At 36.3% G+C, this 274,849-nt stretch overlaps 4 protein-coding genes across 11 annotated transcripts; 3 read left to right on the top strand and 1 right to left on the bottom strand.

Moving 5' to 3' along the window:
- The first annotated feature begins 20,086 nt into the window (after window positions 1-20,086).
- On the top strand, window positions 20,087-31,950 carry LOC135087118 (sodium channel protein Nach-like). The gene is made up of 12 exons (XM_063981956.1): window positions 20,087-20,265; window positions 22,973-23,069; window positions 23,933-24,042; window positions 24,272-24,437; window positions 24,520-24,671; window positions 25,297-25,411; window positions 26,260-26,424; window positions 27,912-28,032; window positions 28,544-28,597; window positions 30,063-30,201; window positions 30,612-30,718; window positions 31,485-31,950. Exons 1-12 carry the CDS (start codon window positions 20,087-20,089, stop codon window positions 31,715-31,717), a joined length of 1,638 nt encoding a protein of 545 aa, XP_063838026.1. The 3' UTR covers window positions 31,718-31,950.
- Window positions 31,951-46,267: 14,317 nt separating this feature from the next.
- On the top strand, window positions 46,268-61,411 carry LOC135086484 (sodium/potassium/calcium exchanger 4-like). Its single transcript, XM_063981204.1, has 10 exons — window positions 46,268-46,370; window positions 52,675-52,777; window positions 54,194-54,409; window positions 55,795-55,931; window positions 58,081-58,251; window positions 58,629-58,857; window positions 58,962-59,081; window positions 59,192-59,419; window positions 59,546-59,647; window positions 60,537-61,411. The coding sequence occupies exons 2-10, from the start codon at window positions 52,702-52,704 to the stop codon at window positions 60,869-60,871; spliced, it is 1,614 nt and encodes a 537-aa protein (XP_063837274.1). The 5' UTR covers window positions 46,268-46,370; window positions 52,675-52,701; the 3' UTR covers window positions 60,872-61,411.
- Window positions 61,412-62,835: 1,424 nt separating this feature from the next.
- Window positions 62,836-197,332, bottom strand: LOC135086485 (calcitonin gene-related peptide type 1 receptor-like). Of its 7 annotated transcripts, none has more exons than XM_063981205.1 (13): window positions 197,242-197,332; window positions 183,868-184,078; window positions 160,516-160,645; window positions 109,233-109,323; window positions 100,743-100,834; window positions 91,980-92,106; window positions 86,737-86,838; window positions 83,073-83,191; window positions 80,940-81,013; window positions 75,714-75,820; window positions 73,727-73,834; window positions 63,938-64,058; window positions 62,836-63,512 (listed from the first exon to the last, which is right to left on the bottom strand). In XM_063981205.1, the coding sequence occupies exons 2-13, from the start codon at window positions 183,995-183,997 to the stop codon at window positions 63,463-63,465; spliced, it is 1,251 nt and encodes a 416-aa protein (XP_063837275.1). In that variant the 5' UTR covers window positions 183,998-184,078; window positions 197,242-197,332; the 3' UTR covers window positions 62,836-63,462. The 7 variants fall into 7 exon arrangements, with proteins under 7 accessions (XP_063837275.1, XP_063837278.1, XP_063837280.1 ...); XM_063981208.1 differs by having other exon boundaries at window positions 63,950-64,058; XM_063981210.1 differs by lacking the exon at window positions 75,714-75,820 and adding an exon at window positions 72,446-72,511 and having other exon boundaries at window positions 63,950-64,058.
- Window positions 197,333-217,839: 20,507 nt separating this feature from the next.
- On the top strand, window positions 217,840-234,897 carry LOC135087218 (calaxin-like). Of its 2 annotated transcripts, XM_063982060.1 has the most exons (6): window positions 217,840-217,984; window positions 218,345-218,449; window positions 222,146-222,215; window positions 222,312-222,492; window positions 226,132-226,242; window positions 234,206-234,897. In XM_063982060.1, exons 2-6 carry the CDS (start codon window positions 218,362-218,364, stop codon window positions 234,389-234,391), a joined length of 636 nt encoding a protein of 211 aa, XP_063838130.1. In that variant the 5' UTR covers window positions 217,840-217,984; window positions 218,345-218,361; the 3' UTR covers window positions 234,392-234,897. The 2 variants fall into 2 exon arrangements, with proteins under 2 accessions (XP_063838130.1, XP_063838129.1); XM_063982059.1 differs by lacking the exon at window positions 217,840-217,984 and having other exon boundaries at window positions 218,261-218,449.
- Window positions 234,898-274,849: the final 39,952 nt, after the last annotated feature.

Raw genomic sequence — 274,849 nt, 5'->3', positions numbered from 1 at the left:
CTGCATAATCGACCGATGTATAAACAAAGGCTTTAGCTTCTGAAACGCGAAATGATGGCAAGTCGCCCATAAGAGGGTTTGTAGATTTAGGGTTTAAACGAAAACAGATATTGCATTGATGCACTCTTTGACGTACTAAGTTACGTGCGGAAAGTATCCAAAATTTCTGTCTAAGCAGACTGAGTAGAAGTGAAGGACCAGTATGTAAATTACATACATGAAAGTAATCAACTAAAAGTTGAGTGAAGCGATGTTTAGGCGATAGAATGATTGGATGCTTTTGTCCATAGTTGAGTTGAGAGTGAGTGAGTCGACCTCCGACACGAAGTATATTATCAGAGTCAATGAAAGGGTTAAGTTTGAGAAGCGATTTGTTAGAGGGTTTATTATTTTTAATTGCGTGCATATCTTGAGTAAAAAATAGTGCCTGTATATGGCGTACTAAATAGAGTTCAGCGAGTTCTAAATCAGAGGATGTAACCACTCCGTTTGAACGTAGTATTTTAGCGAAGCGTAACACGTACACAGTAGCGCGTAATAATTTTGGGTACGTGGAAATGCGATCAATTAATCGATCGAAAGGGTGAGAGTTCGATTGAGAGCTTGTCTCTGAAACAAGAGCGATAGTTTTCTCTTCCAGTCGAACACTGTTAGATGAAACTTGAAATGGCTCCATAGGCCATTGCGAGATTGGCTGAGCTGTCCATTGAGGAGAGTGAAACCAATTTAATTGATTTAATAATGCTTTAGGAGTTACAGGTCGCGATATTACATCTGCAGGATTTTCATTTCCATTAACATGATGCCAAATTTTTGCGTTGAGTTTCGAATTAATTTCAGTAATTCTATTCGCAACAAATGTGTGAAATTTGTACGCGGGAGAATGTATCCACGTGAGAGTGACAGTCGAGTCCGAAAATGCGTAAATTGAGTTAACAGGATAACGATTCTCTATACTATCGCGAACCGATAATAAAAGATTTGTCAAGAGCAGCGCTGCGCACAGTTCAAGCCGCGCAAGAGATATTTTCTTTAAAGGCGCGACGCGCGATTTGGATGCGATAAGAAAGACTTCACCGGGTGAATCTGCATCAGAGCTCACGCGCACATAAACTACAGCTCCGTAGCATACTTCGCTGGCGTCCGCGAAGCCCATGATAGTGACGTGACAACCCGCGGTGATTCCTATGTGACGAGGTATTTTTAATTGCGATAAATAGTTAATCTCACTATCAAACCGATTCCATTTATTTTTTATTGAGTCTGGAACTGGCTGATCCCATTCAAGTTCGCGCTGCCAGCATTCTTGAATTAAAAGTTTGAGAAACGCTGTCACAGGGCCTAGCAAACCCAAAGGGTCGAATAATCTAGCGGTTGCGGAGAGAATCGTGCGTTTTGTGCATTGGTCAGAGTTAGTAGAGTTAATTTTGTAAAGAAAAACGTCATCATTAGGAAGCCACTGCATGCCTATGATTTTTGTCGTAATTTCTGAGTCAGTGTCAAATCGACGAGCTGTGGATTTTTATGCGAATCGGGAATCTTATTTATAAGCTCAGGGTTGTTCGAGATCCACTTAACCATTTTAAACCCCCCGGCCATGAACATCTTAACCATTTGATGGTAAGATTGTTCAGCTTTTTCTAACCCGTCCATCGATGAGACATAATCGTCCATATACATACAGGATTGAGCTTCAGACGCGGCGATAGGATAATTCGCGCGCTCGTCCTCAGCGAGTTGGCGAACGACACGCATAGCGAGGTAAGGCGAGCTAGAAACGCCAAAAGAAACCCTATTGTATTGATAAGTATCAATCGGTGATTCAGGATCAAATCGAAATAATATGCGTTGAAACGGGTGGTGATTTTGATCAAGCTTTACACAGAAATACATCTTTTCAATATCAGCAGATAAAGCGACTGAGAAAATGCGTAAGTTAATTAAAAGATCAAAAATATTACTTTGTAAGTTTGGGCCAGTGTAAAGAACATCATTTAACGACTTTCCAGAGGTTGTTTTACAACTTGCATCTAAAACGACTCGAGTTTTTGAAGTGAGTTTATCTGGTCGGTATACTGCATGATGAGGTATATAATAATTTGGAGTATTTTCCTCTGAATTCGATGCGTTTTCGACTTTTGACAGAAAACCGCGATCGATACAGTCTTGAATATTTTCATTATAGTTAGTGCGTAAGCCCGGAGTTGAGTCTAACTTTTTCTCTAAGTTATAAAAGCGACGCCTAGCAGTAAAGTAAGAATCGCCGAGTTCTGATGGGTCGAGTTTAAATGGCAATGAAACGGTATACGTCCCAGAGTCGTCGCGAGAATGAGTTGATTGGAAAATGTTTTCACATATATCATCGTCAGGGCTGATGTGTCTCTTAGTAGGTACACTTTCAAGCTCCCAAAAGCGTTGCGTGAGTGATTCTAATGAGTGCGAGTCTACATTGCAAAAGAATGCTTTATTATCATTGCGTGAATGAGCTGAGTAGCACTGAGCGCGTCCCATAGCGAGATATCCGAGCGTGGTTTCGATAGCGATGACAGAGGATTGCGGTGAAGTTATTTTATTACTACCTAAAAGAAGCGGGAATATCTCATTGCCTAACAAACAATCGATTTCAGCAGGGATATCGAAGCTGTCATCAGCCATAGGAAGACCTTGTAAATGCGATAACTGGGTTATGTCAACCCTTACATTAGGTAAATAATCGGTTATTGTATCAATGACGCGTGCGTTAATAGTGTATTTACACCTGGGATCAAAGCGTGAGGCAATTGTGAAAGATACATATCCTAGCGACACACTTTCAGATTGACCTATCCCCTTAATAGTGGTAGGTAGCGGATTGACTTTTAAGTTCAGTCGCGCACAACATTTATTTGTGATAAAGTTGCTCATCGAACCTGTGTCTAGAAACACGCGTAATTTTTGACACGTCTTATTATTGTCATAAGTATACACTGACGCGGTGGGTAATAAGACCGTGGTACTAGATTCATCAGCGATCGACGGCGTGACTGCAGAGAGAGATACATTGTTGGTTGGCATCGATTGCAACGGCGGCGTGACCGGACCGAGCGCGGACATGGACGCGTCGGTCGGCGAAAGCGTCGCGCTGCAAGTCAGCTGTTGTGACGTCATAGGTCTATTCACGTTAAAATTATCTATATGAATAAGAGTGTGATGTTTACGTTGGCAAACTGAGCAACGGTTTTGAGATTTGCAATATTTAACATTATGAAAGCCTAAACAATTGAGGCAAAAGTTACATTTTTTCACTAGAGAGTAGCGAGTTGGCGCATTTTTCGAGCGAAAATAACTGCATTTGAACAGGGCATGTTCAGGTTCCGTCTTACAAAGTTGACAATTCTTGCGTACAGCGGATGGAGTGTATGAGCCTTGCGAATTCGGTTGAGATTGGAAGTAATGTTGATTGGGTTTTACTCCAGAAGCTGTATTAGAAACAAACGACTGTGTCGGTTTCGAGTTTTTAGACTGCGATGCGAAATTCGTTTTATTATTAACGTACGGCTTATTCTGCGTAAAAGATGAGCGTAAAGAATGGATCTTATTCTGTTCTTTTATAAAAGTCTTGAGATCATTAAACGTAGGCATTTTTACGTGCTTAATGGATTGTTCAAATAAATTTAGAGTGTCTTTGTCTAATTTACTGAGAGCAATATGAGTCAAAATGAAATCGGAAAGGTCATCAATCTGTAAACGTCGTAAGGCAGCTTCAGCTGAGCAATACTGTTCCAAAAATTCATCTAAAGATTGCGATTTGAAGTTTATTAATTGTTCCAAATACATAGAGGCTTGTACTCTTATGTCTTGGTATTTTTCTAATAGGTTGTTCCAAATTATGTAATAGTTCTCACCAGTCGGTGGAATACCCGAGCAAATTGTAAGTGCTTTTCCGGAAAGTTTTCCTATAAGGTATTGAGCCTTTTCACCTGGAGACAAACCAGTGTTCTCATGAATAAGCGTTTTAAAATTTTGGTAGAAAACGGGCCACTTGGAAGGGGCTCCGTCGAAAGAGACTAGTTCTAAAGGCGGTAATTTTTTTACGAAATCCTGTTTGCGACGCTCTGTGTTGGCCTTTAGTTGTGCGATGGAGCTTTGCACCGAAAGGATGTTACAGTACAAATCGTCAAACGAGTTGAGTGCGGCAAATGTAGGTTTGAGTTCCTCATCATTTTTCATATAACACAAATTAAGTTCGTCAATGGTATCAAGAAAATCCGATCTCGTTTTTTCAATCGAATGCATGCGAGACATGAAAATTTGTTCAATCTGAGGGTCGGAGACCTTTAGGCTGAGGTCGTATAGTTCCTGAACCCTCTGAAAAAGCGCTTCTTTTTTAGCTTCAAGCAAATTAATTTTGCGTTTTACTCCCTCCATTGTATTGTAGGTGAGCAAACACACGCACGAGAGCTAGCGTTAAAAAATGAGTTGAGTTGTGCGTATTTATTTATAATCCAGTAGGAAAATAAAATGCGTAGCGTATGTAAGCGAATTTGAAATTGAATTGAAATAAAATTTTAAAAGATTGAATTTAAAAAATACACGTGTTTACAAACAACGAGTTGACGTTTGAGCGAATAGTAATTTCTAGAATGTGTCAAATGTCAAACGAATCGAACTTTCCAGAAAGAATGTGTCAAACGAGCGAATTTTCTAGAATTTTCTAGAGAGTTGTCAAAATGACGGATGCGTGAAAATGTGTAGTTGTGATTTTCTGTAAGTGTAAAGGATAGGAAATGAACCATGCGGCTCGGTAGGACCAGAAAGGAGTTGTAGGAGATTGGGATAGGAACGGGATGGGATACCTTCGATTGAGCAGACTCCACAGGACGGTCCAAGCTTGGTTCTTCTTTCACTTTCACAAACACTTGACTTTTTATTGAGATGAGTTTAGCGCGCGATTTGGGTTTATTTGAATTGGTTTATTTTGGATACTTATTTAGTAATAAACGCCCAGATAGGTAGGCGAAGCGGCGCGTTGCGATGCGAGAGCGAGACTGAAGGTGGGAGGGAGAGGATAGGAAAAGGACTGTCAGAATGAGCGATAGAATAGTGTGACATGAGTTTGAAATGTATGAGGTTTTAATGCTGGCGCGTACACTAGGCAATGTATCTCTTTTTTCAAAGGTGGATCGTAATGAGTTACAGTCAGTAACCACGGTGAAGGGAATACCTAATAAGTATACCCTAAATCTTTTCAGGGAGTCTACAACAGCTAAGGTCTCTAAATCGTAAGATGTAAATTTAGCCTCTTCAGGAGATGTTTGACGACTATAGTATGCTACCGCATTAAAAGGTGAATCTTTATCACGTCTCTGCATTAAAATTCCAGCTATACCTACTTTTGAAGCATCAGTATGTAATTGCGTCTCATAATCTGGATTGTAAAACGATAATATAGGGCGTTCAACAAGCTTACTCTTTTGAGTATTAAAAGCATTTTCCTCCACTTTGTCCCATTTCCATTTTGTGTCCTTCTTTAGAAGCTGTGTTAAGGGCCTTGCAATGATGGAAAAGTCTTTTATATAACGACGGAAGAAACTAGCTAAGCCAATAAATTGACGGACCTTATGTTGGTCTGTAGGTCTAGGAAAATTATCTACCGCTTCTATCTTCTTTTTCCCGGGCTTTATCCCATTTTCATTAACCTCAAACCCCAGATAATCAATGGATTGTTTAAGGAAATTGCATTTGGATAAATTTAAAGTTAAACCAGAGGTTCGAAATAGGTCTAAGATGTTTTTAAGAATTTGGAGACCCTCTTCCACGGTTTTTGACGGTATGATGACGTCATCCATATACGCAAACGCATCCTTGAATCTTGCGTTTCCCAGTATATTATTGATGGTTTTTTGAAAAACAGACGGCGCATTAACGAGTCCAAACGGCATCCGATTGAACTCGTAATGACCGTCCGGAGTTATGAAAGCTGTTAAATGCTTAGATGCATTTTCCATGGGGATCTGATAATAACCAGACGCAAGATCCAAGGATGTGTAGTATCTATTACCAGATAGATTGTCTAGTTGATCGTCTATTCGTGGAAGGGGGTAATGTTCCTTAATAGTTTTTTTATTCAATGCTCTAAAATCCACGCAAAGCCGATAGTCACCAGTTTTCTTACGAATAAGAATAATTGGTGACGCATAGTTCGATGAAGATTGTTGTATAATACCGGAATCTTCCATCTCTTGGACCATATTTCGCACCACTTCGCGTTCGGTATTAGATAAACGATAGGGACTATAGACAACGGGAGAGGTGTCGTTGAGATTGATTTCCATTTCAGCACCACTGACGCATCCTAATTCCCTAACCGAAAATGCAAAACAGTCTCTGTATTCATTAAGCATATTTATAAGTTGTTCCTTGTACTCTGGCTCAATACTATCATCAATATGCATCATAGTAGAATCAATACGCGAAATCTCAGGTTTGTTTTGAATATTATGTTCGACTCTGTTTACATCTAATATCTCTAGCTCATTTAAAGGCAATGCTCGAACTATCAAAGTATCTTTAACTAATTCAAACTCTGAAGGTGCAAGGCCTTTGATTATGATTTTGCCTTGTCCTTTGTTCAGTCTTATTACACTTTGAATTGATTGATATTGCCTTTGATGATGTTGACATAAGCCAGGTTCAATAAATAAATCTCCAGTGTATTCAGGTTTAGAGTAAACATCAACTTCTGTATATTTATTAATATAAACAGGATTTGATACGTATAGTTCAATCGTTTTTAATGAATCTGACGTAATTTTAAGTTTGTTTTTAGTTTTGTAAACTACTACATGATCTTGCTCTGTAAACGTTTGTCCGAGAAGAATTGGTACGCGCAGCAACTTATCGGGTACGATAAGTGCTTCCACTGTGGCTTTAGCTGAATCGACTTCAATCTCAACCTCACATCTCCCCAAACAATTTACAACACTATCACCAAACCCTCTTAAAATGGGCGAATCAGATACTGACCAAGAATCAACTAAGGTTTTAGCAATGGACTCCTGTATCATGGTACATTGACTTCCAAAATCTATAAAAGAGTTTAGATTCTGACCATTTACCGAGGCTAATTTAAAATATTTAGAATCATTATCTTGCTCTTTAGATATGCGTAAAACCGTGTTACTTTTTTGTGTTCCACTTTTATTTGGGCAGTCGTTAGTTAAATGACCAACTTTGTGACATGTGTCACACCGCTTGATTGGCTGCTCACATCTATAGTAGGGTGTCCTTCTACACCACAATTATAGCATTTGGTAGGCTTAGAGTTACTAACATTTTTAACAAATTTCTGACGTTTTGGTTCAGAGTTGCTTGGTTGTAAAGGTGTGATTGACTTATCTGTTCTTTTAGGTACTCTAACATTTCTAAGATAAACAAGTAATTTATCTGGTTCCGTGATTTGAGCTGCTTCAGCGCTAGTTCTCACGGATCTGTCATCTATACCGAACAGTATACAATCAGTTGCATTCTTTCCAGAGATTTTACAGCGATTTAATAGAACCATCTTTTCATAAAAATATTCTTCTAATGATTCGCCAAACCTGGCTTTACAAGCAAGCATCTCTGTCAACAATTGAGCATAATTCTCGTCACTTGGAAAGGCCAATTTTAATTTATTTTGCCATTCAGACCAGGAAAACAATAAACTAGGCAAGCCTTGATACCATTTCTGCGCTAAACCAGTTAATTTAGGTAACGCGTAATGAATGGTTTGTCTTTCTGTCCAATTATAAATTTGGGCACATTCGTTAACCTTACTGATCCACATATCAACTGTTTGGTTTCGTTTTGAAGGTTCGAATTCTGGAATTACATTTAGTGATGGATATCTTTCACTACCGCTATCTGTTTTCATAGTTTGTATCAGGTCTTTGAATGCATTAACTAAAACGTTAGAATCAGAAGTACTAGGACAAGGTGCACTCACTGTGGTAGGCTGTGGAGCAGCTGCGCCTGGTTCTTGTTCGCGGTTGTCCTTCGGCTCCGGGGCGCCCGGCTGGTCCACCTCGCTGGTGCTGTCGCGGCGACTTCTCCGTGAAGAACCTTTCGAGCGATGTCTGCGTCGGTGTCGTTTTCTATGATGACGCCCTCTGGAGTCATCACGCCGATGAACGCGACGTGATTTGCGCACAGGAGACTCGAACTCGCTATCAGGCGAGTCATTGCTGCTTACTGGGCTGCGGTGACGCTGCTGTGACCGTGAATCCCGTACAGAAGATTCAGGTTCATTCGTCAAAGGGCTGCCCGATTTTCTTTTGCGTCTTCGTTTGTCCATGATTCCCTGGAAGACATAAAAATAAAAAAAAGTATGTGTTCTTGATCTAGGTATCTTAATGAGGATCAGTACTGTTGTAGAAAATTCAATAAAACTAGTATCTACGTTAATCTTTAAGACATAAGAAAGATATATCTTTTTGAATTATCCAAATCGGACCATAACTTACGAAGATATTAAGTAATAAACATAGGCCGTTTTTGCCGCTAAAAGTCAACGTACGCAGGGCCGCGTGACGTCACTATATCCGAATCGAGCGCAGCCGGCGTACGTATTGGGATGGAAAATATTTTTTTCCAGCTAAACTATCAGTTTTAGAAAAAAACTTTTAATAACATTTATTCATCAAAATAAAGTAACCTATCGACCAGTAATTTTTAAAAATAAAAATTGTGAAAAATAAGTATCGCTATGTCCAAAAACCACATTTTCATAGGATTCGATGCAATGCGGAGACGCGGTTGGGGTGAGTGTAACTTAATGATTGTTTGTATTGAACATAATAATACATAATATGATGCTAATACCCAGTTTCTGGCCTGGGGGGGGGGGATAAGTCATACCCAGCTTATAGCCTGGGGGGAGGGGCAAGCCTTACCCAGCTTCTGGCCTTGGTGGGAGGGGGGGAGAGGCAAGTCATACCCAGTTTCTGGCCGGGGGGGGGGGGGGGGGGGGGGTAAGTCATACCCAGCTTCTGGCCGAGGGGGAGTCATACCTAGCTTATGCTTATGGACTGGGGGAAGGGGCTAGCCTTACCCAGCTTCTGGCCTGGGGGGGGGGGGGGGTCAAGTCATAACCAGTTTCTATGGGCTGGGGGAGGGGCTAGCCTTACCCAGCTTCTGGCCTGGGGGGAGGGGGGTCAAGTCATACCCAGTTTCTAGCCTGGGGGGGGGGTATGTAATACCCAGCTTCTGGCCGAGGGGGAGTCATGGAGTCATACCCAGCTTATGCTTATTATGCTTATGGGCCGGGGGGGGGGGGGTGTCAAGTCATACCCAGTTTCTGGCATTTCTGGCATGGGGGGGGGTGTCATACCCAGCTTCTGGCCGAAGGGGAGTCATATCCAGCTTACGCTTATGGCCTGGGGGGAGGGGCAAGCCTTACCCAGCTTCTGGCCTGGGGGGAGGGGGAGGGGTCAAGTCATACCCAGTTTCGGGCCTGGGGGGGGGGGGGGGTAAATCATACCCAACTTCTGGCCGAGGGGGAAGTCATGCCCAGCTTATGACCTGGGGAGAGGAGGGGGGCGGGGGAGTCATACCCAGCTTCTAGGCTAAGATTAAATAGATTTCCAGGAGGGAGCAGCTGTCCTTTCCCGCCCATGGGAACGGCGAATAGATAGGTAGGTACGTAGGTTTAACTCAGAAAAACTTAATAACAGGTAGGTATTGCGTGTACATCGAAATGATCTTCATAGCAATGTCTTGTAGCCTAGGCAGAGTGTATCTGCCTCAGCTATACCTTATTGTTAGAAGTGAATAAATTAATACTTATACATTTTTATATTTTACTTGGAAGAAGATATGACTCTAACAACACTTATGAACACTTTATTTGAATAAATCGCCAAATATACCACCACGGAGACCCCAATCGCGTCTCTGCGTTCCATTGAATCGTATGAGCGTATGGATTTTTTGCGTTATTTTTCACAATTTCTATTTTTAAAAATTACCTATCGATAGCTTACTTTATTCTGATGAATAAATGTCATTACAAGTTTTTCTCTAAAACTGATAGTTTGGCTAGAAAAAAATATTTTCTATCCACGCAGTACGCCGGCAGCGTTCGGATCGGATATAGTGACGTCATCGTCCCCGCGCCGGGCGGTCAGTGAACTTTTTTAGTAATTTGGCCATAACTTCGTCAATTTTTGTCGTAGAACAAAAATTGTTGGACTGTGTATTAAGGATTTCTTAGCCCTATAAATCTGCATTCACAGCTAAAAATCGAAATGATCCTCATTGCACATATTTAACGAATATACGACAAGCTATGTATTTAATTAACGTCATGTAGGTATTTAAGCAACTTTGTTAAATTAAAAGAAATAAATTTATTTGTAGTAGATGCGGATGACAACACATCGAAAAAAACACAGTGGCGTCTCAACTCATTGTAATATGAACTATTTTGCAATAAAAATGTAAAGATGTGCTGTCGACTTTTCATAAATATTGTGTAATGAATGAAGAATGCATGCATAAATATTAATTAAATATTGAAGGAAGAGTTTAAAAATAATTATTATAATAGTACATACAACACAGTACGGAATCATTATTTTCAAGATTTATATAAAAAAAATAACAGTTTTAATTTTATTGGTCAGTAAAAAAAGTTATTATGTAGGTATAAAATAATGTGTTAAATATTTATACAGTGTGAGTCACGTTAAAGTGTACATATGAAAATAGATGAAACTAGACCTATTTTTATCGACAAAAAAGAGGTCAAAAAATTTTTGAGAATTTTTTTTAATTTTTTATAGAATTTTTTTTCTTCAAATTACTTATTGTAAAGAAAACGTAATAACTTTTAAACTAAGCGGTATATCCTGATAAAATAAAAACAGTAATAATGCTAAATAACAGGCGATACTAAAAAAATACATAAAATACACAAAAAATGCCAACAAATAATAAAAAATGATACTTTTTGAAAAAAATCTGCTTAAAAATTCGTGTTTTTTTTGGTTATTTTATAAATTTCTCCAAAAAATGCCCCTATAACCGGTGGTTTTTATTACTTTGTATTATTTTCTATCGTATTATCTTTGTAAAACCAAAAATCGCATGTCTCTATCCCTATCACAACATTTGCTATGATCGTTTGAACAAAGGCCTGCCACAACATTATTCTCCGCTACAGGTAGAGACAATTTTAATTTTAACTAAAATGCTTATTTTACTTCGAAATCTTTTGTTTTTATTTGAAATCTAACTTGTCTTTATCAAAATTACAAATCTAGAGCCATTTTCAGTTTTGTTGTTAACGAAGCGTTGAATGGCGCGCCCGGAGAGGCTTAGTTCAAACGATCATTGCAAACGTTGTGATAGGGATAGAGACATGCGATTTTTCGTTTCACGAAGGTAATACGATAGAGAATAATACAAAGTAATAAAAACTACCGGTTATAGGGGCATTTTTTGGAGAAATTTATCAAATAACCAAAAAAACACGAATTTTTAAGCGGATTTTTTTCAAAAAGTATAATTTTTTTATTATTTGTTGGCCTTTTTTGTGTATTTTATGTATTTTTTTAGTATTGCCTGTTATTTAGCATTATTACTGTTTTTATTTTATCAGGATATACCGCTTAGTTTAAAAGTTATTACGTTTTCTTTACAATAAGTAATTTGAAGAAAAAAAATTCTATAAAAAATTAAAAAAAATTCTCAAAAATTTTTTGACCTCTTTTTTGTCGATAAAAATAGGTCTAGTTTCATCTATTTTCATATGTACACTTTAACGTGACTCACACTGTATTTCATAAAATTAGGACAATTTAGACGTTAGAATGTCATTAAACATGCATTATTTTTCATTACAATAAGTTATTATGTTTAATCGTAATAACGTATATTATAAGTAAAATAAAAAAAAGAGAAAATAAAGACCGTAATAAAATAATTAAAACAATAAAAGTCTGCACTTACGTACCTTTTTGGGCGTTATGTTCTTACATTGAGTGTGATAATAACACGATCTCAATGTTATCCCGCTTTCTGAACTGAAAGGGATCTTGCTGGAATGAGACTCCTTGTAGTTTCACACACTTTATTACACTTTTACAAAGTTCTTTACACTTTGACTTCTCGTCGCACACTGACGAACGCTCGTGCTACCCGGCCCTTTTATCATGTCCGTTAGAGTGGGGCGAGTGGAGTGGGTGTTCCCCACCAATCGCATAGTCGGAAGCACGTGCGTTAGTCAGTATAATTACTTATAATTTAAAAACAATAGAAAAAATATTAAGAAATAATAATAATTGAAATAAATTCATGTGAATTAATCATACATTTACTGATTTTCTAACAAGATAGAGGGCGGAGAGCGCGCGGTCACTGCATCACTTCAGGTCAACTTAAGCGGTTTAGATTTTTCATACACAAGGATTTTCCCGCTAATTCCCGTGGGAATTTCGGGAATTTCTTGTTGTTTACTTTTACTAAGGTACCTACATGCCAAATTTCAAGCGTCTAACTTCCGTTAAGCGTTTAGATTTTTCATACAAAAGGATTTTCCCGCTAATTCCTGTTCCCGTGGGAATTCCTAAGTATACTATAACCTGCCCAGGAGTATGAAGAATAATTGTACCAAGTTTCGTTAAAATCCGTCGAGTAGTTTTTGTTTCTATAAGGAACATACAGACGGACAGACAGACAGACAAAAATTTTACTGATTGCATTTTTGGCATCAGTATCGATCACTAATCACCCCCTGATAGTTATTTTGAAAATATATTTCATGTACAGAATTGACCTCTACAGATTTATTATAAGTACTAGCGGCCGCCCTTTATCTCGAAAACGGTTCACCGTATAAAAAAATTTTTGAACAAAATTTGTAGAGAATTTTGTATTCTACAATATTGATAATAAATACAAATAGCAAAAAACCCATAGGAAATGAGATATTTCCAAAAAAAGCGATTTTTGTGACCTTTGACCTTAAAATTTAATAGTTGCTTACACCCTACCATATGTAGGTTTTGAGACAACTTTTAGGGTGTCAATATACAAGTATTTACAGACTTACAGCTGGGTATCTCGAATTCCGAGATTCTTACCTAATTTAAGCTTAAATGACTGGACTAAAGGTAACTAGTTATTTATAAACTTGACCACGCTAGGCACATTAGAATAATCTCTAGATCTGAATTCGTGTGATAAGTAGTAGCATTCAATTGATATTTTTGACGTGGATACATTATTAATGAACGGTGGTTGTAATGGGCGTTAAATTTAAATCATTAAACATGAACTATGTAGGACGAGGGAATAAAACATATGGCCATTACGCACTTTTGGGGTCCCCACACACGGGCAATACTAGTAGGGAATTTAGTGCAATGATTTGTATGGAGACCCCTCCACTTTGGTATAGAAGGCTCATTTTTGCAACAGTGTTTCTTTGGGTGCTCCTGAGTGGATTTCCGTCGGTAGACATCGGGAGCCCCCCCTGTGGTAGCAGGGGGAGGGGGACTTTAAGGCCCATATCTTCAAAACTATGGGTATTAGGGCAAGTGTGGTATCATTTTCGGATAATTAAAGGATGGCGAATTCATTTCTAGAACAAACTTTTTGCCTTTTCATACAAAAAAATTGAAATATTGAGTAAAATTCACAAAAATCAAAAAGTATTTTTTTAAATAAACGTCGTTTACTTTTAAACCACTGGAGATAATCTAATAAAAAAAAATATGACCTGAAAGCTACATTTATCAGGATTATAAAAATATAACATTGTATGGTAAATTTTTTCTTCAGGACACAGCGGGCGAATTTTATTGCGCATCGGAAAAAAATATTTATTTTATCCATGAATTCATACTATTTGGTTCATAAGCAAGCAAGAATTATTATTTTAGAATTTATTTAGAGTTGCTGGCACATCAATCTACCATGATTTGTATTTTTTCGTCAATTGATTTTGAACTCTATGTGTGAGACATAAGGTTGAAAATAATTTAAATAAATTTTAATATTGAAAATATCATAAGAAGAAAGCACTAAATAAAGAACTTTAATTTGTCTAAACGTCTTAATGATTATTATTATTTTAATTAACACTTTTATTTGTACATACTATTGTACCAGTGATTTAACGGAAAGGTAAGTGCGAGGAAAATGAGGTTTCACAATCATAGTACGGGAGATATTTTTAGCACAAAGGTTACGGCTGTGACCTTTTTAGTTGTTTTTTTTCAGACAGCACCAGCTTCTGCACTACTTCTTGCACTTACATCTCACCATTTCCAGGCAAGCCTCGGCAGCTACGGGCAAACCGGTCCATGTAGGCTCCATCTTGCTATCGGCTCTGGTCCACCCCCAACCAGTCGGGTAAAGGGAAGACTGAGTCGGTTGCTTGCAACTAATCCTATACGCGAACCCCTTGGATTGATCTAATAAGTAAGTGGATAGATCTTGAACAAGGGACGACTAGAAAAGAGGACCAAAATCCCAACAGAACAGCCTAATCTGGTTTACTGATAGCTCAAAGATGCAGTAGCGGCGTAGGGGGGGGGGGGGGGGTGCCAAGCATCAGAGGGTGACACATGTCGCACAGATAAGTACTCACTGGCGCATCTGCATAGCAAGTCTGCGGTCTATGTCATTGTCTTTCAATCTTGGAATCGGTAGGTAACCCCAAAATCGTGGGGGTTACCAGGGGGTGCCTTAGGACTTACGCCGCCACTGTAAAGATGGCCTTGGGAACGGGAACGGGCGTCTACTGTAAACACTTCGAACATAGTGAACGCTTAAGGAGGTTTGCTACAGTGTTTCAAGCTGAATTCTACGCTATAATATGTGTGCACTAAAGAACAGGGGTGTAAAAAACGCAAAATTTACATCCTGATCCACAGCCAGGCAGCACTCAAACAAAAAGCCATCGCCTCAGTGAAGGTTGAGTCTAGAATTATTCTAGATGCAATCTTAAAGATGAACAAACTCGGAAGGCATGAAATACCTGGACATACACGGATCAAATGCAATGGGAGAGCCGACAGTCTAGCGAAACTAGGGTCAGAGGCGATACCTATTGGGTCAGAACTGATACTTACCTTTATCTAACGGAATACCTCATGGCCATAATATGGCCATATCCAAGAAGCACAGTGCTGAATGGGAAAGCTCTAACGATATAAGATAAGCCTCTCCAAATCATTCCTAAAGGGAAACACAGGGTCATGGAGAAAACTCATTAAGCATTAAGGTATCTAAGCCCAAGCAATTACTGGTACGCAAACTGGGCATTATGGAACGAACCACATGTCTCACAAAATGGGCCTAACAACAGAAGACAGCTCTCGAGCATGTGGAATACATGTGGGGTCCATGAATCAATACTGTAAGGATGGGTCTGCTTGGGTCAGCATATCCGGCATCAGAAGACTTAGAAGGCTTTCACTCAGACGCTTAATTCACCTAATGGATAGGATTTTTTTGGATGATAGGGAATAAAAAATGGAGCATAAAGATCCTAATGGGTCGCTGTGGACTACGCTTAGACCTAGCTTAGCTTAGGCCCTACATAAGATAACCCAGACAGCAGCAGCAGCTTTGTATCAGCCTTGGTTACTGGCAGTATATCAAGGGATTCGCGTATAGGATCAGGTGCAAGCAACCGACTCGAGTCTTCCCTTTACCCGACTGGTTGGGGGTGGACCAGAGTCGATAGCAAGATGGAGCCTACATGGACCGGTTTGCCCGTAGCTGCCGAGGCTTGCCTGGAAATGGTGAGATGTAAGTGCAAGAAGTAGTGCAGAAGCTGGTGCTGTCTGAAAAAAACAACTAAAACGGTCACAGCCGTAACCTTTGTACTAAAAATATCTCCCGTACTATGATTGTGAAACCTCATTTTCCTCACACTTACCTTTCCGTTAAATCACTGGTACAATAGTATGTACAAATAAAAGTGTTAATTAAAATAATAATAATCATTAAGACGTTTAGACAAATTAAAGTTCTTTATTTAGTGCTTTCTTCTTATGATATTTTCAATATTAAAATTTATTTAAATTATTTTCAACCTTATGTCTCACACAGAGTTCAAAATCAATTGACGAAAAAATACAAATCATGGTAGATTGATGTGCCAGCAACTCTAAATAAATTCTAAAATAATAATTCTTGCTTGCTTATGAACCAAATAGTATGAATTCATGGATAAAATAAATATTTTTTTCCGATGCGCAATAAAATTCGCCCGCTGTGTCCTGAAGAAAAAATTTTTTTCACCTACTTTTTGCGAAAAAAGTACCATACAATGTTATATTTTTATAATCCTGATAAATGTAGCTTTCAGGTCATATTTTTTTTATTAGATTATCTCCAGTGGTTTAAAAGTAAACGACGTTTATTTAAAAAAATACTTATTGATTTTTGTGAATTTTACTCAATATTTCAATTTTTTTGTATGAAAAGGCAAAAAGTTTGTTCTAGAAATGAATTCGCCATCCTTTAATTATCCGAAAATGATACCACACTTGCCCTAATACCCATAGTTTTGAAGGGGTGCGCCAAAGTTCACCTAAATTTTCAACTCCGAAAATTGGAAGTCCGAAAATGTTCTTCCTAAAATTTTTCATCCTAACAATCACAATTCCTAACTACTCTGTCTCTAATGTTCATAATTCCGAATCATTCAACTTCATAATGTCATTAGCAATAAACATCTATTACACTTTTATTTGTTCTCCTAGATTTTCTAAACATAACCATATTTTACACTATTATTCAAAGTCATATCTTTTTTGTTTAGATTTCTTTCTTTAACAATATATTAAAGTTCAAGTTTGTTGGCATTAGCACGTATACTTGAGTCCCGCTCCATTCATTCAGTCAAGTTCCAGAAACGAATCGGTCCTATTCATAATTATTGGTTTAGGTTAGGTTAGAACTGTGACCACAACGCACCAGCCGAGCGAGCGAAGCCAGAGTCCCGCTCCAGTCATTCAATCAAGCTCCAGAAACGAATCGGTCCTATTCATAATTATTGGTTTAGGTTAGGTTAGAACTGTAACCACAACGCACGAGCCGAGCGAGCGAAGCCAGAGTCCCGATCCAGTCATTCAGTCAAGTTCCAGAAACGAATCGGTCCTATTCGTAAAATATTGGTTTAGGTTAGGTTAGAACTGTGACCACAACGCACGAGCCGAGCGAGCGAAGCCAGAGTCCCGCTCCAGTCATTCAGTCAAGTTCCAGAAACGAATCGGTCCTATTCATAATTATTGGTTTAGGTTAGGTTAGAACTGTGACCACAACGCACCAGCCGAGCGAGCGAAGCCAGAGTCCCGCTCCAGTCATTCAGTCAAGTTCCAGAAACGAATCGGTCCTATTCTTAATTATTGGTTTAGGTTAGGTTAGAACTGTGACCACAACGCACGAGCCGAGCGAGCGAAGCCAGAGTCCCGATCCAGTTATTCAGTCAAGTTCCAGAAACGAATCGGTCCTATTTATAATTATTGGTTTAGGTTAGAACTGTGACCACAACGCACCAGCCGAGCGAGCGAAGCCAGAGTCCCGCTCCAGTCATTAAGTCAAGTTCCAGAAACGAATCGGTCCTATTCATAATTATTGGTTTAGGTTAGGTTAGAACTGTGACCACAACGCACGAGCCGAGCGAGCGAAGCCAGAGTCCCGCTCCAGTCATTCAGTCAAGTTCCAGAAACGAATCGGTCTATTCATTATTATTGGTTTAGGTTAGGTTAGAACTGTGGCCTTACGTTTTATTCGCGAAGAACGTACTTCTGTACGTAGTATTTATTATTATTCCATGGTATGAGTGAAAATATTATGGTAATGTTTAGGGATAAAAGTGTTATGATAAAAAACAGTAGGAGTTTAAATATATTTACATAAATGATATTATTAATTAAAATTTTCGGAAACATGAGTGTTATGAACATCGCTGGTAGCACTACAAATAGTATGAATGAAAACTTTAGGATGAAAAATTTTAGGAAGAGTGATCATTCGGATTTAAAATCGTTAGGAAGAACAATTTCGGGTAAATAACTTTAGGTGAGCCAATATGGACCCGTTTTGAAGATATGGGCCTTAAAGTGAAGCGCGGCGGAAGGAAACTTGCCCCCCCTCCCCCTGCTACCACAGGGGGGGCTCCCGATGTCTACCGAAGGAAATCCACTCAGGAGCACCCAAAGAACCACTGTTGCAAAAATGAGCCTTCTATACCAAAGTGGAGGGGTTCTTGCACTAAATTCCCTACTAATACGGGCATGTCACCGTTTTGTGATTATTAAGCCGGTGGTCCGTGAGTGGCGACCCTTATTACGTTACTACCATAAAATCTTTGCCTGATTTCGGACAAATGTTAAAACCTGTCTCATCAGCATTAAAAATGCGGGTTGGATCTTTGAGCACGTCCACAAGATCATGTTCAACAAAATATTGTTTGATTTCTGAAAACCATTTTCTGATGTCTTGTTCAGAAACACAAGAACTGGCATTGGTCACTCCCTCAGATGTACGATAAGTAATATGCGGGTTACGCTTCATGAATGATTTGAACCAAGTTTCCCCTGGCTTGTTGTTTCGAAACGGGTTTGGTCTAGGATTCTGCTTTAAGAAATCTTCTACACAATGAAGTAAATCATCCTTTTTCATAGGAAACCCTTGTCTAGCTAAGTCTTTAATAAATTTACATAGCTCTCGCTCTTCAGCTTCACTTAATATTGGATCAGGGCCCGATTTAGGCTTAACGTTGGGATTGTCAGCCTTAAATTGCAGGGTACTTCTTGGCACATTGAATATATTTGCTGCTTGCCGAATGGATCCTTCCTTGTTTTCTATATACTTCAAGGCCTTGTTGAGATCTTCTTGAGAATACTGTCGTCGCTTTGATGCCATCTTGTTTATATTCTGGATGTCTGTAAAACAAAAAATGGTAAGTTTAGTTATTGACCACTTTGCTTTTAGTTACTGGCCACCCATGCCAGTAACTGAAATTTATGGATAGAAATAAATGATTTCTTGCCAGTAGATACTAAACTTTAAAAACATCACAAATACGGTGTATTTTTGCAGAAATTCGATGAGCATAGATAAATTTAGTTATTGGCCGGTCTGGCCAATAAATAAAAATAAATACAAATTGTCATTCAGTTACTGGCCACCCCTCAAAACGGAGGTTTTGTTAGATTAAATCAAAATATGCTACTGTAATATTCAAACTTACCGTTTAAAAAACACAATAGCACTTCAAACCACTGTAAAACACTGAAAACTACTCCATAACACTATTTTTGAAATAAATCCGTCCGTTAACAAATACATTACGTAGATACTTCTCCGAGGGCGTCCGGGTACCAACTGTCAAAAAAATGCCGTTAGAATTGGCGCTATGGTCAATAACGGGAAAAAAATGAATTAAAATGAAACCTGATTAATAAAGCAATTCTTTATAAAAAATACAGATGGCACGACCTGTCCCGTTTCTTATTTTGTGCCGACAAAGTGCAGTATGGCCAATAACTGACGTTGGCCAATAACTAGCTTGTTGACCCTAATTTATTTATTTTATTAGGAATGAGCAAACCACTGCAAAACAACAATAAAGACAAATACATGACAAATTATTAGTAATGTAGCCCACAACGCTATTATGTAGGTAGGTAACTAAATTATTTAATTTACTTACATAATACAAATCTGTGAACAATTTGTTGAATCTAACCACAAGAAATTAAGTAGATTTAAGTAGGTATGTAGTTACCTAATTGTGATCGAAAAACGTTATTTAGTAGTTAGGAAGATTTAAAAGAAATATTTAATTTAAAATTTGTAACTAAGTAATTGGGAGCCTTCTCATAAAAAATTTGACTAACGATGTGACAGACAATTTTTATTCCATGCAGGCACACCTCGAGTTTGCGTATCGGCTTTCGATCTACGTTTATAATTACTGGTTCGTGTGGTGCCAACAAATCACCTCGATTACTCACTTCGGACAGACAGTTCCATGCAGTCGCATGTCTGTATTCCTATCATTAGTTTTAAACTGTTTTAAACATACTTTCAAGACCGCAGCATGGTTTACTACCCAGATAAACCCTTAGACGTGAAGGAGGCAAAGAAACATCACGCAGATGGAGCGGACAAAAAACGTTTGAACATTAGCTGGACTCGCAAATTCGTCGAGTTCAGCAAACGGACGGACCTCCATGGTTATAAATACATAGTTATGGAGGATTTGAATGTTGTGGAAAGGTCTGTCGTACCTTCCCATTAATATAAGTTAACATTATACGCTGAGCGATTCAAATAAGTAGGTAGTCGAATTCAAAACGCGAGCGGCGAATATAGGTATTCATAACTATTGGTATACCTAGTAGTTGCATTCTGATTAACAATTCATTGATGGAAGTATCGAGGTGGTAACACGCGGGCGAATGCATCGTAATGACGTCGATTGTTGCTAACCACGGCTTTAGATCATTAAACTTGTTGCAATCATTCGATTTAGCCTTCGTGACCTGTCGTTAGGCACAAAATAACTATACTTAAGTAGTTTCATACATGTAGTAAAGGACTACCTTTAAAATGATTAGGTTGACTTACTAGGGACTCTGCAACATCAAAAAGTCACAAGTGGCATTATCTATTTGTAGCAATTTCTTAACAGATTAACGCCCGTATTAGGCCAGTAGAATTAAACACAAAAATTGATTAAATCTGAAATAATTCCTACAAAAGATTTTTTTGCTTTAATGGCTTCATTGGTTGCCCATTAAGACTCTCCTAGGTTTTCGACTTCGACGGAGTTGTGCTTATGTGGTGGGGGCCCCCGAAAGGGGCGTTTTTTCGGTTTTCCGGTTATACCGCGTAAAGGACTTACCCTATCGAAAAGTGGTCTTCATGACGGTTAAAGGGCACTTAATCCTGCATTGAATAAGACCAAATTCATATGTTTTGGACAAACCGTTCTCGCGCTAAAGTTCGGCAAAGTAGAAAATATACGTATAATTAATGACCCTCTCCACGTCCAATGGCTTGTTACCCACATGCTTCCAAGCCTTGTAAAGGGTCGCCTTAACCAGTGTAACCCTAACAAGGCTCACGAGTTTGATTCGCTTATCCTTGTTCGTCCCAGCCGTTCCTTAACTGCGGTTGCTGCACCTCTTCCTGGCACTCTCCTGAACGACTCTGTGTTACCTAATGTGGCTGCCCCTCTTCCTTGTACCCTCCTGTACGATTTCATTGCTTAGCCATATGCCTGGTCCAAGGTTCGACGCCACAAAATCAACTTCGTACGAGTGAAAATAGTTTAAATACTATTTCCCGTGCTTGCAACATTTTTCTTCACTGCTTCGCCTCTATTAGTCGTAGAGTGATTGTATATATCCTATAGCCTTCCTCAATGTATGAGCTATTCAACATAAAAATAATGATTTCAATCAAACTAGTAATTCTTAAGATTAGCGCGTTCAAACAAACAAACAAAAAACTCTTCAGCGTTTTAATATGAACTTGTTGTTGTTGATTTTTGGCGTCGAACCTTAGACCAGGCATACGGCTAGGCAACGTAGTCATGCAGGAGGATACAAGGAAGAGGGGCAGCCACAGTAGGTAACACAGAGTCGTTCAGGTGAGTGCCAGGAAGAGGTGCAGCAACCGCAGTTAAGGAACGGCTGGGACGAACAAGGATAGGCGCATCAAGCTCGTAAGCCTTGATAGGGTTACACTGGTTGAGGTGGCCCTTTTCAAGACTTGGAAGCCTGTGGGTAACAAACCATTGGACGTGGAGAGGGTCATTAATTATACGTATATTTTCTACTTTGCCGAACTTTAGCGCGAGAACGGTTTGTCCAAAACATATGAATTTGGTCTTATTCAATGCAGGATTAAGTGCCCTTCAACCGTCATGAAGACCACTTTTTGATAGGGTAAGTCCTTTACGCGGTATAACCGGAAAACCGAAAAAATGCCTCTTTCGGGGGCCCCCACCACTTAAGCACAACTCCGTCGAAGTCGAAAACTTAGGAGAGTCTTAATGGGCAACCAATGAAGCCATTAAAACAATAAAATCTTTTGTAGGAATTATTTCCGATTTAAAAGCTAATTCTATTGGACTATATTCACAGACGATACTTGCTTATAAGTGACACAGCAAATTGAACGCACAGCGTTGAATAGAGCTCTGTGATTGGTTCGTGTGTCACCCTGTGCGTCCACGCGAACTGTGAGACCTCATAGGAATGTTTGTGAATACGGGCGTAAGTCTCTACCTATTATGCAATTATACCTGTACTTACCTACCTATTATGAAATTGGTTAGAAGAAGAGGAAAAACAGAAAATTACCAATTGTCTACCGGTTAAAAATACTAAAATAAAAATAATGAACCACTCATTCTCATTCTTATTTCTTAACCTACTACTTAGTAGCTAAAGTTAAATTTTACTTATCCCGAACAACAAGTCAAAGGCTATCCAGACAAGCAATGCTGTCAGCATTTTGGGCACTAAGTATTCCTGTTGTGGCGCTATGCTGCCCGCATTGTAACGGCTTACCTACTTTAACATAAAGGTATATTTTCCATACATTTAGGCTGGGTTGGATCATCTTTAACTAACTAACGTCGAAAATCTGTCAAACTTCATACAAAAACACCGGTTATCGTTATAGTTACGGTTAAATTTAGGTGGTGCAACGCAACTCAGTCTTAGGTATTATGTTAAAGCACCAGGTAAGTAGTAACGGGACTAAGTATTCTCACCTCATGTTCCCGTCGCTGCGATTCCTGTGTAGCCAAGATCTAGATCTTGCTTAGACCCAACCAGTGGAAAGTCTAGTTTGTCTCGGAGGAAAATGAAAATCTTTGAAAATTAAACTGTCATTAGACCTAAGTAGTAAGTAGGTATACTTACATTCGTTTAGTTATAGTTTTTAATAATGTACTGTTGATGGTCGTCAGGAGCTGCTGGGCGGTCGCGGTGTTGGCGAGCATTTGCGTGGCGATCTACTTTGTAGTCACAGCGTACAAATGGTACGCCAGAAACCCCATAATTACCGTAAGTGTACTTAAAAGCATTTTTTTTTAATTTTCTCATCGATTTTACTTATTACATTCAATCACAAATAATTTTGTTGCCACTCGTACGGCCCGCCATATACGGAAAGCTCGGGCATTTAGCCAGTGATTAACATACACGGACCGCTCTTGCAGTCGCAACAGCTGGAAGCTGCTATTGATAACTGCTGGAGCAGTTTGTGTTAGGTACCTGATCAACAAGTGACATTTTCTTTTTCATTTGCGACGTGGAATGAAAAGCGTGGTTGGAGGTATCCGCGCGAAAGCAGTCGACAGTTCGAGCAGTCAGTGTATGCGGTTGGCAGCTACAGCAGTCCCGGCGACTGCCCGAAGTAGTCACAACTGCTCGAGCGTATTGTACGTAGAATACTGTATTTTGCTATGCAGTTGCAGCTTGAAGCTATCCGTGTATGGCGGGCCTTAGGCTGCCCAACGGTGTCGGTGTCGGACCAGCCGTAGCTGATTCGAGATCCGAGGAACGCGGGTTCGAATCCCGTCGTCTGCTGGACTGGACTGCTGCTGTTGAACCCACTCGTAACACAAGCATACCTACTTATGTTTAGCTTACCACGAAGAAGGGCTTAAAGGGAAAAGACAATTAGTATATAGAGCGATACTTGCTAATATTCTTAAAAAAAGGAAAAATAACACACCTTAGCCGTTACCCACTTGGCAGAGCGGTCGGGGTCACGCTGTGGCGTCCCCGTCGATTGTAGAGGCGGATACAGCCTTCGGCATGATCAGCCGCCATCTCTTTCTGTTGGCAGACTGCATCCTACCTACCCACTTAAAAAACAAATGCTGTCACGATGTTTACCTACTGTAACGTTGGTTGCATTGCAGGTGATAGAAAGTACACAAGGTGCCATCTGGGACGTGCCATTTCCAGCGGTGACCATTTGTGATTTGAACATCGTCTCTCGAAAATCAGCGCTCTCTTTTTCCAAAAATGTGTATGTTTTTGTTATTTATTCATATTAACATGTACACACGGCCACATTGTTAACTATCCATTTCCGTTTTTGCACTCGCTCTCATCAAATGGTGATTCTTTGCGATAGAACGAGACGACATGACAGGCAATGGATAGTTAACACTGTTGCCGATGGTACATGTTAGTACCTTATGCATTAAGAGTGTTAGTACCCACTTAAGTTTCAGATCACTGTGTGTTTATTGTAGGACACTTCCACCAAATGTCACTGCAGAATTCGTATACGAAACTGTTCGTTTGGCGCCACTTCTCCATGCCACTTATGTGGTCGGAAGTGCGCAGAAAAGAGACTTGAAATTGCTGCAGAAGGTTCTAGATCTGAACAATATTTCTATGGAGAAGTTGTTTCGGAAGGTGAGTAAACTTTTTTCCTCCTTATTTGATGTCGGTTTAGAGAATAGAGCTGCAAACCTGTTTTCTGATGCATTACTCTCAGCTGTCTCCTGTGTCATCATGCAACCAGCTGCTGGAGCGGTGTATGTGGAAAAACACCGTCTACCGCTGCGACAAGCTGTTTTACCAGGTGTTCACGCTGCAGAACCTGTGCTGTGCCTTCAATTACTTCGCATTCGATAATCCAGATAAACAGTAAGTACTGTTCGTCTGAAATGGCAACTTAATGTTTAATTTATCTGCCTTACAATGTTCATTCTGGTGTTATTTGAACCAGATAGTAAAAATACAACATCGCCATTTTGGACCGATTACAACGAACATGATTCATCAAACTAATTCGGCAATGATTCGCTAACGAACATAAACTGCTTGTTGTGCGCAAATCCAAATTACTCATTATCTCAAACAAGTCAATGATAGCATATTTTTTGAGATTGTAAATATTTGGTTAGTTCTACTCAAACACTAGGATTACTGAAGACCGTCAAAATTAACATGTTTTCCGTCTGACTCTGAACTCAAAATCTCAAAGATTTCAAACATTCATGCACATCATGATCATTGCATGTTTGTAAGGGCTCATACACATTAACACGATACATGACACGAAATCGCGTCGTGCAGTCGTGCTACAAAATGGGCATCGTTCCACATTACGATATTTTTTTCTTTAGGAAAATACGAGTATGGTATCGGCGCTCTTTTGCGTTCGGTCGAACGATACATAAATTACCTACTAAAATTTTTCTAACTTCTACTCATGGGCTTACCCAGCTTTCTTTGCTAAGCCTAGAAAGTGGAAAAAAATTGTCCTTAGGATCAAGTCACCGCGCAGAGTCGCCTCATGCGGCTACCAGACAGCGCTGACTGTGCTGGTACAAACCGACCCTGGGGACTACTACAGCGCACACGTCGCTTCACAAGGAGCTTTCGTAAGTATCTTCGTCATTCAATCTCTTTGTAAGAGAAACGGGAAAATGGAAGTAGGCTTTAATAGAGCCGACTCCAGAAACCAAGGCCTATGACCTTCACCAATGATTTGCATTTGCAAACCTGCACCAATATGTGGTTGATCATTTATATCTAACGCATTTAACAACTGAGTCAGTGTCTAAGGTATGGAAGTAGCACGGGAGGTGTGACATCAAATAAAAATTACGTGATAGAGCACACAAGACTGCAGCACGTCTGAAGTGTCACCAACGTTGAAATTCCCAAAAAACAGGCTCCCTTGCCGTTGACAGATTACCCTGAAGGATACATGAAGCGGGCTGCGTTCACTTTAACCTGACCGCAGCCAGCAAAACGAATCCAGTATGGCAAATCCTTTAAGCTGACTACCTGTAGTTATGTTGGCATGTGTAGGTACTTAGACCTGTACCTATAAGTACCTATAGGGTGACTTTGCAAACAGTTGCCAAATTTTTAGGAGTGACTCAGGATCAGTAAGATAGTCGATTTATATAAACAACACTTTTTTCATATCTATTTATTTTTATCCGTTGCGTGCGGTTTCAAAGTTGACTTACGTGGATAATTTACTTCGTTCATAGAAAAATACGCATAGACAGTTAACTGCATAGCTTAATAGACAATTTATGGTGCGCGAAAATAAGCCTTAGCCTTTAAAAATTATAGGCACCCGCGAATTGCACTTTCTATATTTTTTTCTCGAAAAATACAACGATTCAAAATAATTACGATAAAGTTTATATTGTTCTATAAACTTATCTAAAAAATTTGGCAACTGTTTGCAATTTTACCCTGTGTATCTCGGCAGGTGTACATCGATGATGCCTACAACGCACCGGACCTGGACTCCTCGGTGCGGCTGGTGAACCCCTCGTCGGAGGTCATGATCGCTCTGTCCCCCGAGCGCACGTACAGCACGCCGGGCCTCAAGGCCTTCACCACGGACTATAGGAAGTGCTACTACAAAGATGAAGTAACGCAACTCAGTCTATCCCTCATTCCACCATCTCGCACTAAGCGTGACGATTACTCTTTTATAATGCGAACAGAACAGGTTCTGGAGCAGAGGCCGCGTACCGGAAAACGCAGCGTGGGACGTCCACCCACAAGGTGGACCGACGACATCGTAAAGGTAGCGGAAAAGCGCTGGACGCAGGCCGCTACCAACCGGGTAACATGGAAAGCATTGGGGGAGGCCTATGTTCAGCAGTGGAATTCGCTGCCTGCTGCTGTCTTTCCTGAACACTATAATCCGGGCCTTTTACATGGCAGATATGTACCATCCTAGACTGCATCTCACTTAACATCAGGTGCGATTGCGGTCAAATAACTGGCTTGTCTTGCATAAAAAAATGGACGAAAGAAGATAGATAGATAGGTATAGTACGTAAGTACGTAATCTATTGAATGCCACACAGAAACTGACAACTTTAAAAAGTAATTAATAAAAGATGGAATGGAACAATTTAGACACGACTTTGTAACTATGACGGCGATAATAACCTGTGCTATCGATTTGAGCTAATTCGAGATTTTAGGAACCCTAGTTGGATTTTTAAGAATACTTAGTATTTTTTTACCATTCTAAAATAACTAAAAAATAATTAGTAGGTAAAAATATTTTTCTGTCTGTCAGCCAACATTTTTGTCAGGGTCTTTTTTTAAACTTTTGCAACCGTCTTTATCAACTTTCATTTAAAATGGTCAAATCAACAACTGAACACCAATAATTAATAAAAAAATCATACTTTAATAGACTGTGAAATGTTAACTGTATTCGATAGAGGCGGCAACTCTACACATTTTTCTTTTTAGTTAAATTGATATGAGGGTGATTCTATTATGATAACTGAATAGATAATCTTTGTATTAGAAGATCTTACGTTATTGATATTCACTATCGCATCTTGGCTGACGTAAAATGCTTTACAAGTGGCCCTATTGACGCGCTTTTATTAATCCGGATATCTTATTAGAAAGTGTACTGTCATCTATTACATAACTGTACCTACTTTCCCAATTTCTTAATATACCTAATTCAATGATTTTAACATAGGAATTGGGATTGAAATATTTACATTAGTTGCGATTTTCTTATTTTTAGTGACCCCTCGTGGTTCCCTAGTCTAAGACCGGTTTCGGTTCAGTCTTAAATTCTTCATTTGGATCTAGAAAATTATCGAGAGAAATCGTATAATGGAAATTGGGTCTAATGCGTAAAAACTACCATACAAAATGTAGTTACAACTACTCTGGACCGTATTTTCACGGATTCGGATTGCTTGTCAAGCGAAACTGTTAAGTTTTTTCTAAGTACCTAATACTCGTAGTGTAGGTGTCTTGGTACGATCAATCAATATACTCGTATCTACTAGATATAGGAAAAAGATATTTATTCTGGTGAGTTACTACTAGCTCTCCTAATTGATTTATTGTAAAACTGTCTTTCTATTCTTTCAGCTGAAAATTGGACACTTCAGACAGTACTCATTTCACAACTGCATAATGTACCAGAAAATGCAAATCGTTAGAAATATTTGCGAATGTGTTCCTTTTTACTTCAACATGGATAGTGGCAATGGTGAGTGGATATTATCTAAATATGTACCTACGTATAACATATAGTTAAGTATGTTAGTCCTACGCGCATGTCTTAAGTTAGCGTACGAGTCATAAGTTGTAGATGTAGTAAAACTGGTTTCCACGCGCACTTTTGCACTTTAAGTTTTGAGAATTAAGCCAAAATTACAGTCTATCGAGTAATGTATGATATTCCCCGGCACTTTAGGGAAAATAAACCTAGGAAAAAAAATACGCACTCATATACCAGTACTGTTTTGAACTCCGCTTAAATTTTATTATCCGCGATAATTTAAAATTAGGTAGGTAACATTAAAATGTATTCTCATTTAATTATAAAGAGCGATAAATATTGAATAAAAGATTCATAAATGTTCACTATCGTACGTATACCTGACAATTTAGCTTAATAAGCTATTGTGGAAAAAATCAGAAGTACATACATATAGATTTTGACACCAACAAATTTTGTTTATTAGAGCTAAATAGATGGATTTGATATGTTGTTTCAGGTTTTTCCCGCTCTTGCAACTTCAACGACATTGATTGTCTCGAAAATGTGTTAAGTATGTTATGATATTACTTTACTCTAAGTAAATATTTGTATGTTGATATCATTATATTTTACTCTAAGTAATTGTAAGGGGGATTCCATTATACCTACTGAAGTTCAATGATTTTCGTTTTGTGTGTGATAGATACTTGAAAATGAAAGGTGTTGATTACACACGAGTGACTAAACATATTATAATATAGGGAATACACAATAGGACGATTTCAGAACAGGTGTGATTACAATGACGGTGCATGAATCTAAATGATTGAAAGACCACAAAATAATAATCTTATTTAAGGAAAACCAAAGGCGTTAGCAACGCTCAGTATAGGTCACCACTACTCAAGATAGAGCTTGAAGGTTTTCCTATGGACCTAAAGGGAAAATTATAATTACCTAACTATTAATGGTACTCTACTACTTGTGTCTTGTCTGCGATATTTCTTGACTCTATGGAACTGGCCAAAAGTTCGTGTCCTCCACATCTGTACAATTTTATGACCTTGTACGAGTACCAATTAATTTTCAATTATTTTCATGGATAGAATCACGTACTCAGTTGAGGAAGCTGTTAGTCTTGATCAAATTACAACTTTTTGCACCGGGAGTTAAAAAAGAAAGGTAAGGTAAGGATTTTCAATTTGAGTCTTGGACTTTAAAGGGGGCTAATAAAGGTTTGAAAGTCGCGCTTTATAACGCTGAAGTAGCGTTCATGAACGTATCAAACACAGATTCTACATTTACTCGTAAATAAAATCGGTCCCAAACTTTCTGCTAAGGGAGATTATTCCCAAATGAGCTTGTAGCGTTCAGTAAACATCGGCGGGAATGCGGGATCGGATAGGAGTGCTCCCGATATTTGCACGGGACCGCATCCACAGAGCCCACATCAATTTGAACTTTATGCTGTGAAGATACGGTTGAAAACCAATGACTTTTTTTAGGCCTGGTTAAGGTTTAAAATTCTGTTTACTTTGTACCCCGGCGTCAATACGACATGGCGATTGATATTATCGGTAAAGGATAATTTGATTTCAAATGCATAAATAATAGACATATTATTATGTAGATTTTTTTGCACCTCTTACAAATCTGACAATAGGTAGAAAAATGCAGACTCAGACGGAAAAAAATGGCGTTGTTATCCTTAAGAAGCAATGTCTTCCAGACAAACCCTTCAGGTTAAATTGGATTATTCACACATTTCATCTTAGCGTGATCAAAAAAAAATCCAAAGTTGGAAAAGTCTGGGGTCCGAAAACTAACGGAGTTAGCCTTAGCACCATGACATAATGTTTTCCTTGTACATTTTCAATTAAAAACATGGTTATTTAGATGATGTATGCTAATTGTAGTTCCATTAGATTTTATATTATCCCAAATTATTCGCAGGTGTGGCGATTTACTTAAAATTTTTAAAATAACTTTTTTGATTGTTATTTGGACATTTATAAAATCATTCAATGTTTTTTTAGGGTTCGACGACTTCCAAAACTTTGAAGACTATGGTGGTACAGTCAATTGTTTACCAGAGTGCGAACATTTCAATTACCACTTCGAGGTTGCGCTTGGTTCTTTAGCCAAGAAAGTGGAGCTTAATGGTCACCCATTCTTGTTAGTATACGCAATATTCGTAATTTTGAAGTGAATCGTGCACTTTGCTAATTAAATTATTTATTTTGTTGTGTATTGCGACTCAAAACAGGAAAATATTTACTTCACTGCAAACCCACGCACTTTATCACAGAGAATAAAGTTCCTATTTCTCTTACTAGGTTGCGCTGTAAGTCTCGAATAGATGCTGTGTTTTTTTTCTTACCTATGCAGCTATGTTTCCTCCGAATAGGGAAAAGAGGGATTTCATTTTTCTGTGTTTCTCATTATAGTCTCTTTACCAATTTTACGAATTTATCGTCCTTTTATATTCATCATTTATCCTTATTATCAGGAAATATCTCATATTTGTCCCCTTATGTTTTTTATTACTCGTATTTAAAATGTTGATTAGTTTGTAATGTTTCCAGCAAAGACGTGAAGTTAGAAAATCATTCGTTAGTGAATATTTTCTTCAACGACCTGGTTTCGACGAAGTACCGCCGGGATGTGTACCTCAACTGGCAAAACCTACTAGGTTTGTTTTTCCTGTATTTCATAACACCAGAATAACAATGAAATTCTTTCAATAAGTAGGTATCTCATTCTTTCAGTATTCGAACTTCGTAGTTTTTGTACGACATTTAGTTATGTTCCATTGTCTAATATTTTTATTAATTTTGAAATCACGTTTTACACAAGTAACTTAATATTTTTATCACATTTTCCCCTACTTCCTTCGACCGGGTAGGTACTTCCCAATTAAAATATTTTTGAAGGTTTTCTTTGTAAGTAGGTACTTCCCAATTAAAATATTTTTGTCTCAAATTACTTTTGTCTGGACCCCAAGAATAATACGCAATTAGGGTGGATTGTTTTAGCTATTTGTTGTGTTTTGGCTCGAATGACGCAAACGGGGAAAATTAAACAACTGATGAAGAGAAAATGATCTCAAGTAGGAGGTAAAGTTGGTGGGTAATTTATGATTTGTAATGTAATATTACACATCTTATTGTTTGTATGTAACCTAACAATGGATTTTTCTTACTTGTGATGATGATTAGTACCTACTATTTGCCGACCTAATACTTTACATTGAGAAGGCATTGAGCAAAAATTGCTTGAATATAATAAAAGATTTCCCATATGGCGAACTAAATTGAGGGAAATTAGCTATTACCTATTAGATGATAGACACATCAACTATTTAACCGACTTCTATAAATATATTACGTTGTTTTATAAATCATCTACGCGTTCTTGCTGTTAATTAAACTTAACCCTAATGTACTTCATTGTTTCAGCTGCCTTCGGTGGACTTATGAGCCTCATACTTGGCTTCACGTTGATATCAGGCTTTGACCTGATTCTCTTCATCGTCTTCAGAGTCGTCTTCGATGTATTCTCGAAGCTTCTTAGGAGTACCGATAATGATGTCGACACCAAGTATCATAAAGAAAACAAAATTAATCAACAGAACCAAAGAAAACAGTGGTTGGAACCGAGTATAAAGAAAATCGCTCCTAAGAGATGGTGAAGTCAAAGATTTTTCATAAAAAAGTTAATATTTAACTGTAGGTAAAATGAACCTTTTTTGTAATACTTAGGTTACATATTTTTCACCTATCTACACATAGGTACTCGTAAGTAATTACTACTTTACAAGATATTAGCTTTTGCCCTGTGTTCTACTCGGGATTTTTTGTTCAAAAAATACAGAACCGTATTGTAAGTTTTAGCAACTTCGTAAATAAAAAATGTTAATCTTTATGTATCTCGTTTTATTTTAATGAGTAATTAAGTACATACATACCTCATTGGCGCAGAGATAAATTGTTCCTGAATGAATCACGTGCCTGTTATTGTCGAATAGTGGTGAAATAACATGTCGTTTAGCATGAAAATTCAATTACGTTACTTATTAGCAAGCAATAGGATTTTATTGTTAAATGCAAACAAAAGTAAGTGCATTAAATTTACCTTACCTAATGTGAGGCAGGTTCCCACACAATTGATGGTGAAGAATGAACCATTAAATAGCATAAGTTCCACAACATTCTTGGGAATCACTTTAGACTCTAAACTTCAGTGGGGTCCTCTTAATGAAACCTTGTCAGCAAGGCTCAGTTCAGCTGCTTTTGCAGTGAGAAAGATAAGGCAGTTAACTGACATTGAAACGGCAAGGCTAGTGAAGCTACTGTCAGTATATTAATCTCCTTAAAGAATTCTCTCAAGGAAAATCGGGGTCCAAGGTTATAAATGGCCCGCACCGCTCTCTTCTGCAGATCAAACACAGTTTCAATGTCCGCAGCTGAGCCCCACAACAATAATTATGCCGTATGACATTATACTGTGAAAATAGCTAAAATCACAGTTCATTTATGAAAACCTTTTGTATGTTCGCAAAAATGTAGAGCAATTTACTAGAAAGAGTGATTTACACAAGTTCAATACAAGAAACAAAAATAAACTTGCCGTTCCAAATTTCAGACTGCACAAGATTGGTAATTCATTTATGGGGAAATGTATTAAACTTTTCAATAAATTACCACAAACTGTTGTAGAATTTCCCATTCATAAATTTAAAGCACATATCAAAAGCACCTTAATGTAAAAGGGCTACTATAAAGTTGATGATTATATAAAAGATAAAAATGTTTGGAATGTTTAACTACCTAGCTCGCATTAATACTTATGACTATAATTTGTATATTTTAAAGACTGTAAACCCTTGAAAAGGAGGCTGACAATAGTGACTGAGTTTCATGCGCTGCTTCTTCTCAGCATTGGCCCATTTATTGTCCCGAAGCAGTGGTAGGGTTAATATTGGGACGTGTAAAAGTGCTTTTTGCAAATTGCAAAAATAAATGAATTTTATGAATTTTAGACGCGTAGTAAATTTTCTGTAAATTCGCGAAAATGAGAACAAAAAATAGTTGAGACTAGGTACTTAAAACAGCACGAAACAAATTAATAAAGATATAATAAGTAAGACTATTAATGTCCGGAAGCAGTGATAGGGTTAATACTGGGACATGTAAAAGTGATTTTTAAAAGCCTATTTGCAAAAATAAATGAGTTTTATGAGTTTTTTATGAGTTTATGATACTTTCTCGCGATGAAACTTTCAGAATGGCAGCGGTAGTTTCAGAGATTAACTCTATTTAACAAACATAACATTTATACACTTACTTAAATATTACACACAAGTTTAATCTCTTTTATAATATTAGTAAAGATACAGAATCCTTTTTGCTGCCCAAACAGTACAGTTTTTTAGTATTAAATCATCGGGATTTGTCATAGAATGTATTGATTAAGTGAAGCTTCTCGTGTCAGGTCATGTAATGACCCGGTGCAGGTCTGGGTCCTTCAGAAGTCTCATACAACTTAGCACTTTTGATGAGATAGGAACTGGTGCATGTCTGGGTCGTACAGAAATCTCACACAACGTTGCTCGCCCCGCCCAAGTCTCGTAGCACTGAGAATATTACACGACTATTCCCACTTCTCGATTCCACTGCTACAACTCTAACCATTTAAAAAATGAATGAAGAAATACTACAACGTAACTGTATCTATAACACCGGCCGCTAAGAGCCACCCTGTAAAGTAAAACATACTTATCTGTAATTTAAGTAAGTGCTACCAAATATAATACAATAAATAGCTTATAATGGGATAGTTATGTACATTAGGAATACTATGTAGGAATGCGGAATGCACTAGGTAAAACCCGTCCGTGGTATAAAACTTAAGTAGATAGGTACTTAGGTAACTTTTCTGTTGCTTAAGAGCCATTTTACATTTTCGTGCGAATTTCTAAGATTTTGGAAGCATGAATTACTATCTTAAGCAACACCCAGAGATTATTTAATAACTGCGAAAGATAGGTCAATCCTTGTTGTTGACCATTAATGAAACGGATTTACTAAAACTCTTTTGCTTAATTCACAGTGCCCCATCTCCCACAACCATTTTACGAAAAAATTGCCGCAGACTCATTTTCAAAGTCCTGTATCTATTATTTATGCTCATATAATAAGCTTAAAAATATATAGTAATCATCGGACATATATTCTTGTAGTCCATTAATGAAATAGATTCTTGAATTTCATTACCATTATTGAGTAAAATCTAAAAATAATTTGGCGAATTTGAAGATTAACGTCACATTTTGATCGTGGTTTTTGGTTTAAAAACACAGCATAAACTGCAATAAAAGTATCCCAAAATAAAGAATATTCATTGTAGAATTAATTTCTACAGTTATTGTTTAAATATTAGTAACCACTTTGTCAAAATATTGATGTGAATATCAGTATAAATTACAATGCGCAAGCCGACATCGATTAGTATGGCGCGAGCGCCCGTCAAGGCAGGACCTGTGTCATTTTTCCCGCCGTGACGTTTACGTGCGTTCGTGTCGTAAAGCGGTGATTTGTACGGCGACCAAATACATTTGATACTATGCCGAGAGGCTGTTTCGAGTCGGCCGGCCGAGCAGAAATTGAAATGATGAATTTTAATTTCTTTGACGGATCTGGGTGTAACTATGTATAATATGTAGGTACCATGTATTTAATTTAATAAATAAATTATAAAAAAGTATATCCATTATGATAGCACCCTTAACACAAGCATATTGGTTGCCTACTTTTGGACTAGATGGCGGTGTGAAATTTTCCAAAGATTTGTTTATTTATTTATCCGCTTTGAGTTTTGTTTCGTGAAGAAGAAAAAGAAGCGTTTTGTTTTGTTGTTAAATCTATACTAATAAAAGAGGAAAGATTTAATTGTTTGTTTGGAGGCAATAGGCTCCGAAAAAAATTTCTTTCACGATTTAGAATCCTAATTTTTTTCTATGTAGGCTATAAAATATTTTCAAAAACTTTAGTCCAAAATCTTTGATAAAATTCGACGTTTAATAAATAAATTATAGCCTGACCAGGAACATAAAAACCCTCGCCATGTTGCGGAAAACTAATGGTACTAATTTCTTTTAATGGCAACAGTAACTGAAAACTTCATTGATATGTCACCTTGCATGTCAGTCTATTGCTGTCAAAGTGTAAACAAACTTTATTTTAAATGTGCGCAATTGATTTTGTGAATTAAATTGCTAAAATATTTTTATAGTCGTGAAAGAAAAGTGGTTCACAATGTGTTAAAGTATTTGTCGAAGAGAAATACTAAGGGTTCGGACAATATTTTCATTGAATAATGTTTCCGACAAAGGTTGTCAAATTGACTGACATGTTTATCGTATAGTACAGTCCACTATGAAAATTAGCTGTGGTTTGTTTCAACTACCTATTTTAAAGTTTTTAGTCACTTTCTAAGTGTTGAATTTTATGGAATTGGGAAAGAAGTACCGAGTTTGAAGCGTTCATGAGCAGACATTGCAGTTGAATATTCAAGTTCTGAATTTGATTATTGACGAATAATAAAATAAATCCTACTAACTCGATTAATGGTTTCTTTTAATTTATTTAAACCAGGTTACCTATAATAATATTTTTTCGTTAATTTATGAAAATATCAAATTAGCCCGTAATCCAGAATCCTGATACATAAAGTTAGTCTATTAATTTAACACAGGTACGACTGTACTCAGTGTTGCACTATCAAATGCAATTGACGCGCCTCTATGCCAGGGTTTTTATGTTCCTGGTCAGGCTATAGATAACATGTTAATACTTTTTTTTTCAGTACGATTTTAGTACTTGTTTTTCAGAAATTCTACGATTTAACTAAACTTCTAAAGTGTTTATATTTTATGCATAATTTATTAACTTCTAAAATATACATATCGCCCATTTGCGACGACACTGTGACATCTCGACATATACGATTTTTTGTTTTACCGAAATTCTGAACCGCGATCTTGCGCTCTTTTATCTCCAAAAACAGGGTATTTGTTACTCCAAAAACAACAATACTATGAGAGAAAGAGACAAAATATTACGTTATAGCGCTGGCTCGTTCGGCGATCTAGTTGGCTTCGACACTGTGACAGTTCAGTTGCCACCTGCGCTTTGAGATGTGAAGTGCTCTTCGTTTATAAGAAAAACGTGACATCTCGAGGATACCGCGGTATTGATGACAAAGGTAAATTTTTAAAATATTTTTATTTTATTCGACAATGTGGCACGTCATACTTATCACAGTGTTCTTGTAAAACAAAAAGCAAAGTAAAAGAGAAATTATTTATATGTCACGTTATTCTTGTAAGAAAATCGAAGTATCATCGGGACATCTTAACTAGTAACGTTGTAGATGATGAAAATTTTTCCTATATTGAAAATATGTTGTAGGTCATTTGTTGATGTTCTGTTATTGCAGAATACATGTTATTGAAATTGAATGGTAAATCTACTTGTCACGTTGTATACGCTAAACAGTAATACTAAACTCCAGATATCATTACAGATGGGGACTAGCAATGCAAAAAAGCAAAGGTTAACATTTGTGGCGATGCACTGCCTGAAGGAATTCCACAACCTAATCCGACAACATGACTAACAGCGCTATGCGAGCGCTGTGAAAGGGTCTCTTTGAGCTACAATAACGTCGGAACTAATACGAGTAGATGTAGACTGATAAACATACATTCGTTTTGAAGAATAGTTCAAATACTAGAAATACAGTGAAATAAAACATACTTATACGACTGTCTGTTTTTACAGACACAACAAGCAAAATATTTTATATTATCATACGATAGCCTTAGATTAGCTTAATCTAAGACGATAGCTAACAAAATTATCTATTAGTAGAAGTATGCTAGAATAGCAATGCGTTAGATGACCCCAGATATTTATTTATTTATGTAATTATTCAATGTTACTTAGCTGTATTGATTATGTTTTGCTTTCTGCAAAAAATGTATTTTAATGTTTTAATATAATTACAGATAATCAGCAATTGATGGAATTTAATCGCTTCTTGCCCAAATATACTTTGGCGGGTGCAACATTGTTTTGTATAATAACATTGCAATAGGTATAACTATTTCAGAAAAACTACGCCAATAAAATGGCTACATTATTTATAAATAGTGGTTGTTATTTTTCACTATTAATACATTTTTTAAATATCTCTTATAAATTTAATTTTAAATAAGTATTAAACAATTAAAACACCCTAAAAGGTACCAAAATGTCGCTTCTTTGCCATTTTATGCGCCGGAGACGGCGATTTTTGCGTTGATAATTTTAGGATTAAATTGTCATGACTAGTCAGTTAAAAAACATCTATTTACTAACCTAGTAGGTACCTACAATTTTTTCTTCTGCATACATACATACTTATACAGTTTCTCTTACTGTGTTTTTTTTTGTAGTAGTTTACGAGGTTTTACTTTTGAGAGTTTTTCGTTTATTTTGATAAGCATTAGTTTTTAGAATAAGAAAACTTAATGTGAGCTTAAATATTGTATGTATACAACTGTCTGTCTACTTAGATAATATTTTTATAAGTGTAATTTAACATGGCAAAGCGAAATATTCGCCTGTTCCAATAATTACCTCATTTTTACTGATTGTAATGTTATTAAAATAAAATAAAAATTTTCATGATCAACGTTTTATCTAAATAATGACTTATATAAATATATTTTTTTACATCATCTTCAACGTGACAACTGAACTTACCATCTTCAAAATATTATTTTTTACTAGAACAACGTGATAAGTTGTCTCTTTTTTTTTCAATCGCTATAATTTCATCAATTTAGACGCAAAGTTATGTCTTACTTTAAATATTTAAATTCATTAATAGTTAATCTTTAAACGTTTCATACACAATTAGGTAATCCTAACCTTCTATTAAGAGTTATGGTCATTCAAAAGTTAAAAAGTCGATTTCTGTAAAACCACTGTTTTTGATATATCACAGTGTCGTCGCAAATGGACGATATATCCTATTGATAGATGACGTGCTTCGTATTTTATTAAAATTATTACCTGACTAGGTTAAAAAGGAGTGGAATGTTATTTTGGAGATAACTTGGTTCCATAGAAATATAGAGAGGTGCTAAGTAATGCGCTGAGTTCGAAACTCAGTGTCGTATTAGAAATTCACACACACAAAGAAATCAAATTATGTGCTCATTATCCATTGCGGTATCAGTATTCAACGTTCGAATAATCTTTAGTACTATGCAAGCAATATAAACTGTTTACATAATGACGTCGCTACTGTCATCATTGCTTTCACAAGCAATATGTTCCAATTTGTCCCTTGTCACATTTCCCTTTAGTTTCTGTGATCTATGCTTGTTTCTAAGTTGATATCAATGAAATATTCCTTAGTACTTTTGATTAATTTTTTTTTTTTATTTTGACACGTGGTTGAAAAATCAAGGTCAGATTACAATAAAATAACAAGTGAAAACGTAACATTGCATTGCAACTCGCAATTTCGCAATATTGATGAGGAGATTCCATTGGAAAGTCTGTATTCATTCCTAGGATTCCCCTAACACCATCAAATTCAAGAGAATTCAAGAGAGTGCAGTTTCCCATCTCATGCTTAGGGACTAGGGATTGCAATCCGGTCCGGCGGATCCGGTGTGTTTTTGGACCTACCGGATCCGGTGAGTCGGCGCCGGATCCGGTGGCGGATCCGATAAGCAAAAAATACGCGAACGTGAACTGGGAAAGTCGAGCGCGCGCGCATTTGCCAAATCGCTAGACGTGCCGCGACACTACATTGCATTTTCCTTTGCAACAAAATAAATGTTTCTTGTTTTATTGTTTCTTAGGAGTCAGATTATTTCTCAAAAACAACTGAAGTTGAATTTATAAGTACAAATTTAAAAGACTGTTTTGTTGATTTAAGTCTGTGTAAATTATTAATAGAAGTTTAATAGTATTATTACTTAAGTACTTTCAGATACTTACATACAGCAATAAGTGAGAGTCAGACTGATTACTAACTTTATTATTTAGAATTTTCATAGTTTTATTAGTACAAATAGTACGTACTTACCAAAAATTACAATTAATACCGAAAAATATAAATAAAAGTGACTTTATTTTCTATAAATACGTATTTTATTTTTCTTTTTATGTACTATTATCAAAACTAAAAATCACTAAATACTAGACCAAGTAACTTTGCAATGCGTCAATCCGGTGAAATCCGGCCGGATTGAAAATGATACCGGATTGCAATCCCTATTAGGGACCACGGTTTAAAATAGTGTGGTTGCATAGAGCCTGCAACGGGCAACCGCGTGCGCAGCTGCAGTGCTCATACTAATTTTCGATACAAAAGCAAGTGTTGGCGCCCTCACGAGTTTTAGCGGAGTTCCATATGGTAGCGGGAGTAGACTTAATGGAAATCTATGCTTCTCCGACGACCAGTTGTATGTGGAATACTCCAGAGTATACGCACACAATAGCCTGGTGATTTTAGCACCTGAAGGAAAAACAAAAAAACATTGTTTACAAAGAAATCTGCGGCAGGTGTAGTGTTTTAATTTTGTTTTAGAAAGATCTCATAATTTTGTAAGTATTCAAATATTTAAACATAATGATGTGTAGATTTTATATCAAAAAATATAATCATTTAACAAAATTAATTTTCTTAGAATATTTTAATTCTATTAGAACCATTTTCCACTTCATCGCAGAAGAAGTCGCGGGCAAAAAGCTAGTACGAAATATGTAGTATTGCCCGCGGCTTCACCCGCTTGGAATTTAGTTTGTCACAGATCGTCATAAATTATAGCCTATACATTGTTATTCTGGTCGACGCCAGGGATGGATGAGCGTCGCTGTCGCTGGCGACAGGGTCTTCTGGTTCAGGGTTCATGGCGTAGGTCTCAGGCAAAATGAAATCCACTCGTAGAAATTAATAAACTCAGTGTATTAACGAAAATAATTACACACAGCACTAGAGTCGTATCGGAACTGAGTGAACCAAAGGTCTTGCGATAGGAACGTCCAACCCGAGTGATAGTTGAACACAGACTGCCTAGTACTGCTGTACTGTACTGTAAAGTTTCATCAAAATCTGTTCAGTAGTTTATGCGTGAAAGTGTAACAAACATCCAGACATCCACACAAACTTCCGTATTTATAATATTAGTAAGACTAGTAAGAAGTAAGATAGTAAGATGAATTATTTTAGTTATTTGTTTACTTATAATAATATTTATTTATTTATTTCTTAGCTCTGTCTGATAATGGATCTGGAGGAGATGCAATGGCCACCTCCGTAACAAAACAATAGAACCATATGGAGTTTGGGCTTGTGTGATTCGCCTTGACGAATATTTCGTATCCAGGGTCCGATGATGGAGCTGTAAGGGGGCAGATTTTTTTTTTCACTATGTGACTGTCTTTATTTTGTACTTAATATATTTTACATATTATACCTATTCGTGTTTCATTATTCGTATCCACGGTCCGATGATGGAGCTGTAAGGGGGAAGATTTATTTTTCACTATGTGACTGTCTTTATTTTGTACTTAATATATATTTTACATATTATACCTATTCGTGTTTCATTATGAATCGAAATATAAAAGACTTAATAAACTCTATTAAAAATTTAAATAAATAATCAAGTTTGAATACCTCATTCTACCTTAAAATTAATAACTTAAATCAAGTCTTAATACGGTCACGGCTCAAGATTTTTTTGTCCATTTCAGCGTTCTTTTTACTCTTTTGACGTTGCGTTGACAGCTTTTACCTAAATTCGCGCGGAATATTTTTGTGAAATGGCTCTTAATTTATGTAGGTAATCATTTTGTAAATGCATGAAACATTACAATTTTCCCAGTTACTACATAGTTGGAATTGCAGTGATTGGTGTTAAGTGCTGTCAACAATCCTGATGATAATAATATGAAGAAAAAGAGTTAGTACCTACTATTGAAATTATATTATTTTATTTTTAAGAAATTTTCTAGTCTCGAATACCTAGCTTACATACGAGTACATTTCAAATCAAAATAAAAAAGGTTTTTTATTTGCTAACTGACTACTTAGGCTGTGTAAAATTGGGATATTTTTGGGATTATTAGGATTTGCTAACTTCATGGTTCCTTATAGAGTATTTTATCTATTATTATTTTTATATTTATGTATAGACTTCCTATTGTCACTAAATCTATTTAATATTTACATGTTACGACTACAATAAAAGACTATCACACTGTTATATCATGGCATGTCGGATTGCAGGTAATATTTTAAGTAATATGAAGCAGGTTTCCAAAATTTCATAAATAATGAAAGCTTAAGATATTCTATAGATTATGAAATATAAATAGCATTATCAACGTCTGGTTTTACCAGATCAAGATACGAGTACATTACAAGTAGACACTGCTTCAAAGTAAGATGTCATCAACCAATGAATGGCAATGAAATAATAATCCTATCAGATAGGTAGGTACGTAGTTTGAGTTCGCAGATAGCAAAATTAAAGTTCATATTATGTTACTGAAACTAGAATTCTTGCAAATGAATAAGCCCAGTAAATTGATATAGAATTGATGACTTTTATTGGTGATATAATGTCGAGGTTGTTCATTATGTATTTGATTTATCATAATATTATCCATTTTTATAAAGTTTCCAAAGTCTATTTCGCGCTCTACACTTAATACTGACATAAATCTTTAAAACTATATCTATGGATACCACTACTTTTCTTTGTAGCTAATGATAATAGAAATGATTGTCCTTGCGGTCTGCGGTCCAGAGGAAGATTTACACTTTTGCCGCCAGTAAGTAGGCATAGATATACACAGTTTTTTGGAACGCAGACAATTGACATCCAGCCTACTTTGTCTACTGGTAAATCCGCCACTGCTGCGGTCGCTTTTAAACTTGCACTTATACCCAAAGAAATCGAAAGTGCAAGTTTTATTGCTAGTGACAATAATAATAAGATAGGCCGCGTGCGTCATGTTTTATCCGTGATTCACTGAAGAAGTTTGATGTGAGGTGATAATTTTGAGCCCAATTTATTGTTTTAAACTTTCATGGTCACTAACATAATTATTATTACTGACGGGATTGCTACCATGTAACTTAATTTTGAACAAGTTTTCTCAGTTTCTCCGTGACCATGGCGCTTGCAACAGTGCCGAAATATCGGAAACTCAAAATTAAGGTAATTATTTTGAGCGCAAGGTGCTAATAATAATGACTGAGTATTTTACAAAGTAGGTAAGTAGGTAACATGAATTTTACATGGAAAATAAGACTTAAGGACTCTACACACCAGCCGCCCGCCGATAGCCCAACGGTTTGGTGTCGGCGGTTTTATTTCAAGCAAAAGTACTTATCATGTTGAGAGACTTGTCATGTCAAAAGTCAACGACTCATAACGGCTTAGTGCGACTGCGTAGTCTGCATTAGATGCAAATTTTTCAAACATCACTCCAGATGGTCCAGATCGAAGAGTGTTAATTGATACTCGTACCTATTTCAATGGAGTAAGATATGTGCACTTATTTGTGAGATACAATTAAAACACTTATTTATTAGGCGTCCTGTTCTAAGGTCATAAAATTACTTGTCGAGTACAAAAATACGGTGTTCTCTGAGATGAAAGCTATATCACAGATGTCCTCGCTCACTTGATTAAATTATTTGCTGTCTGTCGCAAAACAACAGAACCAAGTCAATGATTCACCTTTGGTATCTTTTGGGGCAATTCAGAGCCGGTTTATTGTGTTATGATTCTTAATATGATTGTTACATTTCTGGGACGGAGGGAGTTGAACTATGGTAATAAAAAGTAGAGCTGCTAATATCGTAGATATGACAGGTGGATTAGAATATTTAGCAGACTTTTCTTTTAATGCAGTTGGCTAACCTAGATCTAGGTGAAAATCTCTTTCTTTAGATTTATCACTTAATTTGAGATAGATTTTGTATATTACAGTATAAGCTGGTAGGGCCCAAAAATTATAAAGGTTTTAAGCCTATGTTTGTCACCTGTCATCCGCTTTGCAATGGAGGGAAGTCGAATCTTAATTTCGAACTCCTCCTATGTTCTTCTGATTAATTTCGTTGCGGGTCCAATGACAGTTTAACTTTCCCCCGGGACAAACTTGACTCATTGGTTAGGTTTTTATGGCGGTCAAGCTGTAGATCCTGGCTACACAGGAGTTGCAGTGGTGGGAACGCGAGGTGGGAATAGTCCCGTTTTGGTAGGGCCCAAAAGATAAGGAAACATGTACCTAAAGTGAATCGGTCCTGAGTGATTGTGTAACTGATTCTTGGTTAATTCATTGACCATGAGCTGAACTAACTTTAGAAGGAAATTCTTTAATTAGTATCAAAAGATTTGGTGCCAATTTTTTTTTCTATTAACTTATATTCTCCGATGAGTAGTTCCTGAAATGTAGCATCAGTTCTTTATCTCACAAATATCTAAGTCGTACGACCTCATTATCCCTTTATCGTTCCAAAGCTATTAGAAATATCACTGCAAATAGTAATAATTCTTATTATGTTTAAAATAAACAATTATCCATGTGGAGTTCCTCTTTCAGATAACAGTGAATTTTATTAATCATGCTTACCTTATCACGAATCGAATGCCATTTGAATGTGTGATATTCTATGTTATTTACGATTCATAAAAATAGCTAGATCTTTTACCTTCCAAAATAAGGTTAATTTTTGTGAACTATAGTGTTATTTACCTACTCTTTTTGCCGTGAAACCATTCGTTGTAATGCACATTAAGTTACAAATATAATATATAGCTCTGCTACTATTCCATAAGATGCCATAGGGTTTTGTCAGCCGTTTGGTGTAGTGGTTCAGACAAAACGGACTACTATGCCGAAAGATCCCGGGTTCGATTCCCGGCCGGGCAGAAATGATGAATTTTAATTTATGTGATGGTGATACTTACAAATGTATTTACAAAAAAAAGTATTTAAGTATGTTTAAATCCGTAGTCTAGTACCCATACCTAGTACAAGCTTTGCTTAGTTTGGGACTAGAAGCGTAGTGTAAATTTGTCCAGGGATATTTATTTATTATTATTAAATAGGTATATGTGACTTTAAGTGCCATTGCTGTACACATCGGAATGCAAGCAAAGAGCCTGAGTATAACAATATTAATCTTCTATTTATACACATAAAAATGAATTGCTGTTCGTCATCGTTCGTAAGTCTCAAGAAAACGGTTTGTATAAAAGAAAAAATGGGTTAGCTAGTAATTAATATATTCTTGAAGAGACACACCCACACATGTAGATATTATGTACTATATGGAGATCTATAGATTCCGACATCTAACATAATGTTTAAAATCTCGTAGATATTAACAATGTTATCTTGGACTATAGTTGATGTGGAACTGTGTTACCTAAACAATTCCACGAAAGATTTTCAAATAACTGTAATCTAAGGAAAGGTTATCTTAAGTACACTAACATCACAAGCTTTGACAGACAGAGTTGATGTAGAAAAAATTAAGATTAGGTCTAGTTATGTATATAGATTAAGCAAAAAATGACATAATTGACACTCATGACTCATGATATTCTGTAGCAGACATGAAATTTTTTGGTTTAAGTTTGTTTCTGATTTTAATGTTTGGAATATTAATTAATTCAATTTTTACCCTAGACACGTGATCTATAAGACTTTCGCGTAAAGACGCAAAGTACGACACTTTATAAATCATTGTTATGGGTAAAGTCATCTCCAGGGCTACTACTCCAAATTAAGTTAAACTCATGAAACAAAAAATAAATAATTATTTAAAAAAACTTTAGAACAAAATTCTCTTAAGGTAAGTAATATTTACCACTGCAGTTTTTTTTATCTTACATCATAGGTATAATATGTAGTAGTATTCGATAATAAATTTAAGTAAGTATTATAGTGAAGTAAATGAAGTAACACAGGGTATCTCAAAAAGATAGAGGAAGATAGATTAAATTGTATATCTACCATCCGATTACAAAACAGTGCCTAGGTATGTACACAGTATATATATGAGCTAAAGCAGTACGGAAACTTAGCCCTTTCGGCGAGTTAAATACCTACACTTCAACTGAGTGTTAGGGTTGGCACTCTTAATCTTTATAAAATTAGTAAGGTTCTTACTTACAAATTTATTAAAACGTTTATTTAGGTTTTTTAATTATCAAATACCTAATGGAATAAATTAATTGACTAAATAGTTAACAAAAAAATAAAACGTTAATTAGGTTCCATAATGATCGAATACATAATCGAATAAATTGATTAAGTACTATTAGAGGCCGGAAGAAGATCTATTCTCTTAAATAAAATACCGGATACTTACTTTCACATACCTATTGCCTCATTTTAAATACAGTTCATCACTTAGTACAAAAGCGTGCGGAGCAAATTACTTTATCAAATAGAACACATAAATTGTTAAAAAACGTAATTACGTAATTTAAAAAGAACTATTACAAAATCAGATGTAAGCACTTTATTTAAAAAGTAATATTTAATCATTTTTACAATTCAGAATTATTACGAAGTTTCAAAAATGAAAGTTCTGGTTTTGAAGATGCCGAGTTCAAGCAGCCGTATACTACGCAATACACTCGTGGCATGTTTTTAAAAATACAGCGGACAGCGCATGCAATAAAATTATTATTAAAAACACAACGCGCGCGACACTCGCGACGGATGGACTGCGAGGTTCGCTTAGAGCTCGTGTAAAGCGTGCGTCTGTGTGCGTGAGTCTGATTTCGAGCGTTTGTATGAAGCTTCCGTACTGTTTGATTTATCTACTGTGGTATGTACGAGTATTAGCGAATGACGCACGTTGTTAGAATTTGATTGAAATTGACATAAACACAAAAATGTACAATCAATCATTTATCAACATCATTACCTATCAATATTCTGCCTTATTGATTTATCGGTGATTACTCCTATTGAAGGGATTTATGAAATTATAACCATAAATCGGTACACGCATCTGGCAAGTGCTTTCGCCGTTAAACTATCGCCGTTGCCTATCAACGTTATTAATGAAATCCTAATCGCTGCAACGTCTTATCAAATAAGATTATCTACTTAAAAACCACTGCCATTGATATTGTCTACCAGTGTAGCGAATGAGATCTGTCGTGGACTGTCTATCGTCGCAATTAATTTCAATAACATGTTTTTTTAAATAATTTCTCACTCGAGTTTGTGTGTTGTTTCGATGTAAGTAGTGGGATTGTGTTAATGTCGATCGCTTTTTGTTTCGTTGTATCGTTTGAAGAGGACAATAAACGGCAATAAATAGGTTATCGACTGCTTTAATGTGTGTAACTAGTAGCTGTTGAGGAGATATCGAATCTGATAGTAGTAGCGGCCCGTCTACTGACGAGAGAGGATTTTCTTAGGTAATTCGACGTTCAGGTCAACTGTTATTTATTTGACGCTAGCTGTGGGCTGTCTGTAGCTCTACAGCAAACAGGAAAACAATATTATCAATAACATTAGTTGTGATGAGGAAAATGCAATCTATAATAGTTGCATTATAGAGAGCTAATTAATATACCTTTTTTATGGATTTTTTTGTTGAAGTAAGCTGTAAATCCTTTAATATTTCGCAAGTGACAAATATGATCTGTTGTTAATAGGCGTAAAATAGTAATAAATAGATACTGTCATGATGCCTATATTAAGAAAACTATGTAAGGTAGTTTAGTAATTAGTATTTTAATATGTCACGCAAACTTCTAACTCGATCAAAAGCAACTCATTAAAAATGTATTTAAACTGTAGGTTTACTATTTAATGATCAAATATTGAGTTTTGACAAAAAAAGTTCATATAAAATCTATTTAATAAAAAATAAAATATTTCCTGTTTTTATTTCAATTTGGCTTTTTCCTCTTTCGCTTCCCAACTTATAAGTCGTTGGCCTGCGAGATTTTTTTTCACGGCATGAGGTAAAGCCATACGAAATACAGAAAGGTCTTTAGTGGCCATATGCATTTTATTAGGATAAATTAATTTGTTAATCTACTCAAAAACGATAAAAACAAATGACTAGTGGATCCCCGTAATTACAAATTCGTCTTGCCATATTTAAGCTAACATTTTATAATTTAGGTATAATGACATGAAGTGCATTTTAGTTAGGTGGCTATCTATCAACAAAAATAAAACTACCTACCTATTTGATAATTAATTTGAGCACGTTTGAAAGACTTCAATCAAATCTCTCGCTTTCTAGGATTAAATGACCGAAATCCGTGACCATAGACAATGCTTTTATACCTTTGGTGGATAGTGCATAAAATGCATTAGGTCAAAATATTTGTTGATGCATTAAAAACGATTACATTAAATCATTACAGATAGTAAATGAGTTACAAAATTATCATAATAAATCGAGATGCATGAAACTTGATGTTAAGTTCCCAAATAAAATACCACTGCAAACTAGTCTAGCACTGGCAAGAAATATCGAACAAGACCGCTGTAGAAAGAAGAGTTAGGTTTGTTTTTAATTAAGTAAAGAATATTACAATAGATTGATTCAATTTTTTTTTATTTATTTTATTTAAATCTACGAAATATAAAATAACACAAATATGCAAACCATAATGAATATTTTGTTGCAAAACCTTGCGGTTTAAAACATGCTGTAAATAAACTTTTATCAGCTGTATAAATTATAAAGAGGCCATAATTCTATTAAATTATGAATTACTAACCCATATAAGGCTTCCTGCTGTTGCAAGTCACATTATTTAATAGGTATTTGTACATCAATTTTATATCCTAATGCAAATGAAATAAAATTAATAATATTCCATAAAATATTATGAGGCTTTTATTTTTTTAATCCAAAAGAAATCTAAAATGTTAAATAAACATTATTGAATATTATTTGTAAAAAACTAAAAAACCCTTCCTAAGTATACGAGTACAGGGTGTTAGGTAAATGGGTATATGAGCCGACACTAGCCCATGTTAACATGGTCATGTAAATGGTATGGTGAAGTCAGAAAATTGATATCTTCATTTTAATTATTTTATTTTTCATACAAATCGGATTTTATAAAATTTATTTTGTATGAAAATAAAAAAAAATAAAAATGATGATATCAAATTTCTGACTTCACCATACAGTCCTCTCAACTTAAGCTGAGAATTGCATTTGTGTGAGTGCACCTGCACACCGATAGTGTAGAGTGAAGTGAAAAACCGAAAAATTCCAGGCGGAAAGCTAGTCAATAATAAGCCGTAACTAAGTCAAAGAGAAATAAATAAAGTAAGGTATTTTGTAAAATATGACCATTGAAAAATAAGAGTATTCTACTTTTATTTAAGAGCGTTGTCACATTTTTCATGCAGAAATCGAGAATTTGGCAGATTTCGAAATGATTTTAGTCATATAATTTATTGTTATAGCTTCTTTTGACTTATATCATCGTAATTATCATACGTTTTTACGGAATGTCTATTGACAAAATCTCGTTCAAATTGGATTTTTGCCTACGAAAACAGCGAATTTCGAAAGCCCGATTTCCAGGTAACTCGCGAAGGCACAACTTTGAACTAATATTACAACAAATTTATTTCTAAGTAAGAAGATAGAATGTATTCATTAGAATAAGCATACCCTGAAGAAGAAAGTGTATTGAGAAAATTTTGATGTTTAATTCATTAAAATGCATTTTTATCATGTCTAAGATAGTCAAAATTCGAGAAAATTACTGCAAGAAAACAGGTCACATCTCATAATCTAAAAGTCATTTGGCAACATAAACTACTTTACACTTAAGAAGAAACATAGCACTATTATTGTGTGAAAAAGAAAAAATATCTATCTTCAATCTTCAAGTGAAAAATTAATTTGAAAATACTATAAAATCGGGTGCATCAAATGGCATAAATCAGTCGTGCTTTGGCACTCGTAGACGCCGGGTCTATGTCAGTTGACTGCCCACTGACGTATATGCGTCACGCGTGATTTTTTCGTAAATTGTAGTATGATTGAGTACTTTTGATCTGCAAGTATTTTTAATTTATTTCTTTAGGTAAATCGGACTTGTAATTTCTTTCTTTTCAAACTTTTTATTATTTTACTTACAGAATATGGGTAGAATAGATAAAAGATATTATTATGGTATCTGTTTGGTCAGGAAAAAATAAATGACTAATAAAAATTTTAACAGGGTGTCAAAACATTATCTATGCTATTGTGTTTCTACCAACATAAAATATACTCTTCCTTACTAATAAAAGTTGAATAGCGTCTGTATGGTCACACAACGCTTCGTCATGTTTTTCCGAAAGTTCAATTACTGACGACTGAATGAAAGAAATTGGTGCGTAACTATTCATCTGATATTAAACGTTTAGTAATAAAAGGGTAGATCAGGTAAATGGCAAATCCACCAGCGGTCGCTCGATGACACTTAGACAAATAGTTTTATAAAACGTCAACTAAGTTGGTTAGGTATTTGTATTGTAGATACTTATACAAATGAACGTATAAAATGAGTTTATTTTTAAAAGTATAGGTACAGGGTGGAAACGATAAGTGATTTTACTTGATTTTTAATTATACAAGATATCGAGAAACTGTTTACTTTTCCTGTAAGTGCTTCATGAGCTCTTTAAAACAATAACAATAAATAGGTCAAAGAATAAACTGGATCTATGCGAAAATTCAATGTTTGTTTGTAACTGTATTAAATGTATGAAAGCTGGAAATATAGGTTTTTTGAATAGATTCAGTTCGTTCTTAAACATAATATTGATGCCGTTTGCTAGGTCTCATGAAGCACTTTTTCAGTAAGTAACCATTTGTTCGACATCTTGTATACCTACTATAAGAAATATTCGAGTGAGATCACTTATCAATTATTTTCGTCATCCTTGTTTATATTAATTAAAATACACTAAGGCTGAGATGCACCACATAACTTTGACCCTAACTGACAATAACCGGTGTTTTATGTTAGACAGATTTTTGACATCCAAAATTTTGATGTCAATGTTAAAGTAAGACGGTACAACACGGCCTAACAAATGTATCGTAGACAGTACTTTTTATTTTCTTCATAAATCTTTCTTTTCTTTTCATTCTATTTATTTAACCTATCCATATTTATGTGCGGAAACGTCACAAAATCAGAATAAATTTTAATTTTTCCATCCCGCATCATAAAAACTAAAAAGTCAAAAGTAAAATTTAAATAGTAAATATTTTTCATAAACAAGCTTTTGATGCTGTAAAAAGAATAAAATAAAACATAAATTCTTTCAAACCCATCAACTTATTACTTTACTCAATTTAAAGATTAAAAACTTGTCGCGGGATTTACCAGTGTAAAAAATACATTAATTACGTTACTTGATTTTGCTAAAACTCTGATCTGAGAAAAAATCAAATAGGTAAATTATACATTATTTCTTTATTATTATGTATGATGTCTTAGGTACGATACAACTACGGATTAAGATCGTTTAGTCGACGCAGCGTTGAAATTGTACACATAAATGCAGTTTGCGCACTCACTACGCGACGTCAAGCAATAAAAACCTAAAATTCGAACGCCAACTTTTTGCTACAACGCTCTTAAGATTGTAGGAATCGAACCGAACTTTATGTAATGTACAACGACATAATTTTGTTTGCTCGATTTGAATTAATTTATAAAACGCCATAGGTAGTACCTAGATACCATAATTATTACAATATACGTAAGCAAAGGAAATATAACAAAAACAATGGATTACACACTTTTCGTTGACGTCACTTTGATCTTAAGTTTTGAAGATGTTTTCCTCACGATGAAAACGGTTGGTGGGTTTTTGTTGCACTCGCAGATATTGGCAAAGCCAAGCGCGCGAGCGGATCGCGGGCCAACCGCGCTGGCCCGCGCAGGGTTTTTATCTTAGTCATCAGGAGTAAAACACCTATGGTACGCTATCCTTAATAAAGGGAAGTATTTGTTTTAGCCTCTTAGACGACGCTAAACATTTGACCAGACGGTGAGTGTCATCATCAACTCTCAAGTTTTGTTTATTTAAATTTAATAAAAAATAAAAACTAAAATATTAGGGTTTAACGCTCGTGGTTTCTAAGAAAAACGAAAATTTTAATTCGTAATATCTAATCGTATATGGGACTGATATTTAGTGTTATAGTGCGGACAATATTAAGTGGCTACCTGGATTGGGCGTTAATTATATTAAACTTATACATACATATAAGTATAAGTAACGGTAATATAGGTAACGTTTACTCTCGTACCAACATTATGCTAATGTGTACTTACTTACTATGCAGTGCTCACAACGAAGTCATGAATCCGTGCATTATTTACAATAACTTACATAATGGACCCAATACTTAATAGTTTCTTTTGATCATCTTGCTTGACGATTAGTTTTATGTAAGGAAATAAGTTAACATAATCGTTTTCTCGATAAAGAGTATTTACATGCTTATTATACAAAATACAGGTCTACGTAACAGTTACAATTAGAAAACATTAGTTTTGAATTAAATTATGAATGCTATGTGAAAACAATGGGACCGTCTTATCGTCTTAAAAACGTTCTGTGTGGCCCGTCACGTATGACTACGTACTTAATTTGCAATTAATTATCAGATTAAATTACGAAATAGTTTCGGAAATTCCCTCCAGTTAGTTGTGACGAAGATCAAATTCTGGATAAAACAATAAAATATGCAAATTTCTAGATACGACGGGTATTTTTGATTCAATCATAATAAAACCCTATCAATTAGCACCTAGCACAGTTCTGTCACATCGTCAAAAATAGTAAAACTGCCAGAATATGAGTTATTAAGTGCGCGTTAATTAAATGAGAAGACGTGAGCGCTACTGAGCAGTTGTTATTTATTTAGTGGTGTTAGTTCCATTGAAAGGAAAACTTCCGAATGTGAAAACACATAATATTAGTTTTTACAGTCCGAAGCAAAAACGAGGTTTCGTTTAACTATACTTTATCGCACAATCATAACCAAAAACACCTATCTACTTAATTTAAATGTAATGCATAATGCCTGTTGACAGTAATCTATTTAATTTATCAGTTATCTTTTTTGATAATCAATTAATGATATAAGTATTTGTTATTCGATTGGCGTCAAAGGGCTATCTAAGATCATAGTATTATAAATATATCTCACTATATATTTAGAAGTTTTATTGATGGATATCATTGGTTTGAATTTTACGAGAACCAGGAGGTAATACCACAGAATAAAATTTATTATGTAATGCTCGCCAACAACCAATAAAACATAGCTTAAAACTATCACTAGTTTTGTTCGATTGCTTCATGTGTTTATTGTTACACAAATACAGATTCAAAAGACTGATGAATCAAAACAAAAATAATCATTTTCACTCGGACCTTCTCTCAGACCTTGCATGCCGACCTTTCATCTAATTCCAATCGAATGGAATTAGTAAATCAAACTGTCGATTATGTCTGCTCGGTTTAAGGAAACTCGGTATTGTTTCAGATATTTCACTGACTGCTCGCACTGAAAATGGCGCGAGAGGCGATTCTGCTTTGCGCCGCGTTGACCGCGTTGTGGAGCGTCGCTGCACAAGCTCAACTACACAGTAAGTTTCATCCAATTTTAAATTTCTAAAACGAGTCTAAAATTATTTTTTGTTACCGAAGTGGTTTTATTAGTGGTACTTTTCTAAACACAAGTTTTAAACACGATTTTTATGATATTAATCAATTATGAATGTAGAGTCTCACAATATTTCTGCGATATGTACTATGTACTTAATATTGTATTTTATTTATATTTATATAATTTGCCTTTTACTGTCAACATTTCGTTAAATATTCAGAGAGCATTTTTATGTATGCTTGGGTAGGTCATTATGTTCATTGTAATTTTAATATATTGTTAAAATGAACATCTATTGATATTTTTATTCTATACTAGTAATATTCTATTAGTATTTGTGATCCAAGGATAAACAAATCAATTGAGATGCATTTGTGAGGAAAATATTCAAAAGAATTCAACAAAACTAATGAATGACCAAAAGTGCATTTCGATAAATGTGCATTGATTTAGTAGCGTTTATCATAGCAGATTAATTCGGAAAATTGAGACACCAGATTATAGGGTAATTATTAACATAAGTGGTTATCGCATAAGCAAAAAACCATGGGTTTACGTCAAATAAGGAAAGTTGCGAGCACCGGCGAGTGTCGCACCACAGGTGCTAAGTGCGGTGGGATATCGAATCTTAGACTTCAATATAAATCAGTCGCTCTTGGAGCGTGCACAGATACACACATCATTGTCTCTCACGATTAAAATATATTCAGATTCAGTGAACATTATAAGATTAAATTTGATTGCTTTAAATTTAAATTACTTAGACTGATAATTTATCTTATTAATAAATAAGATATCAGTGATTTCAACGTCCGGCTTTAGGTTTGTTGCACTTTATCAATCACATGGCTAATTATTAATGTCAAATATTTCTTTTCAATCTAAATTAATTATGCGTAAGAACACCTTTTTTTAATCTCAATTATTTTTGGAAGCTTATCGCTTGTTATTTATCGAGTAATGATAATTCGGTGTTAGTATGGTTCACAGCTGCCATTGATAGCCCGTGAAACTATGATACTGATAACTCGAATGATCGGACATTACCTGATTCGCAAATCGATTCCTACCGCGAGATACCGTGTGTGGTCTGTCATTCAATACGGGTCATTGCAGCGTTAGGTAAATTAATGAATTGGCGGAATTCCAGGCCGTAAACAAATGCCAAACAAGCAACATTCATATAAACAAGGAACAAATTACCCACGTCCTAATAGGCTTGTCTGAGACAAGTTACATCACAGAAGTAACGATAAACTCCTGCGACAGTGAGAGTCTTCACTGCAGGAAAACGTTCATTTTCTTGATAACAATTGAATGTCAATGATAGAATTTCATTATAGCGTGCGATGTAGCGCGGACTATTAAATAATGGTTGGTTAATGTTTTGGCGCAGACAAGAGCGACGCGAGGTTCGTGCCGATAGTGAACAAGCATGGTCGGACGGTGCTGATCGAAGAGCAATTGATGTCGAAGCTCGATGAGGAGGTGGCCACGTGGCACTGGACGCCATGGCTGCGCACCAGGACCCAGGAGCTCGATGGCGTGGTGCAGGCCGTGGCGTGCCCATCCAGTGACTCCGTGGAGAGCTTCCCGGGTGGCCTATTCGACGGTGAGTTTCTTCGAACATTATTTTTAAGGTATTTTCTGCCCAATAGTAACAATTACAATGCTCTTTACACCTCATTGTTTTGAAATTGCATGATATATTAACCATTTAGTTGTAGAGATACACGCGAGTAAGTCTCTCTAACTATTGAGTGATGATTTTGCAATTTAGCTTTATTTATATTGTACATACTGGGGGATATGAAGAATTTGAGAGCCTATTTCCGTCATCATGTATGACTTTAGTTAGAGATAGAGATCGAGGTAAAAATCCCGAAATTTTTCATTAAGAAGTCTCCAAAATTAAGCAAACTAAGAAAAAAAATTAAGCAAAATATATAGGTTTTTACAAAACCTTATGACCTAAATTACAATTTATTGAAAAATAACTTGTATACCAATAAACAGCGACACACTCAGAAGAAGAAGAAGTGTTACATTATCTAAATGAAAATGTTATCGTAGTTTACGAGTATGTCGATGCGTGAAAGATATACTCGAGCCGTTATCATTTCGTTTGTGTTTGTTTACAAGATCCAAGTGCTAGGAAGAAGGTCGTAAGCCCTTAGTTCTTATCGTTGATATTTCTCGTATGTCTCTTAGAAGACTACAGCCTTGACCATACCCCAGTAGCAATGCAGCCTTGCAAAGTAGGGGAAATTGTGCTCAACCAGTAATCAAGCACTTAGCTTCAGTTATCATCACAGGTTTGTTTTAGCCATTAATCTTGATGAATGCAATAAAATTATGCCAGGTATATATTTACCTGTTTATATTTCCTATTTACCTTTATCTTATTGATAACATAGATCATATCCTTAAAAATAAACTAAAGTAATACGAGTGAGGTGATCGATAAAATTGGAAATATTTTAGTAATTTAACATTCTAAAAATTAGCAACCAAATCTTCGAGTTTGATTCTCATAAATGTCGACAATGTAAAGCGTTACCATTTCAAATTTCATTTACATATGTAGATAAGTATGCCTGCCTACGATCGCGATGTCTAATGCTCACAAAGGCTCGACGTAGGTATATTGTTCAGTATATTTCAGAGAATTTCATTGAGAAAAACCAAGATTATGTTTAACTGTCCAATGTGAATTAGGGTTAGGACGGAGCGTGATAATTCACGATTCCAAAGTATTCACTTCATACACTTATATTTTTGAGATTTAAAGCATAAGTTTATGTAAATTATTTAAATAAAATGGAAAGGAAGGACTAACCTTCTCAATATTATTTCTTTTAGGTATACGATAACGACTACAATAGTTTATTAAAATTCAGACCACCTAAGGTGATATTTACCCGACTGCACCAGAAAGAGGGTCATTTCATTACTATTTTCGTCGTTCATGTCTATATCGTTGTGATTTAATTTCAGACGAACAACTCCGGCAAGGTGCGTTCATTCTGTACATGATCTTCGGGATTTACGCATTCACGTTGCTGGCCATCGTTTGCAATGACTACTTTATCCCCTGTGTGGAGTTGATATGCGAAGACTTGAAAATACCACAGGTAAGCACACACACATAGACTAAGAGCTAGTGAATGCCAGACCTACGTCATTTTATAAAAGCTGAAAGTTTGTCAGCGTATGCTTCTAATATAGGATATAATGTTGGTGAATTATGAAGTTTGGGTCATGGTGGCTTTGGGAGCTACCCTTTAAACTGTCAAAAAAACTGTCTGGCAAGGAGTTGGAACTGTCAAAACCGTCTGGCTGTTGGGGAAAAAACTTCTTATTATTGCCCAAATATTATACATAAAATCAGATTTTATGGTATAACGTAAGTTTAACTTTTACGGTGGCTTTTTCTGTATACCTATTCAATAGACTGTAATTCTACTAACATGACGTAGGTCTGGCATTCACTAGCTCTTAGTCTAACACCCATACAAAAGTTTTGACGCCTCTTCCAAAATCACCGGCAATACTCGCTACTGTGGTAGTTGGATAGATACAGGGACTGATAACAAAAGTTACTTTGCTATCTCTTGATAGACCTATTAGAACAGTTAAATCGCATTATCATAGGCATGCCAATTCGTTTATCCTTCATGAATTTATCTATTATGATAAATATTATTTTTCGTTTTGAAAATAGACTTGCGACGTCAAATAATAAAAATAATTTCCACTAGTATATTAAAAAACTACTTATACTGTACCTATTTTTTATATAACAGTAGTACTACAGTCGGGACATGGGTAGGAATCGTACTTAAATATAATATCCTATAAAATAATAAAATCCATCTACGTATAATGCTAAGAGGTGGATCTTCCATAAGAAATCATGTTGTTTTGGTTTTCCTTAATACCTTACAGTACCTACTTATACGCAGCAAGAAGGATGGGTTTTACACGCCGTCAATGTGTTATGCAATATTAACGTAAATGAGATAAAGGAATCTTATGAATAGATCAATAATTTATCCATAATTATGTGATTTATTATTTTATTATGATTTTGAATGTAATAATAACACTCGTTTCAAATGACACATGGCGATTGTTATTTCCTTTAGTTTTGTTGAAGTAAATTTAATTGACTGCGCAAGATCATTATTTTCCTGCTAATATCCTTTTTCCTAGTTGAAATGAATTCCAAGTTACGTCAAGGATAAAATTGTCATAATTCTTGCAAATTAGAGAATGAGCAACTGTTTTCACAAAATGTATTTAGACAATGGTTACTTAATAACGAGCTTGTATAGCGTTTGAGGGCTTACATGAGTTATTGTGAATGACATATGAAAAAAAATGACACATGAAAAAAAAGACAAATGTATGGTAGATTAAACATTAAAACAGATACATGATCTATATTTATATGTAAAGGTCCACTTTACATTTAATAAGCACTCGATGCTGTTATTTTTATTATTACAAGCTTTTTACAAGCTTTATATTGACTTCACTTGTTAGTATGTGTGGGACAAATCTTGCAACTGAATTTAAGACCACTTCTCCTCAACCGATTGTGCTGAAATTTGGTATACTTATGTAAGTACGATGACAATGCAATATTACCATTGAGCTGGTCTGATGATGGAGTCAGGAGGTGGCCATAGGAACTCCTAAACGAAACGGCGGAATCGCATCGAATTTGGGTTCTATGGATGTGTCTTTTTGAGCACTTTAGTGCTAGATGATGTCCAGGGTCCTGATGATGGAGACAGGAGGTAGCCATAGGAACTCCTAAATGAAACGGCGGAAACTTAACGAGTTTGGGTTCGTTGGATTCCACTTCCCGAGCACTTTTGTGCTAAATGATGACCAGGGCCCAGAGATTGAGATAGTTACAACTAAAAAGTGTAAAATAAAATTATAATAAAAAAAACTTTTTTAAAAAACAAGCTTTATCCTGAAATGCAGTTGTACTAAAACGAAAAAAATAATTGTATGCTAGGTTCAAAGAATTTCGAAAGCTTGTAGCGCAAACAGAAAAAAAGAGGAATAAATTCCATGCGCGATACAAGCTTTCGAAATTCTTTGAACCTAGCATACAATTATTTTTTTCGTTTTAGTACAACTGCATTTCAGGATAAAGCTTGTTTTTTAAAAAGGTTTTTTTTATTATTTACACATTTCAGTTAACATTACATAATGTCACCAAGGTTTGTCAGTCAAATTCAAGATGTATTGTCTTCTTTTTTACAGAATGTGGCCGCTGCGACGTTCATGTCAGTTGCCACTTCATGCCCAGAGTTCTTCGTCAACGTGATCTCAACCTTCTTGACAGAGTCCGACATGGGGATAGGAACTATAGTCGGATCTGCCATATTCAATGCCCTCGGAGTGGCCGCCATCGGAGGACTGGCTGCCATCTCTGTGAGTACCTCCTTCAAAAGATATCAGCGTCTAAACCAAAGACAAAGCTGAGCAAACACCAAGTCTTTCAATAGCACAATAATGTACTTATTTTATTCTTCTTTGAATCGTTTTTATCGTTGAAAGTAAATTATACATCGATTAAACAGTTGCTAAGTGTATTTGGCATATTAAGTGTTTGATTAGATAATTGCACGTCTTAAGAAAGGATTACTTGGATGCTCTTAGTCTCGATGTTGAATAAATATAATTTAAAATGTGTTGACAGAACGTGATACGATTAAAAGATAAATAATAGTAAACACTTTCAAGATAATTTTAAAAAGTTTCAAGAACTTTTATCGTTGAGTTCACAAATGAATTAATGTTTGTTTCAGCCCATCGTTATAGAGTCCAGACCAGTGACCAGAGATGTGTTGATATACATGGTAAATGTGAGCGTACTGGTGGTGATTGTGTGGGACGGGCAGGTGGATTGGCAGGAGGCTATAGTGCTCGGAGTCCTCTATGTCCTCTATTTCATCTTCATGTTCAACAGCATGAGGCTGTTCAAACTTTTTGATATTATCTGCGGCAAATTATGCTCCAGGAAAAACAGTTTAACAAGTATGTACTCTATGGTTTTTACTAAATGAATGAACTCAGATAGTTAATTAAAAATCCACTTCAAAATATTAATCAACATTAAATAACTTTATAAAATGTTTTAGTTTCAGAATCCGACGAAAACAAGAGCGTTGAAGAAGGCGTTGACAATAAAGCTTTCAATGGATCTACGACGAATGTGAATGGAACTATTAACGGTGAAAAAGTTACTGTGATTGATAAAGGTAAATGAAATATATTTATTTCAAGAAATCTTTAATATTCTAGTCGCCAAATCTATAATATAGGCATAACTTAGAAAATACTTAAATCTAATTTACCTTTTTTCTTTTAGTTCCCGAGACCGAAGTAAAAAAACCGAAGAGCGTGTTTCGATTCCCCAGTCAGAACTCTCTAATGTACCGAATCTGGTGGGTCTACAGCTGGCCGCTGAAGTTTCTGATGACCATAACGATTCCCTCGCCGGTCACCTGCAGGAAATTCTATCCTTTGGCGTTCTTCATGTGCATAGTTTGGATTGGAGTTAACTCCTACTTCGTTTCTTGGAGCATGACTGTTTTAGGTAATTTAAATTTATAATTACGAGTATATATATTGCTTTATTATGTACCTATCAACATCAATCAAATGACGAGTCATGAGTAGGAAGAAAATTGATCATTTAAATAAACTAATGTGTACTTTTTAGGTCACACGTTCTTTATCCCGGACTCCGTAATGGGAATGACGTTCTTGGCCTTTGGCGGTTGCTTGCCTGAAGCGTGTTCCATCTTTATTATGTCACGAAGAGGTATGTACCGGTCGCCCTTAGTTTTTCTCACTGAATAACTAGTTCTTGCAAATCTTAAGAGCCGTTATGTCGGACACTTGGTTTGGTGTATTCGATTTTCCAACACAAAAAGTTACCCGAATTCCATCTATAAGGGGAAGACCCATGACAAGCGCGTGACGCATAAAGAATGTTAATGTTTCAAACTCGTGCCGCCCGGAATAAAATGGAGTGAAAACACGTACATATTCTCGACAGTTTATTGTGATTTGCAAGTACTATATCGCATCTATTAATAACTCATTTCTAATCAACAACAGCCTTAGCGATACTACATTTTATACATTGTTTTTCTGCTGTTGCGAATCATTTACATTTTAATGCTTTTTATGTATTATACTCACGTTTTAGGTACGCACCTCCCTGTAAGATAATGATTATCATTTAATTAATTACTTATATCTAGTCTAATATCTGTTTCAATGATTATTAGGATTCCGCTGTGCGTCTGTGTTAACGATTGACGTCTTTTAAGATCGGAATTGAAGATCTCAAGGATTTATCGATAAATTAAAATGAAAGATTAGATAACAATCATAAATTGATGTCGCATAATAAGCATCAGCGAAGATTATTTTAATGGTGTACTTTTCATGACTACCGGTTTCCTTACTGCTTATTACAGAGTATAATTTGCATTCTTAGATGGTTAAACTAAAATGTTAAACTCGAAGCGAAATCATTAACTTGTGTAGATACCACAATTATCTGCTGTCGATAATTCTGTCTACTTCCGCGGAAAAATGGTGACAAATCGTTGCACTGATAATTTTAATGACATGTTTGCTGCGCGTGATAATAAAGAAAAAAAAACAAGTGACAATCTAACGCTTCTTTTTGTTCTTTTCAGGTGAGGGTGGTATTGGTGTATCGAATGCATTAGGTGCTAACTCATTGGCCATCCTCTTTGCTCTGGGAGTGCCATGGCTCATCAGGACTTTGACCCTTGTGGCCCAGGGAGCAGATGACACTTCCGTGCACATCAATTCTGCAGGAATTGACTTTGTAGTCGGATCTCTTCTGGTTGCCGTGGCGTGCCTGTGGCTCACCCTGCTCATCGGCAAGTTCACTCTCAAGAAGACTGTCGGTGGCGTCCTCCTGGTCCTCTATGTCATCTTCATCACCTTCGCCATCCTCGTTGAGATGGGAATCATATTGGACAGATCCGATCTCAGATGCCTGTGAGCTAAATTTTAGAGAGACTTTGAAATGTTTTTGTGTTCTGGAATATCATAAATCACACACACAATAAATTTCTGTGATTTTAAACGTGTGTGAACTTTGAAGAGAATTAAGTAGGTGCGTAGTTACGTGATACTTCGAACCTTAAGATCGAACGAAATGTGTTCGAAACGAGCTTTAGATAGGATTTTAGTATTCGGAAACTGAAAATAAGAGCTTCCAATTAGAGAAAATGTGATAATGGTATAGCATATACGATGTATAGTAAAGCTGGTAGGGCAGTCCGATGAGAATCGATACTGTCATGTTCTACCTGGTTTAAATTAAGTTTAGTTGTTCTTGTATCTGTCTCGAGGATAATCTTCCATGGCATTGTTGTTATAGGTACACGCACAGCTAAACTTTGCGTTAATTATTAGGTTAATTTAGGTTGGGTGGTTACCTACCGATTAGCCAAAACCGACATTTTGTATTATCTATCCAGTGCTAAAGATAAATGCATTTATTTCTTATGTGTAGGCAAAATAAATCATGATAACTTAATTCTTAGTATGTCTTTGTGTAGGATAAGACAACGTGTTCATTAAAAATAATTAAGATATCGTGGTCTAAGTACTTACAAATGATAATATTTTGATCTTGCAATATAGGACAAGACCATCGAGTACATCTATCTGGAATCAGTTGAGGGCCTGGTGATAGCAGTGATGAGCACTAGGAATACTTGCTTTTTATTTGAACACTAACCTCTTGTAAAGAAGTGTAATATCAAAAATTTACCGCAACTATACACTGTGAAACACAAAAGTGACGAAACTGCAACTCTAGTTACTTTAAAGTTTCATTTGGATGTAGAGTCCTAGAAACCGCACACGATGCCACTTTAAAATCTGTTTTATACGCATTTAAAATTACTTCAAATCAGAGATTTACTTTGCAGCTTACACAGTACCTTTGAAGCTTATTGATAAGTGCAGCAACGTTCATAAGTAAGCCAAACCAGATAAGTATAATCTATCATCCTACTCTCTCCAAAAGTAATTTGAAGTCAGGATTGACTTAACTTTGAATTTAAACTTTCCAGCTAGTGTGCCTAGTTCTATTTAATATGATTTTAGTCGGTTAATATATTTATTTAAAATATTGTCCAATGCCAAAGCAGGTATAAAATATGCACTTATGGGTACCCTAGTGTTGAGTACCCATAGGTAAAGTTTGCGTCATTCGCTGTGAAAAGTGAAATGCGAATTTATGTTGTTTTTTAGCAAAGTTTTTATACTATTTGTGATGTCACTTACAGTAAAGTAAGTTCCCTTTTTATGTACTTTGAAAGTACGAAACATTTCTAAGTTAGTAAATATTTAGAGTCAAACTAACGCGTATCACCATCAGAATGAATGTGAGTTTATGTGGACATCGCATTCCTGACTCTTAGCATACGGGTGCTAAAGTAATACTTGGAAATGTTGGCAGTTTGTAATCCTTACATACAAGAATGTGTGGAAGTGAATATTTATTAAATCTACATTGTTTGCTGACTTACTTTCATTAATGATTTGATTGTAGGTACAATGTATTTTAAAAGTTTTTTTTTATTGTTAGGTAGTTTTTTAAACACATATCTAGTTTTGTGAGAGGAAAGTGAGTAGATCTGAGTATGGATGAGTTAGTTTCACTTTGAATTTTTATACGAAGGAAATAGTGACTATAAACTATGTAGCTTTGCTATGTGTTTACTCAAGACGAAACGAAGTCGTTTGCTAGTTTGATATAAGCATACCAAAAATTACTAAACAATTAGCTATTGAAAAATATATTCTGTAGATATTATTATAGGTTACCTACATATTAATAATGTAAATAACTTTATAATTTATTGCTTTTTATAATATACTGTGTATCTAACTCTACAATAGTTATTATGATTGTTGACAGGAGATTATTTTGTTGAATTAATAAAAATGTGATTGATTTCAAGAAAGTCCTTCATTTACTTTCCGTTTATTGATAAAAATCCTCTTTTTTGAGGAAGTTGGTAGTAAGTACATAAAATCACAAAAATACAAGACTTTAGTATAATTATACTTCTCAGGGCGCTACTTCCGAAAGTACTTCCAGAAGCTCTGGAGCTTAGATATAACGAATTTTCTTTTAAGAAGCCTTCTAATAAGACAGTTGGTTAATAACTTATCTTGCCCGAGAATGGCCCTGAAAAGTTTAATTGATACTAAAACAATTAGTTTTAGTGTAGGGAAACATAGTTCACATAAATCTAAACAGAAAGTTATACTAATACTTCAGTAACTTTTAATACCCGTCCTAACTACATCCCTTTATAAAAATACCTACATTACTTAAATGTTCCATTGACCAACTTTGCCATCAGGTCTATTCAGTCACCGTTATATAATTCACACCCATATGACTAAAAGGAGAGATCATTTGCATATATTTTGTAAATACTTTAAAACTATGTGCCCTTAAAATATTATTTTTATAGTAACAGTTCTAAGGAAGTCTTAATTGTTTCATATACTTGATATACATAATAATATGTAACTAACAATAAATATGTATGTTCATTTGATTTTCATTTAGACGATATTCTCGCGTGTGTTCATTAAGCTCTCGCCGGCTGTAACACCTGCAACAAAAAACAAATATAATGCATTAAATACATATTAATTATATTCTCTTTAACACTGGATGCTTTTTGTGTCTCTAAATGTCTGAAAACAACCAAAACAAAGTTATCAGGATAACGTAATCAAATCACACAGCAGATCAGCCACGGAATAATCATAATAAGATAAAATGGGAAAATACATTATTAGCGGAACTAAATGTGCACGTGTTCAAATTAATAAAATATAACGTAAGTGAAAGTAACAACTGAAAAACATAGGCACATCACTGTTGCGGGACATAAGGTTTTATTACATTACTATAAATATAAAGAATTAGGTACATGGTATATGGTATGGTAGGTTGCCTAGCAGGATTTAAAATAAATATTGGCTGGTTACCTACTGTGGTTGTACTCTGAGATTAAAATCAAGATGTACTCACGATTCACATTACCTGTCATGGCAATAGCATCATTCCTCTTGAGCAGGCGCGACATGGCAGCCCTCAGCACGATCACCACCTCGTGGTTCGTGAAGCAGAATAGCACAGCTACGCACAATCCCTGGAGACAGAGGACAATATCTTTTATGAACTTGTACTTAGTCTTTTTACACGTTATCACGAGTAAAGAGAAAATTTGAAGAAGCCATTTTTAATGATAATTTTAGGTATTTCAAAATCATATGACACGAAACCTAACATTGCAGTTTAATAGGCTCTCATTGCAGTTTAATTTGTCACCAGCAATCAGTTGATGTACTTTTAAATCTGTTAAAACGAGACTTGCCATACTAGGTTTTTAAGACCAGAATGAAGTGCCTTTTGAAAAAAGTTGTGCTTTAGACTTATTGGGGAGTGGTGGAAAATACAAAAAAAAAAAAAAATTAAGAAACACATTCGTCCGTGACCGATTTTGTACATTATGTCAGTTTTCACACCACACCGGTGCTAATGCTATCACGCATGCAATAGATTTGATACCGGTAAGTGAAGCATGTTACTTACACTATACGCATAATCATTTGTTATCTCAAAATTTTATGCGTCACCGCACTGACAGTTCATAAGGGCATGCTGGAGCAGACACATCGTGAAAAGCGCCCGCCTCGCTACATACCCATACCACAGATAATAATAATACTAGTACCCATACATACTACGATCCAGTAGAGCGAAGTGGATAAATTCTATACCTACTACAAGTAATATTATTATCAATGCAATGGGACTTCGTATGTAAAATTTATAGATAAAATGTTGGTAGAGAAATGGGATGGGACCAAGAAGCAGGTTTTTTTTCCGTGAGATGTTTTTAAGTATGCATTGCATATTTCCGAGTTCCACCGTGGAAGCGAGCCATCGCATACATACCTACATAACATGCGTTAGATTAAAATAATGTTCACACCTTTTTACTCAGCAATATCTCACTCAAAACGGCATAAGTACCTATCTAACGCCTCCAAATCTTTAGGGCGTGACAGTATTCAACTACAAATAGGCGACTCTTGTATGATATTACGTGTTTAATTACAAACAATTAGGTATATTATTATCTCGGTAATTTAGATTAATAAACAACGATGTTGCTGGCAGTTTGGCCAGCAATCCTTTTTTGATAATTGTTTATGATTTTTTACTTTTTAAAATATTGTTTTAGATTTTGAAGTTTGTAGAGAAACAAAACGAGGAGGTACATGTATACTGCTGAGGCGGGGACTACTCTACAAAGAGTTAACCTGCTTCGGTAAATACGTCGTACCAAATATATTTGAATGTTGTGGGGTAGAAGTACTCGCTCATAACTTAATCATACTTTGCGTATACTCCTCACATAACAAATATGCAAATACTTTCTTGGCTAAGCTAGAAGCAGTAATTACCGACATATTTAGGAGACATAACAACAAAAAAATCATTATCACTGGTGACTTTAATATAAATACCCTAATATGTACTAAAGAATCTCGTTACTTAATGGATATTGCCAAAAATGTTGACCTTACTCTCCACATAAACGAACCTACCAGAGGCGAAAATTGTATAGATCACATACTTAGTAATATAAAACATGGTGTCGGAAGAGTATTGCCACTACAACTATCTGACCATGACACTGCACAAATGCTCAGTATACCCTTTCAAAAAGTGCCATTAGTGCAACACCGGATTGTATATAAAAGAGATTTCTGTAATGAAAACCAAAACAAATTTTGTAACTACCTGAAATCATTGACATTTTCCGAGGTTATCGATGGTGGAAGTATCAATTAATGTAAGGGACATTTTGGCCAAAATGAGTTATATATACCAACGGATTCAGAATTTTCGGCTCTATCGATTGGTATACTTGAAATGTTGATATCTTTAAAAAAATGTCCCTTACCTTAAACATTTTTAGTCGTCTGAATACGACTTTTGGGGAAATAAATTATTTAAAGGACGTAAATTCCTTTTAATAATACAATTCAGCCCTTACCCTAAACTGTTGGTTTTAACTTTTGAACTCATTGAACCTTACTTCATTTTAAACTTTTTGATTTATCATAATTAGGCCCTTACGTTAATATGCTTATAGGATATCAATTACTTTTTTTGGTGGTAATATGCATTTAATGCCTCCCACTCCTACTACACTTATGAACACTAAGTTGTCTTGTCTCTATCTTTTTTCTGTTCATTTTTACGCAGTTGGGTTTTTTACTGAAGGGCTGAAGGCTCTTCAGAAGCTGTTCAATTCCGTCATCCTCGAAGGAAAAACGCCTACGGTATGGCACAGAAGTGTGGTGATACTCTTCTTCAAAAAAGGCGACAAAACCTTGTTGAAGAATTATAGACCCATCTCACTTCTGAGCCATGTCTACAAGCTGTTTTCGAGAGTCATTACGAATCGTCTCGCTCGTAAGCTCGATGACTTCCAGCCTCTCAAACAAGCCGGTTTCTGAAAAGGCTTTAGTACACCACATACATACGCCACGGCAGATTATACAGAAGACCGAGGAGTATAGTCAGTCACTTTGCCTGGCGTTTGTGGACTATGAGAAAGCTTCGATCGAGACCTGGGCAGTACCTACTACAGTTTCTCCAACGGTGTCAAATTGACTATATCGATACATCGAAGTGTTGAAAGGCTTGTACGAAAACGCCACAATGTCGTTCCGTCTTCAGGATCAAGACTCGAAACCAGTTGCAGCAGCAGACAGGGGGAACTGAAAACTCCGAAACTATTCACCACCTGGAGAACTGCTTCTGGACTGGAACGGATTCGGCATAAATATCAACGGTGAGTAAATAACCCACCTTCGATTCGCACTCTAAAGGTTGGATACTCTACACTCGGCAGTTGTTGACAATTATATATACCTAGTACAAACAGTCCAGTTAGGCTGGTTATAGTGTCACGCGGACCGTCCAGTGCGGATCCGCTCCACACAGCCGATCTGTAAACTTCGAGGAAGCGTTTTAGAGTAATGCGGTCCGCAGGAATCGCTCGCTCCCTAGCAGTTCGTACAGATTGGCTGTGCGGAGCGATCCACACTGACGATCCGCGTGACACTAAAACCAGCCTTAGGTAGGTCCAACTTCGAGGAAGAGGTCAATCGTCGAATCCAACTCGGCTGGCAACGTTCAGGAAGCTTCGCGATATTCTCACGTCTGAAATATCGCACTGTCTCAAGACAAAAGTCTTTGATAACTTATGGATCTGAGACGTGGTCGCTTACTGTGGGCCTCATAAGAAGACTCAAGGTCAAAGGCGATGGAGCGTGCTATACTCGTAGTGATTGAACCAGAAATGACGTGATCCGCAGGAGAACCAAAGTGACTGACATAGTCCGCAGAATCGCTAAAATAAAGTGGCAGTGAGTGGAGCTCGTAGCTTGCAAAGCTGATGGCCGCTGGGGCAGAAAAATTCTTGAGTGGCGACCACGAGCTGGAAGACGTAATGTGCTGCAGACCTCCACTAGGTCGACCGACGATCTGGTGAAGGTTGTAGGAGGTGCCTGGATGCGGGCGGCGCAGGACCGGTTGTTGGGAAATCCTTGGGGGAAGACCTTTGTCCAGCAGTGGACGTCATTCGGCTAAAACGAACGAACGATAATTGAAAAAAAAAACCTAACTGCGTAAAAATGAACAGAAAAAGATAGAAACAAGACAACTTGTTCACAAATGCAGACGTACGCATCATCAGTGACTAAATGTTTTGTTGGTGATGTGTATTTGATGCCTCCAACTGCATTTGTGAACACTAAGTTGTCTTGTTTCTATCTCTTCTCTTCGTTTTGCTAATGAAAACTCGAATGCAACCTCTACTTACATCAGGTTTCAATGTTAAAATTGTCAAGTTACAATAATATTACTGTCGTATTTATTCTTAAATGTACCTTACAACATACATGACATTCCATACTGTGAAATTTCAACATTGTAAGGTACAGTCAAGCTCGTTTCTTTAATGTAAGGGACATGGTATCTTTTAAACTACCCGTTTTTCGAAAATTTGGCGTTTATATTATGAAAGAACAGAAAATTCTAAGAAACTTTGCCATAGAAACTATTTAAATCGTAACATCACATAAAAAGATATTGAGGTATAAAGAAAAAAAAATCGTTTTTTGGCTCTCCTGAAAAGTCGTGTTTTGTCCCTTACAGTAATTGATATTTCCACCATCGTTATGCCAAGAGAAAAATATGGACGAAGCATTTAATATATTTCATGAAACTTTGTGTTTGCTTTATAATTTGTGTTTTCCAAAGGTAAAGTTAAAAATTAATAATAAACCTCAAAAACAAACATGGATCACAAGAGGCTTAAAAATATCTACTAAAAGGAAAAGATTGCTTCGCTTTGCCTCTTATAGAAATACTGACAAAACTAAAAAAGAAAACTATGTAAAATATTGTAAAATACTCAAAAAATGTATTTCAACGGCACAAAAAAAATTTAGTAATAAATTTTTACTAAATAGTCAGAATAAATGCAAGGCCTCATGGATTCTCATTAACAATGAAACAAAAAACCGCAAACTGAAGCTAGGTATTTCAAAGATTGACTTAAATGGTAATATTATAATAACAAATACAAACAAAATAGCTCAAGCTTTTAACGACTATTATACTGACATATTATTATGTGGTGACAAATTTATTTATGACAACGAAAGAAAAAGAAAAGTATTAACTAATTTAAAATCTACTCCTAACTCCCTGTTCTTGGAACCTTTAAATGTAAAAGAGACGATAAATATAATCCAGTCTCTTAAAAATTCTAATGCATGTGGGTATGATGAAATTCCTACAAAAATTTTAAAATACTGTAGCCATGAATTAGCTCCTGTATTAAGATATCTCATTAACATATCTTTTGAGACAGGACAGTTTCCTGAAAAATTGAGGTTTTCTATAGTTAAGCCCATATTATACAAAAAAGGGGACACGTCTGAAATTGGTAACTATCGCCCTATAACGTTGATACCTGTGCTATCAAAAATATTTGAAAAGGCTATGCAAGCTAGGCTAATGAAATTTTGTCTGAAGTTTAACATTATCAATCCAGAACAAAATGTTTCCAAAAAGGAAAATCCACTACTCTAGCTTGCTTCAACCTGGTCCATGAAGTTGTCCTTGGCCTAAATTCAAAACAATGTGCTACTGCGCTTTTTTTGGACATGTCTAAAGCCTTTGACCGGGTAGTTCATGACATATTGCTGGATAAGTTAGAAGTATATGGAGTACGTGGAAACGCGCTACAGTGGTTTAAAACATATCTGGAGAACAGACACCAGTGTGTTGAAATAACCAAATCAAATCACGAAAATAGCATATGCCGATCTACTTACAAATCTAACAGATTTGGTGTACCCCAAGGCAGCGTCTTGGGACCGCTACTTTTCTTACTTTATATAAACGACTTACCATCTGCTACCAAACATAGGTGTATTTTATTTGCAGATGACCTTTCCGTAATAATCAAATGTAACGCTGACAAATTAAATCTCTATGAATATGACATTAACAATACTATAAATGACATAATGAAATGGCTAAACCTTAATAATCTGACTGCTAATTTAGCTAAAACGAAATATATACAATTCAATGTAAAAGGACGTAAAGAAATTAAAATGGACATAAATTATAATAATGAAATAACCTTGGACCACGTAAATAATTTGACATTTTTAGGTATCTTATTGGACAAAAACTTAAACTTTTCATGCCATATTGACAATGTGTGTAAAAAAATTAATAGATTTGTTTACGTCCTTCGAAGATTGACTAGAATTACTTCTCTGAGTGTATCGTTAAGTGCCTACTACGGATATGTTGCTTCTGTTATAAGCTATGGGCTCATACTTTGGGGAAATGGTACCGATATACAAAGGGTTTTCATAGCTCAGAAAAAATGCATACGAGCTCTATGTTGTAAAGAGCCCTTTGAAACATGTAAACCATTATTTGTGAAACTAGGCATACTCACTGTTCCCGGGATGTACATACTTGAAATTTAAAAATTTGTAACACAACATCCAAAATTGTTTAAAACTGCTGCTGAGGTATACCCGAGAAACACAAGGTCAGCAAATAGACTAGTATTTGACTTCTGCCCAAAAATCGCACTTTGTCATAAAAATTGTTATTCTATGTGCATTAAGGTTTATAACAAAATTCCTGAAAGATTTAAAATAGGTCCTGCAAAAGTAATGACCAGAAAGCTTAGGGAATGGCTAACCACTTCCTGCTTTTACAGTGTTCAGGAATTTCTGGACAAAAATTTGCATGTTAATGTATTTTAGCAGAATAGAGCACTTTGTATTTACAACACTATCTGTATCAACCTATTCTTTGCAAATAAATGTCTTTCTCTTTGCTAATCGCGTCGCTAACACACCCCACCCCAGTGCAGCTAGCAGCACTCTCTGCTCAGAGGAATGCGAGCGACGCGGTTAGCAGAACGCGTAATTTTACGCTCCGGATGAGGCGTTCCCAAGCCCCACCCCACTGGGGCTGACTGGAGGGATGAAGGTCCACTTAGTGCCATAGTCAGAAACCTCATCAGTCAGTGCCTTGAGTCATCCGAATTCCGGACTAGATGCAATAAATATCTTTTAAATGCATTTTAATTAAGTAGCTTACGATCGATTGTTTAATGGTGCTAGTTTATGTTCACTCCAAACGGAGATTTTATTCCGTTCGTCGTATCTTAATTGTCTAAGCAAGGAAGCTTCAGGCTTGTAAAAGATATTACTAAAAGCAATTAACGTTTAAACGACAGTGATTTTAAATTCAATTACATAGGTTAACTAGTGAACAATTAGTTATTAACGAAAAAAATACGACTAAAATACACTTTTTGTTTGAATTTTAATAATTACTCATTATTCATTCGGGTAATAATTATTACAAAATATACTTATCGTTTCAATTTTGATAATGATCAAATTATTATTCATTCGGGTAATTAGTTAAGGTGGTAATTGTCAGAGTTTAGAAGGCTGGGTTGCATCATCTTACTTTAACTACCTATAACAAATGTCAAAAATCTGTCAAACTCCATAATAACACCGGTTATCTTTATAGTTACTGTTAAAGTTAGGTGGTGCAACTCAGCCTAAGAATTTAGAGAATTGTTTTATTTATTTCTAATTGTGGTTTTAAAATACTGATAGCGTGTTTAATCCACTTATAGTTTGCGTAGGACCAGAGTAAATACAAATACAAACAAACCGCGCTCGGACGTTTCTATGAAGATGACCTACTCATTTGTATTTTCTCTGGTAGGACCAATGTATGAAATATATAACTTTCGCTTATTATTTCTTTTATCAGACTCTCAATTGTTATCTACATAATGGTTCGCCAAATTTAAATTATCTTGTTCTCTCTTCTTTTTGTTTCCATTAACGACCATTATTTGTTTGCAAAGAGCTCGGATAATGTAATCCTTTTTAATACGGACCTGATTTGCACTTGGGTGGTTCTGTTTAAGAGGTTGCTTCAATCAAGGGGTTTCTGAGGCTAAACAGGGGATAAAATGCAAGCAAGCAATTTAATATGAAAGGCGTGTTAGATCCAATTGCTCACTCAATATCTGAAGCACGATTGATAGAACTGGAGACATGACACCGATTAGTTATTTAATACGCTTTGGATTACTCGTGACTTTAATGAATACACATTTAATTTTAAAGAAGGCGTCTGACACATAAAGAGCTTTAAGATGTAAGCTAAAACATGCGAATATATTTGAATTAATTGCCTAAAGCTTTAAATGTAAATTTTAGTTAACATAGACATACATCACTATGCTAAAGGCTACATAAAAACTGTTTAATAACTAGAGGTATATTTTTCCAGAGTGTCTCAGAGAATAAGTATTAAGTTACAGTGTTGTATTCGCAGGGAGCAATGTGGCAAGCATTCGCTAAGCGTCTTCGCAGATGCAGTTTTTGGAGATATTATCAGGCTTTTACAGTACCTATGACGTTCACTCAGCCGCGTAGCAGATAGCTTCGCTTTAGTATTTACAATAAAATGTAGGTGTGGATGTATAATCCAAAGCCGGGTGGAGCCCAAGCAAAGCGAAGCCAGAATTTTATCAGCTTTAATTCATTAATCATGGCGCCTCAATTTCAGGGAGACTCACTTAGCCCATAACTGATTCTGCGGCCATTTGGTATTCGAATCAGCGCAGAATAAAATTTGATGATAGTAGAGGCAAAGTTTTAGAAATAACAAAGAACGTGACTTTCTTCGTGGTTTTATAAGCTGCGCTGCATGACATGGCTGAAATTAGTAACATAGAGCGAAGCTATTGTCTGTATGCTTTCATATTGTATGTTTAAGTAAAATTGTAATCTCTTCACGCGGACCGGACGAGGTTTTTACAATGGCCACAATAAGGCGAAAAGAGCTCCATGAACACCTAGCATATAAACTGCTCTTACATACCACTTTCAATCATATAGGTACTTGAAGGGTGCTCTGCAGACCTCCACTGCTGTCCCGATTGTCCCCCTGATGTTTTTCAGCAAAATTATTCATGTTAGTTATCTACATAATAATATTAAATATTCACATTATTATGTATTATCTGCCTCGTGAATTTAAAATAAGTATTTTATAGAATTATTCTTTATCATCATTAAATCATGCCGATAAAATGATATAAAGGTCAAACCATCCAAGTACAATCCAGGTGGCATAAATAAGATAATTTTGGTAACTTCATTTGTTATGAATGAGAAGGAGAGCATTCATTAATAATAAATTAGTTTATTTAATGCAACATTTTATGTAAATGTTTAATCTATACTAATATTATAAATGCGAAAGTAACTCTAGTCTGTCTTGCTTTCACGCCTAAGCCACTGAACCAATTTTGATGATATTTGGCATAGAGATAGTTTGAGTCCCGGGAAAGGACATAGGATAGTTTTATCCCGGTTTTTGAAACAGGGACGCGTGCGTTAAAGGTTTTCTGTAACAGACAAAATTCCACGCGGGCGAAGTGATACTTTTTCAGACCTAAATAAATTTTCAATTGCAATTCATAAAATTAATTAATGACAAAATCATAAAATGCACCGTGCATACTTTTCTCAGAATTTATTGGTTTTTATGTATTGCAAAAGAACTTTTAATTGAGATGGGTGAGAAGTATTCTTAATATCAGAAGATCTTCACATATTTACAATCTTTTTAAATTGTTATACGGGACCCAGTCTCTTTTCTCTCCTAATTAGGCATTTAGATACCCCAAAGAATGTACTCGTAATTATACTAGTAAATACCCAAAAGAATATTGCAAGTTATATTATTATGTTGGCTTTAAAATATCGTAATAATTAACTGGTTTGATAAAAGGATAAAGTAAATAGGTTGTTGATTAAATATTATTACATATTTGAATAAAAAATCTTCGTATCGAATAAGATACCACGAGTACACCTACCGATCAAAGAACCTGTTACCAAAATAGATTTTAGATTATAATAATAGCAAGTCATGATACACGGCTTTAGAGACTTATCGAACAGAGATAAAAAATCAGGATATAAGCAACAGGTACGCAAAAATTACATACCTAATTTTACATATATATTTTAAAAGGGAAAACCATGTACTTTTCGAAAGAAAATTCCACAGTTTAAGTATAAACTTTGTCTAAGCTGTAAAGTTCTTGTCTTTCTGTACCTTACACCCTGTATAATATTTATTCATCACAAGTACCTGTAAGCTGGTCAGAAGAGCCGAGATGACCTGGTACGCCCTCTCGCCCGGGGAGTTCGGTGGGGGCACAAGCGGTATCAGGACGAAATGGAGACCGAACAGGGGTATCTGTGTAAAAAAGTTCAAATTCAACTTCTTTATTGCTATTCCACACGTTAAAGGAGGTTCGATATAAATAATATAAGACAGTAAGAACTCTGTCGGCGGGCATAGCAAAAAATTAGAGGAGAGAATGATGCAGATTTATACTCATAGATAGAATTATTACGTACTCTATTGAGTCATAGACTGTCTATGAATATGGATAATACTCGTATAGTAACTTCTTGCTGTGAGCATCTTAAAGTTATAAAAATCTTCTTCTGGGTTGTTTTTAGTTAATAGAAAACACAGTTACCTAATTCTTCAAATAACGTATTAATGTATGTAAATGTCAATATCATCATGAGCCAGCATTTGTTTTGTAAAAATATGTAACTTAAAATATTGTAAACATGTATAATAATGTATATGTATATCCAATATACAGGGTGGAGGTAATACATACACTTTAACTAGAGTCAAGCAGTGCTTAACCATTAAAAGTCCTCCTGCATGAAAATTGAAGTTTATAAATAAGTCGACGCGTGGGTCGTGAACTTATAGGTGACAGAATACGTATTTAGAAAATGATATAAAATTAGATATTTCCTAGTATCTACAATATATTTCCCTACATAATCCACTGCTTGTTTAGTTCCACTAAATCCACTTAAATCCTCCAAGCAGCATCCTAAAATATGGCAATATTATATGGTTCTGTGAGCAGTTGAGTTGAGTTGTACGTCTTTTCTAGGACATACAGGGTGGAATTTTGTAATGCCACCTGGAGGGAAAGTACTCTTAATACTGTAGATAGAACATTCTACTCAAAGAAAACATTCCTTTATTTTTTAAAAGAAAGAGAACTGCATTCAAAGATTCACGATTTCCTATCTAACCTTTTCGTGACTGACGAAATCCATACGAGTAAAGAGACGTTGAAGACGCTAATAAATACACACTTGTACTAATAAATGTGTGGTAAACAGAAGGCATTTAACACCGAGAGCTGATTCTTATTTCTTTTAGTTCTTATGTGCTTTGATCTGATTTATAGTTAAAGAACGGCCATTTTGTTGTAAATCACATAATGCGTTGGTTGGATTGAATCGGCTATTTCTGTCAAACAAGAATCTTTTTATGATTACGAATAGCGGATCGAAAGCAGATGGGTGAATGAATTGCTGATGAGAATACGTAGAGATTGTTAATTCCTATATACTTTTAACCTAGCGATACTATAGAGTGGTATCATGTAACCCGCCAAACCATTTTTCATTCGGGAAGTTAACTTATTCTCACTATTTGATATCGACCCTACAATAAAGGTCACATTTAAAACTGAAATGTAATAATATGTGTTTTACAAAAAATCGTATTGTGAGAAACTATAGCCAATTATTTTTTCAAAATTACTTTTTAACTGTAAATATTGCAGACTCACTTTTGACGCATGAATTTGCGTCTAACTGAAATCAATGCGGTGGTGGTGGTAGGTAATCCTTTGTTGTCTTATCATTAAAAAGATAATTGGTATCTATAATTAATCACTGATGTTTTTAACAATCTATCTGTTTCTGGTTTTCTGAAGTTGTTGAGCACTCAAAAACAGCGTGATGTAGGTATATTTAAGTCTTGTGTTATCCACTTGAAGATGCTCAGATTCATTTGGCCGAGCCACTCAAGGCTTTAGAAACATAACAGATTGACATAAATTATGAAAAGGATAATTTAAAAATGTCTAAGTTTTTCACTTGGCAACAAGTGAATTCTAAACACAACGTAAATGCGGACTTGAACTCTAGAAACTGAGTAAGTTGGTACTTAAATCATTTAATTCTATCAAAATTTTGATTCTTTCAAATATCATATGCCATAAGATAAGAGATTAGGCCAATACACTTACCAGAATAAGAGTGGCACGTACAGCTTTCTTGGCCGCTACGGAGACGTGCTGGTTCGGTGCCGGGTGAAGCTTGGTCAGGAGAACCCTAACTACATTCACCAGAAACACTGTAAAACAAAGAACCTTAGTGTAACGTCAAACAGGCAGCTTAATATCATACAGGTTGAACTCGTAAACTTTTTGCAACGCCTGCTACATTTTGGGGCGCAAGCTCTACGACAGGCAAAATTTCTATTCCAACTCAGGGACAAGTGGGTTTTATTGAGGTCCGCATAATTTGGTGGTATATTAGACAGATATTCTCATCAACTTTTAAGATTATGCAGTCAAACTGATCATCAGCCTACTTCAGTCCATTGCTACATTTAGTTTTTACGCAATAATATTATTTGAAACAGATCTCTATACAAATTGCAGATTATTTACCTACCCACTTTATACTTTATAAAAAGTAAATTATTACAGATTGATAACTCAATTATATTTTCAATTTCGTTTCAACCGCTGCAATTTCTTTAGAATCAGATTAAATCCATATAAATTCAACCATTGGGGAAATTAAAACTTTTACCAAGCTTCGATAAATGTACGAGAAATTAATTAAGAAACATCAAGAGAAAAAATGTCTAAGGACAAACGTTCTGTGAATGATGAAATCTTTTAATCTTTGTGCTAAAATTACCTGACGCAAGTGACGTTTTTACCAAACCGTGTGTACCCAATTAGAAGGATTGTAAAAATGCCAGTTTCCCAGCCATTGCAGAACGCATGAGACAACAGACCCCCGCTCAATAAATACGACCACGTACGCCGCACTGGCGGCTCTCTAATTCCTAGTTTTAGATGTCACCAGCCAGCCAATTTATCGTCTCCAAAGTCACGAATGGTTCTCGTTAATATGAGATTTTCCTCGCCTTTCCCTTTGTTAAACGCTTTCGTTAGTAATGTGACACAGGCTTTATTACGAGAAATCCTAACAATGATGAGTGTCTTATTGACGGTGATTTTCATATCTCATGAAAAGAGTCCATGACTTTGAATTTTTCTTTTGATTTTAAAATTATTACAACTGTTAGAAATAGGTAGGTAACTGAAATTATCTCACTATTTCATGATGGCCCGTTTATGACAAGCTTAAAAGCAAAAGCTTTCCTAAACTTGATTCCTATAAACTCGTATAATCCTTTATTCTATTAAAATATTACTAGCGTATTCGTGTTTCAACGAAAAGTACCTAGGTACACTAATTTTTTCTTGATTTTCAGTGTTGAGTACGAAATGAAATAACTGTTGGCCCTGGTCGGTCTTAAGCGTGTTTAGTCTATGGTTTGTGTACGAGTTTTCCCAAATCGTTTCATCCATTAACGTGTTAATGAAATAAATATCTTTTACCTGTGTCTTCACGAACTCTCTCATAAAGGACTCTCTCATAAAGGTTTTTACGGGCTGTTACAACAAATAATGTTAAAATCATGAAAGCTGTAGGTATGCCAACCTGAGACCTAAACGATTTGCCGAAATAAAAACGGCTTTTTAAATAATCACATAAAGTCACGTTTCACGCCCGTACTACCAAAAGTAACTTTTGTTGTTCGAAGATAATCTATTTTGTGTTGATAACCGTGTAATAGAAAAACATTGTGTCGTTTTCCGAGTATAATGTTGGTAACTACATCGGACTTTATTTGTTTAGGTGGCTGATGGAATCTTGGGGAAAAAAAAAGTTACTTTATGTGTAAAAATACACGGTATTAATATTGAGGTGATAATGTTGTTAAGGGTACATATTACAGGACGATATACCTTATACATATTATAATACAAACGCTATCGGGTGGTGATTAGTGGCCCTGAATATGAAATCCCGTGAGAAGTAGTGTTTGCATAATGAGCAAGAATACATAACTATGTAGTTCGAATCACGAGTACCTACCTATATTTACTGTATCAGTTACTACTAAACCAAACTAAACCCATTCAGTGCCTCCTAGCTTACATAAATCGAAAGGAGCTACCAGACAGAACCGAAACACAAACATATGTCATAGCAATACGTTAGAAAGTATCTACAAAGTTAGGGTCTGGGATTGTGGAAAAGCCTCTGCGACCGCATTCTGGCGATCGGAAAATTCAATTGAAAAGCGTAGATATTCAGCGTATAAAGTCGGAATTTCCACCAAAGCTTAGCGATAGATAAGCGGCATTTTTTAAAGGAGAAAAAAATATCTCGTAGATTTCTTTACTTTTTCTAATCTACGAGTAAGTATATCATCTCGGGTAATGTGGGTTGTGGGTACAAGGTCTAATAAACAAACAACATGAATCATTTAATAATAAGTGAGCGAAGGACGCAAAAGAAAAAGGAGTAGGAAGAATTATTACGAGGCTCGCGAAGGACTGTCATTAATGGTTTGGATATCATTTTCCTAGTATAGCTTAGCTTTGGCGAAGCTGCTTTTCTGTACAGGTATACCTTTGGTGGCAACACAGCCTCACTGCCAACGCCGGGTTGGACCCGAGTGCGTGTCGGACATTTATTTTATGAAGAGCTAATGGCGTTACATTATTGACGAGCACCTACTTAAGATAATTTCCTTCATTTGTCACATTCAAAATTTATGATGTTCGTTAATTGTCAGTAATATTTAGCTAATATCTGGATAATAATGGCTGCGAGGAGAACACTTAATTTTCATCATATTCAGACTTTAAAACTTGGTACTAAATCGAGTTACCAATTATTTGCCCGGACCCACCCTTCCATTATGAACAAGAGCTTTTTCTGTCACCCAAAAACGGTTGGTTCTTGTTTTTGTGTAACGTTTTGGGCTCGATCCCATAGGCGTAGTGGATTCGTGACTCCGCACAATTTTGTCTATCGAATTTGATATTTAAATTGTTTGCGATTCAAATTAAGCACTCAAATCTGCGTTTTTCAAGACAAATAAGACGAAAAAAGAATAATAAAATGTTTATTTAGGTAATAAAATATACCTATAAACAATCAAAGGTTTAACAAAAGGGATCTTTACAGATAGGTATATTACTTGGCAATAGCAACTACAGTCTATCCAATCCCATCAAAAACAATACTTATCAATAAAACCAAGTCTCGCAACTCAGTTGTTCTACGGTAAAAAGTTGTGAGATCCATGTAATACCAAGTCCAGGCCAGGAAATCTTTAACGTTTTACATAAATTATTGACTTGGCCATCGCACTAAATAATTTAATTTACACGTGTTTTCATGCGATGGCCAAGTCAATATATTATTTATGTAAAACGTTAAAGATTTCCTGGCCTGGACTTGGTATTACATGGATCTCACAACTTTTTACCGCAGAACAACTGAGTTGCGAGACTTGGTTTTTTTGACAAGTATTGTTTTTGATGGGATCTCATTTCTTTTTGTATTTTGTAGACAGCAGTTATGTATCTAGAAAACTGGACCGAAATTGAAAAATTTTACTCGACTTGGCGGTTGCACTACCGTGCCCCCAAATATTTTATTTTTTCCTTGATTCATACACCAAACACTACTTATAGTCCAGTCAAAATAGACATGAACCCTGCATTAATTCGCATACAGCTGAAAATTGGTACGCATGTTCGGAGCACCATTATGAATTAACTGTGAAAAGTCCCCATCGATCCGACATGTGCTAAAAAAAAAAACAAGTTCAAACTTAAAAAATAGGGGTTTTTGAAATTTTCAGCTAAACGGTAAGTTTTATCACAAAAATATGTATGACAAGGTTTAAGACCATACAATTATCTATCAAAATTATCTATACACTTTCTCCTAATAGTCAGCGTTTCTGAGATTCGATGATCCGAAGAGTCAAAAAAGTGTTTTCTTCATAACGGTCTTACACATAAATTCAATGTGATATCGCCTCGTGCCTCGACTCAGCATTGTATCATGATTGTCGACGTCGAATATAAAATGATCAACCTCAATGTCGTCTGTCATCTTTAATTATCGAAAAATGGTTGCAACTTTGACGAAGGACTGCACCGTGAGTTTCTAAGATACGAAGTTTTCGTGTCTATTAGGTTTAAGAGCTCTTATATGCACACGTCACTACTCTACTTGTAACTCTATGGTCACTCTTTTAGCCCGGTCAAGTCAGAAAATCCAGGTTATAATAATTCGCATAGAGCTGAAAATTTGTGTGAATGTTGAGAACACCATCCTTAATGAAATGTCAAAAGTCCCCAACGATCCGTCATTTGAAAAAAAAATTTACGAAGTCCAAGTTTTTTGCATTTTTCCGCCAAACAGTAAACTTATCATAAGAAATGATAAGAAATAGTAGTAGATCATAAAATTATCTATTAAAAATGTCTTTGCCCCTTTTTCCTAAGAGTCACCGTTTATGTGGTAACGATGCAAAAAGTTGAAGAATTCTCATTCTGTTAATTTAGTTATTTTTTTAACATAATAATATTTAACTTTTTTTTTTCTAACTAATTTTTTTACATATTTAAGTCAAGTTATACGTTTTTCTAAATGTTCACTATTAAAACCCAAAAAACATTTCATTCTTAAATAATCAAACATCGGAAATCAATCACCGGTAATTTTTTGGGTATTCATAGCACCGTTGCTCTAGAAGAGATGCCCACCGCCCTCTAGCGAGAGGAAAAAACCACTGAAGAACACTGATGATAATGACTACGACTTAGGTTGTACACCCTTGACATGAATTTTAAATTTTACTGTCTTTAAATTTAAATTATAATTGTCATTTTTATGAATAAAGATATGAAGAAAAATTGGGTGCATTTTTTTATATCATTTTTTCGAAAACTTATCGATACATCTATGTGAACCGTACAAAACATACCCAGCACTAGTCACATTCGTTTGACAGCTGTCATTCTAATCAAGCTATAGATGACCCACGCTGAACTGTCCCACCAAACTCAATGACAGGGGGGCGCTACCATCGTTCAACTGTATGGTTTCCAACATGGCAAAAATCGGAACCAGCGATCCGGTATTGACGGTGGCGCCCCACTGTCAATGTCATGCATAGGACAGTTCAGTATTTTGGAACTATATATTGGATAGACTTAATGTTACTTTCTCGATATAAAAATAGTATATGGTAATTAAGCAAGTGACTTGCGTTAGTTGTGTGTTTTCCTAATCGGATAAGTAATACGGATTATAATTAAATGACGTCTGTACGTACTCGATAATTTTTGGCTGGTACTTACCAAAAGAAGCGAACAGGGAAATCAGTACAGGTACGATGATTATCCAAAAACAGTCGCTTATCTCCATCCAGCAACTGAAACACAAATTCATGTTTAATAAATGCGTACACACCGTGTTATGTAAAAAAAAATTGAGCATAAAGTTTTGAGTTTTTCCGAATACCATCAAATTACTGAACGTTTCCAATTATGTCTGTTATTTAATAACCACACAACCTGATGTAATTTCATTTTATCGAAACGTAAAATGAATCGAAAATTACGATGTTGTTTTCCGATATTTTGAAAGTTTAGTAGGTCAGCCAGTTTAGGAACACGTACATATTTGCGTCTCTAAGACGAAGTAGTTAAAAATAGACGGGCTTTTGGTTATTTTTTCAGAGCTCCGAAGGCTATTAACGTGTTTCCAAACAGCCATATGTGTGCTTTCTTCAATTACGCCTCCAGTAATGGCTTCAAAAACAAAGATGAGCTCAAACGCATGACTTTATCATGAGCTCATCAACATGATAATTTGTGGGGACTTGTGAATCGCGCGTGTTAGTATGGACCTACATGTGACGTCACAACTTATAACAAGGAGAGCGGACGGCAGAGGACTGAAATGACACCAGTGAAAACCTCAAAGGAGTTTCCCAGCCCAGGCTTGAGACGGGATCTAGCATTATTTTTAAAAGTTCTTTAGCCTGAAAGTAATCGAGAATAGATTGTTATCGCGACCACTTAGGGTTTCACGAGTTATACCTACACTTCTAAAGTCATAATTCGCGTGATGACATTTTCCAAATGTGGTGAAAACTAATCCCAACCGCGCACTTGTAACGAGATTAAGTTGCGGCTGTATCCAGTCTGAGCATGAAAAATGGCTGACCCAGTTATGTTCTTGTATGCAATTTTTTCAGGTTTATTAAAACCTTTTGTGTGCACTTCTTTCACTTATCTATGACGCTTATTGCATCAAAGTCTTATTAAGATGAACGCGTGTAGGCTCTTGGAATATGGGCATACAAATTCGATCAGGAGCGGTAAGGAAAAGTGGAAAAAAAATGAGATTGAGTGACGGAGCCATTGGTAAACATGAATAATATATGAACTTTGGGTTTTAATCTTTTGCGACAAACGAACTTATTCTCATGTTAGCCAATCTAAGCTGACCGCGCTAGCCAAAATAAATATGCAAACTCTGATTGGTAATTATAGAATAGACGGTTTAAGCTTAGTATTTATTATCAGTACCTACGCCTTGCCGTTTTAGTGCTACAATTCTATTGTATTTGCTACATCGTCATATCAACTGTTGTTATTTCAAGTTTGTTCAGCGTAAGTTCCAGCTTTAATTTTCAAGCGTACCGTTTAGGTAGTAGGACCTTTCACATTTTTTATTTGTAATAGGTACTAACTGCGAGTATTTATTTTTGTTCTTTATATTATTTTCCGTCGTATTCGCTAATTTTTCGGTGGCATCAAATCATTTAACTAGTCGCCACACAAGTTAATTTATACATAAATAGTTTGTGGCAGGAAAATGAAGTGACAGTTGGAACAATTCATTTATCTAATTAGTATGCAGCGCACCAAGCGCAGATCGTATTGAGCTTGTGCCGAATAACCATTCGGCACAAGCTCAATACGATCTGCGATCATTACGATTCGTGACCAACCGGTCACGAACCGATTTCCGAGGAAACTTTGAGGTGCACCTTATTTGCAAATGTATACTAATTTCACGTAAATAAATCGCGCTATTCTAAGCGTCAGGGTTGTCACTTAGCAGCCTCTAAGGAATGATCAATAGACGGTATAAAAGCAATTCACTTCGAGCTTTATTCTTTGCCGAGTCTTCTGAAAAGAACTCGTTTACGCAAGCGTTTCGACAGATATAACCAGATCGCTGCCACTTAGTGCGCCTTCACATTACGTCGCAAGCAGTGCGGCAGCAGCGCGGCAGCCGTGAATGTGAAGGTAGTCCCACTACTTGCGACGTAATCGAAGGCTTGCTAATGGTGCTAGTCGATGATTCTGGTTCGCTGTTGAATAACTTTGTATGATACAGCTTTACAGTCCTGTAAAGCTCCTGTAATGTCTTGTAGTCCTGTAATAAACTGAAGTATCATTTAATGTGTTGTTACCAACCGTTCGGTAGCTCCAGGTGTGTTGTAGCGCACCGCCGAGTACACGCCGACGATCAGCATGGGAAGCCCCCAGCCCGTCGCTACGAACCACCTCATTGCCACCTCATCTTTTACGAAAACCTGCCAAGAAGAAGGGTTGAAGTAGAACCTTGATATGACGTCACAAATACAGGTTAAGGAACTTTGGTGACAGTTAACTCTTTTCTTGTACGCTCCGCGAAGTAATCGCTACACTGAGTCTCTCACAAAGGTTACTTTTTAGGGGACAGGAGGTTAGGGAACTAAAACGAGCAAACAAACAATGCAACTTTCGTGACAGTTTTGATTCCGAAATCACTTCACTCCGCTTTTTTTGTACGCTTCCTGAAGCAGTCATCGCGAGATCGCATCTGTCACTTAAGTTACTTTGATTATGGGACAGAATAGCCCAAAACAAGCACATAAACAACATTTGGTGGCGGACATATTTTTGGGCCCACTTCAATGTTAGGGAGCTTGAAAATTGCAAATCACTATTTATTTATCTTTTACAATACGTCAGCGTTTGTTACAGGCATTGCCTAATTACATACGCCCGTATTCACAAACGAAGCTTGCTCGAGTGAAGCAGTAAATCGAACGCACAACGCTGAATAGAGCTCTGTGATAGGTTCGTGCGTCACCCTGTGCGTCAACGCGCACTGTGAGACCTCATAGTAATGTTTGTAAATACGGGCGTTATAATGTGTGTACTCTGCAGCACGCCCTTGGATTATAGTAAGGAAGTCTAAACGTGTAGTACACAAAAAGTAGATAACATTTCCTCTTCAGCAATGCAAAGTTTTTATTAAAAAATATTTCACAAGCAGTCTGAGTAGATTTATTACTGTCCTTAAGTTTTCAGAAAGGAATAAATTGTCCAGAAGTCGTTAAACTCGGTCATGGAATGTTAATTGAAACAAGATTAAACAGTGAATTCATTATTGAATACCATTCATGTGTTTGTTTGTGGATAATGCAGTTGTTTATTCAAACACATCATGCGAAATGGATTAAAAACCTAAATAATATTTAATAGTTCATAATAGTAAATGAAACAATAATGGTCAGTGGAATGAATTGCTATCGGTATTAATATCTCAATTTTATGGATGTCCGTAACCGAAACTGAAACTATCGGATATCCGAAATAAAAATATTCCGTAACCGTAACCGAAACTGATACAAAGTTTCGGATAGTTTCGGATAACGGCGGAGTCCAAATCTTAATATTTTTTAATATTTGTAGCTTGTCTGGCATTCCCTGGCAAAATCTAATATCCCTGCCTGTTTTACCTTTATCACAGGTTTCGTCATTCATAGTATATAAAGTGGCTATGCGGGTCGCGCTGCATTTCGCTATTTGAATTATAATTTTTAAAATTCTATATCCGTAACCGAAATTATCCGAAACATTCGGATAATCCGAAATGATTTCATATCCGTAACCGAAACCGGTATAATATTATTCTAATATCCATAACCGAAACTTCATATCCTCAACATCCCTGATTCATAAAAACGATTTTAACAACGTCAATTTTCTTTGTCTCTAAGGATAATAAGAACTAAGCCATCTTAGAAAAAGGTTAAGGTTAAGTTAGGTTATACGAGCATTAAAACAGCTTAAAACTATCGATTTTCATGGGCAACTTGTGTCGGCTACAAGATTATGGTACAGAAAATAAAATGTAAAAATAGTTTTGAAGCCTGTGCTACACAAATAGAAATATACTCTATTTCATTTACTATAAGATGATAAATTATGATTTATGTAATCTTATCGCTGTAATGATGTCTTAATACAGAGATATAAGATCTCAAGAAGAAATAAATGATAAGATTTTGGTTGGGTAGATAAACATCAAATATTTCACAAAATAATGGCGGGTTTATTTCTTTCATCATCTACTTCACGGCTTAGGTAGATAAGTGAATGAGAACAAAACACGGTCAGATGAATTAGGACCTAGAAAACATACTTAGGTTCTTTTCGCTGTCCTATATTTATTATAGGTGTTGTTAGCGCTTTTTTTTTACTAGATGTAGTTACTGGCTTAATGGGCCTTAACTCTTGTGTCAGGTAGGTAGGTACATGTTATTTCGAAAAACGTGATTTTAATACAATAATACAAAATCGAGTTGGTTAAATGTATGCGTAAATTCGAGTCGTGAGACTCGTAAGCGAGACAAGAAAACAAAAGAGTAGCGAAATTCGTCGTCGAAAAAGAAGGTTTTTCTTTGCGGCCAGTGTCGCGCAGCCAAGGACGCTGGAACACTAGGGTTACCTATAGCATACTGGGAAATAAGCCAGCCTTTTTGGTGAGGTGTAGGTAACCCAAAAGTTCGCAACATGTCTTTGCTTTGTGACGATTAATTTATTTAAATAAGGTTGTGTTGTCAACTTTTTGACCACTTTGGGTGTCACGAACTACACTCGCGAGTAAAAGTATGGAATCACCCTACTTGTTCCGAGCGATCGTAACAACTAAATGACCAAATTAAAGGTAATATTCCATACTTTAAATTGATACTATAGACGCATATACATACATACATATAATCATTCAGTTCTTAAGATGGCTTGGAACCAAACACATGGGGGTGATTTCATAGTTTTGATAAGTTATAGTTAAAGTAAGATGGTGCAACTCAGCCTTAGTCTGATCTTAGTTTGTCTGTGCTCAGGTGCAAATCGCAATTAAGCATTCTTGAGGTCTCTTATATTTTACAACCGTGATTAAATGGCGGACAGGCTCTACCGTCATTAGTAATTGTAGATCGCACAGAAAGAGTTGAGGCGATCAACACAAGCAAACATTTGTGTTTGTATTCGCTTGATGCAAGACGTCACCGTCTTGCGTATTCTGACTGATGCACTGATTTGTACAAGTACTCTGAATTCGAGGTATTTCTCAAAGCGCACCCTTTGGAGACGCACCTAAAATATCGCACCTATAGCGTATTTTTACGAATAACTTTGTAGGATGAATAAAAAGTACCAGGGCAATAAAACATGAGTGCGCTTCGAGGAATATGAATTTAGATATTCTCAGTGTGTGTGAGTATGTGTTCGCCTCAATGTGCCTCAACTTTCGTTGCGCGATCTATAAATATGCCGCATGTTTAGTGAAAAGCGTCTCTACCGTACTGTTTAGCTTTACTGTGGCATAAAAGATAGATTTATTATCCTCCCTCAACCGCTACAGTCGTTTGTGCGTGAGTCGAGACTCACTGACTGAACTTTGATAAGTTTCTGTGTTTACCAAAACGTATATTAAACCAGGCTCGGTGTTTGCCGGCGGATAGATAATTGTGCTGTTTTAAAACAAAGCACGTAATACGGAAGGATTAGGTTCTGCGGTTTGGATGAGATTGGCTTTGTGAACGATATATTTAAAACGGCAATGTTTAGTCCTTTGGCATTTCATTGAATCGCTAAGTTGGAATCGACTGCGTGACTTTTCGCAATATTAAAATCGTTATTAGCACTTAAAATATCACCGGGAACATTTTATTTACAGTACTATGAAGAGTTAGAATTAACCTTTTTTGTTACTAAACACAGTTCCAAAAATGTTTCAAGCAGCTATTGACCGATAAATAAGTCGGTAAAATCACATAAGACTGTTTAAAAGCAAACTTACCACGACTAGAGCGATGTGCAGATGAAGACCTTCGCAGAACATCCAGATGTAGCTGGTCACCATGAAGTAGTTCGTGATGACGTGCAGAACTTGACACCATACCTGCATAATAATGAAACTAGAGTCATCAAAATAAGTCTTACAGGGCAGATATGTACCATCCTAGACTGCATCCCACTTAACATCAGGTGCGATTGTGGTCAAATACCTGCCTTGTTATGCATAAAAAAAATATATATATATATGATAGGATGTCAACAAGTAGCACCGTGAGTTCCATACAATAAATAAAAATAATATATTTTACAACCTGTCACTTGAATATTTATCTTTTATTTAACGCTCAGCATTACTAATTTCTTTCAATAATTTTTTTTCCTCATCCTGATACATTTTATCAACAACACTTACCACCACCGTACCCTGCTCTGTTTCATTAATTTTTGCAGTTGCTATTTCCAATATTTCTGTGTAAAAGGGGTGGATAGGTACAAAATGAACAAGGTAATAGAAGTACCTAACCTCTGACAGAGTAGTTGCGTCGGCAGGCTGGCAGGCGCATCGAACAGAAATGTGGTAACAGGGCTAGGCTGTAGCTAAACCACTAATTGGGTTCAGCTACAGGATATTTGAGCAGGATATCTTAGATTAAATCAGAGGAATCTAGAGCCGATAGGAATCGAAGTAAGCCTCGTAAAATATACTAAAACGTTTACTTTTCGTAGAAAAGTTTGGGACATTTTTGATGGTGTTGTAAGATCTTAATTAAAATTATCTCACCCTCCGCGAAGTTTGTGGACAAAATTAGGCTTACAATGGCTATAGTTAATTCAACAAAAAAGTTTAATTCCATTAGAATTTAATCGTTGCTCATTAAGGACAAACATCAACATAAAGCGGGCGCAGTGGCGACTTGCTTTAGGAACGCTGGCTTGAATTATTTCGCCTAATTGCTCCATTTTCGTTTATTCTGTCTTTTAATTTGACTAACGTCTGAATTAATTTCGAAATTGTTTAACTAAGCCACTTATAATGTAGCTTGAAATGCCGATGTATGCCGTCAACAACTATGTATAATATATACGACTCGCGTTGTTGGATGCATAAATATCTAATGCTCTTCTTCTTGTTTATGCCATTTTGTTTATCAATGTTAGTAGAAGTATCTTATATAACTTTATTATAGAATAAATAGAGCACTCTGAGAAAACATCCATGATAATGTGATTTCATGTTTTTATGCAACCTGATGTACAGGAGATATTTTATTATGCAAACTCTACCTTTTTATTTTGACTCCAACTTTTTTTATTCGTTCATCGAGTTAGTGAAAGGTGATTCCTAAAAATAGCTAGTGGCAAATTGAATTTGATTTGAAAAGGGGCGTACTGCCCTGACTTTCTATAAACTACTAGATTGAGTAGAAAATTAGTCTATTCAAACTGTTTGCTGTTTTTCCGCTGAGAACCGCATCAGTCTACTGATGCAAATATACACTCTAGGTATAATATGTGCGTATGTAGGAGGTATCGACAAATATAAGTACAAGCAGCAATTTGGTTTAGGATCGATCTGAAATTAAACGCAAGACAGAATGAGTGAGACGAGTGACTACGAGTAATACTTACCGATTTACTATTGGTCTTTGGATGCTAAAAATAATACAAACAAGAAGAATATCACAGACATAACATACTCGTAAACATAATTATGTATTTTAGATCTTCTACCCGCATGTAGTTTTGTTGGTTTAGAATTTTTTTGCGATTGAAAAACCCCTACTTACTTAGGTATAAAAACCATGGCTATTTAGTTAGCCTGTTTAAACCTCTTTAACATTTATTTCCGCGACACTTTATACATGAGGTCTATTAACATTTCATCAAGTTGGTCTAGTAAGGTAGTGGTTAGGGCATGAAAATTTAACTGTCAGATAGTTGTAGATGGAGTTACTTTTGAATTTAATATTAGTTTGGATGGACTTGTCTCGCCGTCGACTTCGCCATAAATAAGTACGTGCGTGCATCACCTGTTGCTCGCTTCGACCCAGTGGCCTACTAGCTCCATATCTCATAATTTTATTCAATCTTGCTATTTTACACTGTATTTTGTAAAATTTTAGTAAAAAATAAATTTTATTGTATTTTATGCATGCGTGATGAATAAAATGTGTCATCAATCAATCCATTAATCCACCATCATCCATTAATTACCTGCAGTTACTTTCCAATACATTAATGGTTAAAGATTATTTATTTATTCATATGAATACATTTCACTCACTGAGAAACTATGGTATAGTATACATTTTACATACATTGTGTGAGCGATGTGAGCTTCGCCGTATATCGTATTATGAGTAACTTATGCATCTACTTTAATATTATTTTTCTTCCATTAAGTGGTGAACAGGTTGTAGTCGGTTGTTGTCATATACGCTGGAAATTGACCCACATTTTCTTTCAAAAGCCTTGTTGCATTCGATTTATTACTTAGCTCAAAATATGTCGGAATTTTACTTATACGTGTTCGTTCGTTTCAGCCAAATGACGTCCACTGCTGGACAAAGGCCTCCCCCAAGGTTTTCCATAATGAACGGTCCTGCGCTGCCCGCATCCAGGCTCTTCCCGCGACCTTTACCAGATCGTCGTGTACGTGTACTAAACGACTAAAAAATTACGATCATTGGCATCCTTTCATTTAGAGCAATATCAAACATGTAACACGCACATTCAGACTTTCAACCAACTTTAACCTTAATCAGTCTCGCAAGACAAAGTCACATTCGTTAATAAACTTTCGTTTAACTTTCTGCTTACTCATAACACAGCTGCACAGCCATCTACATCTAGGCGAATTACTTGCGAGCTAAACGAAGAAGCCTGCCCAGAGACGATTTAGGCGAAGATGTATGGGTAATTAATGGATTAATATAGATAAACGTTGTTGTAAAACAAACTTTTGCGAGTTACTTTACCTTGGCACTGGGCAGTGTTACTCGTTCGTCTGCTATTTTTGTATCAAAATGTTATTTCAATGAATCTTTTGCTTTTGAACTGTACGGAAACCCCGCTGTGGGTTTGGCGAGGGATCGAATATATTTATTGCGACTTATCATATCTGCAGCAAAGCCGATATTCAGCTAACGCACACTTAGGTTGAGTTGCACTATCTTACTTAGATTTTAACAAACGTCAAAAATCTGTCAAACTGCATACAAAAAGGACCGGTTATTGTTAAAGTTACGGTTGAAGTAAGTTGGTGCAACTTAGCCTTACACTAAGCCGTAAGTGAAGCTACGAGTATAGTTTTAAGATTTACGTAAAATAAAACCGAAACTGAAAAATAAATGTGAAATGTACATACATGTTCACCGGGTTTCGATCTGCGATGATCTCAAGAGCTGTCTTTGTTTGTGTTTACATAATCCTATGATTTTAAAAACTAATTATGTCTGTGTGATCCAATGTATTTCGAGGGATTAACGGAATAAGCGGTTGAAAACTCTACGGGCGGCGGCGTTTTGCACCGCGACAGAGACTGCGACAAGAGACTGAGACAAGAGACCGAGACGGGAGACTGCAACTTGACTTACGTCTCGGTCTCTTGTTTCTGTCTCTCAAGATTATGGCCGCGGTCACTGTTGAGCGATTTTGTACTTACGTCCCGATCAGAATCCGTGAAAATACGACCTGTAGGTCTAAGATGCGCGCCGTGATAACTTTTATCGACCTCAAAATGTATGGGCAAAATCGATAAACTGGCGTGATAACCCCTTATCGCGGCGCGCATCTTAGGCCTACTGAAGTAAGTAGACGTAGAAATATTTATTTGTATGGTAATTTAAGCACTGAGGCCATCGCATGAAAACACGTGTAAATTAAATTATTTAGTGCGATGGCCAAGTCAATAATTTATGTAAAACGTTAAAGATTTCCTGGCCTGGACTTGGTATTACATGGATCTCACAACTTTTTACCGTAGAACAACTGAGTTGCGAGACTTGGTTTTTTTGACAAGTATTGTTTTTGATGGGATAACATATACCAATTTTAATTCGCTAATTTTGTTAATTCTGAGCCAAATTCGGTGAAAATATTCTTCGGGTTCGACAACCTCGATAAAAAAATACCTAGTTCTTAAAATGCATTAAGTAAGTACGCTGTTTGTTATCATAATAATTACAACGACGTAACGAATTATTTCAGTTTCAAACTTAACTAAAACTTAACTTAAACTTACTAAACTTAAACTTAATAAACTTATTGAACCCTTATCTTACTTTTTGCGAACTTATCTAACATACAGTATGTGTCTAGATTGTGAAAATAACATGAGCCACGATGATGCGATTTTACTACCTATTTTTTTTCTAAAATTCAAAGCTTGTGAAGCCACTATAGAGCTTCACGATTTTTTGAGGTTGAACATTAATTTTGAAGATTCCCGAACTTTTATTTTTATCTAGATTAATTAATTAGAAGTTCTTCGGAAATACAGTGTAACGATTTATAAACTTTCGTTATAAGTTAGGCGGATAAGGTTTGAATAATTATGATGAAGACAATTTCATGGAAGGATGAAAATTCTAATTAAAATTAATTTATGTTATTCTAAATAATAATATCTGGACCATATTTGGACGTATCCATTTTCCGCTAGCCAAAAAAAGGTACAGAGCAGAATTTTTAAATAATAAAAACATATCATTAAACTTCTTCCTAAAGGCTAAAGGCGCCTCAGTGCTGTTTGAGATAGATTATAAAGGACATGTTCAGACACTATTGAGCAACCGCTCGAAATGTTTGGCCAGCAGCTAATATGTAGGTCGTATGCATGGGTACGTCCCCGTCGTTACAAGACCGTCAACAGGAAGATACGCAATGTGGGGGCTGCACACTAAGGGAGGGATCTGCAGTGGCGGGCATTCGTGTTGTTCATTCAAGTCAGATTGGCATTAACAAGTAACCATTGGTTTTCAGCATTGGAACATTTAGCGAGGTTAACACTGCCTAACATGGTACTCGTATAAATTCTGAAAATAATTACAACAAAAAACTTTATTTAGCGGGAAAATACAGGGATAGTTTTACGGTTTTAGATTATTTATTACATAACGGATACGTTCCATAATCCATTTGCAGCAGTTTTAACAGCTCTTCTCTCTCTGACTTGCGGAGCAGCATTTTGTTAAATAGATTACATAATAAATGTATTACAAAAGTAAAGGGGTGCGAACTTACCCTGTTGTTCTGAACGACGGTGACTTGGTCGATGACGGTCTTGTACCAGACGATCCAGAGCAGGTTGTTGAGTGCGAACGACGTGAAGAGGTGGATGTGGATCCTTATGCGCGTGCATTGAAGGGACCTTGGACAGAAACGAATTACTTAAGTTGTGTTTTAACAAAGCAGCGCTTGCGCTTAGGTAAAAGCTATGGCAATAGAGAGCTTCCACATAAAGTAGCATCGTACAGTCGACACCAAGTTAATTTAGACTTTTGAAAAAAAGTCTATTAGTTCTTGCTACTCACGAAAAGGCGAGTGAGCTTTACTTGTGTGTGTACGTGTATATGCACATAACGATAGTGTAATGTCTATCAAAACTATTGAAAAACGAACAGTAGCGAGCCACCACACATGTAAAGCTCACTCGTCTTCGTGAATTGCAACAACTACTCGTATATATTTTTGCAATAGGTACATGCTAGATTTGCTTAACTAAAATTAGTTAGCCGATTTATTTGGGACTTTTGGCGTTGATATAACGGTTACTTTGTTTAGATTCGAGTATGCAATATCCTCACAATTGAATGAAAATTCATGAGTTACAATAAAAATTCATGTTACTCTGACAAAAACAAATCAGCATTTACGATTCCATATTGACACCATGAAAAAGTACAACATATTTCGAGAGTTGAGAGTATTATAATCAAATTACTTTGGGATTCTGCCAAATGTTCTTGGAGCGGCGGCTATCAAGGATCACAAGAGTTTTACGGTGATGTAGCTAAAAGTATTCCTACTCTTACGCGAGAATAAAATATCACATGTCGAAAAAATCTTTTCGTATTACGTTAAGGCCCTACGCTGATTAGCTTTGTGGTGACTGGCGTTAAGGCATTTTTGTAGATCTCTGCTCCTCGGTAAAACTAATTTAAGAGGTGTGAGAGTTAACTAGTAAATTCAGTAGAGTTATTTTACTAGTTAACTCTCTCACCTCTGATAAATACCAGTAGCTTAACAGCCACATTCATCACTTCAGCGTAATAAAATCTTCTAATAGTTTCAGTTAAATGCTAAACAGAACTCAGCCGTAGTTTCAAAAGCAAAGATTCAGATGGATGATTTTAGTATGTAATACCAGCGCAGGGTTGAATATTTTATTGTGTTTTGAGCATCGTTTTATAATGTGAGCATTGGTGTCTTCAGTAAAACGTTGTTTTAAACCGTTTGTGAAACAGCCAATGGCCACAAACCCATTCTCAGTTTCAATCTACCTTGCGGTTGTAGGCTGCGTTAGATACTTTACAGTCGTTCGACAATGTAGACTAGGCGGATTAGCGCGACCTACATGTCAGCACTAAGCCTTCGTTCATACACGCGAACGTTTAGTGAGGAGCTCAAAGCAGGACAATTGATGGATTTCGCGCAAAGACGTAAAAGGAACCTTTTTGCGAATACGCCAAAATTAATTACTATGATTACTACTATCATCTATGAACAACATTGTCGGCTAGTCTCTATACATTTTGTATTGATGCGATCTGACAGTGGGGGCACGAGCAAAGATCGCAAACTGACTGGTGCGGGCTGCGTTCATTTGACCTGACTGTACTCTGCAGATCTTGATTTATTATTTATTAAAAAACTTTATTAGGTACACACACAATAGATTAAGCGGTACTAAAAGGCGATCTTAATGCCATGTGACAATTATCGTGTCGAGGAACGAATGATCTTGTGGTAATTTCAAAGGGGTGCGTGACAGTTTATATAAGTTTATATGATATAAATTCATTTCAATAACGTTCATATTGTATAATAAACGTATGTTATAATAACACTTGATATAATTTTATAACATATAATGTTTACTTCATATAATAAATCATTTCTAATAATATCATTTCAGATATTAATCACAACGCATAAAGACATTTGATATAAACCTTACTTAATCTAAGACTCATTTGATGTAATTTTGTTTAATATAAATATTATTTCACATAACCATTACTTGTAATAAATATTATTTGTTATACTCTTTAATTGATATAATTTCTGATAGATATAACTTTAAGTATGTTCTTTTTTAGCTTGACTTATAAATAACTTTAGTGACAAAAACGAATCGCCGTAAAACCGACTCCACGTAGTCTTGTCTGCCCTACCCCTAGAGTGTAATTTAGAAGCGCGTAGGCACGGAGGGGCGAGGCGGCCCGCGGGCTGAGGAGCAGGTGGCTGGAAGCGAGGCGCCGCGGCTGAGGCTGGCCGGCGAAGCCGGCCAGCAAGCCGAAGACGCGGTGTCGAGCGAAAGCCATCTGCGACGATTAGCACGCGAGGGACCGCCAGAGCCCCGCAGTGCCGGAGCCGTGACAGAAGTCTCAAGTTTTTAGTCAAATTTGCATGCTGCATGCCTGCATGCCTGCTTGCTTGCTTGCTTGCCTGCTTGCTTGCTTGCTTGCTTGCCTGCTTGCTTGCTTGCTTGCTTGCCTGCTTGCTTGCCTGCTTGCTAGCTTGCTTGCCTGCTTGCTTGCCTGCATGCTAGCTTGCTTGCTAGCTTGCTTGCTTGCTTGCTTGCTCGCTTGCTCGCTTGCTTGTTGCTGCATGCAATGCTTATTATAACAAATGAACTTTATAAAAAAATATTATTGTTATATGATTTAAGTTTTATAGGAAAAGAATTTTATCTCATTTGATTGTTCGACATTTTATTTTTATATGATTTGAATGTTATTTGTTTTAAATAGTATACATTGTAAGTTTTATAGAAAATATTCATTATATCAAACCATTTTATATCAGTTAATAGTTATTTGTCTTAAAATTATTCGTTTTAAAATTATATTATTCGTTTATTATAGTAAATAATTATTATATTAAACGATTTTATATAATTTGATGTTATATCCTCTAAGTATTATATGATATGTAGTTATATCATACATTACACACCCATTTCAAAGAGCTAAAGATTCGAAACTTAATGTATTAGTTACTGGCCAATTCTTTTCTATTTGTGTAAGTTGGATCGGTGGAAATGATCTACCGTTCCTTTACATGTACCCTTTACATCATTCTGCTTGAAGAGAATTTGCACGAGCGGAAACGTGTAAAAGTAAAGGATATACAGTCGCGTGTAAAACGGGCATATTAAAATTTTTCTTCGACACTAGCTCAGTTCAACTAGACACGTAGTTAAGTTTATTGGAACAGCTTTTTTCGACAAATGGCGCATTGTGCATCCAAGTCGGGGCTCGTTGTAGCCCCATTAGAGGTGTTTATAACCCAGAATGAAAGCTTAAATGTTTTTGTGTAACGGTTTTAGATTATGTGGGCTGAAAATTTTATAAAATGTCGGAGTGTACTCGTAATTTAAGAACGAATAGGGGGTCTATTTCCTGGAAATAAAAAACGGTTCCTATATTGAGGGTTTTTGTAGAAAGTTTCTTTGAGAATACATACAAAGTTTGGAGGAAACGGAGTCTTAAAAGAACACGCACATTTTATCTCTTTGTGCTTCTGGGTGTTCAGAAAAAGTGCCAGGACATTATACCTAATACTTCTTCTATAGTATCACAGTACATGCGAATCCATTAATCGAAAATCGCTCGAGTAAGTACGCTTCTGTGAATTTCTCTCAATGATCCGAATGGAAACGAAATTAGCTCTCCGATATAGACCCGAGGAAATCGATAAACCCAAACGATAAACAAATGATAATGGGATAGTCACATGTGCTCTAGAACCTATACGAGTAAATGATGGAGCATACGTGACCTCGAATAGAGGCTGTGTCTTAGCAACCGATACGTATGCCGGTTACTTAAGAGGTATTTTTAATTGTTGAATTCCCTTTCGTATATTTTATTTAAAACTTATATTTACACAATCACACAAATGTAATGTACAATTGGAGGACTTAATGCTAAAAACATTCTTCGTCAGTCAGTCTGAGTCATGCAGAAAGCTCTGAATGCGGTGCAGGTTTAAATAAAATACATCTTTTCACAATATATTTGTCTAAATCTTATTATTGTAATAAGCAATACCTACTTATTTATTTTATGATTTCAAGGTAAAGGCAAATAGGTAATTGTATATTCACGCCACGTTTGATTGCATTGCTTTAATATAAACGGACCAGGAAAAGGTTGTCCAATTTCAGATGAAAATTCCATCCTATCTAATTTCTTTAGTAATGCGAGACAAGGACAGTTCCGAAGTAGGCCAATTTACCGACTTTCCTCAATTGCTGTCATGCATTTGTACATCTGTAGAGAAAGTTGTCTTATAACCGTGACATGTTGCTTGTTAATTGTATCGAAATAGACAATAAACAGGGATTTTGTGTCGGTAAATATGATAGCAGATAATTCATTATTCTAACGTGTGTCGTATGACTGTGTGTAAAGCGTATCCTGAGTATCCCCGAGACTCGTGATTATAAATAAAATCTGCATTGTACATTTTGAGCGTAAATGGCGCATAGTCAGGTGTTGCCTTGTTAATATTGTAAAGTAAAGTAACACAGAAAATCCTTGGGGTTTGCTGAAGCTCTTACGACTATTCTAAGACATAACTGCATAGTTGCATGCAGTCATCAAATACTGACAAAACAACGTGAGAATATATGTTTTAGAGAAAATCTACATACATATATGCATCTTAACGGGTCGGAAAATCATACATACTTTAAACTACCTCGACATCAAATAAATCGCACTTCCCGCGACAAGCATTTTCAAACGTATGCATCCCCACTTCCCACCAATATTGGCACCATTTAAAAGCCTAGTTCTAACCTTCATTTCATTAAAGGAAAGGTTTTTACTCCAAAAATGTGTCTTTAGAAGGATCCAGAGTCACTTCTTCAAAAAATAGGTAGTTACGCTTGAGCCAACTTTTATGGCTATAAAACTGTTAAGTTAGGATTAATCGCTATCCATCTGTTAAAGAGGACACGTGAGATCATTATTTGGTTTTATAACAATAAAAATTAGTCTAATTGATCCCATAGGTGGGCCCAAAGTGAGGTATTTTTTCAAGTCACATTTATGGTATATGTTAATCATTTGTTAAGAAATTAAATGTGTTTTTCTTTAAGGATATTTATTGTGCTTTCAAATAACACCAATATTGTTGTGGCACCAGGATTGTGTCGGAAGAAAATCGTTAAAGTTCGCGTCGCGGAAGGTGCGGTTTATTTGATGTTGAGTATATATTGTGCAGCTTAATCCGCATCTCAGCAATCACACGGGCTAATGATGAATTCAATAGTTAAACCCCACTGTAGCGCGAAACTTAAGAGTTGGCTTCTGAGTAGAGGATTTGAGATGAGTTTTGAGTGCAGTGAGGGTTTATGCTCGCTCGAGACGCTCTGTCTCAGAAGAAGACGGTTTGCCCCAGAGGAGAAGGCTCTACTAATCTTGCCTTTTGTGAAAAGTAGAGCAGGTACCTACGAGTACTTGTCGAGATAGAAACTGTATTTTACATTTGTCTGGTGTTGATAGTTTCTTAATAGATTATAGCAGAGTGGTTCTATCTACACCTACCCATTGTCATACATATTTACCCACTACCATGGGTACTCGTGAAATTCCGTAGACGACGTATTATTGTTGTATCATAAACGACTTGTTCCAATTATTTTCTTTTTAGTGTTCGAGTTGGCCGCGGTAGACATTTCAAACGAATTTTCCGGTCTCAAATCTCATTAGCGGTCCATGCAGTGACCCACTGGAGGGAGGCGGGGTTATAATTACTTACTTTATCGCACAACGAAGCATTTTCAAGGTGGCAACGAAGGTGGTGTAAAAATTATGTATCTTTGTACCCATATTATAAATCTATTATCGAAAGCGCATCACTTCAAACATCTGCCAGGTGTGTGTCAGGATGTAGGTGACACGTCTTAGTTACAATATTGCCATAATCCAATATTCAGTATATTGTAACTAAGACGTGTGGTTTCAACTTTTTGGCTTTGGCCACTTTCGGTTTCACCAGTGTCATGTAATGTCATGACGCTGAATGTAAGTAGGTATGTATAGGTGACCTACACTGAACTGTCCCACCAAACTCATTGACAGAGGGGCGCCACCATCGTTCTACTATACTTTCCAATATGGAAAAAATCGGAAGCAGCGATCCGGTATTGACGTTGGCACCCCCTGTCAATGTCACAGGTGGAACAGCTCAATGTATTAGATCTCTACCTACCTACTAAGCGCGCTGGCCTTACCGCATTAAGGTTTAGCTAAACCATCGCGTGCAGCCGGCGGGCACGATGGCAATGGTGATGGCGATCTGACTTAAACGCATTGATCGCCATCGCCATCGCGCACGCAGGCTGATCGCGTTTAGACCTAAGCTTTAGCTGAACCTTTAGACCTAATAACTTTGGTCTTGTGAAGCTTGGCTATTTATTCTGACGGCAGCTTAAACAGAAGTTGCCAATGCCTATAATTTATGAAAAACTGATAAATACCTGATTTATAATACACATCACGTTTAACGGCGCCACAAATCCTATTTCCAAGGATCCTTTGTTAGTCTTAAACATAGGTTAAAAAAAGTTGCAATAATACAATATTGCTAGCTAGCTACTATAAGTATATTGTATTATTACAACTTTTTTTTTATTCATCACACATCACAAACTCTCATTTTGCTCTTTATTTATCAACTTCCATAGGTTTGATGATGTAGTAGATGACTGAATAAACAAATGTGTTTTATTTAATATTTGAGTGATTCACTCGCATCCGGATCATGCAGCAGTCAGTTTATGCCTACATCAAACGATTAGGGAGATATGAAATATTACTATGGTTTATAATAAATTGTGCGGATAACTAAAATAAGGAGCCCAAATAATAGAAAGTTGTGGTTGAGTTATATTTGAAAATGAACTTTGTCTGTTATCACCTTAGCTGCAGAATTTCAGAAATAGATAAATTATATAGATTTAATGGCCAGAACTTGCCAAAAGAAACGCTTTATAACTTCTAACTATTCGGTTTACATACACAGTCAACTTCTTTTGTTTATTCAGATTGTAAGGCTTTACGTGCCTTTGTACGAGTAAATATATGACATAGTTCAATCAGACGTTTCCTTGTTGCTTGTGGTTTGATCCCCGTACAATGTAAACGTGTGCAAGAATAATGTATCTGTCTGGGTGTTAATTAGAATCAAATAATAGTTACTAGTATATCAAACTATATCAAATAGTAGATACTCACAAAATCCATAGAAAATAAAATGCTAAACAGATATTCTATATATATAAAAGAAAGTCGTGTTAGTTACTCCACTTATAACTCAAGAACGGCTGAACCGATTTAGCTGAAAATTGTCAGGGAGGTAGTTTAGAGCCAGGAGAAGGACATAGGATACTTTTTATCTCGTTCGAATTAAAAAAATGTCTGCTTATTTATTGCCATTAAGGCGGAACAAAGTTCGCCGGGTCAGCTAGTCTTTTATAAAAAGAAAAGGACTCGTGAAGAACTCGAACCTCCGACCTCTTCGCGCAATTTAACACATTGCGGATGGGTTTACTTCTGAGCTACCGAGCCGGGGGGCGTAGTGTGAGTTTACATCAAACGCATTCGATGTCTAATAGGCAATGAAGAATGTTCACTAATTTTGTTTTTTAGCTTTCTGTATTATCTGTTAAAAATAAAAAATGCACGTGAAAGAATTATTTCGATACGTCAATTAGTTTCCAAGATATTGAATTTTAAAAGTGTGGGCGGCGGCCAGCCCGCCATTTTATGCGCGTGACGTCATATTACAGTGACTGGCTCATATTTGTATGGGTGGAATCTTGCAAGCTGAATTAAGACCCACTTCCAGGCAACCGATTAAGCTGAAATTTCGCATACACATGCGATTTGGATGACCATGCAATATTATGATGACATAGAGCTGATCTGATGATGGAGCTGGAAGGTGGCCATAGGAACTCTATAATAAAACGACTTAAATCCATCGAGTTTGGGCTCGTTAGTTTTGTATTGATGAGTACTTTAATTCTATATAGTAATCAGGGTCTGATGATGGAGCTGGAAGGTAATTCGCAATAAAACGACACAATCGCATCAAGTTTGGGTTTGGTTCAATTTTAATTTCTGTGATGGGTCTGGGTGTTAATATGTATAATAAGTATGTATTTACAAAAAAAAATGTATTTAAGTATGTTTATATCCGTTTTCTAGTGAGCGGCCACTGTGAATGTACGTCACGCGGGGTCACGTGACCGTCGGCGGGTCTCGATATTTAAGCGAACTTTGAATGCCTATAAAATCATAACTACTTGGTATTTTTGAATGAAATAAAAACAAATGTATTTGTATATGTAAAAGCTTAACTGTAACATAGGTTTCAAGTGATTTTGCATACCTAGTAACATTAACATTCTCAATTGTTAGTTTTTTACGCAGTCACTAGTGAAGACGTTTGATGTAAGGGGCTAGCCCCTTGTACATGAAGGGGTGATATTCGTCGCCGCCGGTTGCTTGGCCTAGTGGTTCGCGTACTGGACTACAATTCGTAGGGTTCGATCCCCGTACAGCACACACATATCTGTTTGTATTTTGTCTGGGTTTCTTCTACGTGAAAATGTATTTCAGTATGTGAAAATTCGTTGCCTATTACCCATAGTACAAGCTTTACTTAGTTTGGGACTAGATAGCGCAGATTACACGTCCAGACCCCGGAAGTCCCGGAACAGGTGTAAATAAATAAAAGCTCGTAAAAATAACAGGAAAAACTTACCGAAAATAGAGGAAAATTGCAACTGAGATGAGCAGGGCCGCCACTGAGATCACGTAGCCGACCACGTAGATGTTGTTTACCACGCTCCGGAACTGAAACAATCGATACGTAAGTAATAAACTGTTCTTCAAATGTTTTCAGGATTCATTAATGAGACCTTTTAAGTGTCAACTAGCCTTTTGACTTCTTCTGCATTACATTTTATAGATACAGGATATATTTTATTTGCACCATTCCAACTTTTTATCTAAATAAGGACCAAATAATGAAGAACTCAAACACAGTTCACCTCGTATTCTGACTGCGTCCGATCCAAATTGAGAATTTGAGAGTACTCTATTCATAAAATATACTATTTGTAGATAAGTACTTAGGACCGGAACTTTCGGATTCGAATCGGATGCAGCGTGTAACCGCTCTAATAATGGCAATGGGATAAGTCGTTTAAGAACAAATACTCGAATTTGAGCGAAAAACAAACCCTAATTTACTAATTGTTGGTATAATTTCCTCCCTCTCTTTAGGTCCTATCCTATGTTTGGTTCGTCTTTTTATAACACTCATCAGTTTACAAACGTTGTAACTGACGTTAAGTGTTTTACACTAGAGTATAATCCTGGAAGTAAACGCGATGCTGTTCACTCAAGTTCTGAAGTTATCCATCTACCTTCTTCGTTGGGTTGATCTTTGTAATATCTTAAGTGAAGTGGTAGAGCGTGATAAACTAGTTTAAGTGTAGTTTCGCCCATAAGCCAGCTTGTTACCCCAACGTTAAAACTTGCCTCTCATAAATATTACTTTGGCTCTCCTTGTCACGAGGACTTGAATAGACTGAAAGAGTTATTTGCTAATCAGTCTAATTGGTTTTCTCACTCTTTTTATGTTTATTAGAAGTACCTAGTAAGTCCTTCAGACTAAAATTACTCGTAAGTGATTGTCAGGTTACCAAATATAGATTTGTGTTATTATGAAAATAGGAATAACGATTGATATTTTTAAAGCAATGTTCTTTGTTTCTGAAAAAATGTTGTGTAGAGAGTTGGATATTTTTAAGCTTTGTTTGATTTCATGTATCCTAGAAACAATATTTGAGATTATGATAAAATACACAAATTGAAAATATTCTGTACTACTATTGTAGGTAGTTTTCATCCCAGAAAAACACACATTCCCGCGGGATGCACGAAAAGGTCAGTCTATAATAGAGTGAATTTGTCGCAGCGTAGAACTGTGGTATGTTCTGGATATATTCGATGAAAATTTTTAAGAGATTGATATTTAATTTTGCTTTTCTTATTTATTTTAAACTTTTTGAATTAATTAATATTGTGTTTAAATAGTAGGTACCTGATATATTTTCTATCACATATTATACGACCCCAACATTTGCCATTCTCTTTGTTTATAAATTACTAGCTTTCCGCCCGCGGCTTTGCGCGCGTGGACCACTGAACCCTATTTTTTCCAAATAAAAATTTAGCCTATGTTACTCGTGGATAATGTAGCTTTCGAATGGTGAAAGAATTTTTAAAAACGGTCCAGTAATGTTTGAGCCTATTCATTACAACCAAACAAACAAAGTTTTCCTCTTTATAATATTAGTGTAGACTAAGATTGGCATTTTTTAACCTCAATGAATGTGAAAGTATAATATTTCAAGGCTGGCAGGTAGGTATTTCCAAATGTTAAACCTAGAATTTTCCTCAATAATGATATCATGAAGGCATTGTGTAAATGCTCAATTAAATGCATTCGAGTTAAACTTTAAGGCATTTAATCAATTTGTAATAAGTACTTACTTTTTTGCGATCAAAATGTTTAGTCCGTTGCACAGTGTGTTATGGGACTGTATAAACGGACATTCTCATTGATTTGATGAAACGTATAGAGCTCAGTTATACAAACATGATAGTAAAACTCCCATTTGAAAATTCCACGTAGTTTTCGCGGTATAAAAATTCAAAATTACCTATTTTTTTACTTCAAAATTATGCAAAAATATTCTCACTCGTTAACTAATAACATTTAATTCAGAATTGTTATAATACTTCATAGAGCTCTTAAAACTACACGTAATAAGCGTATTAAGTGCTTCGTAAACGCATTCAGTTAATTAGGAAAAATGATTTTAGTGATTTTTGTTTTTTTTTTTCTCAATTATACCTTAATATATGCAAACATTTTTAATTGCAAGATATAGTCTGATATTTAATCTAATTGTATTAATAAAATCAGCTTTAAACTCAGTGATATATTTGAGAAAAAACATAAAACGTCTTAATAAAAATTTTACGCGTCTAGGGTCGACAATTTTGGAAGGAATAATTCATGTCTAAAAAGTTTCAAATCCCGCCTGTTATGTGCATAGTGTTGAAGGTTCTAAAAAGTCACATTCACATTGTTTTCAACCGACTTAAAAAAAAGGAGGAGGTTCTCATGTCGAGTCTTTTTTCTTTTTTAACACTCTTATATTAACTTAAGTTGTATGTAAGTAACTAACTAAAAAAGTATGTAAACAAATGTAGGAAGTCGAATTTAGCCTACCTTTAATAATTTTCTCATCGATTTGAAACCTATGTAAATCGAATGTCAATACAATAATTTGGTACAATCGAGCTGATGATATTTAAACATCCAAAAGAAATATTGCTATTAAAAAGTGATGGGAAATTTACAATTCTATATGGCGCATATTTTCAATTTGATTTTCCTCAAATATGTCACGGAATTTAAAGCTGATTTTTTTGATACAATTAGATTAAATATCAGACTATATCTTGCAATTAAAAATGTTTGCATATATTAAGGTATAATTGAGAAAAAAAATAAAAACAAAAATCACTAAAATCATTTTTCCTAATTAACTGAATGCGTTTACGAAGCACTTAATACGCTTATTACGTGTAGTTTTAAGAGCTCTATGAAGTATTATAACAATTCTAAATTAAATGTTATTAGTTAACGAGTGAGAATATTTTTGCATAATTTTGAAGTAAAAAAATAGGTAACTTTGAATTTTTATACCGCGAAAACTACTTGGAATTTTCAAACGGGAGTTTTACTATCATGTTTGTATAACTGAGCTCTATACGGTTCATCAAATAAATGAAAATGTCAGATTATACAGTCTCATAACATACTGTGCGTTGCGCTGTTCTTTTTATAGGCATATAGTTCCTTATTTTTACTGGATAAGTAAGTAAGTAATCCATCAAGCTTTATCTCACTATGCCACCCAACTTTTTCGAGCCACAAGCATGCACTTCCCATCTAATCACACAGTATGGTGGATCTATCGCAAATCCTTTCCGGGAGCCTCAGAGTGGATTAGTTCCTCCCCTCCCTCAATAATTTTCAGGATAACAATCCAGAGTTGAATTCAACTATAGTGGAAAAGGGTTAGCTAAAAGATGAAGAAGATAATGAAATAAGACTTTACTGATAAATTGTAGAGTCCTATCTAAAAAGCATAATTATTAATTTTTAAAAGATATAAAGAAATTACCAACAGGCCTTCATTTAAGAAAATGAACTGATTTAACATTTAGATTCTCAAAGTAGACTTGTTTTAAATGTATATAGTTAAAAGTATATGAGCATTGATCATTACACAGAACAGTTTGTTTTAAACCGCAAATTAAAGGAATAAATTACAAGAAAAAAAGGCTAACGTGGATATCTATATATATAAAAGAAAGTCGTGTTAGTTACTCCACTTATAACTCAAGAACGGCTGAACCGATTTAGCTGAAAATTGTCAGGGAGGTAGTTTAGAGCCAGGAGAAGGACATAGGGTACTTTTTATCCCGTTCGAAATTTAAAAAAAAGTCTGCTTATTTATTGCCATTAAGGCGGAACAAAGTTCGCCGGGTCAGCTAGTTATGAATAAATATGAAAAATAAACAGGCGGCACCGCGAATATTGCAATAAAATGTGACTCGAATAAAAAGTTGAACGTCAGATTTTTGTTTTATCAATGCTGGCACCATTAAAAAAGCATTCCCGATTTACCATTTACTTCCCTTTTTAGTGCCATGTTTTCGCATAGTATTTATTTAGCGGCAGCATTCATTCTTCAAATATTTTCATACAGGAATGTATCGAGGCAGTATATTTTGTAAACCTTTTTAATCCATCAATTTACTGATGATAAGAAATACACCTAAATTTTTGAAAATACATATAACAGTATCCATCTCTCGTACCTACCACTTTTAATTCAAATAAATTGTATTCTATTGTATTATATTTATTTATTTCATATTTTAACTTAAGTTTGTGCTAGTTGTAAAAATATGTTTATTTTTATAATTTGCGTTGAGATTTGCATTAGGCCCGGTTAGCGGAGCGGAGAAATATTTTGAACAACCAATCAGATGTCATTCAGATTGAATGAGATGTACAGAATCGCTCCGACTTGGTGGAAACCGGGCCTTAGGAGGGGTTAGTTAAATTGTCAAGTTTGCTGCCAAGATTCCATCCATGGTGGAAGTATTTACTCTACGAAATGGGTTCCGTACTTACATTGTGAGTAAAATAGAATAAACTTTTTTAAGTTTTGATTAGTAACTAAGTTGTTAAAATTTATCTTGAGGGAAAAGTCAGTCCTAGCCTAGAAGTGTTATATTTAACTAGCGGCCGCCCGCGACTTCGTACGCGTGGATCCCTTTTTACCCCCTCAGGGGTGGAGTTTCGTAAAATCCTTTCTTAGCGGATGCCTAAGTCATAACATCTACCTGCATGCCGAATTTCAGCCCGATCCGTCCAGTGGTTTGGGCTGTGCGTTGATAGATCACTATGTCAGTCAGTCAGTCACTTTTGAGTTATATATTTAGATTAAGTAATTGCTGAAATATTATTATTATTATGACACACTACATAGATTTACCTAGTTAAAGGTATAGTAGGATTCTCCAATTCATTCAAAATTTTTTCAGGTAGATTTGCTTTAACATGTTGCTGTAACATATTTTTCGCCATGACATGACTATTTTTTACCCTAGTTCGCATTACTCCTGTAACCCAGATCTACCTACCCGCAACGAAATTAATCAGAATAAAGAATAAGGGAGTTCGAAGCTAATGATCGACTTGCTTCCTGAGCAAAGCAGATAACAGATGAATTTTAGCGGTAGCTGACATTAATGTGGACGAAGCCATAGATAACCACTTGTCTTCTTTAGGTAATATTCTTAAATCTAAACATCTAGAGGAAGGGGTGGTAATTTGGAACCCTACTTTGTTTTTTGAATATTTAAATAAAACTATTTGACTAATCATCTTGAAAAGTGGCTTTGTATACTTCAAAACTTATTAGCTATTATATTAGGAACGATTAACAAAATAAAACAACTCGTTATAGGAAATAATTACCTTTATTGACTAAATGAAAAAAACGTGTTTTGAGTTTTGGTGCGGGTATTACGGAACCCGGGTTCCAAATTACAAGTATGAAACAAATTTATTTACAAAAATCACAAATATAATATTCTTTTTCGCATCCTGAGCAATCAATAGTATGTGCCCACAACTCACAAGATTGGCACTGAATCCAAATTTCACCCTGTTGATTATTTGAGAAACATTCTGAACAAAAAATACAATAATCATCGTGGCATGTGGGCTGAGCTTGTGTGGTATAATTTTCTGCCACCGCAGTTTTACCTGAAGAAACAGATGACATCGTAGTATCCGAAGAGGAAGATTCCCGCCTGTTCGAGCGAGGTCTAGAAGGGTTTGGCATACCCTGCCTTCCACTACGTCCCCGAGCTCTTCCTCGACCTTTTCCTCTCTGCGCTATAGATTTGATTGACTCCTCAAGTTGGTGTTTGTAGGGAGATCCAGTCAGCAAAGTAGCGGCAGACGACTTGCGGCCTCTGGTAGATTTTTTGTTCTTTGGTGTTGGAACCGGTAAAATATCTTCAGGGAGAACAACAGGATTGCTATCAATCGCTTGCAGGGTAGTTTGATTTGTTTGTCCACTAGGGCCTGGTTGAGGTTCTGGTATTGAATACATTGCGGGTAATTTGGAACCCGGTTCCATACTATCCGCACCTATAGGGTTCCAAATTCAAAATCTAACTAAATTAACAAATAACCAAGAAAATCACATCTAGTTAAAAGATACATTAACTTACCTTCGTCAATCTAAACTAGTCTGTATGGACTCCCTATAACACGCACAGAATTTGTCTTATACTAATAGGCCAGTAGAATTAAACACAAAAATTGATTAAATCGGAAATAATTCCTACAAAAGATTTTTTTGCTTTAATGGCTTCATTGGTTGCCCATTAAGACTCTCCTAAGTTTTCGACTTCGACGGAGTTGTGCTTAAGTGGTGGGGGCCCCCGAAAGGGGCGTTTTTTCGGTTTTCCGGTTATACCGCGTAAAGGACTTACCCTATCGAAAAGTGGTCTTCGTGACGGTTAAAGGGCACTTAATCCTGCATTGAATAAGACCAAATTCATATGTTTTGGACAAACCGTTCTCGCGCTAAAGTTCGGCAAAGTAGAAAATATACGTATAATTAATGACCCTCTCCACGTCCAATGGCTTGTTACCCACATGCTTCCAAGCCTTGTAAAGGGTCGCCTTAACCAGTGTAACCCTAACAAGGCTCACGAGTTTGATTCGCTTATCCTTGTTCGTCCCAGCCGTTCCTTAACTGCGGTTGCTGCACCTCTTCCTGGCACTCTCCTGAACGACTCTGTGTTACCTAATGTGGCTGCCCCTCTTCCTTGTACCTTCCTGTACGATTGCATTGCTTAGCCATATGCCTGGTCCAAGGTTCGACGCCACAAAATCAACTTCGTACGCGTGAAAATAGTTTAAATACTATTATCCGTGCTTGCAACATTTTTCTTTACTGCTTCGCGTCTATTTGTCGTAGAGCGATTGTATATATCCTATAGCCTTCCTCAATGTATGAGCTATTCAACACAAAAATAATGATTTCAATCAAACTAGTAATTCTTAAGATTAGCGCGTTCAAACAAACAAACAAAAAACTCTTCAGCGTTTTAATATGAACTTCATGTTGTTGATTTTTGGCGTCGAACCTTAGACCAGGCATACGGCTAGGCAACGTAGTCATGCAGGAGGATACAAGGAAGAGGGGCAGCCACAGTAGGTAACACAGAGTCGTTCAGGTGAGTGCCAGGAAGAGGTGCAGCAACCGCAGTTAAGGAACGGCTGGGACGAACAAGGATAGGCGCATCAAGCTCGTAAGCCTTGAAAGGGTTACACTGGTTGAGATGGCCCTTTTCAAGACTTGGAAGCCTGTGGGTAACAAACCATTGGACATGGAGAGGGTCATTAATTATACGTATATTTTCTACTTTGCCGAACTTTAGCGCGAGAACGGTTTGTCCAAAACATATGAATTTGGTCTTATTCAATGCAGGATTAAGTGCCCTTCAACCGTCATGAAGACCACTTTTTGATAGGGTAAGTCCTTTACGCGGTATAACCGGAAAACCGAAAAAATGCCCCTTTCGGGGGCCCCCACCACTTAAGCACAACTCCGTCGAAGTCGAAAACTTAGGAGAGTCTTAATGAGCAACCAATGAAGCCATTAAAACAATAAAATCTTTTGTAGGAATTATTTCCGATTTAAAAGCTAATTCTACTGGACTATAAAACAAAAACCTTTTACAGTTTTTCCAACGGAGAGAAAAAAACGTTTGATTTTGACGTGAAATGTCAGCTGTGTGTGACATTGAGACACGCACGCATTGAGGGACGCACAGGGTCACACACGAAACAATCACAGAGCTCTAATCAACGCTGTGCGTTCGATTTGCTGCTTCACTTAAGCAAGCATCATTTGTGAATACCGGCGTTGAACCATCCATAGTGAAAATATTGAAAGCTAAAATGTCAGTAAATGAACATTTACATAATAATTTTCATATAACTTTCGTAATTACAAAGTTTTATTCCGTTATCACTTCGCTTGTACTCTTTTTTAACGTAAATAATTCGCCTCGAGAAAAGATTGCGAAAGTTGGCTACTATTTGAGCAGACAACAGCACGTCCAGCTAAACACTCTTAAGTAGTTGTCATAGGTGCTACTTTACAACAAAAATGTATAAGTCTGATGTCCTGCCGATTGTACAAATAGTTCATGACACCCAAAGTGACCAAAAAGTTGACAAAAACCTAAGTTTTCGCGAAGGAAAGATCCGCTAGATGGCGAGACGTGGATGTGGGGTCTGACTGCTGCGTGATTGGTGGATTTTAACATATCTGTCAATGTCATGTCAAAAATAACCAATCATGCAGCATTTGGATCTCGCGTTTACGTATTGCCATCTGGCGGATTTTTCATTCGCGAAAACCCTCATTGTAACAAACACGTGTTGCGAACTTTTTGGCTACCTACTTTGGGTGTCACGAACTATTTGACGCTGGCTGCACTATGTCTAGGTCCCTACCTAGACCCCTGTCTGAACAACTATAGTTAGTAAATTAATACTTAAACTTACATTTAAGTCTTCCACGTCAATGCAGGTCGTATAGTTGGTCCAGGGTTTGTTCCCTTCAGGGTGTAAGAACCAGGTACCGTTTTCCAGGCATCTGAAACAATTTCAGTTAGAAAGTAAATACAATCAGAGGCTGGTTGGTTACTTTATTATACTGTATTATACCCGTATTGTTTTAAAAATGGACTGAGTTAACTGAACGAGTACCTACATTGAAATAATTGTTAGCATTAAATTGTAATTATTGATTTTTTTCCAGGTTCAGTAACACTTTATTTGCTTTAATCGTATAGGTATAGATTTTTTAAGAGCATTATTTTATTTATAAAAAAATAACTTTTTTCTGCAAATACAATAAATGACCCATTGCCATTGGGCGGGCAGCGGGGTGCGGGAGGCGGAGCGCAGATCACCGCACGCGCCGCGCCGCGGCCGTCTCGTCGCCTCAGTGTCACCCCCGCCTTATAGTCGGTAAGAATCTCGGAATTAGAGATACCCAGCTGTAAGTCTGTAAATACTTGTATATTGACACCCTAAAAGTTGTCTCAAAACCTACATATGGTAGGGTGCCTTTTGTACCCTTTGCACCACCGGCCTGCACCACTGGTGGTGCAAAGGGTATTTTTAAATCCCTCTTGCACCACCAACAAATAGTGATGTCCTACCATCGACGGTAAAACTAGTAGTAGACTGTAAAATACTTAATAATTTAATTGTTATAAATAAATCAAAACCTACCTAAAAGTTTTAATTTATTTATTGCAGTGCAATAAATGCATTGAAACTTCGAGGGGAATTCTTGGCGGGAAATTGAAGCGTCATGTTCAGCAGTTTTGTTTTTTATAGATTTGTGTTTAGCCTAATAACATGATGTGTGAGGCTTGGCTGTATACATGGAACAGCGTTTAGGAGTTGTTTACCTTTCATCATCACTTCCTCAACATGAGAGATGATGACTACAAGACACAAATACCTACTTGAATGACTTAAGAATAAAATAATATGAAAAATTTAACACGTGCCTATAAACATTTCACTTCAGACATAGCTGGGCACCGTTAATCAAATAGTTAACATCGTTAATCGTTAAACCGTTAATAAAAAAATTAACTTCGTTAAACGTTAAAACGTTACATTTAGCAAGATTTAACGCAAGTTAACGTTAATCGTTAATCCGTTAACACATTTTAATAAAACGAAAAAAATAATTGTATGCAAGGTTCAAATAATTTAGAAAACTTGTATCGCGCATGGAATTTATTCCACTTTTTAGCCAGACAGTTTTGACAGTTCCCCAACTCCTTGCCAGACAGTTTTTTTAGGATAGCTGCCAAAGCCACGATGACCCAAACTTCATAATCCGCCAACATTCTAACCTATATTGGAAGCATACGCTGACAAACTTTCAGCTTTTATAAAATGACGTTGGTCTGGCGTTCACCAGCTCTTAGTCTATCTATAGTATCTCAATCTCAGAGCCTTGGTTCAATTACAATACAATTTAGCACCAATGTGCTCGAAAAGACAAATCCAAGAAACCCAAATTCGAAGCGATTCCGCCGTTTCTTTTAGGAGTTCCTATGGCCGCCTCCTGAATCCATCATTAGACCAGCTCAATGATACCACAACATTGCATTTTCATCCCTACTTACATAAGTATACCAAATTGCAGCTCAATCGGTTGAGGAGAACCGGTCTTAAATTCAGTTGCAAGATTTATCCCACACATACTAACAAGTGAAGTCAATATACCTACAGTCAGGGTAGAATTTTGTAATGCCACCTGGAGGGAGAGTACTCTTAATATTGTAGATAGAAAAAAAATCTCAAAGAAAACATTCCTTTATTTTTGAAAACAAATAGAACTGCATTCAAAGATTTCCAAAAAATATTTGCCACACCCGGGAATCGTCGAACCTACTAAAATCTGTTAAAAATTACACCCTGCATTTTTATAATAATAATAAATAATTATCCTTGGACATTTTACACTGCGCTTCTAGTCCCAATCAAACTAAGCAAAGCTTGTACTATGGGTACTAGGCAACGGATATAATTTTTTTAAGTGACAGTTATTCAGAACAACAAATTAAAGTACAGGTAATTTACAAACTTAAACTATACTATATACAAAAAAAATACAATATTTACAAAAAAGTAAAATAAAAGTTAAATATAAACATTACTTAAATACTTTTTTTTTGTAAATACATACTTTTATTATAGATAGAAAACACCCAGTCCAATACAAACAAATATGTTCATGCACACAAATGTTTGTACTGTGCGGGAATCGAACCCGCTACCTCTGGAATAGTAGTTCGTTTCGAACCACTACACCAAACGGCCGACAATCGATTTATTATTATTGCATCGATCGTTAGGGTCAAGTATAAGGATGAAATCTGTCTAACAAACTTGATAAATCAGATAAAAGGAAATCCATAAAATCTTATAATTTTAATTATGTACAGAAATTGTATGGTATGGTAGTGAAATTTCGAAAAAAATTCGAAAATCTATGAATACAATTCTCTTTCTTTTCAAAAATAAAGGAATGTTTTCTTTCAGTAAAATGTTCTATCTGCAGTATTAAGTGTACTTTCCCTTCAGGTGGCATTACAAAATTCCACCCTGTATAAGCTTGTAAATAAATAAAAAAAATAGCATTTTTTATATCGTTTCTTTCTGGTTACAAAATCTGTTGTTTTGGGTTCTGGAAGTTCTGGAAGCCCGAACGTACTTGTCAGAACGTATCTTTTTGGTAAAATGTAGGTACTGGATTAACGATTAACGGACTTAGGATAATTTAACGGAAGTTAACGAGTCCGTTAACATTTTTTAAAGTTAACTTAAAAGTTAATCCGTTAATATAAATGTTAACTTCGTTAATTAACGATTAACGGATTAACGAGTTAATGCCCAGCTATGACTTCAGACCCACCACGATACCCTGTGGGCCTACATACAACGAATAAATAATAGTACCAGGGCAACATAACCACAAAGGAGCTATTTTATGATACATGTTTATTTCTCGGGTCAACCAAGAAGAATTTGATATAGCTCCTTTATGATTATGTTGCCCTGGTACTTTACCTGGTACTCATTATTCGTTGTATGTAGGTATGAATGCTTGTCCAGTAGTTTCGGAGCCTATTCAGTACAAACAAACAATCAAATCTTTCCACTTTATAATATTAATATTATATAGATTATAGATATCGTTTTATTATGTTTAATATGGTATAGTTAATATGGTAGCGCGGCACTATTGGTGGTGTATAAGTAAAATTTTATAAAAAAAAATAAAACCGACTCCAAAAAACCTACACTAAAACGTAGAAAAATAATTACTAATTACCTACTTATTTATTAGGACGAATTATTAACATTTATGTAGGTATACCATGATTGATACTTCTGGAGTCGGTGCCAAGATTATGAAACATGTAAAGTTTGCCTGCACCGACTCCAAAAGTATCAATCATGGTATACCTACATAAATGTTAATAATTCGTCCTAATAAATAAGTAGGTAATTAGTAATTATTTTTCTACGTTTTAGTGTAGGTTTTTTGGAGTCGGTTTTATTTTTTTTTATAAAATTTTACTTATTTCTTGCTTTTTAGTTAACTAATTATTACCTTGATGTTACCACTGAAGGTAGGCAGTACACTGAGACCAAAAAAAATTGGTTCATAATCGGCGGAGATATTGCGTATAAAAAAGTTCATCCCCAATTTTCCACCCTTGGGGGTGAAATATTTTCTTCAAATTCGCATGAAACCACCCTTTTGATAATACCTATTCAACAAAAAAATAATCGTTCAAATTGGTTTATAATCGGCGGAGATATTGCGTATAAAAAAGTTCATCCCCAATTTTCCACCCTTGGGGGTTGGTTTTTTTATTATTAAATTTAAATGGGACCACCCTTGAGGTATTACCTATACGCCGAAAAAAGATTTGTTCAAATCGGTTCATAATTGGCGGAGTTATCGCGTAACAAACATAGAAAAAAAAAAAAAAAAAAAAAAAAAAAAAAAAAAACATACGGGTCGAATTGAGAACCTCCTCCTTTTTTGAAGTCGGTTGAAAAGGGATTTAAAAATACCCTTTGCACCACCAGTGGGGAGTGGTGTGGGTGCAGTCCACCAGTGGGTGCAGGCCGGTGGTGCAAAGGGTACAAAAGGGTAGGGTGTAAGCAACTATTAAATTTTAAGGTCAAAGGTCACAAAAATCGGTTTTTTTGCGCTTTTTTTGGAAATATCTCATTTCCTATGGGTTTTTTGCTATTTGTATTTATTATCAATATTGTAGAATACTAAATTCTCTACAAATTTTGTTTAAAATTTTTTTTTATACGGTGAACCGTTTTCGAGATAGAGGGCGGAGAGCGCGCGGTCACTGCATCACTTCAGGTCAACTTAAGCGGTTTAGGTTTTTCATACAAAAGGATTTTCCCGCTAATTCCTGTTCCCGTGGGAATTCCTAAGTAAACTATAACCTGCCCAGGTGTATGAAGAATAATTGTACCAAGTTTCGTTAAAATCCGTCTAGTAGTTTTTGTTTCTATAAGGAACATACAGACGGACAGACAGACAGACAAAAATTTTACTGATTGCATTTTTGGCATCAGTATCGATCACTAATCACCCCCTGATAGTTATTTTGAAAATATATTTGAAATTCTGGGTTAGTCCCAACGGCCCCGGTGGATCTGCCCCGTCAACGGGGCGGATGGGAAAAAGTGTTTCAACGACCCCGGTAGTCATAGTCTTAGCGTTCAACGGGGTGGATGGAACACATCAAGTGTCAACCACCCCGGTATATCGTTTAACGGGGCGGATGTATCAAATCAAGTTTCAACCACCCCGGTATATCACTAAACGTGAAAGATGACACAGTTATAAAAGGTTCCACCTCGGTATTGCATACCGAAAATAAAACCTGTTAATAAAATAAAAAAATATGTAAATAATAATCAGTTTTATTTAACAGTCACTAACTTAAAATCACTAAAAATCTTCAGCATAAAAGTAAGTTTAATTGTCACAAAAGATTATGGTCATAAAATATAGATTACGTTTAGAATCACAGATGCGCAATTGCAATAATCAGTCAATATTAATAACACTCTAAGAGTCTAATGTGATAAAAAGTAACTCTAAAATTGTTACAAAATATTATTATTTAAGAATCACAGATGCGCAATTGCATTAATCAGTCAATATTAATAACACACTATTAGTCTAATGTAATAAAAATAAAACCGACTCCAAAAAACCTACACTAAAACGTAGAAAAATAATTACTAATTACCTACTTATTTATTAGGACGAATTATTAAGAGCCATTTTACATTTTCGTGCGAATTTCTAAGTTTTTGGAAGCATGAATTACTATCTTAAGCAACACCCAGAGATTATTTAATAACTGCGAAAGATAGGTCAATCCTTGTTGTTGACCATTAATGAAACGGATTTACTAAAACTCTTTTGCTTAATTCACAGTGCCCCATCTCCCACAACCATTTTACGAAAAAATTGCCGCAGACTCATTTTCAAAGTCCTGTATCTATTATTTATGCTCATATAATAAGCTTAAAAATATATAGTAATCATCGGACATATATTCTTGTAGTCCATTAATGAAATAGATTCTTGAATTTCATTACCATTATTGAGTAAAATCTAAAAATAATTTGGCAAATTTGAAGATTAACGTCACATTTTGATCGTGGTTTTTGGTTTAAAAACACAGCATAAACTGCAATAAAAGTATCCCAAAATAAAGAATATTCATTGTAGAATTAATTTCTACAGTTATTGTTTAAATATTAGTAACCACTTTGTCAAAATATTGATGTGAATATCAGTATAAATTACAATGCGCAAGCCGACATCGATTAGTATGGCGCGAGCGCCCGTCAAGGCAGGACCTGTGTCATTTTTCCCGCCGTGACGTTTACGTGCGTTCGTGTCGTAAAGCGGTGATTTGTACGGCGACCAAATACATTTGATACTATGCCGAGAGGCTGTTTCGAGTCGGCCGGCCGAGCAGAAATTGAAATGATGAATTTTAATTTCTTTGACGGATCTGGGTGTAACTATGTATAATATGTAGGTACCATGTATTTAATTTAATAAATAAATTATAAAAAAGTATATCCATTATGATAGCACCCTTAACACAAGCATATTGGTTGCCTACTTTTGGACTAGATGGCGCAGTGAAATTGTCCAAAGATTTGTTTATTTATTTATCCGCTTTGAGTTTTGTTTCGTGAAGAAGAAAAAGAAGCGTTTTGTTTTGTTGTTAAATCTATACTAATAAAAGAGGAAAGATTTAATTGTTTGTTTGTTTGTTTGGAGGCAATAGGCTCCGAAAAAAAATTTCTTTCACGATTTAGAATCCTAATTTTTTTCTATGTAGGCTATAAAATATTTTCAAAAACTTAAGTCCAAAATCTTTGATAAAATTCGACGTTCAATAAATAAATTAGATAACATGTTAATACTTTTTTTTCAGTACGATTTTAGTACTTGTTTTTCAGAAATTCTACGATTTAACTAAACTTCTAAAGTGTTTATATTTTATGCATAATTTATTAACTTCTAAAATATACATATATCCTATTGATAGATGACGTGCTTCGTATTTTATTAAAATTACTAGCTTTCCGCCCGCGGCTTCGCCCGCGTGGAATTTTGTCTGTCACAGAAAAACTTTATCGCGCGCGTCCCTGTTTCAAAAACCGGGATAAAAACTATCCTATGTTCTTTCCCGGGACTCAAACTATCTCTATGCCAAATTTCATCAAAATCGGTTGCGAGGTTTAAGCAGGAAAGCGTAACAGACAGACAGACAGACAGACAGACAGACAGACAGACAGACAGAGTTACTTTCGCATTTATAATATTAGTTGGGATTACCTGACTAGGTTAAAAAGGTGTGGAATGTTATTTTGGAGATAACTTGGTTCCATAGAAATATAGAGAGATGCTAAGTAATGCGCTGAGTTCGAAACTCAGTGTCGTATTAGAAATTCACACACACAAAGAAATCAAATTATGTGCTCATTATCCATTGCGGTATCAGTATTCAACGTTCGAATAATCTTTAGTACTATGCAAGCAATATAAACTGTTTACATAATGACGTCGCCACTGTCATCATTGCTTTCACAAGCAATATGTTCCAATTTGTCCCTTGTCACATTTCCCTTTAGTTTCTGTGATCTGTGCTTGTTTCTAAGTTGATATCAACGAAATATTCCTTAGTACTTTTGATTTAAATTTTTTTTTTTATTTTGACACGTGTTTGAAAAATCAAGGTGAGATTACAATAAAATAACAAGTGAAAACGTAACATTGCATTGCAACTCGCAATTTCGCAATATTGATGAGGAGATTCCATTGGAAAGTCTGTATTCATTCCTAGGATTCCCCTAACACCATCAAATTCAAGAGAATTCAAGAGAGTGCAGTTTCCCATCTCATGCTTAGGGACCACGTTTTAAAATAGTGTGGTTGCATAGAGCCTGCAACGGGCAACCGCGTGCGCAGCTGCTCATACTAATTTTCGATACAAAAGCAAGTGTTGGCGCCCTCACGAGTTTTAGCGGAGTTCCATATGGTAGCGGGAGTAGACTTAATGGAAATCTATGCTTCTCCGACGACCAGTTGTATGTGGAATACTCCAGAGTATGCGCACACAATAGCCTGGTGATTTTAGCACCTTAAGGAAAAACAAAAAAACATTGTTTACAAAGAAATCTGCGGCAAGTGTAGTGTTTTAATTTTGTTTTAGAAAGATCTCATAATTTTGTAAGTATTCAAATATTTAAACATAATGATGTGTAGATTTTATATCAAAAAATATAATCATTTAACAAAATTAATTTTCTTAGAATATTTTAATTCTATTAGAACCATTTTCCACTTCATCGCAGAAGAAGTCGCGGGCAAAAAGCTAGTATGAAATATGTAGTATTGCCCGCGGCTTCACCCGCTTGAAATTTAGTTTGTCACAGATCGTCATAAATTATAGCCTATACATTGTTATTCTGGTCGACGCCAGGGATGGATGAGCGTCGCTGTCGCTGGCGACAGGGTCTTCTGGTTCAGGGTTCATGGCGTAGGTCTCAGGCAAAATGAAATCCACTCGTAGAAATTAATAAACTCAGTGTATTAACGAAAATAATTACACACAGCACTAGAGTCGTATCGGAACTGAGTGAACCACAGGTCTTGCGATAGGAACGTCCGACCCGAGTGATAGTTGAACACAGACTGCCTAGTACTGCTGTACTGTACTGTAAAGTTTCATCAAAATCTGTTCAGTAGTTTTTGCGTGAAAGTGTAACAAACATCCAGACATCCACACAAACTTTCGTATTTATAATATTAGTAAGACTAGTAAAAAGTAAGATAGTAAGATGAATTATTTTAGTTATTTGTTTACTTATAATAATATTTATTTATTTATTTCTTAGCTCTGTCTGATAATGGATCTGGAGGAGATGCAATGGCCACCTCCGTAACAAAACAATAGAACCATATGGAGTTTGGGCTTGTGTGATTCGCCTTGACGAATATTTCGTATCCAGGGTCCGATGATGGAGCTGTAAGGGGGCAGATTTTTTTTTTCACTATGTGACTGTCTTTATTTTGTACTTAATATATTTTACATATTATACCTATTCGTGTTTCATTATTCGTATCTAGGGTCCGATGATGGAGCTGTAAGGGGGCAGATTTATTTTTCACTATGTGACTGTCTTTATTTTGTACTTAATATATATTTTACATATTATACCTATTCGTGTTTCATTATGAATCGAAATATAAAAGACTTAATAAACTCTATTAAAAATTTAAATTAATTAATCAAGTTTGAATACCTCATTCTACCTTAAAAATAATAACTTAATACGGTCACGGCTCAAGATTTTTTTGTCCATTTCAGCGTTCTTTTTACTCTTTTGACGTTGCGTTGACAGCTTTTACCTAAATTCGCGCGGAATATTTTTGTGAAATGGCTCTTAATATTTATGTAGGTATACCATGATTGATACTTCTGGAGTCGGTGCCAAGATTATGAAACATGTAAAGTTTGCCTGCACCGACTCCAAAAGTATCAATCATGGTATACCTACATAAATATTAATAATTCGTCCTAATAAATAAGTAGGTAATTAGTAATTATTTTTCTACGTTTTAGTGTAGGTTTTTTGGAGTCGGTTTTATTTTTTTTTATAAAATTTTACTTATTTCTTGCTTTTTAGTTAACTAATAATTACCCTGATGTTACCACTGAAGGCAGGCAGTACACTGAGACCAAAAAAAATTGGTTCATAATCGGCGGAGATATTGCGTATAAAAAAGTTCATCCCCAATTTTCCACCCTTGGGGGTGAAATATTTTCTTCAAATTCGCATGAAACCACCCTTTTGATAATACCTATTTAACAAAAAAATAATCGTTCAAATTGGTTTATAATCGGCGGAGATATTGCGTATAAAAAAGTTCATCCCCAATTTTCCACCCTTGGGGGTTGTTTTTTTTATTATTAAATTTAAATGGGACCACCCTTGAGGTATTACCTATACGCCGAAAAAAGATTAGTTCAAATCGGTTCATAATTGGCGGAGTTATCGCGTAACAAACATAGAAAAAAAAAAAAAAAAAAAAAAAAAAAAAAAACATACGGGTCGAATTGAGAACCTCCTCTTTTTTTGAAGTCGGTTGAAAAGTACCAAACTAAAATTGTTACAAAATATCATTAATTAAGAATTATAGATACATAGTTACATTAATCAGTTGTTGATTAACATTAACAAAAGTAAGTTTAACTTTCACAAAATATTATTGTCATAAACTTAAAGATTACTTTTAGAATCACAGATGCACAATTGCATTAATCAGTCAATATTAATAGCACTCTAATAGTCCAATGTGATAAAAAGTAACTCTAAAACTCCTCACTAACAAATAATAACAAAAAATCTAAAATTGTTACAAAATATAATTATTATTTAAGAATCACAGATACGTAGTTACATAAATCAGGTGTTAACAAAAATATGGTACTTAAACTACTACTTAAATAAATTATTAATAACGAAAAAAAGTATTCTAAAATTGACATAAAATATTACGGTAACAAATTATGATTATTAGTTTTAGAATCACAGACGCGCAATAACATTAATCAGTCAATAAACACTTTAATGTAATTAAAAGTAACTCTTAAACTACTATTACTAACAAATAATAACAACAACAAACATTTAAAATTATTACAGAATATAAGAAAGAAATTACTTTAGAATCACGTAGTTACTTACATTAATTAGTTGTTGATTAACACTAGTGCTTAAACTATTATCTTAATAAATAAATCATTAACAACAAAAGAATTATTTGTAAAATTGACACAAAATACAATTGTAAAAAATACGATTATTACTTCTATAATCTAATATTCGTACTTTAATCGGTCTTCATTGGATAATCAATTAACAACTATCGTAAGCTTTTTAGAAAATGTCCTACTGTCATTTGGCCATTCAAAAATTCGGTGCAGTCCTGTTGTCCACCCTGGTTGGCCCCCCTGGGGGAGCCAACAGGATTTCCAAATCCTGTTGTCCCCCCTGGCTAGGGGAGACAACAGGACTAGATTTTTAATCAATGATTTGAGGACTGTTGTCCCCCCTGGCAAACATGATTTAAAAGCCATATATTTTTATACCATAATTTTTGAAATACTGGAAGTACTTGACTGAATGCCAAATTGCCAAACTGAATAACCGTTTGTTAAATAATAATTACCATTTTGATAACGAAAAAAATAAGGTGTTGGTGCCGATATCGATACTGACACCTACAAACTTGAAATTTGGCAGGTAGGTTCCTTATAGAGTGTAGACATTTGCCAAGAACGGATTTTATTTAACTATTTATTTAAGGATATGAAATAATACGAAGGATATAATAGGATTTTACGAAATTCCACACATAAGGGGGTAAAACGGACTCCACGCATACGAAGTCGCGGGGCCGATAGTTGAATCACTGGGCAAGTGTTGAATATTATGATTTTTAAAATTATGCAGTTTTAGCGTCCTATCTAATAATATTATAAATGTCAAAGTTTGTGAGTATGGATGTTTGATACTCTTTCACGTATTTAAAAACTACTAAACGGATTTTTAGTAAACTTTACAGAAGATAATATTTTTTATACGTGTGAATAGCATACCTTTAACTTAGCTTTTGCCCACGGTTTTGTCTGCGTAAAATTTTGTCTGTCACAGAAAAAAATAACGCCTTCCTGTTTCAAAAACTGGCATAAAAACTATCCCACGTCCTTTCCCGGGACCCAAAACTATCTCTTTACCAAATATCAAAATCGGTTCAATGGTTTAGGCGTGAATTCGTAACAGACAGACAGATAAAGTTTTTCGCATTTACTTAATATTATTTAGTAGGGATAAATTCATTAAGATTTTTTTAAAAGCAAGTAAAGCAGATTTTGGAATAGTCAGAAATAGTACCGGTACCAACTACCTGCTTATATTTTTTTCGTTAACAAAATGTTAATTATTATTTGACATACGTTTAGGTATTTAGTTTGGCAATAAGTATGGCATTCAGTCAGATACTCCATTTTCAGTTCATCTTAAAAGTTATAAAAATATATGGCTTCTAAATACTCAATGTTTGCCAGGGGGGACAACAGTCCTCAAATCATTGATTGAAAATCCAGTCCTGTTGTCTCCCCTAGCCAGGGGGGACAACAGGACTGCACCAAAAATTCCTTTGTTTTTTCTATAATAAAGTCGTGCCAAAGTAAAGACTCCTGTAAACCATTACACTGCTGAGATGCTGACAGATTAATAAAACAAGTAGAAAATCTGTCAACATCTCAGCAGTGTAATCGTTTACAGGAGTCTTATTAATGATTTATTTAAGTAGTAGTTTAAGTACTATTGTTAATCAACACCTGATTAATGTAACTACGTATCTGTGATTCTTAAATAATAATCATAATATTTTGTTACAATTTTAGATTTCCTTGTTATAATTTGTTAGTGAGGAGTTTTAGAGTTACTTTTTATCACATTAGACTATTAAAGTGCTATTAATATTGACTAATTAATGCAATTGTGCATCTGTGATTCTAAAAGTAAGTTTATGACCATAATATTTTGTGACAGTTAAACTTACTTTTATTGTTAATCAACAACTGATTAATGTAACTACGTATCTGTGATTCTAAAATAATAATATTTTGTAACAAGTTTAGAGTGACTTTTTATCACATTAGACTATTAGATTTTTATAATATTGACTGATTAATGCAATTGCGCATCTGTGATTCTAAACGTAATCTATAGGTTTATGACCATTATATTGTGTGAAAATTAAACTTACTTTTAGACAGTGACTGTTAATAAAACTGATTATTTTTTTATTTTATTAACAGGTTTTATTTTCGGTATGCAATACCGAGGTGGAACCTTTTATAACTGTGTCATCTTTCACGTTTAGTGATATACCGGGGTGGTTGAAACTTGATTTGATACATCCGCCCCGTTAAACGATATACCGGGGTGGTTGACACTTGATGTGTTCCATCCACCCCGTTGAACGCTAAGACTATGACTACCGGGGTCGTTGAAACACTTTTTCCCATCCGCCCCGTTGACGGGGCAGATCCACCGGGGCCGTTGGGACTAACCCAGAATTCTGTCCGTCTGTATGTTCCTTATAGAAACAAAAACTACTAGACGGATTTTAACGAAACTTGGTACAATTATTCTTCATACACCTGGGCAGGTTATAGTATACTTAGGAATTCCCACGGGAACAGGAATTAGCGGGAAAATCCTTTTGTATGAAAAATCTAAACGCTTAACGGAAGTTAGACGCTTGAAATTTGGCATGTAGGTACCTTAGTAAACTCAAAGCTTAGTTACAACAAGGAATTCCCGAAATTCCCACAGGAATTAGCGGGAAAATCATTTTGTATGAAAAATCTAAACCGCTTAAGTAGACCTGAAGTGATGCAGTGACCGCGCGCTCTCCGCCCTCTATCTCGAAAACGGTTCACCGTATAAAAAAAGTTTTTAAACAAAATTTGTAGAGAATTTAGTATTCTACAATATTGATAATAAATACAAATAGCAAAAAACCCACAGGAAATGAGATATTTCTAAAAAAAGCGCAAAAAACCGATTTTTGTGACCGTTGACCTTGAAATTTAATAGTTGCTTACACCCTACCATATGTAGGTTTTGAGACAACTTTGAGGGTGTCAATATACACGTATTTACAGACTTACAGCTGGGTATCTCGAATTCCGAGGTGAACTTACTATAATGACTGGACTATTAGGGTATTTTACCTACTCAAAACATTGGGTATTTTTAGGGTAGAAAATTAATTGGGCAATTTTCAGGGTAAAATAAATACAAAAAATTTCAAATGAAATGTAGGTACGATTTAAAAAGAAAATACTGCAGTGCAGATGAAATTTCTATGACTACGATGGATGCATTCCAAGAATATTATGTATGGAAACTGTGTAGTAGTTAAAATATTAATTTAAAATGAATAAATCAATATTGAACTGGTTTACACACACGTCCACCCCAATTTAATATTTTTATAAGTATATGTGGCTTCAGTCTTAGATGTAATAATTGAAACTGAAACTCATAACATAGACAACGGTACTCGTAACCAATTCCTCGTAAAAAAAAGGAATTGGTTTTCCTTCATACATTGGGTTTAGTGTGGAATCCATGTGAAGACGTACTACATTTGATATTGATGATAATAGTACCTCGGACTCGGACATTGTTACTAAACGTTACTTGCGTTTGCACTTCAAAATCTTCGATCAGTTCATCCTACTAACTTAGTGTACAGTGCAGCAGTGTTTTTTTTTTTTTATTCATATAAAATAATGCAATCTGTCTCCTTTATGGACATTTAGCAATATGTGTAATAAATAGTCATCTTTTGTGGTCCAGGTCCAGTGACAAAGCCACGTCAATATAAAAGGACAGATTCGCACATGTCCCTGTCTTGCTTGAAATTTGCCGTATTAGGTATTATTGACACAAATCTAGAGGCGTTCTTCTTTTCAGTCTTGAGAATACCACTCTCGGTTTCATCAGCTCCACTGCAAGCTCGTTTATGTGGTTTAGAATACGGTCTCTGTATTTAGGCATAACTTTTAATATCTCTTCCTTTACTGTGGGAATTCCTAAGTCATGGTGTAACCTCTCATTGGTTATGTACCAGGGCGAACCAGTTATAATTCTCAGTAGCTTCGATTGAAATCTTTGCAATATCTCTAGGTTGGAATTTGCTGCAGTGCCCCACAGCTGGATACCATAGGTCCAAGTCGGCTTCATAATGCACTTATATATGAGAAGTTTGTTTTCTAGAGATAACTTTGAATTTCTGTTTAGCAGCCAGTAGTACTTTCTGAGTTGTACGCCGAGTGCTTTGCGCTTAGTGAATATATGTTTTTTCCATGTAAGTCGTCTATCCAAGTACAGTCCAAGATATTTAGCTTCCTCGGCCTGTGGTACTACAACATTATTTAAGGTAACAGGTGGTCAAGTTAGGGTTTCTGATTTCTCGACTTATTTTTTTTCTCGAGTTTCGAGAATTCTCGAGGCCAAAGTCTCGAGTTTTCTCGGGTCTCGAGTCTTTTAATGAAAACTGCTGAAATCAGTTGAAATTTAATAAAAACACAGGTGTTTTAAATCTATATACCTACTTTTATGCACAACAATCAATATAGAATTTAGTACCACTTATTTTGGTAAAGAGAAACAAAAAATAAAATCTTCTTTCATAATTAATATTTACTAATAATCATAACAAAAGTCATAAAGTCGGGTGTGCTTTAAGGATAAATAACAATAAAAATCTGGAGCTACAATTGAATCACTTGTTTTTTAAAGAACACAAGTCCAAATAGCAAAATTACGATAAATAGTTTTTTTTTATGAACAAACAAAAACTTTTTAATAAATTTCTCACAGATAACGACTTGAATAAACTTGAAGGAGGCACGAGTACCTAACCTAACGTCTGTTAGGTAAGGTAACTGTCTAGTTAACAAATTTTTCAGTCTTTAAATCAGTCAGAGTTAAACATACATAATAAATATATAAGCCAGGACCAGGACTAGACCTGTCTAAAAGCAACGTTGACCTATTAAATAGTTAAAAACTTACTTTTGTCTAAGAAAATAGGCTTTCAAGAATATTAAAGCTTCAAAATCGAAACTCGAGAATTCTCGAGCTCCGGTAATTTTTTTCTCGTCTCGAATGAAGCCAAATTTCTCGAGTTCGAGAAAGCTCGAGCAGAAACCCTAGGTCAAGTCTCTTTCCTCAGCGTATAGGTGACATGGACCGGCTTAGTTTCATTTGCTCGAATTCGCCATTTCTTAAGCCAAGTTGAGATGCTGTCCAGGCTTATTTGCAGAAGATCAGAAGCTTTAGTGGCCACTTTGTTAACGGCGAGAATAGCCGTATCATCAGCAAAGGTACCTTTGCACCCTCTGTCATTGGCAGGTCAGACGTAAACAGTAGGTCTAATGTTGGACCCAATACACTGCCCTGAGGGACGCCAGCACAGATCTCCTGAAGATCCGAGGCATCTTCACCATAGCTCACAAAAAAGCGGCAGCAGTGTAAAGCCCAAAATCTTGTTGCAAAAAGTTTGGGCACATACATTAAATTGGGATGATCTTGTGAATTGACATTCAACGTGCTTGGGCACACTTTATAGTTAATATTATATATTTGAAACATCTCACAATGCCTAGGAATATTTTTCATAATAAAACTTCATACATTGAACTTTACAGTTTCATTGATGCTTCTCAAGCACCTTACGGCGCTTGTACGAGAATTTACATCAAGTCATTCTGTTAATTCGGTAAACAAACCATAAATCTCCTTTGTGCCGAGTCACGTGTCGCCCCCACAAGGTACATCACTTTACCCCGTTTGGAGCTGTCAGCAGCGATACTAGGAAGCCGTCTCGCTTCTACTGTAAACTCAGCCTTTTGAAAGTCTATAGCTCGCTGTATTCACTGGAGTGATTCAAGTGTAGCCCTTAGCACCATACAGTCTCTATACAAGAATTTGTGTCTGATCATGATATTCAATCTTTCACCGGCCGCGGCCTACGCTCCTTTTAACGGCTATGTAGAGAGTGGCATTAAATCCGCAAAATTTCATATATACAGTGTGAGTCACGTTAAAGTGTACATATGAAAATATATGAAACTAGACCTATTTTTATCGATAAAAAAGAGGTCAAAAATTTTTTGAGATTTTTTTTTAATTTTTTATAGATTTTTTTTCTTCCAATTACTTATTGTAAAGAAAACGTAATAACTTTTAAACTAAGCGGTATATCCTGATAAAATAAAAACAGTAATAATGCTAAATAACAGGCGATACTAAAAAAATACATGACATACCTAGAAAATGCCAACAAATAATAAAAAATGATACTTTTTGAAAAAAATCTGCTTAAAAATTCGTATTTTTTTGGTTATTTGATAAATTTCTCCAAAAAATGCCCCTATAACAGGTGGTTTTTATTACTTTTTATTATTCTCTATCGTATTACTTTTGTATTTTTTATAGAATTTTTTTTCTTCCAATTACTTATTGTAAAGAAAACGTAATAACTTTTAAACTAAGCGGCATATCCTGATAAAATAAAAACAGTAATAATGCTAAATAACAGGCAATACTAAAACAATACATAAAATACACAAAAAATGCCAACAAATAATAAAAAATGATACTTTTTGAAAAAAATCTGCTTAAAAATTCGCAATTTTTTGGTTATTTGATAAATTTCTCCAAAAAATGCCCCTATAACAGATGGTTTTTATTACTTTTTATTATTCTCTATCGTATCACTTTTGTAAAACTAAAAATAGCATGTCTCTATCCCTATCACAACATTTGCTATGATCGTTTGAACAAAGGCCTGCCACAACATTTTTCTTCGCTACAGGTAGAGACAATTTTAATTTTTACTAAAAATGCTTATTTTACTTCGAAATCTTTTGTTTTTATTTGAAATCTAACTTGTCTTTATCAAAATTACAAATCTAGAGCCATTTTCAGTTTCGTTGTTAACGAAGCGTTGAATGGTGCGCCCGGAGAGGCTTAGTTCAAACGATCATTGCAAACGTTGTGATAGGGATAGAGACATGCGATTTTTGGTTTTACGAAGGTAATACGATAGAGAATAATACAAAGTAATAAAAACCACCGGTTATACGGGAATTTTTAGAGAAATTTACCAAATAACCAAAAAAACACGAATTTAAAAGCAATTTTTTTTTCAAAAAGTATCATTTTTTATTATTTGTAGGCCTTTTTTCTGTATTTTATGTATTTTTTTAGTATCGCCTGTTATTTAGCATTATTACTGTTTTTATTTTATCAGGATATACCGCTTAGTTTAAAAGTTATCACGTTTTCTTTACAATAAGTAATTGGAAGAAAAAAAAATCTATAAAAAATTTAAAAAAAATCTCAAAAAAATTCGACCTCTTTTTTGTCGATAAAAATAGGTCTAGTTTCATCTATTTTCATATGTGCACTTTAACGTGACTCACACTGTATATAAAGCATATATTAGGGAACACGCGTATGACATTTGAGGAGCTATCATTAATTTGTAAAATCAAAGCAATCCTCAACAGTCGTCCTATTTTTCCTCTCTCCTCATCTCCCAACGACTACGCAGCGCTCACATCAGGGTCACCAGGGCACTTTCTTCTTGGCAGGCCACTGATGTCGCTTCCGGCTCCGGACCTGCGAAAGCTGGACCGATTCCGACGAATTGAGCAACTTAGACAGCACTTTTGGCAGCGTTGGCAAACTGAATCATCATCATCATCATCATTTCAGCCATAGGACGTCCACTGCTGAACATAGACCTCCTCCAATGCTTTCCATGTTGATCGATTGGTAGCGGCCTGCGTCCAGCGCTTCCCTGCTACCTTTACGATGTCGTCGGTCCACCTTGTAGGTGGACGTCCCACACTGCGTTTTCCGGTACGCGGCCTCCATTCCAGAATCTTTCTGCCCCATCGGCCGTCAGTTCTGCGTACTATGTGCCCTGCCCATTGCCACTTCAGCTTGCTAATCCGTCGGGCTATGTCAGCGACTTTGGTTCGTTTACTGGCAAACTGAGTAACATCACCGAACTACGGCAACGTTGAAAGTGAAGAGTACGTACGTTGCAAGGATCCACAGCAGGGAGACCTCGTAATACTGAAGGAGGACAGACGGACAAGCGGTTATTGTTTTATAATAAATTCCTGTGCTTTTGTCTGAATTTTCCTAGTGAAATAAACATGCCAGTTCTAAGAACTTGTACAAAGCATCATAAAAACCATGCAACAAACAATGGTGGTTGGCATGTAAGGGCTGTCAAACAAGGCAGTATCGACAGGCCTGTTTCCGTTGATGATTTCACAATAGCTCTACAGTCTCTATATCTGGTTCCATGAAATGTAGTTGATTGAGGTATGTAGAAGGTTATGTGATATTTGATATTTGTTTGATGTCTTTTGATTTGAAACATTTTATATACATAGTTTTTATTAAAGCGTCAAAAACTAAATTTATTTATTTGTTATTACAATAGACATTTTATTATATTATTACAAGAATAAATTGTTATTCAAACCAAGGATTTTCGTCACTGTATCACAAACTTTCCTCAGGGATTTAGTTGGCAAAGGATAAAACGGAATATGAGCTAAATACAGCATAATGCTCTGAGCCAAAATAATAAAGTTTTTCTCCACGCCAAAGGCTTTGTTATTTTTACTTACATGAACCACAATGATATTAGGTAGGTATATTCTCAGTAGCAAAATAAATGTCTTTATTATATCTTGCTCATTTGTCCTATTTTTATTTATAAATTAAGTCGTAGTTCGAAGGAAGTTTTGTAATCGGACGTTAATTGGAATCTGACAAGGCTTCATTGTCTTTGTTTGGAATTGGGATCCCAGTCCTTTGGAATCGGGGGGCACTTACTTATATTTCTTAAAATGAATAGGTACTAGTATCTATCTTTGTTTTCAAACTTTTGGAAAATTTAAGTCGGCTGTGTTCAGGTTCAAATCCTTTCAAATCTTTATCAGGTTGGGGACTAAGGTAAGTCTATTTGGAGTCACTTTATTTAGCTTCTTGGGTCCGAATTACTTTGCAATGTTGGCACAAGGAATTCTAGAACTGAGATATGATTTTGCTGAGGAGGTCCGCTACGGGACGTGACGCGACATAGTAGTTAGGCCTTGTCCAGAAGGGCGAAAACTCCGCGAATGTCTTCGCGCGAACACGAGCGTATGTATGTCGCGATTTACGCGCGAATTTACAACTCACTTGTATCTTGTGGACGCAATGTATTGGCTGCTAGTATTTTGCCAACGAGCGTATGATTCTACGCGCGTAGGATTCGAGGCGAATACGCCCTCCTGTACAAGGCCTTATATGTTTCACTTTTTAATTGCAGTCATTAGCCATTGTTCGTTCAAAACGTGCTCACAAGGGCTTGGGAACGTGCAAGCCCGTGCTTTTCTTAATGAAGCTTCGCAAAGCTATGGACAAATATTAATTTTGTATAGGAGAAATTAATGTCCTATGTCTGTTCAGGTTCAACAGACTGATTCTTTTAGGTCTGCTAGACAAGCTAGACAAGAAAGCAGGTTCATAATATAGTATCTTTTATCTTTTGTAATCTCATTCATCTCAGCTGTCAGTCATTGGCAATTTACCATTCTAAAGTATAAGCTAAAAATTCAGAACCGATCTAATAAAATTTCATTTCATTTCATTCAAATACTCGTAAGCTGTTACTTATGTTAATGTTCTGTTTAAGAATGATATAGAAAAATTCAAGATTGTGAAGCGAAAGCACTTGGGGATAGGAGGACTTATATTATGAACTCCGTTGGTAATTATTGAAATGAACAATGATAAATTGAATTGCTTACTTGACTATTTGTAATGCGACGGTTGCTTGTAATACTCAAGGGAGCTTGTCGTATAATTTTATTTAAGTTCATAGGAGTGGAATATTTTTGCTCCGTGTTTTTATAAGGGTATTATCATAGTTACTACAAATAGATAATAATCTTCAGGTTTTTAAAATGCAGGCAATTTTTGGTCCCTTTGAAACAATCAAAGACTTCGTGAAGGAGATTATTTTATGACTCCTTATAAAAATTAGTCCACTTTTAGAAAATATTTTAATTTCAGACTTTCATGGAGTACTTACCATGTAGGCTGAAATTACTTCTCTGGTGTCATGTCAAACTTCATAAGGCAATATTATGCGTATAATCGCTCTATAGGCCTGGCTATCTAGTGAATCAATCTCGGAATATTTTCTTATAAAATGTTTACAATGCCCTATCCAAACATTGGACCAAGGTCAAGAAGTTATGTAATACGTGCGTAAGTATGGACACACTTTAGAAATTGAATACGGGTCAAGAACTTTAAACTCTAATACCCACTAAATCAGGGGTGTCCAACATAATTTTGTAGAGGGCCAGGTTTAGTATTTTTGTAACCGTAGCGGGCCAACAGAAATACCCAATAGCGATAGTACTTATAGGTTTAAAGCACTCTCCTTGCTATTCAAATATAAATAAAAATAATGTTCCTGTTAGGCATGGATTATAAATAGGTACCTCTAATGGGAGAATCGACCCCGTCCATCCACCATCATCACAGTCAAGTTCGAGATAAGTTTTATTGGCTCCAATTTGCATAATAGCTCAGATAAGGGCACGTTTTACGATTCCTGAAAAACACCAATGTTTTAGAAGTTATTTTAAGTTGGGCTGCTTGTTACCGTTTCTGACGTCATTTTACGTAGGTAGCTTTGGTCGTGGTTTAATTGAAGAAAAAAAAATAGACGTAATGGTATGTAATTTGTAATGATGGACCATTAAAGTTAGCCGTCCTATTGTTTTTTCGAAAAAATATAGAATACCTAATATTAGACTCCTACGTAATGGTTTACTATGAATAATAAAAATTAACTTGAGCGTACAAGTTTCTTTCATAAGATTCTATGCAGAAGATAGCTGGATATAATATTGAGGTTACACAACTTGTAAGCGTACGTTACTCAAATATGGAAAAAGAAAATTTTCACGACCCAAAGTCATCCATCTTACTCGTATTATGCAAAGACAACGAAGTACATATTAAGCCAGCTTTCCAATATCCAACTGGAATGAATAGTTCTCAGCTGCTCCTAATATAGGTTAGATTGGTGAATCTTGATGTTTGGTCAGATAGTCTATAAAGCTGAAGAGTTTGTTTTTTGTTTGGTGGTAAACTATTTTAACGTATGGTAACGTACAAAGTCGCGGGAACATCTATAGCACATAAATTAATATGGTGCATCATGTAAAGCGAAACTCATATTATATGTATATGTTAAACTGCTTTACTGTTTTAGTAGTATAAAAAGAATAGCAAAAATTAATTAGCTGGCGCAGTGTGTGATTGTCCAAAGATATATTTCTTTATTATTTATTTAATTAGCTTACCAAAATGAATAATCCAAAGGGTTCTTGCAAGAAAAGTAAATAAAACACACAATGTAAAAATACTAATACCTACAACATTTATTTCTTAATATTTATCATAGACATTTAGTACGTATTTGTAAAGAATGTAATCTTTTATGTTTTTCTTTTTCAAATAAATAATATAATTTATAATTTACAAATAAAATGTATATCTATATAAAGCAAAAGGTCACTGATTGACTGACTCACTCATTACGAAATCTCAGAAAATACAAGTGCTAGAATTCTCAAATTTTGCATGGGGGTTCCTTTTAGAACGTAGGTGCTCACTAAGACGGGATTTTGCAAAATTCAAACCCTAGAGGGGAAAACGGGATTCACGCGTACGAAGTATAATCTTAATAATAACCTAATTTGTACCTTGTAAAAACCATTGAGTTATAATGTACAAAACAAAGTTAAATAAAATGAAAGTTTCAGGTAATTAGTGATAATTAAGACAGAACTACACCTACTATTATTATTAAATGTAACATGTATTTGCATAATATAGCAGATTAACTTATACCTAATCACTAATACACACAAATAAAATTGCATGTCACAATAGTAGGTATAGGTATAAAAAGTAAGTACTTTTTTTAAATCTCTTGACTTACCTACTCTTGTGAAGTGCCATTTTATACATACTACAACAGTTATAAGATCGTTTCATTCATGAAGACGCGCCCCACCAATTTTTGTGTCTAGGGAAGCGCGGGGTGCGGGAAGTTTGATCCGAGCAATCCGAACGTCATTATTATAGTGTGAGTCTGCAGTGCACTCATGGATAATTTAGCGTGTACCGATAACACTCAAACATTAGCGGAAGAAAAATGTGGCGCGTCTTCGTGGACGAAACGATCTATACAAATAAGTTACTACTTAACTTATTTTTTTGACACACAATACACATGATTAAATGTGAGGAAAATTATATTTCCTTAGTTAAAAATAAGTTACTATTTAACTTATTTTTATGACACACATAAATTTAATATGAATAAATGAGAGGAAAATTATATTTCCTTCAATTTTTCTTTTGTATATCTATCTTGATTACAGCCTTGCTGCTTGATGCCCCCATATTAATATCAACCATGACTTCACCTAACCCGGTTATTTGTTGCTTGCTTTCCTGGAGTATTTTCATCTCCTCGTCTTTAACCAGTTTACGGCCTGAAGTCTCTTGCATATCCATCAAGTTTTTTAACCATTTCTCATTTTTTATAATACCGTCCTTTTCAGTCGGCTTCGCATCTTTTGTGTAAACTTTGCGAAGTTCCTCTACTAATTGTTTTGTTGTTTCATCTTCAGCAACTTCTTCAGCAACTTCTTCAGGGGTCTTCTTTGCTTTAGCTGGTTTTTTTTCTTGGGCCTCAGCTGGTTGAATGGCCAGCTGCTCTTCAGCCTTACTGTATCCGGCCAGCCTCTCTATTTCAGACCAGTCCTCGCTTGATACCGTGGACTGCGTAGCAGACGGGGAAACCGGTCGCTTGATGCGGTCCACCACTTGGTCGTATTCCTTATTAGGGTCTTCTTTAGTAAAAACAACCTCTGAATTGGTAAATGGATACTCACAGGCAGCATTCCCACACATCAATATTTTATAATTGAAGTGTATGAAGTAATATCGCACCACCGAACCACACAGTGGACATCAGTGCCGTAACTAGGGCGGTGCCAGCGGTGCCCAGGCACAGGGCGCAGACCCTGGAGGGGCGCAGAAATGACCAGACCAGTATCTAGTTTTGTTTCATGCATGGTAGTTAGTAGGTACATTTTGTTTTATTGCGAATATGGTGTAGACGCGCCCTCTATATCTATATGGCATTTTTCAAGCGATCTTGAAACAACAACACTTGTAAAGGTGGTTTTATATTTATCTGATGTGTCGTGACGTGACGCGTCAGAACGGTATCGGTTTCATACATTTAGTACTAGCTGGTGCCCGCGACTTCGTCTGCGCAGGATTAGTATTTCGAACAATATGTTTATAAATTGTAGCCTATGTGTTATTCTGATGTATAAGCTATATTATTGTAAAGTTTCATTAAAATCCATTCAGTAGTTTTTGCGTGAAAGAGTAACAAACATCCATCCATCATCCATACAAACTTTCGCGTTTATAATATCAGTAGGATGGTAACGTTCACACTAGTGCGTAACGTGTTGTGTTGTGATGGCTTATGTATGGAACCGATACAGTTCTGACGCGTCACGTCACGACACATCAGACAAATATAAATCCACCTTGTCTTGCTCGCAATATTACATACACAAACAAAAGTACCTATACCGTAACTATGAGACAATTTCTATCTATATTCATTTGGAGGGCGCCACTTCTAACTTAGAAGTTCTAAGCAAATCTGTCAATCTAGCTGAGGAGATGTACATATAGTTCACGTTACGCTGTCATTGCTGTCAGCCACATTCATTGGTCCTCCCTTTATCTTTGATTTTATTCATTAACTACGTGCGGCGTTACTGACGCACTAGCGTGCGAGAGATAGATAGAAAATTCATCGTTCGACAAGAGTGAAAAGGATGACTTACAAAACTAAACGATTCACAAACGTTCCATTCTGCCGCGCCGTCCCACCCAATGTTCGGGGATTCCCCGATACATCGAGAATCACGCATTCAGATAGCCGCAGTGTTGCCAGAAGGTTACTTTTGTAACCTTTTAGGTTACTTTTGAACTGCATTGGTTACTTTTAGGTTACACCAATGAAAAGGTTACTTTTTGGTAATTTTTCAGAAATTGTAGAATTAACTTTTACAGGTTATTCAGTAAAAAATATTAATAGTGACAATTTAAAAATTATGTCATAAACTGCATTTAAACATGAATTTGATTTATTATTTGTTATAAAAATGAGTTTTAGCCAATGTTTTTCGATAGTGAAACGCAAATCCATGAAACGTTTTTATACGACCGGTCTCTTTTCGGTCTTCATGGAATTGAGAATGTTACTAGGTATGCAAAATCACTTGAAACCTATGTTACAGTTAGGCTTTTACATTAACAAATACATTAGTTTTTATTTCATTCAAAAATACCCAGTAGTTATGATTTTATAGGCATTCAAAGTTCGCTTAAATATTGAGTTCCGCCGACGGTCACGTGACCCCGCGTGACGTACATTCACAGTGTCCGCTCACTAGAAAACGGATATAAACATACTTAAATACATTTTTTTTTGTAAATACAAACTTATTATACATATTAACACCCAGACCCATCACAGAAATTAAAATTGAACCAAACCCAAACTTTATGCGATTGTTTCGTTTTATTGTGAATTACCTTCCAGCTCCATCATTAGACCCTGATTACTATATAGAATTAAAGTACTCATCAATACAAAACGAACGAGCCCAAACTCGATGGATTTAAGTCGTTTTATTATAGAGTTCCTATGGCCACCTTCCAGCTCCATCATCAGATCAGCTCCATGTCATCATAATATTGTATGGTCATCCAAATCACATGTGTTTGCGAAATTTCAGCTTAATCGGTTGCCTGGAAGTGGTTCTTAATTCAGCTTGCAAGATTCCACCCATACAAATATGAGCCAGTCACTGTAATATGACGTCACGCGCATAAAATGGCGGGCCGGCTGCCGCCCGCACTTTTAAAATTCAATATCTTGGAAACTAATTGACGTATCGAAATAATTCTTTCACGTGTATTTTTTATTTTTAACAGAGAATACAGAAAGCTAAAAAACAAAATTCGTGAACATTCTTCATTGTCAAAATTTCGAATTTAGGTAAATGATTGATGGATCAATTGTATTTATTTTCCATCCATGAACAACCTTACACAATCGCTCCGCACTTTATTTACAATTACTCGCACCGGGCGCATAAAAGGCTAGTTACGGCACTGGTGGACATACCTGAAAAAAAAAAGAGTATTGAAAACCAGATATAAACATGCTTCTTTATTTCAATGAATTATCAACATTTTCCTCCACGGCCATTGATAACTTTTTAAAATGCAACACATTTTTAGGGTTCCGTAGTCCTGACAAGAAACCCATATAGTTTCGATATGTCTGTCTGTCTGTCCGAGGTTTTGCTTGGAAACTATTATGCTCCCCTACATGTAAAGTATGGCTTTTTTTCATCTTCTATCCCATCTTGTATCTCCAGGTCACCTAGATACATTCCATAGCAGCTGTAATAGACATTTAGGTACATACATTTACCAATTTTGGTGATAAATAAGCATTTTGTATTAGGTTTTGTATAACGCCTAAACAAAAACAAAGGGTAATATTTTGGTGTTATACATAGATTTCGAATATAAAAAATATATAATTTAACCAATTAAGACATGGCAAAAAAACTGAGGTATGTCTCGTTTCTGTCGGGTCTGGGTTTTTTTTTGTATGGGGCGTGACCGTTCTTCTTTCAAGGAAAACTATAACGGTTAAGATAAATCAGTTATGTTTAAGAGTTTTAGTCATTGACTCATATACAGTGTGAGTCACGTTAAAGTGTACATATGAAAATAGATGAAACTAGACCTATTTTTATCGACAAAAAAGAGGTCAAAAATTTTTTGAGATATTTTTTTAATTTTTTATAGATTTTTTTTTCTTCCTATTACCAGGCCTGTTCATCTCCGCGAGTTTACATCGAAAACAAAACACGCACGATGGCCCACCTACAGGTAACTATTCGACAAGGCCTCACATACGAGCGAACATTGACTCACGCACGCGTATTCTTGTGTATGATGGAAGAAAATAAAGAAAATGGTGTACTAAATACTGTGCAGTATTTAACTGGCTAAATAATAATAAAAACACAGAATGTACTTTTTTAAGTTGCCTCAAGACACTGAGAGGTAAATAAGTAGTTAATATGATTCATGATAATTCATGCTAAATCATGTATTTCCTCCGCCATTTTCCGCAGTTTGGCACCTCACGTCACATCATTTTACCGAAGTCAGCCCTATAGCTTCGGCGCAGTGCCGATCACTGACGTTTGTCAACAAAATGGTGCTTGACTCTTGAGACAGGCTAAATTACACCATATTGTTAATGACATTGAGCATACATTTTTTTAAATACCTTCGCGAAGTAAAACTTCTGTACGTAGTACTTATTATTATTCTGTGCTATTACTAATCGAAAGAAAACGTAATAACTTTTAAACTAAGCGGTATATCCTGATAAAATAAAAACAGTAATAATGCTAAATAACAGGCGATACTAAAAAAAAATACATAAAATACACAAAAAAAGCCAACAAATAATAAAAAATGATACTTTTTGAAAAAAATCTACTTTTAAATTCGTGTTTTTTGGGTTATTTGTTAAATTTCTTCAAAAATGCCCGTATAACAGGTGGTTTTTATTACTTTGTATTATTCTCTATCGTGTTATCTTTGAAAAACCAAAAATCCCTACCACAACATTTGCTATGATCTTTTGAACAAAGGCCTGCCACAACATTATTCTCCGCTACAGGTAGAGACAATTTTAATTTTAACTAAAATGCTTATTTTACTTCGAAATCTTTTGTTTTTATTTGAAATCTAACTTGTCATTATCAAAATTACAAAACTAGAGCCATTTTCCGTTTCGTTGTTAACAAAGCGTTGAATGGCGCGCCCGGAGAGGATTAGTTCAAACGATTATTGCAAACGTTATGATAGGGATAGCGACATGCGATTTTTGGTTTTACGAAGTTAATACGATAGAGAATAATACAAAGTAATAAAAACCACCTGTTATAGGGGCATTTTTGGAGAAATTTATCAAATAACCAAAAAACACGAATTTAAAAGTAGATTTTTTTCAAAAAGTATCATTTTTTATTATTTGTTGGCTTTTTTTGTGTATTTTATGTATTTTTTTTAGTATCGCCTGTTATTTAGCATTATTACTGTTTTTATTTTATCAGGATATACCGCTTAGTTTAAAAGTTATTACGTTTTCTTTACAATAAGTAATTGGAAGAAAAAAAAATCTATAAAAAATTCAAAAAAAATCTCAATAAATTTTTGACCTCTTTTTTGTCGATAAAAATAGGTCTAGTTTAATCTATTTTCATTATGTACGTGATTCACACTGTATTATAAAATTTCTTAATCAGTAAAAATTCCTTAGTAGAAAATATAAAAAATGACTTAAGATGAAGTAATTGCTTGCTTCTGAAATATATTATGGTAACGACGGACAACTACGGAACCCTACACTGCGCCTTGGCACGACACGCACTTGGCCAATTTTTTATTTTTGTTGATTGAAAACTATATTTCTTACCTTTGGTTGTTCACCTGTGGCATTCTCGTTAACCTTAAACTGTAATGAAATAATGTTTCATTTTAAATTACTTATTTTTTTTTTTTTTTTTTTTTTTATTTATTATTCAAACATCTTACAAGCTAACAGAATATATTCCAAAGCGCTTATAAGATTAATTGTACATAGGTTATCATGCATGTCAATATAATAATTATAAAGTCAATTAAATAAAAACAATAGATTTAAATCAAATTACCGAATGTCAATAGAACAATAAATTTAAAATTACAAATAAATTATAAAAATAATGTCATAATAAAGTAGTTAATTAATAATCAATCAAATAAAGTCAAAATAGAAACAATAAAATAATGTCAAATTGTCAATACGTATAAAAGTCATTTAATTTAATCCAAAATTGATTTAAGAGATGTCCTAAACTATCTGCAAATAGATCGATTTCATAGTGCCGAGCAAGAATGTCCCCGATAATTCGCAGAGCGCGGGTAGTGGGCGCATGACGCGCGCGCTCGGTGCGCACGGCAGGCAGGGCCAGTAGGCGCGGTCGGCGGCGAGGTGCCACAAGGCCCGATGCGTCCCACGAGATTGTGGGAACTTGAATATGGAATTGCTCCAATATACGTGGGCTGTCAATTCTCTGGTGCACTATGGAAAGATAATGTACTATAGTCAGCATTGCTCGTCTAAGTTTTAGGGTTTCCATGTCGACCATTCCCGAAACGAATAGGGATGGATACAAGTAGGGATAATAGCCGTATTTTTTCAAATAAAGCCATCTAGCAAATTTGCGCTGTACTCTTTCGATCATGAGTATATATTTTTCCTCGTAGGGACTCCACACAATCGAACCATATTCGAGCTTGCTGCGCACGTATGCATAGAATAATACTTTTGCTACTGTAGTATTATCGAACTGTGATGCTGTTCTTAAAACAAAACCTAGCATCCTATGTGCCATCTTGCATATATTTATTATATGCGCATGAAAATCTAATTTACTATCTAATATTAAGCCTAAATCTTTAATGTCATATACTCTTTCCATAGGAGCGTCAGATAAATCATAAATATGTAATAAAGGTTTGGATTTGCGAGAAAATGTAATAATCTTGCATTTAAGAGTATTAAATGGAAGATGGTTCTCTTGACTCCATTGGTATACAGAATCAATATCTCTCTGCAAAGCCAAAGCATCCACTTCAGTTTTGATTCCTAGAGATATCTTCAGGTCATCGGCAAATAAGAGACACTCAGAGGCAGACACCATCTCCGGCAAGTCGTTGATAAAGATCAGGAAAAGGGTAGGTCCCAACGTACTACCTTGACTTACCCCTGATCTCGTAAAGTATTGACAAGACTCAAAGCCACTTAAACGTACATATTGCGAACGATCCTTCAAGTAGCTTGAGAAAAATTTAAGGAATTTGGGTGTGAATCCTATCAATGCCAATTTCTCTAACAATTTGTCGTTGTCAACCAAATCGAAGGCCTTTTTAAAATCGAAATAGGCTGTGTCCACCTGTTTACCACTATCCATTTGACATTGCACGTAATCTACGTGTGTAACCAACCAACCAATTATAATGAAATAGGTGAACTTAATTATGTACAGTCAGTAGGGTGTCCCTTATTTTTCAAAGTTTTAAATTTGTAACGCATAGGTCTTAGTTTTGTTTGTTTGCCTCTAAAACACTCGGAAATAAATTTTTACCTTATTTGGAGTACGATAACCCGTGCCGACTTGCATCGAAACATGTTGCGCGGCAGTAGCGGTGCGTATTCGCGGTATTTGTCATTTTGTTCTCAATTAATCTCGTGATAAACACCTATTGTTTGACATTAATTAGAAGATGGCTGTGGAATTAAGAAGCAATAAAAAAAGTATTTTCTTAGTCGGGGACGTAAATTTATCAAATAATAGGCACAAATTTACCGTTAATCGTCAAGTTTTTGCAGTAGTTTTTAACATATTTTGCGAAGTTAATTAAATGTTATTGAAACCTCTAATCTCATCATTCGGGAGTGTATTATATTTTGGGAAAAGCTATAAATCCTACCAGAGCCTAACTGTGTAAAAAAACTTGTGTATCTTCACCATGCTTGGAGGGAGTTGCAAGAAAAATTATTTAAAAAAATCAAGATTTATAAGCGCCGCGGTGAGGAGGATTTAAAAATAAATAAAATATTTTAACAAAAACAAATAAAACCAAGGCGTCCAGAGTGTTAAGGTGTAGACAAAAAGTTAGTTGAGAAAGTAGAAAGTGCAAGACAAAGAAAATTAAATAAATAAATAAATAATGGGCCGGCTCGACCGGAGTGATACCACGGCCTCACAGAAAACCGGCGTGAAGCAGCACTTGTGTTGTGTTTCGCCGAGTGAGTGAGGGTACCGGAGGCCCAACCCCCCCCCCCCTCCCCACCTCCTAATGATAGCGCAGTTAAAAACTATTTTACCCCAGGAGGGTACCAGCTGCGTTAGCGTTGGAGAATCCCTCCCTGGACATCCATGCTCAGGACACAACACACCTGAGCGTGGATGCCCAGGCCGCCCCTCGTACTCTGGGGAGGGCAAAACCGCGCTCAACACCTGGGGCAAGAGCAAATTTACCATGGCACCCCCTGCCACGCTGGCCGTGGACTTTTGCAATATCAGGGGCTTACACTCTAACCTCAATGCTGTTCACCACCACCTTGAGACAGCAAAGCCGGCCTTGCTTTTCTTAACCGAGACTCAGATATCGTCTCCTGCGGACACATCTTATCTCTCCTACCCTGGGTATAAACTGGAACATGCCTTTGTGCCTAGGGCCGGGGTGTGCGTGTACGTAGGGGGCAATATCAGTTCTCGACGCCTCAGCCACCTCGAAAGCAGGGACCTCTCCACCTTATGGCTCCGCGTAGACAGCGATGACCACCCCCGCGTCTACGCCTGCCTCTATAGGTCCCATAGCGGTGATGCCGAAACTGACCGACTCATTGAGCACGTCCAAATGGCTGCAGAATCAGTGCAGCAGCAGATCCCCTCTGCAGAGATCGTGATACTTGGCGATTTCAACGCCCATCACACCGAATGGCTCGGATCGAGCAAAACCGATCATGCAGGGAGATCTGTTCACGACTTCGCCTTCGCATATGGCTTGACACAACTGGTTACTACGCCCACGCGAATCCCAGATGTAGAGAGCCAAGAACCTTCACTGTTGGACCTTCTGCTGACTTCCCATCCGGATGGCTATCAGCTATCCGTTGGCGCCCCTCTGGGCTCCTCGGACCATTGCCTTATCCGGAGTACGGTGCCACTCACGTGCTCGCCGCGACCACGAGTTGCATGCAGTCGCCGCGTGTGGCACTACAGGTCAGCAGACTGGGATGAGATGCGGTCCTTCTTCGCATCTTACCCCTGGAGGCAGGTTTGCTTCACGCAGGATGATCCCAGCGTCGTTGCTGATCTTGTTGCTGATGTGGTGCTGCAGGGTATGGAACTTTTCATACCGTCTTCTGTTGTTCCCATTGGTGGCAAATCTCAGCCTTGGTTTAGTCAATCCTGCAAAAAGGTTTTACGCCGGAAGCAGGAATCCTACCAAGCCTGGGCAAATGCAGCGAGGCTACGGGATGAAAACACCAGCGCATTAAAAAAGGAGTTTAACTTTGCCTCTAGGTCTTTCAAAAGAGTCATTGCAAGGGCGAAGTCGGAGCACATTGGTAGAATTGGTGGGAAGCTAGAGCGTCTTCCTTCTGGAACTCGTGCGTTCTGGTCTCTTGCCAAAGCTATCCAAGGAAATTTCTGCACGCCATCATTTCCACCCCTGCACATGGGAAACGGTTCGTTGGCCCACGATGCAAAGGAGAAAGCCGATCTTCTGGGCAAACTCTTTGCGTCCAACTCGACACTGGATGACGGGGGACATAAGCCACCGATTATACCAAGGTGTGAGAGCTGTATGCCGGATATCCGGTTCCACCAAAGCTCAGTACGCCTGGCTCTATTTTCCCTGGATATCCATAAGTCGAGTGGGCCCGATGGAATCCCTCCTATCATGCTGAGGACGTGCGCTCCAGAGTTAGCACCGGTTTTAACGCGCCTTTTTCGGCTCTCCTACCTCTCTGGCATAGTCCCGACCTCATGGAGGACAGCTTTGGTGCACCCGATCCCTAAAAAAGGTGACCGCTCAAATCCGTCCAACTATAGGCCGATAGCAATCACCTCCTTGTTCTCGAAGATAATGGAATCCATTATCAACAGCCAGCTCCTTCGGTACCTAGAGGCCCACCAGTTGCTAAGTGACCGACAGTACGGTTTCCGTGGAGGTCGCTCGGCTGGTGATCTTCTGGTCTACTTGACACATTGTTGGGCACAGGCGATCGAGACTAGGGGGGAAGCATTGGCGGTCAGTTTGGATATGGCGAAGGCCTTCGATCGGGTTTGGCACAAAGCGCTTCTTTCGAAGCTCCCTTCCTATGGGCTTCCCGAGAAATTATGCGGATGGGTCGCCAGCTTTTTAGCAGACAGAAGCATTAAGGTCGTTGTCGACAGTAAATGCTCAGACTCTATGTCTGTGAATGCTGGTGTCCCCCAAGGCTGTGTGCTATCGCCTACGCTCTTCCTTCTGCATATCAATGATATGCTGCAAATTAGCGGCATTCATTGCTATGCGGACGACAGCACGGTTGATGCCGCTTATACCGGCCGCGCAAATATCTCTCGGGAGAACGTCATTGAGAGCCGTAACAAACTTGTGTCCGACATTGAAACCTCCTCGAAGGAGGTCTCAGACTGGGGTCGACGCAATTTGGTCCAATTTAACCCTACAAAGACACAAGTTTGCGCGTTCACCGCCAAAAAGTTGCCGTTTGTCGTATCCCGCTGTTTCGAGAGCACTCCCCTAACTGCCTCAGCCAATATCGGAATCCTTGGTGTCGACATATCGAGCGAAGTCCAGTTCCGTGGTCATTTAGAGGGTAAGGCTAAATTAGCCTCGAAGAAGCTTGGTGTGCTCAATAGATCGAGACGGTATTTCACTCCAGCCCATCGTCTGCAACTTTACAAGGCGCAGGTTCGGCCTCATATGGAATACTGTTCTCATCTTTGGGCAGGTGCGCCCCAGTACCAGCTTCTCCCTCTGGACCGCATTGAACGGAGAGCAGCTCGAATCGTTGACTGCCAGGACATTTCGGATCGGCTTGACCCCTTGGCGCTGCGTAGAGATGTATCCTCACTGTGCATATTCTATCGCATGTATCACGGGGAGTGCTCCGAAGAATTATCCGGACTTATTCCTGCCGCCACTTTTCGCCACCGATCTACCCGACAGCACTTCCACCCCCATCACTTAGATGGTTGGCAGTCCACAACAGTACGTTTCTCTAGAAACTTTCTGCCCCGTACAACCAAACTGTGGAATGGACTGTCGTCTGCGGTGTTTCCGGACGGATACGACCTGCAAGCTTTCAAGAGGAGAGCGTATCTTTACCTTAAAGGCCGGCAACGCACCTGTAACGCCCCTGGGTCTGCGGGTGTCTATGGGCGACGGTAATCACTTACCATCAGGTGATCCGTTTGCTCGTTTGCCTCCTATCACATAAAAAAAAAAAAAAAAAAAAAAAAAAAAAAAATAGAGCAAATATGTTTCGGAGGTTTATCGTCATCTCTTACTACGCAAGATTCTATACAAACGCAAGAACATCACGACCAGCTTACCAGCTCTGAGGAAAGCCTTAAGGAACTCTTGACATCCACTTTCCAAAAGGTATATGAGAGTGTTGACAAATTGATTTCCAAAGCAGCCCTGAGCAAGTTTAGTCAACATCTTTGGTACTTCATATCAGAAGAAATTGCCGTTTTATCACTCTTTGATGATGAAGGTCATGAACAAACACCGTCAATGTTGTAGTAAAAGTACAAAGAGAGAGTATGTATGATTCTGGGAAGAGATACATTCCATCTGAAGAAGGTATGATTATTTCTATGGTAAATAGGACTTTGTACTAATTTTTTATCCTGTTTTTAATGAATTGATAATAATACTGCCTTATTTATTGTTGCTGGAAAACCATTGAGTGGTTTTGTGTCTGTCAAGAGTATAAATTTATTTTCTCGATTGAAAATTAATAATAATTTCCCCCTGAGACACATTTCTATATGAGATAAAGATGTTGCCTATTTAAAGGCAAAAAAGTGCTTCTTTAAGGGTAGTTAAGGATACAGCTGAAAGAGCTATAAAGCTTATGCAAGATTTTCATGGTTTGATCACTGCAAAGGAAGAGCAAAAGCTTTTTTTGTTACGCACAGTGTAGCAAAAATCAGGCCAATATTCAGGAGCATGGAAATCTGTATCCAGAATGTAAAAAAGGGTCCCTCAAAAGTAAAATGTATTGTTTGATCTGTAATGTTATCTTCTTTTTATAAATATTTTATAAAAAATAAACATTTTAATTGATTTAGCTACATAACGAAAGGGGTAAAACCAGCATTTTTCAAAATCTTCAGAGCTAAGTCGGCACGGGTTAATGTGGACGTAGGAAGATGAAATTTTGTATTTAAGTATGTCTGAGTAGTACGAAAAGAAATAGAGGGTATGCATTTCAATATCTAAAAAAAATTTTTTTTCGGCCATACAGGGTGGCCAAAACAGTGAGGTCTAAAAGAAAAAATTAGATTCCTTACATCGAGGTGTACCTAAATCACCCCCATGTATGTAATACGATTGTGCATCGTTTAGGAGATAGAGTTAATTTTGTGATATTTTCAAATTTTGTGACCTAGTGGGCTTTAAACATTTTTATCTTTTTTTTGGGTTGACTTTTTTCAGATTTCTTTTTTTCGACAGATTTGTTATTAATTGCAGATGTTTGAAAAAAATAATCACCTTCCTATCTTTGATTCAAGATACAAAAGTTTTGCTAGAAACATTAAAATTATGCTTTTATCAGAACACTATCAAATTTTCAACTTAAAAGTTTAAGTAAAAAAAAGAACTTCCATAGGTCCAAAACCATTTTAAAAACTGTGCCGTTTCCTGAACATTCATAATAATACAAAAAAACATGTACTTAATGGGCCACTATTTCCTGTAATCGCTCCACTTAAGTGGTAAGTCGGAGTTTCCGTTACATGTTTTTGACTTTCTTAGAGTGAATTAATATTGGGAATCCTCTAAGTTTACATTACGTAGAACAGATTTAGAGCAGTAACTGGACAGAACACGTTTTTATTCTCAACGAGGAAGCTCTTGCCCTTCATCACACCTGGCAGAAACTGATGATTAGGCTGAAGGTGGAAGGGAACTTCAACTACTAAGGAACTATGACTTCCTACCTCCAGATGCCGGAATACAGTAATGCTATTAACATTAGTGACAGACTTAGGAAAATAGAGTTGCTAGCCAGGCAGACTAAGATCAAACCCTACCACCAACCAAACCGAGCAGAAAATTTCACCTCCACTGGGAATCAAACCCGGGACCTCTGAAGCTTACCTCTTACCACTTGAAGACAGAGGCAGTTGTTACATTTTACTATTACCCTTGAAATACCTAATACAGTGAGAAGAAGAAGGAGGGATATTTTGTTTATGTTCATTAAAACTTACTTAAAATAACAATGTGTTCCGGAATTTGGAGGTAGGAAGCCATAGTTCCTTAGTAGTTGAAGTTCCCTTCCACCTTCAGCCTAATCATCAGTTTCCGCCAGGTGTGATGAAGGGAAAGAGCTTCCTCGTTGAGAATAAAAACATGTTCTGTCCAGTTACTGCTCTAAATCTGTTCTACGTAATGTAAACTTAGAGGATTCCCAATATTAATTCACTCTAAGAAAGTCAAAAACATGTAACGGAATCTCCGACTTACCACTTTAGTGGACCGATTACAGGAAATAGTGGCCCATTAAGTACATGTTTTTTTAAATTATTATGAATTTTCAGGAAACGGCGCAGTTTTTAAAATGGTTTTGGACCTATGGAAGTTCTTTTTTTTACTTAAACTTTTAAGTTGAAAATTTGATAGTGTTCTGATAAAAGCATAATTTTAATGTTTCTAGCAAAACTTTTGTATCTTGAATCAAAGATAGGAAGGTGATTATTTTTTTCAAACATCTGCAATTAATAACAAATCTGTCGAAAAAAAGAAATCTGAAAAAAGTCAACCCAAAAAAAAGATAAAAATGTTTAAAGCCCACTAGGTCACAAAATTTGAAAATATCACAAAATTAACTCTATCTCCTAAACTAAGCACAATCGTATTACATACATGGGGGTGATTTAGGTACACCTTGATGTAAGGAATCTAAATTTTTCTTTTAGACCTCACTGTTTTGGCCACCCTGTATAAGGGACACCCTAACAGTCAGCTTCAAATAATTCGTGACACCGTCTTTGCTACAATAATTGGAGCAAGGTTGTGTTGACAACTTTTTGGACACTTTGGGTATCACGAACTTGACGTTGACTGTATCCTGCTCATAGTATTAGGTTCTTACCTATGAAACCATTCTATGTATTATCCTACTAATTATTATAAATGCGAAAGTTTGGATGTCTGGATGTTTGTTACTCTTTCACGCAAAAACTACTGAACGGATTTTGACGAAACTTTACAGTGTTATTGTTTATAACCCAGAATAACATAATAGCATAACATTTATGACGATCTGTGACAAACGACATTTTACGCGGGTGAAGCCGAGGGCAAAAGCTAGTATTTAATAAAATAAAAAATATTGACTTAAAATTTAATATACACGATCTATGCTCATTAATTGTTTATAAAAAATATAAATTAATTCCAAAAAATGCAATACACTCCTAACGTAAACACTCGTCATAAAGAAAAACTTATAGAAATAATATACGAGAATTAAAATGCTAAATAGCAGCCCATATTACATGGCCATCAAGTTATACACTTAATTGCCACTAGAAATATGAAACGAACAAAAGTACACAATATTTAACAAAAAGCTAAAACAATGAATAACTGCTAGTATAAATTAGACGAATATTTAAATAACAAACCTTATAAAACATAGCTTTTGCCCGCGGCTTCACCCGCGTGAAATTTAGTTTGTCCCAGATCATCATAAATTATAGCCTAAATGTTGTTCTGAGTTATAAACAAAACAATAAATTTTCATCAAAATCCGTTCAGTAGTTTTTGCGTGAAAGAGTAACAAACATCCATCCAGACATCCAAACTTTCGCATGTATATAATATTAGTAGAGTAATATTAGAGACTCCCGTAAAGAAAGCACACTGTTTTTTAGTAAATTTAGTTTTGCAGTACAAATTGAAATAAACCAATTTTGTCTCGCACATTCAACAGGCGCAATTGAAATAAACAGTGGGCGTATAAGCTTTTTACAAAAGTGTCAAGAATAATTTTAAAAACTATAGAACAATAGATTAAAAAATAGAGAAGATTGTCGATAAAATTAAATACTCAAGTTTAAAAAACTAAATTTTAGGACATTGTTTTTTTACTGATTTGTGTTCAGTGTCATTCATATAGTTAGCTCTGTAAATATGGCAAGAATGCAAAGTAACACCGTGTCTGTACCTACGTACTACGCACAAGATTTCGCGATTGTGTCATTATTATAACACTCGCTATGTTGAACTTAATTATACTGCATCTATACACCTTACTTTAGTGCTACTTACTAGACATTCTTTATAAGCGATCTAACGCTGTTGCAATAGTTTGAATATTTGACCGAAATTAATTATTTTCAAAATGGAGTTTCAGTGCGCTCCGGTTTAGTATTGGCACATAGTATTGGCCTGAGGAACAAAATGCACTATGGGTTGATTCTGGGCAGCACTTGCTCCAGACCCTGGCACCATCCGTTGATATACATTTTTATTTTTATTTTTTAATTAGAATTAAATCTTCAAAGACAGCTCGTCATAAGTGGCGTCCGTTTCCGTTATAAAAATAAGAATATTTTTATTACAGATACGCAATCAATGTTTTCTACAGTTTAATGTTATTTCAATTTACCTACATAATTTCACAGAATTTGTGGTTCCTTACAATCGCAAAAATTTTAGTTTGGAAAATTGAATGTTCATGAAATTCATACAAAAAGCTAATTTCATAGGTAAGGACCTAATATTATGGTTAACAACAAGCGCAACACAAACTCACCTCGACACCCGATGAACTAGCTACTGCTTTAGCGTCCATTTCAATAACAATGCTGGTACTTGTTGTTGTATTTAATTACTTTGGAAATTATGGAGAAAGTGTTGAACTTGGAATCAGACCGCTCAATCTTGACACCAAAAATGCTTTCTCATTCAGTAATGCGATCAATCTCAAAAGCTACAAAATAATTCAGAAAGTAATAAAACCCGTTGACATTATAATTTAGTAGCATTACATACAGGGAAAATGATCCAGTGTTACCTTTATAAAAAAAAGTTCTGAACAATTAGGGGAAAAATGCTATCATAAAATATATTAATGGGACATTATCAAACAATAGGGTATCATCAAATTATTGAAATGTAATATTTTTTTCTAGTCTTCATTTTTATTTGCTGAAATTCGCAATTGAAAATTATAAAATTTGATAGTCTATTTAAAGAAAATATGTTTTTTCTTGATATAAAAATGGGTAGTTTTTTTAACTAATTGCAATCTTGTTTTCAAGATGTTTTGTTTTGACTGTCGCGCGTGCGTGATTGGCGGTAAACATAAATGTAAGCACTGAATAAGAAAAATGGCGACTGCTAAGCGGTAAGTGCTATCACTGCTAAAATAATGTATGAAACACGTCACTATTGATGTTAGCCAACGTGTACTCGCCGAAAACAGCCGAAAATTTTCGGCAATTCTAGTTGCCATAGCGATCGCCATTTTGCTTACAATTTCATACATGTTCTATTTTGAGCCAAACACACGTGTTTACAAACCGTTAATACGTTGAATATAATTACTTCTTTCCTCCGACTCAATCCCTCTTATTAACAAAATTTACACAAAATTTTTGTTGAACTCTGTGTTAAAGTGACGTTTAGAATGGAAATGTAACTTTAAAACAGAGTTAAACTAGGGTGTAACTTTTTATTAATGGGGGAATAATTTAAAATACCTACTGTTTGTTAAGTTGAGTGACAAGGACTCCATTATTTAAGTATTTGTTCGCGATTACTACAATGTCTAGGGACTGGTGCTGTGTACCTGGGTGCCATGAAAGTGGACGTAAGTATTTTGAAATTATTTATTATCCAAGTACCCAATTTCCATCCAACTGAAATGGGTCCTTTACACTAAGTCATAAAAGTACTTAGGTACGCTTTAGAAACAAAATATATTGGCAAAATTGAGCATTTTAATTTATTTTCAATTTTTTTTTAAATAAAAAGCTTGCATTAATTTTGTTTTTATTTTATAAAACTAGGTCAGGTACGTTTGAAGAAATTGAAGATTTTATTATAACCGGTCGTATTCTTGGCTGCACCGCCATGTTTATTTTTATTAGCACATTTATGAATGAGCTATTGCAGAATTCCCTAAATCTAGCGCCGAATTCCCCAAAGTGGCAATACTGTCGGCGTCACCCTGCTTACACCCCTCCTGATCTCTCGCCGAGGCAGCCCCTCCCTCCCTGCCTCGTCTCGATCACATCAAAGCGCCGTGTAGCTACAACACATCTTTTTATGTAGAAAACCGTAGCGGCACCGCTCAGGCACCGCACAGGCGCCGCACCGGTGCCGCACGGCACCTGGTTGTGGATTAGCTCTTATACCTATTACAAATAAAAAATAATGGAATCCAAACATCAACATTGTCAATCAAATAAACGTAAAAACGGGACCAGAGAAACATTTAAAAGGATTAAGTCTTGTTCGCACTAGTTGAGTAATTTATTCGGGTGCTAAACGAGTTCGATTACCAAAAATTTAGTCAACGTTCCCCAGCTAAATGAGTCTGATGCCCGTTTTTACCATCAATCAATAATTTTTAAGTGTCCCCTATGGTAATACATAACAGGCATTTTGTTCTCATAGGGGTCACTTAAAAATTAGGGATTGATGGAGAAAACGGACATGAACCTGGCGGTTTAGTCAAGTTCTTATTATAAAAACTACTAATCTATACATTAAAACTGAAGATTTTTTTAAATCTCAGGAACTACTGGTTTGATTTGAAAAAAATATTTTTCTGTTGGATAGCCCAGTTAGCAAGGAAGGCTTTAGTTAGGCTATACTTATACAGCAAATAGGGGCGGAGTAGTAAAGAAAAATGTTGCAAAATCTGGAAAAATATTCAAACTAATTTCACGCGTACGAAGTCGCGGGCACAGCTAGCAAGTAAGGCTAGCTGACGCGTTGTGTGACATTTGCAAGGAAAATACCGAGTGTGATACCGCGTGCCAGATGTTTTTCCTGTATTTTTTATGTAGCCACACTTGGATCTTCCCGCTAATTTTGTTACACATTAGCTTTGTGCTCGCGTATACGAAATTCTGTGGATTCGCGGACTGGAGTAAAGGAATAAAATGAACTCATTGCATCTGTAATTTAATTAAGTATGTACCTATCTCAAAATGGTCTGATGCTGGTGAGAACTCTACCATGTTAATTGGCAAACAAACATTTTAATAATATTATTAAATCTAAAACAATCTTATAATAATAGCTATTAATATTTACGAGTCCATAGGTATTTTTATATACGTAAATGTATAACAGTTTTCATCAAATACGAAATCCTACTTTTAATGAAAGACTGATTCGTTCCAGCTTATTTCATACTAGCGGCCGCCCGCGACTTCGTACGCGTGGACCTCGTTTTACTCCATTGGGGGTGGAGTTTCGTAAAATCCGCTCTTAGCATCTATAGCACATACATTTTAAATTTCAACTCTCTTACTTTAAACACATAGGACTTTCATAATATAAACTTCCAACCCTCCTTTTATCTCCTTAGCCCCCGTAGTTGATTTCTAATGATACATTTTCAGTATAAGGTACTTGATACAAATAAGGCCTACGTTCTAATAGGGCCTATACATCAGAAAACACAGATAAACAAATCCAACCGGGACAATACTTCAAGGACACGTACTCATATGCCCTACAACCCGGTAGAGTGCAAGAGCGTCCCGATCCACGATCCCAGCACCAATTGGCACGCGTTCTTCTAAGGTGGTGGGTGATTTCGTGCTCTCTTATAAAAATCTGGCGATTTCATCTTAAATTTTCGGTAAAATAACGCTGTTTTAGATCACCCTTTTCTTAGTAATCGTTTCTAAATATTTCTTACTAGCTAATAATTACCTTAGTTTGTACTACTGGCTATAGATGCATTATTTGTAAATTTTTAAAGACAACAAGAGCGAAATATCTAATAAGGCCTAGGCCTTATTTCAGCATGGTAGGCCATATTGGATACTTATGTCAACACCTGATTACGGACAAATTCATTAAACTAAATGAGTCAAAGAGTAACTAAATATTTATTTAATAAGAATGTTACTAACAGCACAGAAAATAAAAAGAAAACAGAGTAAAAAAATATATACTAAACCTGTAAAAAAAAGAAACAAAATACAAAACCAATAAAAAATAAGAAAAAAAAGCCGTATGTATAATTTTAAAGGATTAAAGCTGATATTATCATGCCTGTCTCGAAGACAATGTAGCAGATATGCTACCATAAAGGACTGCTTTTGGTGGTATCATAAAGATTTTTTAGGAGTTCGTAAAGATGATTCAGAAGCCTTTTTATGCCCTGGTTCTAACAAAAATTGAGATCTCATTTTGTTTGCAAAAAATCAAGACTAAATAATGTTCCTTAACTGATTTATTTAAAAGGTTTTATGTGTAGGCCTTATTCGAACACGGTGTTTTAATAAGCCCTATACAAAAAAATAATATTGTTTGTTTTTGATATTTTTTTTGATAATTTAAGTAAGGAATCATTACTTTGTTACTATGAATATTTAATTTTATCTATAATTTATGTATTATTCTTAATAAGTGGAATTTAAGTTTATCTAGAGATATACAGTATATTTCTGTTTACTTGGTATGTAAAATTTTGATAACGCAAACAAATCGACGTGTTAAATGTTATAAGACCGAATTTTGTTTAATACAACCTCAATTTTAAGGTCTACAGGCATTTGAATCATATAGGCCTTATTCCGTGTAGGTGATTTAATAAAGCCAAAATCATTGGTTTCGTAATTTGCTTATTTTGAATAGATTTAGTTAAAAATTGTGTTATATTTTGTAATATTGCTAAAATTAAAGGATGGAAGAAGTTAATTAACCTTGTTTTTGTTGACTGGCGTTAATATTTATTGAAATATAAGCATTTAAAGTTAGGTAGGCCTTATTTGTATCAAGTACCTTATGTACCACCACCACCACCACCATTTCAGCCATAGGACGTCCACTGCTGAACATAGGCCTCCCCCAATGCTTTCCATGTTGATCGATTGGAAGCGGCCTGCGTCCAGCGCTTCCCTATACTATGAGCAGCGTACTATGTGCCCTGCCCATTGCCACTTCAGCTTGCTAATCCGTCGGGCTATGTCAGCGACTTTGGTTCGTTTACGGATCTCCTCATTTCTGATTCGATCTCTCAAAGAAACACCAAGCATAGCCCTCTCCATAGCACGCTGTGCAACTGAGCTTCTGTATAAGGCCTATAGTGAGAGGCCACGTTTCCGAGCCATAAGTTATCACTGGTAACACATTGGTTATACACTCTAGTCTTCAGGCATTGAGGTATTTTGGACGAAAAGATGTTGCGTAGTTTCCCGAACGCTGCCCAGCCGAGTTGGATTCGACGATTGACCTCCTTCTCGAAATTGGACCTACCTAGCTGGATCGTTTGTCCGAGGTAGACATACCTACTTGTCGACAATCTCGGGAATTGAGCTCCCAACTGAAACTGGGTAGGGCGCAACATGGACATTCGACATAAGCTTCGTTTTGTCCGTGTTCATCCTCAGGCCTACCTGTTGGGAAAATCGATTATGGTCTTCGAGCATTGTGCCAAGATCTTCCAACGATTCTGGCATGACCACAATCGTCGGCAAACCGATGTGTAAACAGTAGCACAGTGTACCGAACAGTATATGTACACCTCCACAATATCTAGAGATCATAGTGAGCATACATTTTAACTTTCAAGTCTCTTACTTTAAAAACCGAGGACTGCAATACCAACTTCTAACCCCCTTTTTAACTCCCATAAGGATTTAATTTTGCAAAATTTTGTCTTAGTGACTACCTACGTTCTAAAAGGAGGTGTATTCCACTTTGATCACCTGGCTTTGATCAGCCAGGTGATCAAAGTGGACTTACAGCGACCATTTAGTGTCCTTTGAATTTGTTCTGTGCCTTTGATCACCCACGGATATGATGTCCTGGGTGAGCCAAGTAGACTCTAGTTAAATTATTATTTTAGTGTCATTTGATCATCTACAAACAAATCACACCTCCTCTGAATAGTCACATGTCCAATTGTTGTACTACATAATAATTATTTTGTTTTGTAACATTTTTGATATTTTCTAAAAACCGCAATAAACAAATTGGACATGTATCAAAGAAACACTAAACAACACTAAAAAAATCATTTAACTGGAGTCCACTTTGATCATCTTGGTGATCAAAGCCAGGTGATCCAAGTAGAATATATAGACCATTAACCCCTATGAGAACTCTTTTGAGACTTGTAGTTTCCGAGACTTCGTGATGAGTGAGTGAGTCACTTAGTCATTCAATGACCTTTTTTTCTACTAAAATTATACGTACCTATAGTAATTATCATTACCTACCAACCTAAGTAATTAAAATAAAGACCCTATCAAAAAATTTACAAATTACATACAGAAAATAAAAACGAAGTAATTCTTATCCTATTTAACTACAATCGCCCACGCGCCCATCCCATTTGTCCGCCGCTGAACCGTACCCTAATATTCATCTCGGTAGATGGCGGCACATAGTAAGAATTTGCAAGGAAGTTTGTAAAAAGTCACTAATTAACACTTTGATTTGCTCGTGTATAACACAGTGAATGATTCAAATAGGTACATACAGTGAATGGTTCAATTACATAAAATATCTTTATTTATTAAATTTTCAATATTATTTACGAACAGCGCTATTCATAGTACATGTAATATTTACTTACTAATTTACTAATGATGTCGATAGATGGCGTTTGACAGCTTTGCCTTCATGAATATTTACGTACCTCAAAAATTTTTGTCAGGCGCAAGAAGATTTTAACCAATGACGATAGATGGCGCTTTTCCACGTCTTATGAAAATCCTAAATATTTTACGGGACCCTATTTTTTTCCAAAATAAAATTTAGCCTATGTTACTCGTGAGTTATGTAGCTTTCGAATGGTGAAAGAATTTTTAAAATCGGTCCAGTAGTTTTTGAGCCTATCCATTACAACTAAACAAACAAACAAACAAACAAAGTTTTCCTCTTTATAATATTAGTGTAGATAGTGTAGATAATATACAGTGCACTAAGTTACGTCTTATAAATAGATGTGATTTATTATCTGTAAACCATCAAGCGTTGCAGTATTAAAAATCGTTAACCTTCTTTGCCTGTAGACAAAGGCCCTTACTTGCTAAAGCGCTTTTAGCTTTAATAAATCCGAAGCTATATAACTAAGCAGAGTGGCACGTTCCTTTAGGTTTAGAGTGTAAAGATTTATGGCAAAATATTTTAAAATGTCAATGCAAAGTGATACAATTTAGGCGCCATCGCCACGCCACTCTTCATCCTGTCACGAGAGCATGATGACGTAAGACCAGATTCCGGACTGTAGTAATATACAGGGTGGAATTTTGTAATGCCACCTGGAGGGAAAGTACTCTTAATACTGCAGATAGAAAATTTTACTGAAAGAAAACATTCCTTTATTTTTGAAAAGAAAGAGAACTGCATTCATAGATTTTCGAAAATTTTATACAATTTTCTGTACATAATTAAAAGAATGTAAGATTTTATGGATTTCCTTTCATTTGATTTATCAAGTTTGTTAGAGAGATTTCATCCTTATACTTGATCTTAACGATCGACGCAATAAAAATACAGGGTGTATTCGGTTCGGTTCCCGGGTGTGCCAAATATTGTTTTTTGGAAATCTTTGAATGCAAGTTCTATTTAATTTCAAAAATAAAGGTATGTTTTCTTTGAGAACATTTTTCTATCTATACTTATAATAAATCTGTAGAGACGTCAATTCTGTACATGAAATATATTTTCAAAATAACTATCAGGGGGTGATTAGTGATCGATATTAATGTCAAAAATGCAATCAGTAAAATTTTTGTCCGTCTGTCTGTCTGTCTGTCTGTCTGTCCGTCTGTATGTTCCTTATAGAAACAAAAACTACTCGACGGATTTTAACGAAACTTAGTACAATTATTCTTCATACTCCTGGGCAGGTTATAGTATACTTAGGAATTCCCACGGGAACGGGAGTTAGCGGGAAAAAACATTTGTATGAAAAAATCTAAACCGCGTAAGATAGATGAAGGGGGTAAAACGGGATCCACGCGTACGAAGTCGCGGGCGGCCGCTAGTCTACAATATTAAGAGTACTTTCCCTCCAGGTGGCATTACAAAATTCCACCCTGTATATGGGCCAGCTCTCAAAGCTAAATATCGTTCGTACCCCGTTTGTTTCGACATTACCGAAAACCTTACATTAACCATTTATTGCGATTTAATTTTGATTTTGAAATGGTTTTCAATTAAATTCGTGCCAACCCTATTAACTTGTAAAAGTCAAATCAATGGATAGCAAATGAGTATTTTGGATTGATTGCATCCAAACTATACATACATATTAGATGTTTTTTGTAGGATTACTCCTAAGTAGGAACTTCTTTCAGATGTCATCATTTTTCTGCCACTGGCAGTAGACTGCTATATGTAATGCTTATGGGGCATTTCACGTGACGCGGACAGCGAAAATCAAGTCAGGTTTTGGATTTTGTTCATATTTGGATTAAATGTACTGCTATATGACCTGAATGGATGTGCATCATTATAATTTTTTTATGAAGCTTAGTTTATTTTTTATGAGCGTTCAAAAAATTGGTAAAATTTTAGGAAAAGATTTTTCAGAAGCTATTACTGCTATTATTACATTTTATTAAAAATAAACGAACTATTGAACTTTTGAGAATAAATAACTGTGTTTCTTACTATTTACTACAAATTTGAAATTTCTTTTTTGTTCACAAAGAAAACCGGAAGTAAAGTTTTAAAATCGAATTTTACAAAACTTCGGGATTTTTTAAATTTTAAATTTTTATTTTAAAATATACCTAGTAGTCTATAAATAACGTGTATAAAGTTGTAGAATGGAGTCTGTATTGGTTTTTGATTAAAACGCAGTACAGTGCGAGCGCGCCGCAATGAGCGTCATACTGGCTATCGACATTTGGCTACTGTATAAAAATTATTTGTTCGAAAATAACTGAAACGTTAATATTGTTGCATGCATACTCTTAAACAATTATAATTTTGACTCGGCGAACTTTGTACCGCTAAAAACAATGATTGTTGGCATTGAGTTGGTATTACGTCGCGGACTATCCACATCTTATTGAATAATACACTAAAAACATTATTCTTCTTTTTTAGGTAGTTGGCTAGCTACCTCCATATCAAATTTCATCAAAATCTGCCCAGCCGTTCTTGACTTATAAATCGTGTAACTAACACGACTTTGTTTGATGTATAAAACAAAGAACGGCTGAACAGATTTTAATGAAATTTGGCATGGAGATAGCTGGCACCCTGGACTAACATATCCCGACTACCCAAAAAGAAGGGTAATGTTTTAAGAGTATAATCCAATAAGTTGTGGGTGGTCTGCGACGTAATACCATCTCAATGCCAACAATCATTGTCTGTTAGACGGTACGAAGTTCGCCGAGTCAAAATTATAATTGTTTAAGAGTATCCATGCAACAATATTAACGTTTCAGTTATTTTCGAACAAATAATTTTTATACAGTAGCCAAATGTCGATAGCCAGTATGACGCTCATTGCGGCGCGCTCGCACTGTACTGCGTCTAAATCAAAAACCAATACAGACTCCATTCTACAACTTTACACACGTTATTTATAGACTACTAGGTATAATTTAAAATAAAAATTTAAAATTTAAAAAATCCCGAAGTTTTGTAAAATTCGATTTTAAAACTTCACTTCCGGTTTTCTATGTGAACAAAAAAGAAATTTCAAATTTGTAGTAAATAGTAAGAAACACAGTTATTTATTCTCAAAAGTCCAATGGTTAGTTTATTTTTAATCAAATGTAATAATAGCAGTAATAGCCTCTGAAAAATCTGTTCCTAAAATTTTACCAATTATTTGAATGCTCATAAAAAATAAACTAAGCTTCATAAAAAAAATATAATGAGGCACATCCATTCAGGTCATATAGCAGTACATTTAATCCAAATATGAACAAAATCCAAAACCTGACTTGATTTTCGCTGTTCGCTTCGCGTGAAATGCCCCTTATGCCAGTCGCCAAGGTACTCCACAGAACATAATTGACCGCTTTTTTCATCCAACTAAGTAATAAAATATTGATTACTACGTTTTAAAACTACCTTTTACTACGTTCGTGTGTCTGTCTTAATTTGCTTCTTAATTCTTCTATTTTCAAATATTCTTTATTGTATCTGTTTATCTACAAAGATTTTGAATTCTGAATTAAAATATGGACATCTTAGCAAAACAAGACGTGTCTGACACATCACAGCGACATACTCAGCAGGCTCATTGCTCATTGAAGGGGACTGAATCACAAATATGACAGTATTTCATCACAACAACTTTTCTTCATTGAATATCTGAGGATTATGCAGATTCATAATTGATTTAAGTTTCCCATATAGTCCAGTCAATGAATGCTTTAACGACGGTGTAGAGAGAAATCCGTGGAACACAATTTCTGACCTCGGGACTTTATTTAGACTAGTTAGGAGGTGAACATAGCAAAAGTCCCCGCCCTTAGCCCTTAAGCCGGCGGGGAGAGGGGGGTTTAAAGGTACCACTTTTCGGTTTTTCGCTTAATCCTCGGAAACTATGCGTCCGAGTGACATGACTACTATGAACCAAAAAAAGCTTATTCAATTTGCTACAGGTGAGATAGTCAAGTTTTTCTATGTCTTGTATAGTTTTCGCGGCATCTGCTCTAGAAGGTCTGTAATATTGGAAATTTTATTTTTCTCTTACATGTTCCCATCAGGAGAAAATCGACTAAATCAACATTGAGCTAATATTCTAGACATGCGGGAGCATGTTAAGCCTAGTTCCAGGGAGGGGACTGCACCGTGCGTATATTTAGACGAACCACTTGGAGCCACTTTTGACTCCTCATCACTCAAAAAGTACTGTGCATTGACACTTCAAATTTGGCTCATGTGTTGAGACTTGCAAGATAAACATCAGCTTCAAATTTCATAAATATACCTCAAACGGTTATTTAGGTATTGACGTTCAAAAATCGACATTTAGGGCACTAAAATCTATCTATCACCTGTGAAATATTAAAATTTACTGATTTTTTATTTGTTCCTTTGTATTTACACAACTACCTATCTGGATGCCAAATTTGAACCTTCAAGGTCATCTGGAAGTGGTTAGAATTTGCTCTTATAGGTCAGCCATGTAGATTTTTGTACGTCAATACCTCAAGAACCGTTTGAGGTATGTTTATGAAATTTTAAGCTGATGTTTATCTTGCAAGTCTTAACAGATGAGCCAATTTTGAAGTGTTAATGCACAGTACTTTTTGAGTGATGAGGAATCAAAAGTGGCTCCAAGTGGTTCGTCTAAATATACGCACGGTGCAGTCCCCTCCCTGGAACTAGGCTTTTACATGCTCCCGCATGTCTAGAATATTAGCTCAATGTTGATTTAGTCGATTTTCTCCTGATGGGAACATGTAAGACAAAAATAAAATTTCCAATATTACAGACCTTCTAGAGCAGATGCCGCGAAAACTATACAAGATATAGAAAAACTTGACTATCTCACCTGTAGCAAATTGAATAAGCTTTTTTTGGTTCATAGTAGTCATGTCACTAGGACGCATAGTTTCCGAGGATTAAACGAAAAACCGAAAAGTGGTACCTTTAAACCCCCCTCTCTCCGGCGGCTCAAGGGCTAAGGGCGGGGACTTTTGCTATGTTCACCTCCTAACTAGTCTAAATAAAGTCCCGAAGTCAAAAATTGTGTTCCACGGATTTCCATCTATAATGCTTTATTGACTGGACTATAAATCAGGACTTAATTTGGAAACTCATTTTATGTACTTATGGTTAAATAATTGTCCCTACCTGTATTGTGTTTGCAGACCAAAAAATTTTTAGGGAGCGAAGTACCTATAGCGCAAAGGGAAAAGAGCCTCGAGCAGTATCTATGAGTTCTCCCGAGATTCGGTTCATCTTCGTCACTCGGGCGATGACGGAACTCCACGGAGGTTTCGGATATTCATCCTTTTCAGGACGGAGCAGCGCTTTTAAAGCAAAAAGGGTTGTTCGCGGACCAAAAGCGATTAAAAAGTAAAAGCTAGGAAGAAAAAGACATGAGTGAAATGCAATAAATTATTGAGTATTAACATCAAGATCTCTGAATTCCTTGGGCCTTCTCTGTTTATTTGTATTATGCCGACGTATTTGTGTTGAGTGTCGAAGCGGCACAGGCGGCCTTTGTTCTTTGTTTGTATGATTTGTATGTGGCTAATTTTAGATGTAAGTAAGATGCATTTATTATTTACATTAGACATTACGTTAGCTCTTGTATCTCACAATTGTCTTCTTTACAATTTCGCTACAATAGTATTATAATTTCTAACTTTAATCTATGATTATAATATGTAGTGTTTAGATAAAACCGAGATAGGCTTATTGTAACCAGGTCAAAAGTTTAGAAAAGAAAAGATTTCAGTACAAAAGAATAAATACATGCAACAATGTAGGTTACACGGCGGTTACCCGTGGAGGATAAACTATAAATATGTAAGTATATTGCCTCTATGTGGTAATTCTTATTTTAGTTAGTATAACTATTTGCGTACTTCTTGTTCGATTTAGATTGATTATTATCTAGAAACAAATTACACCAATAAAGCGCCTATCACCTCACTTTCCTGATATTTCATGATGATTAATTCAATACTGATTATTTATTGATGTCATAGCAAGGCTAAGTATAGATATCAATCATGAATAAACACAATACTTACCTGCGTCAATGGAATTAGATAACAGTGGAAGGAATTAGTTTTTCTATCTATTAGTTTATCTACTTCATGTTGGTCTATCTTATTGGAAATAAGATAACAGCAGGATCATTTGATTTTTGATAGTTTTCAAGGTTAAAAAAAGTTATTAAATAGAATAACTGTAACTATAGTAACATGCTTCAGGTATGTTACTACAACTATAAATATTGTCTTTAGCAGAATTAATATAAGAATACTAGAAGACCAGCAGGAAACGATTTTCCTCAAGATATAACTAAAGTTCTTTCTCATGTAAACTGGGGAAAGGATTCTTCATTTTATTTCATTACGTAATTTCATTTTAAATATTTATTGCAATAAACGCTGCCTTTAATAGTTTATTGCTATTGCAGTTGGAATTATTGCTATGTATCTCGCAAGTCTCAATATATGAACCAAAGACACGTTAATGTGAAATAAGTAGTTTTTGAGTTATGAGGGGGTCAAAAAGTGGCTCCAAATTTTTTCGTGTAACACACACGGTGCTTCACTCCAGTTCTGTTGTTTGAATTTGGCTACTACCGCGTGTCTAGATTCACTTCGATAGATCAACTGTTTCATGTCTACCGGCATGAAGCGGCCTGCACACTGTGTTCAAAACTTTGAACATTTCAAAAGATGGGACAGACATTAAAGTTAACTTAGTGTTGGGCGTTGGGGCTGTTTTAGTAGTTCTTTGGGTGCAATTACAGACTCAGGTTGCAGTTAGCAACTGGAAAGGTAGTCACACAGTTTTGGCTTAAAAGGACAAGGCCATTCATTCAGAAGCTCTTTGTACCACACGAAAAGAGTACTTTGTTGTGTAGGGATACTTTCACTAAATCAGTTTTGCAGCAATTTAGATTATGATAAAAACTCAATCGGAATTCAGTTTAGCCTCAATAACTTCACTTGCATTGATGTTATTATTTTTTCTCTTTTGTGGTATTTGGAGCCAAATAAAAGTTTCCGTGAAACATCCCGCACATGCATCATTTTTGTTACTATAAAATCATTTTTATCAAATAATACTCTGTACTAACCTCTTATAAGCATATCTTCGAGGGTCGAAGCCGATGACGAAGTCAGGGCATGGCTGGTAGGCGGTGGCGTCGGCGGGAGTCTCGTCCCAGCACGCGAACCCATCGAAGGTTCTTGGACAGTACAGGCCATCTGTTAAAAGACAATCCATCTATATCCATAAAAGCGAAAGGTCAATGGCTCACTCACTCACTCATCACGAAATCTCAGAAACTACAAGTGCTAGGAGTCTCAAATTTTGCATGGGGGTTCCTTTTAGAACGTAGGTGACGGGATTTTGCAAAATTAAACCCCTAAGGGGGTTAAACGGAGTCCACGCGTACGAATTCGCAGGCGGCCGCTAGTATAAAAGTATAAAAGGGAAAAAAGTTAATGAAAGATCAAGAGACTGACTCACTTATCACGAAAGCTCAGAAACTATAACACCTACAAACTCCAAATTTGGCAGGTAGTTACCTTATAGGGTGTATACATCCGCTAAGAACGGATTTTATGAAACTCCACTCCTAAAACGGGGTTCACGCGTACGAGGTCGCGGACGGCCGCTGGTCTTCTAAAAGTTTCCATTAGTAAGACTAAGGGCCTCTGTCATGATCTCCGAGTAAACTTTATTAACCAACTTTAAGCAATGGGTAGCCTACTTGACACTTTAGCCTAGGCGCAGTCCACCAAATTCTTGTCGGCCGATAGTTTAGTAGGGCAGTTAATCAGTATGGGCATGAATGGAAGTGCGCACATCACACCGATTAGATTTTCATATAAATTAAAATCGGGCCCAACCATCGGCCGAGTAAAAGTCTACGCCTAGGTTTACTCGGAGGTGGCCAATGAAGTCCTAAAAGGATGTGGCATGAATACTTAGTAGTCCAACGATAACGTATCGAAACATAAGCACCAGATCATTTGCTCTCCACTGCAGGGACACGACCTTCTTTAGCATGGCGTGTGAAGTCTATTATTTTTAAAGTTCACATAACATTTAAGCAATGTTATTAAAACGAAAGACTTGAATGGAAAACGCATCAATTTGTAAATCGGCAATTCTCCATTTAAAAGACAACGAAGTTCGTGAATATTACTTAAAATAAAATTTTAAATCGAGTGCCAAAGTTGAACTTACAAAATAGGCCTGTAAAAGTATATGCATCTGCATATGCATCTGTAAAAGTATATCTTGCAATATCACAGATTTAAAGCAATTCACAATTGCGCTATGCTTCCGGAAAATCGTCGCTAAAAGCAAATATTTTCGTATAGACTAAGCCTGAATAAGTAATCAATAACTGAAAATGTTCAATTTCCAGCTAATTATTGTACGAGTTGGAAATGTAAGTGTACTCTATCCACGGAAATTTACTATTTGCAGTGGAGTTCTATTGCCTCATTGAGATTGCTTTTCGATGTTTTCGTAGGCTTGCAATCTATTTCAAAATAACATTCGATACAATATAAATAGCGAATGAGTTTTTAAATGAATGCCATGAATAGCAGCTTTGAAATATGCAAAATGGTTGTATTTCATCATTTTGGTCGGCAAATCCAGCTACATGTTATGTAGGTATTTGTATTTAAGAGCTATTTTGCAACAAAAAATATTCATGCCTAATTAAATTTAATGTACTGTGCTAATCAGGCTAGTTGAAATAAAATTTTTGAAGTTTTGAGTATTCTATATTCTATTGGATCCATTGCATTATATTTTGCTTCTTTTTGGTTAATTTGGTCAATTCTATTCACTGAATACGCAATTGAGTGATTACACTCGCATTGTACTCACAATTTACTAACTGTGCCATTTATAAAGATTTAGCCAAACAATGACTTATTGACACCGCCTTGAATCTGCTTTTAACTATATTCCGAGGTTAAGTTACTAACTTTCTTTGATGACTCTATTGTTAATCGTGACCCAGTTATTTACAAAACTACAAGGAAGTGGGTGAAGCTTAAAAATATTACAGTATAATTTATTTATTATAATACTGCGTGTTGACAGAGGTTTTTTATGCACAACAAGGAAGCTCTTGTCTTTCTTTGGAATAATCAATCATCTTAAATATTTTCACACTGGAGTTGTCAAGCCGATTAATTTTAATTAATACGATATCATCTGTGCGATTAATCGATAATTCGATTATCGAGGTTATTGTTGTTTCTTTATTTTCTTCTCTTCTGTTGTTTTGTTTAGTAAAGGATGATGGGCACTTTTCTATGGAATCTGGGCGTAAAACCAACAGAAATGTAACTACTATTATTTGTTAGGACTTAATATCAGAAATATATTTTCATATAAATAACTACCAAAAACTCCCGGGTTTGCTTGGAAATTGACATAATGTGTAATAGTAATAGGTGCTTTATTGCGCAAACAAAAAATATTATTAATTAATATACTTATCTACTTACATTTTAAATACATTAAGTTATTTATCCATTATTATGTCCAACAGTTCAGGAGTGGGGCCAACAAATGGTATATTTAAACCATGTTCTACATTATAAGCGTAGGACCATACCTAGGTACCATTTAGAGAAATGACATGAACACAGTCATGTTTCAATGGGATTTCTACCAGTTAAGTTGTAGTGTTGTCGCATAATCGATCACGGATCGATTATTAATCGATATTGCCAAATAACGATTTATCGATTAACAATTCGATTAATCGATTTTATTGATTACCATCATTACTATCATTTGATTGTTAATTCAATTCCTTATTTTCAGCAATATAATCGATTATCGCAATCGAATAATCGATTATTATTTGTTTGGTATACATACTTACTAAATCGATAGAATCGATAGTAAGGTATGATACAATACTCTCAATATGATCGATAAAAGCAATCTAATTGACCTAATAATATTTTTATTACCCTAATTTGATGTGAAATACTATGGAAACTTTGCATATTCAACGAACTCTATCTCCGTATCCCCGCGTATTTCAGGCTTGTTGTCATACTATTATTAAGCTTTAATTTAGTATACTTTTTGTTTGTGTTGGTTTAACGCCCAATATGCCCATCATCCTTAATTTGTAATTCTTGATGCTTACTTTAACCGTATTATACACACAACCTTGCGTTGCGCGCCTCTTGGAGAGACATCAAACTTTTACTGTTTTTTTTAATCACGGTTACATAATTTTTAGTCGGTGTCTTCTCCAAGGGATGCGCAATAAGCAAGGACGTCCGCGGAAGACCAGCTTCGTGACTTGCCCTTTTGAGCATGTCACGATAAATGCTGAGCGGGTGCCTATTGGCACAGTTTTTTCTCACCTTTACCTCTTTGTTTTTAATAGCCTACATATATGTGTTTTTGTTGCTGTTTTTTTCTGTATCCTCCTGGGGCCCGGGAATTATTTTTGTCGTGAATTCATATGAAAACTATCCAAATAGTATTAATAATTGATATAATTATCATAAAAAATAAAATAAAATTTTTTATCTGGAAAACGGCAATTTTCTCAATGTCATATATTTGGGTGAATATCCCAAGCACGTTTTTTACGCGGCGGAGCTGAGAATCGATGGGAGAAATGTAACTAGAGCGATGATTTTTTTTCTGTAGGTATATAGTTTAAACAGCGTTTTACACGATAGCAAAGTCTTCAGGACAATAGGTAGTTATTTTATGTACTAAAAAAATTTTCATAGACCCCAAATCTAATAGCGGTGGCGTGTCCTAACTCTACTTCTACTCATAAATTGTGTTATTCCTTCTTTCTCGGGGATTCTAGTAATTTAAGAATAGTATAGCCATAAAATACATTAAATTAGACTTCCAAATGATATGAAAGAAATGTGATATTTCATAATTTAAGTGTTTTAAATAGCCTTTCAAAACTGTCCCACGAAAAAAAGCAATTACAGTGGCTCAATTTCGACACTCTCTTAAATCTCCAAAGAAGCTTTGAGAGACGTAGAGTTCTTGTTCCCTGCATCACACAGCTATGTCCTCCTGATCGGGCTATAAAGACTTGCGAATTGTGGTATTGTTTTTCCAGTAGACCCGTAAATATTTGTATCAGCGGCACAGGAATACAAAATTTTTCAATTTCGCTGACAAGTGTACGAGTGAAAGCTACTTACTTAGATGCTAAACGATTCTTTAACATGATTAAAGTTTGGTGTTTTGTTGTATCTGCATACAGCAATTATTAATCAGAATTATAGTTTTCTTTATAATTTGAATTTTGTTACAGTTTTTTAATTCCGGTGGCGCAATTTCGGTGGCTCCGGTGGCGAATCTATTGCCAGGATTGGTCTTATTGGCTCTGGAGCATTGTACCTAGGTCTACTAAGTTCTCAGTCATAACTCAGTTCTCACTCATTCTCAGTCATAACTACAATATTGTTAGTTAATCCAAGTTGTGTGATGTACTCGCCGTATCTTGATACTGAGCTCGGTCTAGCTCAGAAGCTTGAAAACCTCTAAGTGGGAGGTAGTGAAGACTTTAAGAGATTATGGTGTCTCCTACTCTGAACCCTCGCAGCAATCAGATAAGTTTCGAGTTCTGGTCTTGGGGGAGGGCTGGTATGATGAAGTTTTCATACAAATACTTCAGCAGTTGCATGTTCGTTCGTTCGTTTCAGCCAAATGACGTCCACTGCTGGACAAAGGCCTCCCCCAAGGTTTTCCATAATGAACGATCCTGCGCTGCCCGCATCCAGGCTCTACCCGCGACCTTTACCAGATCGTCGGTCCACCTAGTAGGAGGCCTGCCCACGCTACGTCTTCCAGCCCGTGGTCGCCACTCGAGAACTTTCCTGCCCTAACGGCCATCGTTTCTACCAGCTATGTGCCCCGCCCACTGGCACTTGATTTTAGCAATTCTGCGAGCTATGTCGGTTACTTTGGTTCTCCTGCGGATCTCCTCATTTCTGATTCGATCACGCAGGGAAACTCCGAGCATAGCCCGCTCCATCGCCCTTTGGGTGACCGTGAGCCTTCTTATGAGGCCCATAGTAAGCGACCACTGATTTCATAAGCTCAGTTGTGATTTCATTATCTCCTGGTTCATACCTTGTTGTTTTTAATAGGGCATTCTAAACTCGCTCAAGCTAAAGTCTAGGATATCTTCGCTAAAGTGTCGGGATAATCTCGATCTTCAGCCTAATTACTAGTAGTGCTTCTTAATCTCTCCTAGCAGCTTATTCATTTACCAAAATGGTTCTGCTATCCTCGTTATTCATGTTGGTATATTCAATTTGGTCCTCGCAAATACATACTTTCGATTTATTACAAAAAATCGTCTCTATAATACACTTTGCATCAGCGTGAGGACTTGGATAGCTATTTATACATCGATACTAAGCAGAATCTTAAAAACAGATGAGAATAGTTCTGAAACAGCTAAAATTTCCCTAGTCTCGTAGGTTGCAATCTATTCTGCCACTCGAGCTGAAAATTCGTGGGATTTTGGAGCTGGATTGGCACTGGTCGTGGCTTAGACTTCATCAGTCGACATCTTTTGAGCATCTTTTATTCGGTATTCTTCTATTTCGGTGATCACTTCTTCTTCTTCCTCGGTCCCTCACTGATGAGGATCGCGACCGCAGATAGTGTTCCTCCATAGACTGCGGTCATAAGCTGTGTGGTGATCGGAGAATGCACATGTGATTAAATTGCCTGTTCGTCTAAAAATGATTACTACATTTTGATTTTTCCAGTACTTATAGGGTGCAGCTCAGTACGCTTTTACAGTTCTGGCATCTTTTGCTAGGCCTTCTCTCTCCATGAGGCTGGCTGGATTTTGTCCTCCGTTTCTTAATTGTACTACTTTCATTTAGCTCACAAATATGTAATGTGTTAGTTCAGTAGCTGGTATAGATCTAGAAATATCTTCATACTTAATCTCCAGTTCGCATGGTCTTTAGCGAATAATTAGTTGCGTAATTCTGAGTGTAGGATCGATATGATACCATCATGAAAACTTGGCTAGCCTGGACCAACAGTTTTACTTATGGAAGATAAACCTAACACCAACCAGGGGCAGTTGGTCGCCCTCCCGGGACTAGAGTTGGTTTCTGGGTTTGAGGGTCATGTATGATGAGTCTAGAATAACGGGGCTGTTGGCGGCTAGAGCCAGAAAGTTTTGGATTTGTTCTCTATGGAGGGATTTTGTCGTTATCACCATGCTTAGCAGGCTGGTTGGTAGTTCCAGTATGGTAGTATAATACCTGGAAAGATGCTGCAGCCCACCCTCCAGTATTTTGATTGCTTAGTCGGCTCTTACGACTCACATGGGAAGATCTGATGCTTTTTTAGGGTCACAACACAGGCCTGAATATTGTTTTTATTTATAAACATCTTTACTGGATAATAATACTTAATTGATTACAAATAAATAAGTAATTTGAGACAATCATCCATAACATTCCGAATTCCGCTGTATAAATAAATTTCGGTGGATTGGTTCTTAATTCCGGTGGCTCAAATACAATTTCGGTGGCTCTTGATAATTTCAAATTAACATATCTCGAGAAGTATTTATAATATTTTGATCTCTACCATATCATTGAATAATACAAGTTATTTACTATTATTTCTGCCACAAAAAAGTTTTGGAAAGTGGAAATTAAAATTCGCCACCGGAATTAGGCAAAAAACGAGTTTGTTGATATTCACCCATTTACGACATCGGTTCCCAATGTCAACGACTTTTTTATTTCATGTACAGGATGTCCCGTAATAAATTGCACAAAAGTAATTCCTAGTTAAGTTTCTGGACTATCTACAACGAATTTGAATCGATTTTTGAAATATATTGAGATACCAAAAATTTTTTTGTTATAAAATATTTTTAATTTTTTTTCTGCCTGTACTTACTTTTTTCTATGCAGTGGATGCAACTATTGATATTTTTTAAGTACCTTTTCGTTAAAATGTAGCTAGATAGATTATTTATCAAGTTTTATGTCATGTTTGGGCAATAACATTGCATCTCTATTTTTTTTTTAATAGTATTTCAAAATTTTATTGCATTTCATTTGGATGACTCAAATTAAAAAATCCTCGTGATAAAAAATGCATCACACCAATGTGTAATTAACATTAAATGATGTAGATAAGGTCAATAGCAATAAAAAAAATAAAAAACAATTTGATTAAGTGCCTTATGAAATTATTTTAATTTCATAAAAAAAAATCAAAGTGACTTGAGGTGTTGATAATACTTCTGGGCCGACTTTACCAGTAAAATCGATTTTTGAGTGTTCTGATATGTTATATTCGCATATATCTACCTAAACAAATAAGAAAATTATATCAGATTGTATGCTATTTAATAGAAAATGTATAATGTCATACAGGTATTACACTGGGCTCTGTCAGTTTACACTAGTAATTGGGACCTCATGTAATACCTGTATGACATTTAGATTTCACCATGGTTTTCGTAGTTTTCATACGTATTTCCACAATCAGTGATACTCAGATAATAAAACAGTTCAAATCCCAAAACGAATAATAACAAAGGCTTATAGAAATCGTTTATATTTTAGTAAAAATTTCATTATTACTAACCACTTGTTCCCGGTCGCGGTGCCGTCGCTAGTTCAATGAAGAATGTTCACTAATTTTGTTTTTTAGCTTTCTGTATTCTCTGTTAAAAATAAAAAATACACGTGAAAGAATTATTTCGATACGTTAATTAGTTTCCAAGATATTGAATTTTAAAAGTGCGGGCGGCGGCCGGCCCGCCATTTTATGCGCGTGACGTCATATTACAACGACTGGCTCATATTTGTATAGGTGGAATCTTGCAAACTGAATTAAGACCCACTTCCAGGCAACCGATTAAGCTGAAATTTCGCAAACACATGTGATTTGGATGACCATGCAATATTATGATGACATAGAGCTGATCTGATGATGGAGCTGGAAGGTGGCCATAGGAACTCTATAATAAAACGACTTAAATGCATCGAGTTTGGGCTCGTTCGTTTTGTATTGATGAGTATTTTAATTCTATATAGTAATCGGGGTCTAATGATGGAGCTGGAAGGTAATTCGCAATAAAACGACACAATCGCATCAAATTTGAGTTTGGTTCAATTTTAATTTCTGTGATGGGTCTGGGTGTTAATATGTATAATAAGTTTGTATTTACAAAAAAAAAATATTTAAGTATGTTTATATCCGTTTTCTAGTGAGCGGACGCTGTGAATGTACGTCACACGGGGTCACGTGACCGTCGGCGGGACTCAATATTTAAGCGAACTTTGAATGCCTATAAAATCATAACTACTGGGTATTTTTGAATGAAATAAAAACTAATGTATTTGTAAATGTAAAAGCTTAACTGTAACATAGGTTTCAAGTGATTTTGCATACCTAGTAACATTCTCAAATGTCACTTCACTAGCCAATCACAGCTAAGAATGATGGACAGATGCACCATCTAACTAACTAACGTAAAAGTTCTGGTAAATTTCAACAGATAGCGTTGATTTATATTTTTTTGTTTTATGTAATAAATATATGACGCCAGGCCCCAGGAGGGTATTGTGTCTTTTTATTGTGTTAATAAACCTATTCTATTCTATTCTCTTAGTCTGCATCTCACCTGATGGAAAGTGATGATCAGGCCGAAGATAGAAGCGAGCTTCACAAGGAATCCTTAACCACAGAAGGACTAGCTCCCTAACTGCCGAAACACAACAATGCCATTAACACTGTTGCTAAGGCGATAGACTTAGCTAAGATGGTGGTAGGAAGCTAGGCGGACTTAAAATAAGCCCTACCACCAACTTTTGCGACAAGCAGATTATTTATCTCATTGAATTCGAACCCGGGACCTCTGGATCTGAAGCAGGTGGTTTTACCACTAGATCACAGAGGTGGTTGAAAGCCTCTCACGGAAGTGTAAACAGAGTTATTTTCCTAGTCATGCTCACTTAAAAAACAAAGTAAAGTGAGGATTCTGTCGTGAGATACTCGTATTGTGCGAGAGGTGTAGTAAGGGACATACAGTCACAGAATAAGTAATAGTATACAGAAGGTTTACTCCCCAAGACGATTTAAATAAATGCGAGTCTTGCTACGACGCGATACAGTGGAATTCAGCTCGCACAACACTGCGTGCCTACAATTTTATTTACCTACAAGTTTTGTCTCTTTCTATCGCGTGCCTCTGAACCCTTCTTACGCTGTTAGGGTTGCTGTCTAGTGAAAAAATAATTATTCTACTTATTTGTAAAGAAGTACGTATGTAGGTAAGTATTACTGTTATTCTACCTTTGAAAAAATTACATTTCAAATATACCTACTTAGGATGTAAAAGTACTTATTATAATATAATGTCTTCATTCATACCTATTTTAACATAAGACGAATAAATTAAACATACCTACTATTAATTACAGAAAAAAGAATGGCATCGCATACCTACCTACTTACTACGCAAACACGAAACGGCTTCATCCTAGACCGAGAAGCGTCACCCGAAAATTATGTTTGTATTTGGCTTTGCGCAAACTTACTCTAATGTTACTCGCTGCACTTTGGCAACAATGTTTTTTTGTTGAAACCTATGCATTATGGTAAAAGAACTAGGTTAAAAAAAGAGCTAGCCGTAATTTGGTGTCCCGACTCCCGCTGTTACGCTTCCGTTTCATTTACAGGGGCAGGTAATAGGTAATAAAACTATAAAATTCTTTAAACGTCATAAATTGTATTCAACAGAAATTATTTATTAAAGGCAAACATCAAGTCCTGACTGGCGCGCGCGTGACACTCGACTGATATAATACCCGCCGGCGGGGCGCTTCGCTGTAGGTAATTATCGGATGTACCGCGCGGAGTGAACCAGGCCTGACACAGTTTGATATCGCTTTATGCTACAGGTGTCCTTATCCAGATCTTGGCTTCCGTATAGCTTTCTCGCAGACTGCACCATTTCACACTTATGATAAGCATCCAGTCTAGTTATCAACTAGAGATGAAACGGATAGTTGTTTGGCCGGATACCGGATACCGGATATCCGGCCAGCTGCTAGGCCGGATAGCCGGATATCCGGCGGCCGGATAGTTGGCCCATTGTCTCGTTGCATGTCGTGACGAGTTTAGCGCCGCACAGGTGCTTCGAACGCGATCAGTGGGTCTATTAGTAGACTAGACTAGTCACACTTTTCGAAAATCTAATCAGTCCGAATATAATGTCAGATTTTGCCACTTGTCTAGGGGGCAGATCAATTCGGGCGATTTCGGTTGCCATCGCGAGCGTGTGATTGAATAGCGAAAATTAAATTAGTTTACTTGCTGCGTAATCTGACTGAACTGCATCATGACATCAGACCGTCAGTGAAAAAAAGATCACCTATTTTATTTGGCAATATTTCGACTTCAGATATTTACTATTTATGTATTCGTCATTAGAGTGAATAGCCCCGAAAAAGAAATTCGTTTTTTTAAAGGCCTTAATATGGCTTTTTGTAACTTGTTGAACTTTAAATAAAAGTCGTTATTATTATAAGCCATTTTATTGATGTTTACCTCAAAGATTTATATATTTCATTTTATTAATAGGAAATTGTCGTAGTTTTTTAATATCCGGTATAAATTTAGGCCGGATATCCGGCCTACCGGATAGTTACCGGATATCCGTTTCATCTCTATTATCAACTCTCAATTCAAACATTATTTGTAGTCCAGTCATTTAAGCTTAAATTAGGAAAGAATCTCGGAATTCGAGATACCCAGCTGTAAGTCTGTAAATACTTGTATATTGACACCCTAATAGTTGTCTCAAAACTAGAGATTGCAAATATTCGATAGTTTTCCATTTCGAATATTCGAATATTTTTTCAGTGATATTCGAATATTATTCGAATATTCGAATATTTTCAAAAAAATAAAAAGCACTTAAAATATCAATGTTTTTATTGCTTTAGGAACGAATATTTTAACTATTTAACAATATAGTTTTTAAAACAGTTATAAAATTCTCATCATCATCATCATTTCAGCCATAGGACGTCCACTGCTGAACATAGGCCTCTCTCAATGACTTTCACAATGACCGGTTGGCAGCGGCCTGTATCCAGAGCCTTAAATTCCCGCTACCTATATGTGGTCCTCGGTCCACCTTGTGGGTGAACGTCTCACGCTGCGCTTTGTAGTACGTGGCCTCCACTCCAGAACCTTGCTGCCCCATCGGCCATCAGTTCTGTGTACTATGTGATCTGCCCATTGCCACTTCAGCTTGCTAATCCGTTGGGCTATGTCAGCGGCTTTAGTTCGTTTAAGAAAGAAGAAAGAAAGAAATCTTTAGGATCTCCTCATTTCTGATTCGATGTCGTAAAGAAATACCGAGCATAACCCTCCCCATAGCACGCTGTGCAACTTTGAGCTTATTTATAAGGCCTATTCTATTGTCGGCTGCCCAGTCGAGTTGGATTCGACGATTTACCTTTTTCTCGAAATTTGATCTACCTAGCCGAATCGTTTTTCAGAGGTAGACATACTTGTCAACTGTTTCGAGGATCGAGCTCTAACCGAAACATGGACGTTGGACATGAGCTTCGTTTTTTCCATGTTCATCCGAAGGCCTACCTGTTGGGCGACTCGATTAAGGTCTTCGAGCATTGTGCCGAGGTCTTCAAGCGATTCTTCCATGACCACAATATCGTCAGCAAACCGCAGCTGAGTGATGTATTTGCCATTGATAGGTATTTATGCCGAATTCTTTCCATTCAGGGAGCTTGAAAGCGTCTTCCAATGCAGCCGTCAACGGTTTCGGAGATATAAGATCACCCTATCTCACACATCGCCGCAGAGGAATCGCCCTCGCCGGAGAGACTGCAGCACTGCCTAAGTCTCGATCGAATCAAAGGCCTTCTCATAGTCCAAGAAGAGCACCACCACGCTTTTATCCCATGCCTCTGGCGTTGTTCCCTGAAGTAAGACGGAGTTAAAGAGTATCTGAACGAATTTCCATGTTCCACCTGCGTTCAGAAGCTCCGAGGTTATTCCGTCATCACCTGGTGCCTTGTTGTTCTTTAGCTGTTTGAGAGCCTTCCTAATCTCGTATAGGCTGATATACGGGATGTCTTTGGTATAGTGTCGCGTTAACCTAGCTCTTGCGTCTATTGCTGAGCTATTAACAGGTTTGGAGGTAATTAGCTGTCCATAAATCTTTTCGATCTCACCCAGTACCTCTGCTTTTGTTTGACGTTATCGTCCGCCATCTTCAGCATCGTCAGCTAACTTTGCTCAATAGAGTCGTCTCTTTCAAATTATTTGGAATCTTGGTTTCGCTCTATCGCCTCTTTTATACTATTTGTATCAAAGTTGCGAATAATAAAAATATGATTGAAAAAACAAAAAACACAACTACGTAAAAATGAACAGAAAAGATAGAAACAAGACAACTTAGTGTTCACAAATGCAGTCGGAAGCATTAATGACTAGTTCTTTTAGTTGGTGATATGTATCTGATGTAGAGGTGGGCGCCACGCCGGCGCGCCGCCGCCGCCGCGAAATTTTTCACGCCGCCGCCGCCGACGATCGGCTGTCGGCGCGCCGACTCCTATACTGCCTGCACTGACTATTTGTTTTTTTTTACAAATGTTTCTATTGTGCGGGAATCGAATCCGCGACCTCCAGCATAGATTACGAACGTACCACTACACCAAACGGCCAACATACTGAGTGAGAGCCTCGCAACGCAAGTTCCTTTGCTTTGGTAAATTATCCATAAGGCTGGAAAGCCGCCTAACAAAGTTTCATCCTATCGCTCTATTAACCTGACTTTTGTATTGTCAAAATTGTGGGAAAAGACCGTCATTGGACGTTTATCCCCTTGCTTAAGTATGGCCCATGTAGTAATCGACCATCAATTTATGGCATAGTTTCAAGTCAAACTCTGTGACAAGATTTTTTTTAGCTGCAGAGCTTGAGTATCCCAGTACTCCGTAATTGGTCCGGTCCTCTACAACATAATATCAATAACTAGCTGACCCGGCGAACTTTGTTCCGCCTTAATGGCAATAAATAAGCACACTTTTTTTTTAATTTCGAACGGGATAAAAAGTATCCGACGACATCGTAAAGGTAGCAGGGAAGCGCTGGACGCAGGCCGCTACCAATCGATCAACATGGAAAGCATTGGGGGAGGCCTATGTTCAGCAGTGGACGTCCTGTGACTGAAATGATGATGATGATGATGATGATGAAAAAGTATCCTATGTCCTTCTCCTGGCTCTAAACTACCTCCCTGACAATTTTCAGCTAAATCGGTTCAGCCGTTCTTGAGTTATAAGTGGTGTTACTAACACGACTTTCTTTTATATCAATATAATATTTACTAGTAAAGTAGCTCAGTCACCAGAAACAACTGTGGCCTTCCTCAGATGTGAACAGTGATCTTAAAGCCACTTTAATAGACTGTTGCAAACTCAGCTAGATGTGACTAATGCTTAGCTGACCCACTAGCGCATAAAAGCAAACTACGAAGTCTCACCATAACACATTTAGGACATGAAAGTTATACTCCGGCCAAACCGTTTTGTCAGCGTGATCAATATACATACCTCCACAAAATTACAGCTCTCTAGTGCTAGTAGTTTCCAAGCAAAACCTCGGACAGACAGACAGCCAGACATATCGAATCTATAAGGGTTCCTTGTCAGGACTACGGAACCCTAAAAACTATAAACCGATCTGGACATAATATTATGGCATCTACCTAAATGTGGTCGAAAACCAGCTAATCCAACATTAACTATTTGCCTCCCAAGAACTCCAAAATATCTGCTAAGGGTACTTTCATCGGCGCATTGGTACAATTACATTTGAGAAATCCACGAGAACCTGGAAATAGGCGTAGTAAAAAGTTTACTCAAACCCGCTATCCAAATATCAAAGTATGATCAAGATATACGTCTTTATGACAGCATTATCTGGTGGCCTAGAACTAGGCTACAGACATGCAGAACGGTATTCGGAAAATTGCAAAGAACTGCATGCCTAGAAATAACGAGTGCGTTTAGGGCTACGCCAACTAAGCATTGGAAATTATTCTGGGACTGCTTCCACTGTACTTGGCGCTAGAAGTGGACGCAAGAAAGGCGCTGCACTGACTGAAGGATGCGGGACTCTGGAGTACATACAAAATTTGCACCAAACACACAAGGATGTGATACAATGCAGCCTAGGTACATGTTTAGCAAATATTTTAAAGTGTCTATACAACAAGGGAAGTCTGGAAAAGACTGTTGAGATCAACAGGACAACCTGATCAGGTATACTGACGGCTCCAATATGGACTCAGGATCGGGAGCGGGCGTCTACTCCAAACGATCCGAGCACAGTAAAAGCTTAGGGAGGTTTGCAACAGTATTTCAAGCTGTAACCTATGCTATAATCATGTGTGCACTAAGGAATATAGAACAGGTGCATAAAAAGCGCGACATTTACATCTTACGTGACAGTCAGGCAGCACTCAAAGCCATTGCCTCAGTGAGGGTTGGATCTAGACTCGTTCTGAGGGCAATATTGGTACTAAAGAAACTTGGAAAGGTCAAGGTCACGCCGCCGACGCCGCCGCCGCCGAAGCCAAAAAGTCGGCGCGCCGCCGCCGGCTATTTCTATATCGGCGCCCACCTCTAATCTGATGCCTCCGACTGCATTTGCAAACACTAAGTCGTCTTCTTTCTATATTTTCTATTAATTTTTGTAATATTCGAATATTCGAATATATGTAAATTTACTATTCGAATACTAATTTAAAATGAAAATTCGAATATTCGAATATTCGAATATTCGATTGCAATCCCTACTCAAAACCTACATATGGTAGGGTGTAAGCAACTATTAAATTTTAAGGTCAAAGGTCACAAAAATCGCTTTTTTTGGAAATATCTCATTTCCTATGGGTTTTTTGCTATTTGTATTTATTATCAATATTGTAGAATACAAAATTCTCTACAAATTTTGCTCAAAAAATTTTTTTATACGGTGAACCGTTTTCGAGATAGAGGGCGGCCGCTAGTACTTATAATAAATCTGTAGAGGTCAATTCTGTACATGAAATATATTTTCAAAAAAACTATCAGGGGGTGATTAGTGATCGATACTGATGCCAAAAATGCAATCAGTAAAATTTTTGTCTGTCTGTCTGTCCGTCTGTATGTTCCTTATAGAAACAAAAACTACTCGACGGATTTTAACGAAACTTGGTACAATTATTCTTCATACTCCTGGGCAGGTTATAGTATACTTAGGAATTCCCACGGGAACAGGAATTAGCGGGAAAATCCTTTTGTATGAAAAATCTAAACCGCTTAAGTTGACCTGAAGTGATGCAGTGACCGCGCGCTCTCCACCCTCTATCTCGAAAACGGTTCACCGTATAAAAAAATTTTTTAAACAAAATTTGTAGAGAATTTAGTATTCTACAATATTGATAATAAATACAAATAGCAAAAAACCCATAGGAAATGAGATATTTCTAAAAAAAAGCGCAAAAAACCGATTTTTGTGACCGTTGACCTTGAAATTTAATAGGTAGTTGCTTACACCCTACCATATGTAGGTTTTGAGACAACTTTTAGGGTGTCCATATACACGTATTTACAGACTTACAGCTGGGTATCTCGAATTCCGAGGTGAACTTACTATAATGACTGGACTATTGGTATTTTTCATGTTCCAAACCAAATATTATGAGAGCATTTAAGTGGATTCACTGTATCTTGTTATAAATGAGGAAAACACTACACTGACGCTCTGATGTTCAATGAATAAAAACTACTTTCTGTGTCCCATTTGCAGCGGAAATGAGGTTATTTACCACCTTAAATGTATTACCGTAGATGAACAAGAAAAGGTTTTTCAAAGGCTTTCAACTACATACCTAATATAGAAACAAACTAAACTTGTTATTGCTGTATGTAGCAGCGGCTATTCTCTTTTCTTGAAAACGGCCTACAAAATACACTGCTGAAATATGATCTTGGAATAAGCAAAAGCCAACAATGCAATCTGCCGGGTTTACAGACTAAAAGGATGTATTTAATAAAACGACGTGATTTGAATAAAAATACCATTTAGCTGCGACAGTCTTCACTGTTTTTGTAAAAGGGATAACAAGATATTGCCTTTACCCTCCTTGCATGAGATATTACTCGTACATGGAGCGGCGGAGGATGGCAAAAACACTGCCGCTGCTTTCTTCCTCAATGTATAACAATTGTGACAATTTATAGTTCTACTGCGGGCCCTCAACGGCTTAAGAAAAATGATCTTCTGTAGCGATTACCGTTGCAAAATGTTTTGAATCTAATTACCTACCAGTATCTTATCATCCATCCAGGTACCTACTAATGGTATCTATCAGATTATTACTTACACAAATGTTATAAACACTAATCAACTACAGATTGCTTATTTGGAAATATACATAGATTTGACATTATTCATTACGTTTCATTTTATAAAGCTAGTTCCTATACTAATGAAACATTTCGAGAATAGATGCAAGCTTATGATTGTTTCATTTTCAAAACATTCATCGATCATATTAAAGTGTTATTTTATTTGAGTTTCTTTCTATAGCACTAGCATTTGTAAAGACTGCAATAATAACAATAGCAGAGATATAGATAGCTAACTCTTTTTTAAATAACTGTAAAGGTAATAATTGTCCAGCAGTGGACGTCATTTGGCTGAAAACGAACGAACGAACGAAAGGTAATAAAAAACTGACTTGATCCTATGTTACTTAATCCAGTTCAAGAAAAACGAACACGATAATATTTCGAACGAAACCAAACTCTGGAATCGGACGATAAGGCCTCTTACTATGAAAAACTATCAGTTTTCAAATACCTACTTGTACTGAATCTCGAGCAACCACCATCGTATCGTATATCGGATCGAGCGCTTCAAGTGGACGTTTTTCATTGTTCGTGGTAGTCCTCCAGGTTTTTAGAGTGAATTTACTGTTATCTCCACGTAATTAAGATGAATAAATCCTACTAATATTATAAATGCGAAAGTTTGGATGTTTGGATGTCTGGATGTTTGTTACTCTTTCACGCAAAAACTACTGAACGGATTTTGATGAAACTACAGTATTATTGTTTATAACCCAGAATAACATATAGGCTATAATTTATGACGATCTGTGACAAACGAAATTAACGCGGGTGAAGTGCGGGCAAAAGCTAGTTAAGATATAATTACTCTTATCTCATAATATGTTAGTTCAAGTTTATTTAAAAAATTTGCGAAATCTAAGACATAATTGTTCCCCAAAAATTAATTAAGACTACACATTATTTAATAGATGTACGGAAGCGTTATAGTAACATAGCTAAAATTAAAATAGATCGTATCCAGCCACAGTATCAACTAGGACTCCATTGAACTAGAACAGCCGTAAACAAACTGTCAGTAATCATGCTTATTTAAATTGAACTTGATGTGTGACACGTGGTCCGACTGCTTTGTCCGACTAATCGGACCACGTAAACTTTTTTTTCCTGTTGGTTCGATTAAGGAGTCGGACTATCAAGACTTTCTGTTCTTAAGGTTACATGGTCCGACATTTAACCGCGCAACCTATTTGAAAGAAAGATACATTTATTATTTCATTAACTCAACACTTTTTGGGTAATTGCATTTTCTTAATTGAAAAACTATAACAGACCTATTCCTTTTAGTTCAAATCAAAGTTTAACTGAGTTGAACTTTCAGGAAAAACATCCATAGTTTTCATAATTTTTCTAGAAATTTGAAATAAACGGAATATATTTTCCTAAAAATTCAACTATAATAAATCTATTGAATATTTTTGATCGATTTTTTTAGGCTAGTTTCCTAAAAAAATTTTTTTTGTCCGTCAATTTTAATATAAAAAAATATTGGACACTTATATTTTTAATTGTCAATCAAACAAATAATTACAAAGTTATAGTGCGTTGAAGTTCCGCCCGACGTCTCAAAGTGCAGCACTTTTACGCACTCACTGACGTCACGGGCCTTTTCTTTAGAACTTTGGCACGCTTTATCTCTTTAAATTTTCATTAGTTTTAAAAAGTGAAAAATAGGTGTCGAGTATTTTTTGATAAGCTAACTGACGGACTAATTAAAACTCTTGCTTTTTACCCAGGAAACATCCCTATTGAAGATGTGGAAAACAAATGAATACCTACATAACCTATCTATAATAATACATATAAACATTTAGGAAATGTTTATAAAAAAAAATCCGTTTATTTCAACTTCCTTGAAAGATTACTTAAGAAAGTTGACTTTTCGGTTTTTTTTCCTGAAAGTTCAATTCAGTTGAACTTTGAATTGAACTAAAAGGAGGTCGTTTTACATTGAATGAAACAATCTTTAATTAAAATTATTTATACCTTTACATATTTGTATTAATTTATTCAAATCAATATTAATTTAAATTTATTGTTATAAATTTATTTAATAGTGAACCTTTCCATGCCAAGCGTTCACGAGGAAGCTCTTGTTATTATTATGACCAAAGAGCATCGCATTGGTAGTTAATATGAAATTGTCACGAGAAATAGTTTCCATGATCGATTTTGTTGCATACCACCTGTACAGTGTCCCAAAAAGCTCGGACCGTGGTTGTAAAATAAAACACTGATCCAAGTAAAGTGAAGTATATTGAACCTTAAAGTTTTAACTTAAATAGTCAGGAAAAAATCAAATGATATCGCGATTGAACTAAGCACATCGCCATCTAGCTACACAATTTCAGAACCTATGACTTTTGACATTTTCCATAACTATTTTCTAAACTATGACAGACACAATCTCAAACATAACCGCCCACCATGAACACCGTGCGGTGTTCATCATTAACATCTGTATCGCGTACATGAGACTTCGACAAAATACCTATAACTTAGTTTTTAGTTAAGTTATAAAGTAGTGTACTTGATACCTGATTGGACTGTACGTTAAAATAACATTCGCTTGTATAAAAATATCAAAACAATTAAAATAACTTAAGAAACAAAACACAGTTGACACTTCAATACTTAAAACATAACACATCTAATAATTATGCTATGTGCGACTTGTACGAGTACAGTTGCTTATGACTTCAACAAATCCTAATATTCAAAACCTACAATAATAAACGGACTCAATTAGGCTGCCACAGGTAAGACACATAATTTCGAAACAGGTCATTTTATGGTAGAGCTTTTGCATAACACGTTAGCCAACGAACAACACGAGTAATTATGTCAGTGACGGGAAGCTTGTCAACAAAGATGTCATAAAGCCAACGAGCCGGGGAAGATCATTCTCTTTCACTAGCCCTACGTTACCTATTTTGGGTACCTGTGAAGACCTACCTGTGATGTCTCTGAGCTAAGTATTTTCTGAGAGAGTTGCCATCGCCGAAGACTACTTAAACCCTGCAAACCACAATTGATGCTTATGTTTTCCTAAATTGGTATCTTGGTTACAACCTAGTGGACTGTATTCGATAGCTCTTTTGTCAACCAAGAGAGACCATTCCTCAACAACGGCTCACTTGTCGTTGTGGGCGTGCGAACTGATGATTCTGCTACTATGACATAACGGCGAACCGTCTACAGGTTCTGAGTGAACCTGGCCAGATAGGATCCATCCAAGCCTTGTGTTCTGCGCAAGAGGTGAACCCGGAGAACCCTTGATCATTCCTTCTTCTAAGATCTGGCTGTAAATATCGGCTCCTAGAAGCAAATCAATTTTATTAGGAGTGTGAAACTTGGGATCAGCTAATTGGAGTTGTATCAAATTCTGGCTCAGTTGAATCTTAACCTTCCGCTGTGGGATTACTGATGTCAGTTTCTTTAACACGTACGCTTTAACAGGAATGACAAAAGTGGGATCAAGAGTTGATTGGAGCTTAAAGCTTACCAATGATTTAGATACAACGGGTTCAACTCCATCACCTACACCTGACACAATCACGTTACTTGAAACTCGCTTTAGACCTAGTGATTGTGCTGCTGACTCCGAGATAAATGAAGCCTGAGAACCTTGGTCCAACAGAGACCTAAAAGTAAGCATATTTCCGGACTGCGATTCTAACCTAACAAGTGCAGTGGCCAGAAGGACTTCACTATGAACACTGGAGTTATTGGGTTCGTTACAAGGCAACGAAGTGGCTACAATGACTTCACTCTTGTCAACTGATGAGCTCTCAACATTTTGATCAGTTGACTTGGGACTACTGCCATGCAAAAGAGAATGATGCTTCCTTTTACAAACTCGGCACCTGGAAGTTTGACGGCAAACAAATACGGAGTGACCAGAACACATACAATTATAACATAATCCGTTGGACTGAACAAAATTACGTCGTGCGTCAACCTGTTCTTTTGCAAAATTCTTGCAATTGTATAATCTATGACTCTCTGAACAGAATGGACACGAGATTTCAGCAGCGTGATGAACAGAAATGTTATTGCGGACTACATTTGGCTTTACTGACCGAGAAGGCAAAAACTCTAGCGACCGGAACCTATGTTCTAAAAAGTTCTTAAATTGGCTCATGGTAGGATGGTCGTCGGAAGTGCTTATTTCTGCCTCCCACAACTTGCGTGATTCTGGATCTAATTTTGCGCTAATTAAATAAATTACGATAACATCCCATGAGTCTGTTTCTAAACCCAAATTCTTTAACCCGTTTAGGCAATCGCAAGTTGTATCTAGCAAAGATTTAATTAGCTCAGATGATTCGGAACTAACATTGGTCTGGCTAATCAAGCGCTTCAATAAACAGTTGGCTAAGTACTTTTTGTTGCTAAACCTTTTGTTCAACAGAGCCCAAGACTCAGTATAGTTTGCATCAGTAACAGGGATGTGACGCAAAAGCTGCTCTGCCTCTCCTGTTAAGTGGGCTTTAAGATAATGCAACTTGTGAACATTTTCGAGACTATCATTCCTATGGACCAGTGACTCAAACAGATCTTTAAAAGTAGTCCACTCAGTATATTTTCCACTGAAGGTGGGAATACTAATTTTGGGTAGCTTAACCTGTGGCATACTAACTGACGTACCGGACTTCGGGATGGGAGACTTACTGCTCGAGGCTACAGCAACAACTTCACTCAAGCTCTCTTTTAAGTTGGTCTTATAATCGCAGTAGAGCTCGTGTGTGGATTCAAAAACATCATCTGTGAAATAGCTAGAGCTCCTGTACTCGTCAGTCTCAATATCCGAAATAATCGTTCGGTGCGTATCAGTAAACAACCTCCATTGTTCCTCTAATGTTTTCAGCCGTGTCTCTATGTAAGCTTGAGTAATTCGGGATTTAGGGGACTTTTTAAAGTTTACATGACCCTTGCTAATCGAAACCCTCACATCCTCCTGTAACTTAACTAAGGCTTCCATATTGACCTCTGAGGAGTGATCCATTGAGTGAAAAGACTTTTCTAAATCACTAGGCATGGAAATATTATATGAACAGTTAATTACCTACATAGATTAGGAGTGCAATTAAATTAAAGTTAGTTAATTCCGCACAGTTAATTAAGAAATCATTAGACACACTGAAAATACTAAGTCCAAAATCGCAACAAATTCTAAGTCCTGAGATACAAAATTTTCTAAGTGTTTGAAAAAATAGAACTTATAAAAAATCGGGCATAGGTTCCCCGTCTGTTCACTTTTTTGCCGATTATTCTAAGTCCTAACTACGAAACTAAATAAATTACAAGTGTTTGACAACTGCTAACTACATAAGAAAATCAAAGTCCAAACTGTCAATTTTGATTTTGTCTCTGATCACTGACTCACGACTTTTCCGATTTGCACTGCTTTTACCGCCATCTGGTTGCTCCTCGTGAACTCCATAAACTCGCACCGCTTTTAGCGCCCTCTGGAGAATCCTTGTCTATGGCACTGCTTTTAGCGCCATCTGGAGGATCCTTGTAGGTGGCACTGCTTTTAGCGCCGTCTGGTGGAAAACCCAATCCAACTGCTTTGCGCTGACGTCATCACAGCAGAATCCGCTTTCCGCTTCCGCAAAGCACACCATAAGCGACAGTCCACCGCTTGGTCGGTGTGACGAGAGAGTGGCCAGCTGTACAAACCTCCACGTAGCTCTTATATCCGGCTCGAAGGACCACAACAATGTACAGTGTCCCAAAAAGCTCGGACCGTGGTTGTAAAATAAAACACTGATCCAAGTAAAGTGAAGTATATTGAACCTTAAAGTTTTAACTTAAATAGTCAGGAAAAAATCAAATGATATCGCGATTGAACGAAGCACATCGCCATCTAGCTACACAATTTCAGAACCTATGACTTTTGACATTTTCCATAACTATTTTCTAAACTATGACAGACACAATCTCAAACACCACCCTTAATTTATTTCAAGTCCGATTAGTCGGACGAAGTGGAATTGCGATTCCTTGTAGTCCGATTAATCGAACCAATAGGAAAAAAAAGTTCAAGTGGTCCGATTAGTCGGACAAAGCAGTCGGACCACGTGTCCAGAGGGAAGAGCATTGCATGTTATAATGCATAGAATAAATTTTATTATCTCATCATTATTGGTCAATATGAACTCAATACTTTATCGGGGAGTTAAAGTTCGTTTCAAATATGACTAGTGACCGCCCGCGACTTCGTCCAACTAAAGCTCATAGCAGACTTATCAACTCGGAAAGGGATATCAACACCGTACGCGAGCCATCATCACCTTTAGCGCGATGTCAATCGCCTGGCGAGGCGTATACATTACGATGCGGATAAGTGTGCGTTGCAGTATGGAGTTTCATACAAAGAATACTGACCGCCTCATGTTGATACGGTTACGATCCCTTTCCGGGTTGATAATTTTGCGACGTCCTTAGCTCGTGGAATCCAGTGGTTATTATGAGACCACATGAGACCGAAACATTTAATTTCTATTGTGTCTCGATTCGCTGGTACGTACTTGAAGGGCTACGAAGACTCAATAATAAACAGTATTACTACCAGTCATTTGGATCTCAACAACTCAGTGGCTTTCCGAAATGCTCGTAAGGCTTAGACTAAATGTAAACAGATTACTTGCAACAGATTACTCGTATTTGCTTCTCAGATAAACAAACATGGAATGGCTTAATTTGATTGTACCTAGTCTTAAAATAAGCAGCCATGTAATTTCATAGATAAACTTACAGAAATAGACGTGTAGGAGAACATACTTGTTACATACTAAAACGTCCATATTTTTGGAGTATGAATGGTTATAAACCATCAATTATCTTGGTATTTTTTTCTTGTGATTTTGAATAAAATACACCATAAAGCTTTCCCATACATCAATAAATGATACAACTACACACAATAAATCTATTAAGATAAAAAACAATACACTCACCTTTGCTCGGTTCCTTGTTCGCCTCAACTTCACTGTGCGTCGTGTTCACAGTGAAGCACTCCCGTATCAGACCCTCGAGGAGTCGCAACTTCGGGTCCTTAGAATTCGCCGTGCGGTTTGACGGCCGCATCCCTAAGTTTCACTCGGCAACCAATCACAAACCATTTACATTCATAATTTCAGAGAGCTATCGAGAAATACAACTGATAAACTGTCGAGAACAACACGGTTACATCAAAACACGTCAGATAAACACAGAAATCCAACAGTTTTAGTCCCACTCACTTATCTTGGTTATTGTCACTTCTAAAATTCTTTATCAAGAAACTAATGCTGAGTCTCGACTTTTATCTTTTGTTTATTTTAGAATAAAATGAAGCTATTCTTAAATTAAGTTCTTTTAAATTATGGTATTGTTTTCAAATATTTTACGACGTGTGGCTTTTGTGGATGGAGTGACTCGGTCAAATACCAATATGTAGGTTACATATAGTGTGAATATGTTTTATTTTACCAAAAATATTTAATTCTGTATCATCATTATCATCATCATCATCATCATTTTATGCCACAGGACGTCCACTGCTGAACATAGGCCTCCCCCAATTATTATTATGACTTCCACATCGCACGGTTGGTAGCGGCCTGCATCCAGCGCAATTCTGTACCATAATACCTTATATTTAACCTAATTTTGCTAGTTTGCTACGTCTTAAAACAGAGAAAATCTAGAAGTATCATCTACAGTCAAATACCTTCTACCCAAAAAACGCTGACCATAATAAGTAGCGTATTTCATTTGAAAAATGTCGGCTGGCTTGTCCAGTGTCTAAGTAGCTCGGATGAAAGAGAAGTCACCCGGCCAGTGAAAAGTCGTGGGTTCGATACCCGCCTTAGGCATCGATTTTTTCAAGTTATTCATAATCTAGAAGTAGTTTTTACAAAATTCTATTTGATGTATCAAATTGCAACAAAATGGTAGTACACTTTGCGGTCAAAATATTTATTGCTTCATAAGTTTAGCAAATATTGGTCCCACTTGAATTGAATGTAGGTGACACAGTTCATCATTATTTAGGTCAAATGGAGTAAATTTCCAAATTTTAGTGTATGCTTAAGGCCTTCACGATGTCAACGTGTCAAGTTTCATTACGAAAGCTTGCTAACAATAATAATATATTTTGCGCGGTAATGATTTTTCATCATAATGGTTAAACTACATATATCCAGCATAGGTACTTCTAATAATTAATCAGTCTTTCTTCTAATCCAAAATCTACACGAGCAAAATGCTAGCACAAAACTAGTTATGATCACTATCTAATTCCGATTTCTTTAATCTCAGAGTAGTTAACTATTCAGGGTGGAATTTTGTAATGCCACCTGGAGGGTAAGTACTCTTAATACTACTGTAGATAGAAAATTTTACTGAAAGAAAACATTCCTTTATTTTTGAAAAGAAAGAGAACTAAATTCAAGAATTTTGAAAAATTTTAGAAAACGTTCTACCATAATATGTATAGGTAGGTTACTATATAATTTTTTGTAACATAATTAAAAAATAAACTTAAGATTTCATGGTTTTCCTTTCATTTGATTTATCAAGTTTGTTAGAGAGATTTTCATCCTTCTACTTAATCCACGATCGATGTAATAAAAATGCAGGGTGTAATTTTTAACAGATTTTAGTTGGTTCGATTCCCGGGTGTGACAAACAAAAAAAAATTCTATCTACAATATTAAGAGTACTTTCACTCCAGGTGGCATTACAAAATACCACCGTGTATAATAGTGCCAGTGTTACCCGTATAACGAATGCCCCACCGAGTGATTCACACCAGAACGCTATTAACGGTTAGAGTAAATATCAAATTGTATCTTTATTCACCTAACGAAAGAATTACGAGTATTATCAGCCACGTGGTTTTTTAAACTTTGTTATTTTATAGCTTTACAATAACAAATACGCCGCAAACTTTAAGGGTATAAATAATTTTGTGACAATGGTGTTGTGTTTGTACGTCATTCAGGGCAAAAATATTGTTGTTTTAATTGAGTGGTGTCCATTTCGGTGTCGAAGAAGGCAGTGAACCCGGTTGTGCAATACCTATTGTGCGAGTGTCACTGTGGTTTTCGAACACTAAGGCCCAGAACAGACGGTGAAACGCAACTGCAACGAAACTGCAACTGCTAGTTACTTTTGAGTTGCATCTAAGTTTTTGCCATAGCGTCCGTTGAGAGACCACACATGACGCGACCAGTTTGAAACTTTCAGTTTCAGTTTCATTCATCAGAATCATCAGAAAGTTGCCTAAGCTATTGTGATTTTATGAAAAAGTAAAAAAAATGTGTTACGAATATGATCAAATGATATTCAGGGAAGTGGTTCTTTCCTTTGGGATGACATAAAGCCTTTTGTCAATTCATTATAAACCTTATAATAATCTAGTAAAGTGCAAATTCCATTAAATTAGAATAAGAGGATTTAATGATTTTGTAGTTTATCTGAGGCGAATGTAGGTTGTAGGTACCTACTTAAACTTATACATATTTTGACCTAAGATGAGTACTTAAAAATCCAAGTATGAAACTCATATTTAAGGTTTTAGTTTCAATTGACAGTCAAAGTCGCTTCTTCTCAACACTATGCTTGTCCTGAAACTTAAAAAAATATTGTAAGGCTGTGTTGCACGGGTTGCATTATAAGTCCTACCTATCTTTAACCGTAACCATAACGATAATCAGTGATTTTAGTACGGATTTTGTCGATTTTTGATGTTTGTTAAAATTAAAGTAAGGTTGTGTAACCCAGCCTCAGACTAAGATTTTTAAGAATTATTAATTATTAATGCATTATTTTTTCCTCAAAATATCTAAACAAATACAAATGGTGAATGTAAAATTCTGTATGGATCATCTACACGATATTATTGAATACATTTGTATAAAATTATGTTTTCAAATAAATAAATAAAATATCTTTGGACATTTTACATTGCACCACTAGTCCCAAACTAAGTACTTTTGATTATAATAAATAATAAATAAATATCCTTGGACATTTTACACTACGCTTCTAGTCCCAAACTAAGCAGAGCTTGTAATATGGGTACTAGACAACGGATATAACATACTTAAAAACATTTTTTTGTAAATACATACATATTATACATAGTAACACCCAGACCCATCACAGAAATAAAAATTCATCATTTCAATTTCTGCCCGGCCGGGAATCGAACCCGGGACCTCTCGGCATAGTAGTCAGTTCCGAACCAATAAATAATTAGAGTTGACTCATATATTAAAGTTATTTATATTCCGGAGAAAAACAACTAGTGCTCGTAAAAGTGCTTCAGGTGAACGCGAAAATAGAGAGAAAAAAAGAAACATAATTTATTTGCTTCAAACATAGTTTAACACAATATAACTAACTAAATAACCTTTAAAGAAAGATTTTTGTCTGTCACAGAAAAACTTTATAGCGCGTGTCCCTGTATCAAAAACCGGAATAAAAAGTATCCTATGTCCTTTTCCGGGAATCATACTATCTCTATGCCAAATATCATCAAAATCGGTTCAGTGGTTTAGGCGTGAAAGCAAGGCAGACAGACAGACAGAGTTACTTTCGCATTTATAATATGAAAGTATAGATTTGATAGAATTTATTGAACCAAAATGACACCTACTCAGCGTGTATCATATTCTATTTTATTTTATTTTATTTTATTTTAAAAAGTTCTCAAAAGTTTATTCATTTATTTTTGACTAGCGGCCGCCCGCGACTTCGTACGCGTGGATCCCGTTTTACCCCCTTCATCTATCTTACGCGGTTTAGATTTTTTCATACAAATGTTTTTTCCCGCTAACTCCCGTTCCCGTGGGAATTTTGCAATATCCTGTTGTAACTAAGCTTTAAGTTTACTAAGGTACCTGCACGCCAAATTTCAAGCGTCTAACTTAAGCGGTTTAGATTTTTCATACAAATGTTTTTTCCCGCTAACTCCCGTTCCCGTGGGAATTTTGTAATATCCTGTTGTAACTAAGCTTTAAGTTTACTAAGGTACCTGCATGCCAAATTTCAAGCGTCTAACTTAAGCGGTTTAGATTTTTCATACAAAAGGATTTTCCCGCTAATTCCCGTTCACGTGGGAATTCCTAAGTATCCTATAACCTGCCCAGGAGTATGAAGAATAATTGTACCAAGTTTCGTTAAAATCCGTCGAGTAGTTTTTGTTTCTATAAGGAACATACAGACAGACAGACAGACAGACCGATAGACAGACAGACAGACAGACAAAAATTTTACTGATTTCATTTTTGGCATCAGTATCGATCACTAATCACCCCCTGATAGTTATTTTGAAAATATATTTCATGTACAGAATTGACCTCTCTACAGATTTATTATAAGTATAGATGTAATAGACAAATACTTACTTTAGAAGGTAAGGAACTACATTTTAAACAGCTGCTTTTGAGTTAGGAACATCGTGTAACTATTCATATTTTGAACAACCCTTAAATTACTAAGGTTGTTAGCAATTATTCTTGCCCTTGAAAGGTCGAGTTGCGTTTCAACATAAGATTAACTCCCACTCTAAATATTTATCACTGCGAGCCCAAGTCGATTTCAATTTTAGACCAAACTATTTGGAATTGTTGTTAAAATTTAAACGGCAAGCTATTTCACTGTACCGAAAGGTGTTGAGCTATATGGATTTAAATAATGTGCATTACAAAAATACATCGATGTGTCTATAAATAAAGTACTGAAACGCTGTTCCTATGGCCTCGTTGGTGCGGTGAATTTACGTTGACCAAGTAGTGTTGACCCAACACTAAACATAGTGACGAATGGGAAATGGCGCAATTATCCATTACACGTATGTCTATACCAGTCTATCGATCATTCTCTCCTATTCAATTTGATATGAAAACAAATCTATTGATGAAATTCTAACAAAAGTTATAGTGATGAAATGTTTCCATTGATGTATTATCTAACTAAAGAATGTAGGACTTAAAATCTAGAATTCTTTAAGGATTTATTTATCTGTATTCGCGTATCCTTACTAATCCCTATTAACCCCTACCAATGATACCAGTATGTTACATCATAGTTTTTAATGAAACAAAGTTTTTCGCGAATTAATAGAAACTGCATAACTGTCTTAATCCGCGTGCCCTACGTTTCATGACAATAGTAAGGTGGCATAATGATGAAGCCAGAATGTCATTGATAGCAAAACATTCAGTAGGACCTAGTAAAACGTAAAAGTGAAAGTCATAATAGTGAGACTATTTCAGCCCACCGCTTATTAAAGGTGTAACAGGTGCCAAAGACATAACAACGCGTGCTAGGCTATTAAAGTTACCTTCCCTAAAATCGCCTCTGCGTCCACTTAAGATATTACTCGTATATTGCGTTTGAAGACGCATTATAGGGGCTTAGGGCAGACAATATAAAATTTCTTTATTCACCTAACAATATAGCATTACAGTTGTGGGTGTTCTCCTTTTATTTTAAGTATTACTTGTATTAAAAAGAACTACATAATTATGATTGAGCTAAAGACAAGTACAAAGAAACCTTCGCCTATTGAAAGATTAGAGTGTAATTTAATACTATTATTAAAAGTTTAAGCCTTTCTTTAAAAAAAAAACAAAAAGAAAATTTGGGCTTAAATGTGCCAAAGGGACCCAAAATCTATTTTCAGCTTCTTATCTATTTTTTAAGAATCTATCAGATTTAACTGTGTATGAATTTGAATAAATCTATTAAGAGCAATATTTTAAAAAGTTTGACGTACTTACTTAATCCTTATTCACTATTCACACCCTAATTATCACTACCATTTCATTATTTGGAGTAGACTCTACCTGAAGACGAGCGTTCGCTCTAGTTATCAAATAAAAGTCAAGTTGAAGCAAAGTGCTTGATGCACTGTTTGTAAAGGTTAATTGAGTAGTTCCAAATTCTCGTATACCAAAAGAATTGTCTAGTGTACGAGTATATCCTATCCACCTTCATTATAGAATTTTATATAACTCGGAACAAAAGCGCGATGGTTATGTATGTAAATGTAACAGTGTACCTATCATGATAGATAAAGAACAGTGTCTTTTAGGACCGTTTGTAATGTTCTTGAGTAGATATCTAGTAACATTTAGGTACCTATTTGTTATCTCGAGTTAAGTTTGCTCTTTTCTATGTTGTTGCGGATTAAATGACTTAATTGAGGAAAAAGAAGGGTTTCTTAAGGATTTTTCGGAATCGGCTTCTTCCATCGTCTTATAAAGTTCCAGAGGGTATCTTTTAAAGCCGTTACCCTTAAAATGCCGTTTTAAAGTCTAAATGCTAAGTCGAAGTTGACCCAATTACATCTGTGTTTGTGGGTTCCATTTCCTTTACTGAGAGAATGCTTATTGTGATCACATGGAGCCCTTTGTTGTAGTGTTTACGCCTACTGTCCGAACTTTAGATTTTCCAGGTAGGTATTCGTAAACAGTTGTCAATATTCAGTGTCAAGCAAATAGCTGCTGCGTACTTACTTTGCTTCGCACGCTTGGCATCACAAATTTTTTAAGTGCCTTTAAAAATCGATATTATACAAAACTTCACTAGGTATGTGAAATACAAATAAATTTTTTATTTGTGAATCATAAGCAAAATGTTACATGTTACAGTCTCAGTATGTCTCTCCATAAATTTTTCACTAACCTTTTTAAAAATTGTTTAATGCCTTGACTCCAAAACCTGGTTATTATTGTTTTAACTGTAATTAAAATGTTCGTGTTCCTTATTTCAAAGAACAAAGGCTTTTTATAGAAAATCTATCAAGTCGATGATTTCAAAGACATTTTCTTTTGATGCTCATATTGTAAAACAAAATTCTAGACTCTAGACATTACTTGCAAACGAAAGATCGATCGATTATTTTTTCAAGTTTATAAAATGGTGATTTACCCATAACAATTAGTGCCAGAGTTTGTACTAGCTTTTGCCTGTGGCTTCACCCGCGTGAAATTGTGAAAATCAGTTAAAAACAGATCGTTATAAATTACAGTCTAAATTATAGTATAAAAAAATACTGGTTGGTTTCATCAAGATCCGTTCAGTAAGTTGTTTTTGCGTGAAAGCGTTACAACGTGTGAGTAATCCTTATAAACTTTGACATACCTGTAAAAGTATAAAAACTGTCTACGCTGGTACAAAACAAAATATGCTCGCCACTCGTCGATCTGTCATTCGGTAACCTCTAGGATTCTCTCAGATCGAATGACCACTGCTGTCTAATTCGGGACTCCATGGCGTGTAATTTGGAGAAGACGGTAATTTGACTACTGATGCACGTAAAGTACGACGACTTCTAACTAGATAGTGGTTCAGGAATCACATAACTACACTTCTGGTATACTAGCTGTGCCCGCGACTTCGTACGCGTGAAAAGAGTTTGAATAATATTTCCCGTTTTTGCCACATTTTTCTTCTTATTGGCTGTAGGGTGATTTTATATCCAAAGCCTTCCTCGATAAAGGCTATCCTAAACAAAAATATTTTTTCAAAACGAGCAGTAGTTCCTGAGATTAGCGCGTTCAAGCAAACAAACAAATAACTTTTTAGCTTTATAATATACATAAGTATAGATTTTACAATTGCCTTGGCGATATTTTTATACTAAAAGCCTTCTAACAACGTTATTGCTCTTAAATCACAACTATATCATAATAAGTTCGATCGATATCTCTTAGGACCACATGTTTAAAACAGGCTTATTTATCCTGGAAAACTACTCAACTCCCGAGGGGTGCGTGATCATTTCTATCCTTGAACAATTTGATACACACGAGTAATTTAAACTTAAACTACAGTCATTTCCACAAGTGGATATTTAACACTTGTATTTTATCAATGGTATCTTTACGGAGGTGTGTTTCTTGGGTAAAAAAGCAAGAGTTTATTAGTCCGTCAGTTAATTTATCAAAAAATACTCGACACGTAATTTTCACTTTTCAAATTAATGAAAACGGCAAAAGATGGAGCCCGTGATGTCAAGAAGTGTTGCACTTTCTGATGTCACGTGAAACTTCAACGCACCATAACTTGTATTTAGGTACTTGCTTGATTAATAAATAAAAATAATACGTATTCAATTTTTTTTGATAATATAATAATTAACGGACCAAAAGCTATTTTTTAGGAAATTAGCCTTAGAACCACATGCTTAAAACAGGCTTATTTTTCTTGGAAAACTACTCAACTCCCGAAGGGTGCGTGATCAAATCTATCCTTGAACAATTTGATACACACGAGTAATTTAAACTTAAACTATAGCAATTTTCACAAGTGGAAATTTAATACTTGTATTTTATCAATGGTAGATATCAGTTACGTATTCTTTGCACGTCTAGAAGAGATAATCAAAGTCATCTTTTCAAAAGAACTTGTCATTATTCTTGTAATCTTTGTTCGATGGAATTTATCTGCTCGTGTATCTACACATTACACATGTTGATTGATTATATTGGATGCCACACATATCCGATTCGATATGAGATAGGTAGTATGTCCGAATCGGAAACAACGACCGAATAATTAGTCTTTCGATTGACGATCGCCTCGCTCATATTTGCCCACGTTTGACAAATATATCACCCGACCCTAACTCTTTCCTCATCTCTTGGTTGTAATTGGAAAAAAATCGAATAAATCTACATTTATGTTGGTAGGTAGACTTATGTACGTGAATGAATGTAGATCTTTTGTTTGATGGTATGTTTAACTCTTTCTTACCAATTTTCAGAACTAGGTATAGTTTTGAAATGTAAGTCTTGTACTATTGAAATATTGAAAACATTATTTTTAAAGTTTAGTTTTTAAGTAATTATAAGTTTTTTGTAAATGTATTATATTTTTTTTGTTGAATAAATTATAATACTTTTCGTATTTACCATCAACTTAAGAAAAAAAAGCCAGACCCTTATTTCGGTTTCCACTCATAACGATGAGGATGCCGGCATTTCCACAACGCTCCAAACAAGTGAGCGGAGAATAACAAGGGACGAACGCAATGTTATTTGGTGATTTCTACGATCGGAATGGAGCGAACCATCGAAAACTGTGCCAATTTAGGGTTTCTGCTCGAGCTTTCTCGAACTCGAGAAAACTCGAGAAATTTGGCTTCATTCGAGACGAGAAAAAAATTACCGGAGCTCGAGAATTCTCGAGTTTCAATTTTGAAGCTTTAATATTCTTGAAAGCCTATTTTCTTGGACAAAAGTAAGTTTTTAATTATTTAATAGGTCAGCGTTGCTTTTAGACTGGCCTAGTCTTTCCTTTTTTAACTGATTTGATTTGCAAGTAATGATCTCAATTGAAACTAAGTAATAATGTTCACCAACGAGTATGCTATATTTATTATGTATGTTTAACTCTGACTGATTTAAAGACTGAAAAATTTGTTAACTAGACAGTTACCTTACCCAACAGATGTTAGGTTAGGTACTCGTGCCTCCTCGTAAAGTTTATTCAAGTCGTTATCTGTAAGAAATTTTAATTTTTTTTAAAAAGTTTTTATGTTCATAAAAAAAACTATTTATCGTAATTTAGCTATTTGGAATTGTGTTCTTTAGAAAACAAGTGATTCAATTGTATCTCCAGATTTTTATTGTTATTTATCCTTAAAGTACACGCGACTTTATGACTTTTGTTATGATTATTAGTAAATATTAATTATGAAAGAAGATTTTATTTTTTGTTTCTTTCCTTACCAAAATAAGTGGTACTAAATTCTAATATTGATTGTTGTGCATAAAAGTAAGTATATTAGATTAAAAAACCTGTGTTTTTATTAAATTTCAACCGATTTCAGCAGTTTTCATTAAAAGACTCGAGACCCAAGAAAACTCGAGACTTTGCCCTCGAGAATTCTCGAGACTCGAGAAAAAAAATAGGTCGAGAAATCAGAAACCCTATGTGCCATAGACTAGGGAAACGAAAACTGCGGAAATAGCTTATCTTTTGCAATAAAACTTTAGAATCATTGTCATTTTGCTGTTTTCTCTAGTGGACAATGGGCAAAATGGTACCCGGCTCCAATAGACATGCTTCTAGTGTCATTTGAAAGGTCTTACCAAGACGAACAACTTTTACTACGACCACCAGCCTCAGATCTGGTTGTGTTCGAAGATAAACATACTTTTTTGCAGAATGGTACCCGGCTCCAATAGTTATGTTTGTAGTGTAATTTGAAAGGTCTTACCAAGACGAACAACATTTACTATGGCCACCAGCCTCAGATCTGGTTGCGTTCGAAGATAAACATACTTTTTGTGTAGTCGAAGTATCACACGTGTCTATCGTATGGTACTTAGGTTATGCGAGGCATGAAGGGTTTACTGCTCCAGCATCCTTCCTTAACTCTATAATTATTTATAGGGATAATTGTGAAATAAATATTTTTATTTGAAGAACTACTACCCCTTATTAATAAAAAGTTACACCTAGGATGAACCATGGATTAAAATGACATTTCCATACCAAATGACAATTTAAGCCAGAGTTCAACTAGGGTGTAACTTAATTTTATTAATAAAGGGGTTAGAGTTTTATTACTTCTTAAGGATTTTATTATGGGTTGCTAAAGCGAATAAACCCACAAGACCCAATAAGTCCACCCACAAGATGGACCGACGACCTCATAAAGGTAGCGGGAAGGCGCTGGAAGCAGGCTGCAACCAACCGCCCATTGTGGAAATCATTGGGGGAGGCCTATGTTCAACTGGACGTGCTATGACTAAAATGATCATGATGGTGATGATGAAAGAGAATCAAGGGCTAATAGCTTGGGTAGTTCGTCGTAGCTATAAGCCTTTCCTTTTCAATGCTTCTTTTAGTTATATTAATAGATTGTAGTCATAGTACATACTCGTATACATGGATGATTGTGTTATACTTTCTTATAATACTTAGTGGAATTACTGCTTTCAAAACGTGAATTAGAACTGGCCCCATAGCAGATATTTTCCTACATCTAAAGGCCTTTTGAAATATATATTGGTTATGGCTATTGGAGCGGGTACCACTTTCCATACATTTGTGCCCATCATCCTTTGCAATAACAAAGCTCTATACAGTATACAACTGTAAAAGATTGTAGTTCTTTTATGTAATTTGACATCAGTGTACCACCTATTCAGTTTTTCATTGGGTTGCACCATCATACATTAACCATTACTACAAGGTATTACAAACGTCAAAAGTTAGTCGAACTCCATTTAAAAACACCAATTGACGCTATAGTTATGGTTAAAGTTAAGTGGTGCAACTCAGCCTTAGCCTTTAGTGGTTTTAAATGGGAGTTAGTACCGGAAAATAAGTCTAGCCAAGCCATACAATGATGTGACAGTGTATATCGTATCGTAATTACGGAAAATCGAGTTAAGTGCTGCCACGGGGAACGTGTTAATTTTCGTCACATAAGTACCAGTATTAAAATCACATGCGAGTAACTAAGCCTACGAGATAGCGCGATAATTTATGGTCTACAAACTTTACAATTAAGCAGCCTAGATATCAAGAACGGGAAAAATATGTTTGGCAAAATCTTTTCGTCAAATATATTTTAAACAAAAACTAAATAAAGCGAAATCATAGTTACTTTATTATTATCTACGGTATTAGAAGAAACTGTATTTCAAAGTGATACGTTTTCTAATTAAGTACTTACTAGCTTTCCGCCCGCGGCTTCGCCCGCGTGGAATTTTGTCTGTCACAGAAAACTTTATCGCGCGCGTCCCTGTTTCAAAAACCGGGACTCGAACTATCTCTATACCATATTTCATCAAAATCGGTTCAGTGGTTTAGGCGTGAAAGAGAGACAGACAGACAGACAAACAGACAGACAGACAGACAGAGTTGCTTTCGCATTTATAATATTAGTATAGATTTAGCACTCGGCAATAAATATGATATGGGCGCTTAATTTAGTGTTTCTACTTTTGTTTTTCGATTTATCCGTTTCTAAAGAAGAAATATTTAGACTTGTTAAAAAAACTAAGTTTGACTTATCATAAGATAAGTAAAACTTTTGATGGCATAATATAAAAATAAAATATACATCTATGTGCACTAAAGGTCTCCAAGGCTCAGGTTCAACACACGGGAATGCGAAATTGATTGCGTTACGTGAATTAAATTTCTTACACGCGGGACTTAAGACTTGGAATTGTGGAGATTATTACAAGAGTACAGCAACAGAAGTCGGTTAATATTGTACCAGACCTGAGCAAAGTCAATTTGCAGAACCATATTGTAGTATAGATAAATGTAGATATTATGTTAGCTAAGGATTGTTCGGTTTAAAAGAAGAGCCATTTGGCCGATAAAATTATTTTATAATTTTTTGCATTATATGTAAAAAGGAAGGGGAAATATAGGTAAGTACCTACATGAAAATGAGCATAGTGTTTTTTGAGCAAATTTTGATGATTCGCTTAATTTACGCGCACTTTTCTTAACAGATACCTACCAATGTTATTTTCTAGTAGTAAGCAGTAAGACATTTCATGTGAACTGCACCGTATAGTTGATCGTCAGACAGCAATCAGTAGCAAACTGCTAGGTTAAACTCAGCAGACTTAATCAAACCAAACCGTTCTCAGAAACAGTCTTGGAACACTCCTCAAAGTAAATGCAATAGCGTTTGCAACGAAGCAACATTTCTCCTTAGTGCTTAGGTATTTTCATTTTTTAATGTAATTTGTTTAATGTTTCACTCTATGTTAATACCTACATAAACGAACGGCGTGAAATAAATGTGAGTACCCCGTAAACTATGAACAATATTTACAACTCTTTGCGCACATCTCGCCTCATTTACATTTAAAGGCTAGATACCTGCTTATGTTTTAACATTGTTTTATATTGAAACTGTTAGTATGCCAACTGGGCATAAACTATTCGTTTGTGTTTTGCGGTCATGAAAAAGTTGGAAAAACAGCTAATTTCAAGCCCAATTGCGGTTGTTGCCGCAACTTTTTAATAATGTCACGGGGTTAAACATTTAGGGATATTTCATACGTTTGTGTTTTATTTATATTCCTTCTAGTTTGGAAATACAACGTTTAAAATTCTAGTTACCAAATTAGTTTTCACAAAATGCCACAACTGTAAACAGCATAACATCGATCATTTTAATTTGGCTTTTAGTTCAAATATTTACAGTGGTTTCGGGGTATTTTTTGAAAAAAGTTCCGGAAATTTTTCGTTGAACCGAAAAATGATTCCGTTTTTCGTATCATCTGTTTACCTTAATGTTGGTTTGCAATCCGATAAGTGAGTGGGTAAACACAGTGGACACTTTAAAATACCTAGATGAAGGTGATCGAGTAAGTTTTCCGAGCGCGGGAGAGTTTGGCGCGGGATGAGACCGGCCAGTGTTCGCGGCCGCGGTAAGATGCGAACTGAGTCAGCGAGGCTCGCCGCCTCCAGGATACCATCTGGAAAGAGATTCCGCGCCCAATCTCTATCCCGCAAGTTTCTATGCCCGCTCTTGCGTTTAATTTTATTGCTGTTTTTGTCGCTCGTTAACAGCCCGCTGACAAATCACCCGCCGTTAGGAAAACTCGCAACAGTGCGCAACGGAAAAGCGGAAACCTTTTTCTGGATTTTACAAAATTAATAACTTGCTACTTTCATGTGCGGTTACTAGATAAATTGCTGTTTGAAAGTTTGTTTTGAAAAATTACTTCATGATTTTTTTTATCTAAAAGACTGAAGTTATCATGTACCTATCCCGAATTAATCTTTGAGATTTTAATCTTTAAAAGTTTAGAAGCTGCAGATAGTAATTTTAATAATTTTCTGTACTACAAAAGTACTACCAACTACATATTATGGCAGTTTATAAAAAATACTCGTAGATAGGTAGATTATACATACTTAATTTGAAAGGTTATTTACTGAAACTTTTAAATATACTAATTACTTGTTAAGTACCCATTAAAACAGAGCAAACATGTTAAAAAGTTAATAGTTAAAGGATTATTAAATTTACTGGTATTTATAATATCGTAAAAATGAAATGAATAAAACTTGTTTAATACCAGTAAAACAAAATTTTAAACAGATACCTAGTGAGAAATCAGTTCACAAGTAATCAACCAGTCCATCAAAAATAGGCAATAATAAAGAGCCCTAAAGAGAGTTTATAAATATCATTAAATCTTTCATTTTATGTGTTACTTTTATTTTGTCACAAGAGCGCGAGCCATTTGTTACTTTACGATGTCCGAGGTCGAGTTCCGAACAAACGTGATAGAAACCCCGCAGTCCCTAAGGAAGCCTGGCCTACTTATACTAACGGCAAGTTAAACTAACACTGTGTATCTTATGTAGCTGCAATAAAAGTGATTTTGCAATCAAAGTGTGTATAGATTCATGTGCTATTGTTCCCAAAAAAACGTATCAAGAATTTTCTGAACTGTTAACGGAAAATATTTTTCTTGCGTTGGTGTCAGCAATGGCCCATTAATCCAGAAGCAATACTGCACTGTAGAGGATGTTCAAAAGTTACTTTTTAAGTGATTTATCATTCTGCCAACAATAATTTACGTATTTTAAAGTAGTAACACTTAAAAAGTTAATGCCTGTGGTGTAGTTGTTACAAAATTGTACTCTCTTGACCCGGTCGCAGTTTTGATAAATGATTAAGTATGTGCTTCAGAGGGTAGGTAAGTAGCCATCGGTTGAGCATATTAGTAAAAGGTTGTGATCACAGTTGTCCTCCCGATAATGAGTAGGTAGGTTGATTAAAAAGACTCATGATCAGGAGTTGGAAAAAGTATTTAAGAAGTTCAACTATCTTAATCGTAAATTATATTACCTGGTTGTACACAGTCGTGCAATTCACTGGCGGTCGTGACACGCTGCTTTTGTCAGGACGTGGTTTTCATTTAATCTTTCAGCTTCACTGACCATGAGTTTTCCACTATGATTATAATTTATCATTTTATTTAAGGGCCACAGCAGCAGATTTTGCGAGTGTATCGATGCAGCATCGCTATTTCGCGACTTTCGGTATCGGAATCGCGCGTTTTGCGACTGCTGTCACTGCTTCGAGATTCATTAAAGTGATTCAATCGCCGCGTTTGGTGTTTCTAAGTGAGCGACAGTGCAGTGGTCACTGCATCCAGCTTCTAAAAAGCGGATAAATCGCCTGTTGCCGATGCTAAAAGTAGTATGTGCTGTAGCTCTAAATCGTAAATTAGCACTATTGAACCATCTTGAAATGACATGCAATTAATTAAGACACCCTTAGCCTAGGCGCAGACCACCGACTTTTTGTCGGCCGATAGTTGGGTCGTGCTGTTAATCAGTATGGACATGTATGAAAGTGCGCACATTGGTAACGGCCAATTCTTCATACTTTAGAATTGGGCCCAACTATGCCCGATTAAAAATCTGTAGTCTGCGGGGAGTTTTAGGCTGGGTTGCACTATCTTACTTTATTTTTAACAAACTTTCAATTCTGTCAAATTTCCATACAAAAACACCAGTTGCTTATGGTTATAGTCACAGTTAAAATAAGGTGGTGCAACTCACCCTTAGTAAAGGCTAATTCATGCCAGCGTTTAGGCGATAATCACACTGCACCGCGCGCTCCGCCGCGGTCCGCGTGACGACAATGACTTTGTGCCGCGCGTGTTTTCTATACAAATTGAGGTACTTGCATATGTTATAGTCAAACCTCGAAGTTCCGGCACTCCTAGGTTTGACTAGTCAATCCTCAGGTCTGACTAGAAGTCTTAGTCAAAGCCCAAACATTTCGGCCTTTGACTAAATAATGTTAGTCAAACCTAGGAGTAACTAATTTGGTCAGGCAAAGGTCGAAACTCAATTTAATGAAATCGGGGTTTGACTAGTCAAACCTCAATTAAGACTTTAAACTAAACTATACTTCATTCTGATCTTGAACTTATTGTATAGGCGTAACGGTCGGTTTTCACGCGCACGCGCAGCTGTCTCTTTAGGTGAAGGTACGAGTAACTAAACTTATTTACTGAGGTTGTTTGTCAGTGTTTCTAGATCGATCTTGAAATTACTAATTTTTAGGGTTCTGTTACCTTAAATTAAAGGATAAAGAGTTAAAACGCGACCCTTAGCGACAACCTTTAGCGAAGTCATAGTAGACTTCGCTAAAGGTTGTCTGTCACCAAGCTCGTATCTCATGAATCATTCTCAAAATATTTAGTTTTTTATTCACCTTAAAAATAAATAGTTTTAGTTATAATCTTGCTGTGTACCTACTTGCATTGAATAAATATTTTTCTTTCTTTCTTCCTTTCTTTCTAAATATTTAAGAGGGGCTCCCATACAGCAAACGTGACTTGTTGCAGTTTTTTACTCGATATTAAAACGTAAACAGGTGAACCCTTGAAATATTTAGTTGCATATCTATTTTAAAAATAAATCATAAAATTAAAATAAAATAAATATTTATGGGGGGCTCCCATACAACAACAAAGTCTCACGGAACCCTTCGTGAGCGAATCCGACTCGCACTTGGCCGGTTTTCTATTTGCCGTCTACTTTTGACCGAGTCTGTCAGTCGTTTCTAGGATTGACTAGGCAAAGCCCGAAACAGATTATTTGAGTTGCGACGTTTGTCTGAACAGTTTTTTTTTTTTTTTTTTTTTTTTTTTTTTTTTTTTTTTTTTTTTGAATTTGTTTCTATGCACCTCTGACGATTGCATATCAGAGACTTTGCTATTTTTAGGTTTTAATTGTTTGGCTGGTGTGTTTTTTAAAGTTTTAGTTAAGTTTTTTACCAATGTTTGTTTGCTTTAAATTTTGATGACTTTTTAAAGGTTTGTTCTAAAATTCCTATTTTGATTTTTCTATTTCTCTTAATTTAAATTCTGTTCTAGATACCAATTAATGTTTTTCTAAGTTTTATTGCTCTCCTTTTGTCTTAAAATCTGTTATGCCATGTTTGATTTCAGGACACAGGTTTTGCTTGTTTGCTGTTTATTATGGGTAAGTTTTATTTGTTTTATTATCAAGGTTTCGAGAATTTTTAATATCGGGTTATCTGGTGACTCATTTGCAACTACTTTTTATGTTTATCTATAATATTCTCATAATATTTAGATAACATAGGTCTTAATTGTTTTCTTTTTAGTGAGCGCCTTTGTGCTGTTTGTTTTGCGAAATGAGTTTTTTTTTTTCCAAATAGTCCAATTTGGCCATCAAATTGTTATCTATTTGTTTGTTTTCTTTAAATTTTGAATTTTGTGTTTTGTTATGTGTTGTTATTTTATGTTCTAAAATTAAGGCCAAATATTTGCAGTTTTTAAATTCTGATCTCAAGATAATTTTAATGCTAATAATATTATGTTCTTTTTCAGAAGTACAACGACGTCGATTGAGGCAGTTGGCGACCAGGTGAGTTATGAGCTGGATGGTGATATCGCCCGCGGCAACCTTATCAGTAGGCCACCGTGGATCTGGCCAACGCGTCCCACCGCCTGCGCACTGGGCAGTCGTTGCTGAACGCATTGTGCTGGACGTGCTCCGCTTTGGCTCGCTGGCAGTTCCGGCACGACGGTGCCCCACCAGCGAGCTTCTCGGCGCAGTCGGTGCTAAGGTGTGGCCCTCCACAGTGGCTGCAGACATCCGCGGGCTCCGTGCAGAATCGCTTGCTGTGGCCGTAACCCAGACACTTAGTGCACTGCACCAGCGGTGACTGGTCGGCCACTCGGATGTGCTGCAAGTCGATGTGCACGGTTCCCGCATCAGTCGCTCTCCGCCAGATTGCCGGCGATACGCTCACAACTATGTGTCGTGTATGGGGGTTTCTGGCTTTCTTTGTGTATCTTACTTGGACGCGGTCCTCCCCCTCGCGGAGTTCATGAAAAATACCCCTGTTCTGGTTGCGAAGAGCCTTCAGGACGTCCTCGTCGCTGTTAAGCAACAGGACGTCCTTCAGGACTAGAAGCGGGTCTTTATTTTTCATGTCCTCCGCGACTAGGAGGCCCCCGTCCTCTATTCTAGCCTTTACTTTCCTCCTTTCTTCCTCTGTGCTACACCCCATAATGATCTTTTGATCCTTGGCCTTTCTGATCTTGTCGACCTTCACCCATCCCTCCTTCGCGTTGACGGCGTCCCTGACCTTCCGCAGCACCTCCTCCCCTGTCTCCATCGCGTCCTTAGATGTAACCACGATGGAGTGCAGGGCCGACCTAACAGGCAGGCGCTGCTGTCCGGGCACGGACGCCGCGACGCTGGCATAGGTGGTCGACGCGTTGCAATAAGTCTTCTGTTTCTCCGCCTCCTCCTTAATTTCGTCCAGCTTCCTACTATTTACCAGCAGGAGTCTCCTGTTCTCTCTAATCTCAGCTAGTATGTCTTCCTCTTCTACTCTTTCCTTCTCCCTATCCGCTTCCTTCTCTTTAACAGGTTCAGGCTCGGCCACCTTCTTCGCCGGAGCCTTCCCCTTCCTTTCCATCTCTGCCTCTTTTACCAGCTGATACAGCCGATCCAGAGCCTGCGTGACGTCGGTCTTGATGTCACCGCGCAGGTTTCTTGCTGTGCCAAGAGACATCTTAGCCTTCTGCAGGCAGGCTCTGGCTTCGGCTGTTCTTTCCTTAGTTGCAGTGGCGGGCAGCTTGGGTGAGCTCGCCGACGCTGCCTCCACAGAAGCCCGGCGCCCTGGCACGGGTTTCTTGGGGGCCTTCGGGGGCTCGGCCTGCGGCGGGGTTGAGTCGGAGCCAGAAGAAAGCCCAGCTTTCCCTGTCTCCCACTCGCCGACGCTGCGTCTCACCCTCCCTGCCCTCCTGATAGGTGGAGACTCAGGAGACCTCTGCTGGACCTCGTCGGTGGGCTTCTTCGCCGGAGTCCTAAAACCGAACATGTCGCCAGAGGTGCGCGTCGCCTAAAGTGTGGTATGATATAATCAAAAGTCCGTATGACCGCGTTAAAAGAAAAAATAAAATAAATAATAATTAAAAAGTTTGTAAAAGTTATAAATATGTCGCTTAAAACTATAATTTTTCCTTTTCCAGGTACTTTCCAGTCGGAGCGGCGACCACCGCAGCAGCAGGTAAGTCCAATATGTGTCAGTCTTATGTTTTTAATATGTCTTTTTCTTTTGCAGGTACCCGCTGCGGCGGCGTCGCAGCCCGAGACGGTCAAATAAATAATGCGTCGCAGTAAAATTGTTTACTGGTCAAAATATAATTGTATATAGGTCAACTTACTTATTCAGTAAGGTCTAAAATGCTTAAAACTAAACTCTAATTATTTCAAGTCATCTGTCCAATGATATAGTGCCCTACAAAGCTCAAAACCGCGATAATAATTTTTGGCCCAATGCAAAAAGTCTACCTCCCTAGACACAAAAGGGTGGGTGGGCGGTCGATTTTTTAAACTTCCTGACCTCCGATCGCAACAAATGAGGTGTCTACGGATAGGGCTCGCCGAGACGAATCCAAAAAGCCGAAATACGCCGGGGGTGGCCCTAGAAAATTTTGAAAATGACGCCCAAAAACCGTCTCAGATCCCAAAAGAAACACTAAAGACCGCCAAAAAAGCAGAATTTAGTATGAGACGATGTCAATCGAACGTCACGGGAGTGCTAAACCGAAAAGGGTGAAACTATTGAAGCGAAAAAATTTTGAAAATCTAACCAAAAATTACAAAGTTATAAAATTTTGTACGAAAAAATTCTAAGTCAATATTAAAAATCTAAAAAGTTGAATAAAATGTCCAAATGGGGTGCTAGGGGTCTCAAAATGCTACGGGGGTGTAGGCAAAAAATTTGCGCTCAAAACAATGTATATAACCTATAGGTATGCTATTATTTTCTAGAAATTAGAGTTTGTCTGAACAGTTTAGGCACTTCTAGGTTTGACTTAGTCAAAGGCCGAAATAAGAATTCACTTCGGGGTTTGCCTGAAGGCCTTGGTCAAACCTAGGATAGACCAGTCATTCCGCGAAGAGACTGCATATCGACCTTTGACTATGACACATAGGTAATGATTAAATCTGTCGTCTCGCGTACCGCGGCGGAGCGCGGTGCAGTGTGATAATCACCTTAGGATAGCAGCTGAGATTCTCAAATCGTATTTCAAAGCTTTGAATCAGCGTGGGAGTGGTCTGTAATATCAGTTAGTGCATCTGCAGTAGACATGCCGGCTGGAGCTGAGACAAGAGATCTAATTACACAGGTTTGATAAGTAGGTAAAACTCAGTTTGATGTGCCGTGAGCCTTGTAGAAAGACTACAAAATAAAATAGAAAAGAATAGAATAATGTTTTATTAGGGCTAAGTTACAAACAAGTTAACCAAAATGGAAGTCCACTTACTAACGCTCTTAATATGGTTTATAGTCCAGTCAATGAATGCCTTAACGACGGTGTAGAGAGAAATCCATGGAACACAATTTCTGACCTCGGGACTTTATTTAGCCTAGTTAGGTGGTGAACATAGCAAAAGTCCCCGCCCTTAGCCCTTGAGCCGGCGGGGAGAGGGGGGTTTAAAGGTACCACTTTTCGGTTTTTCGCTTAATCCTCGGAAACTATGCGTCCTAGTGACATGACTACTATGAACCAAAAAAAGCTTATTCAATTTGCTACAGGTGAGACAGTCAAGTTTTTCTATATCTTGTATAGTTTTTGCGGCATCTGCTCTAGAAGGTCTGTAAAATTTGAAATTTTATTGTTGTCTTACATGTTCCTTTCAGGAGAAAATCGACTAAATCAACATTGAGCAAACACTATAGACATGCGGGAGCATGTTAAGCCTAGTTCCAGGGAGGGGACTGCACCGTGCGTATATTTAGACGAACCAATTAGAGCCACTTTTGACTCCTCATCATTCAAAAACTACTGTGCATTAACACTTCAAATTTGGCTCATGTATTGAGACTTGCAAGATGTACATCAGCTTCAAATTTCATAAATATACCTCAAACGGTTATTTAGGTATTGACGTTCAAAAATCGATATTTAGAGCACTACTATCTATCTATCACATGTGAAATGTTAAAATTTACTGGTTTTTTATTTGTTCCTTTGTATTTACATAACTACCTTTCTGGATGCCAAATTTGAACCTTCGAGGTCATCTGGAAGTGGTTAGAATTTGGTCTATAGGTCAGACATGTAGATTTTTGGACGTCAATATCTAAAGAACCGTTTGAGGCAGATTTATGAAATTTGAAACTGATGTATATCTTGTAAGTCTCAACACATGAGCCAAATTTGAAGTGTTAATGCACAGTAGTTTTTGAGTGATGAGGACTCAAAAGTGGCTCAAAGTGATTCGTCTAAATATACGCACGGTGTAGTCCCCTCGCTGGAACTAGGCTTAACATGCTCCCGCATGTCTAGAATGATTGCTCAATGTTGATTTAGTCGATTTTCTCCTGATGGTAACATGTAAGACAAAAATAAAATTTCCAATATTACAGACCTTCTAGAGCAGATGCCGCGAAAACTATACAATTTATAGAAAAACTTGTCTATCTCATCTGTAGCAAATTGAATATGCTTTTTTTGGTTCAAAGTAGTCATGTCACTAGGACGCATAGTTTCCGAGGATTAAGCGAAAAACCGAAAAGTGGCACCTTTAAACCCCCCTCTCCCCGCCGGCTCAAGGGCTAAGGGCGGGGACTTTTGCTATGTTCACCTCCTAACTAGTCTAAATAAAGTCCTGAAGTCAGAAATTGTGTTCTACAGTTTTCCATCTATAATGCTTTATTGACTGGACTATTAATAATGAAATGAGATATTTTCAATAATTACGTTTGCTTTGGTTTATTATACGATTCTTCATCTACGAACAACTTCTCTAGTAATTTCACATCTTAAGCATAAATTTGTGTCTTTAAATAATTTATTACAGGAACTTAAGCATGATGCTTAATTATTTCTCTCACACACATCACATGAATTTTAAATGAATGGAATTAACTCAATTCGGTAAAATTTTCACCGCACAGCATTTATGTAATTTAATCTTCCATAAAATATTTAAATTATCATTCGAGAGATTAAGCGTTAATTGCGCATATTCCGGAAAGGATCGTGGATCATGCCACTTTATATTAGGTACTAATTGTAGCTGTAAGGGACCAAACAACTGTTTAACTACACATGGTATGCAATAAAGACGTATTAAGTATCGAAAAAACATTGATAATGATAAATCTGACCGTACAGGCTTAAATTACTTAGGCTGGGTTGCACCATGTTACTTTAACTTTGACAAACGTCAAAAATTCTGTCAAACTCCATACAAAAACACCGGTTATAGTTATAGTTACGGTTAAAGTTGGTGGTGCAACTCAGCCTTAAAAAAACATTAATATTATCTAGCAATAATTAAAATAAAATCTTTATTTAATAATAGTCAGGCTTTGTAGCCTTAATCAAGGCTGCGTGGCGTAAAATATTTTTAAAACAAAGGACGTGAATAAATAATCATTATTGTGATGTTTGTGTTTTAGAGAAGTAATTATAGCGTCTACATTATTAATTATTGACTAAATGTGTCTGTTCGGCCTGTTTTAAACTTTATGTAAGCTCGGTCGTATAACATTTACGTGGATTTTTTGAATATTTGTCGTAGAACCATAAACGAACTATGGAGCGAAGGGTTCGACGACCTTCAGAAGATAGCTGGTAGTGGCTGCATGAAAAAAGAAGGAGATACTACTTCGCGATGCTTCTTGAAGTAAATAACGCTGAGATTGCAGATATTATTAGACATTTTTAAGTGTAGACTACACCCTCAGATCATAGACTATGATCTGAGAGTACACCATATCCTTAGACTGCTCTATGCCTAAATTCCATGACACATTTGATAGGCAAGGACGCGTCCACGAACTTTATTCTTATTTGGAACAGCCCGATCAGCCGGCGTGCAGCGATGGCGATCAATGCATTTAAGTCTGATCGCCATTGCTGCACGCCGGCTGATCGCGTGTGATCGCGTTGGTTTGGCTGAACCTTTAGGCTTTATCTAAGCGTATTAGTCGCACTGCCTACCCTTAGCAGACTCCGCTACCCTTCTTGCATAATTTTGCCACATCACCGTTGCAATAGGTCCCGAAGACTATTCCCACCTCTCTTTCCCACCGCTGCGACTCCTGTGTAGCCAGGATCTACAGCTTAACGGCCAATAAAAAGTCAACCAGTGAAGGACAAGTTTGTCCGAAGGGAAAGTTAAACTGTCATTGGACCCGAAACGAAATTAATCAGAAGAACGAAGGAGTTAAAAGTTAAGGTTCGACTTCTCTCCAGTGCAAAGCGGGTGACAGGAGACGAAAACAAAGGTTAAGTAAGTAGTTAGTAATAGGTCTGTGTGGGTTAAGATAATACGTATAGATAAGGATTTCATTCTATCCTACATTGTTACATGTCATCCTAACTTAGTACACCTATTGCTTTCTGCTAAACAAATCTACTACGAGTAAACACGCTCAGTCTAATTTCGTGTTTAAGAAATATCGTCTGAGAAGGCAAGAAAATTTTGGAAGTAGGTAGGTACCTACCTAAGATAGTTCGCTATGTTTATTAAAGTAATGTATTTAGCTTGAAGGCTTTATTTATTGCATAGAACCTGAGACGTGGGCCTCATGGCACTGCAACAGAACGTATTCGATCCCAAGATAAATTGCCTAACCACAGCCTGTGCAGCGCCCTGTGGGAATTTTTATATTATAGACTATGCAACAATAATGAACTTCAGTCATCTTTAATATTATACATAGCTTAATAGTGCTTAATATGTGTTTTATAAAAAGAACAATCATGAAAATTGAGAAAATAATTACTCTTTCTCGTAATAATTGATTTATAGCGTCAATTTCGCGTACCTACTCTAATATCACGTTTGTACTTCGACCCTTCTTTTTTATGTAGGCGTTAACGATGTGGGTAATTCATTTCAGTCTTTATGTGAAGCCATATTTTAGTCATGATTCAAAGGGCCGCGATGGGGGTGTAAGGAGCGCACTCCATCTAGCTTCCCCAAACGTCAACCTCACCTGCACGTGGTGCACCCTGCTGTAACTGACGAGGCTCTGGCGCCCGAGGAAAGGCGGGATATCCTTTCTTGACGCGGGGGGGGTTTCGTAGCTTTACCCGAAATTTCTACACAAAGTTACCCACGTGTTTGTGCCGTGCGTGGATACCCGTAATGACGGAGGAGAGGATCCTGGAAGCTGAGACCGATCGAAGAAGGTCAGTTCGCCGCAATTTATTGCGCGTCTTCGTATTGGTCAACACGCAACTTTGGCCTCAAATTCGGATAAAACGGGAGGTTGGAGTCTAGCCAGCTCCAATCAATCGGCTGCGGCTACTAGTAGGCTGGTAGTCTGGCGAGTGTCGGGTGCGAAGGATCAGGCAGACGGCGGGCTCGGCAGCAGTGTGAATGGTCGTCACACTCGCTACACTTGCTCCAACCGTCGCGATCTGAAACTTCGTAGCTTTTTATATTCTTCTTTCTTCCTACTCTTTCACTCTTTCTTCTTACTTCTCCTGGCACTATACTCAAAGTGTAGCCCTGGGTTTGCAGTGCAAACTCCCCATTTGCGGACTCCGAGGAGGGTGGGGAACACAGCGAGCGAACTTTAATTATTTTCATTTAAATATGGCTACAAGAAACAAAACTGCAACGACCAATCCCAGCTGCGAGGCAGCCAATCTTAAAGACGCGAGATCGCTATACCTGAAAAATAAGGCACAAAAATCTCCTCCTATGACAAACGTCAACAAAAATTTACGTTCTAAGAAACCCCAGTCGTCTGAAACACAAAAATCTCAATCCGAAAACCCTGAGTCGCCAAAATTGACACCAACTACTTCTTCCCAAGGGTCATCATTACAATCGCAAGACATTTTATGTTCCCCCACGATAATCATTCCTGAAGATGATTATGAAACGCCAACTCAAAGCCCGATACCCAACACACAGACTGATGACTTTGGCTCACCCGTATTTGGCTCATCACCACCAGCGGCTTCGGCCCCAAAATCCATCAAAAAGGCTCCAAAGAAGGCATCCTTACCACCCTCCAAAGCCAGTAACCGACTGGAACGCGCAATAGAGCTGATAGATCGGATCAAGTGGGCTGTGGATGGTAGCCACAACCTTCGATCCGATCTAAAAAACATTATAGTAATGTGTACTGAGGAGCTAAAAAAGTTGGTGATACATGAAGATATACATTTGGATTCTGTCGCCTCCTCCGCTGGCCCTGTAGCAACGGTAGAGGTTGTGCGTCAGGATTTTCGAGAGGAAATGGCAAAATTTCAGCCTCAACCACCACCAACACCCGCACGTTTGCTCCAGATAGCACCAAGGTTATCCTTTGCGGACGCTCTCCGTATTCCTTCGTCGTCATCGCGCAGAGTGACTGCACCCACAGAGCCACCCAAAACCAAACCCGCCATCATTATTGAGGCCAAAAAGAAGGTCCTCAGCCCGGCAGAGACTCTTAAAACCTTCAAAGACAGCGTGTCATTCCGTGACACGAACTTCGCGCCTGCGAGCGTAAAGTACGTGTCTAATAACAAACTCCGGGTTGAATTCGATTCTGTGCAACACCGAGAACGAGCTCTCGAGAAAATCAACCGCCCTGAGAGCGGGGTTCAGGCCGAGGTTTCGAAGTCTTTGAGACCCATGATTATCATCAAGGGTATCTCGGGCGAGATCCCGGCCGAGGAACTTGTAGATATTCTAAAAGGTCAGAATGAGTGCCTTCAGAACATCACTATGAGCAAGGATGACCTGGAATTTAAATTTAAACGTGCCAATCGCAACAAGGCTCTGTACAATGAAGTGCTCATCGCCTCCCCCAAAGTCTGGCAAGCCGTGGTTGCGGCGGTCAAGCTCAACCTGGACCACCAGCGCGTACATGCTGAAGACTATGTACCTCTACTGCAATGTTTTCGGTGCCTGCAATTTGGGCACACCAAATCTAGATGCTCCCAAGAAAATCCCATTTGCTCCCATTGCTCAGGTCTCGGCCATGAATATAAAAACTGCCCCAACAAAAGCGACCCCGGCAAAGCTCAATGCCACAACTGTGCCCAGCATGCCAAGACTATCAATACCAAAGTCCAAACCAATCATAGTGCAACATCCGTCAGCTGTGCTCGAGTCAAACTAATGTCTTCAAAAATCAGATCAAGAACAGATTATGGCAGCTAGACTTTCCAGCGCAACAACCCAAACGCAAAACAACACGTCTTATAAATGCACTCAAATAAACTTGGGACGCGGTAGAAACGCAACCCACGAACTCAACTTGCACATTACTGACACATCAACTGATTTAGTATTTATTAACGAACCATATACATCCAATTTAAAACGGCTCAAACCATTAACCGGCTACACAACTTACCAATTCCCTAATAACACAACACCAGTCAAGGCAGCGATTCTGGTTAAGGATGGTATCTTCAGCACGCTAGGCATTACTGACCACTCAGACACAAACCTGTGCATTGTTCAAATTAAAGATAGTAATAACCGCAAAATTTACCTTGTCTCCGTGTACATCGAACCTCGTAGCGATGACAACAACACACTGGGAAAACTTCAGCTGTTTCTTCAGCAGACGGCCGGAGCCACTCATCTAATCTGTGGTGACTTCAATGGCTGGCACCGAGCTTGGGGATCCACTTACAATAACCGCCGTGGTAACGAAGTCTTTGACTTAATCATAGAAAATAACCTCCAAGTGTTTAACACCGGTAGCTCACCTACTTTTCAAACTGTCACACAAGGACAACTACGCCAATCCATCGTGGATATTAAACAACTTTTCCTTAAGAGACTGGCTTGTCGACCCTAAAATTTGTCCGTCATCTGACCATCATACTGTCACGTTCATGGCTTCCTTTGGGTCCATGAGACCTACAAGAAACAAAAAGCTTTCTACATTCCGTTACTCCACCAATAACGTCAAATGGGATCACATCCAGCAGCCATTTGTCACGGAAGCCAGAAGACATTTGCCAATTTACACTGACTTTGATAGGATGGATAACAACCAACTTGATGAATACGTCGAAAAATTTACCTTAGCCATACAAAAGACGTGCGATGAGCTCCTACCCAGATCCTCTGGACCCCCGCGGCAAGCCCCGTGGTGGAACGAGGAGCTGGCGGAACTTAAACGCGCCTCTATCAAAGCGCACCACAAGCTCTGCAAGGCTGTCAGGCGCAGACTTCCGCTGGATGACGCGATCGCTGAACGCGACAGAGCCAGACGTCAATATTCGGACGCTTTTTGTGCCGCCTCCACAGCACATTTCCGTGGGTTCTGCGGCAGACAAAAGAAAGAAGACGTCTGGTCTGTCACGAATAGAATAATTAAAACTCGACCACTCATCCAACCACCTTCTACTTTGAAACTGGATGACGGAACTTACACCAGTAGTACTGATGACACGGCCCGGGCGCTCCTCGATCAGTTCTTTCCTGAAGACACTCCAGACTGCTCACCAGAACAGACCTCTGCAAGAATATCAATGAGGTCTACGCCAAACACTCCTCCAGAACCACCTTTCACATACACGGAGATTATAGAAGGTCTACAGTGCATGAATCATCGGAGAGCGCCTGGTTTGGACCACCTAACCGCCGATATCTGCCTCCAAACTGCTCTTTGGTTCCCCACAGAGATTTGCGGCATAATGAACTGCTGTCTGAGACTGCAATATTTCCCCAAAATGTGGAAATGTGCAACCGCCAAAATAATTCCTAAACCTGGCAAACCCAATTATGAAAATCTAACTTGCTTTCGTCCGATAGGACTTTTGAACGTCTTTGGCAAGTTGTTGGAGCGCCTTATCACTAACAGGCTCAACCACCACCTAGAGCTCACTAACAACAGCCCAACTAACCAGTACGGTTTCAAGGCCCAAAGGTCAACATTACTTGCTATTAACAGCGCCCTTAATATAATAAATAGCGCCAAACGCCAAGGCGAGCAAGTCCTTGGAGTGTCTCTGGATATTAAAGCTGCTTTTGACAGAGCATGGTGGCCGGCAATATTCCGTAGACTCCGGGAAACTGGCTGCCCCAGCAACTTATACAACATCCTCCTGAACTACATCGAGGAACGAGAAATTGGTATACAATTCGCGGACAGTCAAGTTAGCAAGACTATGTCTAGGGGATGCATTCAGGGTTCGGTAATTGGCCCCACTTTGTGGAACCTTATCTTGGACCAACTGCTCTTAACACCTCTACCGGACGGATGCCATCTCCAGGCGTACGCTGACGATATATTTCTAATAGCGCACTCTAAAAGTCACACCATACTCGAAAATATCATCAATATTGCACTGGACCGAATTACCAGCTGGGGCGAAAGCGTCAAGCTGGAGTTTGGGCCAGACAAAACGCAAACAATAGCATTTACAAATAAAGCCGCCAAATGCAAACTGTTCATGAAGGGCCTTAGGCTCACATATACGGACCACATTAAATATCTCGGCATTATAATAGACAAGCGACTCACTTTTACAAAACATGTGGATTATATCATTAATAAGGTTAAAACCCTTTACAACAAACTAAGTATCTTCATAAGGCCAACCTGGGGCGTACATTCAGAGAACGTTCGTACAATCTATGAACACGTCATAGAGCCTATTATCTGCTACGGTGCGGGAATCTGGACATGTGCCCAAAAATATAAATACATTACTCAACGCCTCCTTTCTATTCAAAGACTGTTCGCAATAAAGATCATCCGGGGTTTTAGAACGGTCAGCACCGCCGCTGCAATCACTCTCTCACAGCTTACCCCGCTTCCAGCAAAGGTCGCAATGGTTGCTGATATTGAGACCACTAAACTCTCTGGTACAACATCTTTTCTACCCCGAGATATCAACATCGAGAAACCCTGTCATCCGTCCAAATTTCTCCACCCGTCTGAAAGGATCGGCATTCAGTTTGAGGAAATCACCTCCTCATCAGATCTGAATCAGGCTGGTGCCAATCATACCTGGCTCATATATACTGATGGAAGCAAAATTGACGACTGCGTAGGGGCTGCATTTGTCGTCAAAGACTCAGCCAACTCACAACCACCAGTCGTCAAGAGTCTCAAACTTCATGGTGGCTGCTCAGTGTTCCAAGCAGAAATGCTCGCTATACAGAGGGCTTGTAAATACATACTTGACTTTCAACTCCCAAACGCACTCATACTCTCTGATAGCAGATCCGGCCTCACAGAGTTGCAAAATGGCAGCACCCATAACCAGTTGGCCGTTGATATTCACCGACTGCTATACCAAGCCCGCTCATCCAGCTTAGACATTGAATTCGCGTGGATCAAGGCCCACGCTGGATTCGACGGCAATGAGGAGGCAGACTCGGCGGCTAAGGCTGCTGCCAAGATGCATAAATCACCGGACTACCGAGCCGTCCCTATTAGCCTGGTTAAACACCATAATAGACACATATGCGAAGTATCGGCCGAGAAATTATACAGTGTGAGTCACGTTAAAGTGTACATATGAAAATAGATAAAACTAGACCTATTTTTATCGATAAAAAAGAGGTCAAAATTTTTTTGAGATTTTTTTTAAATTTTTTATAGAATTTTTTTTCTTCCAATTACTTATTGTAAAGAAAACGTAATAACTTTTAAACTAAGCGGTATATCCTGATAAAATACAAACAGTAATAATGCTAAATAACAGGCGATACTAAAAAATACATAAAATACACAAAAAAGGCCAACAAATAATAAAAAATGATAGTTTTTGAAAAAAAAACTGCTTTTAAATTCGTGTTTTTTTTTTTGTTATTTGATAAATTTCTCCAAAAAATGCCCCTATAACCGGTGGTTTTTATTACTTTGTATTATTCTCTATCGTATTACCTTCGTAAAACCAAAAATCGCATGTCTCTATCCCTATCACAACGTTTGCAATGATCGTTTGAACTAAGCCTCTCCGGGCGCGCCATTCAAAGCTTCGTTAACAACGAAACTGAAAATGGCTCTAGATTTGTAATTTTGATAAAGACAAGTTAGATTTCAAACAAAAACAAAAGATTTCGAAGTAAAATAAGCATTTTAGTTAAAATTAAAATTGTCTCTACCTGTAGCGGAGAATAATGTTGTGGCAGGCCTTTGTTCAAACGATCATAGCAAATGTTGTGATAGGGATAGAGACATGCAATTTTTGGTTTCACAAAGATAATACGATAGAGAATAATACAAAGTAATAAAAACCACCTGTAATAGGGGCATTTTTTGGAGAAATTTATCAAATAACCAAAAAAACACGAATTTAAAAGCAGATTTTTTTCAAAAAGTATCATTTATTATTATTAGTTGGCATTTTTTGTGTATTTCATGTATTTTTTTAGTATTGCCTGTTATTTAGCATTATTACTGTTTTTATTTTATCACGATATACCGCTTAGTTTAAAAGTTATTACGTTTTCTTTACAATAAGTAATTGGAAGAAAAAAAATTCTATAAAAAATAAAAAAAAAATCTCAAAAAAATTTTGACCTCTTTTTTGTCGATAAAAATAGGTCTAGTTTTATCTATTTTCATATGTACACTTTAACGTGACTCACACTGTATATGGACCCTAATACCTGCGTCCATACAAGATCTCTCCTGCCTTCGTTTAACACCCTACGGGAGTTCACAAAGATCATCCGACCGGACTTCGCAATTACCCAAGTGTTAACCAACCACGGATATCACAAAAGCTACTTAAAACGTTTCCACATCGTCGCAGATGACCACTGTCCTTGTGACGACCAAACGCCACAAACATGGGAACATCTTCTTACACAATGCCCTAGATTCGTCACACAACGCCACATCCATGAAACCACTTCTCGCTTGCTTAACGTAAATCCTTACAATCTAATAGATATAACCAAAAAAGAAGAAACTACCAATAGCTTTAAAATATACATAACCTATACAGTGTGAGTCACGTTAAAGTGTACATATCAAAATAGATGAAACTAGAACTATTTTTATCGACAAAAAAGAGGTCAAAAAATTTTTGAGATTTTTTTTTAAATTTTTTATAGAATATTTTTTCTTCCAATTACTTATTGTAAAGAAAACGTAATAACTTTTAAACTAAGCGGTATATCCTGATAAAATAAAAACAGTAATAATGCTAAATAACAGGCAATACTAAAAAAATACATAAAATACACAAAAAATGCCAACAAATAATAAAAAATGATACTTTTTGAAAAAAATCTGATTTTAAATTCGTGTTTTTTTGGTTATTTGATAAATTTCTCCAAAAAATGCCCCTATAACCGGAGGTTTTTATTACTTTGTATTATTCTCTATCGTATTATCTTTGTAAAACCAAAAATCGCATGTCTCTATCCCTATCACAACGTTTGCAATGAACGAGCTATTGGACGTGGAGAGGGTCATTAATTATACACATATTTTCTACTTTGCCGAACATTTGCACGAGAACGGTTTGTCCAAAACATATGAAATTTGGTCTTATTTAATGCAGGACTAAATGCCCTTCAACCGTCTGGAAGACTACTTTTCGATAGGGTAAGTCCTTTACACGGTATAACCGGAAAACCGAAAAAGCGCCCCTTTCGGGGACCCCCACCACTTAAGCACAACTCCGTCGAAGTCGAAAACCTAGGAGAGTCTTTATGGGCAACTAATGAAGCCATTAAAGCAGTAAAATCTTTAGTAGGAATTATTTCCGATTTAATTCATTTTTGTGTTTAATTCTACTGGCCTAACAAGCATCTATCTTCTTATGTATTTTTTATTATATTTTCGAGACGACAATTTCAATTCATATTTAAGTCATATTTTCTATATAATTTATGTAGAGACAGCGCTTCATAAATTATATTCGAGTTACTGCAGCTGCTCATTCCTTTGTTATGGAATATTTTTATGTCCTAGCATAAAAATAACAACAGCCAACATTTTCTCATAAAAGGTTTTAGGTTTTGCGGTAAGAACTTACTTTTTCTTGTGATAAGTTAGTAAAAGTGACAGTAAAATGTAGTCACTTCAGAGTAATACTTAATTAAATGTCAGAGACGACTGAAATTGATTAAAATACTTTCTTAATTGCAGTCTTTATAATGTTAATGATGTTCTTACTTAAATAATTATACGATAAAACTTTCTTGTCAATGAACACCGGAGTAGCGATAATGTGCAGCTCTCTCTATGCCCTCTTATTTATTAACACTATTACTATTCCTTATTAATGTTCATTGTCACAACCATTGCAATCACGCTCGGTGAATGTAGGTGAATGAATACTCGTACGATGTAGGTCAGTTTTCTAACTTACTCTTCAGCTAAAGTTCATCTAAACTTATTTGCCTTTTGATTTTTTTAGCTGTCCATCAACGGAGTACCTACTCGTAATTCTATCGCTGACCACTATGTTCATGAAAACTATTAATTACCTTTGAGAATCATCAAAATAGAAAATGGGCTAACGTTTCATGCAGTAATGCAAGTGACATGAAAAGGGCGTATGAACAGCGACAGATTCGTAAGGCTAGCATTCTGAAAACTATGTATTCTTCAAATTAAACGAAGTGCATGTGCACGATATGTAATGTGGACGTCTTTCGGCTGAAACGAACGAACGAACGAAACCTTTAATAATTTTCTTTTGTTTAAAATGTCTCACACGTTGCAAGTTATTGCAAGTCTTTATTTTTGTTAATACAGTGTAACTTCGTCTGCAAAATCAACGATAAATAGGTACCTTTTGTTTATTATTGTTCAGCCCAAAGCATTTATAAAAGTAAAATTGCTCATTTAACGCGTTCCGGGCCCAGACAAGCACCCTTCTTAGCGTCAACATGGTTAAAAGTCTAAGTATAAATAAAATTGTCCTACGAAAGCTCCTTCCGCACCAACGCTATAAAAGTGTTTTGCCACTCAAATAGTAGGTACTACTAACTATTCGTAGATACGCGTGAATAACTTGAATTATGAGATTTTAGGTATATAACGCCTCTGTGGTCTGGTGATAACATGCTAACAGAGGTTCGATTCCCAGGTGTAGAGTCTAACTTTGTTTAGGACATTTATTCAGGTCCTTACTTTTTTTCGACCGAGCCCCTAGAAAATTAGATTCAGCCACATACCTTCTGACTTCTGACTACACTTTTGCGAATTTAGGTTGTTCAACCCACAGTCCCACACAGTTAAAAAAAATAAGACTGTACTATTTTTATAAGCTTTTCCTAATTTTCCTTGCCCCGGTGACAGTGAGTAATAAATCTTTTATAGGTAGTCTGAGTTTGATTGACGTTTATTAATGCAAATCGAATTACTGATAGGCAGTTTGGCCCTCAACGAGAAAAATGGAGGCCTTGACTCACCCACAGCAGATTGAAAATGAAAAACAGAAAAATATGAATAGCAAAAAGGTATTTTTAAAGTTGTGTAAGGAAAACGCCATGTTTTGATCCCGGGACCTCACGCACGCACTTTAACCACACTAACGCGTGCAGATTCTAGTCTGAGCGTTTTTGTGGTTAAAAAGTAAAAAGTGCTTTTTAAAAGTCTACTAGCAAAATTATAACGAGTTTTATGAGTTTTTTTTAAGTTCATCCTAATCCTCAATCATAATTATCACAGAATATTAATAAGTACTACGTAATCATACCAACTAAATGATTGAAAAATGACTTTCTTTTGATGGAAGCCTTAGTCCTCTTTTTTGATGTTGGCAATATGTACACGTCGAGGCCAACTTGATTTCTGCCATTTTAAAGTTTCAAGTGAGACGAGTTACAAAATGGGACCAAGTGGGATAGGATTTGGGTTAATTAAATAAATGATATAATGAAGGATTGTAGATGATAACCCTTCCCACCCTTTAAGACTCAGTACTACGAGTATGCTTAATAATAGTTGGGTGGTTGATAATCCATCATTATTAATGTCGTCTAAACACAACTTTTAGAAAATAAAACGAAACTGCTATCATGACGCTTCACACTCCCGCCAAGATGTCCGATGGAAACCTTTCATAATAATTAAGACAAGACATAATACGAAAAAGTATAGCAAGTCGAATAAAAGTTTGTAATTAAATTAATTTACCAGAAATTCTTAGGCTGAGTTGCACCACCTAACTTTGACCGTAACTATAACGATAACCAGGGTATTTTGTATGGAGTTTGACAGATTTTTGACGATTTTTAAAGTCAAAGTAAGATGGTGCAACTCAGCCTTATAGTGAAAATTGGTGAAAATAATTAGGTAAACCTCCATCTTGAAAGTCGTTGAAAGTACTATGTTTACTGTCAAATCTGTGACAAATAATTTGACAATTGACATGTTCATTACTGTCACAACATCACCATCTAACCTGGATATTAAATTATTGATTTTAGAAAAAATAATTTAAAAATACCTATACAAAATGTCTGCTTCTTTAGATTCAGATCTGGATCCCATGGAAGAGATTCGCTTCCGGAAAAAACATGGCGCAATGTGGATCGACATACAAAAGGAAACGCATTTCACTTTCGACGAACTGGAACGTATGTATAAATTATACTTATTTCATAGCTATCCTCAGAGCTTTAAATATTATTAAGTAGGTAGGCAGACTGATAACAATATCTGCCTTGCTATATTCCGCTGATATTAAAAATTTGGTAGCGGCCTGCATCCAGCGCCTTCTGCTACATTTATGAGGTCGTCCGTCCTACCTTGAGGGTGGACGTCCCACGCTGATGTTTTTCGGTACGTGGCCTCCACCCAAGAACAATATGCTGCCCCATCAACCAACCGGGCGATGTGAAAATCATTGGGGGTGTCCTGTGGCTGAAATAAAAAAATCCTTCTATTAAACCAACCCAAAATACTTACTAACAAGGTAGCAGGAAGGCGCTGGATGCAGGCCGCTACCAACCGTGCGATGTGGAAGTCATTGGGGGAGGCCTATGTTCAGCAGTGGGCGTCCTATCGCTGAAATGGTGATGATGATAATGAAAATACTAACATAATATGTCCCCTGCGGGGTTTGAACCCCCATATACCAGTAACTATAACGTCTTCTGAGTTTTGTTGAATTCTGTACTACGGTACCTACCAATAAGGTTTTTCACAAATTACTACCTTATTCTTCCTTATTATTATTCATTTGCTCATGTGAATTAATTAACGGTCAAGGTCGCAAATTATTGTTGATAATGAATGTCGAAACATATCGAATTAATTAAAATTACATGCACTGATGAAACTAACAGATGAATAACTAATTGATGCTTCGAATGAAATTAATATTGCGTATTTTATTTAATGATATTGTATGAAATTTATTCGACATATTTGAGTTAATACGCCAGACTGTGACCTCGGACTCAATATCAACTTAATTCTTAGATATATTGACAACATTGTTTTAAATTTAGAGTCATAAAACTATTGTGAGACACCGTCATGGATTTGGTCCATATTTGGTTGTGTCTTCGGGTTAATCTCGCTTTCACCTTTTTTCCAGCACTCCTTCAAAAGCCCCTTTATTAGGAAACCCATTCATCCATTTACGAATATTGAATATATCAATCCAGCTCAGTCCAGTGCTAATGGATGACTGTTCAGTTACGGGTCCCATGACAAATTGAGTTGGGGCTATGCGTCAAATTTGAGAGCTTACGGAAGTGGTCTTAGTAGACATAGGATTCCGATAGTGCTGCTGCATCGAAATGAAATATCGCTGTATCTTACACGAATGTCTTCGAAAATTAGAACCTTGGTGACATTGATGCGGCTCGTGCCTAGGGCAAGTTATAAAATCGAACGATATTTTGCAAACTTGGCTTGATGCAACATGTCTATGTTTAAAGTGACTAACGAAGGAACTGTAACTTTTTCAGTATGTTTCATTTCTACTTAGTAGGTTTTACGGTAGTAGAGCGGTGCTCGAGAGAACTTTATTTAGTTATGTGGTACTTTATGATCCTTAAGAGAGCTAAAAAGGTAGCCCTTAACACCGAAATGTCTGTTTGATTGGATTTTTATATCTCATCTTAATTAAAGAAACCAAGATTCACCCCAATCTCATTTTTTAAGATTCCGTAATACGCATTTAGAATGAGTTTGATTAATCTAGCTGAAACCAGTTAATTCTTGGTCCGTGGAAAAGGGGCTTTTACTATTTGCATATTAATAGCATGTTCTTGGTGAAAGCGATTTTTTGCATTTAGATTTAAAAAGATTCGTCCTTAAGGAATCTTTTAGATCGTCGGGTTGTTATGTACTCGTATTTAATATACAAAATGGCAGGTCCCCTAATAGGGTCAAGTCAAGCAGAAGTGCAGTCCAGACAAGTGTTAAAAACTTCATTAACTCAATAAGTATTAAATTTCATAGAACCTTACTTATGTTTGTTGAATTTTAAATTGATTAAATAACTTAACCTTATTTATTTATTTAAAATATGTATTTAACCGTTACTTCTTTGAATAGTGTCTTATTAAATCTCTTGAGGTTTGGAGGAGATTGTGATATTACATTAACATCCAAACAGTACTTACAATGACTATAAGTAATTATCATGTTTACCTACTGATCTTAGATCAACGTTTTGACTGTAAGAGCTTAACAATACAATACACAAGTACTCAAAAGCATATCGGATACACGTGTACATTCTCACCGGACCTTGAAACCACATTGTTTACGTTTCTGCAAAATTTGACGGTCAAATAATTTCACTGAAAGCAGAATAATTGTCATATTGGCTATATGCTACTAATTAGCGTGCACATCCGAATTCAGCAAAAAGCAATGTTCTGTGCGGTATCCATCACGATCAGAGCTCCTATTATGGTCATAATACTTTACAGAAAAAAAAAAGTTCACTTTAAGTTTCGGTGTCATCGCTGCATATTGACCAAGGGCATCGGTCAAAACTACTTTTGACTGGAAAAATCAGTCAAGTGTTATTGACCAAGGGCATCAAACGGGACTATTCCCACCTCTCGTTCCCACCACTGCAACTCCTGTGTAGCTAGGATCTACAGCTTGACCAAGGGCATCAATCACAACCACTTTTGACTAATTTTTGCAGTCACAAGTAGTTTTGACCGATTATAACAACCCTAGAAAAACAATAATTAAAATTGGCAATACATAATTAAAACTAATCACTAATAATTAAAAGATTCCGTATTCACCATCATTGGTGCACGCCGCCAGTTAATTACGTGGATTGCAAACGCAGACGGCTGAAATCCGCATATCACATATCCGCGATGTTACAGCTTCAATTTTCAATTCGAAGCATTTCAAGTTCAATGCCGATTGATTTTCCTCAATAAGGCCCGGTTTCCACCAAGGTTGGCAAACTGGCAGTCTATTTCCACTAAAGCGTAGCGGAGAAGAGTGGAGCGGTGCGGAGACGAGAGGAGATGTCGTGCGAGCTATGCATAGCTGTGCATATCTGTCAGCTGTCAGTCTATTGCTATCAATGAAACACTGCATCGTTCCGCACATCTGCGCACCGCTTCGCTCTTTGCCGCATCGCACCGCGCCGTCACCGCTGTCAAATTCTATAGAAAAACAAGTGTGCCCGACACTTCTCCGCTCGATCCATTTCCACTGAAGCGGAGTGGAGTGATCAATCCAATTAGACCAATCAGATTCCATTATTTGCACATATCTCCATGTGCAAATAATGGAATCTGATTGGTTATTCATAAAACTTCTCTACTCCGCTCCGCACCGCTTAGTGGAAACCGGGCCTAACAGGCGGCCGTGAATTCAGACATTGTATGTTTGTTTACACCGTCTGGTCGGATGTTTTCCAGCGAATAACTATTATTTCATTGAAAAATAAATCTTTTTCGCATTGAACCCGGCTTTCCGACGAATCCATGACAACTCTCTATCCGATGTAAGCCTTCGTGTTTGTTCATGAGAGGTGCAAAATTTTAAATGTTGAAATGTTATTGAAAGATTTTACTTATAAAAAGGATATGAAATAGGCATTTCTTCATTCGCATTTGAATTTTTTTTTTTTTTTAGGGTGTAAGGGCTTGATTGAATGTGAATGAATTAAATGAATGTTAGCTTATAGAACACTAGATACATATTGCTCGTGGCTTTGCACGTGCGCCCCATTTTATTAATTACAGACAGGACTCAGAAGATTTGCCTGTAAAATAATAGATCAGCCAGCAGAAAAAATAATAGAGAGAAATTCCTTTAACGGACTGCTTTTGTTTCAGAAATAATGGTCATATTTTTCAAGATACAAAAGCGCGATGAGAAACCGGCGGGACACGATTTGATATCCAGGTATCTGAATGGCTGAAGCATTTGTTAATCTGTTGATTATCTAAAGAGTGAATCTGAACTCTATTCTGAACTCTATTGACATGATTACGTCCACAGAGCTCACTTCAGGGATGTCCTACACACAGGCCTCGGCATGACAGACGCGTACATGATGGAGCGGGTGATGGTAGCCCTGGATCGAGGGACCTCCCCCTACGTCACCATGGCCACCTTCGCCAAAGCCCTCTCCCTCTACCTCCGCGGCGATCTGGAAGAGAGGATCTCCTACGCATTCACTGTGAGTGCTTAAATTGAACACGGCCTAAAACCAAATACAAATTGCCCTTTGAACACTGAGAGAACGGTAATTATATCTAATACATGCGATTTGTCGCGTAAAAGTATGTAATAATATTGTCATAAGGTAAATGGGGCTCTCGAATATTAGGGTAATGAAATGAATTGTTGCAAAATTACCCAGGCTCTGTTATGTTTATTTTCGGATATAACTCTACAAACTACATCATAAATCGTTGGGTCGAATCACGTGAATCAAAAGAAAGGCTATTTTTTAACATTTAAAAAAGTACCTTAGTATTACGGCATGATGAAATTGCCGAAAAGTATTTGTTCCCACATTTCAAAGTAATATCAATGTATACGCGTGATGCAGATTCTCTTGAAACTGGGAATTCATTATTTTGCTTAAATTAGTTTTTAATAACTTAAATACCTCTTTAATTAAACTTAGTTAATAATATTACTATTAGTCTTGTATTCACATTGTTCAAACCCATTTAAAAGAAATTTGGTTGGGGTGGGCCCACACATCCCCCCACAATCACCTCGGTTCGGGGGATAGAATAATAAGACTAGAAAAGGAACTTGATTACACATTTGTACGAAAACAAAACACCGATGTTATTTGTTTCTTAGAACGTGTGTTAACACAAGGATGTCTATTAACTAAACGAAGGAAATTGGGCCAAATAGAATTCCTGGAGGAAACAAAGACGCGATTGCCACTTGCGAATAATACAACACAAACCATTCCGCATTTTTCAATTCCATGTACAAATAATAAGGCCGTGATTACACTAGCGCTCGCTGATGTGTACTGCGTGCGAGCATTCGCGTGCGTGAGTGCAAAGAATGAACGATCTAACATTATCATTATTTACAACGGATTGGAAAAGTAAAAATACACTGGATACGAATATAAAAAGGAAGGCTTTAGGTATATTTTTTTTATTTTGCTAAAATGTTAGAGTCAATGTGAGATCAATACTTATTCAAGATGTTAAATAATAGAGAATAAACAGATTTAAACATGGCGCTCACGCGCCGCGAGCGTGTCACGATTGCCTTTGTTACGCTCGCGAGGAAGGCTCACACACACACCAGTAAACGCGTAGTAGTGTAATAGTAGCTTTATACGTCATCTAAAAAGAGTCACTAATAAATCAAATGTGTATTAAAATGTTCACCACTTTTTGAAAAAGAAAATGATTTAATATGAAACTGTTGCTATTTTAGTTTGGATGGGCTTCAAAGTTCGTTCAATCAAATCAGCCTAGAGTTACCCACGCAGGAATCTCGGCCGGCCCCCAGCCAGAGGGCATCCCCCACACACTGCATCAAAGCAAAATATTGAATACTAGCTTTCCGCCCGCGGCTTCGCGCGCGTGGGCTACATTATCTACATATTTTACGGAATCCTATTTTACAAAAATATAATTTAGCCTATGTTACTCGTGGATAATGTAGCTTTCGGATGGTGAAATAATTTATAAAAACGTTCCACTAGTTTTTGAGCCTATTCATTACAACCAAACAAACAAACAAAGTTTTCCTCTTTATAATATTAGTGTAGATTTGTTGAGCCTTTACCTGAAAATATTCTGAAATACATAGAACGCCAACATTATAACGGTTACAATGTCAAAAAACAGACAGATTATTTCAAACAAAATAGAATCTTCGTCCCACTTACGAAAACAAGTCGTATGGAGCTACTTAATCACGCAATATTTTTATTTGCCTGTGGTAATTCAAGATTTGTAATATAATTCATGGTGCCTATTATTTGAGTAATCGTGATAATTGATAAGACTTGGCAAAGGGTCTCGAATGACGTAAGAGCTATAGTTGTAGTGATCGAGGATAAGACAAAACAAGGTTTCAAAAATAACAACGACACATTGGTATATTTCTTTCTAAAGTAATCTCCAATCGACTTAAAAAGAGCCAATTAATTCTTAGTGAAAATAAAAAAAAAATTACATTCTCTGAAACAGCAATAATACATCGGTAGTTCACTGATTGTTTGTTCGTATACAGCGAAAACAATGCTGGATGCTCACGTATGGACTTTATTAATATTTCCAATGTTTTGTACAACCTTTTGCAGAATAAACCGACTGCAGCAGTTACGATAGGACCCGTACTAATGAAATCAACTTTATATTAATCCATTTTAAGCTATCTCGTGATTTTAGTAGCTTTTCGGTGATACCTAAAATGTAAATTCGTTAATACTACTTATAATGTCAATCTAAGAGTCTATTTGTTGAAGAGATTTTAGCCAATTTGTTATTCAACGAAGCTTTTTAGACCTCTTAATAATGATAATGGTGTCGAAAAATTAGTTCTTAGTTGTAAAGCTGTTGAAAATTTAACATTAGGTACTTAATTGAATATCTAAGTAATTAATACCTACGTCTTATTGTGATGTTTGTTTTTTCATAGTGTAAAAGTATGAAACGTTAAATTATATCTTTTTTCTATGGGAAAGCTCAGATTTGATAGAAACTACTTTTAATTGAATCTGAGTTGGCATGGAACTATACGTAATTAGTATCTTAACCCTTTCTCCTCGTGTCTGAATTGTTAGCCATTAAGTAAACACATTTCCCATAGTAGCTGATTTTGTACTTTATTGAGACATGATATGAATATTTTTCTATAACCCTTTGTTCTTTCGTTCGTTTCAGCCGAATGACGTCCACTGCTAGACAAAGGCCTTCCCCAGTAATATAATCTTTATTTAGGGGTTTTACAGAATGCTATTCGAGATTGGTTTCAGTGGTAGGCGCCGTGGTCATGGCTGTGAATCTCATCGCTTAATAGGCCGTGTTTCAGGCACGTGTCGAATTTAATGCGAGGGATTATTCAATTACTATAATAGAGAAATCTGAAAGGACGGAGGTAATCTCCTTGGTCGCATCACCGGGACGTGCGCTGCGAACGAAAGCGAATGTGAACATTGTTTACTAAAATGAAAATGCATAATGCTAGTTTCTTACTTTATACGAGTTGGGAAGAAAGAAAGAAAGATACATTTTATTACAATGGACATCACACAAATACAGGCAATTATATATAGACATAATAGTTAATAATAAGAAAGAAAAATAAAAAAAAAAGTGAACTGAGTAGTGCCACCTACTCACAATCAGGATGCCCACTGCAACGGGACCCCATTTAGCTTTATGCCGTGGCCCACGGTAACGAAGCACGACACTGGTTTTCAGTGTGCGGCGTTTGGATTCGGGTGATAATATTATGTCACTAGTTCAGATTAAAGTTACTCCCAGGAGTTTAAAATAGCTGATTTTGTTATTGAACCTTTTCTTCATTCTTTTTATTTTTACGCGCGACACTGGCCACCGAGAAACGTCATTATTTTTTCGACGATTAATTTCGATACTCTTTTGTTTTTTCTCTCGTACGGCTCGAATTTTCACACAGTACATTTTCACGACACTATTTTGCAATTAATTTAAATATTTTCACGTGTTTAATACATTGTTGAATTTCTTTATTTATTTTAAAACAGTTACAATGAAACACGAAACACAAAATTTAGGCCTATCGAGCTACTAACTAAAACTAAAATTGATACTATCTCCTATTAATTTGTTTTTTATATTCACAGTGCTATGATCTGCTGGGAGAGGGATCTCTTAGAAGAGAAACTATGTACCAGCTAATGAAAAAGAGTCTGGCCAAGGCTTCTCGAGATGATGACGTCGAAGAGGCAGTCAAGGTTAGTTCTGAAATAATTATACTAAACAAATAAAATAATTAAGTATGTAACTACTAGGCACACTGATAGTCCTGGTAGTAGGTACCATCGGCAACAGTGTTAACTATCCATTGCCTGTCATGTCGTCTCGTTCTATCGCAAAGTATCACCATTTGATGAGAGCGAGAGCAAAAACGGAAATGGATAGTTAACAGTGTGGCCGTGTGTACTTATTAGGGTGTCCCTTATTTTTCAAAGTTTTAAATTTGTAACGCATAGGTCTTCATTTTGTTTGTTTACCTCTAAAACACTCGGAAATAAATTTTTACCTTATTTGGAGTACGATAACCCGTGCCGACTTGCATCGAAACATGTTGCGCGGCAGTAGCGGTGCGTATTCGCGGTGTTTGTCATTTGTTCTCAATTAATCTCGCGATTAACACCTATTGTTTGACATTTAGAAGATGGCTGTGGAATTAAGAACCAATAAAAAAAGTATTTTCTTAGTCGGGGACGTAAATTTATCAAATAACAGGCACAAAGTTACTGTCTAATCGTCAAATTTTTGCAGTATTTTTAACATGTTTTGCGAAGTTAATTAACTGTTATTGAAAGCACTAATCTCATCATTCGGGAATGTATTATATTTTGGAAAAAAGCTATAAATCCTACCAGAGCCTAACTGTGTAAAAAATCTTGTGTATCTTCACCATACTTGGAGGGAGTTGCAAAAAAAAAAATATTTAAAAAAATCAAGATTTATAAGCGCCGCGGTGAGGAGGATTTAAAAACAAATAGAATATTTTTACAAAAACCAAAAAAACCTAGGCGTCCAGGGTGTTAAGGTATAAACCAAAAGTTAGTCAAGAAAGAAAAAAGTGCAAGACAAAGAAAATTAATTAAATAAATAAAAAATAGATAGAGCACATTTGTTTCGGAGGTTTATCGTCATCTCTTACTACGCAAGATTCTATACAAACGCAAGGACATCACGACCAACTTACCAGCTCTGATGAAAGCCTTAAGGAACTCTTGAAATCCACTTTCCATAAGGTATATGAGAGTGTTGACAAATTGATTTCCAAAGCAGCCCTGAGCAAGTTTAGTCAACATCTTTGGTACTTAATGTCAGAAGAAATTGCCGTTTTATCACTCTTTGATGATGAAGGTAATGAACAAACACCGTCAATATTGTAGTAAAAGTACAAAGAGAGAGTATGTATGATTCTGTGAAGAGATACATTCCATCTGAAGAAGGTATGATTTTTTCTATGGTAAATAGGACTAGTACCTACTAATTTTTTTGTCATGTTTTTAATGAATTGATAATAATACTGCCTTATTTATTGTTGCTGGAAACCCATTGAGTGATTTAGTGTCTGTCAAGACTATACATTTATTTTTTCCATTGAAAATTGATAAGAATTTTCCCCTGAGAGCCATTTCTAAATGAGATTAAGATGTTGCCTATTTAAAGGCAAAAAAGTGCTTTCTTTAAGGGTAGTTAATGATACAGCTGAGGGAGCTTTAAAGCTTTTGCAAGATTTTCATTGTTTGATCATTGCAAAGGAAGAGCAAAAGCTATTTTTGCTACCCACAGTGTAGCAAAAATCAGGCCAATATTCAGGAGCATGGAAATCTGTATCCAGAATGTAAAAAAGGGACCCACAAAAGTAAAATATATTTTCCTATCTGTAATGTTATCTTCCTTTTATAAATATTTTATAAAATTTAAATATTTTAATTGATTTAGCTACATAACCAAAGGGGTAAAACCAGCATTTTTTTAAATCTTCAGAGCTTAGTCGGCACGGGTTAATGTTGACGTAGGAAGATGAAATTTTGTATTTAAGTATGTCTGAGTAGTACGAAAAGAAATAGAGGGTATGCATTTCAATATCTAAAAAAAAATTTTTTTCGGCCATATAAGGGACACCCTAGTACTTATATTAATTTACATTAAAATAATGTAGATTCCGTCAAGTAGCGCCATCTTAGATAATGAAAAAGAAAAGAAGGTAACTATTATGTCGAACACACTAGCGACGCCAGCGGCGTTTCAGGTGATTTTCTATTTCAGGTTAGGCGCCTGTAGACTTTCTTAGACTAGAGACGGCAAACATTGCTTACACTTACGTTCGAGCGCCGTCGATAGGTGGCGCTAGTAGTTAAAAATGAACGATTTCTAAGAAAGTTAAGATAAGTTGACCATTTTATAGATTCGCGAAGATTATCTACTACTTACTTACTTAGTAAGAACGTAAAACGAGTAGACACGTAAAAATATATTTTGTCACTATAGTAAGGTACTTAGATAACTTTATGACTTTCAATAATTAATTTCTTAATTATTACCCCAATAAGGGAAGACGTTCACAAAAGTTTAAGCTATAAGGCCCGTTTTCCACCAAAGCAGAGAATACCGGAGAAGTGTCAGGCGGACGATTTTTCTATATAATTTGACAGCAAAACTAATGAAACATAATAATATTTCAATAAAAAAGAAATTGAGAAGCAAAGTAGGCTAGTTATGTCTAGGCGAGACAGTCTTCGGCCTAAAAAGAAAATTACCTTAGACGCCGTTAAAATAAGATCAAATTCCACTATAACGACTTCCAAGCAAATTCTATAACTTGACTTATGGTCCTATGTCCCCTAGATGGGGCAGAGGGCGTCCACAACAGTCCTCCATCTCGTTCGGTCTTGAGCTTCTCGCTTGATCTCGCTCCAGGTCTTGCCGATCTTCTTCGCCTCGTCCGCTACAGTGCGCCGCCAAGTTTGCCTGGGTCGACCACGTTTGCGTTTTCCTTGGGGATTCCAATCCAGAGCCTGCTTAGGGATGTGATCGGGGTCCCTTCGGAGAGTGTGGCCAATCCAGTTCCACTTGCGGCGCTTGATCTGCTGGTCGATCGGAATTTCGTGGCAGCGTTCCAATAGCTCGACGTTGGAGATTTTCTCGGGCCAGTATATGCCGAGAATTCGGCGAAGGCAGCGGTTGATGAAGACCTGCAGCTGGTGCGAGATAACTTTGGTGACCTTCCACGTTTCACACCCATAGAGCAGAACGGATTTAACGAATTCTATAAACTACCTATATATTATATTTTGCACAGGAAACATGTAAGAAAATTCTTTTAGATTTTGACATAATCTTATTTCAGTGATACGGATCATCATCATCATCGTCGTACTAAATACTTATTATCTTATCAAAATGTTTTCTCTGTATGCACCTTAAATTTTGCATAATAATTAAGGCACGAAAATTATTTACTTTTGCCTTTCCTCCTCTCGTCTGTTCCAAGGTTGATACCAACTATTTAATACCCTATTACTCCCTTTCATTGTATTTGAAGCATTTCAACACTGATCATTATCCGTTTATGTAGAAATGATACGGAAAATCTGATAGTTCAAGTACACCCACATTAAAACCAGACACAACTACGCAGTTGCACGTGCGGGCGAAACGGTGATCCATTTAACTGGTGCCCGGTTTTCTCTTGGAACTGAAAAATCCGATAATATCACTCGCCATTTTTTTGTTTTTCAGCCAGGCCACGGCCACGGTCACGGTCCATTACGGCTCTGTTTACTAACAAAGCCCTGAAAAATGTTCAATAAATTCAATTCCGTTTTTGTCTAGATATGACGTGAGAGCCGTTTTTCAAGGTTTACAGCCATTTTCACAGGGTTATAGCAAAGTTTCAGACGTTCATGTAGACTTTGCATTGATTAAAGCTGTCATATTTTAATAAAGGCTGCCGATTAAGGGTGACCTAATGGGCTATCAGGGATTTTCACCAAGCGCTGAAAGTATTGCTTTAACTTAAATATTATGTGGTTAAAGTTTATCTAAACTCATCCTCAATATTTAAAGTATTTATCTAATCTCCTGTAAGAGTATAAAATATCAATATTTTGTTTAACAGGTGACAGTCTTTGTCGTATAAAAATAGGAGGAATAAAATATTATCTAAACAGAGCTACAGGACTTTTTGCTACGTAATTTAAAATGCTTCTGCGATAGGTAAACCAAGGAAGCTTTAATAAACTGCCTGTTGAGATAAAGGTTCGCCACAAAGTCAAGGTCACATGTGTAACATCTTACCTTATATCCATGAAGTACGTGTGATTTTCAAGTGGCAGATCCGGCAACTTTGTCGGCAACCGCCGGTACAACCACGGCCAGCGGTATCCGACTCAAAATCAACATCAAAGGGACGTCATTCAAATATACGAATCTGTTATTGAAAAGCTACACGTGTCGCAAGTTCACATTTCGATTCATTTCGGATTTGCGTATTGACCTTTGAAATTGAATACCAAATGTTTTCGTAGATTTAAAAAAACAGAACGATGCTAACTTCCACGAATGAGATCTCGAATTTGAATAAAATGTCTGGATGTTAAATAGCTTTATCTGTAGGATTTGTGAATGCTTCTGGGATTTTTGGAGCATCAGTACAGTATGTTGGCTGTCTTCCTCGGGTTATATGAACAATATTAAATTTGTCGATTTATTTTACATACACTTTATTCGTGCATAGGTGAATTTTAAGCTGCAAATTATAGACAATGATATACAATTCGATCTCTACGACATCTATAAACCTGTGAAAAATGTTTTTGTATAGACAGATTTAACATTAAATATCATCCCATCAAAAACAATACTTGTCAAAAAAACCAAGTCTCGCAACTCAGTTGTTCTACGGTAAAAAGTTGTGAGATCCATGTAATACCAAGTCCAGGCCAGGAAATCTTTAACGTTTTACATAAATTATTGACTTGGCCATCGCACTAAATAATTTGATTTACACGTGTTTTCATGCGATGACCAAGTCAATCTATATACAACGTGTCCCAAAATTCAAGGATAAGCCGGCGCCGCAGGATGGACATAGTCATGACTACTTTAGGAAAAATAAGAAAAAAAATCTATCTCAATTATTTTTTAAGTTACACAATAAATTATGGAATTCGTCGAAAATTGACACCCCTTATGATATTTTACATTACCACGACCACAATTTTTCAAATACTTCTGTTTTTTTATTTGTATCGGCAACTTAAGTAGTGCTGCTGTCCTCTCCAATTCTTAAAACCCTCAGAATCCTTGCAGTTTTTACACAAAAGTTAATCAAAATATGATATTTCCTTAAAATTTTGAACGATTTTTACTTTCACTCCACTTTGACTCGTCGTTTTGTAATAAAACAGTATGAACACTACTGCGGCAAGTTTTTTATAAAGTTGCCGCAACCATCCAAGATTCCAAAATGGTATAATACTCTAAGAAAACTAGTCGCAATAAAGATATGCGTACCATTTTTACAAGCACTTCGCTTGTTAGTTAGTATGGGATAAATCTTGCAATTAAATTTAAAACCAGTTCTCCTCAACCAATTGAGCTGAAATTTGGTATACTTATGTAAGTACGATGACATTGCAATATTATGGTATCATTGAGCTGGATGGAGTCTGGAGGTGGCCATAGGAACTTCTAAACGAAACGGCGGAATCGCATCTAATTTGGGTTCGTTGGATATCTTTTCGAGCACTTTAGTGCTAGATGATGTCCAGGGTCCTGATGATGAAGTCAAGAGGTGGCCAGGAGCTGGCCAAAGGAACTCCTAATCGAAATAGCGGAAGATTATCGAGTTTGGGTTCGTTGGATTTGACTTCCCGAGCACTTGGACCATGAGATTGAGAAACAACTAAAAAGTGTAAAATAAAGTTATAATAAAAAAAAAACTTTTTAAAAACAAGCATTAATGCGAAATTTTACGAAAGAATTTAACGATAAAAATAATTGTATGCAAGGTTCAAATAATTTCGAAAGTTTGTAGCGCAAACAGAAAAAAAGAGGAATAAATTCCATGCGCGATTATAACTTTATTTTAAACTTTTTAGTTGTTTCTCAATCTCATGGCCCAAGTGCCCGAGAAGACAAACCCAACGAACCCAAACTCGATAAGCTTCCACTATTTCGTTTAGGAGTTCCTATGGCCAGCTCCTGGCCACCTCTTGACTTCATCATCAGGATCCTGGACATCATCTAGCACCAAAGTGCTTGAAAAGACAAATCTAACGAACCTAAACTAGATTCAATTCCGCCGTTTCATTTAGAAGTTCCTATGGCTACCTCCAGACTCCATCCAGCTAAATGATACCATAATATTGCATTGTCATCGTACTTACATAAGTATTCCAAATTTCAGCTCAATTGGTTGAGGAGAACTGGTTTTAAATTTAGTTGCAAGATTTATCCCATACAACTAACAAGCGAAGTGCTTGTAAAAATGGTACGTATATCTTTTTTGCGACTAGTTTTCTTAGAGTATTATACCATTTTGTAATCTTGGATAGTTGCGTCAACTTTATAATAAACTTGCCGCAGTAGTGATCATACTGTTTTTTTACAAAACGACGAGTCAAAGTGGAGTGAAAGTAAAAATCGTTTAAAATTTTAAGGAAATATCATATTTTGCATAACTTTTGTGTAAAAACTGCAAGGATTCAGGGGGTTTTAAGAATTGGAGTGGACAGCAGCACTACTTAAGTTGCCAATACAAACAAAAAAACAGAAGTATTTGAAAAATTGTAGTCGTGGTAATGTAAAATATCATAAGGGGTGTCAATTTTCGACGAATTTCATAATTTATTGTGTAACTTAAAAAATAATTGAGATAGATTTTTTTTCTTATTTTTCCTGAAGTAGTCATGACTATGTCAATCCCGCGGCGCCGGCTTATCCTTGAATTTTGGGACACGTTGTATATAAAAGAAAGTCGTGTTAGTTACACCACTTATAACTCAAGAACGGCTGAACCGATTTAGCTGAAAATTGTCAGGGAGGTAGTTTAGAGCCAGGAGAAGGACATAGAATACTTTTTATCCCGTTCGAAATAAAAAAAGTCTGCTTATTTATTGCCATTAAGGCGGAACAAAGTTCGCCGGGTCAGCTAGTATATTTATGTAAAACGTTAAAGATTTCCTGGCCTGGACTTGGTATTACATGGATCTCACAACTTTTTACCGTAGAACAACTGAGTTGCGAGACTTGGTTTTTTTGACAAGTATTGTTTTTGATGGGATCTCATTTCTTTTTGTATTTTGTAGACAGCAGTTATGTATCTAGAAAACTGGACCGAAATTGAAAAATTTTGCTTGACTTGGCGGTTGCACTACCGTGCCCGCAAATATTTTAGTTTTTCCTTGATTCATACACCAAACACTACTTATATTCCAAATGTGAAGCTTCTAGGTCTGCTAGAAGTGCCTTAGAATTTTGATGATCGGCGAGTCAGTCAGTCAGTCAGTCAGTCAGTCAGTGAGTGACAAAATTAACAAAATTAAGAAACTTTGACCCGTTATAATTCTTAAACTACTGGTTCAAATTGAATGAAATTTGAAATATACCGTGTCTTTACAATGCCTGCATAGCTAATGAAAATTCAGCCTTCTAGTTTTATCCACAACGAAGTTACAGGCGGTCGAAAATGGCCTGAATTGCTTCGAGAAAAGGATGGTACGGCCGTGCCGCTTTTTTGCTCGACTTGGTGGGGGCACTGCCGTGCCCCCAGATACCGCACAAATTCATTAAAGCTAATTTCGCTACGCTTCATATCTGCCGTATCGCCCGTATCTGTATGTCAACTTTTAATTATTGTAAACCCACGAAAGTTTAAAATGAACACGAATTCACCACCGCATTGGGACAGGCAGTTCACAGGCATGACGTCACGCACCATTTCAACTTTTAATAACCATTATTATTTAATTATGAAAGAAAAATAAAAAATTACGTGTCTAATATTTTCTTGATTTGTCTGATGGACAATATTAATTAAATTTTTGCAATCTAGCTTCGGTGAAGTCACTCGATGGCTTGAAGTCGCTTCGCAAAAGTCACATGTCTGTCGGAAGATGTCCCGATGTGAGTACGAATGACGTTAGGCTTACGTTTTGTCGTTGACAGGAGCTGGTAGACATCATCTTGAAGCGCATGGACGCCGACCTAGATGGCGTGATCAACTTCAAGGACTTCCACGACTCGGTTGTGAAGACCCCTCCGTTGCTGGAACTCCTGGGCTACTGCCTGCCGGAGAGGCCGGCGGTTTACTCCTTCTTGGGCACCTGGTGCCCGCATTGGCGCAAGATGTGATACTGACATTTGAAAATTGTAGATCAAATTACTTCTTTCTAGTTTATTTGAACGCATCATAAAAGCCTTTTCAGTCTAGCGATTTGTTCGATGATTTATCGATAAATCGCACTAACTACGCTACCAGTAAGTTGATAATCGCGGAGAGATTTCGTCCGCAGAGATATCGTCAGTCAAGTCGCTAGTGTGGAAGGGTATAATAGCATTGCTATACACTGATACACTTACTGAAAATAAAATCTTGTTCATTTATACTTTTATATAATTACAGTAATAGCTACAAACGTCAAGCTAATATCGATATGCGAGTATTACACAAGAGTTTGCCTATCGCGTTTTCCAATGTGATTTTATACCGCTGAATAAAATATATTTTCGTATCAGTGCTATCAATATATTAAATACCGATAGCATTAAAACTTACCTACTTGTAGTTGCAAAAGCTGCTTAAAACCTACATATCTCTACTTTCTAAAAATAATATTTCTTGCATGAATGAAAAGAAACTTGTGGTTTCATTTATTTCATGACCTAGTTTTTTGAACTCAAATCTTCCCATTCAAGTCCTAACAAATAAATGGTCTTACATTGTCTGTAAGTCTGAGTTTAAACTTGTAAAGGTTTAAGGTATTTTATTTTCTTCATTTGGAAAAAATACAGCTCATAATTTAACACATGTATAGTATTTCTTTTTTATTTTACTCTGGTCATGCTGCACCCACGCTCAGTATTTCGCAGATATAATATTTTTCGTTTGAGTAGGATTAATTAATTGTTACAAATCGACAATAATAAGTATTTGTTATCAATTGATTGCGATTGTATTTCATAATGAAGCTATGTAAGAGTACTTATTATTTCTCATAGCTCGAATTATACTCATTAACTCGGATTTAAATAATCCTTACAACAACTGGAATCATTGTTTTATTTTAATATCGAGAAACAATAATTGATCATAATCGATGGGTGCCTGGAATAAAGCCGCTATAGCCATAGCAGCAGTTTTCCAATTAAGTTATTTTAGTAAACTGCGGGTCCCTATACACCTTTTGAATTTTTTTCAGAATTTTTTCTTTGAAACTGCCTGATTTACCAAAAGCACTATGGATATTGAATCGTTATTCCCATTCATCATTTAAAATTTGTTGACCGGAATAATCGCGCCATATACAATGTTAAAACTTTTATTTAAATCTTCTACAAGCAAACGGCTATTACTGTATCCTTCAGATCAGCGCCCGAGGCTGCAATACATTATTGCTGTTTGATTAATTGCACACTTTTTACCGGAATAAAACCCCAATGGACTCTTACGGAACCGACTTTCAATGTATGAAGCGACAATATGTATTTCTACCTTTTTTAAAGTATATTCTAAGCACTATAACCTTATGCACATTAAATGTTACTCCAGAAAAAATAACGCATCGTTTGATATACAAAACGTTTTGATACGCCTTGTAGTTTAGAATTGAGAATGTTACTAGGTATGCAAAATCACTTGAAACCTATGTTACAGTTAGGCTTTTACATTTACAAATACATTAGTTTTTATTTCATTCAAAAATACCCAGTAGTTATGATTTTATAGGCATTCAAAGTTCGCTTAAATATTGAGTGCCGCCGACGGTCACGTGACCCCGCGTGACGTACATTCACAGTATCCGCTCACTAGAAAACGGATATAAACTTTTGTCGTCCTTTTAAGTTCAAACGCTGGTTGATGCTTTTGACAGTATTTATTGAATAACTTGTACAACAGTATTACTCATCAGTATTACACAATTGCATTTCAGCAGAGTAATCCGTTCGACACGATAGTTCACCAACGACTGCCCGCCATTATTCACAAAATGCTAACGTGGTTTTCGCTACGGTGTGATCGGAAGCGGAAACCCCGGCGCATTTTGATATAAATTATTTATTATTATAACAATGTTCTAAAAATATTGTAATTAATCATTATTTTAAATAAAATTGATATTAACATTTTACTGTTTTGATTTTAATTTATACAACACTACAAATCACAACATGAGATCACAAACCGGAAGTGCAGTGTAAAATTATCGTAATGAGACAATTAAATGGACTCTGAAAGTTATTACTTAGAAAACATTAATAATATTATTAGACAGTCTAACTAAAGTATATTATAATTATGTATATACCTAACAGCTCGGCCATCCTGTAATGCGCGAGTCCCATCGCGTTACTCAAGAAGAAATAAACAATTAAAAAAAATACACTAGAACGATGAACACATGAAGTAATCATAATTCGATTTTACACAATTGAAATCTATGTGAAACATTATATTCCTTATTTTACTATCCATCCATTCCATAAAGTTTTGTATAATATTATAACTATAGATAACTATAATATAACTATACTATACTGTGATACATTCATATTAATGAGGTTTACAATTTCATGCGTACTTAAAAAAATATATCTGCCTCTTTACATATAAAAGTGTACAATGTATAAATACTTATTATCTTTTTCTGTATTAATAATCGTATCATTTGAATAATTTATTTCATTAGTTAGCAAATTATTAGCTATGCGTGTGGTATCAGATATTTAACTTATATCATTTCATTATATTCTACAATTGCTATCATTATCTATGCTATTATTGTCATCATCGTCATCATCCTCATCACTTGTACGACTGTCAAAATTTCGATCAAAACTCATCCAAGGTTGAATTTTGTCAAAGGTCGCTACGCCCTCATAACCACGAATCCATCATGCCCAAGAACTTTAGTAATGCGATAAGGCCCTTAGTATTTGACAACCAACTTCTACGACTGTCCATCATGCGGTACTTGCCTTTCTATTCGAACGAGATCGCCTATTTCATATTTCCTACTGGGTTTCCTATGTGCTTTGTGTAAGGTGTTTCAACGCGTTTATTTACTTCCTCTCTGACCGATTTCAGTTCATCTGGAGATATGACGTTAATAGTATCCTCTATGACCCTGGGATCTATGATTTATGATATACACGGAATTTCTGTAACGATGCAACAACCGCGAGTGTTTCAAATTAAAATGAGTGGTATTTTTGCTCTTCCGAGGTCGTTTTTCGGCTGAAGTAGGATATAGGTTGTAAAATACCGTTGCTATTACGCTGAAGGAGGATACCAGCGAAGCCATTTTTGCCGGCATCTGTATGGAGCTGAGTTACAAGCTTAGGATCATACAAGGCAAGTAATGATCGTTCTGATAGAAGATCTTTTATGATTTGAAATGATTGTTCCTGAGATTCCCCCCACACCCATCCTATATCCTTCTTCAACAAGTTAATAACCCCGAAAGATCTAAGAATTGAAGCAGTTCGTCTTGATTCGATGGTCTTAGGAAAATTGGAGACTGATTCACTCTTTTTGGAACCCCGGACGTATTCCATTTGCGTTAACTTCTAAACCAAGAAAGTCAATCTTTACGGAGAAAAAGTTGCATTTGTTCAATTTTAACGTAAGTCCGCCATTTCTTGATAAATCAAGAAACTCTCGAAGTCGCGTCAACCCTTCATCAAAGCTTTTACATGGTATAAGTATGTCGTTCATCTAGACTAGAGCATACTTGAGGTAGTAACCCGACGCGAGGTCCAAAGATATGAAAAGAGTATTACCCGCATTTAAGTCCAACTGATACTCGATACTCTCTTTTTTTTTTTTTTTTTTTTTTTTTTTTTTTTTTTTTTTTTTTTTTTTACTAGAACGATTGAGATACCGCTATCTACCATTTCTTGAACCCTATTCCGAACTAGTGACCTTTCAGAATGGGACATACTGGCCAATAAAGGACTGGTCTTGAGTCTTCGAGTTCATTTTTTTTTTAACATTAGTGTAACCTAAGTCCTGGACGCTACTCGAAAAGCTGTCTCCATATTCCACTAAAGTTGTCTGAAGTGTCATACGCTGCTTATTCGTCAAGTTAGGATTACCATGTATGGTATTATCTGATTCTGATTTGCTAAAAATGATTTCTTATTTGGATATCACATGCATTTGAGCTCTGGTCAATAACATCCCGTTTTCTATTACGATATCAGAGTTAGAAAGATTATGTTTGAGAAAAGCACATTGATTATTAACAACACTGTATTCTTCGGGCAACAAAAACATTGTTTATCATCAGGTCCTCGAATTGACCGATCAACATAACATTTTTTTTTTTATTAACCAACGATTCGCAATTAACGGGAATGGCTCGTTATAACGTGTTTATAAGTATGGTAGCAAAATCCCGAGAAACAAGGTAAACGTTTTCAATGTTTCGGATTTTTTTTTAATATGATTTTGTCAGGTGTTTTAGTTATGACTATGTTTCTGGTCTTTCTGTGAAAGAGTCACCCAATAACACTGGGTATTTCAACACATAGTCTTCAACTACATAAATCTCTACGACTTCTTTAATATTTTTTTACTTTGACCATTGCAGCTAAGAGACCTAATGGTTGAATAAGATTAAAGCCAATACCTCTTAACAATTCATATAAATATAACTTCGTCAGTCATAAGATTGGTGTATAGCAATTTAGCATCGCATTGACTATCCAAATCCAAGTGACTTTGCAATATTAAATCGTTAACTTTTACATTCATATTATATTTATTGCTTGCTTAGTAAAACAATCTAATCTAGATGGCAATCTATGCACACTTCAGAAACGTCTTTTTCATTTTTGTCGTTAGTAGTTTCAGTGATTTTATTTCGGTAACGGTTTGCCGCCTGGTGCCCCAGTCTGTCGCAATTTGTACACTTAACAAGATGTTTATCGCACTAAAACTTCGATGTCCTACCTGATTACAATAGTTGAAACATCTAATATTAGCATTGTTTCCTGCAAATCTCGAATTGTTTGGCCTTGTATTGCTAGCGTTATTTCTGTCGAATCTGGTTTTTCGAAACGTGTCGTTATTATTATATGCTGTTTTCAGTATTTCCGATTTTGACCGATCTAATGTACTTTAACACTTGTTCGGCTTCAGCAACTGCACCTCTTGTGCGCCAATTTTGACAGCCCGATCATCTACTCCATGCAACAAACAGTCCACCACTTGCTGCTCCGTTATTTTACAACGGTTTAGAAGATTTATTTTTACGTAATAGTAGTGTTCTAAAGACTCACAGTACCGGATCCATTTATTTAACATCTCAGAAAGAAGTTCAGCAAATCTTCACGGCACGGAAAGCATTCTATAAGGTTTTTCTTCCATTCGGATCAAATGTATAAAAGAGTCGGATGACCTTGATACCAAGACTCAGCAACACCCACCACATAATTTTTGGGAGAGAGTAATGAATAATCTCTTTTCGCTCCCATCGTATATCTCCGCGCACTCTTCAACTTTATTTAGGTAAGGTAAAAATGGTTTGTTGCTTAGTTATGGGATCAAAGTCAGGAATTACGTTGTCTTTATATGATAATTTAGGTTTTTCCGAGTTTTTTTTTTTTTTAACGTCTTTCATAAATGACAGTAGTTTATGCAAAAGGCATTATCGCTATGCGAGGTTCTAGAACGTTTGGGCTTTGGATGGATTGGAATGTAAAACACTCACCCGTTGAGGATGATGCCGACGACGCATTGCGATGTCTGCGCCTACACCTACTGCACCGTTCACTTGATCGCCTGTCCCTCCTAATTGGTCTTTTTCTTGTATAATTTCCATCGTCGTTCGATTCTTCGGAAAAATAATCCTCCTCTTCTCCTTCTTTCTTCCCTTAACCCTTGTTCATCATTTAGGAGACTAGCCCTTAACATCGAGCATCGTCCCCTTCTCACCCTTAACATCGGGTATTATAATCTGGCCCTTAACATCGGGCAACACCGAATATTGACCCTTAACATCGGGTATCAATTTCATCCATCTCTCTGGAGACTAGCCCTTAACATCGAGCATCGTCCCCTTCTCACCCTTAACATCGGGTATCAATTTCATCCATCTCTCTGGAGACTAGCCCTTAACATCGAGCATCGTCCCCTTCTCACCCTTAACATCGGGTATTATAATCCGGCCCTTAACATCGGGCAATCCATGTTCATTCATTTCATCCATCTCTCTGGAACTTGGAAAAATAAAAAGCTTAGCCTGATTATTAAACCCTTTTCCATAAACTTTAAGCCTATGTTCATATATTTAAAAAAAATCGAAGCAAAACAAATAGGTACCAACATATTATCGTAGTAAGTACTAGTTTATTCATTGCACTATCAATTGTTGTAATTAATGGGTAAGTTTCCAATTTACCTCTCCCAACAAATCCCGAACATATAAGTAAAACCAATAAGAATAATTGTGAAAGAATCATGAAAATATATCCACAAATACAAAAGTTACAGGGCCCCAAAGGTGCGCATAACAAAGATTCGCGCCATCCCGATCGGTGCAGTCACGACAGTCATGACATTCATTCGGAGCACAAACAGCAAATCACCCCCGGTCCAGCGCCGTTAACAGATCCAATCTTTTTAAAATCTAGCAGTTCTCAATTTCTCAGCCAGGGTCACGCAAGACTCCCTCCTAGCAAAACCGTGCAACCTTCCTTGACATTATCCAAGACCTGACCACATCAAAAAAAGAAAAAGAAGACTTTAACACCACATTGTCACTCTCGACAATGCGTCAGGGGAGGCGAGCATTGTGACTGAAACCTGAACAGGCGGCCCGACGTCGCAACACCGCCCATGTCCATGTTCCACGCGAAAATAATATGGATGCAATTTAAATAATCAATCCCTCAGCCATTTCTTGATGGATTTCAAAAATAACTTCACCGGCCCCCCAGTCCTGGTCCGTATTCCAATCCCATTCAGCGAAATCCAATGCTTTTAACATCACGAAACCTCTCCATTTGAATATTCAATTCAATCTTATAACAGGACAAATAAATAAAGACTTCATATTTAAGCATAATATTTAAGATAGCCTCGCTTCTGTTTCGCATAAAAAAAGATAACACCAGTAGGTTACAATCCTAGTCATAATAATAGTTACTCTTCCAAGAAACAACCACTAAACGGATTTCGACGAAACCTCACAGCACCACTGTTCACAACCCAGAACAACGTAACAGGCTATAATAATTTACGACGATCCGCGGCAAAATAAACCCCACGCGGGCGAAGCCGCGGGCAAAAGCTAGTGGTATTATAAATTGTAGTTTATAATTTGCAAAAAGCAATAATAATGTAAATAATGTAAATTAATAAGCAATAATATTCGATTTACGAAAATAATTTCATCATTGATTCTTCCTTCTACGCTATTCTGAACACTTAAATAATATGCATTAAAATATCAACTAGGTAAAAAAAAAATATAGAATTAGTTTTCATGTAAAAATAAAGTAAGTGATGGTATTAAAGAATAAAAAGAGAAGAAAAGAAAAAATACACAGTAATAATAAATCAGCTAGTTATTACGCGTTATTGTTCCAATAATAACATTAAATCGGTCTCGTTAATATCATTTTCCAAATCAATTCCACAGAATTCAAGTTCGTCAGCAAGGGTTTTCTTGAATATAATTTATTATGTTAGAAAAGCCTTCCAATTAGATTTATAAATATTTTTTTGGTAAAAAGAATCACTTTACTTACGTTTTGCAGGCGTGTAAGGAAGTTTTGTTTATCCTTATCGTATCCCGCTTCTGAACTTTTGTCGTCCTTTTAAGTTCAAACGCTGGTTGATGCTTTTGACAGTATTTATTGAATAACTTGTACAACAGTATTACTCATCAGTATTACACAATTGCATTTCAGCAGAGTAATCCGTTCGACACGATAGTTCACCAACGACTGCCCGCCATTATTCACAAAATGCTAACGTGGTTTTCGCTACGGTGTGATCTAAAGCGGAAACCCCGGCGCATTTTGATATAAATTATTTATTATTATAACAATGTTCTAAAAATATTGTAATTAATCATTATTTTAAATAAAATTGATATTAACATTTTACTGTTTTGATTTTAATTTATACAACACTACAAATCACAACATGAGATCACAAACCGGAAGTGCAGTGTAAAATTATCGTAATGAGACAATTAAATGGACTCTGAAAGTTATTACTTAGAAAACATTAATAATATTATTAGACAGTCTAACTAAAGTATATTATAATTATGTATATACCTAACAAAACATACTTAAATACATTTTTTTTTGTAAATACAAACTTATTATACATATTAACACCCAGACCCATCACCGAAATTAAAATTGAACCAAACCCAAACTTGATGCGATTGTGTCGTTTTATTGCGAATTACCTTCCAGCTCCATCATTAGACCCTGATTACTATATAGAATTAAAGTACTCGTCAATACAAAACGAACGAACCCAAACTCGATGGATTTAAGTCGTTTTATTATAGAGTTCCTATGGCCACCTTCCAGCTCCATCATCAGATCAGCTCCATGTCATCATAATATTGCATGGTCATCCAAATCACATGTGTTTGCGAAATTTCAGCTTAATCGGTTGCCTGGAAGTGGGTCAGCTTGCAAGATTCCACCCATACAAATATGAGCCAGTCACTGTAATATGACGTCACGCGCATAAAATGGCGGGCCGGCCGCCGCCCGCACTTTTAAAATTCAATATCTTGGAAACTGATTGACGTATCGAAATAATTCTTTCACGTGTATTTTTTATTTTTAACAGATAATACAGAAAGCTAAAAAACAAAATTAGTGAACATTCTTCATTATTCAAAATTTACACGGCCATTCTTAGATGAGCTAGTTTTTGCGTGTCCGGGCTGTTAAATCGTTAAAAATGACTAATTACAGACATGCAAGTATTTTTATATGCTACATAACAACCCTATCCAGTTGTGCATTAAATCATAGGCCTCTATTTTAAGTATTTGTGTCTAAATTAATTTCATGAACCTCTGTTCTCTAATTACCGTTACGCGTCCGCACACCGACTTAATGTTAAAATTTGGCTGTAATTTTTATTTCGTATAGATTTGGTTTACTCTATTCAACATTTTAAAGAGTATAAAAGATTGTCTTATGCATAGCAAAATATCTATTCAATAGAACCATTCTGTAAATAATTAGAATTAAAAAACTGCTTGTCCGAGCGAAAATCCTAATTCCCGTGACGTTTTTTGTTTTTGGGCCTCCAAGCCTAAATAATAATATTTGACACATTTACACGCGCGGCGCGAGCCCTTAGTTAGTTCTATGACCTGTTAACAAGTAGACGTCTATTGCGTTGGCGTACCGTCGATGAATTGCGTAAGAGTATAATTACCATATCTTTGGTTTTCAATTTTTCTATTTACCATGTCCTTATTTTTATACTAGATTTTTGAAGGTAGATCCACGTTGTTAATTTATATAGAAGCAGTACTTTGGCCTCCATACGTTATAGTAAGACAGTATTTGCATACCCTGCAGTTTTGGAAATTTTGAAGAAAAACTATCGTTTTATAATTTCCATGTACTAATTACCATATATTTATAATCACCGTTGTATGAAATTATTACTAGTCCAGTAGAATTAGCTTTTAAATCGGAAATAATTCCTACAAAAGATTTTATTGTTTTAATGGCTTCATTGGTTGCCCATTAAGACTCTCCTAAGTTTTCGACTTCGACGGAGTTGTGCTTAAGTGGTGGGGGCCCCCGAAAGAGGCATTTTTTCGGTTTTCCGGTTATACCGCGTAAAGGACCTACCCTATCAAAAAGTGGTCTACATGACGGTTGAAGGGCACTTAATCCTGCATTGAATAAGACCAAATTCATATGTTTTGGACAAACCGTTCTCGCGCTAAAGTTCAGCAAAGTAGAAAATGTGCGTATAATTAATGACCCTCTCCACGTCCAATGGTTTGTTACCCACAGGCTTCCAAGTCTTGAAAAGGGCCACCTCAACCAGTGTAACCCTATCAAGGCTTACGAGCTGGATGCGCCTATCCTTGTTCGTCCCAGCCGTTCCTTAACTGCGGTTGCTGCACCTCTTCCTGGCACTCACCTGAACGACTCTGTGTTACCTACTGTGGCTGCCCGTCTTCCTTGTATCCTCTTGCACGACTACGTTGCCTAGCCGTATGCCTGGTCTAAGGTTCGACGCCAAAAATCAACAACAACAAGTTCATATTAAAACGCTGAAGAGTTTTTTGTTTGTTTGTTTGAACGCGCTAATCTTAAGAATTACTAGTTTGATTGAAATCATTATTTTTGTGTTGAATAGCTCATACATTGAGGAAGGCTATAGGATATATACAATCACTCTACGACTAATAGAGGCGAAGCAGTAAAGAAAAATGTTGCAAGCACGGGAAATAGTATTTAAACTATTTTCACTCGTACGAAGTTGATTTTGTGGCGTCGAACCTTGGACCAGGCATATGGCTAAGCAATGAAATCGTACAGGAGGGTACAAGGAAGAGGGGCAGCCACATTAGGTAACACAGAGTCGTTCAGGAGAGTGCCAGGAAGAGGTGCAGCAACCGCAGTTAAGGAACGGCTGGGACGAACAAGGATAAGCGAATCAAACTCGTGAGCCTTGTTAGGGTTACACTGGTTAAGGTGACCCTTTACAAGGCTTGGAAGCATGTGGGTAACAAGCCATTGGACGTGGAGAGGGTCATTAATTATACGTATATTTTCTACTTTGCCGAACTTTAGCGCGAGAACGGTTTGTCCAAAACATATGAATTTGGTCTTATTCAATGCAGGATTAAGTGCCCTTTAACCGTCATGAAGACCACTTTTCGATAGGGTAAGTCCTTTACGCGGTATAACCGGAAAACCGAAAAAACGCCGCTTTCGGGGGCCCCCACCACTTAAGCACAACTCCGTCGAAGTCGAAAACTTAGGAGAGTCTTAATGGGCAACCAATGAAGCCATTAAAGCAAAAAAATCTTTTGTAGGAATTATTTCCGATTTAATCAATTTTTGTGTTTAATTCTACTGGCCTATACCTACAAATTGCACTCACGATTGAATAAGTATGATGATAAAATATGAAATAGATTTTCGCATAACAACTTTACGGACTTCACTTCAATCTGACATCAAAATTTTGAAAAGTTTTCGTTAGAGTTACCTCGAAATAGATTCGATTTCAATCTATTAAATCATTAATTAATTCTAATTGAATACCATTAAAATCTATCCATGTTTACTTTGCCCTAAGAAGATGATATTGTCCAACAGTAACACTTACCTGGCGTGATCACATTAAGAACAAAAGGGAACAAATGAACAGACAATGGGCCTATTCAAGACGAGAGTGTATACTATAGGCACTTTGTACCATCCTAGACTGCATCCTACCTGCTTTGTTATGCATAGAAAAAACTTTGTGATATGCAATGGATTCTGGGCAGAAGAATCTTGGAAAACAAACTATACAAACGCATCCTAAGACCCATGTAGACATATTTTATGGCATCGACCCAGTCTAGCAAATGTAGAAATACGTTAACGTTTTCAAAATAAAGTATTAAAAATCTTGAGCTGTGCACCTTGGTTTACAAAGTCCACTGAAGTGATACCAAACGTCAAAAAGGGTGTAGAAAATTCCTGTAAAGCTTACAAACAAAGACTAGACCTTCATGAAATCTATTTGCTGCATCCCTTCTAAATTCTGAGAAGGCTCAGGAGAAAGCGAATAGCATCAATCTGAAAACTTATTGTAAAATAATCGAGGTGACAAATCATGGGATATGCAGCTGGAACTGTCATTATTACAAATTCAATTTAATCTGATAATGGGTGATGGCTGATCGCAGATAGAAAAACACTAATATCATTAATTATTTTTTCGATATTTATATGCATATCCGAAAAGTCAAATTTGTGAGACCTCCTGATCCATTATCTGTATCGATCGTTTGTACCACATTTAAAGCAAATAAATGATGATTCAGATTCTGATTCAGCTAAATGCTCTCATTTTAAATGTGACACGTAGCCCCTTCTTGCTGAAACTAAGTGTTCCTGTTATAGCCTCGATTCTTGCAGTATACTGAAAATATCTTGATACAATAAATAATAGAAATTAGTGTTTTTCTTTTTGCAAAGGGTTATTATGAGTACCTACAGCTTTTTTTATGACGCTATATATTTGTGTACAAATTTATCAATGCAAGATGTTTTTTTTTTGCTATTTTACACATATTTTCTAATTACCGTTAGATTAAGTATTAGCCTTAGCTAATTACCGTGACCATAAAATTTTTGGGTCTTAATTACGCGAAAACCGCTTTGAATAATTTGACGCCCTTACGATTGTTAAATTCGTACTTTTCATTTTTTTTTATTTTTTTTATTTAACAACTTAAAGAAAGTTACATTGAGACAATTACATTTAGATAGCTTTAAAAACCACTAGGGTTTGATGTAAAGCTAACGAGTTTGCAGTGGGTACATTCACAATTTCACATACAATTACATAAATACAGCATAAAAACATTTTAATATTGTTACAATAGCTTTAGGAAATAGTCCTTCAGCTTATATTTAATATTTTTGACAGTGATTTCTTTCACAAATTCGGGTAGCATGCTATTTATAATCCGGGGCAGTAGGTATTCGACTGTGCGTGCGCCGTACGCGTTGTTGGCGCGCGGCTGCCACAGCCGGTTTTTAGATATCGCTCGAGTGCATACAGGGTGGTCGACCCGAGTTTTAAAAGACTCATTAAAAAAGTGCTCTTTTAATAAGGTGCATTGTATTTGTGTATGGATCGGTAATATCTTACAGTATTTAAAGAGGCCAGAGACGTTGTCTTGGAATTTGATTTTAATTTTGTTGGGCACTATGGTTTTAAGTATTTTAAGTTGTAAGTTAAAAATCTGGTCAAGATATGATTTGTAACTTCGCCCGTAACTACTAAGTCCGTATTGAATATATGACTCGGCAAGCGCGTTGTACAGCATTAACTTAACCTTGAATGGAATGCGATTATTCAGAATGGTGATGTTTGCTAAAAATTGCCTAAGCTTAGTACAGACACGTTCAATGTGGGTACTCCAGTGGAATTTATGGTTGATAACTAGACCAAGATATGTTTGGTTATCGACCTTGTCTATTTGTGGGCAGCTGCAAATAGTTGTGTTTGTGCTCATAGTATGTAGGCAATTATGATTATGAGCCACCAATTCTATGGTCGGTGTACTATGTCTTATGTAAGGAGATTTGATTATAAGAAGCTTTGTTTTATTTGCATTAAGGACAAGTCCAGCGTCATGACACCATCGAATTAAAGCATCAAGGTCCATTTGCAAGAGTTTACCGGCTATTTGTGGGTCTTTATTAGCTATTACTAGGCAAGTGTCGTCAGCAAACTGGTAGCACGTGCTGTTTATAATACAGCCGCTCATGTCGTTGACGTAAGACAAGAAATGCAGGGGCCCTAGCACAGAACCCTGGGCCGTGCCCTCCGTCACCGGCAAGGGCGTACTGTAGTTGTTATCCAGCTTCACAGAAAAGGATCGGTTCCTTAAGTATGCTTGACACCATTTTAGCAATGGGCCACGAACTCCGCACCTGTCCAATTTGTCCACTAGCTGGTCGTGCTTGAGCGTGTCAAAAGCACGTGAGAAGTCAATAAATAGGGCCAGTACTTGTCTTTGCTCATTTAGGTGACTATTTACTTCGTCAGTAAACTTTGATAAGAGACTATGAGTACCCTTACCTGACTGGAAACCAAATTGGCACGAGCTAATTACTTCATGTTTCCTATAGAAATCGTGTATCTGTTCACACATGTATTTTTCTATTATTTGACGATTGACGAAAGCAAGGTGATAGGCCGATAATTAGTGTAATCATCACGCTTACCTTTTTTATATACTGGCCTTACACAACCTTCCTTCAGTTTGTCGGGATAAGCGCCAGTCTTGACGCTGTTATTAATTAAGTTAGTTATAGTCTGCGAGATGGGTTCTCCTATTACCTTAATATCTGAGATCGTGATGTTATCGAGTCCTGGTGCCTTATTGGAGTTTAAGTCTTTTATAATTTTATGGACATTTATAGGCGTCGCTTTTTTGAAAAGAATACTTGAATTTAATGATTTAGATGTAGTGTTTTTAACTAATTTAATTTTACAGTTTGGGATAATGCTTTTTACTGCATAATCAAAGCTATTCGCAAAATTTTCTGCAATAGTCTTAGAATTAAGTCCCTGAGCATTAAAAGCTTTGTGTATAGCATTATCAATCGATAAATTAACTCTGCCCAACATTTGGTTAACAATACCATATACTTTTTTAATATTTGTATAGTTATTATTTATTTCCTTGATATAATAGTTATTTCTTTTATATTCGAGAACCTTGTGTACTTTATTTCGGACTTTGTTATATTCTAGTTTAAGCGTATAATTATCCTGCTGGTTTTTTAAAATACGGTATAGATTATCTCTCTTTTTACATAATCTAGTGACATTTTCGTCAATCCAAGGTACATGAAATCGTTTAGCAAAATTAATGGTTGGCTTATATTTTTGAGTTTTGGTTGCAGTTATTGTAGCTGATTGAAAAGAGTCGTGTATAAAATTTAATATCTCATCCGGGCAATTCATATCATTTGACTTAGACCAATCTACTTTTTTAAGTTCATCGTAAAAAATCCGGTAGTCAATCAAACATTTAGTCCCACCCTGTATTCGCCTCGGCGTTATAGGAGCGTCGTCGACGCACGCAAAGATGATGCCTCTGTGATCGGCCAGTACTGTGTCGAGCACCGCCGAGGACGGATGAAGCGTGGGGAAGCGAGCAAAAATGTGATCTATGCACGATTTAGTGATTAAGTTTTTATGCGGTTCAATTCTAGTGTACTCTGAAATCCCACACATCAATCCGTGCTCGCTAAGTGCTTCCATATATGCATCCTTGTATGAAGTTGCCCTTTTTAAATCGATATTAGTGTCGCCGATCAATAGAAAATTGTGTTTCAAATCGTATTTAGAGATGTGGTTGTTTAACTCATTAACAAACAGGTTTTTGTTAGTGGATGGTGGTCTATAGACAGCACACACAACGACAGTTAATCTTGCATCAAGTTTTAGTATGCCCGTAATATTTTCGAACGTTTTAGTTTCATGTTGCATTTGTATCATGTGTTTTATATTTAAATGCGTTTAAGTCAATTAAGTCAAATTTCAAAAATGATATGGTAATTAGGCTGAGAACGCCTAATCGTGAGAATGACCGTACACTAAATCTCTTCTCCTGTAAAATTGTGTTTTGTCGATTGTGGCTTTATTCCCGGCACCCATATTATCTTGCAAATAGGCCAAATAAAGGCCAAAATATTTGTTTTTAATACTCGTCAATGAGTTATTATTGACAATTTAATAGAAGTTTCTATTCTAAAGTAGGTACTTTTAGGATGTTGTTTGTCGAGTTTAAAATGAGAAAAGAATATAGGTAGGTACATAAGAATTTTGAAAGCGGTAATGATATTATTTAAATTAAAAAGATGTAAGATCCATACTTTTACGCAGTTTCACCGACTAAATTATATTTTTAGAACTCGTGTTTTGTATGGTTAGGGTGGATTCTGTCGAAATCATACAACGTCTTAGAGGACTGTGTGATACGTCGTTTGTAAAATTGTACGACTGGTCATTGATTTAAGTTCCCGAAATAGGTTTTATCCGAGGTTTAATCACCGCCTAAAAGGTCAACCGTTTTGGAATATCCGGATCCGTCATCCGTACAAAACTAAGCACGGTGGCATTTTGTTTAATAGGTATGCAAGTATATAGGATTTTAAGTCAGATTTACTGGTGTGAGTGTACTTACCTAGTGCTTAATAAAATTAGTGTTACAGACTAGATGACACATTTTAAGTGCTAGTGGCATTTAGAATTTTCAATTCTTACCAAGCCATACAACAACCACACTGGACACAGATGTGTGTTAGACAGTGGATATCATCTGAATGAAACTTTTGAGAGTAAAAAGTGACAGTTTAGATGAACATTTTATGAATAATGAGAAAGGTCATAGCCACACACTGACGTCAAAGAACATATTTCTATTGATATCTTTCACAATATATCGTTGTTTATATCATGTACGGCGAGTGTTGCGGGATATTGGCTCCGCTGGCAGCGTGTGTCGATTTCCGCGCGCACGCCGATACAATTCGTCCCGAAGGACTCTGAATATTCGCAATAGCATACAAATTGCAGCTCTACCCAAGATGTTGGACGTTTCCGACGACATTTTCGTTACATTGTGTGAAATTGACCGTTATTGCCCGAAAATAGCCCGGTTTTGATAGACGTATTTGTCAGGAATAGATATACTAGCCTGAAACATTTGGCCAGTTTGGTAAGAAATATGAGAACGATGGAAGCTCTGAAATGCGGTGGCATATCGACGTGGGCTTTGCATTGTTGTATTGTAGTGAACTAGATTTTGATATTCACTGTTCATGAAAATACTCGTGTTACATATTATTTTGTTTAGACTGTACGTAATTTGTAAGGCTTCTGCAAAGCCAACGATCACAGCTTTGAATCTATGATGGTATTGGCATTTATATTTGGCTTAGTTGGAGGGTTTAGTGAGATTATGAATCATATTGAACTGCTAAACACTGTACTAAACCTTTTACTAAAAAACACTTTCGAAGATCTAATCTCTACAGTAAGAAGCTTTCGCATTAGATCAAAGCTAGCAGGTAAAGAAAAAAGATAAAGATGAAAATGTTACAAAAGTATTAGAATATAGAAACGAGTATCTAAATTTTTTGCTTTAGGTATAAAATAAATACTTGCAATTTAAAATCACCATTTCAAAAGAATCAATGCAAAAATATAGCTCGAAGGACGTCCCTGCACAATGGAATCTGTTTTAAAATTCACGCGTGGGCGAGAGAGCTATTACGAGTTTTGTGGAACCAATTTCAGGTATGAACGTATAGGGCTTAAACAAAAAAAAAAGAACCCAAATGAAACTGTCACAAACCAGCCTGGATTTTGCAATTAAAAGTAATGATGACACCTGTTACATTTAAGCCAAAGTACTTTAGTTAAAAGATTACGACATACATTTAATTATTGTATGTAAATCTGACCAAGTCATGGAAAATGCGATAAAACAGGCACAAATGTGTGCGAAAAATCGCCACTGGCAGCATATTGATGGATATCATCTTTTCAACAGAAAAATTGTAAAGGTGCAATTAATAAGGATTTCCTATATTTTAACTGAAAAATAAAAGACTAAGTATTCACTTTAAAAGCAGCATGCAGTGCCTATCGTATATAAAAAATCTGACACAAGTCACATTGTTCCGAATCATACAGTCAGAAAATGACGAAAACTTCAACCAGTAACGGTTACACGAGGTCTATGTAACAAACTAGTGAAATTGTGGCACAATTATAAAGAAAACTTGTTTTAACTGGAATGAAGGCAAACGAGAGCTAACCAAATGAAAAACAGCGCATTGCTGTGCGTCGAGAAATGTTTATTTTTAAGCTGGGTAATCATAGGGGAGAGTTCGGTATATTGTACCGCCGGGTAAATTGTACCACCCTTATATTTCGTAAAGTATTTATTGAATGTCTGTAATTGCAACACTTAGCGATACGCAACTAAATTCATTGAATATTGGCTATATGGTTTTTGCCGTGACAATTAACACGTGTGTTTTATTTTGAATAGATTTTTTTCGTTGTTTTCAAGTAACTTTTGAGTATGCATGTTTAGTCTGTAATTTTGTAAAATTTAATCACACAGTGTTTCTAATTTATTGATTAGAAGCGTAAATTAGTGTGGATTACAATAATTTGAAACATTTTTCAGTATTTGATTAATTTAATATGTTGGGCCAAATAAAATATTTTCTTTCTTTCTTTCTTTCTATTTATAAGCTATATTTTTTATCGATTTTTTAAAAACACTGTCACCTAGTCGGTTAAATTGTACCACATCAAGTTGTATGGAATTTTACCAAAGGATTTTGAAAAAATTTTAGTAAAGCATATTTTGAAGTTATAATAGCATAGTTATGTTTGACTAACAATAAATGAAAGCAAAAGACTGGCAAAGTAGATTAGGTACAAGTGTACGTTACGATAATTGGAAAAACAAAACTTGTACTCAAAATCGTGATAACGTGTAAAACAATATCGATTGTCTATGTTATGTAACTACTGTTCCTTTTCGTTACCTAATTTGTTAAGAATGTATCGTATAATATTTTGCCATAGTTTTTCATAATTATGCTTGAAATTTATTGAAATCCAATTTAGTAACCCTGTGGTACAAATTATCGAACCGATTGGCTTAATTGGACCGAAGCTCTGAACTCATATTTTGTTGATTTGTGCTAAATATACAACAATCATGTTGATTAATACCTATGAAATAGTAAGTTGAATAATTTCTCTTTTATTAGGTATATACCATAGACATTAGCAAAAACAAAACAAAACTATGTGTAAAATGGGATTGAAAAAAACTGGTCCAAATTACCGGACTCTCCCTTATCATCGCCCGGCCCGCGCTGGTTTCGCGTGCAATTTTTAACGCTGCAGCTATGGATGACGGTGGCTTAATAAAGATAAAATATTTTACTTCCAATCCTGGTTACTGTTGTAACTACACGTAATACCTATTTAAGTAGATTTCACACCAGTGTTTCTAACTACAGGTTAGTAGCCACCAACACGTACCTGTGGTGTGAATTAGTTGGTTAATCGTTTAGTGCTCCCAAACTTACATAGCCCTAGGCTTTCTGAAGGCAGGTGGAAAAGCACTTCGCCCTATTTCGCTTCACTATCAATCACATCATACCCTTAGATAACATTTTATAATATCTGTTACACACTCGCAATGTCCTTTACTTATTTTATCTGCGTTTGTAATATACTTAACATGCGCTTGCGCAATGCTTATAATCATTACTATCATTGAAGCCACTCGACTTCCCCTGCTGAATTAAGCCTCCCCCAGTGATGATGAATGATTTTTTTATTTTTTATTTAGTTTATTCAGAAACTCAACAGCTATATTACATTTTTTTAGAATATTTTTCTTACAATGGTGGCACTTAAGCTAAAAAAGAGTTCCATGACATGCAATAATGTTCGTACATTATAATATCTATTGTTATTTTTTTATTCATTTATACATTTCTTTCTTTTTATATACATTATACTTACGCAGGGTGAAACCGAAAGGCACCGCCAAGCTTTAGGAGTGACTAAAGATTAGTAACTTAATTTATTTTAATTTAATTTATAGATGTTATTTTAAAACTCGGCAACGCCCTGAAATCCCACCTCGCGCGTTGAAATAGTTGAAATATTTTTAGTGTAATTATTATTTATATTTATTTAAACTAGGTATAGTTACTTAAGCAAAAAAAAAAAGCCCTCATCAAGAAACTGAGGGTTAGTTGAAATTTCGTAAATACTCAATTGACCTAAATGTTCAATATGTGATTCTGCAATTGTTTCTTCAATGCACTTTTACTCACGTTAAGAATATCTACGTCTTTATATTTAACATTATAGGTTTTAGGCAAACGAGCCAACACTGCATGTTGGGCATAATTGGTCAGTACCAATTATGCCCAACATGCAGTGTTGGCTCGTAGATACCGCATGAAGATAGAAGATACCGCACTAGACACACACCGTTATTCAGCATACCTAAGCACAGTTGCTTAGGTATGCTGAATAACGGTGTGTGTCTAGTGCGGTATCTGGGAGTGCAAAAATTAATCCCCGAAAGAAGGTTAGGTACATCCAAATTACCTTGAATGATGTCATATAACAAGCACATGTCCAGAATCTCACGCCTCGATTCCAGTGACAAGAGCCTAAAATGAAGACAGTCCTCTGGATAACCTTTAGTACGTCTAGATTGTCTGAAGTTCAGATGCTTAACAAAGAGTTTCTGGATTCTTTCTATGCTGCGGATATATTTATTATACTGAGGAGACCAGATAGGACTTCCGTACTCCAAAATACTGCGACAATATGCAAAATAAATAGTTTTAATGATTTGTATATCTCTAAATGGCTTACAGATTCTCAAAATGAATCCCAAGTTACGATATGCTTTGTTAATAATGTAGTCTACGTGCAGAGAATACATCATTTTAGAGTCAAGAACAATACCCAGATCCCTAACAGACGAAGTGCGTTCAATAATCCTGCCATCAAAATTGTATGGATATAATATGATTTGTTTTTTTCTACTGAAACTAATGCATTGACATTTACCTATATTGACAGTGATATTGTTCCTGTTATAAAAGTCATCTAGTCTGTTGAGGTCGCTCTGTACTGACACACAGTCCTCCCAGGATTTCACCCTCATAAAGATCTTTTTGTCATCCGCATAAAGCAGATGATTTGAGTGCTGAAAACATTTGTGAATATCATATATGTAAGCACAGTAAAATAGAGGGCCAAGATGTGATCCCTGTGGGACTCCTGATGGAACTAGAGCATAGTCTGACCTGAAACCACCCATAACAACGGCCTGAGATCTATTCGTAAGGTAGGACTTGATCCATCTGAGCAGATCCCCGCGTATGCCGAGTTGAAAAAGTTTGTCGAGCAGGATGACGTGATCCACGCGATCGAAAGCTTTCTCAAAATCAGTGTAGATCACGTCAACCTGCCCACCACCTTCCATCCCGTCAAGCACATAATTAGTGAACTCAGCTAAGTTAGTATTTGTAGATTTGCGTTTAAGAAAGCCGTGTTGGTGATGCGATATACCATTGGTTATTGTAGAATAGATACTGTCATATACAATTCTTTCCAACATTTTACTAAGTGAATTCAAGATAGAGATAGGACGATAATTACTTATTTCAGTTTTCGAAGCTTTTTTGTGGATGGGGACAATGTGGGCTCTCTTCCACACAGTGGGACAGATGCCGCTATTTAATGATAATCTGATGATAATAATGATGAGCCGCTTCTGCAATTCAACATGCACTTGCACAATGCTTGAAGGACGATTTGGATGTCACTTATTTAGGAGCAAAAGTTTAGAATTTAAGAAATTGATGGTCAAGAAAAAAATCTATTTATCCAGTGTAGCAGCCAATTTATCCATAATTTACATGTTTCGTATACTCAAACTCTTGTTTATCATGAGTAAACGCCTAATAGGTTGATCCAGGTCAGGCTGTACAATTTTGTAGATCAGCGCTTTCAGGACGGTTTTTCAGCATTCTATTAAAGCCAACAAGATGTTTTAGTACCGTGCGCTTTCTCATTCGATTTATTTATTCAATTTATTATGTGGCTTTCAGCAATTACAGGAAAATGTTAGGAGAAAGTCGTGGAAAATAAATAAATCTGCTAAAAATAAGAGCATAATCCATTATCGTGTAACTTCATGCATTTTGTAAAAAAACGTAAAGAAAAAAATAGAAACTTTTGCAATATTAGAAGAGTACGTTGATACAAAACCTTTGACATCAAGTAACTTATTTAATGTCCCATAAAATGAAGTAGAAGATAATGTTTTGATGGACAAACATAAAGTGCCTCGAGTTTGCAATAACATGATGCACCTGCCGCTCGAACACCGATCAATCTAGTATGGACGGAATATCGGCACAGTTTATTACGGTCTGATATGAAACGCAGCGTAAACCAAAGGCTTGCCCATTGTACTATCTACATCGTATTGTGTGAAACAAATCGATGAAGGTTTGGATGTATTCAGGTCTTGAACTAACAATACAAAGAGGTAAAGGTGAACTAGTGTTTGTCGAATATTGTGCTTTTTGAGGCAGTCGAGAAAGGAGCTTGAATACATGAATAGGTACGGGTATTCCCAGCAGTTTCACTTTATTCGTCGTAACAGGTTCACTAGGAATTTTCTCGAAGTTCCGCGACACGTGCACTCGGCTTAACGGCTTGCGTGCATGTTTATGATAGTTTGCTTTATATGAGGATTTTATTACTTCCTATATTTTAAAACCTATAAGTTAAAGTTTTTAGGAGTTTCAAAATGTCATACTGGGTTTGATTTGGGCAAATAAACTGATGGTACTAAGATTGAAGGTAAAGAACAATAGAAATGATAGGTAAAAGGCTTAATGCATTTATAAATAGAAGTTGTCAGAATCACATACAATAGCTTCTTATCGCCCTCAGAAATATTTCATTAGTAGTAGTTCAGAACCGCCCACTTTGTTAGGGTTGCTACATACAAAAGCGGGCCGACATTATTGGGACAGGCGTCGTACGAAGCGGCACCGCTGCTACACCGCATCGCACCATAGGAATTTACTTCTAAGGCTGGGTTGCATCATGTTACTTTAACTTTGACAAACGTCATAAGTCTGTCAAACTCCATACAAAAAACACCGGTTATCGTTTAAGTTACTGTCAATGTAAGATGGTGCAACCCAGCCTAAGTGTTTCTTCATTACCCAGTTAACATTCAGACTGATGTGGCTCTCCACATTGATTAAGGTACTCGTACTTAGGGTGCATTTTGAACCGACCATTGATTTTACTGATTGTTGTTTGGTAATTAGAAACGCGAGCGAATTGGGAATGCTGGAATACCCTCCATTCTCCCGAAAATCCACCTTCATTTTCGGTCGGCGGTTTGATCGCCGTTGCTCCGTTTGAAACTTGATTTATCATGTTACGGAATATGCCATACGGTAGATTTTTACGTCACAAATTATTAAAGCTGTGGATAATGCTTTCGATGTACAGACGACAGAACATCAGACTATATAATATACATGGTGATTTTGTTATCAGTATCCAAATTTTTAGGAGCGACTCAGAAACAATAAGTTATCGATTTACGTAAAATAAAATACGTATATTTTTTTTTCATATTTCATTATTTTCCGCTGCGCGCGTTTTCAAAATTGGTACACGTGGATATTTTGAAAATTGGAAAAATACGTATACCCAGACCACAGTTAACTGCAAGCATAATAATAGATACGAGTAATGCTAACGAAAAATTTTGTGAACAGAATCGAAACATTTTTTTCAGTGTACCTAGTTGCGTACAAAACAGTTAGAATAAAGACAAATATTACAAAGCCACAGAAATTAGTAAAAAAAAGTCACGATGCCGACGACTGTAGGCCCGAGCCTTTGCATAATAATGTGATCCTTTGGTTATGACCAATAAATAAGTACCATGCAATACCACCGCCAATACTAATTATGTAACGGCTTAGCAGCCGTAACTATGGGTACAGTGTTGCCAGTGTACAAGTATGTTTCAAGGCAACGCATGATGAGAGAATTACCCGTTTAAAAACTATTCTAATAGTAATTTGAAATGGTTAAACCGCATGAAAGTTTATGTTACGGATTAATTTAATTAAAAGTTGATATTGGAATAAATACGATACGTTTATATTGAAATTCTTTACTTTGAAGTTTATTATAAAAATGTCTGAAAATGTATAAATTCCGTAAGACTATTAGTAACAAAGTTTAGTTTAAAAGTTATGTACTTAAACCTATTACAAATGTGCGTAAATCGCAAAATAAAGCAACTTAAATGCATTGGTATCTAAAGGTTAAAAAGTCTATTTAACTAATGATTGTTGTAATGCCCTTTACAACCTACGACGCATCAAAGGATCCTTTAGTAACATATTGGGGATTTCTTAAAAAAGTTGACTTCTCTTGGCTTGTTATAAATTACCACTTTATGGAATTATCCGGTTGAATTAAAACTTTTATACAGGCGACGCTTGACTAAAACTAGACTGCTAGACTTGAGTGAAAGTTACACTACAGATATTCTGGCCAAAATTGTTACTCGTGTACTGCCCACACTGACGTTACACGAGCTGGTTACACTGCATTGGTTTTAAATAACTTTATAAGCATTTTATTCCTTTTAAGCATTAAAAGGGCAGAGATATTTAAGTTGGCCGTTTTCTTTTAAACTCATTTATCCGAATAAAGGAAAGAAAGTATCATTATTTAGATAAAGGCAAAGGACATTGGAAACGTATTTATTTTTCTCAGCAGTAATTTTGTTTTTGCACATATTACCAATAGTCCCGTTAGCCCTCGTACTAAGCTAAATTATTATGTCACGGTGGGCTCACCACAATAGTCGAGCGTCAGTAGGTAATTGTCAACCAAAGTTCAATACGTTTCTACAACGAATACTTACTCGTATAACTGACGTTAATTCTATATAAATCCTAAACAATATTTTAAGTAGTATCGAATTTTCTAAAAACTGAAACAAAACCTGCCTAGCATTCTGTTAGTGTGTTAAAATTAGAGGTGACTCCCAAAATTAAATTAGATTGGTAGCGCCAGCCCTTGAATGGTGAAGTAAAAGTATAAAGCTGCGTTCATACACGCGTGCTTTAAAGCATAGCGTTAAACGGGTTAACGGGCATATACGAGTAGATGCAAAGCTCCAACATCATACGGCACAATTTCGGCGCAACATCTGGCAGATTGCTTAATCAGTGGCATAGCGGAGTCATGAATACATAGTGAATGCTACGTTCAATATTCTGGTGAATTTAGAGCTGGCGTCATGCCCCCAAGATATTAAATCTCAGTACAGGTGCATAGATTGGACACTGCGTACCTATCTATCTTGATAGGTATCATATAGATCTATTTCCCCACTACCGGCCCGCTCTATGCACCAGTGTCCGAGCGCCAGCTAAGACGATATCTGAGGGCAAACATTAAGTGAATTGTGAACATTGCCACGTCTCAATTTCGAACTTCTACTAGGGTTGCCAGTTTAAAATTGAAATAAAAAGGTGACTTGTTAATAGCGTTGTTTATTTGGGGACTAAAAGTTTGTGACACAATATAAATAAATATCTTTAGTCTGAAAGGTTTTTCTAAGATCTTGGATCGACCGCTTAACTTTTTACTTACTACTCGTACTAGACATTGTTACTTACAAAATCAGGTACAATTTTTTCATTCTTTTTTTATTAATTGCGCTTTATTTTATACCAATCCCAAATTCCCCCAGTTGTCAGTTAGGACAATTATTTGTAACTAAAGAAACAATCACGTTGTCCACCTGAGTCGTCAGTTACGATTTTTTCAACACCGCCATTGATCGTAAAGTTTGATTGCTCGCAAACAAACCGGTGATTAACTGGCGTTGATATCGTTTATCCTCGCGGACACCATTTTTATTTAATTCCACTCCTAGCTCCATTAAGTTTCCATCGGCGTGGATAGGTAGAAAAGATTTACTATCAATTAAGGTGTAGGTATCTCTTATTTTAGAATTACTCGACTGAACAAGATGAAGACTTAATCAGTTCTCTTGATTAATATTTATATTTAAGTTCATTCGGTCAGACAAAATACTTGAGCAGAAGAGAAAGGTGACCTTAGCATCGAATCGATACTCCTCGTCCAATTACGTCTCACTTATCCAATAATATGAGGTAAATTTTTAAAACAAATTGCGCACCCTACTCGACAAAATAAGTCGTATCGTGTTAGATATCAAATAAAAGCTCTCCGTGCGTGCCTACAACCCAAACACATTATTTTATACTTCGATTATTTTAACGCGTGCAGTGATTGCGGAGTCAGATAGGGCTTATACACCATTAGTAAGTAATGTACTTACTTACTTTTGAAGGCGTAGTACTTTTTCTTATAGGTATATTAAATCTATTTACTTTGAATTCGTGTATTTTTTTTTATGTGACAGGAGGCAAACGAGCAGACGGAGTATTGAGTAGGAGATCTGGAGCTAAAATAATCTTATTACAAGATACTGTGGACCGTTCCACAATACAAATGAAAAATTGAAAGATATTATTGAGCAGACTATTGCACAAGCTCAAGCTAAGGACCCACAGAGTTGTATGTTTTATACATCTAAGTGCTGTGTCCGAAGCGGCTGCTGAACCATTGTACGAGTATTTACTACGTATTCTGAACTTTAAAATACTCGTACCTTTATGTACGTAAATAAAACAAAATCAAAATTGCACGGCGGGATTTCCAGCAATGCTCAACGGTTGAAATTCAATCTTCCGCCAAGTTTATACGAAGAAGATAAAAACAGCGAATCGTGTTTTGACAAAAATCGATGACGCGGCTGACTCGGAAGGATCCCCTCCGTGAATTCTCAGGCTTAAGCTGGAATTATTCAAAGCTACTCAGATTAGGCCCGTCCTTCAAAAATCTACGTTTGACTGGCATAAAAAAACATTAAACACTTCTCACTGAACTCTCAACAATCCTTGTCAAGTAGATTTTCATGTTTACATAACAATCGAGAAATAAAAGATTTTTTTTATTGCTAAACTTACCTACATAACATCGGTAGTTCCTTTGTTTTCTCGTAAGCTTCGTAGTCTTGTCTATAAAAATTAATAATACCTACTTAAACTTGCTATTTGCTAGCATATTTGCTGAGATTTTATCAAAAGTATTTTGTGTTACATATTCGCTTTAAAATTGAAAAAGTTTGATACTGTTTATTTCATAAGCTAGGTATTTCAATATTGAATGCCTACCTTGAAAGTGATCAATTTGCTTTGAACTAAATTTTGCAGAATGTAACTAAAAACTAATAAGATCAGTGATTAATATACAGTACGTATACAAAAAGATCTAAAACGTTCTTACGATAGTATTAATTACTAAAAAGTTTTTATGCTCTGAGTATTCGGCAAATAGCGAATATTATAATTAAGGCTTCAACATCATGTTCATTCATTCTTGGATGAGTTCGCTAATCACGTCGTATCTGCAGCTCATCTTGCAATACTTGTTTAAAATAAAAATGTTACATTAAGTAACTTTTTTTTAAGTATGATAAAGTGAGAAGGCTTGATTCCACGCAACTAGAGCTGCGAGTGAAGACTATTTTGTTGACATGGTAAAAAACATTATAAAAGACACAATATTAAAAGAAGCATGTTTCAGAAACAATAATGCAATTAAGGTTTAGGAACTTCAAGTGCGTTTTTCTTTAGCGCGTGTAAATTAATCCAAAGTGCTCATAAATGGGTAATTAAAAACGTCCATTGTTAACACTGCAATAAAGAATGACAAGCGCCAACTTTGCCCTACATCTTCTAAGACAACGACAAGGCGGACAAAGAAAGACATTTATTTGCATAGAATAGTTACCTGAGTTTACCGGTTGTTGTTCGCCGAGGAAGCTAACCCTGCATTTAGGTCATTCAGGGCACAATGGACTAATCTGTTGCGAGTTATAGCCTTGGTTACCGCGAAGCTTTTAGCAGACATCCCTATTTAATTAACTACTGGCCTTTCCATGTCGATCTGCCGCTAAATATCTAACGTGATGCTTGAATTTAACAACAAACAAGACTTAACTAGGTGCGAAAGATTTCTCAGACGAGCAAATTATTGTATTGTTTTCCCCTTTTCTCGCTGGATATTTCTACAAGCTTAGCAGTGGCATTGGAAGAAGTGAGAAGTGTGGCTAGTAACAATAAAGGGGCCATAATCTCGCAAAATATTACTTAAAAACATTAAAAATTATCAAGTAAGGACAACAACCTAGTCACATCAAGAGCCTATCTGCCCAGTACTTTAGTTCACGTACTCACTGGGTTTGCAAAAGAACGTGCATGCAAAAATACGCTCTCGAAACGAGTGCACGCGAAGCGAATACTCCCTTAAGTGGAATACGTCCGATAGGCACCCTCCAAATAGTAAGTAGATGTAGAAGGGAGAAAAAATATTAATTATAAAATTAAGAATGGAAATAAATTGAGGAGTTTTATGTAGTTTTAGTTTTAGGTGAGATCGGTGTGATTACTCTAAGCAAAATTATTAAAAAGTAAATGCAACTGGTTTGTATGACTTTAACCCTCGCTGTACGAGGTGGGGTGTGACACACCCCAGTCCTTTAAAAATAGCCACAATTTTAAAAATTTGCAAGTGCTGAATTTGAAATTCTCAGTAGCTGGAATTATGACACTGCTGCTTCGATCAGCGTTGCAAAATCAGTCCAGCGGTGACTACCAACTGAGTTACATGCCTTTAAAGTGCGTGTGGGTGTCACACACCCCACCTGGTACGGGACGTTGTTAAAAAGTTTAAAAAAAAATCTAACAGTTTTGGTGTAATTTATATATTTTTAGCTTTGTCAATTGATTAAAATTCAATACAAATATTATTTTTCGTGATTTTTACGGTATCTGAAATTTTCAAGCACTTTTAGTCAAATGAGATGACTTTTAGTGCGAATCTGGAAGTTTAGTACTGAGATCCGAAGATGTATGTGAACATATACTATGGGCTACAATTTATACTTGGTGATACAATTTATGGGCTACTGAAATGGAATAACATATTTTATAAATAAATAAAATTATTACGCTCCCATTTTATGCATTGAGCATACTCATTTTCTTTCATCAGAATTGTCGTAAATTGAAAACCGATGATCAAAACAAATTTATACCCTTCCAGTTTTTAATTTTCTTTTAAATTATAAGTAAATACTTGTACTTTGTTAAATAAAAACGGTTGTCATAATTAAAGGCACTAATTAAAAATTATACATAGGAAACTGATTCCTAAATTACAAGAACAACGGAAATTGTGTGTTTTTGTTTTTTTATGATAAAAATGTTATAATACATATTTTCAGCTCAGAGCATTTCTTAAACCCAATCAGCATACGTAAATAATCAATATTATATATTAAATTCCACCTAAAAAAATGCTGAATGAAAATTTTATCACTTTGTATATTGGGGTGTGTCATACCCCACCTGGTACGGGACGTAACTTTTAGTCACCTCGTACACGGAGGGTTAATTACTTACAGGCTATTGAAAGTTTTTTCACAGCTTTAGCATTTAACTATCAAACGTCATTGCCTAAAGGGGACATCAACAATCAAATTGGAATACAATTGATAAATATCAACAAATTATTAAATGGCTACACTTTATGCACCATATTCCCTGTGCGAACTTGCTCGCTACGTACATAAATATTCGGCACGGACAGACATTCCAACTTAGTTTATTATTATTAATGTAGTGCACACTAGTGGCGGGCGAAGGCTGCGCATCGCAAGCAGAACAGAATCACGAGTAAAAATCACACAAAAATGCATGCATTTTTAATTTGTTCTTAACACATCTGACGAACGTAAAATGGGTTGACGAATTTTACTGAACAATATTTCGCTTTTGCATACAAACAATGGAGGTCAGTTTATCATTTACACGACCAAACCGATTTGAATATAAATATTTTATTACGCTTTCGATTTCGTTATAAGTTATTCATTGAAAGTAAAATGCTTATTAAATGGTATTTTAATATGATAAACTCACTATAAAATATTCAAACACCACTTTAAAATAAATCTTTAAGAAATGTAAGCTCCGACTTAACTCAAAAAACAATTTTAAGGGTATTTAACATTGGAAATATAGTTGAAAATCTTTTCTTTAAAGTCTGGAAAGAGACCGATGACTGTAAAGTTGTGGAAAATTTTGTATCGAGCGCTGCGTGTGATTGACAGGCGATGCTGAGTTAATGAATGAAGCGCTACTCTGAGATCCCAACGCAGTCATCTGATATCTCAACGAGCTTTATAATTTCACTCATACAGCTTACACAAAACATTTTAATTAAGACGCAAACATTATGTCTTTATAATATTTTGCAATTAAGTTCTTAATTTAAAACTTACCGACTAATTAAGTGTACGAAACATCTCAAAAACTAAGAAGGTTTAACAAAACACTGAACAACATTAAGTAGATCGTCTAAAAATTAAGACGTCAAAATTAGAACCTAATTAAAAAATAACCTAATTATTACAAAATATAATCTACAATGAGGTGTGCGTACTAACTGAACTAAAAGGTATGAAAGTCGTATAAAGTCGACTTTATTATTATTTTAATACAATTTTTAATACCTACCTATTTTTAACAATGGCATACTTACTTAAATGCGCTATTGTATGTATATGTATGCGAATGTTTTTTCCAATATTTTGAAAATCCAAATGAACTTTAACAAGTCTTTCTGCAACCGCCATATTTTTATTCCCTGTTACAGCATACACATCATACACCATTCGTTTAATTGAAAAATATTCAGATTATTTCCTAATTTCATAAATTTTGTAGAAACATCACATAATATAAAATTTCTACGCGTGCGTCATTGAAAGTACGAGTACATTGCATTATTTAGCATGAGCTGGCTGATCTATTCTCTCTAGGGGCAACTAGTTCGCGGCACATTCGTACTCAAAACGGAGCAGCCGTCGATGTAATCTATGTAGGCGATCTGCACCTGGTGTGCACACCTGTTTTCGGTGTCCTACCACTAACTTGAAAATGGAAAGTTGGAAATTTACTATAACGGTCATTCTCACGATTAGGCGTTCTCAGCCTAATTACCATATTATTTTTGAAATTTGGCTTAATTGACTTAAACGCATTTAAATATAAAACACATGAAAAGTACGAATTTAACAATCGTAAAGGCGTCAAATTATTCAAAGCGGTTTTCGCGTAAATGAGATCCAAAAATTTTATGGTCACGGTAATTAGATAAGGCTAATACTTAATCTAACGGTAATGGACAACACGCATAAGTTGTAATATTAAGTTAAATTATGACTTAATTTAAAGTTTAGATCACACACATTACACTAGTTTTTATTTCACCTCAATCCATCCAGTATTACCGAAGATAGAGCCTCGAGAAGTTTACGGACTTTTTAAAATTTTCAAAAATTTCCAATATTCGCGCGTGACGTCACAACATGATTTTGCAGCCCCCGCACGTTAACCCATTTACCACTTTTTGTCTTTTTCCAACTAAAATAAAATTTTACCTAACTGACAACTGTTGTTAGTTGTCATCGTTCAATCACATTCCAACTAGGCGCTAAAAAAGTAACCATTATTATGCCACCTATTGCCAAATTGTTAAAATCAAGTGGCAGTGGGCGGGACACATAGCTCGTAGTGACGATGCATGGCCATTGGGGCAGAAAATTTCTTGAGTGGCGACCACGGGCTGGAAGACGTAGCGTGGGCAGGCCTCCTACTAGGTGGACCGACAATCTGGTAAAGGTCGCGGGAAGAACCTGAATGCGGGCAGCGCAGGACTGTTCATTATGAAAAACCTATGGAAAACTCAAAGGCCTCTCGCCTTTGTCCAGCAGTGAACGTCATTTGGAACGACGAAATAGGAAAGAATGTAACTATCAAAAATCTTCTCTAAGGCAGCATTTTTCCAATTTCGCAACGAGCGCGGCAATCACACTTAACTAACAGACTAACAGAGAGCATAGCGAAATCTATTTTAATCACCAATTTTCAAAACTCCCGGAACACTTTCCAGGTAACCACGTTAATTTGTACCAAACGACTGGACTATAATTAAATTGATATAAAAATTTGGGTACATCTTCTCAAAAACAAAAGAACTGGTGCTAAAAGGGTTAAGTGACGTTTTGACATTTGTAGAGGGCCTTGTAGAAGGGGAGGCTATGGTGCTGAATGTGGATTAACTCGAGTGTCATAGTAACTTATTAGACTGCTAAGCTTGATTATAAAAAGAAAAATATTTTATTCAATGTACATAGTCTGGTCATAAGTTCTGTCATATCCCTTTCAGCACGAGAGAAAAATTTGACGATTTCTAAAAAAACGCGTTAGTTTCTGGGGTCTTTAGGATCTTAGTAAATAGAGAAAAATAGCGAAAAAAATCAGGGGGTGACTTTAACCCCCCTAAACCCCCCCGCACGATCGTATCAATCCGTCATGAACCTATGAATAGCTATTTCATTACAATTACAATTTAAACTAATTAAAAAAAGACATTTTAGATATAACGAGCTTTATTATTCTTCATAAAGACATGATATTGTAATTAGATACTAATTTCTGCAAAAAAAATCAAAAATAGCTCATGGCCCTAACCTAGAACTCTGTCAAAACCTGAATTTTGAGGGTAGTAGCATCTTAAAATTGAACATGAGCCTTCGTTTTTAATAATAACTTATTTTTTTTAATCCCAGATGTCAAGGCTATTATTCAATAACGCATGGGGTTAGATATTTTCATAAAAGGGATCATTTTGGTTCATCTATTGGTACTAGAATCCTGGTATCCTCTCGATATTTTCACTGGTGGCTGTATTTTCTACAGCGGATTTGTACTATTTGGTGGTTATGTGTCTCGGAGACATTCTTGAGTTTATTCTAGAGTAAATCTGATGTTCAGGCCTTTAAAAGATTCGAAAGGTTTCCATTACTTACATTATCAAAAATTCAAACATCATCCCGACATGCACGCTCGTGCTGTAGAACTTTAGGAATACCTGGTACTCGGCTTTATCTAACTTTTTATAAAATCAAAGCGAATTATATTTTTTAAGGATATAATTTAAATTAATACGCACAAAATTCATTGAAATCCACAAAAGAAATAATTTAAATAAATTAATACTTTTCACGCCTCCCGTAGTCAGGTACACGTCCATCTTTGTCACTCAACACAGCACCGACTGAACGCCATTGAAAGTTTTGGTATGAAAAATAGCAAATATATCGAACCGTACGATCGATCGGAAGCGTCTTGGCGCAGTAAAATTAATTTACCAATTCACTAGATTTTTCCAAAGTCGAACGCACTTTCGTATTATTCTGTGCTGAAAGGGATAAGATAATAACTTTTGAATTTTGAATGAAGGTTTCAAAACCATTTTTTACTGAATTAGAATTAAAAAGAAAAAATGTGCGATAGTTCGAATTTTATTTCATGTGTAGTGGACGCATAAAGAAGTCCGAACTGCAGTTGTCACGTTGCATTGCTACGCGCCAAAGCAGATTTTCGTTGTGCTGAAAAAATTTAGTTTATCTTTTCATTAAATGATAGGTATAGGTGTACCAGAATCTCATGGCAAACAAAAATATTGGAAAAGTGTGTCTTTCATATGGCAAATGTCTATGGCTTTATTGTCACCTGTCAAAGTAAATCAAGTGAACTGTCAGTCGCTGCAGAAATTTTGTAATCTCTTCATGCCTATTTGTTATTTTTGTGAAAAAGTCGAAAAAGCTCAAGCAAGTCATTTATTGTTTTCAATGTGTATTGTAAAACAAGGCATAATTCAAAGTCAATCTTTGATTTTAAAGCGCGTCGTTGAGTTGACAGTAAGTTGGAGTGAAATTGGATACATTTAGTTTACTACCTAACTGCGTCAGACAGAAGGAGGGTTTTTTAAAATATTATTCTTATAATAGCTGCTTTATCGGGGGTTTCAGGTGTACCTCACAAATTGGTGCAGAGGAATGGTGAAAATGTTATGACCATGTAAATAAAATTGAAAAAGATTTCATCAAGTAAGATGTAAGATAGAATAATTGAAATGGTGGAAGAGCAATTTATAATAAATAACTCTTTATCTTGATCATCTATTAAAGAAAAGTGGAATCCTTGGAATCGTTTTCTAGTTCTGAATGAAGTGATTAGTTATAAGTATGATACATAATAAAATTAGTTACATAAAGTAATATACGATTTACTTATTTTTCAAGACATTTTCCTATTATATTACTGACGGGATTGCACTGTTGCAAGCGCCATGGTCACGGAGTAACTGAAGAAATTAAAACCAGACATCGTTCAGATGTGCGTTCAAAAGACCTGAGATTTAAAAAAATCCCATGTTTTGTTTAAACAGTAAGCGAAAAAAAAGTGACTTGAAAATGGAATACAAAATGATAAGGTATGGTAAATGAGAAGTCTTTATCAATGAAGAAGCAGAAGTTCAATTTCATGTGACCTCCATCTAGGCTAGTTTCCATCGTCACTCAAAGTTTGGCTGCGGTCTCAAATTTGGGCTTCATTGAGGTATTTTTTGGGTGAGAGTCATAAGAACTAATGCCGTTTTATATCAAAAATTCATACTTAGAGGTAATCAACCAGGTACAAAGTATTTCCTTGTATGTTAGTCTGCCACTCTTTAGTAAGTCCCGAAATCCCCGCTTCGGCTCCCTTACTAACCATTCTAACCATTGTACACAGATAATATCTTACATGCAGCTTTTCATGTTACTACGTCACATTTTCAAAATCCGCGCGGAAAATCGCTCCTAGCGGAAGAGCGCACTTTGAGCTTGAATATTTCAGTCATTTTTAAAGATATCAAAAAAGTAAAAATACAGTATTCATTCTAATTTTTTGTAGTTTTTTTTGGCATCTTCAACAAAAATTGTGCGCCATGTCCATTAGAAAATATATGTAAAATAGCAAAAAAACAACATCATGCATTGATAAATTTGTACACAAATAATAGCGTCATATAAAAAGCTGTAGGTACTCATAATAACCCTTTGCAAAAAGAAAAACACTAATTTCTATTATTTATCATTATATTTTCAGTATACTGCAAGAATCGAGGCTAAAACAGGAACACTTAGTTTCAGCAAGAAGGGGCTATGTGTCACATTTAAAATGAGAGCATTTAGCTGAATCAGAATCTGAATTTTGCAATTTGCTTTAAATGTGGTACAAACGATGGGTACAGATAATGGATCAGGAAATTTGACTTTTTGGATATGCATATATCGAAAAATGTATTAATGATATTAGTGTTTTTTCCTCTTTTTAATCTATCTGTGATCAGCCATCACCCATTATCAGATTAAATTGAATTTGTAATAATGACAGTTCCAGCTCTGCATATCCCATGATTTGTCACCTCGATTCTTTTACAATAAGTTTTCAGATTGATGCTATTCACTTTCTCCTGAGCCTGAATGCAGAATTCCCAGAATTTAGAAGGGATGCAGCAAATAGATTTCATGACGGTCTAGTCTTTGTTTGTAAGCTTTACAGGAATTTTCTACACCCTCTTTGACGTTTGGTATCACTTCAGTGGACTTTGTAAACCGGTCGATGCCATATGTCTACATGGGTCTTAGGATGCATTTGTATTTTGTTTGTTCTCCAAGCTTCTTCTGCCCAGTATCCATTGCATATCACGAAGTTTTTTTTCTATGCATGCATAATAAAGCAGGTAGGATGCAGTCTAGGATGGTACAAAGTGCCTAAACACTCTCGTCTTTAAAAGTCCCATTGTCTGTTCATTTGTTCCCTTTTGTTCTTAATGTGATCACGCCAGGTAAGTGTTACTGTTGGACAATCTCATCTTCTTAGGGCAAAGTTAACATGGATAGATTTTAATGGTATTATATTAGAATTAACTAATGATTTAACATATTAATATCAATTATATTAATAGTAAATATAAATATCTGGTACGAGACATATTTCACGCAGGGGACATCTCCTGGCCATCAGGAAGCCCCGATTTCACTCCAGCTAACTTCTTTTTGTGGGGTTACCTTAGGGGTTAAAATATACTCTAAAATCCAACAACCATGCAGCAACTGAAGCTGAACATTCGTCATGAAATCGAATCTATTTCGAAGTAACTATAACGAAAGCTTTTCAAAATTTTGATGTCAGATTGGAAGAAAAGTCCGTAAAGTTGTTATGCGAAAGTCTAGGTATTTTATAATCATACTTATTCAATCGTGAGTGCAATTTGTAGGTAATAACTTCATACAACGGTGATTATAAACATATGGTAATTAGTACATGGAAATTAGAAAACGATAGTTTTTCTTCAAAATTTCCAAAATCTGCAGGGTACGCAAATACTGTCTTACTATAATGTATGGAGGCCAAAGTACTGATTCTATTTAAATCAACAACGTGGATCTACCTTCAAAAATCTAGTTTAAAAATAAGGACATGGTAAATAGAAAAATTGAAAACCAAAGATATGGTAATTATACTCTTACGCAATTCATCGACGGTACGCCAACGCAATAGACGTCTACTTGCTAACAGGTCATAGAACTAACTAAGGGCTCGCGCCGCGCGCGTAAATGATGTGTCAAATATTATTATTTAGGCTTGTGTGCCCAAAAACAAAAAACGTCACGGGAATTAGGATTTTCGCTCGGACAAGCAGTCTTTTAATTCTAATTATTTACAGAATGGTTCTATTGAATAGATATTTTGCTATGCATAAGACAATCTTTTATACTCTTTAAAATGTTGAATGGAGTAAACCAAATCTTTACGACATAAAAATTACAGCCAACTTTTAACATTAAGTCGGTGTGCGGACGCGTAACGGTAATTAGAGAACAGGGTTTGATGAAATTAATTTAGACACAAATACTTAAAATAAAGGCCTATGATTTAATGCACAACTGGATAGGGTTGTTAAGTAACATATAAAAATACTTGCATGTCTCTAATTTGTCATTTTTAACGATTTAACAGCCCGGACACGCAAAAACTAGCTCATCTGAGAATGGCCGATAAAACGTCACATTTATGAGACTTGCCGATACACATTATTTAATATTTGTACTTTCCTGACATCTTTTTAAAATAAATGCTTTTTTACTTTACTCGCACAGATTATAAAATGGATAGCTAAATAATTGCCATTTAAAAAAAGTCTAACTATTTTGTAAAATAAACTAAAAAATTATGAGTATATCGGTGTGTCTTTCCCAAATATAGAAAAAAATACTGATACAAATAACGCAAAGAGAAAATTAAAAACTGGCATGAATACACTGCTACTGTACTACCTACACTTTGATAGCACGAGCATTGATGAAAAAACTCATTAATTATTGTGAGAAAATATTAAAACATTCTTTCTAGAAATTTCACGGTCTTTGAGCAGCTAGTTGGAAAAGTTACTACGAAGGAACAGTTAATTAGACTTGGTTCCGCTTTGTATATGATACATTTTAAAATACAGGGTGTCCCAAAAAGTAGTGTCAAGCTGAAGTCCAGAGGTAGTAGAGCATCACTAAGGCTACCCAAATCACCGCGACTTTCGATAGTTTTCGAGTTAATTTTTTTTTACAAAATACAGGATTTTAGTATACATTCGCGTTATGGATGTAAATACTTCTGAAACAGCTAGGCCTAGTATTCATCTAATATATTTTAAAAAATCAGGCACGTAACTTCTATTCGCGCCACTGTGACCAAAAAAGTGCCTAAGCACAGAAATTTCAAACGTCATGACTCGAAAACCATCAAAAATCGCGGAACATACATGGGGATGATTTGAATAGCCCTAGTTATGATATACCTCTGGGCTTCGGCTTGACACTACTTTTGGGACACCCTGTATATCTGACCAAGAACCAAGCTTTGAATCAACTCAGGAATATCTACTTTAATTAGAGCATTTGTAATATAATTTAATAATACTAGTAATAATTTTTGTCTCCAGCATTTGATTATAACATTTTATACATACTTACTCGTACCTACCTACATGTTATTTTAAACAAACGTTTTAATTTCGGGTATAAAATTCTCAGAAAAAAGCTGATTCTTTGTAGGTACCTACATCAGTCTATCAGGTATTATATTACTTAGTATTAGGTATTTTTATTGAAAATAGCACCTAAGTAATATACATAGCTAAATAAGATGCCAAGTGTTTACCTTGATGAGTTGTCGTATACATGGACTAATGTAAGTACTTAAATTATTCAAGACATACCTACAACTACCAAGAATCTTATGTGAATTCTATGAGTAGGTATTTTTTGGTTCGGGTAAGAAAATGTTTTCTTAACCTTCGAGAAAATTCAAGTTACACGAGTGGAGAGGCATTCAATACATAAAACTTAGACAAAGGTTTTTCAATGTCCAGAAGACAATATTAGGCTGAGCGTATACTTGCAATTTTCTGTAAACAAAATCTAGAGAGTCGGTAAAGTAACCGAACGACCTTAATTTATTTCTGACTGATTTTATAATGGTGAAGAAGAAAAGTTTTTAAACTGACAAATCTGACAATACGAGTAACAGCAACGCAGATGTTTTAAGCCGTTTCATTGCACTACTCGGTCAAAGGGTCACTCGGACTCCTCCATCAATTTCGCCAGTAACAGATCCGTCGATTTTCGGTATTTGCTTTTGAAAGTTCAGACGCATTCTTCACGTTCTAACTGCTACCATTTTAGTTTGTTTTTTGCCTACGTCTGCTAAACTCCCAAAATTAACCTATTTTCATACAATTTTTAGGTTACTCGACCTTTCTAGGTACTGATCTTTGGCAATCATAATATTTTAAAATAAGTATTATATTATTTTTATTTCAGTCGATTCGTAGACGTTACGCGTCCGCTTTAGTTCTAAACCTCGTAGCTGCTACTTTGCTACGCCGTAGCAACCCCGCTTGTAGTCATAGATGGAGATCACCGAACTACGAGAGTTCAAAAAAAATGTTCCCAATGAAAATCAATTTATTTATGAAAATAAGCTCGTTTAAAAATAATAAATTAATTAATCCTGTGATTATCTAAATATTTAAATTCACCCAATTTCAATCTTGAATCTACTAATATTTGAGTTTGAATCAAGCTTTGCGCATTATATCAGAATACAGGAGTTACTTTATTAGGTAATGTCTGATACGGGCTTTAAATTCTTACTGGTACTAGGTCATAACCCATACTTAACCCATTGGTTAAGTCACATGAGCTGTTGCAAATCGCTCGTGTAATAAATCCCTTAGATAATAACATCTTTTAGTGCTTACAACGCCTCGGCGTTTATATTTTAGTTCGATAACTCGTTAAAAGTCTTCTGATATTTACAATGAAATTGTTAAAAACTTAGCCTTAGTGAAGGAAAAATCCGGATGTTTTAAGATTAATGCTAAAATCATAGCGCAGTTAAAAAATATGTTAACATAATAAATATGTTAACATTCTTGATAAAAATTTCAAGTAAAATTTAATTTTGGGTTCTTTGTGTGTTTAAAAAATAGGTCTAGATGTTATCTGAGCCATAATGTTAGAGCTAAAATAAATTACTTTTTAACTTAATATAGTCTAGGTAGGTAAATATCTAGCCACTTAATACTCTAGTTGCCTATCTATAGAATAGAATAGAACAGAATTGAAAAACATTTATTTGACACAAAATAAACAAACTTTTTATCATATTCTAAAATAACATTTAGTTTACTCTAATGATGCAAACGGTTTTATAATCCTCATTTAATGAGCACAAATATAAAACACGATAAATAGTGCTTTCAAAACGGGATGCTAGGTTTTATTGGCATTTTACCGAGAAGCGCGAAAGCTCTGCGTGGAAAAGTAAATTCGCAGAAATATTCAAGTTCATAGTTGAAAGAGGGAAGGTCGTTTTCATCCTGTTCCACGTTCAAGGGCACTGCACGTCGATATTGACAATGGCCGTGGATTTACATCGACGGATGTGCTTCAATTTCTCTTTGACAAACACATGACGGGATCGTTGCAAAAATTTTAAGTGCTTTTGCGGATATATTTTTCAAATACGTTGTTACTTTGTGAGAGAAAACTTGAATATTTTTCGCTCTTTTGCCACTGAGTAGAGAAAACCTAACCTGATTTTGCTGCACTAAACCACTTTACCACTCGCAAGCGAATTTGGTGTGTTGCAAATGTCACTCAGCATCTGTAGAGGATTAAAATCATATCTAGCAGTTGATTCTCGGAAAACTCGACGGAAAAAACATACATTACTTTCCACATTTCCCCGCTAAGCCTTTAAGGGAGTGGGTAAAAACCTGTTGACACGCCATTAGTCTAACGGAACAGACTGGAATAAAAAATGCTTGCATAATTGCAGTTAATGAATTAAGCCCGTACACGTGTCGCCTCCAGACAAACAGAGAGATTATTGGAAATATTGATGAGTTTAAACAATACATTTTGTGAACAACTGTGCAGTTGTCCAGGTATTGAATGTTTTGTCTGTTAACTAAAACTGTTTTTTTTTTATATGCTTTTATCTCATGACAAGGTCATCGTTGCCCTACGTTGGACTGGATATTGGCTTCTTTAAAATTCACCTCAAGCGAGTAAATTTTAACCGCTTTCTTTTCTTTTCTTAAGAAAAGTGCTTACGGTAAAAACTATAGCTCTTTGTAAAATCAATTCAGCCCGTAACACTGAACGGTAAAATCCAGTGAGCGCTTTTGAACGAAGTGAAATTTAAAGCAGAATCTATATCGGAATCACGATATATGGTCGCACAAGGGAGTTTGCGAAGGTTACGAAGGCCAATATGTAGATTCATAATCAAACGAATGTTTAAATGTTTTTATGTTACTTAAGTTTTTTAATATGAAACTATACATACAAGCATGCAATAAATGGTGTAAGCAGGAAACAAGTTATCATTGCAAGGAAGTTACATGCTTAGATAATTGTTTTTGCAAACAAACATGCTATCAAACTATCAAACCACTCCAACATGCAAAAAAACGTTAGAGAAAGTTATCTGGCAGGCTGCGTGAAACCTAGCGGTTAGCTTTCACTTCACAAATCCAATCCACACTGCGCTCGCGGATTTATAAAACACTTTAGTGTCGGCCAGACGAGCACCACGGGTTGA

The sequence above is a fragment of the Ostrinia nubilalis genome, chromosome Z, assembly GCF_963855985.1.
Source record: "Ostrinia nubilalis chromosome Z, ilOstNubi1.1, whole genome shotgun sequence".
NCBI classification, from domain to species: domain Eukaryota; kingdom Metazoa; phylum Arthropoda; class Insecta; order Lepidoptera; family Crambidae; genus Ostrinia; species Ostrinia nubilalis.
This window is presented reverse-complemented; position numbering and strand designations above follow the sequence as displayed.

Excerpts from the sequence above, each read along its gene's own strand:
- LOC135086484 (XM_063981204.1), top strand. The coding sequence starts at position 52,702 with ATGGCGCGAGAGGCGATTCTGCTTTGCGCCGCGTTGACCGCGTTGTGG. Across the intron at positions 55,932-58,080 it reads AAGACTTGAAAATACCACAG|AATGTGGCCGCTGCGACGTT; the intron begins GTAAGCACACAC and ends TCTTTTTTACAG. Across the intron at positions 59,420-59,545 it reads TTGGAGCATGACTGTTTTAG|GTCACACGTTCTTTATCCCG; the intron begins GTAATTTAAATT and ends TGTACTTTTTAG.
- LOC135087218 (XM_063982059.1), top strand. The coding sequence starts at position 218,329 with ATGTCTGCTTCTTTAGATTCAGATCTGGATCCCATGGAAGAGATTCGC. Across the intron at positions 218,450-222,145 it reads CACTTTCGACGAACTGGAAC|AAATAATGGTCATATTTTTC; the intron begins GTATGTATAAAT and ends CTTTTGTTTCAG. Across the intron at positions 226,243-234,205 it reads ACGTCGAAGAGGCAGTCAAG|GAGCTGGTAGACATCATCTT; the intron begins GTTAGTTCTGAA and ends TGTCGTTGACAG.
- LOC135087118 (XM_063981956.1), top strand. The coding sequence starts at position 20,087 with ATGGTTTACTACCCAGATAAACCCTTAGACGTGAAGGAGGCAAAGAAA. Across the intron at positions 20,266-22,972 it reads GATTTGAATGTTGTGGAAAG|GAGCTGCTGGGCGGTCGCGG; the intron begins GTCTGTCGTACC and ends GATGGTCGTCAG. Across the intron at positions 30,719-31,484 it reads CAACTGGCAAAACCTACTAG|CTGCCTTCGGTGGACTTATG; the intron begins GTTTGTTTTTCC and ends TCATTGTTTCAG.
- LOC135086485 (XM_063981205.1), bottom strand. The coding sequence starts at position 183,997 with ATGCGGCCGTCAAACCGCACGGCGAATTCTAAGGACCCGAAGTTGCGA. Across the intron at positions 75,821-80,939 it reads TTCCCTGTTCGCTTCTTTTG|TGTTTCTGGTGAATGTAGTT; the intron begins GTAAGTACCAGC and ends TTTGTTTTACAG. Across the intron at positions 73,835-75,713 it reads TACGTGCCACTCTTATTCTG|ATACCCCTGTTCGGTCTCCA; the intron begins GTAAGTGTATTG and ends TTTTTTACACAG.